This window comes from Chiloscyllium punctatum, chromosome 2, assembly GCF_047496795.1.
Source record: "Chiloscyllium punctatum isolate Juve2018m chromosome 2, sChiPun1.3, whole genome shotgun sequence".
NCBI classification, from domain to species: Eukaryota; Metazoa; Chordata; class Chondrichthyes; order Orectolobiformes; family Hemiscylliidae; genus Chiloscyllium; species Chiloscyllium punctatum.
The window spans coordinates 113,506,854-113,795,211 of NC_092740.1; the positions used below are offsets into that span (position 1 = coordinate 113,506,854).

The following is a 288,358-nucleotide window of genomic DNA, read 5'->3' on the forward strand; positions in this document are numbered from 1 at the left end:
GTGGTGGAACTGGTCCTCCTGGGAGCAGATCCGGCGGAGGCGGAGGAATTGGGAGTACGGGATGGCATTTTTGCAAGAGGTAGGGTGGGAAGAGGTGTAATCCAGGTAGATGTGGGAGTCGGTGGGTTTGTAAAAAATGTCAGTGTCAAGTTGGTCGTCATTAATGGAGATGGAGAGGTCCAGGAAGGGGAGGGAGGTGTCAGAGATGGTCCAGGTAAATTTTAAGGTCAGGGTTGGTGAAGTTGATGAATTGCTCAACCTCCTCGCGGGAGCACGAGGTGGCACCAATGCAGTCATCAATGTAGTGGAGGAAGAGGTGGGGAGTGGTGCCGGTGTAATTACGGAAGATCAACTGCTCTACGTAGCCAACAAAGAGACAGGCATAGCTGGGGCCCATACGTGTGCCCATGGCTACCCCCAGATGGCCTCCTCCTTTAGAGACCGCAATTTCCCTTCCCACGTGGTTAAAGATGCCCTCCAATGCATTTCGTCTACATCCCGCACCTCCGCCCTCAGACCCCACCCCTCCAACCGTAACAAGGACAGAACGCCCCTGGTGCTCACCTTCCACCCCACCAACCTTCGCATAAACCAAATCATCCACCGACATTTCCGCCACCTTCAAAAAGACCCCACTACCCTCCCCACCCCTTTCCGCCTTCCGGAGACCGTTTCCTCTGTGACTACCTGGTCAGGTCCACGCCCCCCTACAACCCACCCTCTCATCCTGGCACCTTCCCCTGACACCACAGGAACTGACTCGATTTTACTGACTCGAAACAAGGCTCAGACAAATACTTGAATTGTCCAAAACCAATCTTTTATTTTACTTGTATACAACGGAAGAAATCATCTATGCATATCAATTGCTATAAGAAATAACTTCTAAGGGTTATCCGAATTACAGTCTTTTACTCGATGTCGGCTTGACTAACAAGTTGTCTGCTTTAAAATGATTACTTCTTTATGGTTTTAGCCAAATAATTTTATTGTTAGTAATCATACATTTTAATCCTTAAACTATTTTGTCCTTTCTGGAATCATTAAGCGATTCCATTTTTCATGCTGACCTAGTCAGCGGTTTTATTAATAATGAAAATAGCACTGATCATTTAGTTTAAACTTGAACAAAATCAGCTTACATTAAACTGCTGTAAATGGCTTCGAACATTCAACTGTTACAAATCAGCTAATAGTCTTTGAAGGCTATCGATTCATGCCTTTTAATATATTTTCCCAATCCATCACATTTCCTGAAGAAGGGCTTATGTCTGAAAAGTCGGTTCTCCTTCTCCTTGGATACTGCCTGACCTGCTGCGCTTTTCCAGCAACACATTTTTAAGCCCCAATCCATCACAGCCAATTTGTGCATCATGCCTTTATAATTTCCCTTACTAACTTTAATAGCCTTGCTTCAGAATGGAATTACTTCATTTTCACGCATAGTGTAAATTTCTATCATATTGTGGTCACTCATTTCTAAAGGTTTCTTTACAACACGATTATCAATTACACAGTTCATTGCATAATTCTGGATCTAAAATAGCATTTCTCCAGTTGACTTCTCAAAATATTGCTCTACAAAACCATCAGTAGCACATTCCACAGACTCATCCTTCCATTGCTTCAGTTCAGAATTGGTTTACCCAGTCTACATGCAGATTGAAGTCACCCATGATAACTATACTGCCCATGCAAGATGATATTCTCATCTCCTAATTAAAACCGTGCCCCACACTACCACTACTATTTGATGACTAATAAATAACTCCAACCAACATTTGCAGCCCCTTGCTTTTCCCTAGCTCCATCCAAACCAATTCCACATATTCTTCTTAGCTGAGATCCTTCCTTACAAATGTACTAATTCCATTCCTACTATCAGCACAACTCTACCTCTTTTTTCTTCCTATCAGACTTTCCTAACTATCAAAGACTCTTGAATACTCAGTTTCCAGTCCTAGTCACCATGCAATCATGTTTCTGTCATGGGGAATTAGCTCATATCCATCCATCTCTATTTGTGCGGTTAGATTGTCCACCTTTGAAGCATTTTCAATGCTAAGCTTTATTTTTCCTGTTTTCTAGTTCTCTTGGCATTATTTTGATCTCCTGATTAATAACTGAGTTCTAATTTGGGTTACTCCTCAGGTTCCCATCACCCTGACAAGTTTGCTTCAACCCACTCTACCAGCACAAGCAAATTTCCTTGTGAGAATATCGTACAAGTCACACTCTCAACTACCTTCTCCCAGTCCCATTTACCTCTCCACCCCTGAGGCTCCCAGCCTCATTCCTGATGAAGGGCTTTTGCCTGAAACGTCGATTTTCCTGCTCCTTGGATGCTGCCTGACCTGCTGTGTTTTTCCAGCACCACATGACTCTAATCTCCAGCATTTGCAGTACTCATTTTCACCTAGTCACTATTTGTCTCACTCTGAGCAGTCAAGCTAGTGCTGTACTAACCCATTATCTACTTTTCTGTCTGACCACTGGAGAATAAAACATCTTTACCTCAACAAACAGACAATAAGTGAGTAAAATTCATGCTTGGAACCTTTTTCTGTTTTATAACGTGTCAAGAAGACTGGTTATGGTTAAATAAAATTCCACTGCATACAATTAGAAAATTCTGTTACAATGTTATCATAGACCCAGTCAGACTCTTGACTCAGAAGCCAACACACGCATAGGAAAAACAGCTACCAACTTTGACATGCACAACAAATTGAGTGTTGGGCTATCAAGATGCCAGTTTATGAGGTCTGTGTTTACAGAGTTTGTATTACTGGGAAGCAAGGAGAATTTACACCTACACAGAAAGGTCATTCAATAATTTTCATCTTTGATCTCTGTGGCATGTTCTCATTGAAGGACAAATGTCAGGGTACCCTGAAAGACAAAATCCCAGTCTGCTAGCACCTCTTGGGTCAAAAGAAATGAGGGAAGTGTTGTGATGGTCAGTCAGAATAATGCAAATGTTTAGAAAACTTTTAAAAATTGCATTTTTAAACTTTGAACTTGGTGTAGAGACTTTGAATTGGAGTCAGAGGGCCGCTGGATATGTTGCAACTGCAATATTTGTCAACTTGCCATAAGATTCCAACTGATTTACAAATGAGCATCCCAAATGGCAGTCCTATGGAATTTCATGCCTACAATACATGTAGAAAAGGTAGGGCAAGCTACCCCAAGAACAAACACAATGAGAGGAACATCTTGATACATCTTCAGAGAAAGACGTTAATGCTACGTGAAAGAGGCAGCAAGAAACAGTTCGTGGTCTGCTGTAACCAGTTGGGCAGCTGAAGGAAACAGAGAAGGAACAACTCTCTCTCTACTTTATACATTGCTACCTGCAAACCTTACTCATGAAACAAACCTCTGGAAATTCAACTGTAAAAGCCATCACATATTGAAGCAATCTTGGAAATCCGAGCCTTCACTTCACACAATGCAGTACTTTGATTTGGATGCAGTCTCTGAAGATAAATAGAAATACCTGTTTGCACAGCAGCACATCTCCTGCAGAGTGATAAAACTGCAGCTGCCAGGATTCTTATCTGAGTTTTGGTTTAAAGTTATTTTCTGGGTGTGTGGCCTACATAAAGTTTCCAAAGCTGACATACGGGAGGCTGGAAGAACAAGCAAGCCAGGCCGCAGCAGGAGGTGGAGAAGTCAGTGTTCTGGATATTAACCCTTCTTCAGTCCTGACATGCTGTGTTCTTCCAGCTTCCTGTTTGTCTCTTTTGGATTCCAGCATCAGTAGTTCTTTTTGTCTCTAACTATGTTTCCAAAACTGCCTGGACAGAAACTTGCCTGACAATATGACAAACGACTGTCCAAACCCCTGCTCCTGTAATGGCCACAGTGGGTGCTGCACATGCACAAGCCATTACATGGAATATAGGGACATATATAGGATATAGGAATATAGGATACTTTCTGTGGCATGTTACAGCTGTGTGCAAGCACAGGATCATTTCTACATTCAGAACAATCATTCTAGTTTGGAAAGGTAGATCAGAGCAGGACTTATACGCTTAATGGTAAGGTCCTAGGGAGCATTGCTGAACAAAAAGACTTTGGAGTGCAGATTCACTGTTCCTTGAAAGTGGAGTCTCAAGTAGATACGATTGTGAAGCAAATGCTTGGTATGTTTTCCTTTATTGGACATAATATTGAGTATAGGAGTTGGAAGGTCATGTTGCGGCTGTACAGGACATTTGTTAGGCCATTTGGAATATTGTGTGCAATTCTAATCTCCCTCCTATAAGATGGATGTTGTGAAACTTGAAAGGGTTCAGGAAAGAATTACAAGGATGCTGCCTGGGTTGGAGGATCTGAGCGAAAGGGAGAGGCTGAATAGGCTGAGTTTTATTTCCCTGGAGTGTCAGAGGCTGAGGGATGATCTTATCGAGGTTTATAAAATCTTGAGGGCTGTGGATGGGGTAAATAGACAAGGTCTTTTCCCTGGGGTTGGGGAGTCCAGAATTAGAGGGCATAAGTTTAAAGTGAGAGGGGAAAGATTTAAAAGGGATCTGAGGGGCAACTTTTTTCATGCAGAGAGTGGTACGTGTATGGAATGAGCTGCCAGAGAAAGTGGTGGAGGCTGGTACAATTACAACATTTAAAAGGCATCTGGATGGGTATATGAATAGGAAGGGTTTGGAGGAATATGGGTCAAGTGTTGGCCTTAATTCGAACGAGCAACACAGAAAAGACTTATCCCGTGCAATAACCTGAAAATTCGAGAGGCCAAGAATTACTTCAAGTAAAAATTAACAATGTTATTTCTTAAAGTATAACAGAGAATGATTAACCAGCAACTATTTACAACTCCTTCCTTTGACCCATCTTTTACCTTCCCTTTTATAGTACTAGTTTGATAATTGGGTGGAGGGGTGGTTATGATTTACAAAACAAAACCTCTTACCTCAAAACCAGACAGCTTTTGGTTCTTCTCTATATTCCCATCTTTTCTTCTTCTTGGGGATTCTGCTTCACAGGTTATTGCTCGATAAAGGTACCTTTAAGAGAGCTATTCTCTGGGCAGTTTGCAATTGCTGGCTTGGCACTTCTCTCAATTGTTCAATTCTGCCTGGTCTTATACCCCCAAAGCATCAGATTGTGTCATTGGCTTTTAAGATTGTCAATATACTCAATTCAAACTTAATTGGAATTTGGTATTTTTGGAGTATAATTAAACTGGCCAAATTCGAATTTGTTTTGTCTCATAGCAACACAGGCAGTGCTATCTGTTCTGAACCAAATGTTACATTGTAAAGTCTCCAGCACTCTGTGTGCCTGCCAAGTCCTTCAATGTCTTAAAGGTATAGCATACTTTGACACCTTCATAACACCTATCCCCTTAAGAAAAAATGAATCATCATAATGAAAAGATGACTTTTTTTTCTATTTTTAAACACATTGCCCTAACATACAGATAACTTTAATATAAGTTCACCTTAACTTCTTCCCTTATATCTGTATGTATATAACATTAAGACAAATCTCAAGTAAATTCTCTGTTAAAACTGCAATAGCGCATCTATGACTACATTCTTCCAAACTGCAATATGTATGATTTTTAAATTAAAGTCTGTAACATTCCAAGAATGTAAACGGATTGTGATCTGTGTACACAACTGTCTCTGACACATTTTAATGTGTATGTCACAAACAATGTTGTAAGGCCAGTACCAAACTAAATAGTTCATTTCGATTGTGGAGTATTTCCTCTGGCGGATGTTGATCTTTTTTGAAAAGTAACCAACTGGCAGTTCAATCCCATCCTCATCTTCCTGTAGGAGTATAGCTCCAACTCCTATGTCACTAGCATTGATGGCAACTTTAAAAGGTTTTGAAAAGTTTGGTGTAGCTAAAACTGGTTTGGTGGTTAATATCAATTTCAAATGGCCGAATGCATCCTGGCACAGTTTTTTCCATCAAAACTTTGTGTTCTTCTTCAGCAAGTAGGTAACAATGCCACTACACTGATGATGTTTGGAACAAACTTCCAATAGAATCCACTGAGCCCTAAGGATTGAAGCACCTCTTTCTTCAAGGTTGGTTGTGGAAATTCCTCGATGGCCTTTGTCTCTGCATTCTGTGGGGTCAGCCTTCCTGACCGATGTTATGTCCCCAAGAATATCACCTCTGCTTTCACAAATTCAGATTTAAGTTTATCACAAGTTTGACTTCTCGCAGTCACTCAAAGAGCTCTGCCAACTGTATCATGTGATCTTTCCAGGCTTACTAAAGATCACTATATCGTCCAAGTAGACGGCACAGTGTTTTAACCTAGTCACAACTCTGTTCATCGGTCTTTGGAATGTGGCGGGCACGTTCTTCATTCCACAGGGCATCACTTGAAACTGATACAGCCCATTTGGGGTTACAAACACAGATATTTCTTTTGATTCTCTGATAAAGGTACCTGCCAGTAACCACACATTAAGTCCAACTCGGTGACGTAACTGGCTTGTCCAACTCTCTCGATACGGTCCTCCAATCTAGGAATTGAATGTGAGTCCAATTTTGTAATGGCATTGACCTTCCAATAATCCACTCAGAATCATTGAGTCCCGTCTGGTTTGGGAACTAAGACAATTGGTGAACTCCACTCACTCTGGCTTGGTTCGATGATGTCCTCATCGAGCATGGCCTCCACCTCCATCTGAACCTGTCTGATTCTGAAAGGATTAAGTCAATAGGGGTGTTGCTTTTTTGGAGCAGCATGCCTTACGTCTACTTCATGAGCAATAGTATTTGTCCTCCCCATTTGATTCTTATGTATGTCCTTATACTGCAGTAACAAGTCTTTCAACTGCGTTCTATGGTCCTGAGACAGATAGCTGACTAACCTTTCCTACTCCTCAAGGACTACTTCATCTTTAAAACTATTTTGAGGCACCTCAAAATCCACATCATCTGGATTTGATTCCTCACTCTGTTTCTCCAGCTTTTTCTCTCGAGTATAATACTGTTTCAACATGTTCACATGACCCGTACTTGATACCTTTTTGTTTCTATCTGACATCCTTACGAGATAGTTCACCTGACTCAACTATTTTTCAATTTGATAGGGACCACTATACCTGGCTTTGAAGGGATCTCCTATCACTGGTAACAATACTAACATGTTAGCCCTTCGGGAAAACGTCCAAGTCTCAGAGTTTTTATCTGCCACCTGCTTCATTCTACATGATGCCCTCTTTAGGTACTGTTTAGCTAACTCATCTAACCTATTTAATCTCTCCCTTACCTCTGCTACATAATTTAAGTGGAGATCTCAGACTTTGGTCCTGTCAATTTTTCTTTAATTTCAAAGGGCTTCTCACTTCATGATCAAATATTAGCTCAAAAGGTTAATTTTAAAACAAATTGGAAGTGGAAGGAAAAGGTAACAGAGCCATTATTGTTGAAAACAGACAAGAATTGGCAACAGCAAAACTTTAGAAAACACTAACAATAGAATTTAAGATAGAAAAGACTAGAATCCTTAAACAGAAGAGTCAAGCAGGCAGGACCACCAATTACACAAACAACTATGAGTCTCTTAAAATGTTGCCTGAACATTTGAAGCTCACTCCAAGCTTGGGACAGGTAGAAGCTGAACCAGAACCAAAACCCAGGTTACCCTAACAAAAATATAAGCTGAGAATAGAATTAGAGATTCAGAAAAAGTGCGTGCAGGACACCCAAAAGAGAGGGAAAAGGGGGTACTATAGATCACTTGTACAGGTGTGAAAAAATTCTAGTGTATGAATCAATGGGGTCACTGAACAGTGCAGAGAAGTGCCACTAGGAAACATTTACTTAAAGATCAATGGTTGCGACACCAAACTGCTCCATGCAAGAGAATTTGATTGGGCTCGAGTTGTTTACAATATAGATCAATGATTTGTAGGTTGGGTAAAATGTACTTTTTCCAGATTTGCACATGGTGTAAAGCTCAGTGGGAAAGTGTGATGTAAGAAAGATGTAAAGTGGCTTCAGGAAGATGTTTGTAGACTTCATGAATAGGCTAGAATCTGGTAGATAGAATATAATGTGGAAAAATGTGAGGTTGTCCACTTTCATGAGTGTAACAGATGTGCATAAAATTTCATAGAATTCATACAGTGCAGAAAAAGACCATTCGGCCCATTAAGTCTGCACTGACCCTCTGAAATGCATCCCACCCAACCACCCCCACCGTAATGGGCTTTGAACCATGGCTAAACCACCTAACCTGCACATCCCTAGACATGAAGGAAAAGTTTTGGCATGGCCAATACAGCAAACGAAGAGAAAGCGAGAACTGCAGACACTGGAGATCAGAGTCGAGTGCGGGGTCGAGAGAGCATACCCACACTTCTTTGGACTGTGGGAGGAAACTGGTACACCTGGAGGAAACCCACAGATATTGAGAACATGCAAACTCCCATGGATGGAATCAAACTCTTGGGTCCCTGGCACTCTGAGGCAACTGTGCTAATCACTGTGCTGCCATGCTGCCCGAATGAAGTTAGAAACTGTGTGTATAAAGGCATCAAGGGTGTCCTTGCTGACAAATCACAGAGCTAACAATGTGATACAGCAAACTGTTAGCAAGGTTAATAGAACGTTCTGCAAAAGGATCCAAGTAGAACAGCAGTGAAGCTACATAGGAACTTGGTTAAGACCACACCAGTAGTAGTTTCAGTCTCTTCATTTCAGGAAACATGATTTCACCATAGCTGGAATCCAACAAAGGTTCACCAGATTAGTTCCTAAGAGGTTTGGACTGCCCTTTGAAGAGTGTGATTGGACAAAATGGGCCAGTATTCTGTGGATCTTTGAAGAACAAAAGTTGAACTCATGGAAATATAGAAAATACTTCAAAGGACAGACAGGGTAGCTGCAGATAATTTGTCTCCCTTAGGGAGTTCAGAACCAGCAGGCACAATTTAAAAGTTATGGGGGTGGGGGGTTTGGGAGGGGAATTTATTTTTCTGACGGTTGTGAACTTTTCAAATCCTCTACCACAGAAGGCCGTGGAAACTCAATGCATGAATATTCATCATACCTTCATTTGGACATAGTTTATCATCATCTGACAGTTCTATGTTCCTTTTACAAAGCAGTCAGTTGCTGTATTCTGAAACTTAAAGTTCCTGACAGCCACTTTAACACCTGCTCTGAACAGGTAAACCAAGAGGCCAAGCATGAGACAATGTACAGTCCTTACTCTAAGTTGGGAGGCTCAGGTTCAAGTGCCACTGCTTCAGAGGTGTGTCAATAGGCAGCTGAAAAATGGAAAAATAATCTATGCAGTGTTAGGCTGCTGGAAAGGTGACAGTTAAATTAAGGACCATCTGAGTCAGGATGATGCATTAGGAGTTAGAATTATAAATGGGTAAGGGACTAAGGTCCCAGATGGATGGGGAACCAAGTAAATGGAGTACCAGCTGGATAGGTTGCTACGTAGATGTCAACTGGGAAGGGGTAGGCTGCCAGGGTGCAAGATGGCAAGAGAAAGTGTCTTCAGATGCTGAGGAGGGGGGGGGAATGGGTAGAACATGTCCATATAGGGGAAAGCATGTCCAACAGAAAGGGAAGGGATAATGAATCCTAAGAGGAGTTGGGTCAGAGGGTTTGTAAGGGGTCTGGAGAAAGTATATTCTGGGATTGAGTTAAGTATGGGGTCAGTTGAAAAGTTTGAGTTAGACTACATTTTTAATTGTCTAAATTTCCTGAGTGACTATTTGCTTAATTTCAATCAAACCCTCTGATTTGTCCAATTTAAACAGTATCAATTTCTTGGGTAATAATACTTGTTAATTCGTCCATGAGATATGGAGGTGTCTAGCTGGCCAGTATTTATTGAACATTCATAATTGTCCTTGAGTTCACCACCCACCTTCAAGGGCAACTCATCAGGCAATAAATGCTGACCTGCCAGGGATTCTCACAACGCACAAGTGATTGTTAAAAAAATGTCTGCTACGATGGGGATTCTGCAGAGTCTCCAAGCGCAAATCTCATCTATATTGAGATAATGACCGCCTGACCAGTGCAAAATCTGGGACATTTTTTACTTCGGCACAGGGAAAAGATCAGGATGGACCAGATAATGGCTCATGTAAAAATTGATCGGCACGATGTGATGCAAAGACTGGCTCTGTACTTTGTGTGAATGCATCACCTAGCCTTGATTCCTTTCATCTCAGCATGCTATAATGGCATAAAGATAGCCAGTGGATTTTAACTGAGGATGGTGAAGCTGGAGCAAGAGCCATTTGATGGGAGTTCTCAGATGTGGTACTTGGCAAAGATTATGACAGGTTGAGATACAGATGAAAAGCTGTTTTCCTTTTTGATTGTACAAGAACTCGGTGATAGATGTGAGTTTGGACAAGAGATGCACGGAGAATGAGGGTGAAAACAATTGATGTGATAATCACTTAATATTTGACAAGGTTAGTGGAAGCAAGAAAATGATGGAAACAAAATTTTGTTAAATAGACTTATGGGCCATGAAGAAGCAGGAAAATTGTTCGACAGCATGGATTTGGGATGGGCTGAATGGTCATTAAGCCATCGCACAGCGAGAGGAATAGAGAGCTCTTGTGCACAGACAAGTTTAAATCTAGACTGGTGCAGGTTGTGGATATAGTAAACATCTTTTCTGAGAATCTGCAAGGCTCCATTTAACATTCGATTGAAAATATAGCTATAACTGCTTTGGCATTACCATAATTAAAATGCCAGTTAAATTCCCTATATCAAATTTTACATTACAACTTATTTATAGTTGTATGAATTTTGAAGTGACTATGGAGTTGAAGATGTTTAACACTTCCACAAGGTGGCACTCTAATTACAAATGGCACCTTTCATAGCCACAGGAACCAGTTATATGGTTTAATTCATTACATCACGAAAACTCCATAAAACGGGCTGCTGCTGTAAAAGAAACCAAAATTATTTAATAATTATAGTAAATTTTAAATATTAAAATATTTTCAAAGTCCTTTTTAATATAGCAAATCATTTTGAAGAGTAAACTTTTAAAACATCAAATGATGTATGTTCAAAAGTTAGATTCTACATTTCCACGAGATTTATCAAGGTTTCATGTAAAAAAAAGGATCAGTGTTAACTTTGAAAAGATGCTTTCAGTGTGGATCTCCTTATAAGCGTATTTGCAAATTCATAGCAGGACAAAATCTGGAAAAACAGGGACAATATTTTTCCAAGTCTAATTCCTTTGGAATTGGCAGACAATTAATTCAACTTCATGTTGGTTCCACACTTGGCAGTTGAAGTAGTGCACCCTCATGAACAGTACAGTTTGATCCATTGAGATTTTGGAATTAACAATACTTCCCAAATTTTATTCCAGGCAGGGCTTCTATTTTCACGCCTCAGACTTTTAGAGATTCCACATAAATTTGGCACAAAGGGGCAATGACCCCATTCTCACACTCCACCACCTTCATTTTTCTTCTCTTTTTACTAACCCTCATTTCCCCTCTCCTACCACACCCTCCCAACTTTATTCTCCCTCCAAGCACCCACATGATGCAGTATATGAAAGAGTGGCCAAATGAACACCTTACCTTTTCACACAGAAAGAATTGGGCCTCTGGAGAGGAAAATATAAGCAATTCAAAGTGTTCACATAGCTGTAAGGGTTCAGAGCTCCATGGCAGCCTCTGCTGCTTCAGAGCTCATAACCCCACTGGACCTACATCTCTCCCACAGGAGCAATCACAAAATCCAGACCCATAATGTTATACTTAATGTAAATCTAAAATAAGTACTGTTGTAACAGAAACTTTATGTGAAACAAAACTCAGTGGTTAAATATTTACGAGCTTAGATTATTCATAGAAATATTTGAGAGAAGTAATTGAAATCCAAGCTTGTAAAACAACATAAAATAATCGGAGACCAGTTGCATGGAAAGTGCTGCAACTTATCTGTAGACAGTATGCAAATAGTAGATGGGGTACCAGCCAACAGTGTTGCTTTGTTCTGTTTGGGTACTATGCTTTTTGAGCACTGCTGGAGGTTGACTCATTTGAGGAAGTGGAGAGTATTCCATCACACTCCTAAACTGCACTTTGTAGATGTTGGACAGGTTTTGGGGTTTTAGGAGAAGTTAGTCACTAAAATTCAGTGCTCTGGCCTGCTGTTATAGTCCTTGTACTTATGCACCTCAACCAATTAGAATTTTACTCAATGATCCCAAGGATGATGATGGTGGGGAATTGAGGGTTGTTGTTGCTATCAAGTTTGAAAAGGTTCTTTTTATTTTCAAAAAAAAAATAGAGATAGCTACTGCCTAATATTCATGTGGCATGAATATTACTTGCCTCCTGAATGACAGTTGGACTCAAATGTTAAATTGTGAAAAAGATTACACAAATTGGAATGCATTTCCTGGACTTTAGAAGGTTTAAAGGTAACTTGTTTACAGTTTATTGGGATTGCACAGATAAAAAAATAAATAAGTTTCGTTGAAGAATCCTTACATATTGGTAGATTTCTGACCTTCAAGGGCATTCAGAGATATTGGGAACAGCTGTGTGTACGAAGTTGAGTCATGGATCAACCACAAGCTCACCAAATGGCAGAACAGGTTAGTCAGCAACCTTCAGTTCCTCATGTCCTGTGAGAAGGGAACCATCACAGTCGAGAAGATAATCACGTTATCATCTAAAATCAACGTTACATATCCCAAACTTCAGTCAAAATTCTGTTTCACAGCTCAAGGCTTTGAAGGTTTTGACATTTCCTTAAAAATATAAAGTGTGGTTTTGAGACAATTTGTAGATTATGAATAGCTGATGTCTTACTATAAAATCATACACTGCTAAGAGCTTAAATAAATAAATATATTTCAGAATCACCTTAAAACAAGAACACTTCTATGATCAAAACTGTTTATTGCTGTGAATTTGTACATGTGACAAAAAATAAGAATAGCAAATAATTTCCAAAGTACTACAGATGAGAACTGCCACAAAGTAGCACTGCGCACTGAAACCTCATCAATGATCATTGCAAAAATAAGTCTAGGTTCATGCCTATGTTGCTAAGTCATTGATGAGGTTAAGACAGAACACGTTCAACTGGCAAACTGTGTCATTGTTAATCATCTTGTCCATGTATTAATAGGTGTCAAGATAAACAAAACTGGAAAGTAAGGAGGGTATTTTACTGTTGAATTTTTTATACCAGTATTTCAAGTATAAAAATTGCTTCAGATCACATTTGCAACATGTAGAACTTTGGTGAAAAATTCTTAACACTGGTACTACCGTCTCAATATAAATGTTCTTTGGATCGCTGCCAATTAGATTTGCGGTATTGTCAGAAGTTAACGCATCAGTTATTTTGTGGTCACATTAACTAACTGTGTAAATATATATTCTTTACACTGAATATTGTGTAAATTAGTGGAAAAAGTACAAAAAATTACTTTCAAATGTAAGTAATTTTAAACAATGTTACAATTAAATATGAAGGTGTTACGGTGCATAAAAAACATAAATGCTCAGAAAACAGGCAAGATATTCCAAAGTATAATTAACCATAGAGTGTGTACTTATGACATCCAATCCACTTCAAATTTTGTTAAGGATCTGGCTTCAGTTTGCCTAGCTAATTCTTGGGTTCATTCACCAGTCAATGCACTTAGTTTAATATCCATACTGCAATAGACAGTCAGCTCTTCTGTATGGTCCATGTACAATATGAATTCAGTCTCAACTCTTTCTGCATTCTAATCACTGGGACCACATTAAACAAAATAAAGCTCTTTTAAAAAATTCCTTTTAAAGGAGATATTACCCTTTAAATAATTATCTTTTGACTTGCGAATATGGGCGTAAAAGAAGCTTGTGTTCAATACAGTTACAATTAATGTACTACTTACTGTTTGAGGGCTGGGTTACTAATTTGGTCCACATTAAAAATTCAATTAAATTCAGCTTAGCTATAAAAATAGACTACTCAATTTTCTGTTGTATAAAATAAGCAACCTTTGCATTTTTTGTTCAAATTGCACTGTAACAAACATATGCTATCTTTGTCTTTTAATACTGTTTCAGGTACTTTTAATTATAACTGAATTAAAATGCAAGGAAACAGCTACGAAGGCAGTACCACTACATGAGATCATACACTGCAGCACTCTATTCAAACAACTCAGAGTAGGAAATTAATCAGTGTGCGGGTCTATTCCCTGGAAAATGGATCAATATCTTAATCAAGCTTTAGTTATGACAGCTTTTATTAAAAGCTATTAAAAATGCTGCTTGTTGCCATTCATATTTAATGTACATCTTGCTAGGTCCTAACTAGCAAGTATAAACATGATTATTTAGCTTTATTATATTTACATAAAAATACCTTTTGCATTTAGAACAAAAGCTTGAGTTACTTTTTGAAAAAGAATAAATAAAAGCATTTCTAAACTCAAACATTTAAAATAGTTTGAATGATAATGCATAATTTTCAGAAGGGTCATTTCCAGCCCTCTCTACAAAGCAATGGTATTTATTTTACAATCAAATCACACAAAAGATCTCACAATAGGGTACCAAATTCAAATTCAATCAAAATCACAGTTCCTAATGTGTGACAGATGCTGTAGACTCATGCAACACATGCATAAACGAGGAATTCTGCCTGAACACTGTACAATATAAACAGCTTCTGCAAGAGCAGTGAGGTTAATGATTATACATTACACAGAATTTGAAATGCACTTTTTTTTAAGAAAAAAGATCTATACAAAAATTCCTAAAGCACCAACACAGCAGGTTTTAAAATCAACTTGAACACAAGAGTCTTGTACAAATGTTGTGCATGTGTCTTACACCACATATAAACAGTGATCAGTTTTTCTGAAGACAATGCAATCTGTCAGTAAAATATTCAATAACTGGGGAACCAAGTTAATAAGTGCTAAGCAGCATGATTTGTACAATTCCTCGCTACTAGTGGCCAATTCATCAAAGACCCATGCAGGGTTATTTGAGTAAACCATTACCTATTGTATAAAAGATTTTGTTTTGACTTTGATTTTTTTTGGCTAGACGAGGGTTCAATCCATATATCATGTTTAACAGTCTCTTAATGTTAAAATTTGTTTGCTTGATATGGAGTGCATATTTTCATTTTGTATAGGAACATGCCCACTTTTCACGTCCAAACAGCCAAGGAACATCCAAATGGTTAGAGACCCTGAAATATGTTAGCATTGTAGGTTAAAAATGTTACAGCCCAAGCAAGAATTATTGATAAACAAGGTCCACGTGGATCAGTTATTGGATTATTGAGTCTGGATCAGAAAGAAAATCTGGTTCTAATCTACTGTCACTAGGGTGCTTCATCTTGGAATCAGGCCAACCCCAAAAGGCCTCTGCTCATTTCTCTTCTACATGTATGCAGGAGGATCATCAACAGGACTATGGACAAGTGAATGGTTGAATCTTTGTTAGGGGGGATTGTAGTTACCAGGAGCTTGTTTCTCATGAATAAAGTAGTGAAAAGCACAATTTACTTATCCCCCTGAGAATAAATCACAGGAAGTTGTGGGGATATATGTGGCTGTATTGGAAGCTTGTTTTCTTTACAACTCTATCATGGTAAGCAGCAACCCTTGGATCTAAGAGCATCTACTTTCCAAGGAATCCACTCCAAGAGGCTGTATACACTCTTGTTAAGTCTCCAACAATCCTATTAACAGCTTAAGATCAACACAGTGGAAAGGGTATACACGTTTGCATAACATACATCTTAGTTGCCGAACCCTGTAATAATGTATTCAATCTAAATGAAGTGGAAATTAATTATCTTATACAATTGAAGAATATTTTAAAAATATTTCATTTCTCACTTCAAGTTGTAAGGGGGCAACATTCAGGACCTGCAGAAGAAAAAGAGAACACTGATATGTAAAATGAGGACTTGCCTCTTTCCAATTAATATAGCACTTTAATCAACTCTTATTTTGCAAAGATAAGAGCAATTTGTGCTTAATTGAGAATAACACTGTCTTTTGAAATTAAATTCATGCTTTCCTCCTGTCTGTTTACAAGAGATCTGTATTTTGCAACTTTTCTGTGGAATAGTCACTGGCTTTAGTTATTCTTACAGACATAGATGTTTAAAAACTCAATGCCAAAAGAGTAATAGAAAAGTCTTGTGGTAAATATATTTTCCAGGTCTCCGCATTACATTATGGCTCAGTTATGTAAGAATTTCTAAGCCACCATGGGCACAGAAAAATAACAGATTAACTTGTAGTTTGACTCAAAATTCAAACATCCTTAAAAATCAAATTATTCAGATGTTAAAAATATTACAATGCTTCCAAACACTCTGCTATTCCATTCCTCAAACCACTATCAATGAATACATTGCTTAGATTTTGCTTTTTCACCTCGGTTATATGCAGCATGTGTCCTTAAAACTCTCTGGACTGACCTAAAAATGAACAGGAATTTGGGACATTTTACTCTGTCCTGAGAGAACCTTTGAGAGACTCCCTCAGTCATGCCAGAATAGAAGCATTATCAAACCACATTTGAAACACAGAGCATCTTGCAAAAGCATTAATGGAATGGAGTCAAGTACCTACAAATGCAGCAATAAAATATCACTGTTTTTAGAAACATTTTTTCCATAAGTCATCCTCACTATCATTAATTAATTTTCCCTAATAATTTTGCAGCTTGGACATTCAATTATTCCAGGGAGTACAGGGAATGATAAATCACATTTACAGGGGTGATCTCTGGACTGGGGGTGTACATGCCAGCAAACTCCAGAACTGACTCCAGGATATTGCTTTTACTTTTAGGGAGCATGAAACATCAAAATTGATGTTCTATACCTTTAAGTGAGACATATTTTCTCTCGTACGCAGTAAGGCATGTGCACAACACTAACACAAGGCACTAGTGATTCATTTGTCATTTCTAAAGTTTGGAGTGGAGCTGTCTGAAGATAACCAATTCATGACACAGAACACTCATAACTCCCTTCGTCCTCAAGTTGCTGCTCCTCTTCTTCCTCTTGACCGTCATCTTCCGGCCTGCTGGTAATCCCACTGCCATCATTCTGGCTACTGTTAATATGACTTGCAGCATTTCTATTGTCCTCTGTCCAAGAGCTGGGGGCCTCCACTGTCTTTGATATGCTGACCCGGCTCAAAGGCTGAAAAGCTTCAGGCTGAATCTGCTCCTCTGTGATCTCATTCAATTTCTGCAGCTGGGGCTTTATACGATTCAGAAATGGCTTGTATCCAGGGCTGGCAGTATCAAATCAGCAGCGGGTAGTGGTGGAAGAGAGAGAGGGTGAGAGAGAGAAAATGTTTACTGTGTGAAACACAACAGTAGTATTCTCCTCAATATTTATTCAGCTGTTCTTTACACATAAAAACATCAATACAGACATTTTGATATTTTCAGAGTTGACCTTTCATTCTATTAGTCCCATCTGAAGTATTTAAAAACAGACTAACAAGCTTCAAGTGCATAGAAACAAAGACATAAGACCAGCATGCATTCTAAAAAGATGCAAGATGACAAAATCAATAAATTACACTGAGGTCATCTGGAAGTTTAAACTCCAAAAAACTTCAATACAGTAGCATATAGATCCTCTTCGTTGATATGTAAACTCGGCTAACCTGATCCATTTCGCTATGAACCAAATGCCCAGATCTCATCCTTTTAGGTCTATTAAAGCTGGCTCACTTCCCAAATAGCTGACACTCAATGACCATGAAACTATCTTGTAACATGGTTTGTGAGAGAATGACAGCAGCAGCTGCACTGAGTGGCTTTGCAGGATCAGCAAATCTGATGGAATTAGCTGCCTCTTCTTTGCACACCAGAAGCTGGGTAAAGAGCAGAGGGGAAGTGCAGCAGAACTGAAAATTCTGGTTGGGAGATATGCAAGCTCTTCTCAATCTCTGTCAGTTTAATTATAAACCTTGCCTCAGAATTTAACATATTGATCAGATTTTCTCTTAAAGAATGCTGTTGTGCACGATTCGTCCATGCCTGGAACTTTAAATACTCCATTTAAAAATTGGAGAATTTGTAGAGTTTTGATGAAATTAAATAATATTCTAACTTTTCTTGAGAAACTAAATGTACTCTAACTTCTGAGTATCTATTCAACTGACGCTATACTTGCCTCACACACCATACCTACAGCAGGCCACTACAAGAGAACTATAAGAATCATTTCTGAAGGAGCCTCAATTGGAATCGCTGATCAGAAATAGAGCTCTCTCCTTTTGTAAAGAGAAGGGTCAAAGTGGCAGAGTTTGCCACTCCTCGACATATCTGGCCCAGTATGCTCATTGTTCACCTGACTGCAGACTGTCGGAACTCTGAAGACCTATGGGGTCCACTTGTTAACCTGGAAACTGTTCTCTCTAGTTACTTATTCTGAAGATATTCTGAACTACAGAAAAATTGAAACCTCTACTTAATTTTAAAAGATGGATTTTTAATGTAATTCTGGTGCAACAAGAATATTGTTTTTTTTAAAACATTCTCAAAACAGAGGACTTCAAGTATCTATTGACATGAGGCAGACAAAGCATGTGCATACTTCTGTTTCCATGGCTAGTTTTTCCTGACTGTTACTAGCCTGTCACCAGAGGTTGAGATTTGCTACTCCACATCAGGCACAGCCAGCTCAGAGATTCTCCTGGTTCATTGGCTACCATTTACGCAGTTAAATTTGAAGATTCATAGGTTGATATATGGCTTGTTTAACAACATTATGAATGCACCTTGCCTGGCCATCAAGTCCTCTAGAGCAAGACTCTAAACAGGAGCTGCTGGGTCAGATGCTGAAATGCGACCCATCGCACCATAAAACCTTTTACATTTTCAACATGAAGCTCATTAAAACAGATCGATAGAAACATGCTGATTATATTTCATGAATGCAATTTTTAGATCGGAATGTGGAGGACACAATTAGTAGTATATTTCGATTACTAAGTTATATGCTTGACAGAATCATACAGAATGACTCAGCACAGAATGCCCATTTTTCGGCTCATTACACCTATAGTTTGATAGGGTGCGGGTATCATTGGCTTGGCTGGGGTATGGGTATCATTGTCTCGGCTGACGTTTATTGCACGTCCTGAATAGCCCTGGTGGTGGTGGTGGTGGTCAGATGTCTTCTTGAACCACTACAGTCCATGGAGTTTAGGGACACCCTAACACTGCTGTTAAGAATGGAATTCCAGGATTTTGACCCAAGGACAGTGAAAGAACGGCAACGTACTTCCCAGTAAGGATTGTATAAGATTTAAAGGAGAACCTGTAGGTGGTGGTGCTACATTCAACTGTTGTCCTTGACCTTCCAAGCAGCAGATATTGTGATTTTGAAAGGTGCTGCTCAAATAGCCGAGGTGAGTTTGTGCAGTGGATCTTGTAAGTAGCACAAACTACCTTCACAGGTCAAATGGTGAGGAAGTGACTGTTAAAGGTGATTAGGTGTACAGTTGTTAAAGGTAACCAAACACACTGAACAATCATTAAGGTTGTATCCATTCAGCCAAGTGGGGAGTACTCCATAATTCTCCTGAATTGTGCCTTTTAGATGATGAACAGGCATTAGGACACAGGAGGCAATTTATTTGCCATTAGAAGTCCTAACCTCTGACCTGTTTCATAGTCACAGTAATTAGATGGTCCAATTCAGTTTTTGCATGAGTAACCCACCAGAAATCTGATAGTTGGGGATATAGCAATGGCCTTTCACTATTGCCTGACATTTAAGTGGCAAATATCTTTGCGGAGTTCAAACCAAGCCTGGATGCTGCCTTAAGTCTTGCTGCACGTGGATATGGGTTTCTTCAGCCTATGAGGAATAGTGACTGGTGATCACTGTGTAATCATCAAACATCTCCATTTTTGTCATGATGGAATGTAACTATTGAAAGAAGCAGCTGGAAATAGTTGGGCCCAGGACACTACCCTGAAGAGATCCTGTAAAGGTGCCATGGGGTTGAGAGGATTGACCTGCAACAACCACAATCGGCTTCCTTTTTAACAGGCAAGTCTTCAACTAATGGAGAATTTACCCAATTCTCATTGATTCCAGTTTTGCTAGAGATCCTTAGTGCCATTACTGGTCAAATGCTATCTTGATGTCAAGGACAGTCACTCTCAGCACACCTCTGAAGATTCCTCTTTTGCCTATGTTTGAACCAAGGTTGTAATGAGATCAAGAGGTGAGTGGCCCTGGCAGAAATGAGCAAATTATTGCTTGACAGTATTTAAGATGGCCCCTTCCATCAGTTTACTGATGAAAAGCAGACAGATGGGGCAGTAACTAGCCAGCTAGGATTTGCCTTGCTTGGTGTAAAGCACAATTTTCCACACTGCTAGCATTGCAGATGCCCAGGAATAGCTTGGCCAGGGGATCACAAATTCCTACGACAGAAGTATTATTGGCAGACTTTTGTCTGGGCCCATTGCCCATGCAGTATTCTATGTCTTTAGCAATTCTTTGATTTCACATGGAGCAACCCAATTTTTCTTAAGGCTGGTATGCGAGATGCTGTTGACCTCCACAGGAAGCCAAGATGGATTATGCACTTGGCACTTCTGGATGATGACTGCTTCAAATGCTTCAGCCTGACCTTCTGCAATGATGTGATGGGCTGCACCACCATTAAAAATGGGGCTACTCATGGAACTCTCTCTCCAGAGGAATTATTTATTTGTCTACCACCACTACTGGATGTGAGCTTAGACCTTGTTAGCTTCTGATTCATTGACAGTGGGATCATTTATGCCTGTTTGTGCATGCTGTGCCTTCTGATTGGCATACAAGTAACCCTATGTTGTAGCTTCATTAGGTTAACACCTCACTTTTAGTTATGCCTGGTGCTGCACCTGGCATGTCCTTCTGCACTCTTCATTGAAGCAGGGTCGATCACCTGACTTGACAATAACAGGAGAATGGAGGATATATCAGATGATTAGGTTTGAGATTTTGGCGACTATAATTCGCCGATGGAGAGAGATTAGATATGCTGTGAATATTTTCCTTAGAACAGAAAAAAGTGAGGGGAAAGTGGAATGTGGCGTACATCACATGAAGGATGTAGATAGGGTAGATTAGGAGAAATCTTTCCCCTTAGTAGAGGAGTCAAAAGTTAGGGGACAGTTTCAAGGTCTGGAGCAGGAATTTTAGAGGAATTAAGGAGACGTTTTCATGCAGAGGATGGCAGGTATCTGAAACTCACTGCCGAAAATGAATGGGAGAGGCAGAAACCCTTAAGAGATTCCAGAAATATTTAGATGAGCACTTGAAATATCACAGCTTACAAGGTTGTGGGCCAAATGTTGGAACGTCAGATTAGAGTCCTTGATGACTGTGGCAGACATGGAGGGCCAAAAGACCTTTTCTCGGTACTGTAAAGCTCTACAACTCTATTACTTTTTGCTGGAAATCGTTCCCTTTGAAACTGTGCGCACGCCCTACACACCTTCCCCCACTCCTCCCCCAGCCATTTTGGTCTCCCTCACCAAACAAACACACATTCTCAACAGGAATTCTTAAGTGCTCCTGGTATCTTAAAAGCTTCAATAAGATCACTTTTGCATCTTTTAAATTGTAATGGCTACAGTCCAGTCTGTTGAACCTTTCCTTGTAAGGAATCAATTTAGTGAACCCAGCTCTCCAATGCAGCCAAAATTGTATGCAGTACTCTAGATATTGTCTCGCCAATGCTGTGTACAGTTATAGCAAGACTTCCCCATCTGATTACTGTACTTTACGGCTGCCCAAACCAAATACGTTGCATTTGACTTCATCAAGATTCTAATTTTGGTGCAGCAAATTAAAACTAATAGAAGCAGAAGCATCACTTGAAATCATTTTATTCTTTGAAAATCTTAAATGTAGTTATGAATAGGCTCTGCTAGGTTTACTGCACTTCACTTACCAATCTGCTAAAGCCCATCCATCCACAGCTAGCATCCCACTTTTTATACCCTGCAAAATGTCCGTGGGAACCTCAGAGTGTTGGATTGAACTGATTATCTGACAGATCACAGCAGAATCTCGAAGAATAAGGGCTATAATCATACACCACTCCAAACAGCCAGCTTCCATAAAAATGTGCATCAGATACCTGAAAGAACAAACAGTCCAGTCAGAGAGAGGCAACACAGGTAACTGTAGGAAGTGAGCCTCCAAAACTTCTAACTTTGGGACTGCATAATTTTTAAACATTTATTTCTGCTAATTTTTTTATTACTCCAAAATACATTAAAAAATTTTAGCTGTAAGTATAATCTTTAACATATTTAAGAATATTAAATCACCCTGTTATTCCCACAGTCTCCAAACTAATATTATTCATCGCTTTAGGAAGAATCCTTGAATTCCTGTAACCCTTAAAAATTTTGTTTGGCTACTCTTGATTGAGAAAACTGCCTGGAATGCTTGACCCTTTAATTTATTATACCTACGCAAGTAAAAGTACCTGTTTTCGCATGGAGTTTTAGAAATGCTCTTCGAACCAGTGGATTTGGATTTATAAAACAAAATACAATTACTGTTAGTTACCTTAACTGAACCTGTGACTTGCGAGGGCCTTTGTTGGCCAACTCCATTGATATATATTCCAAATCAGACTGTGTTAGACTGAGTGCAGAAAAACCTTCATCCACCATAGTCCAGTCACCATCTACCATAGAACTGGTTTCTGTAAGATCAGTCGCTGACCCGATACTGCATTCATCACCTAAAAGTCAAACAAAACAAATCATTTAACTGACCAAGAAAGTTTGATGACATTCATTAAGTTTTTCATATTATTTGCCACATCTACAGATGCTAATAAGAACAGTTACAGAGCAAATATAAAACATGAGAAAGAAGTTTCAAGTTCCCTTGTTCTCTTAGCTGTCACAGGAAGATCTAATGACTAAATCATGGAAAAGTTGGCATGGGAACAATAAGTGAGGAATATATGTATAAAAATTTTATTTGGTTCCATGCACACTGCAGGTAGGACTTCCATTATGAAACAGAATTAGTTAAGGTCTGCCTCAATAGCTAACGAAATTTAAATTCCACATCACAAGCATTTCCTGAACTTAACCAAGTGCAAACATTTACCTCTCACTAAAAATACAAAAGTAGTGGGTGTTATTCTTGAGAATACACGGACATTCCATAAGATAGAGAAGCATAATTAAGCCACTCAGCCCATTGAGTCTGCTCCATCGTTTGAACATGGCTGATATGTTTCTCAGTTCCATTCTCCTGCCTTCTCCCAGTAACTCTTGATCCCTTAAAAAAAAGTCAAGAAACTATTTATCTCTGTCTTAAATACACTTAATGACTTGGCCTTCACAATCTTTTATGGCAATAAATTCCTTAGTTCTACCTGAAAGATTTCCTCCTCATCTCAGTTCTTAAAAGAATTACACCTTTGCCTCGACACTGTGCCCTCTGGTCCTCATTCTCTTACTCATGGAAACATCTTCACCACATCCATTCTGTCCAGGCCTCTCAGTATTCTAGGAGAAAGTGAGGACTGCAGATGCTGGAGATCGGAATCGAGAATGTGTTGCTGGGAAAGCACAGTAGGTCAGGCAGTATCTGAGGAGCAGGAGAATTGACGTTTCGGGCATAAGATCGTTATCAGGAACGAGGCCTGTGGGCGGGCGGGGAGGAACTAAGAGATAAATGGGAGGTGTGTGGTGATGGGGGGGTAAGTTGCTGAGAAAGTAATAGGTGGATGAAGGTGAGGGAGAAGGTGATAGGTCAGAGGGGGAGTGATGGATAGGTCAGGAGGGCAGTGTTGAGTTGGAGGCTTGGGACTGGGATAATGTTGGGGAGGAAAGGAAATGAGGAAGCTGTTGAAATCCACATTTATCCCATGTGGTTGCAAGGTCCCAAGGTGGAATATGAGGTGTTCTTCCGACAGGTGTCAAGTGGTAACCATTTGGCAGTAGAGATGGCCCAGGACCTGCATGTCCTTGACGGAGTGGGGAGGGGAGTTGAAGTGTTCAGCCACGGGGCGGGGGGGGTTGGTGGATGCAGGTGTCCCAGAGATGTTTCTGAAATGATCTGCAAGAAGGGGTGCCGAGTCCCCGGTGTAGAGGAGACCACACCGGGTGCAATGGATGCAGTAGATGACATTCGTAGAGGTACAGGTAAACTTTCTGACGGATGTGGAAGGATCCCTTGGGGCCTTGGACGGAGGTGAAGGGAGTGGTGTGGGCACAGGTTTTGCACTTTCTGTGGTGGCGGCAGGGCAAGGTGCCAGGAGTAGGGTGTGGGCTGGTGGGGAGGGAGAGCGTGGACCTGTCCAGGGAGTTGCAGAGGGAATGGTCTCTCCGGAAAGCTGACAGGGGAGGGAAATGTATCTTTGGTGGTGGGGTATGTTTGGAGGTGGTGGAAGTGGTGGAGGATGATGCGATGTATGTGGAGGTTGGTGGGGTGGAAGGTGAGAATCAGGGGGTTCTGTCCTTGTCACGTTGGGACAGGTGGAGTTCAAGGGCAGTGGTGCATGAAGTAGAGGATTTGCACTGGAGGGCATCATCAAACATGTGGGAAGGGAAGTTACAATCATGGAAGGAGGTGGCCATCTGGGACTTTCTGAGGTGGAATTGGTCATCCTGGGAACAGATGCAGCGAAGGTAGAGGAATTGGGAATAAGGGATGGCGTTTTTACAGGAGATAGGGTAGGAGGAAGTGTAGTCTAGGCAGCTGTGGGAGGTGGTCAGCTTGTAATAGATGTCTGTAATAGATTTAATAGATTCAAAGTTTGTGAGAAGATTTGTAGCTCAGGTGCTCGTTGTTGTGGTTCTGTTCGCCGAGCTGGGAATTTGTGTTGCAGACGTTTCGTCCCCTGTCTAGGTGACATCCTCAGTGCTTGGGAGGCTCCTGTGAAGCACTTCTGTGATCTTTCCTCCAGCATTTGTAGTGGTTTGAATCTGCCGCTTCCGGTTGTCAGTTCCAGCTGTCTGTTGCAGTGGCCGGTATATTGGGTCCTGATCGATGTGCTTATTGATTGAATCTGTGGATGAGTGCCATGCCTCTAGGAATTCCCTGGCTGTTCTCTGTTTGGCTTGTCCTATAATAGTAGTGTTGTCCCAGTCGAATTCATGTTGCTTGTCATCTGCATGTGTGGCTACTAGGGATAGCTGGTCGTGTCGTTTCATATGTAGTGTACAAAATCCCATGCAAGGACTGTACAAAACACTACATAGGACAAACAGGAAGACAGCTAACGATCCGCATCCATGAACACCAACTAGCCACGAAATGACACCCTTGGACACCCTCCAACACCAGCACATCCTTCCCAAGATACAGGGCCCAAAACTGCTCACAATATTACAAATGCAATCTGACCAAAGTACTATACAACTTCAATAGTACAGTCTTGCTCTTGTATTCTAGCCCTCTAAAAATGAATGCTAACGGTACATTTGTTTCCTAACTGCCAAAGTAAATTGCTATTAATCTTAGGAATTTTGTCATCAGATTCTCTTAACACTACCCTTGCTTCAGATTTCCAAAATCTTTCCCCATTTAGAATACAGCCTAAGCCTCTATTCTTCCTTTCCCACACTGTATTCCATCTGCCACTTAGCCTATCCAAATCCCTTCCGCAGCCTCCCTGCTTCCTCCACCTTTGTGTCATCTATAAGATTAGCAACAATGCGCTCAGTTCCTTTATCCAGGTCGTTAATGTATAATGTGAACAGTTGTCCCAACACTAAATTCCACGGAACTCTGTGAGGGCAGAGTCCAGATAATTGGTCCTTAATGTTCAGAAAATGCACAGCAGAAAAAATATTCTGAGAATGCAAGCAAAAATCAGACACAGAAATTATTATTTCTCCAAAAGGAATTCAACAGGAATGGAGTGAGTGAAATTTAGCTATAAGATCACTACAGTTAGCTGGGACAAAGGGAACTAAACTCCTATCTCTTTGTGGTTCCTTGACCTCAATGTGCTCAAAAACTAATCATATGATATAATTCTGAAGAGAAGTATCTAATCTTTTGAAACTGTGTTTTAGCAACAGTATGGGATCAATGCACTCCCAGTAGTTTGAATTTTCTAAACAGAGGCTTTACATATCAAAAATACCTTCCCTTCAAATCCTGAAACCACTGTGCAGTAGATATTAAATAATTCAAAAGACAGCCAACATTTAGCAGAAGCACTGTAAAGGCAATAAAGTTTCTATATTCAGTCAACTGATATTTCATCAGCAAACAGGAAAGATACAAACATGTTTTTATATCTCAGATCATCAAATATTTTTGATAAGTTGCAAGGTACATCTCATATGTTACAAGTACAACAGGCATAACACAAAATTAAAGCTTTAAATCTATTAAGTGCTCAACAATCTGGAAGTACTGTGGAGTAAGAGAGGTGCGTAAAAAGTGACAATTCGGTTATGTTTACTTTAGCGATGGAAAGGGATAGGTATATGCCGCAGGGCAAGAGTTACTGCTGGAGGAAAAGAAATTGTGATGCGACTAGGTGACATTTAGAATGCATAGGATGGGTACAATTGAAATGTGGAGTTTGTTCAAAGAACAGCTACTGCATGTCCTTGATAAGTATGTACCTGTCAGGTAGGGAGGAAGTGGTCGAGCGAAGGAACTGTGGTTTACAAAAGAAGTTGAATCTCGACAAGAAGGAGGCTTATGTAAAGATGAGATGTGAAGGCGCAGTTAGGATGCTTGAGAGTTACAAGTTAGCCAGGAAGGACCTAAAGAGAGAGCTAAGAGGAGCCAGGAGGGGACATAAGTCGTCTTTGGCAGGTAAGATCAACAAAAACCCTAAAGCTTTCTATAGGTATGCCAGGAATAAAAGAGCAACTCGGGTAAGATCAGGGCCAGTCAAGGACAGTAGTGGGAAGTTGTGCTTGGAGTCTGAAGAGATAGGAAGGACATAAAATTAATATTTTTTGTCAGTATTCACACAGGAAAAAGACAGTGTCGAGGAGGATACTGAGATACAGGCTATTAGACTGTTTGAGGTTCATAAGGAGGAGATGTTAGCAGTTATGGAAAGTGTGAAAATAGTTAAGTCCCCTGGGCTGGATGGGATTTATCCTATGATTTTCTGGGAAGCTAGGGAGGAGATTGCAGAGCCTTTGGCTTTGATCTTTATGTCATCATTGTCTACAGGAATAATGCCAGAAGATTGGAGGATAGCAAATGTTGTCCTGTTGTTCAAGAAGGGGAGTAGAGACAACCTTGGTAACTGTAGACCAGTGAGCCTTACATCTGTTGTGGGCAAAGTTTTGGAAAGGATTATAAGAGATTGGAAGATATAATTTGATTAGGGACAGTCAACATGGTTTTGTGAAAGGTAGTTTGTGCCTCACAAACCTTACAGAGTTCTTTGAGAAGGTGACCAAACAGGTGGATGAGGGTAAAGCAGTTCATTTGGTGCATATGGATTTCAGTAAAGCGTTTGATAAAGTTCCTCAGGGTAAGCTACTGCAGAAATTACAGAAGCATGGGATTGAGGGTGATTTAACGGTTTGGATCAGAAATTGGCTAACTGTAAGATGACAAAGGGTGATGGCTGATGGGAAATGTTCATCCTGGACTTCCGTTACTAGTGGGGTCACTGTTTTTTGTCATTTTTATAAATGACCTGGATGAGGGCATAGAAGGATAGGCTCGTAAATTTGCTGATGACACTAAAGTTGGTGGAGTTGTGGACAGTGCAGAAAGATGTTGCAGGTTACAGAGGGACATAGGCAAGCTGCAAGCTGGGCTGAGAGGTGGCAAATGGAGTTTAATGCGGAAAAGTGTGAGGTGATTCACTCTGGAAGGAGTAACAGGAATATAGAGTACTGGGCTAATGGTAAGATTCTTGGTAGTGTGGATAAGCACAGAGATCTGTGTCCATGTGCATACATCCCTGGAAGTTGCCACCCAAGTTGATAATGTTGTTAAGGCATATGGTGTGTTAGCTTTTATTGGTAGAAAAATTGAGTTTCGCACTTGAGGTCATGTTGCAGCTGTACAAAACTCTGGTGCGGCTGCACTTGCAGTATTGCATACAGTTCTGGTCGCTGCAATATAGGAGGGATGTGGAAGCTTTATAAAGAATGCAGAGGAGATGTACCAGGAAGTTGCCTGGTATGGAAGGAAGGTCTTATGAGGAAAGACTGAGGGATTTGAGGCTGTTTTCGTTAGAGAGAAAGTTAAGAGGTAACTTAATAGAGACACACAAGATGATCAGAGGATTAGATAGGATGGACAGTGAGAGCCTTTTTCCTCGGATGGTGATAGCTAGCATGATGGGACATAGCTTTAAATTGAGGGGTGATAGATATTAACAGATGTCAGAGGTAGTTTCTTTACTCAGATTAAGGGCGTGGAATGTCTTGCCTGCAACAATAGTGGACTCGCCAACATGAAGGGCATTTATATGGTCATTGGATAAACATATGGATGATAATGGAACAGTATAGGTTAGGTGGGCTTTAGATTGTTGCACCGACCTGTGAAACCATCGACGGATGAAGGGCATGTGCTGTGTTGTAATGTTCTATGTTCTAATGTTTTAAGTTCTGATGCAAGGTCAATCAACCTGAAATATTAACTCTTTCTCTCACCATAAATGCTGCCAGAACTGCAGAGCATTTAGCATTTGATGATTCATTTCAGAAATCTAGTGTTCTCTATTCCTTTGTTCTTCTATGAGGGTCATCATATAGTCAGTTACCTTTGTCATATTTCTACCTCTAGGAGAAAGTGAGGACTGCAGATGCTGGAGACCAGAGTTGAAAGGTGCGGTGCTGGAAAAATACAGCATTTCCTCCACTTCCCGCACCTCCGCCCTTGAACCCCGCCCCTCCAATCGCCACCAGGACAGAACCCCACTGGCCCTCGCCTTTCACCCCACTAGCCTCCGGATATATCGTATCATCCTCCATCATTTCCGCCACCTCCAAACAGACCCCACCACCAGGGTTATATTCCCCTCCCCACCCCTATCAGCGTTCCGGAGAGACCACTCCCTCCATGACTCCCTCGTCAGGTCCACACCCCCTACCAACCCAACCTCCACTCCCGGCACCTTCCCCTGCAACCACAAGAAGTGCAAAACTTGCGCCCACACCTCCTCCCTCCAAGGCCGCAATGGATCCTTCCATATCTCTCCCCCCCCAACTTATCTCAGTCCCAACCCCCGGATTCAGCACTGCCCTCTTGACCTGCAATCTTCTTCCTGACCTCTCTGCCCCCACCCTCTCTCCGGCCTATCACTCTCACCCTCACCTCCTTCCACCTATCGTATTCCCAGCGCCCCTCCCCCAAATTCCCTCCCCCCGAATCTTTTATCTCAGCCCACTTGGCACACCAGCCTCATTCCTGAAGGAGAGCTTATGCCCGAAACATCGATTCTCCTGCTCATTGGATGCTGCCTGGCCTGCTGTGTTTTTCCAGCACCACATATATTTCTACCTCTAGTCAATAAAGTAAGCTAAAACATTTTAATTCCATTTCTTGTCTCACTTAGACTCCACTAAGTCTGTAACTTGTTAAATTTGGTATAAATTATTCTTCTGTTTTGATTAAAAATTGACTTAGTAAATTCAAAAAGGACAACACAAATACAGACAGACTTAATACCTACATTTGGCTGTGCTTTTCTGACTATTTAATTCATATTTTCATAGTAAGAAATGCTTACTTACCTTTTGAAAGTAATGGTGACAGAATTGCATCTTGCGTCTGAGGTCCTTGCAATGAGCCAGAATCTGTTTGCGTGTGTGCAGTATTAAGGCTAAGGCAGATGTGGCCAGCATGTGCATTTATGACTCCACTCTCCAAATCACTGGTTACAAAAGGCTCAGTTGACTGAGAGTTAAGAAACTGTTCTCCAACTGCAGAAAGTTAAAACAAAGATCCTATTGGTGCTCACTAGTTAATTTTGTTTTACGCATATAACTTCAAATATTTGCTTCTCTTTTGAATCAAGATACCGACTATCAACCTTAATGTAATTCACAACTGCTCAATATCACATTACATCAAGGTGCACACATTATGATATTTTACATTTTCCAAGGAACCTTATTGGCTTTTTATGTGGCTATTATAATTTGGTCTTTTTTCCCTAGTTAATACAGAATACGGAGGAAAAAATAAGTGTTCCTCACACATTAGCATTTGTGTCTTTTTTGCAAAATCATTCGCAAGGTACTCATCACAGGAACAGATCCTGAAAGCAAGGACTTAAAGTTTAGCAGCCACATAACCTCCATTTGTTGCACCACTGCAACAACTTTTGAGGAAATATTAAGTATCACACCATCTGATCTTCAACAGTTCCTTCTCACTAGTCAATATTCCAGAACCTTCTCTTCAATATCATTGTGGGAGTAACATTACCAAAGAAAGTGCAATAGTTCATGAACACTGCCCAACATGAGCTTAAGGAAAACAGGAATAGGCAAGAAATGGGTCCTCACCAACATCACCCACATTCTGTTTACACAAAAATCAAATTAAAAGTATTTGCTTCTAACACTTCAAGGTATCTCAATAAAGAACAAATGGTTTGCTGTCATGTACTATGATTTATACCTCTCAATTATTCAGGTTACCAAGGATGAGTGATAACAGAGTGGCTTAGAATAAGAATCATTTGCCTGTGTCATCTCTAAATGGACAAATCAATTAGTCCTATGTGCCTTGTCATGATCCAGTTTTTGCTGGGGCAATAAGGTTTAATTCTGTATTTTGACTATAATCATGTGATTGGCTAGGATATCAGCAAAGCACTTCGATTTTAATTAGATAATCATCAGCTTTCATGACCATTTTTATTAGCAACAGCCAATACGTTGCAGGGTGGAATTTGAACTCTGGACATTAAGGTGCTAGTCCATTAAAATAAACACTGCACTACTAAATACATTATATTGCTTAGGTCCCACCTGCCCCAGTTAAACTCTGGAATTCCCTCCCTAACTTCACTGCCTCTCAATGGTATCACAGTGGCAATTTTATTGGACTACTAACGTATAGCATCGGATTAATGCTGCAGAAACACCAATTAGTTCTAATCATCAAGGTAGCTGGGGGAAACTTAAATTCAACGCTTTAATAAATCTGGAATAAAATCCTGGTTTCATTAACAGTACTTGTGAATTGAACGGATTGTCATAAAGCCTACATGATTCACTAATGTCCCATTAATCTACTCATGTTACCCAGTCTGACCTACACATGTGACTAGGCCCACAGCAAAATGATTCACTTAACTTCCCTCTCAAATGAGCTAGCAAGTCACAGAGATTTTCTGCACTGGTTTGATACAAAAATATGACTTATTATGTACAGTTCTGAGCTCCACTTTATAGGAAAGATGTGAACACATTAGTGAGTATGCAGAGGCAGTTTTCAAGAGTGATTTCAGGATGAGGAATTTCAGTTATGAGGACAGATTGAAGAAACTGGTTCTGTTCCCCTTGGACTGAACACATCTAAGAGAAAATCGATAGAACTTTTCAAAACCAGTGGTGGGCTGAAGAGGGTAGATGAACAGAGACTGCTCCCACTCAATGGAACAAATACAATACAGCACGGATTTAAACTAATCTGCAAAATAAGCAAGAGTGAAGTAAGGAAAACATTTTCACTGAGTAGTTAGGCAATGGAATGCACTGCTTGAAAAGTGTGGTGGAAGCAGATTTAATTGCGGTATTAAGAGGGTATTAGATGCTTTGGACAAATGTAGCATGCAGTGGTATGAATAAAAAAGTAAGGGATTGGCAACCAGGTAATGATGCTCATTTAATGAGCGGTGTTGGCATGATGGTTGGAACTGTCATCTTTCACATCAAAACACTACTATGATAACTGGACAGGTGATCCAGCATCAAACTGAGCAACGAAAATGGCAAAGGTACACCCTAACCACTCAACCCTTAAAAATCATGCTCAATAGCATTTCGGATTTTGTGCCAAAATTGAGAGGGTGACCTACAGTCAAGTCACGCAACAGTTTGAGTCATACTCGAAGAATCATACTGTTGAGGCCGATATACCAGTGTCTTCTATTACCATGACTGAATAAATCCTATACAACAAGCAATGGAATTATGATGGAGAGGTCCTAGGAGTCCTTAACGTTGACTCCAGATCTCCATGAAGTTTCAAGGCATCAGGTTAAACACAAGCATGAAAACCTCCTGCCAATTACCACCAACCATTTTGCCTAAGAACAAATTCATGTTCCTCCATACTCAGCAATTTGTCATCACAATCAGAACTGCTAACAATCATAACTTCTCAGCCCACATACCATTACCATCAAGTCAGATATCAACTCTAGTTCAACAATGAGTGTAGGAGGCTACTGTAGCAGGATACCTAAAACCGGGACGTCAGCACGTTGAATTGACAATACAGGTCAACGAACCTGCCAAACAGTTGAAAAAAAATGCAATAGGAAGAATTAAACAATTTCACAACCAATAGATCTGATCAAACCTCTACAGTCCTCCCACTTCTAGTGAAAAATGCTGTGAACACATTTGGGTGGTGTGCTATAAATCATCTGCCTCACAGCGCCAGAGACCCGGGCTCAATTCCCACCTCAGGTGACTGACTGTGTGGAGTTTGCACATTCTCCCCGTGTCTGCGTGGGTTTCCTCCGGGTGCTCCGGTTTCCTCCCCCCAAAAAATGTGCAGTTTAGGTGAATTAGCCATGCTAAATTGCCTGTAGAGTTAGGGGCAGGGGTAAATGTAGGGGAATGGGTCTGGGTGGGTTGCACTTCGGCGAGTTGGTGTGAACTTGTTGGGCCGAAGGGCCGGTTTCCACACTAAGTAATCTAATGATTGGAGAATCCAGCATATTAGTTCAAAGACAAAGCTGAAACTGAGCAAATTCTTCAAACAGAAGTGTCACGTGTACAGTCCATCTCTGTCTCCACCCTCACTGAGGTTTATAAAATCATGAAGGGCATAGATAAGGTGAATAGCAAAGGTCTTTTCCATAAAGTGAGTGAGTTCAAAACTAGAGGGCATATTTTTAAGGTGAGAGGAGAAAGATTTAAAAAGGACAGTAGGGCAACTTTGTTTTAAAACAGAGTGGTTAGTGGTTGAATGAACTGCTAGAGGAAGTGGTGGATACAGGTTACAATGTTTAAAAATCATTTGGCAAAGTACATGAACAGGAAAAGGTTGAGGGATATGGGCCAAACACAGGCAGGTCATACTAGTTTAGCTTGGAAGATGGTTCAGCATGGACTAGTTGGACTGAAGGGTCCATTTCCATGCCACATGACTCTACAACAACTCCCCACCAACCAAATCATGACTATCATCTACTAGACACAAAATCAGGAGTACTTTCCAATTTCCTGGATAAGTACAGCTTGAAAAACAAAATCGAGCAAGTTGACAACATGCAGGACAAAACAGCCTGTTGATCGGCACCATCCACCACTTATATCGTTCACTGCCTCCAACGTCAGCTTACAGTGGAGATCGTGCATATTCTCGGTGAGATGTACTGCAGCAACTTCATAATGCTCCTTCAGTGGCAATTTCCAATTCATTACTGCTGCCAGCTAAAAGGCCAAAACAAGAGACTCCTGAGAAAATCACTATCTGTAAACACACCTCCAATGACACAAAATTCTGTCTTGGAACTATATCATAGTTCTGTCATTGTTGTCAGGTCAAAAACTGGGCCTATCTCCTGGACAATATGCCAAGTGAACAGCAGCAGCGGCAGCTTAGGTTGACACATTATGACAATTTGCTTAATGACAAATAGGGAAATAAATGCAGGCATTGCCTGTGATGCTTACATCCAAAGAACACATTGAAAAAAAACTCTACCTTTAAGCATATTAAAAGCTACATCTTTGACCAAGTTTTGTACATCAACCCTATTAAAGCCTCATGTGGTTGAGTACTACATTTACTTCACAGAACTATCAAGTACTTTGGGACTTTGTTAATGGTGCTACACAAATATAAGTTATTGTACATTATTAGTCTGTCTGTCACTTGGAATCACTTTTCTGCTTTCTATGTCAGCATTTAGACCATAAAAAACATAAATAGGAGTAGCCCCTCGGCTACACAACAGGATCATATCTCTTCCAACATTCCTTAATCCAATTTCCTGACCTTTTCCCATAATGCTCGATTCCCCTACTGAACAAGAATCTAGCTCAGCATTAAATGTACACAAGGATTCTGCTCCACAGCTCTTTGGGCAAGGAGCTCCAAACACACTCAACCCCAAAAGAAATTCCTCATCTCAGTCTTAAATTGGCACCCTTTTATTCTGAGACTATGCCCTCTTGTCCTAGACTCTCCCATGAGGAGCAACATTCTCTCAGCATTTACCTTGTCTAGTCCCTTGAGAAGCCTGTATTTTTCAATGAGATCACTTCTCACTTTTTCTAAACTTGAGTACAGTCCTAACCTGTTCGCCCATAAGACTATCCCCCCATACCACAGATCTTCTCTGAACTTCCTCCAATGAAATGATATCTTTACTTAAATAAGGGGACCAAAACTGCTCGCAGCACTCCAGATATAGTTTCACCAGCACCTTGTAAAGTTGCAGTATGACTTCCCTACTTTATATACTTAATAAATCAAATGAGCTGCAGGCACAGATTGAAATTGGAAACTACGATACAGTGGCTATTAGAGACATGGCTGCAGGATGGTTAGGAGGGAACTAAACAAAGCAGGTAGGTTTACAAGAGGGACAGAGAAATCAGCAGAGAGGGTGAAGTAGCATTACTGATTAGAAACAGAATCATTATTTCTGGTGAGGGAAGATGTAATGATGGGAAAGTACCTAGTGGAAACCATACGAGTGGATCTGAGGAATTGTAAAGGAACTAAAATACGATAGTGTTATGAAGATGTAGATATGTACTGTACCTTTAAGAGAGTGAAGGACTTAGAGAGGCACACAGAATCCTGGAGAATTTACAATGGAACATGTGGCCCAGCAGCTAGAGTAGCTGGTTGCCTGGATACAAAAACAAACTCAAATGCGGCCAGTTTAAATTATAACCCCCCAAAAATTACCAAACTCTGATCAAGTGTGAATTTAGTATATTAACAATACTAAAAGCCAAATTACACAATCCGATGTTTTGGGGTAGAAGATCGGGAAAACTTGAACCATTGAGGAGAACTGCCAAAAGACCAACAGATGTAGACTGCTGGTAAGAACTTTCTGAAAGGTACCAGACCAGAGGAGTTTGCACAGGAAAAAAAAGATAGACACCGACCTGGAGAACAACTCTACAGAGGAAGATACCAAGAGAAGTTTTGACAGCTGGCTGGTTTTGAAGTATTAATTTTTCTGTAAATCTTACTAGCGGTTTTATTGGAGTAGTATTTTAGAAGGGAAAGCAAAAGATAGGTCAGAGGAAGGAATTGTAAATGATTGTTGAGTATTTATTGTCTGTTAGGCCTTAAAAATATAAAGTTGGTAATTTTTACTTTAAATAATGATTTTTGGGAGTACATTCTTGCCTCTCGAATTTTAACGGATTCCTCTGTTGCTGGTTTAAGTTACTGGGGTGGGGGGTGGGGAGGGGGGGGGATTTAAACCCTCGTGTCATAACAATAGGTTTTATATATAATTGTATAAATGCTGAAATTAGGCAATTATGCAACAAAGACAGAATTGTTTTAACGGATTCCTCTGTTGCTGGTTTAAGTTACTGGGGTGGGGGGTGGGGAGGGGGGGGGATTTAAACCCTCGTGTCATAACAATAGGTTTTATATATAATTGTATAAATGCTGAAATTAGGCAATTATGCAACAAAGACAGAATTGTTTTAATAGGGAATTTTCATCTTAACACACACTGTGAAAAAAGAACATCTGCCAGAAAGGTTGTGAACTTCTAGATGTTCTGAGGGTGTTTTCTACAACAAAATGGCTTGGAATAGACAATACTGGATTTGTAATGAGCAATGAGCCTGATTTAATTAGTTATCTAGCTGTTTGTGAGCATTTGTTAAATAGTGATCACAACGTGATTGAGTTTCACGTAGCATTTATAAAAGATAAGCAAAGATCAAATACTAGAATTTTGGGTTTGGGTAAAACAACCGAAGAACAGTGGAAAGTGCTGAAAGAAACATTTAATGCTATTCAGAAGCAGTTTGCACCCATGGGAAGGAAAAGCTTCACCTTACAATAACACATCCATGGATATTTGAGATGATTAGAGACAGTTAAAACTGACAGAAAGGGCCTATAAAAATGCAAAAACATAGATCAAACCCCACAGGTTGGGGCAAATACTAAGACTAACAAAGGACTGCACAGTGGCTTATAAGAGTGGCTTCCAAGAATTATGAAAGGAAACTTATAAGGGACACAAAAGACTATTAGAGGAGCTTTTACAATTACATAAAGCAAAAATGGCTGGTTAAGAGTTCTATTGACCCATTGCAGGCTTAGAGTGAAGATATTGTCAATGACCATTGGGAAATTGCAGACATGTTGAACAATTATTTTGCTTCAGTATTCACTGCAGAAAAGGATAGCTTACAAGAAGTTGCAAAGAAATTAAAATAGGATGAGGGACTAGGTCTAAACAACATTAGCTTAAGAAAATCATTGATAGTGGGGAAATTAGTGGAACTGAGGAGTGAAAAATCCTCAAGACCTGATGGTTTCCGTTCAGAGGTCTTAGAGAAGGATGGACAGTACATTGCCAATACTCTAACCATAACCTTTTAGAGATCCCTCTATGCAGGACTGCTATCTCTGGATTGAAAATTTGACTCTGCCTTTAAGAAGGAAACCAGATAGTTAATACTACTTTATTGTTTCTCTAATACATAATCTTGAAATGAGTTTTAGAGATGTTAAAATGAAAAAAATTGAATATTTAAACATTTCCCTATTACCTGTTTTATATTTGCCATTTTTGAATGGTGAATTTACTAAACAGCTGGAAGGAATAACAGGAACTGGCCAAAGAAAGTCATTATGTAGTCTTTTTAAAGCCTTAACAAAATCCTCAACTCGAGCTGCCCGAGTCCTTTCTTTGCTGAGCCAGCCAATAAGCTCAAATCCCAACTGTGCAGCAAAGCTGCTGAGATCTTTTAGCCTCATCTCTTCCAGCAGTCTTCGTGCATGACGCCAAAGCATCTCATCTATGTACATATTCTCAGCACTGTCAACATCTTTACTCCACCTGAAAACAAAACACAGAATTACACTCCATTCAAATATTTTTGTTTCTAAAAATCAACACTAAAGAATGTGTGAGCACTTCGAAAACTTTACCATTTCTTTCAAAACTGAATGCCTAATGGTACATTAGGCAGTTTTATTATTATATCTAACGTGAACTGGATAAGAAAGTTCACATTTGCAATTCACTAAGCTTGAGTTCTTGATCTCTGGTGGATTGCAATGGCATTGCCAACCAGGTGCTTCATAAGTACATGCGTGGAGAGTGAAGGAGGGACAGAACTGAATCAACTTGCACTGTTCTTGTGTACCGAGAGAACTGGGTAGGCACAGGACTAGGTGCAGTAAGTAGTGCACAACAGGCAGGAAGCTCAACAGTGTGATTTAGCTTTTTCTGTGGTGTCTGGTTAGCTCAGTTGGCTGGCTGGTTTGTATTGTAGAGTAATAACAACAGAGAGGGTTCAGTTCCCACACTGGCTGAGGTTACCACGAAAGGCTCTCCTTCTCAACCTCTCCCCTTGCCTGAAGTGTGGTGACCCTCAGGTTAAACATCATCAAGTCAGTTCTTTCTAACCAGGGGACAGATATTTAGTCCCGTTGGACTACAGCAACATTACCTCATTCCCTGGTGAACGTAACAGATTAATATTCTTAAATGCTGGGTTGTGCATTTTAACAGCAACATTTGAAACAAAAATGCTGCAGTATGGACAAATGCAAATTTGTGCATAGCTAGAATAGGTTTATGCAGAGAACACCTGTACCAAAAGATTGCAAATGTTCATACTAAAACACAAATTTTTAAAAGATTTTTAAAAAGATTTATAACACTTATATTGCAAATATTTAGTAACATTTCCATTCTGTGCATTATAAAATGTGGATCAGAACACCCAAGCTTATCGCAATAAATTCTTTCAATTAACCTTTTGCCACTTCACAAAATATAGTGAATCTTACCTTTTTGTTTGCACCTGGCTAGGCCAATCGAACTCAAACTTCATAAAAGCAAAGTTAAATAAACAATAATTTATGCACATTATCTGTTTAGAACAAGAATCATGTTAGGAAGATCAAATAGTAGGATTACCTTTTGGCAGAGGGCCCTGAAGGCATGCTTAATGTCTTCTGCAGATTAAATTTACTAGCACTGAGGCCTTCCACTGACTGTGAAAAACTGATGCTTCTATGTTTGAAGAACTCAAAACCACCAGTTGAACTGGGTTCCTTAAATATAATAAGAAAGCATAACACTTAGATTTCAAAAATATGTAAGCAGCATATTATCTTTTATAGCAAATGGAAACAATTCAAAATAGACCTTATCTAATATACACTGGGAAGGATCCAGAGGGCAATCTTTTACTCAAGTCAACTACTGCAAATTGGGAGTGGAGAGTTATTGTAAAGTTGCCATTTATGTAATGTGTAAGAGGACTGAAGTGAGGAGCAAAAGACGACACACAACACTAGACAGCTCAGGTTGCTGTTTCAAAGATATGCTGAAGTCTTTGACCAGCTAATTCTTTTGAAATTATCCAAAGAAAAAGTTAAATCTCTGACAACATTGAGCTAGCAAAGAATTTACACTGGAATTTAAAAATATCTTGATATGCAAATCTGATTCACTTTTTGCATTAGTTACCACAAACGCACCAAATACAATGTGAGGATTAGATGCAGTCACTTTCTCATTTGTGTCATGCATATCTACAACATTTATGCTGTAGTTGCGCAGTTGACTGAATAGGTGTTCCACTGTTAGAGCCTGATTTCACCAGTGCAATGCAAAAGCAGGAGCTAAATGCTGTGCCTCTGGAGTCTGGTACATGCTTGACTGGGGTAAGATCAGATTTTCCTTAGAGAACAGTGAATCATACAAACTCTCACATCAATCAATAATCACAGTCAGGCTTTCTGAGACTAGCTTTGAATTTCAAATGCATTATTTGGATTTAACTTCTATCAGCTGCCATGGTGCACCATATACCTCTTGTGTCTCTGTGTCACTCATCCAGTGACATTATTGCTACACCATCGATGCTTCCCTGGCTGTTGCCAAGTTGACTCAATCACAAGACAGCGTTGAATGGACAACGTTCGTAAAGATTGAGTAAGATGCGGTGAATAATGATGACTGGTGGCAGCATAATGGCAAAACAATAATTTGTACTGATGTACACTGAACGATGAGTCATTTAGTATGTACCTGATGGGTTGGAGTTGGTGGGGGGGTCTCCAATTCTCCTGCACCAATGGCTTTCAAGAAACGGATCATATGACGGCAAAGATCCCACTTTCCGTGTTCCAGAGCTGTGCTGAAAAGCAGTGTGGCGTGCTGTCTACTGACCGCAGGGACCTCCATGTTCTATCAGAAGAAAAAAAGTTTAAGAAAATTCAATCAAGCTCAACTTTCCAGTAGATTTTATTCCACCTTATGTTTGTAGGGCCTTCACATAATACAATGAGGCTAATTATCAATGTGAATTTTGCACTATAAAACTGGATATTGAGGCATAGTTCCAGAAAAAGCCTCTATATTTTGGTTGAATATGTTTCATTAAAACATAGTTCTTAGTCTAATCCATTAAAAATTCAAAGTGCTGCAAAAAACAGGAGGTCATAGCACTGCAAGGATAAAGCTACAGTGTGGGCAGTGCTAAGCAAAGAAAGAGTGTTTGAATTATGAACTTAATTGGTTGTGCCAGCATTTATTGCCCATCTCTAATCACCCTTGAGGTGGTGTGGGATGTCACTTTTGTTACAATATGGGGTAAACTCGCCTGCTTAATTTAAAACCAGCAACACAGAAAAGATGTATCCTAAGCATAATCTGTGAAAATTCGGTAGGGCAACAACTGGTTAAGGTAAAACTTAAATTTATTTCTTAAAGTATAACATATTCTTAATTAACTAACAACTATTTACAACTCCTTCCTCTAACCTATCTTTTACCTTCCCTTCTATAATACTAGTCCGATAAAACTCCCAATTAAGATTTACAAAACAACACTTCTGATCTCAAATTCATGCCGCTTTCAGTTTTCTCTGAATTTCTGTCTTCTTCTTGGGAAGTCTGCTTCACAGGTTACGGATCAATTAAGGTACCTTTTAAGATAACTATTTTCTGGGCAGTGTGCAGATGTCATTGGCTTGGCAGTTCTCCTCCCAACTGTCAGTGAGTACCAAGATTTTGACACAACACTGAAAGAACAGCAAATTATATCTAAGTTGGGATGATGAGTGACTTGGACTATTGCCCTTATCCTTACAGATGGTAGTGGTTGCAGATTTGGAAGGTTTTGAGTATCGATGAAACAATGGAGTGTATCTTGTCGACAGAACATATTGCTGTAACTGGTGGCGGTAGGAGTGAACCTTGGTGAATGGGGTGTTAATCAAGTAGGCTGCTTTCTCCTGGATAGTGTTAATTTGCACAACTTGACACCTATTTTCACCTTTGCAAGAGAAAAATGCAGTTTCTTTAGAGATGATATTTCCATTTATTCAGTGCTAACAGTTTCTTCCACTTCCTTGCCAAAGGGCTTGTGTGTTAAACCCAGGTGTATTCAAACATGTTAAAGCATGAGACATTCGCACCTGAAACAGTATTCAAACCAAAATGTCAAAACAGGAGCAGGCCATTTGATATGACCCTAATTCAGGTACAGAAGAGAAGCTGTCACAAATACCTAAAAAAAAAGATTGTCTATATTTGAACTAGAATTTACAGATTACATTACAGTGTGGAAACAGGCCCTTCGGCCCAATAAGTCCACACCGACCCGCCGAAGCGCAACCTAACCATACCCCTACATTTACCCCTTACCTAACACTACGGGCAATTTAGCATGGTCAATTCACCTGACCTGCACATCTTTGGACTGTGGGAGGAAACTGGAACGTGTAAACTCCACACAGTCAGTCGCCTGAGGCGGGAATTGAACCCGGGTCTCTGGCACTGTGAGGCAGCAGTGCTAACCACTGTGCCACCGTGCCGCCCTAGAATGGGACCAACATGCTTGTCAGTGGGTCTGTTAGTGCTGTTTGGAGGAATGTAAACTGGATCAGGAAGAGGAGGGAACAGTGTTAGTATAATACGGACACAGCATACTTTAGTAAAGGAATCAAGGCAAACAGAATTCAGCCATATTGAGGTTCAAGGGAATAAGACGATGCTAGATGGTTCCCTAATGGTATGAGAATTACTGCTAAGACAAATAACTTAAAAGCATGGATTGACATGTGGAATTGCGATGTGGTTTCCATCACAGAGATGTGGTTGAGGGAGGGGAAGGACTGGCAACTTTACACTTTGTGGTATCGGATTTTCAGGTGGGAAAGAGAGCGTGTAAAAGAAGTGATGGTGTTGCACTGTGAATTAAGGAGGCAATTACTATAACAAGGAGGGACAACATCTTGGAAGCGTCTTCAAATGAGGCTTTGTGGATAGAGCTTAGGAATAAAAAGGAGGCACTCATGCTATTAGGAGCATACAGATCATTCTGATATAATGTGCATTTTGTTAATATGAATTCGCTATACCATGATTGACAGTTTGGAGACTACTTCTAAAGCACAAACTTTTAAAACGAGTATTGATTACAATGCGATTCCACTCCCATTAGTTTAAATGGTGCTACTAGCATGCGATTTTCTTATAACACGGGGTTGCACAAGAACATTATGGAAGAACTGACTGTATTATAGATCATTAAACAGTCAGCAGGCAACAAGGAAGCAAATATGAAGACAAGTTCCTGAGATGTGTAAAACTAGTAATAGGGTAATTACAACAAGCCCAACATTAATTAGGACAGCCATTGTGTAAAGAGTTCAGAGGGACAGGTGTCTCAAAATGTATTTAGGGGAGATGTTTTCATTTCAACATATAGGTCTATCAAGAGTGGGTGCAGTGCTGCATCTAATTCTGGGGAATATAGTTGGACAGGCGCTCATGGTGGCAAGTGGGAGAGCGTTTTGGTGAGGATGACCGTATATTTTAAGTTCATTATTTAAAAGGAAAAAGTTGGTCTCCAAAATAGGATTTTTGATTGGGGAGATTTTTACGAAAAAGACAGCATCCGGTCAAAGTCAACTGGGAAAAGCTATTTTTGGGTAAATCTACAGCAGAAATGTGAGGGCACTTACCTGGAATTGAGAGAGTACAGGCCCAACACATTCTCTTCGAGGTGAAATATAGGAACAACAAGCCCATAAGACCATAGATGTCCAGGACTATTCAGGACTGGATGAGAAGGCAAAGGAGGGGTTTTTACAAGAGTAAAGCAAGCAAATCATTGGAGCTTTAGTGGAGTGCAGAAAGTGCAGGGGAGAAACATAAGAAAGCAATTAAAAGAGCAAAGAGGGGGCATGAGAAAACACTGGCAGGCAAGATTAGGGAGAATCCCAAGATAATCTATAAGGATATAAAAGGGAAGAGCATAACCAGGGCAACAGTCATATCTACTAGGGATCAAGGGGCAATCTTTGCCTGAATCTGCAGGACATCAGTGGGGTGTTAAGTGAGTTCACATCTATCTTCACTTTGGGCATAGAAGATATTGGTGCAGAATTCAGGAAGAGGGATTGTGAGATTCTCGAGCGATCTTAGGTAATACAAGGAGTGAGGTGGTGTTTGAGATTGAGACTGGAGCAGAAAACAATAAATGCCAGTGCTCACATTTTAAGCTCTACATATATCACTGCTTAAAAACGGACAAATCCCCAGTTCGACTGAGTTGTATCCCAGGCTACTGCAAGCCTGCAGGGAGGAAATTATAGGAGCCCTGACTCTAATTTTTAAAAGCCTCTGTGGCCACAGGGGAATTGCCAGAGCACTGGACTGAAGAGAACGCATTTCCATTTTTCAAGAAGGTGATAGAAATAAACCATGGTATTTCAGACCAGTCAGTCTCAAATCAGTGATAGGGGAACTATTGAAAAAAAATTTTGAAGAGGAGAATTAATCTCCACTTGGCTGGTTTCATTGGGGATAATCAGTATTTGTGAGAGAGTGAAGTCATGCCTAACAAATTTGATGATACTTTTTGAAGATTTGGCGGTGCCGGTGTTGGACTGGTGTAGACAAAGTTAAAAATCACACAACACCAGGTTTTAGTCCAACCGGTTTATTTAGAAACATGAACTTTCGAGGTGCTGCCTCTTCATCAGGTGGTTCCTGATTGGAACCTGACAAAGAGGCAGCACCTTGAAAGCTCGTGTTTCCAAATAAACCAGTTGGACTTCAGCAAAGTCTCTGACAAGGTCCCATATGAATACTGATCAAGAAGATAAAGCACACGGGACAAAGCATTACTTGGCAAGTTAGATCCAAAATTGGTTTAGTGGTAGAGACAGAGCATGATGGTACAAGACCATTTGTGAGATTGGACACTAGTGTCCATAGCATACGATTGGAATCAGTGCTGGGTGCTTTACTCTTTATATATATTATAGCCATATATTATGAAGAAATGTAGAAGAAAATGTAGGATGGATATAGACTAAAGTTTAAAGGGGAAAAATGCTTCTGAAAATATACTTGATTGCACTGATTGATGGAACATTTCACAATAAGTGATCATGTTTGTGCAGAAATTGAAACTGCAGCTTCATTTTTGAAAGCAATTGGAACTTCCCCAGATTGCCAACTACATTTAAAGCAGAAATTGTACCCTTGTGCAGTAGGTTCCAATATAATGTAATAGTTCCATTTTCATGTGATCTTGGGTTATATATTAAAATAACTGCACAATAGCGGCACCATTTAAGCTAATGGGGCTGGAATCACAATGCACTTAAGAAATGCTCGCATTCCATAAATAACTGATAAATTCTTCAATCACGTTAAAGCCAATTTGCAATGAGGAAACACACGTTATAGCAGAACCAACTATTACAAAACCTGTAATCGCCAATGTTTAAAAAGTGCCACATTTCACTGATAAATTTCTAAGCTTTCAGGATAATGGTCCTTTTCTTGCAGCTGCACTACATCCTGACTGATAATGTTAGGTAAGTGACCTTCTACCCAAACAGACATCAGAATGAATAAACAGTCATAGAATTTACAGTATTCAAACTGGTAATTCCAGCCAAGATGGTCCTTAAGTATAGGTGGCCACCCACTCTACATTCCAACTTAAACTATACATCATTCAATCCTCAGAAGATATTGGGAAACGTGAAGTGCTCAAGGCAATAGCCTCCAATCAAAGCAGAGAACAATAAATGTCAGTGCTCTCATTTTAAGCTCCACTTATACTATAGCAAACAACTCTATACTATATATAATTTTACTTATAAAAAACATGACAGCAGTGTTCTTGAAAAACTATAGCACACAGACACTCATTGATAACTCTAATAATGACAAAAAGCTTCTTTGAAGGGCCAGAAAGGAGCACAATTGATGGAAATAACATTGGCTGAGTGAACGGAGCAACCCTACTCGTTAAAAACAATTCCAGTAGTGTCTTAAAAGTAGACTTCCTGACTTCACTTGAATTTTCAAATAATTCTGGTCACAAACTGTGTTTTAAGTACCATGACAGGCATTTCAGGACCTGTATCACTGTGGATCTGAAAGCACTGTTTGTTCACATTCACATACATAGTCGATTCCTACTAAGTCAAGATAAAGTTGATAAGTAAACAACTGTTTTATCAGGAATTCTCCTTTTCCATACAAGGAATTTCTTTAAATCACATTTATTTTTTAAAAAAACTACCAATTTCTCCTCCCTAAAGCTCGGAGTCTTGTTTCAGAGTCAGCTGAATGACAGTTAGCCCTCCAATATCTCTTCATTGGTGAGCTATCAAAGGCAAGTATTGTCAGGCAGTTGAGCATCTTCAGATTTGCAAATGACCCTCTTGGGAATAAATTTTCAATAGCGCTAACAGCACAAGAGATTACTAGTCTGAGTTGCTGAAGAGTACTAAATGTTATACTACAAGCTAGTAACATATCACCACATTAAAATTAAGATTTTCTTGTTAGAAACAGTTCAATGTCACGTGCAGCAGAGCAGTTAGCCAAGGAATTACCTCAGCGGGGAAGAAGTTGTTCCTGAATCTATTGGTACATGTTTTCAAACTTTTATGTCTTCTGCCCAGGGTCCAGTGGGATAGGTGTTTGATTATATTGGCTGCTTTTTGAGGGGAGGAGAGTGCAGATGGAGTCAATGTAAGAAAGGCTGGATTTCATGATGGACTGGGCTGTATTCACAACTCTCTAATTTCTTGCAGTCTTGGCCAGAGCAGTTGCCATAGCAGGTTTAATGCATTTGGATAGGATGCTTTCTCAGGTGCACATATAAACATTAGTAAGGGTCATTGCGGATGTGTCGAATTTTCTTAGTCTTCTGCAGAAGTAGAGGTGTTGGTGTGCTTTCTTCACTGTAGTGTCAACGTGGGTGGATGAGCACAGATTGTTGGTAATATTTACTCCTAGGAGCCTTGAAGCTCTTGATCACCTTCATCTCAGTGCCACTGATACAGACAGGCACTTGGCTTCCTCAAGTCAATGACCAGTTCCTTCAGTTTGCTGATACTGAGGGAGAAATTATTGTTTTTACACCATGCCACTTAGCGCTCTCTTTCCTATATTCTGTCTCATCATTGTTTGGATCCAGCCCACTATGATGGTATCATCAGCAAATGTGTAAATGGAGCTAGTGCTGAATTTGGACAGAGTATAGAAAGGTGCTGACTACGCAGTCTTGCGGGACACTGGTACTGAGGATTATCGTGGAGGTGTTGTCGTCATCCATCCTTACTGATGGCAGTGTGGGAATCAGGAAGTCGAGGATTCAGTTCAGACAGGGAGCAGAGACTGAGGTCCTCGTTTGGAGATGAGTTTAGTTGGAATTACAGTGTTGAAAATCTAACTAAAATCAATAAATAGGAGTATGATGTAGGTGTCTTTGTTATCTAGATGTTCCAGGGATGTGTGTAGGGCCAGGAGTTGGCACCTGCTTTGGAGGCCTAGATTCAGGTTCTGCTTTCTCCAAATGTGTGTAACATCACCTCTGGACAGACTGATTAGAAAGTATTTATTTTTTCAGTCATTGCCCTGATTTAGATCAATTGACTCGCCGCTGAGCATGGTTTGAACTCAGACTCTGTGTGGCTCTGTTTCTTATATAACATAATAAAGGCATGCATAGCTTGCAGAAATGAGAGGCAGGGCCATAGAGTATGCAGTATAGAGATTGTAGCCAGCAGCCACTGACATCCAGTTATCATTTTTTATGCTCACCATTATCAGATTTCAGTTGTGGATGCCTTTGTAGCAGAGTATGGACTTTAGAAAGATTTGACCAAGTGATCAATTCACCAATGTGGAAAAACTTGAGGTGATACATTTCAGTGCAAAGAATATGGAGAGGCTACATCAAGAAAAGATTAATATTCCAAAGGGTGTGCAGAAGCAGAGAGTCTAGGGTGTAATAATATGCATAAGTCAGTAAAGGTAACAGTACATGGAGAGAGCTGTGAATAAAGCAAAGTACTCAAGGCTTCATAAGTGGGGACATAGAGTGCATAAACAGGAGGATTACGCTGAACCTGTATAAGATCTGTTAAACCTGAACTGGAGTACTGCGTACACTTCTGGGTATCAGACTTGGAAGAATGTAAGTGCACTGTAGGGAGTTGTTTTTTATTTATTGGATGAATGAATTTGCCAGCTAGTTGTCCAGAGGGCAGTTAAGAGTCAACAACATTGCTATGGGTCAGGAGTCACACGTAAGCCAGACCAGGTAAGAATGGCAGTTTCCTTCCCTAAAGGATATTAGTGAACCAGATGGGTTTTTCTAACACACAAGAATGGATTTATGGGCACCTTTAGACTCCTAATTCCAGATTTTTGTTTTGAATTTGAATTCTACCATTTGTCATGGTAGGATTTGAACCCGGGTCCCAGAGCATTACCTGGGTTTCTGGATTAACTGTCCAGTGATAACACCTCTAGGCCATTGCCTCCCCTATGAAGTGTTGAAGAGCTTCCCGAAAATGGTTCCAGAAATGGGAAATGTTAGTTCCGTGGATTGGAGAAGCTGAGACTGATTTCCACAGACAGGAGAATGTTGAGAGAGAGAGCTAATAAGAGTTTTCAAAATCATGAGGGGGTCTATTAAGTGCAGAAAGGGAGAAACTGTTCCTGATCACAAGTGGGTTGAGCACTAGAGGGGGCAGCTCTAAAGTGTTTTGCAAAAGAAGCAAATCCAAAGTGAGAAAAATACCAGTTCACATAGTAAGTAGTTGCGGCATGGAATGCACTACCTGGAAATATCGGAAGACGACATTATTGTACGATTAAATAAAAACAATATGCAGGTGAAAAGCAGAAATTGACCTCAAGAGAAAATGGTCAGACAGCCAGTGTGAACACGATGGGTCAATGGCCTCCTTCTGTATCATAAAAGTTCTGAGATTTTAGGAAATGACCAGGGGAAAATAAAGTAGAAAGCTTCATTGCAACTCATTCCAAGATCAAATGACATTCTTCCAGTTTTCCTTTAATAACCTACTGTTCTGACGTTTAAAGATGGCTTTACAGTCAAACAGAAGAAACTTGTTAACCCCAGAAAGCAGTTATAATGTTCCTCTCAAAGACCATAGACCAGATGTTGGCTTTTGGAGCTGTTGTGCCTGATAAACTACATCAATGGGATGGTACTAAGTGTACTGAAAGATTGCAGATAGAGGTAAACACAAGGTGTGATAAAACAAGAAAATAAATATTATTTGAACTGTGCCATAGGATTTGCCACTAATTCAATATCTAGGTTAATGGGTCCGGTTTGTAAAACTTGCCTTTATTTCTTTCCCCATCATACACACACCCTACTCTTCTTCAATTGCACCAATTTTTCAACTGACGGGCACAAGAATCTTCTATAATTCGTTTCAACAGCAAATACTAATGGAGTTGTATAGGTCCTACATGGCTTAAATCTGCGTTCCCTACAAATATCATTACTGTACCTGGCAATTGTAGAGATGTATTTACAAAAGTTGTTCCTTCATCGGACAAGGTATTGAGCACAAGACTTGACAGGTCATGATACAGTTGTATAGGACTTTGGTTTAGGCACATTTGGAATACTGTGTACATTTCTGGTCGCCACATTACCAAAACGATGTGGATGCTATGGAGAAGGTGCAGAGGAGGTTCACCAGGATGTCACCTTGTATGGAGGATGCTAGCTATGAGGAGTGTCATAGAGTCATAGAAATGTACAGCATGGAAACAGACCCTTCAGTCCAACCCGTCCATGCCGACCAGATATCCCAACCCAATCTAGTCCCACCTGCCAGCACCCAAAACCTTCCTATTCATATACCCAGCCAAATGCCTCTTAAATGTTGCAGTTGTAGCTCATTCCATACAAGTACCACCCTCTGTGTGAAAAATTTGCACCGGAGGTCTCTTTTATATCTTTCACCTCTCACCCTAAACCTCTAGTTCTGGACTCCCCGACCCCAGGGAAAAGACTTAGCCTATTTACCCTATCCATGCCCCTCATAATTTTGTAAACCTCCATAAGGTCACCCCTCAGCCTCTGACGCTCCAGGGAAAACAGCCCCAGCCTATTCAACCATGTTGACTATCCCGATTCAGTGCAGTTTCAGCTCTGATCGCCAGCATCTGTTTTTCTGAACCTTTTCTGAACCCTTTCAAGTTTCACAACATCTTTCCAATAGGAAGGAAACCAGAATTGCACGCAATATTCCAACAATGGCCTAACCAATGTCCTGTACAGCCGCAACATTACCTCCCAACTCCTGTACTCAATACTCTGACCAATAAAGGAAAGCATACCAAACGCCTTCTTCACTATCCTATCTACTTGCGACTCCACTTTCAAGGAGTTATGAAGCTGCACTCCAAGGTCTCTTTGATCAGCAACACTCCCTAGGATCTTACCATTAAGTATATAAGTCCTGCTAAGACTTGCTTTCCCAAAATGCAGCACCTTGCATTTATTTGAATTAAACTCCATCTGCCACTTCTCAGCCCATTGGCCATCTGGTCAAGATCCTGTTGTAATCGGAGGTAACCCTCTTTGCTGTCCATTACACCTCCAATTTTGGTGACATCTGCAAACTTACTAACTGCAACTCTTATGCTTGCATCCAAATCATTTATATAAATGACAAAAAGAAGAGGACCCATCACTGAGTTTGAATTACATTAGTTTGAGTAGATTAGGATTATTTTCATTGGAATGGAAGAGGTTGAGGGGGGACCTGATTGAGCCCTACAAAATCACAACAGGTGTAGACAGGGTGGATAACAAGAAACATTTTGCTAGAGTGGAGGACTGAATTACTAGGGGTCAGGAGTTCAAAGTGAGAGGGGTAAAGTTTAGGGGAGATGCGTGTGGAAAGTTCTTTATGCAGGAGGGTGGTGGGTGCCTGGAACACATTGCCAGTGGAGGTGATAGTGGCAGGAACGATAGCGTCATTTAAGACGTATCTAGACAGATACATGAATGGACAGGGAACAAAGGGATAACCGATCCTTAGAAAATAAGCGGATCTGGATCGGCACAGGCTTAAAGGGCCGAAGGGCCTGTTCCTGTGCTGCAATGTTCTTTGTCTTTGTCAAATCAGACTTGCTTATTGAAGCTAGGATACATGGGGAAAAAAGAAAGGTGCAATACATTCAATAAAAGCACAGTGGCTAGCTACTGCTGTTCCTGGGAAAGGAAACTTAAAATCAATATTGTCCAACTGTTTTTTTAAAGAAGTGAAGGTATCAACTAAACAAGTTGCAGGAAAAAAGACACGTTTCAACTTCAATTGCACATGTCGTTGTATGAGAACAAACCATAATCCAGGATGAAAGGGAACATACAATTCCCAATTTGTTATTACATAGCATAAAAGAGGATGCTGATCTTTATTTCATTAATCAATCTATGCCTATGGCCATGTTGTTGTAAATAGATTTCTGTCCTACAGAGGTTTAGAATCAAAGCTTACAAAGCAGGACCCATTATAATTTACTGTTGCCTTACTACACGTTGCTGCCATTCTAAAACATCTAATTTGTACGAGTACTTGGATTGCAACCGTCTGACTCACTCCATCGTACGTGCTGCTATACGTTCAAGACTTGAATTTGATTTGTTCATAATAAACTTCCACTACAAATCATAACAAATGTTTTGATGGGTGTTTTTCTATGAAGTTTAGTGGTTGATTTAATGTGTCAACTTCTTACCTGCAAGATGATGAGATAAGATGCAGCAGTGTCCAAATCTTGTGCCAACAGACACTCTTCAAACAAATCTTTTGGGTTGCCTACAGCAGCAAACAAATAATTCCACAAGGCATATTCAGTTTTTCTAGCACAGTGAACGACTGTCTGGAGAAAAAGAGGAAATTCAGTGATGAACTTTGCCACAGTTGGAAGTAGAGGATCAGGAATAGGTTCCCGGGAGGTAGCTTCTTCTTCCAATACTTCATGAAGCATCAGTTCCAGTACATGAGGAAAGTATGGTAATGTGACACAAGACTGAGCTAGAAGCAGAGCCTGTTCACCAAGGTTTCTGACCAGGAGCTGGCGAAGAATATGATGGAGGTAGATTTGGGAGGTCCTCTCAACAGTACAGAAAGGGAATAGGACTTCCAAAGGTTCTTTTTCATTGTTGCGCGTGTATAAGTTGTCATACAGTACAGTTTCGTTCACTGCACCAAGGACCAAGGCATCCTCGAATAGGACAGCCAGGGGATAGATATTGATCTGGAAAGGCAACATGATCCGTCTGGAAAGAAAGGAATGTGGCTTGCGATTGTCTCTAGGAAAAAGAGGGAGCCAGACTTTCATCCCTGCTTCTCCACAATTAAGCCAGAGAGCTTCCAGCAAATGACGCTTCTGTTTGTTAGATCGGCAGGTGGTCCATACGTTTTCAACACACTGGGCAAGCACCACCGGAGCACAGAAAGGGAGCTAAATGACAAAACAAAATGCTCGTTTTGAGAAAGGACTAAATGAAAAGCTAGTTGATCATTTAAAGCAATATCTATTCTAACATCATTCCAAAATATTTTAAAAGCACTCATACTGTTCTTTTTCACACGAGCTGCTTAGTAATTATTCTGGTGCATTTACTTACAAGCTTCTTTTGTTTGGAAACGCTGTCCTTCTCTCGTACCTGAGGACCTGATCGATCCCTTTGTAGCATGATAAGCTGACCCGCTAAATTGAGCATAATGCTCTCTGCAGCACAGGCCTGGGGTAGGGAGAGAAAGTAAAGATTATTCAGTAACATTATCTTAGACTTATATAGAGTCATAAAGATGTCCAGCATGGAAACAGACCCCTCGGTCCAACTCGTCCATGCCGACCAGACATCTCAACCCAATCTCGTCCCACTTGCCAGCACCTAGCTCATATCCCTCCAAACCCTTCCTTTTCATATATTCATCCAAATGCCTCTGAAATGTTGCAATTGTACCAGCCTCCACCACTTCCTCTAGCAGCTCATTCGGGTCACCAGTTTCCATGTAGAACAGGTTGGAGACAATTTGTAGACTATAACCTATTTTGAAGGAATTAAACTTCGCCAAATAGTGCAGAGAAGGAATACTTAAACAATGGCAACTTTCTTTATTAGACTCTCTGATGTGGAGATCAAGGTCAGTATACAGAATTCCTACATCATCACAGTTAAAACGAAATGTCTCTGTATAATTACTCATGTCTCAGATATTCTCATTAATCCTTTGTATGGTTTAGACAGTTAGTTTCATTGTGGGAGCAGCCATTTTAGCAACTCTGTGTGGGGGAAGATATGGAGGGAAACAAAATAAAAACATTTCACAAAGTTTTACTCTTGTATTAGCTTTGCTATTCTAAATTAGAACCAGGGAATTGGTGACCTTGAGCCACGAGGAAATACACTGAAATCTCCCTTTATTACTTTTAGAATTATGGAGCTAATCAGTAGATTATCAGGTACTACAAAAATGCAAGGTCAAGAGGGCTCAGGATCCTTATGGTTTTAAAACTTAAAAGGGAAAACATTTAACATTGGACTATTCAATAGCCACATCACCCTTCCTTTTAATGAAAGGAAATGATTTACATTTTTATATGCAATGGCAATTTAATTATATGTGCATCATCCAAATATTTGATCAATAAAATTATTCAAAAGTACTTCAGAGCCAGCACAGGCTTACAAACAACTGACTTGCCAGCTCACTGTTCTCCAGCGCATCAGACTTTAGGAAACATTGCAACAGCCTTCGCTCATTACCAATTATTAGTCTCCAACTATAGAAATAGATGTCAAAAACAGTATACAATTGACTCCAGCAATTATTTGCTGAGCTCAGAACTGCTGCCTACTTTATAAGTCGACATATAGTCACATACAAGTGTGATGAGGTGCAGGACTAAGTTGAAAATAGCAAATAGTTTGGTTGATCAGTTGATGCGAAAGCACCAAATTTCCTGAGAGGCTGGTGTTGAGGAGACAGCTAGATGGGGAAAGGCAAAGAAATCAAAAGCAAAAAGTAATTTAATAAGTTTTGCTTGCCATCAATTTCTTTCATTCATTCATTTGGGAGGTCTTCATTAGAGCGGACACTTAAGTGTTCCACTCTACTAACAAATTGGATGGCCTACGTTATATAGAATATAATTATTTTAGGAGCTGTTAACAAAAGGGCACTTTTTAAAAGATTATTCATTTTGTGGGATATGGGCGTCAGTAGCTGGTCATCATTTATTGCTCATCTTTAGTTGCCCTTGAGAAGGTGATGCTGAGCTGTCTTCTTGAACAGCTACAGACCACCTGCTGTGGGTTGACCCACAATGCCATTAGGGAGAGAATTCCAGGATTTTGACCCAGCAACAGTGAAGGAATGGCAATATATGTCCACATCAGGTCAATGAATGGTTTGGGGGGAAACTTGAAGGTAGTGGTTTCTCCATATATCTGCTGTCCTTGTCCTTCGAGATGTATATGGTCATGGGTTTAGAAGGTGATGTCTGAGGATGTTTCGTGAATTGCTGCAGTGTATCTTGCAGATAGTACACACTGTTGCTATTGAGCATCAGTGGTGGAGGGAGTGGACGCTTGTGGATGCAGTGCCCATCATGCAGGCCGCTTTGTCAAGTTTCTCCAATGTTGTTGGGGCTGCACTCATCCAGGCAAGTCGCAAGTATTCCATCACACTCCTAATTTGTGCCTTGTAGAAGGTGGACAGGCTTTGGTGAGTCAGGAGGGGTGTTACTCGCCACAGAATTCCTAGCCTTTGTCCTTGCTTTTGTAGCCATTGCACTTATGTGCCGAGTCCAGTTTCTGATCAATGATAACTCCCAAAATGTTGATAATGGGAGGGGGGAGAGAGCATTTAGTGATGGCAACACCATTGAATGTCGAAGGACAGTGATTAGATGGTTATAGCCTGGCATTTGTGTGGTATTAATGTTACTTTCCACTTGTTAACCCAAGCCTGGATATTGTCCAGATCTTGTTGCATTTGGACACTGGCTGCTTCAGTGTCTGAGGAGTTGCAAATGGTACTGAACATCATACAATCATCGGCAAACATTCCCACTTCTGACCTTACAATGGAAGGTGGTCATTGATGAAGCAGCTGAAGATTGTTGGGCCCAGGACGCAATTATGAGGAACTCCTGCAGCGATGTCCTGGAGATGAGATGTCTGACTTCCAACAACCACGATCATCTTACTTTGTGTCAGGAATGATTCTAGCCACCAGACGGTTTGCCCCCAACACCCACTGATCCCACTTTTGCTAGGACTCTGTGATACACTTGCCCAAACGCAGCTTTGATGTCAAAGGCTATCGGTTTCATCTCACCTCTGAAATTCAGCTTTTGTCTATGCTTGATCGAAGGCTGGAATGAGGTCAGGAACTGAGTGGTCTTGGAGGAATCCAAACTGGGCGTCACTGAGCAGACGCTGCTCGATAGCACTAGTAGATTGAAGGGGCAGTAACTGGCCCAGTTGGATTTGTCCTGCTTTTTGCATAAGGACACACTTGGGCAATTTTCCATTTTGTCAGGTAGATGTCAATGTTGTAACTGCACTGGAACAGTTTGGCTAGGGGAGTGGCAAGTTTTGGAGTACAAGTCTTGAGTATTATTTTGGAATATTCTTTGCTGTATCCACTGTCTCCAACTGCTTTTTGATATCACACAAAGTGAATTGAATTGGCTGAAGACTGGTATCTACAATTCTGGGGGCCACTGGAAGAGACGGAGGTAGATCATCCACTTGGCACATCTGGCTGAAGATTGCTGCAAAAGCTTCAGCCTTATCTTTTGCACTGATGTGCTTGGCTGCTCCATCATTGAGGATGGGAATATTTGTGGAGCCTGCTGCTCCAGTGAATTGTTTAATCGTCCACCATCACTTCCAAATGGTTACAGCAGGACTGCAGAATTTAGATCTGATCTGCTGATTGTGGGAGGACTTAGCTCTGTTCATTTCTTGCTGCTTTTGTTGTTTGGCATGCAAGTAGTCCTGTTTGGTGGCTTCACCAGATTGACATCTCATTTTTACTATGTCTAGTGCTGCTCCTGGCATGTCCTCTTGCACTCTGTTGAACCATGGTTGATCGCCTGGTCTGATGGTAATGGTTGTGGGGGATATGCTGGGCCATGAGGCTACAGATTGTGCTGGAGTACAATCCTGCTGTTGTTGATGGCCCACAGCACCTCATTGATGTCAGAGTTGCTAGATCTGTTCAAAGTCTATCCCTTGTAGCATGGCGATAATGGCACTACATGATGGAGGTTCTTCTCAATGTGAAGGTGGGACTTTGTCTCCACAAGGACTGTGCGGTGGCCACTCTTACCAATACTGTCATGGACAAGTGCATCTGCAGCTGGCACATTCGTAAGGATAAGGTCAAGTATATTTTTCCCTCTTTTTGGTTCTCTCACCACTTGCCGCAGACCCAGTCAAGCAACCAAGTCTTTTAGGACCCGACCTGCTCGATCAGTAGTATTGCTGCTGAGCCACTCTTGGTGGAGGACATTGAAAAGCCCCACCCAGAATACATTTTGTGCCCTTGCTACTCTCAGTGCTTCCTCCAAGTGTTGTTCAACATGGATGGGTTCATCAGCTGAGGAAGGACAGCACGTGGCAATCAACATGAAGTTTTGTTGCCCATGTTTAACCTAAAGCCACAAGACTTCATGGTGTCCGGAATCAATGTTGAGGACTCCCAGAGCGACACCTTCCTGACTGTTTACCACTATGCCACAATCTCTGCTGGGTCTGTTTTGCTGCTGAGACAGAACATATCCAGGGATGGTGATGTCTGGGACATTGTCTGTATAATTCTGTGAGTATGACTCTGTTAGGCTGTTGCTTGTCTAGTTTGTGAGACGGCTCTCCCAATTTTGGCACGAGACTCCAGATGCTAGTGAGGAAGACTTTACACGGTTGACAGGGCTATTTTTGCCATTGTCTTTTCTGGTGCCTAGGACAATACCTGGTGATCCATATGGTTTCATTTCTTTGAGAGTTTGTAGCAGTTGGTACAACTGAATGGCTTGCTCAGCCATTTCAGTGGGCAAACGAGAATCAACCACATTGCTGTGGATCTAGAGTCACATATTGGTCAGACCAGATGAAGACTACAGACAAAAAAACTGCAGGTGCTGGAATCCAAAATAGACAGACAGGAGGCTGGAAGAACACAGCAGGGCAAGCAGCATCAGGTGATGGAGGAGTCGATGTTTTGGGTGTAACCCTTCTTCAGGACCAGGTAAGGATGGCAGATTTACTTCTCCGATGGACATTAGTGAATCAGATGAGTTTTTCTGACAATCAACAATGGTTTCATGGTCATTAGTAGATTCTTAATTTCAGACATTTTTATTCCACCATCTTCCATTGCAGGATTTGAACCTCAGTCCCCAGTCATTATCTGTGTCACTGGATTAATAGTCCAACAAAAATACCACTAGGTGATCACCTTCCCTTATTTCAATGGCTACTGATTCAACCCAAATATTAGTAATCCAAATGCAAACTCTAGCATTTAAGAAACAATTTAATCCCAATTGCACATCTTGGACTATCCTGTACTTTACTGTAAAATAAAGGAATTAACATGCAGACTGAAAAGTCGACCTTTATTAATAATCACACAAAATATTGGCAGCAGAATTGCATACATTTCATCTGGTACCTGCTGTGGCATTTTCAAGGTGATGCCTGTCTCTGTTCTCACAGAGGTCAAAGTTATTGATACCACGAGTGAAGGGTGTGGGATGTAACGTGACATGGACACCTCCTGAAGAACTTGAACACTGGCAGTGGGATTAGGACTAAAGTTTAAGAAAAAATAAAAATCAGATTAAAAACTGTAAATCTTTCCAACTTTAAAAACCATACTCCTAAATGGCTTAATTTCTTCATACATAGTTAATGAAGTGACTTTAAAAAACTTGCTCGCATTTGGTAAGAGATATTTGCTTTTATTTCACCTATAATCTGCAACAGCGAGGGGATCCAGGAAATTCCCTATCAAACATTATGCCTTAGTCTTTAGAAGACTACACTCTAATGTACCATTGACATTTTTCATCAAATGTATTTCCATTGTTTGCAAATAGTAAAATAGCTTCTTAAACTACTCTCAAATTGAAGTAGAGTATAGAAGTTCTGTATATTTTAGGAAAAGAAAATAGGTTTTCTAGCAATGATTTCATAGTTAAAGGAATACGTGTGTTAGCCAAAAGATCAGCAAAATGCTACCCACTCAGGCTCGGATACAAAACCTGTAAACAGAAAAAGTTCTCATTGGGTTTTCAAAAAAAAAACCCATGAACTTAGTAGTCACTGTAAATGATGCATAACATTAAAGAATATGCTCAGACAACTGCTGTTCATAATACAGCAATAATTCCATTAAAAGCACTCATGTTTCATCAATAATTTAGTCAGCAAGAAGCCAGCAAAAACCACAACTGCAGATTTTGTTTTGTATCTACTATTTCCAAGTGAAATAGATCTACAATTTACATATTATCTATGAATTCAAATACCTACTGAAACTGGCATTATATAGATGGTATACACACATATATAGTGAGGCGAGGGGGCATATAAACAAGGCAGCAAATTGGGGTGTGATCATTCCAACATATAGTGAACATAGAAAATAGAAGAAGACCATTCTGCTCATTGAGCCCATTCCACCACACATTGTGATGGAGTACCCAGAAGGCCATATATAACTGAAGGAAAACAGAACGAAAGATGACCCTTTGTCTTTGAATGTTTTAATGTACAGTGAAAAGCTTTACTTGATGTAATGCAAACTCCAAATCTTCAAATCGCAGAAACACGGGAGTGGCAGTTGGCCATTCAGTCCCTTGTTCCACTTATTCAATGAAATTATAATTGATCTGCAGCCGAACTCCATATACTGGCCTTTGTTCCATACCCCTTAATACCTTTGCTTGGCAAAGGTTTCTCTCAAGCATCCACAGCCTTTTGTGAAGACAGTTCCAAACATAATTTGGACAACACGGTGGCACAGTGGTTAGCACTGCTGCCTCACAGCGCCAGAGACCTGGGTTCAATTCCCACCTCAGGCAACTGACTATGTGGAGTTTGCACATTCTCCCCGTGTCTGTGTGGGTTCCGTCTGGGTGCTCCGGTTTCCTCCCACAGTCCAAAAATGTGCAGGTTAGGTGAACTGGCCACGCTAAACTGCCCGTAGAGTTAGGTGAAGGGGTAGAATGTAGGGAATGGGTCTGGGTGGGTTGTGCTTCAGTGGGTGGGTGTGGACTAAAATGGGTGGCATAGTGGTTAGCACTGCTGCCTCAAAGCGCCAGGGTCCCAGGTTCGATTCCAGCTTCAGGCGACTGTCTGTGTAGAGTTTGCACATTCACATCGTATCTGTGTGGGTTTCCTCCGGGTGCTCTGGTTTCCTCCCACAGTGCAAAGACGTGCTTGTCAGGTGAATTGGCCATGTTAAATTGCCCATAGCGTTAGTCAGAGGGAATGTGTCTGGGTGGGTTGCTCTTCGGAGGGTCGGTGTGGATCTGTTGGGCCACAAAGGGCTTGTTTCCACACTGTAGGGAACCTAATCTGATCTATGAGATGGGGGTCTGGCAGCAGCATTACATGGCAAAGTGTTTGTGTACTTCACTATTATGGGTGGCATGGTGGCACAGTGGTTAGCACTGCTGCCTCACAGTGCCAGAGACCTGGGTTCAATTCCCACCTCAGGCAACTGTCTGTGTGGAGTTTGCACATTCTCCCCGTGTCTGCGTGGGTTTCCTCCAGGTGCTCCGGTTTCCTCCCACAGTCCAAAAAGGTACAGGTTAGGTGAACTGGCCATGCTAAATTGCCCATAGTGTTAGGCAAAGGGGTAAATGTAGGGGAATGGGTCTGGGTGAGTTGCTCTTCAGAGGGTCGGTGTGGACTTGTTGGGCCGAAGGGCCTGTTTCCACACTAAGTAATCTAATCTAATCTAATAATTGAGGCAAAATGTAATTTCTTGACTAATCAATTTTGTACTGGAAAATAATATTTAAAATATAGTTGAGGTAGATTTTTACTTTCTGATTACACAGCTCCTGACAAGATTGGCTACCAGCAGCAGTATTTGTTCAAACATTATGTAAATTTGTAATGCTAGGCTCTGATTAAGCATAGTTTGAAAGCAATTAAATTAAAATCCCTTTAAAAGGATTGCCTAAACAGAATATGGTGAGTGTAATACCTGGTTATGTCACAACAGTGTGACTGTTCCAACCACAAACCAACGTTTCAAAAGTTCACATGCTTGGTTTTACCTAACTTTCGAGAACAGCATTAAACACCAGAACTTGGGAGACTACTCACCCATCATCTTTTCGATCAATACTGTATAAGCAGATAGAGCAGTCCACTCTAAACAAAATCACCATGTCCTTGAAGACATTTATGAGCAAAGTCTCCGATTGCACTTTGGTAATATGAGCAAAAACATTGTCTAGGTTGGAAGACCGGAGATAAAGTCGTAGCTGGTTTATAAAAGAAAAAGAGTGGATATCAAAATTTTAACAACACCTGCATGAAATTTCAACATGAGTTCTAAGGATAATAAACTTTGCACACAGAACACTCATATCAAATTGCCATCAGCAACCCATTTGACCAACCTGCAAGCTTTGTAAGTGAGCAAAGTGTTCACCAAGGTATTTTTTTGGTTGCCATGCAGAAGGGCACATTTAATCAAACCAGTCTTTAAAATTGTTAGATCATTTATCACTGATGTCTATGAGTAATAATAGTTTCATCCAATAGTCTTAGGGAAAAAAAAACAATTTTTGATCATTTTTGATGGAATGTGCATACTCAATCAAGTCCCACTATTCTATGAGTCAGAAGTGTGAAATATGACCAACTTAACCACGAGGATGGTTAATGTACGATTTTGACTACTATCTAAGACAAACGAAACTGACACCAAGTTTAAAAAAAATAGGAAAACTAAAACACAAACTTAAACCATATATCCTTTATAAAGTCATCAGCACAGAAACAGATTCTTCGGTTCAACTCGTTCATGCCGACCAGACATCCTATCGAAGTCTGGTCCCAGTTGCCAGCATTTGGCCCATACCCCTCTAAACCCTTCCCATTCACATACTCATCCAGATGCCTTTTAAATATTGTAAATGTACCAGCCTCCACCACTTCCGCTGGCAGCTAATTCCATACACGCACCACCCTCCGAGTGAAAAGACTGTCCTTTTTAGATCTTGCCCTTCTCATCCTCAACCTGTGCCCTGTAGCTTTGGACTCTCCTACCCTGGAAAAAAAACTTTGCCTATTTATCCTACAGATTAGAGTGGTACTGGAAAAGCACAGCAGCTCAGACAGCATCCGAGGAGCAGTAAAATTGACGTTTCAGGCAAAAGCTCTTCATCAGGAATACAGGCAGAGAGCCTGCCCTTTTTACCTATTTATCCTATATATGTGCCTGATAATTTTATAAACCTCGACAAGGCCACTTCTCAGCCTCCACGGAAAATAGCCCCAGCCTATTCAGCCTCTCTCTACAGCTCAAACCCTCCAACCCTAGAAACATCCTCGTAAATCTTTTCTGAACCCTTTCAAGTTTCACAATATCCTTCTTATTTTGGGGAAGAGACCAGGATTGTCTGCCATCAATGTACTGTACAGCTGCAACATGACCTTCCAACTTCTATACTCAATGCAATTGAGCAATAAAGGCAAGCATATGAAATGCCTTCTTTACTATCCTGTCTATCTGCAACACCACTTTCAAGGAACGATGAACCTGCACTCCAAGGTCTCTTTGTTCAGCAACACTCCCCAGGACCTTACCATTTAGTGTATAACTCCTGCCCTGATTTGCCTTTCCAAAATGCAACACTTCAAACTTATCTAAACTGAATTCCACCTGTCACTCCACGACCCACTAGCCCATCTGATCAAGATCCTGTTGTACTCTGAGCTAACCTTCTTTGCTGTCCACTACCCCTTTAATTTTGGTGTCATCTGCAAACTTACTAACCATACCTTCTACATTCACATCCAAATCATTTACATAAATGGCAAAAAAGCAGTGGACCCAACACCGATCCTTGTAGCACACCACTAGTCACAGGTCTCCAGTCTGAAATGTAACCCTCCACCACCGCTGTCTGTCTTCTACCTTCAAGCCAGTTCTGCATCCAAATAGCTAATGTCCCTGTATCCATGTGATCTAACTTTGCTAACCAGTCTACCATGAGGAACATTGTCAAACATCTTACTGAATTCCATACAGATCACATCCACCTCTCTTAACCTCACCAATCCTCTGTTACTTTTTCAAAAAAAAACTCAATCATGTTTGTGAGACACGATTTCCCACGCACAATGCCATACTGACTATCCCTAATCAGTCCTTAGCTTTCCAAATACATACACATCTTGTCCCTTGAGATTCCAACAACTTGCCCACCATCGATATCTGGCTGATCGGTCTATAGTTCCCTGGCTTTTCCTTACCAACTTGCTTAAATAGTGGCACAATGTTAGCCAACCTCCAGTCTTCCGGCACCTCTCAAACATGGAAAAATAATCCAAGGCCTGTCCTGTGAGGAAACTGCTCATTGAGAGATCAAAGACAGTGCATGGGTATGTGAAAAATGTTAAAAATACTGATCCTTAAAGCATGACGCAGTGGACAGATGAACAAAGGATTCTTTGTCAGTTGGATTCGGGGAGTTGACATCCACTTCAGATTCATGGAATCCCTCAGTCCAGAAAGGGTCTATTCATGTTCCAAGTCAGCACCGACCCTCCAAAAACATCCTGACCAGACTCAAGTCACTGCGCCCCATCCCCACAACCCTACATCTGTCGTGACCAACCCACTCAGCCTGCACATTCCTGGATACTACAATACAATTTAGTATGGCCAATGCAACCAACCTGCACATTTTTGGACTATGGGAGAAAACTGGAGCAACTGGAGGAGACCCACACACACACACACTGAGGAGGACATACAAACTCCACATTCTCAGTTGCCCAAGGTTGGAGTTGGAGGCTGAGAGGCAGCAGTGCTCACCACTAAGCCACCATATGGGACTGTCCTGTGTGTCAAAGCTGAGTGAAGGGAACCAAGAATGTGCAACACACAACAGTTCATAAATGGAAGAGACAAGACAGACAATATTGCAACAACAGAGTGGGTGGAAAATATATCCCAGAAATAACAAAGTCTGTGGATCAAGAGTTCAAACCAAAAGGGGAGAAAATAAGCTGACTTTCTCAGAGTTAGGACTTTTAATGATGAGATCGCATTGCAGTCAACTGTGGCTAATTTCAATTTGGTATCTGGGCAGTTGGACCTAATGATTTTTTCTTTGCAGAGTCTTCAAACATTATTTCTTTTCCCCACTCAGAGTGCGAGGGAGGGATCTAGCTTGTTGCAGGCACCTGAAGGTCTGAAACAACTGCTCTCTCATCTTAGGTCGATGGCAAGGGGCTACTGAAAACCAAGCCCAATGTTATTGCTGAGCAGTTTATTTTGCAACCTAAAGGCGAGTTAATCTGACAAAAGCATCAAATCCAGCTTCTTCCATGATTTACATGCTTTTATGGATACCATACTATTCTGCTTTTGTTTTTCTTTGATTATTTGCTTGCAGCAGTCCTAACATCCATGTTTTTGCTTATATTTCCAAATAAAATGTATGTAGCCCTTACTATATACATTTTAAAAAGAGAGGTGTCAACAGTGCAGACATTAACTTGCAGTATTTCAAGCTACAAGTAATGAAACTAGTTAAGTTTATTTATTTGGAGACTAGGAAAATAATAAGAAGGAAGATGGCTATAGTTATTGTAAAGGTCAATCACCTCAACCCTGGGACATCATTGTAGGGATTCCTCATGGTAGCGTCCTAGGCCCAACAATCATTTGCTTCAATGCTTTTCCCTCCATCATAAGGTCAAAAGTGAGGATGCTCACTGATTATTATCCAGTGTTCAGCATCATTATCAGATACTGAAGCAGTCTACGTCCCTATGCAGCAAGACCTGGATGGTATCCAAGTTTGAGCTGATCATTGGCAAGTAACCTAGACACCTCAAGTTCCTGGTATTCACCACTTGCCCTTGACATTCAATGGCATTATCAGTGCTGAATCTTCCACTGGCAACAGCAGGGGGAATTACCATTGACCAGAAGCAACTTTTTAAAGAAACGTGAACGCAAGAGCAGGTCAGAGATTGGGAATTCAGGGCACATACCTCCTAATTTTCCAATATCTGCCCATCATCTAAAGGGCACAATACAGGGGCATGACAGAGTACTCTCCACTTGCCCAAATGAATGCAGGTCCAACAAAACAAGTCATTCAATGCTAATCTGGAATAATTGCTGATTTGAATAGCACCCCATCCATCACTTTCAACACTCAATCACTCTCCCACCAACGCATATCAGCAGCAGGGTATACCATGTCAAAGATACACTACAACAGCACCTTTCAAACGTGTGACCTCTAACATCTAAAAGGACCAGAGAAAAAGATGAATGAGAACACTACTGTGTGGAAGTTCCCCTCCAAGCCACACACCATCCAGAATTGGTAGAACCAAGTCATCATTCCTTTCTTATTGCTGGGTCAAAACCCTGGAACTTCTTTCCCAACACACAGATTCTGGTAATGCAAAACGGTGATTCAGCATTACTTTGGAGTGCAAATAGGATCGGAAATAAATGGTGGCTTAGTTAGTGACACATCCTGTAGTTCTTCGTGAAGTACAACTGGATGATCAACTGTCAAGTTCTTGTTGAAAGCTCAGTTCTCAGACCATGGATAATTAACTAGTCATGGGCTTTCTGCTCAACTTCTATATCGACTGACAGTGATAGCCAGGTTCACCTTCCAAGCCCCTTGTATTCGTTAAAATTGAGAGATTCTCCTGTAACCTTTGTCTCTCACATTAGTTCAAACAGATCCATGGGGGGAGCTGGAAGCTGAAATACTGACATCATTTAATTTTGTAGATCTATGAAAACAAAAACCTGGCCTTCAAAAGAGCAGGCAGATTTGCATTTACATTGCAACAATAACCACAATTCAAAGCACAGACAACTTAAATACAGCAAGCACAAACAGATTTTTCAGTGATGATGGTCGAAAGATGAGTGTTAGCTAGGTTGCCAGGGAAACCTCCTGTGTGCTCCTTTGTAATTATGGCATGGGATCTTTCATATGCATCCAAAAGAGCTGACTGGACCCAGCTTAACATCTTATCCAAAAGCCTAAAAGGAGACAATGACTTAGAGCTAGCCATAATAGCTGCAGGTATTGATACTAGCTCAATCTCTCATACAACAATCACAACATCCCAGGGTATAGTCTGGTGAACTTCTGTTCAATGGCAGTGCTTCCCAAGCCTTTCCCATTTGGGGCCCTGTTTGAGGCTTGAAAATTGTCTGAGAGAAAAGGGGGTGCTGTTAGTAGGAAAGAGGAGCTGTTATACATATAGCTAGGTAGGGGTCTCTGGCCCAGAGGTAAGGAAGTTAAAGCTCTGTCAGTTAAAGCTCCTAAGCAGCCAGTGTTGCTGCGGTGGTTGTGACCCCACTAAAGGTTCCAATTCCCATGTTTAGAAGTCTTGTTTTATAGCAAGTACGTCACTCCTTAGATAAGGAGACCAAAACTGTACACACTATTCCTGGTGTGGTCTCATCAAGGAGCTTTACAATTGCAGAAGCTATCTTCACATGTGTACTCAAATTCCTCAGCAAAGTGTCACTGTGAGGGATGCCCAAGACTGAGCAACAGATAATGACAAACAGCTGCCCATGGCTAATGCAGAACATGGCTGACAGTTGTTAAGAGTGCTTGGGAAAAATATCTGCTAATGTAGTCTTCACAAGTAGAAATGTAGTAGCCCCATAGATTCAAGGTTACTAAACAGAGATAAAATGTGCAGCTGCAGATATTTACGCATTCGACACAGAGAACATTTTACACTAATGAATTACTAAAACAATCTGTTACAATACTAAGAGTTAACATTCTTCAGATAATCATAGATATTGATTCTGAAGTAGTTATAGATTCACTGATCACTAAAAGCAGGAGAGAAAAAGATTCGAATAAAAATTATGATAGCAAACCAGTCTCAGACAATAAAAGCCGCTCCACTCCCCCCAACCACCAACTCCATATCATTACAGGGAGAAATGAACATTCAACCTACATTCCAATGTCTGAACACATAAGGTACCCAAGGGTAAAGATAGGGATGCCTAGCAAATATGGTAAGATACAACTTGTAAGCAAACCACATAACTTTGTTGGAACTGATAACAATTATCAAAAATCAATATTCTTTTGTACTTGCTGCAATGAGGTTAATAAGGAATTTAAAATATTCTAAAGTGATAGGTAAGTATCCAATTAATTGGCAATTAACAAGGAGTACCCCAAGCACAAGCTCGCGAAACAGGTGAGGGAACATTTCTGGTCCATAAGCACCAACCAACCCTACCTTCCAGTGGCCATCCATCACCACTTCCCCCCATCACCCCCGACTCCCTCGATGACATGTCGATTCTGAGCCTCCTCCACTGCCCAAACATGGACATCCACAAGGGAGAACACTGCATCTTCTGCCTTGGGAGCCTATAACCACACAGCCTCAACATTGAATTCACCAGTTTCCAAATCATCCTACCTCATCCGAGATCCAATCCAGCCTCTTGACCTGACCTACCTGTCCATCTTCCTTCACACCTATCGGCTCCACCCTCCACACCGACCTATCACTATTCTGCATCACCTATCGCCATCCCAACCCTACTCGACTCTCCCTACTTATTTCTTAGCCCCCTTTCCAGTCCTGAAGAAGGGTCCTGCCCAAAATATTGACCCTCCTGTTCCTTGGACGCTGCCTGACCTGCTGTGCTTTTTCCACATCATATTTTATTGACAGCATCTGTAATCCTCTTTATCTCGCAATTGACATGGTGCAGCTGGCAGATGTCTGGGTAGGAACGTACTTGAATAAGTTATGAAAAGCCTCAGGAAGGGAGATGATAGCATGGGAAACACCATGAAATAAGTTGCTGAGTGCAGCAGTACTTCATTCGGGTTAAGGATTATCAACAGTCAAACTGTTTCAAGAAAAAGGCTGAGGCAAACTTGAATTGCATAAAGTTAACAAACACACAACATCAGGTTATAGTCCAACAGGTTTAACTGGAAGCACACTAGCTTTCGGACCACCGCTCCTTCATCAGGTGGTTGTGATGAAGGAGCGGCGATCTGAAAGTTAGTGGGCTACCAACTAAACCTGTTGGACTATAACCTGGTGTTGTGTGATTTTTAACTTTGTACACCCCAGTCCAACACCGGCATTTCCAAATCTTGAACTGCATATGATGCTGTACCAAAGATCCAATTACGAAGAGATAACTCAGCGCTGCTGACAAATAGTAAACAAAGGAGTGTGCATGCTAAATCTAAACTGTATAGGTTAAGACATTACAAAACTTATGTGTGCCTTAATGCTCTGGAGAAAATGAAGCTGTACCGAAAATAAAGTTGCAATAAAGATTACCCGAAGTGACCCCGTGATTTAGATCCTCCTTGGAAAACAGTCACCATTTGCTTTTCTAATTACTTGCACACATGCTAGCTTTTGGTAACTCATGAATATCCAGGTCTCTTTAGACACCTGTATTCCCCCCAATCCATCAGTACCTTTCTTAAGCAGTATGAATATCTTTACACATATTTATATAATAATACAAATGCCATGTTCTAGCCTATAAATTTAGCCTGTCCAAGTCCCCTTGAAGCCTCCTTGCATCTTCTACACACTACATTCTCAACCAGTTTTGTCATCAGCAAATTTTGGATATACTACAACTGGACCTCACCCAAACCGTTAACACAGATTGTGGATAGTCTAAAAGAGCAACAAAACACTTTCTTTTATATTTCGAATTGTGGACTGAAACACGAAAAGGACTTTTTTTAAAGCCAAGAACTGTGGAAAGGATTAATGCACTTTTTAAAACCAAGTTATCTGTCTCTTGGTAAAAAATGTTGTTTACATTGTTGTTTCCTTAAGCAGCATGGACAAGCTTCTGCAAATGAGGCCAGCAAAAAGTAATTAATCAGTCTGTGAAATGATGAGGAGTTTTTGATCACAAAAGCCTTCTGCCTGCCAATAAATGCTGAATAGTTTGTGGGTGTGCATGTTTGGTTAGAAGCCATCAGACCTCTAGAAAGTGAGTCAATGTCCTTCTCTATGGAGTTAAAGGAAATGTAACTTGAAGAATGCCAAATTATTTCCTTCCACCGGTTGCTGTAAGCTGTTGCTTTGAACCAATAAATCAGAGACTTTTTTAGTTCTGAACCAATCCCTCTGTGCCTCCTTCAAGCAAGTGAAAGTACCAGAGAAGGAAGATGGAGGAGCAAGTCCTGACAGGCCAAAAGGATCATTGCAGCAAAGCCTATAAACAGGGACCACTCAGCTACCTTTGCATTCTGTCCATATCATCCATTTTTTTTGTGCCCATCTGTGTGTGAAGGAGCAGTTGAATTGGGGGATGGGGAGGTAAGAGTTTTAAGTTTATAGTTAAAAATATTCATGGTTCATATATCATTACATGCAGCTACAATCTATTAATGTGGTCCCTGAGTTCTGCCGACCTGGGTCCACTTTGGGGAAACTTGTACACTTTTATAAAATCTAGTTTTTGTGACAACTCCAAGAATAGCAGTGTTTGGTGCTGCGATGAGGCATTACAACAGAAAATTCTGGAGAAACTCTGATACCATCTCTGGAGAGAGAAGCAGAACCAAGGATGTGACTCGGATATCTTCAGAATGGTTTTGCATTGTGAATAGTGTATCTGGGACATGTGCAGATCACATCTTATTGAAGATATTGTTGAAGCTGGACTGCAAAAATACGATATTGTATTAATTCCCAGCAGTCTAACCAGTCTTGTTCAACCTTTAGATGCCTCTTTAAACAAGGCATTGAAGGATATACTTCGGAAAAAGTGGAATATCTGGAAGATTAATGGAGGGAAGACATTCAACAAAAGAGAAAACAGAAATGCTTACAACTCTGCGTGAATGGGTCCTTGAGGCTTGTGAAAATTTTCCTATTCGACCACTCTGTGATCAGTTGACATAGCAACTTAAAAACTTAAGTAGCGAGATATGAAAGACGGTAGATTCTAACCCTCAAAAAATATTACTTGTGGATAAGTTTACCCCCTACTTTTTGGTTCAAATTTGGTCTCCTTTTTCATGCAAATTGCCAGCACTTTTACTCTGTATACACTAAGATAATATTTTTTGACTCAAGGATTGGAAAATATGACTTTACAAAATCAATTCTGTTTTTTATTGCAATTTACAATTGTATTTAAACCTGGGCATGCCGGACAAGGGTTCTTCACTTACCTCTTCCTGTTGGTCAACCAAATTATAACAGGCTAAAACAATGAAGTCATTCCACCATGCAAGACCACCAGTCACAGCCATATTCTGTTCCTAAAAATAGACATGCATGGATTGGAAAAGGTCACCAGAATAATTTATTTTACAAACATTTCTGGTATCTGGATCAAATACTGTTAAAATACTTTTCCTTATTACATGGCAAACATGGTGTTTTGCTTTAACATAGTTAAGCTAACGGTACTTGTTAAGCTCTGACGGATGTCGAATGTCAAAGTCACCAAAAAGGACTTGTGTTTTAAACGATTTGTTCATAAAAAGCTGTGAAGAAATAGCTATAGATGGCAACAAGTCTATTGCTACAAAATTTACAGATTCAAACACTCTTAAGTCACTTAACATCTTCTAATGTACAAGACACAAATAAATCTCAATCATCAAGAGATCTCCAGAATCAAATCATAGTTTCAAAGAACAAAGAACGCAATTTCAACAGACAAAACCACAAGTTATTGCAGGGTAAAAGGATAAACTAAAAAGACCTGCTAAGGGGAAGAAAGAAATCTTAGTGATTGTGGTGGAGGAAGACAACTGCAGCTTAAAACTGTTGTAATGTGTTAATGGGCAAGGCAAAACCAAAAAGACTAAAACAAGAAAACAGCAGATAGTTCCAATCCCTGTAAGAGGGAATCAACAGAATTTTTAAAATATGAAACAAGAATACTGTATATATTTGCCAAGCCATGAGACTATTTTCACAATCTACACACCAATGGGATACTAGGCAATCAATACAATAGAAAAATGTGTCAACGAACTTAAGTAATCAAAAAGACAGAGGCTGATGTGCTTCAGGCATTATAATTGAATTTTTAAAATTGCTTGTCACATACAATTTTAGGAATTTGTACATCATTTAAAAGAAAGCTGATCTTACTGATCTTATCTGACTCACCTGCAAAACATTATTCATACTGGTGATAATGTGATACCTTTGCCCTCTAGATTGCTATGCTGTAAATCTTTAGAGAAACTGGCAACAGCTTCAAGAAAACTACAGCTGTTGCTTTTTGAGCGTCAGTGAGACATCCTTATGCTTTTAAACTACTGTGCCACATCAACCCACATCCATATTCCTTCATACAGTTGACAATCCAAAGAGGTCAAAGTCTCACTACGTTCAGTCTTGTTAACTGTCTTGAATCTAATTATGCTCGGTACTTTTAAAAAATTTATTAAAATATATAAAGACAATGATTGTGGGGCACTAGTGGTGCAGTGGCAGTGTCCCTATCGCTGGACCAAGAGGCCTGGTTAAAGTCTCATCTGCTCCAGATGGCTGTAATAACATCTCTGAACAGTTAGAAATATCTATGAAACTAATGATGGCATGCTAGATCTGAAATTCACTGCAGCATAATCAAGCAAGTTTTTAAAAGGATACTTATAGAATGCAAAACCTGAATTGCTACATTAAAAGATTCCATACCTTGTTACTAATAAAGATATTAAGATTGATACCTTCAAAACTTAAAGGTAATAAAAACAACACAAAGCCTGATATTAACAAGCTATAATACAATGAAATAATACAAAGAACTGTGAATGCTAGAAATCTGAAACAAAGACAGAAATTGGAGAAATTCAGGAGATCTGGCAGCATCTGTAGAGAAAAAGGAGAGTACAGTGACACTTCATTAGAGATGGCTGCCAGACTGGTTAAGTTGCTCAAACAATTTCCATTTTTGTTATAAAACAAGTAGTTTATTGCCTTAAGCAGTGAAGTGAACAGTATACACGAATCACTCATTGCATTGGAATTCTGCAAGTGGTAATTTATCTGCCAGTAAACCACTGAGTCAGGTCCTGTACTCCCGCTCTTCTCAAACCAGCCAGAGATAAGAGATTTCATATGCATCTTGATCAGTTCAACTGCAATTTTAAGAAACCTCACACTAAGATTATTTAAAATCGCACTCTCAATACAAAAGTACTGGCTGACCTTGAACTTTATTTCATCTTTCTGCCTACTTTCCATATCCCTTGAATCCCCCAAACACCAAAATTTTGCCGTACCCTATCCTTAAACTTACTCAAATACAATTTATTAACAGTCACAACCATGAGGGCTGAGAATTCCAGACAGTGAAGTAACTTTTCCGAAATTTTCAGACACCAAGATGTTGCCCCATGTTTGGATACCATTCCCCCCACCCTCGATCAGTGAAAGCAGTTTCTTAGCTCTATTCCACAAAACCTCTTGAAAATTTTGCATTTCTCAATGAGATTGCTTTTTATTTTTCAAACTCCAGAAAGTACAGGCCCAATTTAATCAACCTTTAATCAAAAAAGACAAGCAATCTCTTTCACCCCATGGACCAATTTAGGAAACCTGTGCTACACTGCTTTCAATGCAAGCATATCGTTTTGAAAATGTGGAGACCAAAACTGCACATAGCATTCCAGATATGGTCTTACTAAAATCCTGTACAATTTTCACAAACCTTGATCTCACAGCACTAAAAGTTCACATATTATTTGCCTTCCTCAATGCTTCCTTATAAGAATGTACCCAAGTTTCTTTGGAGATTAAGAAGTTTCAAATCACTTTTACACATTTCCCTACATTATACGCTCTGGGCCATCTGGTGGGAAGAGAAATAAATCTATCACAATGTATGTAATATTTCAAACCTTCTCTTTCATAGGACTACCAAACCTGTGCAGGTAGTAGGGAATTATAGGACTGGAACAAATTAGAGAAACAGAAGCATGAGGATGGAATTTTGCATGTGAGAGTTTGAGAGAGAAAATGCTACAGAAAAGCAGCAAGGTTTAATAAAGTTAATATTTCAAAGTTGCAATGCTCAAAAAAGACTAGCAGCATTATCTTGTACAATACAGAGACTGTTTGCTTCAACATGCAACACAACAGGTGACTGAACAGTAAACCAAAGTACTCTTAAGTAGTAATACAAAACTGTAAAGTAAAGACAGAATCTTATCTCCTTTCCTTAATCAAGTTATCCCTGCTTAAACTGATAGAATTAAGACCAAATGCATCTATGTGCAGGATCATGTTAGATCAAATAAAATCCAGAACATCAACTACATTTTATTTCGGTTTGAAAGTGTCTTTGAAGAGGATACAGTTAAATGCTTCCATACAATCTTGCGGAGAATTAAAAAGAATGAGTTTCGCAGACTGACCAATAGTCTGACAGTATGCAAAAAGATTATTGCTTCTTACTTGGCTGCAATAATTTTCATACTACCCAACATGGTCTTACAGGCTGGCACAAAAATATGATGAGGTGGACGGGTCACCCACAATCTAGTGTCTCATTGCTCTGAATTCTGCATTGACATTCAAAGTTCTAGCCATCACTTGTCAGGACAGTAAGAAGCTGCATTTCCACATCTGACTGAAAAAATGGGTGCGGTAGCAGTTTGTTATAAATATGGCACTGCCCATATAAATCATATGGTGATTATATCAAGACATCCCTTCCATCTGAGCAGTCACTTTCTCCCTTGCACCCTCCTAAAACACTGCCAGCAGCCAGGAAGAATAAATCAGATAAAACATGAGGTGCAGGATATTCCAATGGAAGTGTACACCCTCACCAGGCTGACTGAGTTTGGGGAACATCACTTGAATGAAGACAATTGCATCGCTTAATTCAGGACAGATCCTGAACAGAGGGACTCTAGGTCAGTACGCAGCAAAATCTCATAACAAAGCCAAGCTTTGGTGAAATAGTTAAAACATTCTTCAGGATCTGGGACGGCAAGCTATTGTAGTTGCTGCCGAAATGTAGATGAGACACAGTAAACGAGTCCCATTAGACCTAAACTGAGTATGAAAACTCATAGCCTGTATCCAGGAGAGTGCGCACCATGGAATACTCACCTACATCTGGTTTGGAACAATTAAATTGCTTAGCAAAAACCCAAATCAGAACTATTCAAAATAAACATCTGGTTAAATGTTCTGGTCAACCTGGTTCTAATGGCGGTTGATACTGGTGTGGCCGTTTCAGTCATTGCAGAACCAGTCGTTAACAAAGTTCACTCTGGACCCCAACATTTAAGTTAACACAAGACGTTGGCTAGACTGAGAATCAATACCAGGGAAACTTGACATATTACAAGTACAACTTTGATTCTGGTCTCTTATGAGACCAACTGGTTCATTTGCCACCGATTGTAGTGAAAGGCTCAGGCCCAAGATTGATGGGGTGAAACTGGTTGAGAACGATTCACCGTGACTTACTCAACATAGTTCGATTAGAAAATGGCTGGTCTAGGGACTTTCAAAGGAGCCAAGTTACCTTGCATCTTAACCAGGAAGTAATCCCATGATTCTGGAAGGGCCACCCAGTGTAATTTGCCTTACAGGCAAAAGTAGAGGCTGAAACCAGAAGGCTGGAAAGTGAAGGAATCAAACTAGTCCAGCATGTGTAATGGGCAACACTGGTCATACCAATTACGAAGCATGATGTGTCGGCTGCCTTTTAGGGGATTTTAAACTTTTTTGCAGCTGAACAATTAGCTAATCCTTCACAGAGGATTTATACACAAAGCTGGCAGAGGTCTGTCCTTCCTGAAGCTGGACATGAGCCATGTATACTTGCAGTTAGATGATGATTCCCAGAGTATGCTACAATTAATACACAAAAGTGTTCGTACCAATATACAAGATTGCCATTTGGGGTATCGTCAGCTTGTGCAATTTTTTAGCGCATGATGGGGAACATTTTACGAGGTCTATTCCACGTCGCTATTTATTAGATGATGTGTTAATAATGGGGAAGACCAATAAGGAGCACTGAGACAACTCAGACTTCATCCTTAAACGTTTCTCCCAGATGGGCATACACCTCAGAAGGGAAAAAATGAGTGTTTCAGGTACCCCAAAACACTTACTTGAGCTACAGAGTTGACAAGATCGGTAGATAAAGTGAAGATGATCAAAGGTGCCCTGGCTCCCAGTCTGTACTCGAGCTTAGTACTTTCCTTGGAATGGTGAATTATTATAGAAAGTTCATGCATAACATGGCATCTATCCTGGCACCTTTGCATTAACTCTTAAAAAAGCATCAACCTTGGAAACGGTCATGTAGCCAAGCTACAGCTTTCGGGGAAGTAAAGAAACAGCAATCATTTTCTAAGATGTTGGCACATTATGATCCCAAGTGAGATATGGTATCAACATACAATGCTCCCTGTATGGCATTGGGGTAGTATTAGCGCATAGGTGGCCCAATGGAGTGGAACGCCCAGCAGAGCATAAAGATGCCCAGAGAGAGAAGGTAGGCTTGGCGAGCACATTTGGAGTCAAGAAGTGCCACCAATACCTTTACGGATGTAACTTTGTAACAACAACACACCACAAACCCTTCCTAGGTCTACCTAAGGATGATAAGGTAGTGCCATCCACAGTTCAGGCAGAATTCAGCAGAGGGCTCAAATTCTCAATGCACAAGTTGGAACGTCATCCAGGAAGGCCAAGTAGCAAATGTGGATGCATTGAGCTGTCTCCTGTTGGCAGACACACCATCAGTGGTACCGCCACTGGAAGAGTCTGTAATGGTTTTAAATTTTCTGGACACACGTCTATTCACAACTGACAATATCAGACTTTGGATGCAGAAGGATCTGATCCTGGCAAAACTGAAACAACTGGTGGTGGTGATTGGGGAAACTACAATCAGAACTGAAATCTTTTAATGATCCCAAGAGACCAAATCATAGTAGAGTACAGCACATTATTATGGGAAGCAAGAGTGATTGTCCCAAGCAAACATCACTGCCTGATACTGGCTGAACTCCATGAGGGTTATCCAGGAGTTTTCAAAATGAGGATGTTGGTGGTAGGTTATGTCCAGTGACCAGGATTGGATGCAGATGCAGACACAGCTGCATTGATGGGGCAGTGCCCAGAGTGCAAACAAGGAAAAAAATCACCAGCACCTCCCCCATATTCGAGGGGCTGACCAGGAAATCCTTGGATTTGGTTACACATTTACAATGCAGGTCCTTTCATGGGCTCAACATTCTTAGTTATAGTAGATGCCCAAACTGGCTGGACGTGCAGAGAGTTCATTCATCAAACATGGGGACGACGATAGAAAAACTGCGTGCATCTTTGTGATACACGAACTCCTAGAAGTATTGGTCACAGAAAATGGGCCATTATTTACCAGCAGGGAATTTGTACATTCAGAAATGAGAGACAGTTGACTTCAGGGAATAAAGTTTAGTGTAGGAAGCATGGAAATGGCCCTTCATGGGTAAAAGACATGGTCAACTTGAGGTCAGATCTAGTGATGTATGAAGTTAGGGTAGGTGTGATGGTCCTGAACAAGCAAGTGGACCATATGAAAGTTGCAAACACGCAAATGGTGTGGTAGTAAAACTCACCTGGCTCAACAGCTTTTCCAACTGTTCCGGAACTGCAGATTCTCCCCCTCTATCTAGCATTGAAAATACCTCGGAATTTGAGATGGACACAGTGGATGTAGCCGCATTGATAACTTTGTCATCTGAAGAGAATGAATTTCTTCCAAGACACTCCAGGAGGAAGAGGCACCTACTGTGCGTTATATGCTGCCTGTATCAGAGGCAGAGTGGGAGGAACCTAATCTGGTGCTACAACCGCCCCCCAGGACAAACTACAAAAAAATGGACTATGTCCTCAAACTCAAAAGGGGGCGGATGTTGTGTTTGTAATGAGGTCAGTCAGGTAGACCTCAGAATACTCTAATTTGTTCTCTAATTTGGGACTATAAATTTAGTTTAATCAGACAGCCTGACAGATAGAACAGGAGTGAGAGCTGGCTCTGAGGGAGCTGGATCAGTGCCAAGCACCATCCACTCATAAATAAAGGGTGACTTGGTGACTGGATACTGGCCTCTGTGGAACTACTTCAAAATGAAAATGGAAAAGCAACATTTCATTGTAGTCAGGGGCTGTCTATGACAATTGTAGAATAGAGTGCAGACAGTGAAAGGTTCTATTCTGCATACGAGCACTTCATTAGACGTGAATGATAAAGCAAGAAATCCAAAAAAAAAATTCCTTGCCACAATGAACACACAATTTCTGAAACATTTAAAAATACATACATCAACTCTTGTCATTACCTTGGATGACTGATCAGTACTGAGATCAGAAGAGTTAACGGTTAATATTTCAGGTCTGATCCCAAACTAAATTACCCATTCTTAGCTGGTCTTCATTGCTTCTGAATTAATGGGTTCATGTCTGCCAAGATCTTTGTTCCTGTAGGCAGGCAGATGTCAGGCAGAGACAAGTTTGGACTCAACTGTATTATGACAATGGTCAAACTGCTGGCTGACAACCAAAAGGCAGACTCATTTCATGAAAAACAGTCACTGGTTGAAATAATACTTGTAGGGGAGGGAAGGAAAATCAAAAGACAAAGGAAAAAGCATTAACATAACTAAACAGTAATTCTAATATTCCAGTTAAGTTCACAGCGTACCTGGGTAATATTTCCAAAAAGCTTCCATTTCCTCGTAAACAAAGCATAGTGCGCAATTCCATATTTGCCTGCTACTGCAACACACTGACCCAGCTGGTCTATTGCTGCAAACTGAAGAAATAATAAAATACGAATGAAATCTCAGGAATTCATTTGAAGTTATATGATTTTACATTTACTTACTGGGATAAAAAAAATCTCACCTTTATTGGCCAGTTACTTTCTAGATAGGTACTATGGATCTACAGAAGGAAACAAACAAGTTACTTAATCTTTGGGGTTTAAAAGTAGTTTTGACATTTAACTGCATTTAGTACTACAGCAAACTTTTTATTAACTGACACCTAAGGGACTAGCAGTGTGCTGGCTGATCAAATATTCCCGGTAATCAAGAGGTACACGTAACCACGGTATTTAAGGCATGTAGGTTTTGCTGATTTATTAACAGTGCCGGTTAAAACTTGCTTTTTTTAAACAGCTCCATCCAAGTTGGCATCTAAATTTGCTGATGACATAAAAATGGGTGGTAGATAATGTTGCGATGAGGACATTAGGAATCTGCAAGGGGCTATGAATAGTTTGAGCAGAAATGTGTCAGATAGAATTTAATCGCAGAAAGTGCTCGTGCACTTCGATAGGAAGAATCAAAAGGTAGATTATTTAAACAGACAGAGATTCCAAAAAAAAAAGATACAGCATAAAGATCTGGATACTCTTATGCATGAACCTCAAAAGGTTATGATGCAAGTGCCTTAAGTAATTAACAAACAGAACATTTCCTTCACTGTTTGGGGGTTAAACTTCTAAAAATAGTAAAGTCTTGTTACAACAGTACAGGGTATAGGATTTAGTCCCCACATTTACAAATGGATGCAGTAGCATTCAAGGGAATTCAAAAGAAAGTTACTAGATCAATTCTTGAGGTGAAGGGGTTGACTTATCAAGAATGGTTTAATAAGGAATTGTGGTTTAATAAGGAATTGGAATCCCTTGTTAAATGGAAGAGGGCGGCCTATGTAAAGATGAGGCGTGAAGGTTCAATTGGGGCGATTGAGTGTTATAAGGTAGCCAGGAAGGTTCTGAAGAGAGAGCTAAGAGCAGCAAGGAGGGGACATGAAAAGTCCTTAGTTGGTAGGATTAGGGAAAACCCTAAGGCTTTCTATAGGTATGTCAGGAATAAAAGAATGACTATGGTAGGAATAGGTCCAGTCAAGGATAGCAGTGGGAAGTTGTGTGTGGAGGCTGAAGAGATTGGGGAGATACTGAATGAATACTTTTCATCAGTATTCACTCAGGAACAGGACATTGTTGCCGATGTGAATACTGAGTCACAATTAATTAGAATGGACGGCTTTGAGGTATGTAGGGAAGAGGTGTTGGAAATTCTGGAAAGGGTGAAAATAGATAAGTCCCCTGGGCCTGATGGCATTTATCTCAGGATTCTCTGGGAAGTAAGGGAGGAGATTGCAGAGCCATTGGCCTTGATTTTTATGTCCTTGTTGTCTACAGGAATAGTGCCAGAAGACTGGAGGATAGCAAATGTGGTTCCCTTGTTCAAAAAGGGGAGTATGGATAACCCTAGTAACTATAGGCCGGTGAGTCTCACTTCTGATGTGGGCAAAGTCTTAGAGAGAATTGTAAGGGATAGGATTTATGAACATCTGGATAGGAATGATGTGATCAGGGATAGTCAGCATGGTTTTGTGAAGGGCAGGTCGTGTCTCAAAAAACCTTATTGAATTCTTCGAGAAGGTGACTAAGGTGGTGGACGAGGGGAAAGCGGTAGATGTGGTGTATATGGATTTTAGTAAGGCGTTTGATAAGGTTCCCCATGGTAGGCTACTGCAAAAAATACAGAGGTATGGCATTGAGGGTGAGTTGGAGGTTTGGATTAGAAATTGGCTGGCTGGAAGAAGACAGAGGGTAGTAGTTGGTGGTAAAGGTTCATCTTGGAGTGCAGTTACGAGCGGTGTTCCGCAAGGATCTGTTTTGGGACCATTGCTGTTTGTCATTTTTATAAATGACCTGGAGGAGGGGCTAGAAGGTTGGGTGAGCAAGTTTGCGGATGATACGAAAGTCGGTGGAGTTGTTGACAGTGAGGAAGGATGTGTCAGGTTACAGTGGGAATATAGATAAGCTGCAGAGCTGGGCAGAAAGGTGGCAAATGGAGCTCAATGTAGCTAAGTGTGAGGTGATTCACTTTGGTAAGAGTAACAAAAAGATGGGGTATTGGGCTAATGGTTGGATACTTGGTAGTGTGGATGAGCAGAGGGATCTTGGTGTCCATGTACACAGATCTTTGAAAGTTGCCACCCAGGTAAATAGTGCTGTGAAGAAGGCATATGGCATACTGGCTTTTATTGGTAGAGGAATTGAGTTCCGGAGTCCTGAGGTCATGTTACAGTTGTATAAGACTCTGGTGCGGCCGCATCTGGAGTATTGTGTGCAGTTTTGGTCGCCATACTATAGGAAGGATGTGGAGGCACTGGAACGGGTGCAGAGGAGGTTTACCAGGATGTTGCCTGGCATGGTAGGAAGATCGTACTCCTCGTCAAAACTGTTTTACAGGTTCAACTTCGAATGGCACTTTATGACAGAAGCACAATTATAACAATCACATCATATCATACCATAGCACTAACTAAATACAGTTGTTGAATCTTTTTTAAATGGCTAAACCTTTTAATGTGTTCAGTCACTTGTCTATACTGGTTCTTAATATTTTTGTTTTTAAAAAGGACTTAGGTTTCAACTAAAATCTAAAACTGATAGACTCTCTTGAATAATAAATTTTGCAGTGCTATTAACAAGTAAAAGAAACGCAAGTAGCCGTGTAAAAGTACAAACCATCACCTGTACAACATGCCAGTGCCTGTGTCCTAATAAAGTGCTTAAAACCTGAGGAACTAGAAGGTCATTATACAGAGGATTCTTTTCCCTGACTGGCTGATGGCCTGAATTTGCTGCTGCAGTACTTGAATTTTGATTTTGCAACGCATCACCACAGTTCAAATACAGTCGATCTTCTCCTTGAAGAAGTACTTGCTCCTGGTTATTCTGGTGGAAAGAAGATTGTAACAGTTGTTTAATGCCATAAGTCTCCATGCAGACATTTTTTCCAAATGTATAAAAATATTTTTCCTAATTTACATTCGCACTTCACATCCTTTGAGCAAAAATGAAATTTCAATCTTGAAACAGATTTTTAAAAAAAAATTGAAACCAAGTGAACATTTTCAAATATTGAAAGATTTATGGAAGAGAACCATGACAGATGAAAACTGAAATGTACATTTCCTCCATATCCGAACAGTTAGCATTAAACTAAGTATACACTGAAGGATAACATATCTCTGACTTTATATAGGCAAATAGAGAAAGGAAGATGGTTATGGCTCTTTCAGGTAGATATATGCATTGAGAGCAACAGAAATAAATAATACTAAATTGGTGAATAGCAGTAGAAAAGTAAGTGTCAAGCTTCATTAAATTGACACATAGGCAAGAATCCAGCTCTTGGCATGACCCCTTCTTTACAAACTTTTTACCACTGCAAAATAATTCAAGTAATGCTCACAACTAAACATTTATTACTTTTTAAAAAATGGAAAATTGTTCCAAATGCAAATACAATGGGTATCTTTAAACAGAAGACAAAGGTTCAGATATCATTAGGAGATCTTTCCTTGGAATGGAAACCAAAGATCATCAAAACTCTCCAAAGCAGGACAGTATTCTGACTTGGGAACTCTGGACACCTAAACCATCAATACACCTTCCGTGGCTCAGATGTCAAAAGGCTCCATTCACATCACTCACATCTCTTACTAAAAAGAAAATGTGACACATTGCTAAAAAAAAAGTTTTATTAAAACCCTGTTTCTGTACCTTTTCTCATTATGGATGATTTGGCTATGTTTCTCCAGTATTTTCTACTTTATTTAAGATTTGAAATATTTCTTTTCTACTGGTACATTAATTTATTACACTGTCCTTAAAGTGTTAAGATTCCTTCCACATGATGGCATTTTTGTACTTGCCCAGAAATATAACAAATTATATGCAAAAACTCATAACATAATATGAATAGATTAGAGCAATGAGGTGGTGAGGAATAATTATTGCTAAAATCAACTACAAATACAAGCTATACATTTTCCAGTCATCTTATGCAGAAGCGCCATTCAAACGTTAGGTTTACAAAATAGAAAATGTAGACTCAAAGCACCATTTAGGTGCATGCAGAAATGGAATCAAACATTTTATTTTGCAGAACTCTTTCAACATTGGGAAAGTAGTAAAGTGGGGACTGAACAAATAATTTCCAATTTCTCAAGAGAAGAATGCTAAAATTCAACATCGGAAATCAAATACAAAAAATTTCAAAATTCACATCAGGATCATGTAACAATTGAAAATCATTCCTTCAGATTGGTGCTGATACTATTTCTTTGCTATGGTTTATGCATTAAAAAAATAATAATTACTTAAACAACTAGCCCCTAATCTGCAAACTAATCCATATTAGATGGCTTTAATAGCAATATTAAACTTCCTGTAAATGAGCTTACAAAGCAAAATTGTAAAGCCATGAACGGTTCTATGTCTGTAATCCCAAATTTCTTGCTAATGGAATAACAGAAGATTGAAGAATAAGTGTGAAATACTAGTCCGCAGTTAGTAAATAAAAATTTGTTAGGATTTAAGGTTTAGTTTCCAACCTACCATGCAGGGATTGACTGTTAAAGCACTTTTGATGAATTGGAACTGCAGTATTTCTGCTTGCTGTACTACATTTTTGTTCTCCAAGTCATTTCCCACTTGTGTACTATCACTGGAAATGGCCCAAAGGTGATAGCCTTCAGCACCCCAACTCTGTAAATAAGAAGCAACTTTAGCAAATTATAAGGCAGTAAATAACTACAGTCAAGTTATCTTAGACACCAAATATAAAAGGAACTGCAAGTATTACTTGTTTTGTTCCAGCCAATGGCTAGATAGCGTCATAGAGATGTACAGCATGGAAACAGACCCTTCAGTCCAACCTGTCCATGCTGACCAGATATCCCAACCCAATCAGTCCCACCTGCCAGCACCCAGCCCATATCCCTCCAAACCCTTCTTATTCATACACCCATCCAAATGCCTCTTAAACATTGCAATTGTACCAGCCTCCACCGCTTCCTCTGGCAGCTCATTCCATACACGTACCATCCTCTGTGAGAAAACGTTGCCCCTTAGGTCTCTTTTATATCTTTCCCCTCTCACCCTAAACCTATGCCTTTTAGTTCTGGACTCCCCCACCCCAGGGAAAAGACTTTGCCTTTTTATCCTATTCATGCCCCTCATAATTATGTAAACCTCTATAAGGTCAACCCTCAGCCTCCGACGCTACAGGGAAAACAGCCCCAGCCTACTCAACCTCTCCCTATAGCTCAAATCCTCAAACCCTGGCAACATCCTTGTAAATCTTTTCTGAACCCTTTCAAATTTCACAACATCTTTCTGATAGGAAGGAGACCAGAATTGCACGCAATATTCCAACAGTGGCCTAGCCAATGCCCTGGACAGCTGCAACATGACCTCCAACTCCTGTTCTCAATACTCTGACCAATAAAGGAAAGCATACCAAATGCCTTCTTCACTATCCTATCTACTTGCGACTCCACTTTCAAGGAGCTATGAACCTGCTTTCCAAGGTCTCTTTGTTCAGCAACACTCCCAAGGACCTTACCATTAAGTGTATAAGTCCTGCTAAGATTTGCTTTCCCAAAGTACAGTTATCTGAATTCAACTCCAACTGCCACTTCTCAGCCCATTGACCCATCTGGTCAAGATCCTGTTGTAATCTGATGTAACCCTCTTCGTTGTCCAATACACCTCCAATTTTGGTGTCATCTGCAAACTTACTAACTGTACCTCTTATGTAAATGACAAAAAGGAGAGGACCCACGATCCTTGTGGCACTCCACTGGTTACAGACCTCCAGTCTGAAAAACAATTCTCCACCACCACCCTCTGTCTTCTACCTTTGAACCAATTCTGTATCCAAATGGCTAGTTCTCCCTGTATTCCATGAGATCTAACCTTGCTAATCAGTCTCCCATGGGGAACCTTGTCAAACCCCTTACTGAAGTCCATATAGATCACATCTACTGCTCTGCCCTCATCAATTCTTTGTTACTTCTTCAAAAAACTCAACCAAGTTTGTGAGACATGATTTCCCACGCACAAAGCCATGTTGACTATCCCTAATCAGTCCATGCATTTCCAAATACATGTAAATCCTGTCCCTCAGGATTCCCTCCAACAACCTGCCCACCACCGACATCAGGCTCACTGGTCTATCGTTCCCTGGCTTGTCCTTACCACCCTTCTTAAACAGTGGCACAACGTTTGCCAACTATATTCCCGTCAAAAGGAGAAACAGTTCAGACAATAACAAAAACTCAAAATTGCTGATTGCAGCTTGAGCTGCAACATGCCTGGGACATCTAGATTAATATGCCTTATAGTTTTGACTTCTTCCTTGTAGTGGTTGAGATTGGACTTGATGTCATCACTAAGAATTCATTCACTACAAATGTATAACACTGGGACATCATCTTTGAATGCAAAATAGTTATTCTGTCACTCAAGTTGTGAGAAGGTAATATCATTGCCCTGTTTTTTTACTTCATTTGTAAACAACACATTTCATACCATAATGGACAGATTTCAAAAAAGCATCGCACATCAGAGAATAGCGAAGGAAGAACTTAGTTTTTGGTGAAAATACATTCTGAACCTTGGGATTTCTTTAAGGATCTGTTAACAATGGGAGGCACAGCAACAAAGTGTTTTTTTTTGAAGAATTAGTTGTGTGTGTTATTTTTAATATTGTGAATTTCTTTGGAATGTTGTGGATTCTCTTTTCTGCTGTGGCAGAATTTGTCAGTTGCCAAATGTGAGAAGCGTCGTCAGAACAAGTGGTCGAATGTGGATTGGCCTGAAGCTTCCTTTGAGAGAATGAAGCTCTTTTTAAAGCTTTGTAGTTTCAGAGCATCAACAGGGCAAGTATTAACTACATTATTGTAATACTGTTTGGGTCATCACAACTAGATGGAACTATGATTTGGAGATGCCGGTGTTGGACTGGGGTGTACAAAATTAAAAATCACACAACACCAGGTTATAGTCCAACAGGTTTAATTGGAAGCACTGCTCCTTCATCAGGTGATTGTGGAGGGCTCGATCGTAACACAGAATTTATAGCAAAAATTGGCAGTGTGATGTAACTGAAATTATACATTGAAGAATTGATTGTCTGTAAAGTATTTCATCTGTTAGAATATCAAGCTAGTGTGCTTCCAATTAAACCTGTTGGACTATAACCTGGTGTGGTGTGATTTTTAACTAGGTGGAACTAGGCAGTCTGAATATCCTCTTCACTTGTTTATCCTTGTTTAAATGCAGCAAACTGATGAACCTATTTCACTTAAATGAAGATCTAAATTTTCTACACAATTATATTTCTACTTAATATCCATCACATTGGAAAACAACATTTGGATTGCAGTTTCTGCCACTGCTTGGAAGCTGACTCACCATAGAGCTGATTTTCATAGGTTCCTTTTTGGTGCCATCAGAATAATGCCTTCAAATAAAACCAACAGAATGAAATAATTAATTGTAATAAGCTTAATCAATTATCAGTAGCAAAGCATGGCATTTCTATCCCACTGTCCATATTTGGAGTATGCATAATTGAATGAATGGATTCCAGTTTTATGAAAACACATTGCCTCCCACATTCAAATAACTAGGGTTGACAATACTTCAGATGGCGTTTGTGTAAAATTTGAAAAGCCACCTTGACAAGACAAAGAACGCTCTAAGTCACAGGACAATTTTGCCTCCAGAAAAGATAGTTATGTGCCATTGACATAATTAGATAAAATTTATTTCTTAAATTAGCTGTAGGGATTTCTTTTATTAACATCAGTTTGAGAATAAAACGTAAGACCTTTGCTAGAGAAACTTTCAAGAAATATGTAACTGTGAACATGACATTATTTATGAAATGTCATTGCATTTTTCAAAATTAAAAATTTCTCTACCAACCCACCTTTTAAAAAATCCTTTCAAGGATACCCTTGCTGCCTGGCTATTCACTCAATAATCATTGAAACAAACTATTAATCAGTGTGCACAGTACACCACAGTAAACAGTTAATGCACAGTTTTTAGTTTTAAAAGAAATTTAAAAACATGTGCTTTCATAAAACCAGTGGCACTGTGGCTCAGTGGGCAGCACTGCTGCCTCACAGCGCCAGGGACCCTGGTTCAATTTCAGTCTTGGGTGACTGTCTGTGTGGAATTTGCACATTCTTCCTGTGTTGGCGTGGGTTTCCTCCGGGTGTCTGGTTTCCTCCCACAGTCCAAAGACTTTATTAGGGTTAGTCAGCATGGCTTTGTGCATGGGAGATCATGCCACACAAACTCAGTTGAGTTTTTTGAAGTAGTAACAAAGAGGATTGACGAGGGCAATGCGGTGGAGGTGATCTATATGGACATCAGTAAGGCATTCGACATGGTTCCTCATTATAGACTGGTGAGCATGTTTAGCTCTCATGGAGTACAGGAAGACCTAGCCATTTGGATACAGAACTGGCACAAAGGTAGAAGACAGAGGGTGGTGATAGAGGGTTGTTTTTCAGTCTAGAAGCCTGTGACCAGTAGAGTGCCACAAGGATCAGTGCTGGGTCCACTACTTTTCATCATTTATATAAATTATTTGGATGTGAACATTGGACGTATAGTTATTAAGTTTGCAGATGACACCAAAATTGGAGGTGCAGTGAACAGTGAAGAAGCTTACCTCAGAGTACAATGGGATCTTGATCAGATGAGCCAATGGGTTGAGGAACAGCAGATTTAATCTAGATAAAATGAGAGGTGTTGCTTTTTGGAAAAGCAAATCAGAGCAGGACTTACACACTTAATGGTAAGATCCTAGGGAGTGGTGCTGAACAAAGAGACCTTGGAGTGCAGGTTCATAGTTCCTTGAAAGTAGATTTGTGGGTATTTAGGAGAGTGAAGGTGGTATGCTTTCCTTTATTGGTCAGAGCATCAAGTACAGGAATTAGGTGGTCATGTTGCAGCTGTATACGACATTGGTTAGGCCATTTTTGGAATATTGCATGTAATTCTGGTCCCCTACCTATCGGAAGGATGCTGTGAAACTTGAAATGTATCAGAAAAGATTTACAAGGATGTTGCCAGGGTTGGAGGATTTTGAGCCTTAGGGAGAGGCTGAATAGGCTGGGGCTATTTTCCTTGCAGCATCAGAGGCTGAGGGGTGACCTTATAAAGGTTTATAAAATAATGAGGGTGTGCATAGGATAAATGGACAGGGTCTTTTCTCTGGAGTGGGGAAGTGCAGAACATGATGGTATAGGTTTAGGCTAAGAGGAGAACAATATAAAAGGGACCTATTGGGCAACGTTTTCACACAGAGGGTGGTATGTGAATGCAATGAGCTGCTAGAGGAAGTGGTGGAAGTGGAACAATTGTAACATTTAAAAGGCATCTGGATGGGCAAATGATTAGGAAGGGATTAGAGAGATATGGGCCAAGTGCTAGCAAATGGGACTAATTTGGTTAAGATACCTGGTTGGCATGGACGAGTTGAATGAAGGGTCTGTTTCTGTGCTGTACATCTTTATGGGTCTATGTGCAGGTTAGATGAATTGGCCATGCTAAATTGCTCATAATGTTCAGGGATATGTAGGTTAGGTTCATTGGTCACGGGAAAATATAGAATCCCTACAGTGTGGAAACAGGCTGGAATTGAACCTGGGTCTCTGGTGCTGTGAGGCAGCAGTGCCAACCACTGAGCCACTGTGCCACCCTTATATAGAATAATGGGATAGGAGAATGGGTCTGGGTGGGATATTCTGAGGGTCATTTGGATTTGTTGGGTCAAATGACTTGTTTCCACATTACAGGGATTCTATGAACAATATTACAGGAGTAATCATTTGGTTTCAAAAATCAGGCTGGAAAATTCAGTTTGAAGTTGACATAATTAAAAGTACACGTGTCAATATACATACTCAAAATAGTTTGACAATTTGAACTTTAACTCCAGCAATAACCCAAATGAACTTAGAAGCCTGAAACATATTATAAAAGACATTTTAAAATAGTCCCCATTTACTTCAGGATATATGCAAAAATCGCGCAGAATTAGAATTTGAATTTTGGAAGAGAACACTCACGCAAAATCTCCACCCAGTGTGCAAAATAGATGAGCACCAAAAACACTCCACAAGGATAAGCCTCCACAAGCCCATGTTACCATAGCAACACTACTATCAGGTGACCATCTGATTAGTTTCACTGCCCCAGTCTTGTTCCAAATATCTGTTCAATATAAAGAAGAATCTGAATGAGTACTAACATCTTGCTCTAGAAAATCTAGTGAAATACTCCACATAGTGGAGCGATGGAGAGGGGAAGATAGAGAGGGGAACAGAGGAAGGGACACAGGGAAGATACCAGCAGCACAGAAGACAGAGGAATGAGAGAGAGAAAAGGGTGCACACAGCCATGGTGGGGGGGCGGCGGGGTGTAGAGAGAGTAGAGAGAGTAGGAGGAGAGAGTGTAGAGAGGGAGAGAATGGGGGGGCGGGGGGGGGGGGGGTGTTGGAGGGAGATTAAGATACAGAAAGGGAAAAGTTAAAAGTTAAATAATAAAATTTTACTCCTGAATAACTCAAACAATTAAACCTAGATTATACACACAAAACATTATAGTCAGCTGCACCAGCAGTGATGATCAGTTAATCGTAACCTAGGGATGTAGGTTGAAGGGTCATTTTTAACTTTGTGGCAAGATAAACTTTTATATTTATTTTTGAAATACAATTTCAAACCACTCAATAGTGAGATGCTATTCTGAGAAACAAATACAATGAAATGCAAAGTGGACTGCAACTTCAGAATAAGTGTTTAAACATTTTGCATCAGTTTTTCACTGAAGTTTGCTAATTGCATGTGATAGCAACTATCATGGGTCTCACTGCTAGCCTGAAGACAATGATAATGGTGATAATGTCACCTCATGATCCAGCTTTTGTGAATGCCTTAGTTGCAGCAGAACAATGACATTTTTACAAAACTGCCTTCAATGACCCAAGTTGGCCAATACTTTTGTTCTAGAATTAGAAGAGCACACACAGGTACATGCATGGAATATCTAGATCCTTTTGCCAATTTAAAATGCACATTTATTGACGGTTTTAGAGAAAAAACACACTTTTTAAAAATTCATTCATGGGATAAGGGCATCGCTGGCTAGGCCAGCATTTAGTGCCCATCCATAATGCTCATTTCAGCAAGATAATTTATGTAAATTAATCTTAAAGTGAAAATTAAAGAGTGCACAGTTCAACAATGTTGTGAATGCTCTTCAAAATTGACTGGTTATAATATGAAAGCTTTCAGCAAGGACAGACGGGTCATGAAAGCGTAAACCTACCAGGGTAATGTTTAGGAGTTAATTCCAACTTGTGGGACAACTGCATAGCTCCTGTAGTTGTATCCATTGTGTAAACTAAAACTGAACCACTGGCAGAATAGAAAAACAATCAGTTAACAACAGTCTTTGAAACATTTACATATAAATTTTTCATTTATCAAGATAATGAACGTTAAGACCAGGAAATAGAGGACAAGACATTGATCATCAGCCTACAGTATTAGCAGGATGTGAGATAATTATTGACAAGGATGGCAAGAAAGATGCTCAATTCCCACCTGTGGCAGCTTACAATTGTTTCTTACATTCAAAACTAATCTTGCACCATCTTTTGGGGGTGGTGGGGAATTTCATGCTCTAAAAATGAATGAAAAAAAATCTCACCTGGGTCTTAAAGAAGGACATCTTATTCTTGAACTAATATAAGAGGGTACATGGCTCCTGCCTGCTCACATGATCTAGTCCCCTCAATATCTTATATTTCAGAGATCACCTTTCATACTTCTAAACTCCAATGCAGTCCGACATCCCCTTTTCAACTTTACTTCACAAGATAAGCCTTTCATTCCAGGTATGATTCAAGTGCACTTTCTTGGAACTGCTTTTTAAGTTATTATACTTGAAATTAAACTTTTTAAAATAAAGAACAGCCTAAAATTGCACATTGAGCACTCCCAATGTGGTCTCACGGGTGCCGTTACAGCGGCAGTAAAGCATCCCTATTAATTTTCATTCAGCCTCGCAATAAATGGCAACATTCAATTCACTTTCCTAATCACTTGCTGTATCTGTAAACTAGCATTTTGAGATTTGTGTACCAACTCACCCAGAGCACAATGCACCAGAGTCCTGCAATCTCTCTACACTTTAGAATACTGCTTCTCTATTCTTCTGCCCAAAGAGACACATTTGCATTTATAATCCATCTGTTTAAATTTTGCCCACCCATTTGAATGCATGTCTCTCTTTTTGACAACTTGTTTTTATCACTAATTTGGAGTCATTAGCAAATTTAATTAGCGTACATTTGGTCCCTCATCGAAATCATCAATATAGATTGTTGAGAACCCTGCACAAATCCTTCTGGCATTCCATAGTTCTGATTGTAGTTTAACTATAGTTTATAGTTTTAAAAAAACATATGCCCCTACTCTACTTCCTGTTAGTTAACTCATCATTTGTCCATGATAATGTGTTCTGCCCTACATAATGTGCTGTTATTCTGTGCAAATTAATTTGACAAGACACCTCATCAAACACTAGGAGGAAATAAGGACTGCAGATACTGGAGAGTCGAAAAGCATGGCGCTGGAAAAAGCACACAACAGGTCAGGCAGCATGAGGAGCAGAACGGTCAACATTGCAGGCATAAGCCCTTCATCAGGTATGTGGAGGGGGAAGGGGGCTGAGAGATAAATAGGGGGGTGAGTTGGGATAGCGATAGGTGGAACAGAATAGTGGGTAGGAAGATGGACGGGTAGGTCAGGTCAAGAGGACAGTGCTGAGTTGGGAGGGGATCTGGGATGAGATGGGGGGGGTGGGGAGATATGGAAACTAGTGAAGTCGATATTGATGCCATGTGGTTGTAGGGTCCCAAGGCAGGAGATGAGGTGTTCTTCCTCCAGTTGGCGGTTGGCTTTGATTTGGCAATGGAGGGGGGCCAGGATTCACATGTCTTTGGGGGGAGTATGGGGTGGGGTGGGGGAGAATGTTGAAATGGTTTGCCACAGGGTGGTGGGGTTACTTGGTGCAGACCAGAATTGTTCCCTGAACCGCTCTGCAAGTTGGCGCTCAGTCACCCAGATGTAAAAGGGACCACATCGAGAGCAACGGATGCAATAAAACAGGTGGAAGGATATGCAGGAAAATCTCTGCCCGACTTGGAATTATCCTTTAGAGCCTGGGGGGGGGGCGCAGGTTTTGCACCTCATGCAGCATCAGGTGAAGGTGCCAGCTGCAGAGGGTGGATGGTGGGGAATGTGTACCTAACGAGGGACGAGGGAGTCATGGAGGGAATGGTCACTATGGAAAGGATGGGATGGGGAGGGAAAAATATGTTTGGTGGTGGGGTCTGATGGAGGATAATGAACTTTGAGGAGATTCGTGGGGTGGAATAGAAGGATGAGGTGCTCTTTCCACATTGTGGTTGGGCGGATGGGATTCAAGAGCAGAGGAGATACGATAGCGGGCATTGTTGATCACATGAGGGGAGAAATTTCGGGCCTTGAAATAGGAGGACATCTGGGACATCCTGGAGTGGAACCGCTTCTTGCTCCTCCTGGGAGCAGATACAGTGGAGATGGAGGAATTGGGAGTAAGGAATCGCATTTTTAACCGGTTGGATGTGGGGAGGTAGCTGTCGGAGTCGGCGAGTTTGAAATAGATGTCTATGTTGAGCCAGAGACAGAGAAGTCCAGGAAGGGGAGAGTGGTGTCAAGAGATGACCCACGTTAACTCTGTCAAGGTGGAAGGAAGTTGATTAACTGTTTGGGTGCTGATATAGTCATCAATGTATCAGAGGAAAAGGTGGGGTGTGGTGCCAGTGTAGCTACAAAAGAGGGACCATTCCACATATCCTACAAAGAAGCCATCATAACTCGGACACATGAGGGTGCCCATAACCCCTCTTGTCTGTAGGAAGTGGGAGAATTCGAAGAAGGTATTGAGGGTGAGGACCAGTTCCGCTGACTGAATCAGAGTGTGGAGGAGGGGGACTGGTTGGGTCGCGGGAGAGGAAGAAACAGAACTTTTCGGCCTTCATCATGGCAGACGGAGGTGTATAGGGTCTGGATATCATGGTGAAGATGGGGTGTTGGGGCTGGGGAATCAAAGTGGTGGAGGCCGTGGATGGAGTCCCGGATGAATGTGGGGAATTCCCGGATCAAGGGGGATAAGACAGAGTTGAGATTTGAGGGGATCAGATTGGTGTGGCAGGAGCAGGTGGAGACAATTGGTCGACCGGGGCAGTTAGGTTTGAGAGTTTTGTGTAAGAGGTAGAACCATGCGGTGTGGGTTGGGGAATTAAGAGGTGATGAGGTTGTGGATAGTTTGGGAGATGATTGTTTGGTGATGATAGGTGGGGTCGTGGTTGCGGGGTGGTAGGAAGAGATGTCAGTGAGTTGGCATCTGGCTTTGGCGAGGTAGAGGTCAGTGTGCCTAACTACCAGTGCGCTCCCCTTGTCAGCTGGTTTGATGGTGAGACTGAAGTCCACACAACCCGCCAACTCATCCTCTACACCTGGCACATTCCATGTTGCCGCACCTGCGCCCAAACCTCCCCCCTCACCTCCAATCAAAGTCCTCAATGATCATTTCAAAACTGGCAGAGATTTTCCTGCACATCCTTCCAGCTCTTTTAATGCAACCACTGTTCTCGATGTGGTCTCCTCTATACTGGGGAGACCGAGCGCCAACTTGCAGAACGGTTCAGGGAACATCTCTGGTCCACACACACCAAACGACCCCATGGCTTTGTGGCCAACCACTTCAAATCCTCCTCACACTCCCCCAGGAACATACAAGTTCTGGCCCTCCTTCACTGCCAAATCCAAGCCACCCACCAACTAGAGGAAGAATGCCTCATCTTCCGCTTCAGGGCCCTACAGCATGGGCTTCACCAGTTTCCATATCTCCCCACCAAGTCATAGATCAACCTTCCAACTCGGCACTACCCTCCTGACCTGACCTACCTGTCCATCTTGCTTCCCACCAATCCAATCCATCTTTCCCAGCAATCTATCATAAGCACCTCTCATTAGTGGTGCTGGAAGAGCACAGCAGTTCAGGCAGCATCCAAGGAGCAGCGAAATTGACGTTTCGGGCAAAAGCCCTTCATCAGGAATAAAGGCAGAGAGCCTGAAGCGTTGAGAGATAAGCTAGAGGAGGGTGGGGGTGGGGAGAGAGTAGCATAGAGTACAATAGGTGAGTGGGGGAGGGGATGAAGGTGATAGGTCAGGGAGGAGAGGGTGGAGTGGATAGGTGGAAAAGGAGATAGACAGGTAGGACAAGTCTGGACTAGTCATGGGGACAGTGCTGAGCTGGAAGTTTGGAACTAGGGTGAGGTGGGGGAAGGGGAAAATGAGGAAACTGTTGAAGTCCACATTGATGCCCTGGGGTTGAAGTGTTCCGAGGCGGAAGATGAGGCGTTCTTCCTCCAGGCGTCTGGTGGTGAGGGAGCGGCGGCGAAGGAGGCCCAGGATCTCCATGTCCTCGGCAAAGTTGAAAAGTTGGGCCACGGGCGGTGTGGTTGATTGGTGCGGGTGTCCCGGAGATGTTCCCTAAAGCGCTCTGTTAGGAGGCACCCAGCCTCCCAAATGTAGAGGAGACTGCATCGGGAGCAACGGATACAATAAATGATATTAGTGGATGTGCAGGTAAAACTTTGATGGATGTGGAAGGCTCCTTTAGGGCCTTGGATAGAGGTGATGGAGGAGGTGTGGGCACAGGCTTTACAGTTCCTGCGGTGGAGGGGAAGGTGCCAGGATGGGAGGGTGGGTTGTAGGTGGGGGGCGGGGGGGGGGCCGTGGACCTGACCAGGTAGTCACTGAGGGAACGGTCTTTGCGGAAGGCGGAAAGGGGTGGGGAGGGAAATATATCCCTGGTGGTGGAGTCTTTTTGGAGGTGGCGGAAATGTCTGCGGATGATTTGGTTTATGCGAAGGTTGGTAGGGTGGAAGGTGAGCACCAGGGGCATTCTGTCTTTGTTACAGTTGGAGGGGTGGGGTCTGAGGGCGGAGGTGCGGGATGTGGACGAGGTGCGTTGGAGGGCATCTTTAACATTTGCTGCTTTCCAATCCACCGCACCCTTCCAGAACCTGAGTAATTTTGGAGGATTATAACCAATACACCCAATATCTGAGCTGCCTTTTAAGACCCGAGAACGCAGATCATCAGTCCTAGGGTTTGCCAGCTTTTAAGTTCAATAGTTTTCCTAGTACCTTTTCCCTAGTGATGATTTTTTTTTAGTTCATCCCTCCCTATACCCTCTCAATTTTCATTTAGCTTTGAAAGGTTTGCTTCTGCTGTGCACACAGACACAAAATATCTGTTCAAAACCTCTGCCATTTCTTGTTTTTCCATAAACAATTTCTGAGACTCACTCTCTGGGAAGACCAACATGAGCTTACAGAAGGTCTCCTTTCCGCCTTGATGACCAGAAATTAACAGTATTTAGACAACTAAAAACATTATATTGTCATGAGATTATGATTTTCACTTCATTATTTCAGTTGTATAGTTCTAGATTCTTTTGGTTACTCCTCTAACTCCCTCCCTAATAGCATTACAGGTCTACCTGTAGCACAGGGTCCATAGTGACTCAAGGCGGCAGCTCACTACACCTTCTCAAGGGCAACTAGGAATGAGCAATAAACACTGGGCAGCACATGATGCCCTCTTCCCACGAGTGAATTAAAAAATATATTGGTTAAACATGTTGATTGCACCACCCAGTAAGATCACAATTGTTAAAAATGTCACTGAGTATTTGGGTAAGTATACACTGACCAAAGAAATGTTAAGGTAGGTCATATCTAACTAACTTCAAAGATTTTTTTGACATTGGCTCATCAGAATGTGCACATAAATATTGTGCATGTGGACTTTCAGAAGGCTTTAGAGATTATGTGCAAACAGATATCCTTAACATTGGTTGGGACATGATGGACATGAGATATCTTCGATTTAAAATACACAAGTCAACTATATTCTCCAAAGGGGAAATCTAAAATAAGGGTATAATCTTTAAAATCATAGGTAAACTAGTGGAAATGAAAGCACTGAGTACCTTTTCATAGAAAGACTAATCTAACTCAAACTTTGTCCTCAAAATTGTAGATGTGGATGTAATCAAGACTGAGATTGATAATATTTTTAGATCAATATATCAAGTGATGAACAAAATCAAGTAAAAGTAGTTGAGGGACAGATCAAATATGATCTGACAATGTCAGAACCAGCTTGGAGTTAAATTAGCTTCCATTCTTGACATCTCTTCCAAATTAATTTCAAACAATTTAAACAACTTTTCCAGCAGCTATTTTCTTTCCTCTGTAGTTGTATTTTATATTAGTTTGTAGTAAACTTACCATTTTTTCTTCTAATATATATTTGCCAACACATGTCTGAAATTTCTGAAAAGGACAATGATTTCACTAATTGCTTATAGGTTGGGATCATCTGCACATTTAACAAACATAGATTTAGAAACTGAATGTAAGTTGACAGTAGAAATTCTGGAGAGGGATTGTACATTTCATGTGGATTTTTGTCAAATGTCTCTGACTAATTTGGACATATCATATCACACCAAGTTCTTCACTATGACAAATTTGTCAAATAGTAAAGACAATTTTTTTTACAACTGTTCTTTGAAATTCTTTCACAATTCTCAAAATACCATAATTACTTAAAACCTTGACACTGTTTCTTTGGACCTGTTTCATGAAGTTTAAACTTTAATGTCTACAAGATGAAGTCCACTTACTTGGCACACCCAAAGGCCATTAATTTGTACTTGTTGTTTACAGCCACACAAGTACCATCGGTTATTTCTTGTGCCCAAACACCATGCAAGTTCTGAAAAGATAGATTATAATTTTACACAATTACAATACATGGAACATATCACAAGTCCCTGTTCATAACAGGAGAGAGTGAGGACTGCAGATGCTGGAGATCAGAGCTGAACATGTGTTGCTGGAAAAGCGCAGGTCAGGCAGCATCCAAGGAACAGGAGAATCGACATTTCGGGCATCAGCCCTGAAGATTCCTGAAGAAGGGCTGATGCCCGAAACGTCGATTCTCCTGTTCCTTGGATGCTGCCTGACCTGCTGCGCTTTTCCAGCAACACATTTTCAGCCCTGTTCATAACAGCTCTGACATTCTTACTCGGGTTGCACAATTACAACCTCCAATAATAAAGTACACAAATCTGCTTTGAAACATCAGCCTGCTCTGGAGGATACTTATTCAATCTGACAATTGTCATTATATTCTAGATTTTTGGACAACATTCTCATTAGTCTGAAAGACTATTCATTAACAGCATCAAGAGCAATAACAGTCAGATATAGATATACACGTGAAAATAAAATGTCAACTCAACAGTCAACCTCATGGTTACAGGATATAGCACAGGTTTTTGTAAAAAGTACACATCAGGGAGAGTTGGGCCATTTTAATCACAGTCTCACTAATGGTAGGGGGCAAGGACAACAGGTTTTAGAATCATCTATTAAAAGTAAGAGCTGTTACTGTTACACCTTAGACCTCAAGGCCATAGAAGTGTTCCTGAATTGTGACAACATGAAAACAAGTAATAAACAAGAAGTCTTGAGAGAATTAAATGTATGTACTTCTAATCATCACACACCAGTCTTTCATATATCCAGATATCATTGATGATTTTATCCCGAATCCACCCCACCTCTGTTCTATGTCACACAAAAGCGTTTTAAACATTAAATTTTCAAAATTTAGCTTCAGCTACCAGTATGCTGTTCTACAAACACTTCCATGAAAACCATTTGTAACTGTGATTGTGTAAAGTGATTTTTCTGTAACCATTTAACTAAATGTCACCTACAAAATAATACATTATTAGATTCAAAGCAAGCTCTATTTCCTAACATTAAGCTTTAGTTTCCTATTTCTGAAGAAAACCTTCCATTTTTGACATAACTACAGCATTAATTTTTCCACTGCCCACTACAATCCAATGGCGTTGCTAACTAAAGTATCAAGCTCAGGGGCAACTTGTCGACAGGCTAGCAAAGTCGCTGAAGTCAATGTGATCAACTTTGAGATTGAACAACATAATTTCAAGCAATGAGATATGAAGGCAATATATCAAGACTGCACTTTAAGATTTTAAGAAACTGCTATTGCTTTTGCACATCTTTAAAACAAAAGCATAAAAAAAGCGTTGAAGCTAATAGCATTCATGCTCAGAATTACACTTTAATTGAAAAACTGTAGTCATCAGCCTCCACTTTTCTTCAGGGATTTGAACTGGAATGTGGTGCTGCACCTACATTCCCCATATAAGGAAGGATGTATTTCAGTAATGTTATAAATGAGAGGTGTTAAAGCAGAGATACCATTGCTTAGTACAGAGAGTGTATCCTAACCTATGGTATAACTCCTCAGTCACCACCCAATATTGGTCACACAGCAAAACTGGAAATTTAGTAGCAGTGAAACCACTTTCTCAGTAAAGGAACCGTATATGCGATAAAGAGCAAGGATGCATTGTTTCATGACACATTTGATCATAACAAAAGAAAAAAAGCTTGGCTCTATATTTCAAAATCTCAAATTTAGTTTCCAAAACTTACATCAAATAATCAACTGAAATATCAATTAACACAGACAAAATGCTTTCAAATTTATTACACTGTGTGAATAACATTACAACTAAAATGCATTTACCTCAGCTGTAAGTTTACTGGACACAGGAGTAACGAAACCAATCCGACCATCATCAAAAACCACAGCAAAACCATCAAGGGTTGAACCATATTCCATATCTTGAATATGTACAGATTCAAAATCTAATGAAGGACCTGTCAACAAAAAACAGAACACCATAGCACTCTGTACAATTCATTCCAGAATTTTCAAGCATCCAACAACTAGCTTTGTATCTGTTGTACACCATACATTTTGAATTAGCTAAGGAATTGTTTGCGTGTGTTGGATCAATTGCAAGCTGATTAATACTGCATTATGCGTATATAAATAAACTCACATTTTAAAAACATTAAATTTCCACACCGAGTCGTGCAATATACAATCAATTCTCCATGAATGTAATACAGAAATTAGGAATCTTTGATTAAATGACATAATATCTGGACTGCTCATTTAACAAATCTTGAAACTCTGTGCTTTAGTTCATGTCACCATGCTGAAATCTTTTCAGCAGCACAGTGAAAACAGCATGAACAAGTTCTGTCAAATGACTTGACAAGATAATAGGTTCTGGAGTCCATACTCGCTTAATGTTTGCATTTGAGCAAAGTTAGACACTTCAGAATATTTTCATTAATGTGTTGGAACAACCAATACTAATAAAGTAAAAACTTGAAATACAGATATACCTTGTTGAAAGTGCAAGAGGCATTTTTTTGTTTTAATGCCGTTTGTAATAACAGAATATACAAGACTAGCACTGTCACCATTACTGATTTTATGCAGTTACTGCAAATGCACCAAGTGTATTCTAAGTGCATATGTTCAACCTATCATACTCCAACAACACACCAATTCACTTGCTGCCTTTCTTGACCACCTCGCTCCTTCTCACTTAGCATCACCTTCTCCTGGCTCCTATGTAGATTTCCTCTCGTGAGTTGGTCACTCCTGCCATATCCCTCTCACATGCCGCAAGATGAGGAAAGGGAAGTAACGTGAAGGAAGGCAGTGGAAAGAATTGTATGGAGACAAAACATTTTTTTGGGCTAATTAGATTCCAGGTATTTAATAGGTTATTAAAATAAATATGCTGGTTAGAAATTTTACCCATCTTTATGACATTTATTTAAAATGGTGAAATGATTTTCATTAGCATGCTTTTGCTTAGTAAGCTTGCATTAGCTTTCCTTTGACATGGCAATTTTAAATGCAATAAGTAAGGCCAAGCAGGCGAATTTGGTAATCCCAGATTTAGTAGGCAGCATTGGTTAGGAGAATAGCAGAGTGTAGTGGAATGTGACAACTTAAGGTTAATATTTCTGGCAAACCTGGACAGTACAAATGAAGTGAGATTGGAGAAGTTGAGCCTGTCTAAAGATGCAATAATTTTTGGAACTTTGAGAAGAATACTTTTCTCTGACATCCCACCCCTCACCTATGTGGATTTTGTATAGTCTGCATGCTTCTGCAATGAATATCTAGTTGGAGGATAACATGCTTGAGATACTGCAACTCAGAACTGCAACCAAAGAAATACCTGCTGTTCTTGGTCTAATAACACAAGAGCCTCGGATTAAAAAGAAAATTTCAAATGCTAACATGGCATTTTGGGAATGTAAATTTAGTTTGTTAAATAAATCTGGAATGAGATGCTACACTGTGATCATGAAATTTCCAGAATGGTTGCAAAAAAAAACCAGTTTGCTGAAGTCCTTTAGGGAAACAAATCAGTTGTTCTTACTTGGTCTACCTTATATATGACTCTACACTTACAGCAATTTAGTTCATTTTTAACATAGTTGTCAAGAATGTAGATCACAACCACCTTCTCAAATTAGGAATTGGAAATAAACTTCAACTAATGACATTACATTCAGTGAAGCAACCCATTTCATGGCAGGACTTGGATTGTGGGGTAGATAGCAGAGTCAATACATTTTTAACTATCCATAGACTGCATTATCACCTTTCTAGCTTTGCAAATATATAGGTGTGAGGCATGGGCATTGCTGGCTGGCCAGTATTTATTGCCCATCCCTAGTTGCCCTTGAGAAGGTGATAGTGACTGCCGCCTTGAACCATTGCAGTCCACATGCTGTGAGTGGACTCATAATGTTAGGAAAGGAATAATAGGATTTTGACCCACCAAAAGCGATGAAACAGCAAGATATTTCCAAGTCAGGATGGGAGTGGCTTGGACGGGAACTTCCAAGTGGTGGTGTTCCCATATACCTGCTACTGTTGTGCTTTGAGACAGAAGTGGTCGTGGGGTTGGAAGCTGTCATCTAAGGATCTTTGGTGAATTTCTGCAGTGCATTTTGTAGATAGTACACACTCCATTTACTGAGTATCGGTGGTGGAGGGAGTGAATGTTTATGAATGTGGTGACAATGAATCAGGTTGCTTTGACTCGTTGTCCCTGGCTTACTAACAATCTGTCTGCCTACCCACTTTCCTCTGTCCATTTGGGCTGTCTCTACTTATCTGCTCATTCCTTTTGCCCCTCCATCCCCATAACCAGCATAAATACCACTCTTTCTAAGCTGCTTCCAGTTCTGAAGAAGGGTCATTGCATTTAATTCTGTTTTTTCTCCACAGATGCTGCCAGATCTGTAGAGTTTCACCAGCTATTTTTCATTCTGTTTGTTTCAGATCTCGAGTATCCACAGTTTCTTGTTTTGTTTTAGTTTTGTAAACAAAAGCTCCATACCAACTGCAGAAACAGTATAATTAGAAATACTATTTTAAAAAATCATGAAGGAAGTAAATACCACTTTATTGCGTTGTTTCAAACTATTACCTCATTTATTTTACAGTAAAAAAATGGATGATGCACTATTTTCAGCAAGAATATTCATTTTTTGTAAGCTTTGGTTATGGAAAATAACAAGATATATCTTAATAATTTTCTAAATAAAAGCTTGCTTATTTATTAGCTAATTGTCCCAAACTTTCAAAGGCGGCTCTTCTTTCTACTGTTAGAATACAGTTCTCTTGTATATTTGAGGCACTTCTTAGATCAGCTCTTGCTGCACAAACTGGATGGGGTAATATCCAGATGATACAAAGTTTGGGACGCACGTAAGTAACTACACTTGACTGTAAGAATAAGTTGAGAGAGAACAGGCAAATGAGTCAAATAAAGAGAGTCTTCAAAACCTAGAGAGAGAAATCAAGGCAAAACAGCAGTGGAGCAATTTGAGTAAAAATGAGCAAAGTGAGAAAGGAAGGGCTGCAGTACAACAAAAAAGCTCCATGCTAAGAACAGTGGCTTTAAAAAAAATTGAACTCTCTTCACTTGAATGTACGTGTATTTGTAAGAGAATAACTAGTATCTTAAATAGGGAAGTGAGTTTGGTATAATTACCTTGACAGAAATATGGTTAAGGTGAACAAGGTTTGAATTATCCCTTGTTGAGATAGGGGGTGGTGTTGCAGTGTTGTTTTTCAGACTGGAGGCTTGCGACCAGTGGTGTGCCACAAGGGTCAGTGCTGGGTCCACTGCTTTTTGTCATTTATATAAATGATTTGGATGTGAATGTAGGAGGTATGGTTAGTATATTTACAGATGACACCAAATTTGGCCAAAAAGATTACCTCAGAGCATACTGTGCAGAAGACTGATGAGTGGCAGATGAAGTTTAATTTAGATAAATGTGAGTTGCTGCATTTTGGAAAGGCAAATCAAGGCAGGGCTTATACACTTAATGGTAAGGTCCTGGGGAATGCTGCTGAACGAAGAGAACTAGGAATGCAAGTTCATAGTTCCAAGAAGGCAGAGATGTCAGTAAACAGGATAGTGAAGGTGTTTTGTATACTTGCCTTCGTTGATCAATGCATTGTGTATAGGATTTGGGAGACCATGTTGTGGCTGTACAGAACATTAATTAGGGCACTTTTGGTCTACTGCGTTCAATTCTGGTCTCCCTGCTACAGGAAGGAAGTTGTGAAACTTGAAAAGCTTCAGAAAATATTTACAAGGATGTTGCCAGATTTGGAGGGTGTGAGCCTAAGGGAGATGCTGAATAGGCTGGGTCTATTTTCTCCAGAGCATTGGAGGCTGAGCATTGACTTTATAGGAGTTCACAAAATCATGAAACATAGATAGGGTGAATAGCCAAGGTCTTTTCTCCAGAGCAGCGGAGTCCAGAACTAGAGGGCATAGGTTTACAGTGAAGGGGACCTAAGGGGCAACTTGTTCACGCAGAGGGTGATGCATGTATGGAATGAGCTGCCAGAGGAAGTGGTGGAGGCTGGTACAATTACAACATTTAAAAAGCATCTGGATGGATAGACGAATAGGAAGGATTTAGAGGGATATGGGTCAAATGCTGGCAAATGGGACCAAATTAATTTAGACTATCTGGTAGGCATGAACAAGTTAGACTGAAGGATCGGTTTCCATGCTGTATAACCCAATGACTAAGTCTTTTCTGAATCTTCTCCAGTTTAATAACAGCCTTCCTGTAACAGGGCAAACAGAACTGCTTCAGAAAAGGTCTCTGCAACATCCTGTACAACCTCAACATGACATCCATCATGTCTACATGCGATGCAACTTTCAAAGAACTCTGTCCCTGAGCCCCTAGGTCTCTCTTTTCTCAACAACATTGCTGAGGGCCTGATCATTAATTGCGTACGTCCAGTCCTTGCTTGTATTACCAAAATGCAATACCTCACATTTATGCAAATTTAACCTCATCTGCCACTCCTCACTCCATGAGTCAACTGATCAAGGCCTCCTTGCAATCTTAGATAACCTACTTCACTATCCACTACACCAACAATTTTGATGTTACCTACAAACTTACTAACCATGCCTCCTATATTCTCATCCAAACCATTTATCCAAATGACAAACAAGAGCAACCTAGTACCAAACCCTGCCTCCAGTCCAAACAACAACCGACCACCACCACCCTCTGTCTCTTACTGTAAAGCTACTTTGTATCCAATTGACAAGCTCACCTTGAAACCCATGTGATCTAACTTTACTAATTAGTTTACCATGCGAAAGCAGTTCAAAGGTTTTACTAAAGTCTAAGTAAACAACATCAACTGCTCTAACCTCAATCATTTTGGTTACATCATTAAAAAACTCAATCAAGTTTGAGAGACATGATTTCCCTCGCACAACACCATACTGACTATGCCTAATCAATCCTTCCCTCCCCAACTCCACATAAATCCTATCTTTCAGGATCACCTCCAACAACTTATCCACCACTGATGTCAGACTCTCAGGTCTACAGTTTCCAGACTTCTCCTTACAGCCTTTTTAAAATAATGGCACATTAGCTACCCTCCAGTCGTTTGGTACTTCACCACATTTATAGATGATACAAACATATCTGCTTGGGGTCCTGGAAGTTCCTCCCTAACATCCCACACTTTCCTGGGATGCACTTGATCAGGTCCTGAAACCTCTACGTTTTTCTGAGAGCTCCAGCACCTCCTTTGCTGTAATGTGAACTGTTTTCAAAATATCAGTATTTATTTCCAGGAGGTCTCTAGCCTCCATTTCTTTCTCAACAGTAAAAGCTGATGCAAAATACTCATTTATTACCTCTCCCATCTCTTAAGGTTCAACAAAAATGACCTCATTAATCTTTAAGCGGTCCTACTCTCTCTCCAGCTGTTCTTTTACTCTTAACACATTTGTAGAATCTTTATGGATTATCTCTAACTTCACCCGCCAAGGTTATTTCGTGTCCATTTTGGCCTTCCTGATTTCCTTCATAAGAATGCCCTACACATTTTTGTACTTTAAGAGATTCAGTTGATTGCAGTTGTCTATATCTAACATATAATTCTTTTCTTATTCATGACTAGAATCTCAATATCTACATTCATCCATTGTTCCCTAATCTTATCAGCCTTGCCTTTCACCCTAAAAAGAGCAGAATGTCTCTGAAAACTCGATATCACACTTTTGAAGGCCTTCCACCTGTCAGTCATCCCTGCAAACCGTCTACTCCAATCAACTTCTGAAATGTTTGTTTTTTACCCTCAAAATTTGCCTTATTCCAATTAAGAACTTTAACTTTTATGGAAGACTTATACTTTCCCATAAACTAATAGTATTATGATCACTACTCCAAAAGTGTTCCCTGACTAATACTTCAGTCATTTATGTTGTCTCATTTCCCAAGAGGTCAACAATTGCACTCTCTAGTAGGAACATTTACATATTGACAAAGAAAATTTTCCTGAACACATTTAACAAGTTCTTCATCATCCAAACCTTTGACTTGGACTGCCACAGTGTTAATGTTTGAAAAATTAAAATCCCCTATATATTATTATTCTTACATATATTTGAGATTGCTCTACATATTTGCTTCTCAATTTCCATCTGACTATTGGGGGAGGCCTATAGTACAATCCCATCAAGGTGATCATCCCTTTCTTATTTCTAATTTCAACCCATACATTTTCATTGGACAATCCCTCAGAAACGTCTTCTCTAATTACAGAAGTAATGCTTACATTAATCAAAAATGCCACTCCCCCTCCTCACCTATCCTTCCTACAACATCTAAGACCTGGAATATTGAGTTGCCAGTCCTGTCCTTCCCTCAGCCAAGTCGGTAATATAGCTATGACGCCCCAGTCCCATTTCCCCATACATTATGAGTTCATCAACCTTACCTGTTAAAACCATTTGCCTTGAAATAAATGCAGTTTAGTTCTTCAGAGTTAGCTCGTTCTGACTAGCTCGTATGCCTTTTCTAATTAAAGTGCTCTTTTCAGCGTCACCTTTCTTTTTATTTTTACTGTTACTGAAGAACCCCACCCCTGTACAAATGCTTACAGGTTCCCAAAGCAGAACTATCAAATCTCCTTGCCAAGGTATTGGCCCCTTTCCAGTTCAGATGAAACTCATCCTTTTGAACAGGTCTTTTCTGTCCCAGAAGAGATCACAATGATCCAAGAAACTGAACCTCTGCACATTGCAAAACCTCTTCAGCCACTGATTTATCTCCCCTATCCTTTTATTCCCTACATTAGAACTTGACACCTGCAGTAAACCAGAAATTACTACTTCTGACGTTTTTTTTAAACCTTCCATCCAACCTCTTATATTCACCCTGCAAAGCCTTAACCATTTCACTAACTCGGTCATTCCTACAGATTCATAAACTTCTGGATTCTCACTCTCTTCTTTGACAATATGCTTCAAACGTTTTGAGTCATCCTTAACCCTGACACCATAAAAGCAACAAATCTTGGATTTTCAAAAGGTTCTTTGAGAAGATGCCACACCGACAGATGTTGGGACTGTTTTGCTTGGAGAGAAGGCTAAGAGAAGATTTGATAAATTTTTTTCAAAGTTACAAAGAGTCTGGACAGAGTTGATAGGGCAAAACCGTTTCCCCATGTAAAGAGATCGAGAACCAGCGGGCAGATGATTAAAGCGCTTTGCAAAAGAAGGAAAAAAAAAGACTGAGAAAACATTTCTCTCATATAACAAGTAGTTAGGGCATGGAATATATGCCTGGGAGTGTGCAAAAGACATGCTCATTTGAGGCATTCAAGGCGGCATTGAGTTGCAGGGAAAATGCGAGAGATTCGCACTAAGTTAAATTGCTGAGAGCCAGCATAGACACAATGAGCAGAATGATCTCCTTTTGCATAGTTTCTGTGATTCAGAAGGTTAAGAGGCAATAGTAGGAATTCTCTGAGATCAATCTATATAGGCTCAGTTAATGGAAAGGGAGCAGAGAATTTTGATGTATGGGGCATTTTCAATTTGGCAAGTTTAAATAGTCAAGCACCACAGGGGGTCATGAATCTTTGGAATTATGTATCCAAGAGGGTTCTGGTCACTCCAAGGTCTCATAGCAACAAGTGATACAGAAAGTAGATAGGGAAGTAGAACTGAGGTAGAAAATACGTCACCAGTATGCTGAATGGAAGAGGTGGTTTTGAAGGGTCTTAATGATTTTTGTTTTATTTATTCACATTTATATTATTCTGCAAGTTAACTTACTCTAGCTAAGCTGAATTTCAGCACAGTTCAAATTCACTAAGTATGAAGACCTTACCTCTCGAAGACTGCAGGTCTACAGAAAATGGGACTGAACAAAGATTAATGGCTTTCCTTCCATTTGTCAAGCCATCCCAATGAATAAGGTGCAGTATCCCATCATTAGTAGCAATGACCAAATCGTCCTGCATGGACTGCAAACTGAGCAAAGAGGGAAAATAAAATTAGTTTAGGAACTTTGATGCATTACAATAAAATTAAGAGTGGAATTCACCAAGTTCGATCACGGGCAGAAGCATACATAAATCCAATTACTCTAAGTAGTAGACTTAAATGGAATGATACACAATGGCATCCTTCCTGGAGGTAAAATATGCCATTACAGATTTAAGCACAATACTGCTAAACAAATGTTAAATTATAATTGAGCAATGTCATTCCACAGTGGTTGGTTAGAAAGTGAATAAATAATACAATTTTCTTTTAACAGAATTAGAAAGTAAAATAAGGATTACTGACACTGTCAGGTGAGACATCAATGCGAACTCCTCTCTTTCCTAGCAGGTAGACGTAAACAATTCAATACCACCTCTTGAAAAGCAAGGAATTTTCCCAATGGGATGTACAACCAGACCACCATTCAACCAGTGGCACTAAAAACAGATGATCTAATCATCCATAAGATTAAAGGCTTTGAGGGTAGCATATTATTAGGTGTAGTCATTCCACAGTTAAGTGCGTTCAGAGAGGAAATGAGTGACCACCAGACTGTCAAGAAGAAAAAGGCAGTACGCAGGTATTCTCTGACTGCATCTCACTCTCCAACCTGTACTGAAAATCTGAATGCTGATGACAGCAATTGTTCATCTAGGAAAGTAACCAGAATGAAGTCCATGGCACCACGTTTGGCTTAAACATATAGATAGATTAAGGAATGGGAGGTCAATAATCACACAAACAAAAGCTTCTGCATTTGCAGATGTGAATACAGGATACTACGTTGCCTCCTTGATGACAAGGTCAAAGATGTCACTTTTAAGAGGTAGGGTGTATAACCAGTTATGGTCTACATTGGCATGAATGATTTAGGCAGAAAGTCATCATTCAGTCTGAATTTAGGAAGCTACATAAGAAAGTAGCAAGGAATATCTTAGTGATCATTTTTGGACGTCTCTCAGAAACTCATGCAAATAACTATAGAAATAGGAGGATTAAGCAGATGAAATAATAGCTGGAAAAATTATGGAGGACGCAGGGCTTTAAATTCCTGGGACCAGCTCTTGTGGAAGATGGGAGTTATACAAGTTGAATTGGTTGCACCTAAACAGGTCCAGGACAAGTGTCCTTAATGCACAATTTGTTAGTATTATTCGGGAAAGTTTTTAACTAACTTGGTTGAGTGTGGGAATTGGGGGGTACCAAAGTGGAAAAACAAGGTCCACAGAATACTGGGAAAGGCAGGTAGCACTGAAGTATGAAACAGTGTTATTAAAGGAGTTTAGAAGAAGGTAGAAAGTAACAAAATGTAATTTAGAGTTAACGCACATGTACGTGGATATACAGATTATGACAAAAAGATTGTTGAATCAAAAGCACAGATTGTCTGATGGTGGAAATATCTTGTGGTTATAACAGAGGCCTGGCTCAAAGGCGGCAAGGCAGAGTATTAAATATTCTTCAATTCAAGGCGGTCAAGAAAAATAGGAAAAGGAAGGAAAGGGAGTAGAGGCAGCAGTATTGTCTAAGAACATTGCAGTAGAAAGATTTTCTAAAGCAGTGTAGGATGGAACCTATTTAGCTGGAAGTGAGGAAGGTAAAAGGTATGTTTGTTGAGTTGTAGTTGACAGAACACCAACTGGTGGGAAAGATGGAGAGGAACAAAACTGCAAGGAATTTACAAAGAAATTCGGGAATTAGAAGAGAACTCCGTAGCTCTGAAGCAGGGTCACTGACCTCGAAATGTTAACTGATTTTCCTCCACAGATGCTGTGAGACTTGAATTTCTCCAGCAAGTTTTGTTTTTGAAAGTCCAGGAATTGCAAAGCTGTATTGGGAAACATCAATTAACTGAATACAGTAGTATAAAAGTAGTGTAAAGAGGGGCTAGAGTTCTTGGATTGTGTTCAGGACTTTTTTTCCTTTAGCAGTATGTTTCTAGTCTAACAAGGAGAGAGGCTGTACTTGTCCTGGTTCTCGAGAATCAGCCAATGCATCAAGCGTGAATAAGGAAACATTCACGGGATAGTAATCGTTCCAATAAAATTTAGATTGGCCATGGAAAGACAAGGAATAATCCAGATTAAAAATAATTAACTGAGGATGGATCTGGCCCAGGAAAATCAGAATCAAAAGGTTGAGACAATGGACTGACTTTAAAGAGGTAGTCCAGCACAGTCTAACCAGGGAAAAGTATGACTAATAAACCCAAAGGTCCCTGTATGACAAAAGGTATTGTGATTAATATTTTATAAAATGCTTATGAGAAATAATAGACCAATAATACAACTGAAAACCAAGTTGAATATAAAAGATACAAAAGGGAATTGATTGAACAAAAAGAGAGCGCAAACAGGAAAGGCAAAGCAAGAAATAAAACCACAGACTAACAAAGAAGGAAATCTAGAAGTTATATATATATAAATCATTAAAAGGTGGTTGAAAAGGCAGTGTAGGGCTTATAAGCGATCAAGATGATTTGCACACGGAGGGCAGAGGCAGAGGGCATGCCGAAGGTATTTACGTGAAACTTTGTATTGATCTTTACTGAGCAAAACGATCCTATGCCAATCATGATGAAAAAGGCAGCATTGTAATTCAAATCTGTGAAGCATTTAAAAATCGGTGAGGTGAAATTGAATAGATTGCCTGTATTTAAAGTTGATGAGGCACCAGGATGGGAGGAGATGTGTCAGTGGATACTAAAGGAAGTCACAGTGGAAATTGAGATAGTGAGCATAATTTTCCGTATTCCCTAAGACTCAGGGGTAGTGGCAGAGGACTGAAGAATTGTAAATGCATGTGCATATTCAAAAAAAGGGTGTCATGATAATCCCAACAATGACAGGCCAGTGAAGATTCTAAAAATAACAATCCATGAGAAAATCACTGGACAAATGCAGTTTAATAAAAGCCAGAATAAATCTGGTACAGGAAAATAATATTTGATGACTTTGCTTGCATATTTTGGTGAGGTAACAGGGGGATAGATCACAGAATCACAGGTGTTACTATGTAGATAGTCATTCAGCCAGTCATGTCTTCAAACTCTTCAAATGAAGATTATTATCAATGCTTAATTTACTTTTACCCCTTTCCCTTGCACATTATTTTTATCCAAATATTCATCCAGTGATGAGGGTATTTACTGTGGATGTGTTGTACATGACCGACAAAAAACATTTTATATAGTATTGCATTACAGACTGGTGGGTAAAATTCTAGTTCATGGAATAAAAAAAGTACTCTCGTATGAATGTGGAGCAGGCTGAGTGATATGAAAGAGCAACATTTAAAGGTTATTTAAAAGATATATTCTGGAATTTCCCAAAGGTTTGGTGTTATAACCTTGTTCTGTTTCTGCAAAACTTGAAAGTATTGTGAACTGCGAGGAGGACAATGCAGAAACTTGAAAAGACATAGGTAATTAGTAGAATAGGTGGAAATGTGGCAGATTAAGTTTCATACAGATAAGTATGAAGGGATTCAATTTATAATTGCAGAGGGGTGTAGGAACAAAGGGATCTGGGTGTACGCATTCATAAATTATTCAAGGTGGTAGGAGAGACTGGAAAAACATGCTAGGTTTTATCAACAAGGCTACAGAATCAAAAACAAGGAAGCTACACTAAATGTCTACAGGATACTAGTTCTGCCTCAAATGGATGAAAAGACATGAAGGCTTTAGACACAGAGCAGAAAAGTCTGACACAAATGGACCCAGATGTGAGGAACTTCACTTATTACAGGAAGAGGGTGGGCCTCTTTTCCTTGTAGAAGAGAAGGTTGGGTGAAGATTTAATGGAGACATTCAAAACTATAAGAAAAAAAATGTTCACATCCTAGGAAGCATCAAGAACTAGGGTGACAGATTTAAGGAAACTGACAGAAGAAACAAAATCAATGTGCAACCTTTTCAGATCATAAGTGATTAGGACCTAAAATGCACTGAGTGTGCAGTGGAAACAGGCTCAATTGAGGTACTCAAGGAGGAACTGGGTTATCTTAAAAGAAATAATGTTCAGGCTGTTTGGAAGAGGCAGCTGAGTGGCACTAGATGAATTGCTGTTCAGGGGGAACTAGCAGAGACAACATGTTGAATGGCCTGCTTCTAAGCAATGGCCATTCCTTTTCCATATACACCTCATACTAAATGCTCAGTCCTCCAATGTGGTCCAAAGTGATCTTCCTAAATATTTTATAATTTATCATGCTTTAGGATATCTAGAGTCTGTGAAAGAGGGGATATGCAAGCTAATACCATCAACAGATTAACTTTAGCATATAAACTCAAACTCCAACTAGTGGAATCAATTTTTCAAGATATGGTGTGCATATGGTAATGCATGCAAATTTTACAATACGTTATGTGGCTCAACTGTTGAACAACCTAATGACCACTCAAATATTAATTTGGTCTTATTCTGCAAGCTATTACATGATCGCTTTGGGAGGATTTAAGAAAGGAATGGTTCCAGGCTTTTCTTTGAGATTAAGGTGTTTCTGAAATTTAATCTTAATGGTGGAATTGTTGAACCAAGTTAATCGCCCATGAGTGAGGTAATAGGTGAGGTATTCAGGATAAAGCCAGTCGAGCTCATTACTATCAGTGTGTGATTCTTATGCAGTTTCAGATCACGCAAAATCTCGATAGGTAGGGTGATCCTGGTTCTACAGGTTACACATAATTACCAATGCAGTCTTGACAATCTGTTTAAATTCAATTAAAATTGGGCTGCTCTCCACTTGTGCCCAAAAACATAACAAAATATTTACAGTACAGAAACATATAATTTGGCCCAAAGCTTCATGTCCATCCACGAAAGTGGCCTTTCACATTTCATCTAATCCCATCAACATACAGTGTACTTGCTCCATATTCCCTCCTTATGTATCTAGCTTCCTCTCATATACATGTAATGTTGATGCTCCACACACTCTAGGTAAAGAGTTTTCTTTTGAATTTCCTATTGAATTTATTAGCAACCATCTTACATTTATGTCTCTCGGGCGGATCGCTTCTGAACAGAATCATCACTGTTATGTTATATGCTTTCAAACCTTTATGCAATCTTGAGCAGCTCTATTTGGTTATTCCAGTGTCTTCTCTCTTTTAGGGAGTAAAGCCTCTACCCATTCAATCTTGCTTGAAAGTATCATTCATAAATCTTTTAGCATCTTTAACCCTGGTGTCATTGAATGGTGATTCAGTCTTGAGGGGTTGAGTGGCCTACTCCTTTTCCACATACATCTCATACGAAACGCTCAGTTCTCCATTTTGGTCTAATGTAGACCTTAGACAAGTTTAACATAAATTTTTGGCTTTTTCATTCAGTTCCTCTATAAATGAACCAGATGATATTGGTTAGTTATTTTAATGTGCTAATTAATCTCAGTCGCCTCTTTTAGTGACGTGTGCCCTTAAGCCCAAATCGTTTTGTACCACTTGGTTTTCAAGGATTGCACGGCTTTCATGACCTTTCTACTAAAAGGTAGTGCCTCACAATTATTTTAATGCTTATTTGACAGTTAGGCTCGCTGGCTTGGTTAAATAAATAAGCTTTAATCAGGAGTCTATATTTCTGTTGTGGTTCTGTTCGCCGAGCTGGGAATTTGTCTTGCAAACGTTTCGTCCCCTGTCTAGGTGACATCCTCAGTGCTTGGGAGCCTCCTGTGAAGCGCTTCTGTGCTGTTTCCTCCGGCATTTATAGTGGCCTGTCTCTGCCGCTTCCGGTTTAACCGGAAGCGGCAGAGACAGGCCACTATAAATGCCGGAGGAAACAGCACAGAAGCGCTTCACAGGAGGCTCCCAAGCACTGAGGATGTCACCTAGACAGGGGACGAAACGTTTGCAAGACAAATTCCCAGCTCGGCGAACAGAACCACAATAACGAGCACCCGAGCTACAAATCTTCTCCCAAACCTTGTCTATATTTCTGCCATATCAAGCTCCACAGTTGTGGATTTTATTTGGTAGATTGGTGGGTTTCAATATGCATCATGAATCTGGCAGGGAAAGTCCAAAGAAAGTGGGATAAACAAAAGTTAGCTTATGCTTTCTCCAATAACCCAGCAGCACTGGGTTGTCTACCAAATGGCAATGCAGATTAGAAAAAATACATGGAATTAAAATAAAATTGGAAAGATAAAACAGGTTCAGACCATCATGGCACAAGAAAATATGTTCTGGCGTAAAGTTAATCAAGCAGATGGTTGAATACAGATTGTGTTTCTGAAACAATTAATTTTGCATTTTTTATAGGTCAGCACACCAAATGTGAAATTCTAGAATTCAGTTTATAGGAGAATATACTGCATGCAACTGTCCCCAGCAGTAGCTTCCTAGAAGGCAAACAGTGAACTAAACAGGGCAACAACAGTAATGACCTATGCCTGCTTCCCTTCTGTGTTTGGATACTAGTATTATAATCTCAGTTTATGTCAATACTGTTCAAACACCAGAATGAAATGTGACCTAACTGCAGAAAGAAAATAGATGGTTAATTTGTGAGGGTCAGAGACACACAAAAATTTGCAAGTACAGTTTTAACAAGGGAATGCAAGTTTATTACAGGCAAATGAGAAAGAAAACACTAATTTTATTACACTACACAAGTGGTTGAAACACTCATTAAAAACCCATCAGAAAAAGGCTTCAATCCTTTTACCTTCAAGAACCATCTTAAGCGTTATTGAAGTGTCACCCTGTTAAAATTGTGACAGTATGAGGAACTTTTTTTTTCTGACCAAACTCTACATTCATTCAATGCTCTTCTTTAGTTACTATCTCTTCCTGACACCCTTAAGCTGCTTCTGAATGATCTGTTTCTCTCAAAGAAGTTAAAAATCACAACACCAAGTTATCATCCAACAGATTTATTTGGAAGTGCCAGCTTTTGGAGCACTGCTCCTTCATCAGGTGATTGAGAAGCAGGAGCGTAAGACACAGAATTTATAGCAAAAGATTAATGTCATGCAACTGAAAATATATGTTGAACAAACCTCGGTTGTTGTTAAGTCTTTCACCTTTTCGAATGGGTTGTAGATTTTGTTCATTAATATGTAAATCCCAGAACTTCTTTTAAGTCACATTCTCAAGATAACTTAAGGTTTTAGTATAAAAAAAGTGACATCTCAACTCAGACAATGCATTGAAGGTATGAAGTTAGAGTCTGTCTGTATCCCAATCTTGAGTCAGACTGGTTCCATTTCCAAAGTGGAAATTTACAAAATAATACATGGATTGACTGCCCGCAGGTCGTGTGCTTTTTGAATGTATGTGCAAATGTAATTCTGCAAATACAAATTCACCCCATAGACTTATGTGGACGTATGTATATGAGAGAGCGCACATGAGAGTGTGAGTGCACGTGCACTTGAGTGAGTGCGTGTTTGCAAGCTTGGGAAAGTGTTTGTGTGTGAGATGGGGTATAGGCGTGTGAGAGGTTGTGTGCGTGGGTGTTAGTATGTTTGTAGAAATGAGAGCGCATGAGAGACAGAGCGTGAGAGACAGAGCATGAACCCAAGGTCCCAGTTGAGGCCATCCCCATGGGGACTGAACTTGGCTATCAGCCTCTGCTCGGCCACTGTATGCTGTTCCCAGTGCCGAAGTCAGTTTTGGAGGACGGTCACCTGAAGATCCGAGGCAGAATGTCCCTGACCCCTGAACTGTTCCCCAACTGGGAGGGAACACCCCTGCCTAGTGATTGCTGTGCAGTGTCCATTCATCTTGTTGTAACATCTGCCTTGTCGCGCCAATGTACCATGCCTCGGGGTATCCTTGTCTGGAGCGTGTCGCCCCCATGTGTAATGGTGGTATCCGTGTCGACACTCTGAAATGTCTTGCAGTGGTTGCCATGACAGTGGACCACAACATGGTACAACCATGTCATGGCAACTACTGCAAGACTTGTCAGTGTCGACACGGAAACCACCATTGCACGTGGGGACACCACCCATCACATACGTGGCAGGTACTCATTGACCCTGCCAACGCTGTCTACCTCATATGCTGCAGGCAAGGATGCCCTGAGGCATGGTACATTGGTGAGTCCAACAGACGCTATGGCAACGGATGAATGGACACCGCACAATAATCACCAGGCAAGGGTGTTCTGTCCATTTGGGGAACACTCCAGCAGTCAGGGACATTCAACCTTGGATGCTCACAGGCAGCACAGTGGCTCAGTGGTTAGCTCTGCTGCCTCACAACACCAGGGACCTGGGTTCGATTCCAGCCTCGGGCAACTGTCTGTGTGGAGTTTGCACATTCCTCCCATGCCTGCGTGCCTTTCCTCCTGGTGCTCCTGTTTTCTCCCACAATCCAAAGATGTGCAGGTTAGGTGAATTGGCCATGCTAAATTGCCGATAGTGTTCAGGGATGTGTAGGCTAGGTGCATTAGTTGGGGTAAATATAGAATGGGGAATGGGTCTAGGTGGGTTACTCTTCGGAGGATCGGTGCAGACTTATTGGGCCGAAGGGCCTGGTTCCACATTGCAGGGATTTAAATGAGTTTAGAAGCGTGCATACTCACTAACCTGGTTCCATCTCTCTAAAATAACTCATTTCTGCGTCACAGGATACCTTGTTGCGAGGCAATAGGGTCAGTTAGCCTTCTATTCTACTTTTGCTTCTAAAGCAGCAAAATATTCAGCAATAAGACTTTTAAAAAGCCAAATTTAAATGCACGAAAACAAATTTCCAGACAACTGGCACCATGCTCAATTTTAGTTTAATTTGAATTTCATGTCTTTCCCTTCTTTATGCACACAATATAAATACAAATCAAACTTCAAAGAAATAAATGGTGCTTTCCACTTTAGAACACAAATTTACTAAACAATACTGTATTATGACCATTCATCACACCAGAAATTAACAAAATTAATTATGCTCTTTATTCTCAAGGTTTCAGGTGCACTTGTCTTCAGAGTAATATGAAATCTGTATTAGAAGTCAACTCTACACTGCCATTGCACAGCTTTTCTATTTTCTCAGAAACTAAATCACTTGAGGTTTGACCAGAATTTCCACTATTATTTTCCAGGTATTACTAAGAGCCAAGATGCTGCACAATGCAGGTTAACACCAGATTGCCAGTAGTTTACTATAGCGTATTAGAAGGAAGGGCAGAGATATATGTCAAGGAAAACTTAACAGATGTGACAGAAGTTGCCCTATCCCAGGACTTCCCAAAATGGGGAACAGAAACATAAGTAGGGTTGCGAGCAACAAAAGTTACCATGGAACTCTGTGCAAGTCATAAAAGTTGTACTCCCACTAACAATTACCCCACATCACTGAGGATTCCTCACAACTTTCATTCTTGAAACTATCACACAGTGAGAACAGAAGTCGGAAACACAGGTTAGGTGAATTGGCCATGCTAAATTGCCGATAGTGTTCAGGGGTGTGTAGGCTAGGTGCATTAGTTGGGGTAAATATAGAATGGGGAATGGGTTCCTGGTCTTATTGACAGGAACAATACTGATACAAGTAGTTCTATAACATGATGGTTGTGTTCTTGTGCAAACCCACATTATAGAAAAATCGCACTTTAGAAACAGCGCTTAAAGTGTTGGTCATGTAATTGCATTGCAGCCAACACGTTTTAAAAATTTATGCTTTAGAAACCATGTCCCCAATTTGTCAATCGCTTTACAGTGAATTTGTGTTAACGAAACAGCTTTACAGCAGAACAACGGTACATTGTTGGAGTATACCTGAATGAAGCAAAATAGAAATCACACCCATACATCAAGCCAACAGATCAACTTCAGCAGCAAATAGCAATAAAGAAAAGCAAAGAATAAAATGCAATCACAAAGTTTTAAAACATATTTTCTTTTTATTACTCGACACTGCAAACACAAAGTAAAATAATGAATTTAAATGAAACAGGGAATGGAATGAAGCAATTCAAAATGAACCTCATAAATGAAATACAAAGAAAAACTATTATTTGGTTCCAAATTTCACATTGAAAAATAATTCTAACTTTGATCAAGATCCTCCTAATTAAGGCTACTTTTTACTTGACATAAGACTCCACTAATGTTGCCTGGTGTACTCCTTTCTGGCATATGGCAAAATTCAACCATAGCCACCTGCACTACTTTTGACAAAATACAATTCAATCAGCTGAATCATAAGAGGATACAGGCAGTTCTCCTACAATGCAAACTGTCTGCAATGCGAATTGTCAATTTTTTTAATTGAAAGCAAACTCCAGTTTGCTGTTACGCGATTCTCATCCCCAGCACTAAGTGCCACGATGTGTGGAGGACTGGACTCCACGTTGGCATCACGTGATCAGTCAGATCATGTGCTTTATTATGAAATGTTGGTTTGTGGACTTGGAAAAGCATTATGAAGATGTCTCTACACATTGAGGACAAGAAGCTGGGAACAATTTGAACAGTTTGGAGGAAAACTGCCAAGACAACGACATCTGCAAACTGCCCAGAAAATAGCTCTCTTAAAAGGTACCTTTATCGATCAGTAACCTGTGAAGCAGAATCCTCATGAAGAAGAAAAGAAGACAGGAATACAGAGAAGAACCAAAAGCTACCTGGTGTTGAGATAAGAAGTTTTGTTTTGTAAAACTTAATCAGGAGTTTTATTGGACTAGTATTATAGAAGGGGAAGGTAAAAGGTAGGTTCAAGGAAGGAGTTGAAAATAGTTGTTAGTCAATTATCATCTTTAACTTTAATTGGTTCTTGGCCTATCGAATTTTCACAGATTACTGCACGGGATAAATCTTTTCTGCTAATTTAAAACCAGCAGCACAGAAGTATTTACCCAGTGTCATAACATAGGCTAAATAATATTTTTGTTTCGATTCTTACAGGTAATTTTGGTGGTTCACCACACAATCCTGTTTTTCCCTTAGGCCCCATTATTTCTCTTGTTTAATTTCCTATAACAGGGTGTTGCATGGCAACGCAACTGTGGCATTATAGGAGAACTACCTGTGCACTCATTAAGATTAGACCTTAATCTTAGGAGGTAGTTTCAAACTCACAGTCCCTATGAATTAATAATAGTTGCAACTTGTAACAGAAGAAACTGCTTTTGTTCAACCATTACCTTGTGATTTTTGCTTGGAAATCGAGCACTTTCTTCATCTCCACAGTTAGGGATGGAGCACATTGTTCCTCCTTGTAACCTGGAGTGACTTTGACTCTTGGATTTCCTCTGTTAAAAGAAATCAGCTTGTTAAAATGATACACAAGAACACAAGATGTCAGGACAAGGAGACTGGTTAGCAAGGTTAGATCTCACGGAATACAGGGAGAACTAGCCATTTGGATACAGAACTGGCTCAAAGGTAGAAGACAGAGGGTGGTAGTGGAGAGCTGTTTTTCAGACTGGAGGCCTGTGACCAGTGGAGTGCCACAAGAACCGGTGTTGAGTCCTCTATGTTTTGTCATTTACATAAATTATTTGAACGTGAGCATAAGAGTACAGTTAGTTATGTTCGCAGATGACACCAAAATTGAAGGTGCAGTGGACAAGGTTACCTCAGATTACAACAGGATCTGGACCAGATGGGCCAATGGGCTGAGAAGTGGCAGGTGGAGTTTAATTCAGATGAATGCGAGGTGCTGCATTTTGGGAAAGCAAATCTTAGCAGGACTTATACACTTAATAGGAAGGTCCTAGGGAGTGTGGCTGAACGAAGACCTTGGAGTGCAGGTTCATAGCTCCTTGAAAGTGGAGTCACAGGTAGTTAGGATAGTGAAGGCGGCGTTTGGTATGCTTTCTTTTATTGGTCAGAGTATTGAGTACAGGAGTTGGGAGGTCATGTTGCAGCTGTACAGGACATTGGTTAGGCCACTATTGGAATATTGCGTGCAATTCTGGTCTTCTCCCTATCAGAAAGATGTTGTGAAACTTGAAAGGGCTCAGAAAAGATTTACAAGGGTATTGCCAGGGGTTGGAGGATTTGAGCTCTAGGGAGAGGGTGAACAGGCTGGGGCTGTTTTCCCTGGAGTGTTGGAGGTTGAGGGGTGACCTTATAGAGGTTTACAAAATCATGAGGGGCATGGATCGGGTAAATAGGCTAAGCCTTTTCCCTGGGGTTGGGGAGCCCAGAACTGGAGGGCATAGGTTTAGGTCGAGAGGGGAAAGATATAAAAGAGACCCAAGGGGCAACGTTTTCACACAGAGGGTGGTACGTGTACGAAATGATCTGCCTGAGGAAGTTGTGGAGGTTGGTACAATTGCAACATTTAAAAGACATTTGGATGGATGTACGAATAGGAAGGGTTTGGAGGGTAATGGGTCGCGGGTTGGGAGGTGGGACGAGATTGGGTTGGGATATCTGGTCGGCATGGATGGGTTTGGCCAAAGGGTCTGTTTCCATGCTGTACATCTCTATGACTCTATGACAGAAGTAGGCTATTCAGCACAGTCTGATTTGCCAGTCAATGCGATTCTGGCTGATCTGATAATCCTCAGTTCCACTTTCTTGCTTTATCCCCATAAACTATGATTCTCGAGCTGATTAATCTGTCTGTCTCAGCCTCAAATATAATTAATGCTATAGCCTCTATAGCCCTCTGTGACAAAGTGCTCTCAGAAGAAATTCCTCATCTATATCTTGAATATAATGATCATGTTGTGGTTCTGTTCGCCGAGCTGGAAATGTGTTACACTCGTTTCGTCCCCTGTCTAGGTGACATCCTCAGTGCTTGGGAGCCTCCTGTGAAGCGCTTCTTTGATGTTTCCTCTGGCATTTGTAATGATTTGTATCTGCCAGTTCCAGTTGTCCACTGCAGTGGCCGGTATATTGGGTCCAGGTCGATGTGCTTATTGATTGAATCTGTAGATGAGTGCCATGCCTCTAGGAATTCCCTGGCTGTTCTCTGTTTGGCTTGTCCTATAATAGTAGTGTTGTCCCAGTCAAACTTATGTTGCTTGTCATCTGAGTGTGTGGCTACTAAGAATAGCTGGTCATGTCGGTTCGTGGCTAGTTGGTGTTCATGGATGCAGATCGTTAGCTGTCTTCCCGTTTGTCCGATGTAGTGTTTTGTGCAGGTATTTCGTACACTACATTGGTTTTGCTCATGCTGGGTATCAGGTCCTTCGTCCTGGTGAGTTGTCGTCTGAGACTGGCTGTTGGTTTGTGTGTTGAGTCCCAGTGATCGCAGTAGTCTGGCTGTCAGTTCAGAAATGTTTGGGATGTGGCATGCCCTCATTCCATTGTCGTTCCCTCAGGCATTTGTTGATGAAATTGTGGGGGTATCCGTTTTTGGCGAATACATTGTATAGGTGTACTTCTTCCTCTTTTTTTGCAGTTCTGGTGTACTGCAGTGTGTTGTGGCCCTTTTGAACAGTGTCTTCATGCAACCTCTTTTGTGTGTGTTGGGGTGGTTGCTTTCGTAGTTTAGGACTTGGTCGGTGTGTGTGACTTTCCTGTATACCTTTGTGGTGAATTCTCCGTTCGGTGTTCTCTGTACCATCACGTCTAGGAATGGGAGTTGGTTGTCCTTTTCTTCCTCTCTAGTGAATCGGATTCCTGCGAGTGTGGCGTTAATGATCCGGTGTGTGTTCTCTATTTCTGTGTTTTTAATGACTACAAAGGTACCATCTACATATCTGACCCAGATTTTGGGTTGAATTTGCGGTAAGACTTTGTTCTAACCTTTGCATTACCGCTTCTGCTATGAGTCCAGAGATGGGTGAGCCGTTGATTTGTTCATATATTTGGTTGTTGAATGTGAAGTGCGTTGTGAGGCACAGGTCCAGTAGTTTGAGTATGCAGTCTTTGTTGATAGGTTCCCCGTCTTGTTGTTTGTTCTGTATTGCAAGCAGTTGTTGCACTTTTTGGATGTACTGCTGGACATACAGAACAGACAACAGGTTCCCTGTCTTGTTGTCTGTTCTGTATGTCCAGCAGTACATCCAAAAAGCGCAAATACTTGCAGATACCAACACCTACCAAAAGCGGGAGTTTGACCCCACCCCACAGCTCACCAATAGGATAAACAACACACTGAGGAACCTACAAAAAAACGGACAGATAACCAGGTTTGACCTACAGAGAATGAAACCTGAAAGCAACAACATCCCCAGATTCTATGGACTACCTAAAGTGCTCAAACCAGACATCCTACTGAGACCCATAGTTTCACTACCAGGGACACCATCACACAAACTGGCTAAAGAACTACAGCAGAAACTGAAACACTTGATCAGCGGATCCAGACACTCTATACAGTCAACACAGGAATTCTTGGACATTATCAGAAATATACACATAGACAAGGAAGAAACTATGGTCTCATTCGATGTAACGGCACTGTTCACCTCTATCGACAAAACCCTATCCAGAGAAACAATAGCCAACCTACTGGACATACAGAACAGACAACAAGACGGGGAACCTATCAACAAAGACTGCATACTCAAACTACTGGACCTGTGCCTCACAACACACTTCACATTCAACAACCAAATATATGAACAAATCAACGGCACACCCATGGGCTCACCCATCTCTGGACTCATAGCAGAAGCTGTAATGCAAAGGTTAGAACAAACAGTCTTACTGCAAATTCAACCCAAACTCTGGGTCAGATGTGTAGATGATACTTTTGTAATCATTAAAAACACAGAAATAGAGATCATCAATGCCACACTCACAGGAATCCGATTCACTAGAGAGGAAGAAAAGGACAACCAACTCCCATTCCTAGGCGTGATGGTACAGAGAACACCGAACGGAGAATTCACCACAAAGGTATACAGGAAAGCCACACACACCGACCAAGTCCTAAACTATGAAAGCAACCACCCCACACACACAAAAAAAGTTGCATCAATACACTGTTCAAAAGGGCCACAACACACTGCAGTACACAAGAACTGCAAAGAAAGAGGAAGAAGTACACCTATACAATGTATTCGCCAAAAACGGATACCCCCACAATTCCATCAACAGATGCCTAAGGGAAAGACAACGGAATGAGGGCATGCCACAACCCAAAGGACTTGCCACGCTACCATACATCAAAAACATTTCTGAACTGAGAGCCAGACTACTGCGATCACTAGGGCTCAACACACAAACCAACAGCCACTCTCAGACAACAACTCATCAGGATGAAGGACCCGATACCCAGCATGAGCAAAACCAATGTAGTGTACAAAATTCCTGCATAAAACACTACATAGGACAAACAGGAAGACAGCTAATGATCTGCATCCATGAACACCATCAACTAGCCACGAACCGACATGACCAGCTATCCTTAGTAGCCACACACTCAGATGACAAGCAACATAAGTTTGACTGGGACAACACTACTATTATAGGACAAGCCAAACAGAGAACAGCCAGGGAATTCCTAGAGGCATGGCACTCATCCACAGATTCATTCAATAAGCACATCGACCTGGACCCAATATACCGACCACTGCAGTGGACAGCTGGAACTGACAACCGGAAGCGGCAGATTCAAACCACTACAAATGCCAGAGGAAAGATCACAGAAGCGCTGCACAGGAGGCTCCCAAGCACTGAGGATGTCACCTAGACAGGGGACGAAACGTCTGCAACACAAATTCCCAGCTCGGCGAACAGAACCACAACAACGAGCACCCGAGCTACAAATTTTCTCCCAAACTTTGAATAATGATCATGTATTCTGAGATTATGTCCTCTGGTTCAAATTTGCCCACAAGTAGTAAAAAGCTTGACGCATCTAATCTGCCCAATTCTATGAGAATCTTGTATGTTTCTATAAGGTCTCCTCTCATTCTTCTAACAGGCTAAAGCTACTCAATCCTTCCTCCAGTCTCAACCTGTGAACCTTCTCTGGACTGCCTCCAACACAAGTCTATCTTTCCTTAGGTAAGGAGAGCAAAACTGTTCGCTACAGCCTAGATGTGATCTAACTAGTACTTGTGGAGTTTTGAAAAGTATTTTTTAATACTTCATTCACTTTAAAATAAAAGCCAACATTCCATTTACTTTCCCTATCACTGTTGAAGCTTGTATGCTAGCTTTTTGTGACTAATGCACAATGATTCCCAAATCCCCCTCTGAAGGTTTCTGCAGTCTTTCCTTCAATTAAATAATAAATAGCTCCTTTGTTTTTCCTGTCAAAGCGAGTAACCTCAAATTTTCCCAAATTACGTCCCATTTGCCAATTGTTTGTCCAATTGCTTCACCTATTGCATCCCCCTGCACACTGTATGCGTCATCTTCAGCACCTATCTTCCTACTAATTTTTGTGTCATCTGCATATGTGGTGACAGTACATTCACATCCAGGTCATTCATATATATCACAACATATATTCCATATATACACAAATGTCTCCCATTTACACACACTAAACAGTGTAATAATGAAAAGCAGTGAGTCTTTGACATAGTTAAATTAGTGTGACTGTCCATAGCTTATGAAAAGAGGATGTAAGTGTTTTTTCTTCCACTCATTTTCAGTCAATAATGGATTCAATGGTAGCCAGCTTTGACCTGGAAACAATACAGCAAGGAAAACTTGTAACTTTGAATATGATGTCATTTTTAACAATGTCTGAAATGACTTTCAAGAGTATATGTTACTAGTAAAGGGAATAATTGTCCCTGTTGATACATAATAGTGCTGATTCCTGTTAAAGTAAACATTATAAACTCATGGAATTTTCTTGGTAATTTCTTTAGTTAGGAACATCGATGGTTATTAAAATCAATTAATTTATTTCGGTCTAGGATTCTCCCACAGGGATCATAAACTTCGATTAATCTCAGGTGGAGGAATAAATAAATAAAGACATATTTTAAGATTATATTTTTCATTCCAAAATCTAGTAACTGCACCTATTTCATATACTATATAATTATCAAAGTGCCTTTCTGAATGAAGTTAATTAAAAAACATGCTCACTTAAAGGATATTAATTCCAGAATCAAAAAGCTTGCTCAGTTCATAACAGACTACTGACAGTTTAAAGGTCACAGTGCGCTGAAAGATCACGAAGGGCAGAAATTGTATTGTCTAAAATTCACCGACAGTTTGATGTGAGATAGTCAGCATTCTTCAGTTTGTTGAAAGAGGATAGCAAGGAAATGGGGAGAAACTATAAGGATACAGTTGGAGATCAGTTAAAAACACCTGAAAGCAAAGGACTTTGGGACTCAAAAGAAAATGTTTCTATCCATCTTTACACATCTTAAGACATCAAATAAATAAATTATTATCATTCTTCTGAGCAGCTTATGTTCAAGTGTTCTAACCTCTTTAATGCGATTGTCAAAGATAAAACAGCTGAAATATGGTATAAGCAATAGAAATTACACACAAGCCTCTCAAGACCAACAAGTAAGTTCTCTTGAAAACAATGCAGTGAACTTTTGGTGCAGGGATCACTCAACATCAATTTGACATGTGCACTCAGATCGTTAACCAACTGTAGGAAGATCTGCTTCAAGTATCAAAACCAACTGCTATAAATTAACCTGTGCAGCTGATTTAATGGATCCATGTGCCCAAATTTAGAATTTATGGCAGATGCTCAAAAAAGCATAAGCAATTTAGTGTGCTCAATGTAAATCAAGAAGAAATTCTGAAAACTGGAATGGAAACATATGTTTTAAAAAAATATAAAGCAGCACTGGTTTTATGTACAGTACCAACCCCATTTTACATACTGAAGATCCCTGATTTATAAATATCTGATTTACAAACGTTCGTACTTACAAATGCAATCCCATACGTAGTTGAAATTTTAAAGACTCAACAAATAAACATTTGCCATACTTTCCAATGTCCTACACCATGATCCAACTTATGCAGAAACCAACTTGCTAACAGGCTCCAGAATGGAACCTGTTTGAAACTGGAGGAATGCCTGTATAGCCTGATAGTTCAAGGTCACAGATGAGGCTTCAAATGTTACAATCTCCGTGGAAAACAATAACATGAAAGAACTGAACCTGCCCAATAATTTCACTTTTTAAAACTTGTATTGAAACAAATCAGATCAAAATCAACTGAAAGTTAAACAAGAGCAAACAGACGAATTATACTCAGCAAGATCCTCTCAAACAGAGACATGACAATGACCAGAAAATGTGCTGATAATGAGAGTTGTAGGATAAATATTAGACAAGACAACAGAGATAACTTGACTACTCTTTGTCAGGGACGATTGAAAATGACTACGGCTGCTTCAGGCTGGTCTTTTATACTGATGTATCAAGCTCAACCGTTAGTGAAAATGGGGAAATGCTGGAACCTCAACACCCTACTGCTTTAAACTTCCACCACAATTCCTGATTAAATGGGATTGGACTGCAAGTTCTGATCTGATCTGTTGGCAGTGTGATTGCTTAGTGCTCCTTTAAGATAGTCCTTCATTTGAAATGTCTTTCTTCTTTTTGTCAACAATGGAATGAACATTTCCAACAACTCAACTGTGAATCATCAGTAGCAGCTGATGCTCTTCAGGCTATTCCCCACTTTTATGGTAGCATTGATCGGTGGATGGACACTGGTCAGAGAGCTCCAACAAATGAAAACACAAACCTGGAAACATTATAGCATTACAAATGAGATCTTCAAAGTTGATGGACTTCTGTTCATAACAAGACTCCATACACTCACCTTTCAGATTTGGGCATTCACTGACCTGATCAAAGTTTTTATTCAGTAAATCGTTGGGCTCTGTGGATTGTCCTCCTGAAGTTTGAGTATCTAAGAAATTTCATCACAATATTGCAACTGCTTCAAAATGATAATGATAACAACTGTCTTGAGTGGAAGGTCTGAAACAGACATCTTCAGAATCTGCATTGTTGCCAAGCAAAGCTATGAGATAGCTATCTCCAAAACCTTTTAAAATCTACTTAATTGGTATTCACCTCAAATAAAAACTTCCCTTTGGACCAAATATTAAATAGAGTTCGGTTGAAAATCCTTTAACCTCAGTAACCTCTGTGCCGAAACTGAACTGACTACCCTCTGGATGACCCCAAATTACACATTTTGCACCCAATTTGCTAGCTATGCTCAATCTCTTCAATTCAGCATAAGATTGACTCAGCTCATCCCTGAATATTACGAAAATAAAACTCATTAATCCAAACCTGGTCAGTCAAATATTCTACTTCCCAAACAGGAGAGAATCTGGAATACACTCAGCACTTCCCCAAACTTGGTAGATACTTTTCTCAAAAGACCATCAATGATAAGATTGATGCTGATTCAGCTGTGCTAGTGCAGCCTGTTACAAATTGCAGAAGCAAGCATTTGACAACAAAAACCTCTGCAAGTCAACAGAAGTGGCAGTATACACTCCAGTTGATGTCACAATAGTCACTACAATAGACTTGGAACTGTATTTCAATTTCACATAAGAATGGGAGAAATTCCATCAGCAATGCCTCTGTTGCGTTCTTCGTATCCAACAGGAAGATCAATCAAATCCTCGTTTCCTTCTTGAAGCCAGCTCAACATTCACACAAAACTCCTGCAAAAGTTAACTGCAACACATTGGATATTGTGCCTGCATGGCTGAAAAACATCGCCCCTGCCACATCGCCAAAAGACCATTAGAAACAAGAAAATGAGCAGGTTGTTCTGTCCCTCAAGTCTGCTCCACCATTCATTAGGGTCACGGTTGATCTGACATTTATCACATCCTTTTTGCAAGGTTTATGAAGGTTTGTAGCTCAGGTTGAGGTTTAGGGGTAGGTTTGCTCGCTGAGCTATAGGTTTGATATCTAGACGTTTCATTACCTGGCTAGGTAACATCATCAGTGGTGACCTCCAAGTGAAGCGAAGCTGCTGTCTCCTGCTTTCTATTTATATGTTTGTCCTGGATGGGGTTCCTGGGGTTTGTGGTGATGTCATTTCCTGTTCGTTTTCTGAGGGGTTGATAGATGGTATCTAGATCTGTGTGTTTATTTATGGCATTGGGGTTGGAGTGGCAGGCCTCTCGGAATTCTCTGGCATGTCTTTGCTTAGCCTGTCCCAGGATAGGTGTGTTGTCCCAGTCGAATGGTGGTTTTTTTCCATCCGTGTGTAGGGCTACGAGGGAGACAGGGTCGTGTCTTTTTGTGGCTAGCTGGTGTTCATGTATCCTGGTGGCTAACCTTCTTCCTGTTTGTCCTACGTAGTGTCCTTGCATGGAACTTTGTAGATGATATTGGTTTTGTCCATGGGTTGTACTGGGTCTTTTAAGTTTGTTAGTTTTTGTTTGAGAGTGTTGGTGAGTTTGTGTGCTACTAGGATTCCGAGGGGTCTTTGTAGTCTGGCTGTCATTTCTGAAACTTCTTTGATGTATGGTAAGGTGGTTAGGGTTTCTGGCTGTGTTTGGTCTGCTTGTCGTGGTTTGTTCTTGAGGAATCTGCGGACTGTATTTTTTGAGTATCCGTTCTTCTTGAATACGTTGTATCAGTGGTTTTCCTCCGTTTTCCGAAGTTCGTCTGTGCTGCAGCGTGTGGTGGCTCGTTGGAATAGTGTTCTGATACAGCTTCGTTTGTGTGTGGTGGCATGGTTGCTGGTGTAGTCAAGTATTTGGTCAGTGTTTGTTGGTTTTCTGTATACGCAGGTTTGTAGTTCTCCGGTGTCCTTTCTTTCGACTGTGACTTCCAGGAATGCGAGTTTGTTGTTGGTTTCTTCCTCCTTGGTGAACTTTATGCCTGTGAGGATGATGTTGATGATGTTAAATGTCTCTTCTATCGTTTCGTTTTGTGATGACAAAGGTGTCATCTATGTAGCGGACCCAGATTTTTGATTTGATGGCTGGTAGGGCTGTTCTAGTCTTTGCATTACCGTTTATCACATCCGTTTTCCTTTTCCTTTGCCTTAACCCTCGATTACCCTAATGATCAAGAATTTATCCATCTCATCATTAAAGACACACAAGGATTCTGCCTCAATGCTCTCTGTGGCAAGGAGTTCCAATGACTCTCAAACCTCAAAAGGATTTTTTCATCACAGTTTTAAATTGACACTCCTTTGATCTGACACCACACCCACTGGTCTTAGACGTTCCTCAGAGGGGAAAGATCCTCTCAGCATTTACCCTGCCAAACTCCTTAAGAATCCTGTTTCAATGAGGTAATTTCATTCTTCTAAACTGCAGTGAAGAGGACCAAACCATTTAGAATTTGTTCATAAGACAATGTCTCCATTCCAGGGACCATCCTTGTGAACCTACTCTGAACTACCTCCAAGGAAATGTTAATTTCACTTAAATAACGGGATGACACCTGCTCTCAATATCACAGTGGTCTCACCGAGATATTGTATAGTTCTCCACTCATCCTCCAAACCCCCTTTACATAAGGGTCAACAGTCCTTCATGCTTCCTGATTACACCTGTAAGCTAGCTTTCGATGTTTCACGTACAAATACCCCCAGTCCTTTTGTGTTGCAGCTTTCTGCAGTTTTTTTTCTCCATTTAAATAATATTCTTTTGTTCTCTCTTCTAAAATGAATGATTTTGCTTTTCTCACATTGTAGTCTATTTGCCAACATTTTGCCCATTTACTCAACCTATCAATTTCTCTCTGTAAACTGCCTGTATCCCTCTCAACCTGACCTTTTACCTATTTTTGTGTCATTTGTAAGTTTTGCCACAGTAAATTTACTTCCTCCCTCTAAGATCATTCATATTTATTGTAAACTATTGTGGTCTCAGCAGTAATCCCTGTGAATCCCACTGATCACAGGTTGTCAACCCAAAAAATAACTGCTTTTCCTCACTTACTGTATCCTGTCTGGGCCAATTCCCTATCCACACCAATATGCAACTTCTAACATCATAGGGTCTCAGCTGATGACCTACCATTTTTGAGGGGTATCTGGTTGAATGCCTTCCAAAGTTTAAGTACATCACATCTGCTGACCCCCCTCTAATTGACTCTAGTTCAGACTTCTTCAAAAATCTCTAATAAATTAGTCAGACATGATTCCCCTTTCATGAAGCCATATTGACTCTGCTTGATTAAACTACAACTTTCAGAATGTTCTGCTATTACTTCCTTAAAGATAGAGTCCAATACTTCCCCAACAATAGTTGTTAGGCTAATTAGCCTTTCCATTACCTGCTTTTTGCCTTCTTCCCTTTTTGAACAGGAATGTCACATTAGCAGCTTTCCAATCTTCTGGTACTGCTCCAGAACACAATGATTTTTGGAAAATTACAACTAATGCATCCATTATATCTGTAGTTACCTCTTTTGGTATATTTTAGATACAAGATACCAAGGCCAAAGGACTTATCTGACTTGGGTCCCATTAGTTTGTCTAATACTTCTTCGATGATGGTACTTAATTCTTCCCCAGTATTCTTTAGCGTTAATAGAGTGTTTAAAATATTTTCCACCATAAAGAATGATGCAAAATATCTATTTAACTTCTCTTCCATTTCCTTGTTTCCTGAAACCATCTCCCCAGATTCATTTTCTAAGGTGCCTATGTTCACTTTGACCTCTGTCTTTCTTTTAAATACTTAAAGAAGTTCTTAGTGCCAGTTTTTATATTTCTCACTGGTTTTCCCTTATACTTTATCTTCTCTGTCTTTATTATCTTTTAGTCCTTAGAATTTATTGCAGGGTTCACAGATATCACTGACTTTGGCCTCCTTATATGCTATCTCTTTCAACTTAGTTTGCTTGGTTTATCCCTCTCTTAGATTCTCCTTGCTGGGATGTATTTTTATTGAGAGGCACGAACTACCTCTTTCAATATATGCCACAGCTTCTTACTATAATTTCTGCTAATCTTTCCATCAAGCAGATTTTAGCTAACTCTATCCTCATTTAATTGCAATTCCCTTTATTTAAATTAAATATAGTTGTTCTGACCCAAATTTCTCACTCTCGAATTGAATATTAAATTCTACCATGTTATGATCACTACTTCCTAGGGGATCTTTTACTCAGAAGTTATTTATTAGACCTGCCTCATTACCCATCACCAGATTCAAGATATCGTGCTCCCTAGTTGGCCCCATGACATATTGCTCTAGGAAACTGTCCCTAATACACAATGAATTTGTTGTTATATTTGCTCTCTCCAAATTAATTAAATCTCACAACACGAAGATTAAAGTCCCCATAATGATTGCTGTATTCTTTTTACATGCTCCTATTACGTTTTGATTTGTAGCCTTTCCCAGAGTTCCCAATGCTTACTGAGAATATGATAGACAAACTGATGGTGCAAGTTGAGGTAAATGAATATGTTTGCCTTGCCATTTTAGAAACTTGGTTACAAGGAGATCAGAACTGAGAATTTAATATTCAAATATATTTCACCTTTTGGAGAAACAAGACTAGGAAAGAGTGGTGGGGTGGGACTGTTAATAAACAATGAAGTGACAGTTGCGAGAGATGATCTAGACTCATATGAGGTGCAGTACCTTTTGGTGGAGGTAAAAAAAAAAGCAAGGGAATGAAAACATTCATAGGAGTAATATACTGACTCTTAAATGCACAGAAAAAATCCTGAGTGCACTAGTAGCTACATTAATTACCAATTTATGATAATCAGTTGAGCTGTAATGTGGTTACAGAGGCAATATATGCAATGACTGTCCTCTGTAATCAATGTTCAAGTCTCATACATTTTTGAAGTTATCAGGGAGTTTGGGAAACCTACCTTGTTACATTGTCAGCGGCAAGACTTCAGTCCAAGTTGACTTATCAACCAATTAACATTCTTTCTTCCTTTAGTACAAACTGTTGAGCTCATTTGAAATGTAATATTCTCACATTTAACTCAGTACAAAATGAACAGCTTTGCATCTTATTTCTTTTTTTCAAGTTCTGTACTGGAACAGAGTTATGAAAACTAAATTACCCAATTTCATCAGTATCAAAAGTACTACCTTCCCAAATTTATATCCAGGGAAGTGAATTTAGAAGAGTTTTTCTTTCTGTCTTGCTGACTAGTTGGCCATTGTCCTGTTGCCATATATCAGCATGTCAGGAGTTATGTTTGACAGTGCTGTATGTTAGTGTTCTATATTAATTGATTATTCAATACATGATTAGTCATATGGCTGAATGTGATGGTTATACCTTCAAAACTACATTAATGGCTAAACAAAGTTGCTGTAATTGTATTCAATTTCACCTTTTCCTTCTAAATATGGTCAAAGAGTTTACTATCAGATTTTCTAAGTCGTGATACTTTTTCAGCACTGGGTCAGAAAGCAAAACAGACAGGAATATAGCAAAAAAATGTTGGGACTAGCAAATGTCCCTTTGGCAATATGACAACATTAAATCTGTCACATTGATCATCATATTGGAGTATAGATTTGTGTCATTTTAACCACAGACTGATATAAGGGGCAGAATATTAAAACTTCCTCATGATAACAGGAACACTTCTACATATTGTGACCATTTTGCGCAGAAAGGATTTGAAAAACAAAAATTAGCATTCTTAAAAGCAAACATACAATTGTACACAATTGAAACAGGAAAGAAATGATACATGAAACATTTACAAGCAAAGCTACGAAATTGCTTCCCCGTGGACTCTAAGTAATAAGAACATTTTAAGGCGTCTCTGTGATTGATAGGTACTTCCTCACAGGTATTTTATTAAGATCCATTGGAAGACTCACTTTCTGCAAGCTGCCCGGTTGGTTATGAAGACAGGATAATAAAATCATAGACAAAAGCAGTTCCAAAAACTAATTCGGAACATGTCTGCACATTGGAAAGATCAGAGTCATACAGCCTGGAAACAGGCCCAAATAATCAATGCTAACCACATTTCCAAACTAAACTAGTCTCACCTTATCCCTCCATATCCTGGTGCTACAGAATTCTTAGCATTTGGAAAAGAATTGTACATCCACAAGTATATAAAGCTAAGTCAGTTGACAGTAGAACAAACACAATACTAAATTATTTACAAAGTGAAAAATTGTGGGATATTCTTTATTATTTCTTTGAGGTACAATCTTGTAAAAAATGTATTTGATGAAAGATGAAATTTTATGCAAGATATGAGGTGATAAGTTAGGGAATTAAAAACAGAACAGAAGACTCAGCCCTGGTCAAACCAGGTGAATGCAAGATGTGGAGAGAAGCCTCACACAAGGGTTTGCTAAGAATGCAAATTTAAACATAGGAGAGTAGGCCTTATATGGATCTAAATCAAAGATCGTTGATTAGTTTTATAGGAATTTGGATCTGCTGCATAAAGCTAATGAGACTCTCAAACATACCAACAGCGAGATGAAGGTGGCGATTTGGCACTTGAAGTCTGCTCTGCCATTTAACAAGATAGCCAGGCCCCGTAACTCAGCGGTTAGGGCACTGCTCTTGTAAACCAGAGGTCGTGAGTTCAAATCTCACTGGGGCCTCTTTACATTTAACATAGTTGTCAGCCCCTACTCAGTTTCAACACTTGGTCATTGTCAATATTTGGAAATGTGAAAATCACACAACACCAGCTTATAATCCAAAAGGCTTTTAAAGGGGTGACACGGTGGCTCAGTGGTTAGCACTGCTGCCTCACAGCATTAGGGTCCCATGTTCGATTCCATCCTCGGGCGATAATTGTGTGGAGTTTGCACATTCGCCCTGTGTCTGCGTGGGTTTCCTCCGGGTGCTCCGGTTTCCTCCCACCATCCAAAGATGTGCAGGTTGGGTGTATTGACTATGCTAAATTGCCCATAGTGTTAGGTGCATTAGTCAGAGGGAAATGGGTCTGGGTGGGTTACTCTCCGGAGGGTCGGTGTGGACTAGTTGGGCCGAAGGTCCTGTTTCCACACTGTGGGGAATCTAATCTAAAAAAACGATCATGACTGGCCTATTTAGGCTTCAAATTCCACATGCTCATCCAAACCCAATAACCTTCAATTCCCTAACCATCCATCCACACCCAGCTTGACCCTATCTCAATTACCTTCTTAGTCAGAGCGCTACAAATGTTCATACCCTTAGAAAAGAATTCTCCTCACCTCTGTTCAGAAAAGTTAACCCTTTAGTTCTGGACTCACCCACAAGAATGAATCCTTTCTACATCCAGCTTTCCTAGATTTTTAAAAGACCAATTCACCGCTCACTTCCTAAACTCTACTGGAAACGAATCCAATCAGTTTAATCTTTCTGTACAAGACAATCCCTCATTTCAGATATCAATCTCGCAAACCCCCTCTAACCTCATCTAATGATGATCTATTTACATCATTCCTTAAAAGATGACCGTACCATACTCAAGATGTAGACTCACTAATTCTCCATAAAAGGAAGGATGTTCTGCTTAAGTTATGTCAAGGTCCTTTTGTAGTAAACGAGAGCACTCCATTAGTCTTTTTTATTAATTGCTGTACCTGCTTGCTAACTTGCAATTCATACACATGCGCACCTAAATTCCTCTGCCTCTTGTCAGTTTTTGTTTAAGTAACATTCTACTTTAATTCTTGCAACCAAACTGAATTATGATATATTTTCCACATTCCCTTATCGGCCAGATTTTTGCTCAGTCACTCAACCTATCTATAGCTGTCCACACACTCATGTCATCTTCGCAATATTAACTATTTTTGCACCATATGCAAATTTAACCACCATGCCTTCCCTTCCTTCATCAAAATCATATTTAGTAGTATCGTTTCGATCTGCAACCTGTCACGTGGTCCTACCTGAGAGGTGACATACTGCATCTACTGACCAGGCAGAACCACTCACAGCAAAATTGGAATAATTCCACTTCCATCCATTATTAGAACTTGAAATACACATTTATGCCTAGCTTGATTACTTCCAAAATGGCTCCGAATTATTGTCAAAAATGAGGTCTTTACTATTTGTTTGATTTCACAGCAAGAAGAATATACTGAAAAGCAGTTCCAACCAGCTCAACCAACACAATATAAGGTACTGCAACTGGCTCTCCAGAATCGCATTAAACTAAGTGGCTTGTTAAGAATACCACCTACACTGGCTTCAAGTATTGATTGTTCTGATTGTATGCTGTAATATAGCAATAACTTTATGGATGAAGCGGAAAGAGAAAGTGTGTTTGTGGAAGCTGAAAATCTTTGCAAAACAACTCTCCATACTTTTCTGCAAGCAAGCTGAGATTAGCTGGCAGTGTTAAACTCACAGATAATCCTGCACCAAAGATCAGTATCAAAGGAATACCTCTCCCATTTCAAAGTTAAAAGTTAAAACTTACTTGGGATATACTGGTTCATATAAGCATTTCTCTTGTCCTGAGCACACAATGTCAAAGAGTAAGATGTATCCATTTGCAGTCTGAAAGAAATAGAAATCAAGATACTTAATAAAAACTTCACTCACGTAGTCATTTTTCCTAGTAGAATGGAAGCATTTTTGCAATAATACAACAAATTTCAATGTGAAGGGTGAAAATCAGTCAACAAAATTAGCCATGTCCTTATGCAAACTTATTTATTCAGGTTTTACAATTATCTCCTACTGACATTTAATATATTGAGTTCTTTAAAATGATCGTTAGAACAATCATGCATCAGCAACTATTAGCTGTGCTTGAAGCTTTTTGACAATTGATAATAGGTTCAACTTTTACTTTTAAAAAGTATTTCTAGATATGCAAACTGGATTTGCTCCCTTTACAATATCACTAATGTTGAAAATAACAAGGAAAAAGACCTCATTCACAAGGTTATAATTCTTACAGAGCAGTAAAACAAAGTAACAGATGCATTAATGTGCAGAGATAATGCTCTGTAAAATTGCAAAGGGTTGCACTTGAAATGTGAGAGAGGTTTGATAGTACTTTCACAGGGTACTTTTGAGATTGCCTTCAGAGATTTATTTATCACCAACTTATTAGTTAGGTGATCCAATCATGTAGTGACACCATCTACATTTGTGTTGACGAGTGCATTTGGACACGCACATTAGAATTTGATAACCATATTGATCACAATGCCAACAAAACAATTAAGTCTGAAGTCACATGATACCAGGTTATAGTCCAACAGGTTTATTTAAAATTGCAAGCTTTCGGAGTATAGCCCCTTCATCAGGTGAAGTGAGCGAGAAGAACATAGACACAGAATTTATAGGCTGAGAGATCAAAAGATCAGACAAATAGTGTGATTTGAGAGTCAAATAATAAGTCTCTGCAGGTGATCAAGTGTCAGATGGAATGAGTAAAGTGTCAACAGCTGAATAACATGTGAAGGGATGATTTATAATGTGATTAAATGAGGCATAGAGGTAATAACAAAAAGTAAAAATAAAGTCGTGCTGAAGACAAAACAAATGATTGGAATAATATGATAGTACAAGAGTTGCACATAAAAGGTTTAACCAAAGTAATAAATCATACAAAACTATACTATTAAAATAGGGAGATCATAATTTATCAAGGTGATGGTGTCAAAACAGGACAGTAAGAAACATTTTCCAGATACAGAAATGTGCTGGGGTCACATGTAGCGTGACATGAACCCAAGAGCAGGGTTGAAGCTGTCTTCATGGGTATGGAACTTGGCTATACCATACTTGGTGATTCTGCACAGTTGTACATTTCAAAGGCCGCCTTGGAGAACGCTTAGCCAAGGATCGGAGGCTGAATGGCCTTGACAACTGAAGTATTCCCCAACTGGGAGGGTACATTCCTGTCCAGTGATTGTTGCGCTGTGTACATTCATCCACTGTCATAGTGTCTCCGTGACCTTGCCATATACCATGCCTTGGGGCATCCTTGCCTGTAGTGTACAAATAGATCGAAACATGTGTATCTGCCATGTACCAGTGATGCAAGTATTCATGTCGATAATCTGACATGTCTTGCAGAGGTTACCATGGCAGGGTTGCGTGATGTTGTGGTTGATTTTGTTCTGAAGGCTGGGTAGTTGGCTACAAATGATGGTCTAAGATTTGGTGGTTGTTTGAAGGCAAGAAGTGGAGGCGTAGAGGTGAACATGGCAAGATGCTGATCTTCATTGATGATGACATGCTGATGGCTGCAAAGAACATGGCGAAGCCTCCCCACTCCAGGGAAGTACTGGGCGACAAAGTATATCTGTTGTATCCTGTGTCTGTCTTCTGAGGAGGTTGTTGTGGTTTTTCACTGTGGCACGTCAGAACTGGCGACCAATGAGTTGAGCATCGTATCCCATTGTTATGAAGGCGCCTTTCAAAGTCTTTATATGTCCATCGTGTTCCTCCTCACCTGAGCAGCTTCTGTGTATGCTTAGGGTATGTCTGTCGGAAATGGCTTCTTTGATATGTTTAGGTTGGAAGCTAGAGAAGTGCAGCATTGAGAGGTTATCCAGGGGCTTGCGGTCGAATGAGATACCGAGGCATCCATCCTTGATGTAGGTGTGCAAGAATAAGACTGATTCTGAAAAGTAGTCCACGGTAAGTCTTATGATGGGATTAAACTTGTTGATATTGCTTTATCGTCATTTCAGTGATTGCTCGCCATGAATCTGAAGAAAACGTTGATGTATCTGGTGAATCGCACTGGTTGGAGGACCTGCGTAGCAAAGAAGTCTTGCTCGAACTTGTGCATGAAAATGTTGGCATATTAGGATGCAAATTTGGCCCCCACGGCTGTTGAGAGTGCCTGGATGAAGAACTGGTCGCCAAAAGTGAAGACACTGTGGGCAAGGATGAAGCGGATGAATTGTAGGATGGTATCTGGCATATACAAGATTGCTCAGATGAGGAGGAACGTGATGTACACTTAACGATTTTGAAGGATGCCCTCATAAGAACAGGATACAATGCTCAATTCATTGATTGCCAGTTCTGATGTGCCACAGCGAAAAACTGCAACAACCTCCTCAGACGACAGACACAGGATATGCCCAGTAGAGTACCTTTGCCGTCCTGTACTTCCCCGGAGCGGACAGTCAACACCATGTTCTTCGCAGCCTTCAACATGTCATCGATGACTATGAGCATCTCATCAAGATCATCCTAATGCCTCCACTTCTCGCCTTCAAACAACGAACAAACCTTAAAGAGACCATCATTCACAGCAAACTACCCAGCCTTCAGGACAGTATCAACCACAACACCATACAACCCTGCCATGGCAACCTCTGTAGGACATGTCGGATCATCGACATGGACACTACCATCACATGTGGGAACACTACCCACTATGGACAAGGCAGATATTTATGTGACTTGGCCAATGTCATACACAGTAGGCAAGGATGTATGGTATATTAGTGAGACCATGCAGACACTACGACAACAGATGAATGGACACAGCACAACAACCGTCAGACAGGAATGCTCCCTCCCAGTTGGGAGGCACTTCAGCGGTCAAGCGCATTCAGTCTCTGATCTTTGAGTAAACGTCTTCCAAAGTGGTCTTCGAAATACACAAGGCAGAACTGCCAAGCAGAAACAGATAGCCAAGGTCCATACCCATGAAGACGGCCTCAACTGCGATCTTTGGTTCATGTTGTGCTCCATGTGATCCTACCACACTCCTGAATCTGTAAAATCTTCCTTACTGCCCTGTTTTGTCACCACCACCTTGATAAATTATCATCACCCTACCTTAACTAGTTTGTACAGTTTTGTATTTATTACTTTAGTTAGACTCCCGACATACAAATCTTATAATTATCATGTTATTCCAGTCATTTGGTTTGTCTTCAACATCACTTTATTTTTACTTTTTTGTTATTACCTCTATGCCTCATTTAATCACATTATAGGTCATCCCTTCGCTTGTTATTCAGCAGTTGACTACCTTATTCACTCTGTTTGACGCTCTTGATCACCTGCAGAGACTTATTATTTGACATTCAAAAAACCATTTGTATCATCTTTTGAGCTCTCAGCCTATAAATTCTGTGTCTATGTTCTTCTCTCTCAACTTGACAAAGAGGCTATACTTCAAATGCTTGTGATTTCAAATAAACCTGTTGGACGACAACGTGGTGCCATGTGACTTCTGACTTTGTCAAACCCAGTTCAATACAGGGACCTCCACATCAAGAAAACAATTGAACTTAAAAGGTACATCACAAGGAAAACACTTATTTCCTAGACACTATGGTATTAAGTTGGTACAAGGCAACATGAATTAAATTTACCAGAAAAGTTTTATTCAAAGTAACCGACACAGCCTTCTACACAAAGAAAATAGGTATTACCCTAAAAATATCTTAGACAGATTAGAGAGGTCAGAGTGAAAGTGACTCCATTGCACATGCGCAAAGCTGCAATAATTTAGTCACGTAATCACAGGGCAACCCAATCTACTGCATCTCAGATTTAATTTAACAATTGACAGTACTCATTATAATAGATTCCACTACATATTTTCTAAGTAACTAAAGATTCTGCATATTTTTATCAATAATTCATTTTATGCCAGCAATTTAACTTTTCTCTGCATTCTAGTTCGGTGAGCATTCCATTGTTGACAGGTTTAAAACATCTCGCTCTCCTTTGTAACAACCTCCTCTCCTTGCCCTCCCCTCAATGGGAACCGTGGCTTTAATGCAAATTCATCCTAAATCCAGCCTTGGACAAGATGGCTTCTTAACCTAGCCTTAGCACAAAGTCCCTCCAGCATACCACTAAAGGTTCCACTGGTGACTCCTTCATCACTAGCACTTATTTTCGTAACTGCTCGCTGGACCTCCTACTCAGAGGTTGCTTCTCTTTTGCACCAGGGAGACCCAGTCTATGAATGCAAGAACAAGGCAAGTGTGAACAGTCTAAGGTGAAAATCACCTTGTTTGAATAAATGACACAAAAAAGGAGTGAGACCTTCATTAAGAAGTGAAGGTTTTAGCTGCGGAAGCAGTAGTTCTTAATCAGGTGTTGACTTTTATTCCCTCTATTCTTTTACCTATGTGTAAAAGCTATCCTTACTGTGCATGAAGGTCAGAGAATCAGAAATTGATGCTTATATTTTCAGTGCACTAGCCTATACCAGATAAAACTGAGTGCAACTTAATTGCAAATTGTCTGGTATTGAGAAGAAGGAAGTAACTCATGTATGAAATGGATTAAAATCAGAAGTGAAGATTCAAAGGGAATGGATAATCCTACTTAAAACTTAAGTGGTGAAAGTTTGGTAAGTGCAATTGCCCAAAAGGATCAGAGTGTCCTTGCCCACAGATTACTAGAAGTTAGGAAGTGTAGTAAACAATTAGAACAAAAATGCTATTATTGTATTCAGTTCAAGGGGATTTGAGTACCAAAGAGATAGATGCTTTGCTGCAGTTACTCAGAACTCTAGTGAAACCTCACATATGGTATAATGTACAGAATTGATCATCTTATTAAATGGAAGATGCATTTGCCATAGTAGTAGTTTAGAGGTTCGCCCAATTAAGCTCTGCAAAAAATATATTCTTTAATGGAGAAGAGATTGGGAAAACCTAGGTCTGCATTTTGAGAATGAGAGGTGGTATTATTGAAACTTACAAAATTCTTACAGGGTGTAACATATATAGGATGTTTCCCGTGGCTCTACTCCAGGGGACATAAATGCCATTCCCCTAACCTGAGATTAGCAGGAATTTCTTCAGTGAGTGGGGAATCATTTTGCATCCAGAGCGCTCTGGGGTAGAATATTTCAACCACTGAACAGGTTCAAAACAGAAATTGATAGATTTTTAAATACTGATGACATTAAGGCATATGGAGATGGGGTGAGAACTTAACATAGAGATAAATGATCAGCTATGGTCTTGAATGATAGCCAAACTTAATGGGCTGAATGGCCTACAGTGACTCCTATGTTACTATTGCCAAAAGCAGGTCATTAGGTTAGTGCTTCAGGATGCATTGCCATTTAAAAAAAAACTTTTGTTGCAACTTAACGTATTGTTCTGTTCATGTTTTAATTCATTGGATGCAGACATTGGCTGGCCAGCATTTATTGCCCATCCCTAACTGCCCAGAGATCATTTAACAGTCACTTGGGTCTGGAGTCTCAAGTAGGCCAGGCTAGGTAAAGATCATGGTTTCCTTCCCTGAAGGACATTGTTGAAGCAGATAAGTTTCTCTGACAATCAGCAATGGTTACATTAGACCACTCAGACTTTTACTGAATTCAAATTCCACATTCTGCATGGCAGAATTCAAACCTAGATCCTCAGAACATTGTCTGCGTCTGTGAATTAACAGTCCAGCGATAATACTACAAGGTCGTCACCTTCCCTGATGGAATTGGGCAGCATCAAAACACAGCTAACAAAAAGATATTTTAACAATTTATCAGTTAGGGCTGTTTGTCAGCTATCCAGGGGTTTAAATGTTTCTTATTTAATATCCTGATAATTAATTGTGACCTTCAGTAACCAAACAACAGAGTAAGACTGGTTGACAGCTTCCACAATTATTTGCTAAGAGGCTGAAACACTTAGTAAAGTTTTTTAAAAAACCTTCAAATCACCGAGGTGATGAATTATTTGCAAATTAACATAGTTTAAAGCTAAACAGAATTCTTATATTCGGGGGGAGAAGGGAGAGAACATGTAGATGATGCAATTGCAATGAATGCTGTGTGCTTAATTAAATTTATATCTGAGATACAGTAAAAAGTGTAGTAACTCCCTGTTTAAAATATATTAATTTTACAATGGAATCACATTAGCTGTGCCCTCAAGGATCCTTTTGGTGGGTGGATGTGGTGTCGGTTATTTTGGATGAAAACACACTTTACTGCATCTCAGATATAAATTTAACAACGGACAGTGCATTTTATAATTGTAACCACCACGTTTCCTCATAGAATAACTCCCAAAGCTATGTAGCCTTAGAGATACTATTTGCAAATAATTAATTAATTACTTCAGAAATTTTAAGTTTTTCCAAGTCTGTCTGTGCCTGATGCTCCTTTGTGGACAGATTGGAGACAGTTCTCTCTTCTTTGCAGTTTCCTACTCTCTCACTCGCCTTGCAGCCTCCTTGGTTTCCTTGTCTGCTACTGCATCCCCTACCTCAGCCTCCTCGAATTTTCCCACCACCTCGCAACGTTCGTCCCTCTGCTCTCCCACAACTATGCAGCTTCCTCTTTTCTCCCTCCCAACTCCCATGAATCCAGCAGACAGTTGGTTACCTTGCAGAAAAGCAGATCTCAGCTCCTCTCCTCTTACCTCAAAAGCTCCTCCTTTCTGACTTCAGCAAAGAGGTTTCAGGTTTCCAGACCTTCACACCACTCCTTAGTTCCCAGCACTTCGAGCAGACAATTCAAGAAAACTCCCTTATTGATAGTACTTATTAACATAAGGTGCACGCTGCTCACTCAGGTTTTTTGATTTCACTGCTCGTTGGATGCTGCCTGAACTGCTGTGCTCTTCCAGCACCACAAATCCAGTACAGGTTTTTTCACTCCCTATCAGTGAATCCACCAGCACCAATCATGGGAGACCAGCCTATGAGTGGAAAATTTCCTCACCATTTCCTCCCATTCAATTTACAGGGTGAGTTTTCTCCAATTTTTGCCCTCAAAGAATTTTCCACTTGATTTTGGTGATACTTGGAGGTGATTTGTTTTGTTCACATGTATTTTGAGCGTGGTTTGAAAGCGCATTTCTAAACTTTCAGTCAAGTGCCAGTTCCAGACAGTAGAGATTACAGGTAGTTCGCTCAAAGCACACATTTATTAAACACGAATTGTCTGCAACGCGATTTGCAAATTGCTGACTTTTTTCAGTGAAATAAACTCTCATTCGCTGTTACACAATTCTCACCCCTGGCACTAGGTGTCACAGTTCACAGAGGATTAGACTCCACGTCAGCATCACATAATTGGTTGGCTCATGTGCTTTCTCATGAAGGGGCACCAAAGGATGGGGTAGTTAATAAATCAGGCAGATTTTGTAAAATAAAGTGACAGATATGCCAAGCATCATAATATGAAACCCTCTGAAAAACTTGACAAAACCGACACTTAACCAAAGAAATTAAGATTCAGCCCTTGGTTTATCAAGGCAGGTTTCATTCTGAGATCTGACTTGTGCAGTGTTACTATTGGATGGGATCAGAAGACTGGCTAGAATGTAGTGCAGCCAGTAGGTATAGATGCCAATTGAGAGTAATCAGTTGAAGATTCTGATGACTTGCACTATACAGTATTTTTGCTTCGATTTTTACTGGGTTTTGTTTGGTGGTTCGCCCCGAACCCTGTTTTTCCCACAGGCTTCACTATTTCTGTTGCACGATTGTCTACAACACAGCATCATGCAGCAATGTAATTACGGTGTTATAGCAGAACTACCTGTATTCCTATCTAAAATACTTCCTGTTTATCCTTCAGTGCAGCCCAGAAAATGCACTGCCAATTAAAGGAAATAGCTGTGCCAGGATGCACGAACCCATTCAGAAGTCCTGACTGCGTACAGTTCATGGGGCAAGGAGGAGTGAACGAAAATTAAGTGCAAAATAGTGCCAAAGTAATGCTCCACTTCCAGCAGCAATGGTTTCCAGCAAATACTTCATTTCAGTTTATTATATGTTTATTCCTAACCTTTCAAGTCTTGGGTCTTAACCCAATTCGAGTTGATTCTTAGTATCTGCTGAGATATCTGATAATAGGCTCTAGTGTTCTTCTCCCTTCATAATTTATTTTAAATTCAAGTATCATTCTGATGACAAGTCAAAGAAATGAAATATTCATACTGTTTCCTTCTCTACTGATGCTACAAGATTGTTGAACAGGTTTTGTTTTTATTTCTGAAACCTAGCATCCACATTTTTCTTCTTTTGGAGCATTCTGGTATAGGCACAATAACATTTCCAAGATCAATATACTTTCCCAACTTCTGACATTCTTTGAGTGTAGAAACATTTGGTAACATTACCCCGAGAAAGGTCCAACTCTAACTTTGGACTATTTTCATGACCTTAGAGAGAAACCATTTCCAGTGGCTTGGGAGTCTATGTTACCCATTATTTCCTCTTAAAATCAAATTCAACTGAGTCACAACCATTCTAGAGAACTCAGATTTGTGTAATCTCAAGTCATAATTTCATTTTGAACTTGTAGTTATTATGCAGCACCCTCTCTCTGAGGTCAAATATATTCTACCCAGGATGTTTCACTCAGAACTGTACTTCAGGTGTGGGTATAACCAGGGCTTTGTATAAATGTACAAATACTTAGACTATCTTGCATTCAAATCTTTAATACAGAAAAATCAGCGCTTCATCTGCCCATTTGACTGTTATCCGTACATGATCCTGACACTGAAAATTATCTAAGTATCTGGGCACTGAGTCTCAGATCTCCACTTTTTCCACTTTTCACCATTTAGAAATTTCTCTAGTCTATCCCTTGTAAACCCAAAGTGGACATCTTCATTTGTTGCAATTGAAATCCCCTTGTGTATTTTTACCAATTCAATTAATCTACTTCACTTTCTTGATGATTTTACACCTCCACCAAAATTGCTTATAATTCTGCTCAGGTTTCTCAGGTGTGATGCAATCTTCACAAATCATGCAGAAAATGTAAGATTTCAGGCACTACACTATATTTTTGCTGGAGCAAAAATGAAATCACCACACAAAACAAAAACAAAAAGAAGCAAACAGATTTTTGACTGCCATTCATATAAAGTGCTTCAAACAAGTACACAGGCACAGGATTAATGTTTAACAAATAAGACTACAGGACTAAAACATTAAATACTGTAAATGGATGGATAGAAGTGCTATAACATGATTGTCCACTCATTTGAAAAGCATCTGACATCACAGTTGAAAGATTATTGGAATCCTCTTGGTCTCTTCTGGTTTAGCTTCCAATTGTACATGCAAATATAACAGATATTATGATATCATTTGACTGCAACTCATTCAGAATATCAGAGGCCTGGACTTCAATTTTTAGTCATGTCCTTCAGACATTAAGAGTTGAATTAACATTTTTTTTTAAAGTTTGAAAATATACAGTGCCATAAAGTAATGAAGAATCAACCCATGGGATCACTATGAAGTAATTTTCTTAAAACTCTGTTGTTGTTAACTAAACTGGCTTATATGCAACTCCAGCCAAAACTTAATTGCCCTCTGAAGTGATCCAGCAAATCATTTAATTGCAAAGCTATTAAAAAGGAACAAAATAAACTTGGACAGACACCTCAGCTGCAATCGAATCAGAAGACAAGGTAAAATCAGACTGTCCAATCAATCTTGAAAGTCCTCACTGCTGGGATTGAAGTCAATGTTGGGAGAGCTGTCTCAAACTTGATCATTGTGAGACCATGTTCAAATAACAACCGAAATCGCTAAGTGGCAAAAATAGCCTCCTTTATTCAGCAATCCCAAGTAGGAAAAGTTTGAGGTGGCAACAGAATGCCAAAATATATTTCTTACATTATCCCTTTTATACACAGTTCTTACATATATTAAAATTCCATTACTGGGATCCAAGATGGCAGCAATCTAAGAAGATCGCACTGCAGAGCTCCATATCACTGCACAAGTGGGACAAAACCTTTTAACTCGCCCAACCCGATAATGCAATATCCTGGGACTCTGGAAAGATTGTGGAGACCCAAGAAACTTCTAAAACTTAACTTACCTGCATTTCCAACCATCCAGAGATGCCAAAAAAAGGGAGGAGTAGCATCCGAGGTCAGGTCTGCAGTTCAGTCTGCAGGATCCTCTGAGTCGATTACTTTCCAGGCCCTGGTGAATGAGCTTGTGAAACCTTGTGAGATAATGGGGAAACAGATTGAAGAGGAGCTGACTCCAATCTCTCTCATGCTGCAGAAGTATAAGCAGCAGCTGGGAGACCTGGAGAAGAGGACGAATGAGGTGGAGCACAGGGTCATAGTGGTGAAAGCTGATGCCAGTTCATTCAAGGAGAGGATCCAAGCCCTGGAGACGCAGGTCCGTAATTTGTGGGACCAAGCAGATGATCTTGAGAACATCGGCAGGAGAAAAAACATTTGGATCATTGGTCTGCCTGAGGGTAAGGAAGGTGAGCGGCCTGGGGGATTTGTTGAGTTTGTGCCGCCGAAATTCCTCGACTTGGAGGCTGGCATGAGAGGATTGAAGATAGAGGGAGCTCACCGGGTCGCAGCATGGAGGTCAGGTCTGGGTCAGTGTCCTTGTCCTCTCCTGGTGCAGTTCCATCATTACCAGGATAAGGAGAAAGTCATGGAGGCTTCGAGAGTTCAGAGGAAGGATCCAAAGGCCCTAATTTACGAGGGCTCTAAGATCATGTTCTTTCCTGACTTCTCAGTGGCAGTGATCCAGAAACAAAAACCTTATGAGGGTATCAAGACAAAGGGAGCATGGGATTCAGTATTCCGAAGTTTCTGGAAGTGTTTCTGATCACCTTAGATGGATCCATATATCTCTGACACGTCGGAGAAGGCAAGAGACTCTGTGGACAAATTAACCTAATTTGAACTATTTCAGTATGTACACCTTTATCATTTTGTAAAATAAATGGAGGAAGTCTGGTTGGAGCTTTATCTTTTTTTTTCACGATTGATAATAATTTGGTTTAAACTATGTTTGACAATGGTTGAGATGTACATTTTCAGTTTCTGAGAGAGGATATACCAAATGATGTGGGGTATTTATTAACGCGTTTTTTAAAAAAAAAGTTCTTTTTATTCATATTGGTATTCGATGGGATGTTTACTCTTTTCTGCTTGTGGTTGCGGTGCGATTCTAGCTGGGAGAAGTGAAGGTGGCTGGGATGGTTAGGTGCCTACTTTGGGATGAGTAGTTGCCCTCTCTGGGCAGGGGGTGAGTTCCCCTACTCAGCACTGTTAGCACTTTATATGTTGGTTTGTTTTTTTGTTTTTTGCTGTTTTTAATTTTCAATAGTTTTGTAGGTTTGTTAAATGTAGTGGTTCTAGTTTATGTAGTTTTTATATTTGGTGGATCTTGTGACACGAAGGCTTAGCAGTTTGTGGTTCAGGTTCCTCCTCTCTGGAGTTTAAATGCTATTCAGAAGGTTATTAAATGGTGTATCTGGCATATCAAGGGAAGTCACTCACCAATTAAGAGGAAGGCGGCACTCTTGAGTGTTAGAAAGGAGAAGGTGGATATTGCTTTGTTACAGGAGACACACTTGGATGACAAGAAGCATCTGAAATTACAGCAGAATGGCTTTGACCAAGTTTATTTTTCACAATTTAATACGAGAAGTAGAAGAGTAGTTATACTGGTTCAGAAGAATCTCCCATTTAAGCTGTTAGAGTGTGTTAAAGAGACACGGGAGGTTTGTAATTCTTAAAGCCTTGAGAAATGGGGAAGAATATGATGTTTTAAATGTTTATTGCCCTGCAGCTCATCCCCTCAAATTTTTGGTAGACGCTTTTTCCAAACTGATAGGTCTCGAGTCCCGGCACATCATTAGAGGGGGAGATTTTAACGGTCTCATGGATACCACAGTAGACAGGTTGCCCAAAGGTTCCTCAATACCCTCTGTACAAACTAAACAGTTCGTGGGTCTGTGTGAGGAGTTAGGGTTGGTGGATGTCTGGAGACATCTCCACGCTAGAGGTAGGGATTTTATATTTTTCTCCAATCTGCACAGATGTCACACTCGGATTGATTTTTTTCTGATCCTTGCGGTAACTCTGGATTTGGTGGCATCTTGTATGAGTGATAATATTACCATCTCTGATCATGCTCCAGTGTACCATATGGTTACGATTAAGGACATTACAGTGGATTTGAGGTACTCATGAATGGATCTCTTTATCCTCAAGGATAATAAGTTTATGGAGTATTTTGGGCATTCCCAGACATCAACTTAGGCTCGGTTGGTAGCTCATCCGTCCTCTGGGAAACTGCCAAAGCCTATGTTAGGGGGTTAGTTATTTCATATCTCACCAGTGGGAATTGGTAGAAGGGTGAGCAGCAACATCGCCTTGAAGCATGGTTGAAGGCAGCTGAGAAGGCCTACTTTGACAGACTCTCGTTGGTCAAACTATAGAGGATTATGGTGCTGCGGTCTGCATTGAATTCCCTACTCACACAGACGGCAAAGAAGGAGCTGGCTTTTGCAAAGTAAAGACTATATCAGCATAGTGACAAGCCAGGCAAATACTTAGGGTACTTCACCAGAAAAAGGAGTGCCCCCCAAACCATTACAGTGATTAGGGAAGGGTCTGGGAACCCAACATGATTCTAAAAAGACTAATGTGGCGTTCCAGAAATTTTACTCTAAGTTATACCAATCAGAGGATTGTGAGGAGGGTCAGGCCAAAATGGAATTTCTTTTAAGGATCTGAAGCTCCTGGGTGTGACTCCCGAACAAGAGTCCTTTCTCAATGCCCCATTATCACACCAAGAAGTGCAGGAAGCTGAGGCAAAGGCGCCCTGTCCTTGCAGTGAATTCTGGAAGGAATTTACAAGTATACTGTCAGGCCCAATGCTCAATATGTTTAATGATTCATACAGTCATGATTGTCTCCCACCATCTCAGAGAGGCCAATATTTCACTTATCCTTAAAAAAAGGAAAGGACCTGGAAGACTGTGTTTTGTACAGGCCCATCTCACTCTTAAATGTGGACTTTAAAATTCTCTCGAAGACTCTTGCATTAAGGTTGGAGACTCTGCTACCTTCTATTATTAAAGAGGATCAGACATACTTCATAAAGGGTCGCAGATCCTCCAATAATGCTAGGAGGTTGCTTAATGCAATTCAAGCATGTCAACAACAGTCAATACAGGGATTGGTGATTTCTCTAGATGCAGAGAAGGCATTTGACCGAGTTGAGTGGCTGTACCTTTTCTATACTCTGGGGCGGTTTGGTTTGGGCAAAGTCTTTATAAGATGGGTAAAGGTTCTCTATGTGGCCCTTTCGCAGCGGTCAATGCAACGGGATATGATCAAACAATTTTAATATTTTTAGGGGCAGCCGTCAGGGCTGTCCCCTTTCACCATTGCTTTTTATGTTGGTGATTGAACCATTGGCGGAGATCATTCATAAGGATCCCAATATATCAGCTCCAGACGTGGGGTCAAAATTACTAAAGATTTTGTTGCATGCAGACGATGTCCTAATTTTTCTGACAAATCTTGCAGTTTCAGTGCCTCACCTGATACAATTCATTAGTGCATTTGACGCTTTTTCGGGGTACAAGAAAAACATTGTGAAATCAGAGGCTATGCCTATGGGTGGTCTTACGAAGGAACTTGGTCTTGAGGGCGACTATAGAGTCATAGAGATGTACAGCATGGAAACAGACCCTTCGGTCCAACCCGTCCATGCCGACCAGATATCCCAACCCAATCTAATCCCACCTGCTAGCACCTGGCCCATATCCCTCCAAACCCTTCCTATTCATCTACCCATCCAAATGCCTCTTAAACGTTACAATTGTACCAGCCTCCACCACATCCTCTGGCAGCTCATTGTGTTCGACAAGGTTCCCCATCAGAGACTGATCAGCATGGTTAGATTTCATGGAATACAGGGAGAACTAGCCATTTGGATACAGAACTAGCTCAAAAGGTAGAAGACAGAGGGTGGTGGTGGAGGGTTGTTTTTCAGACTGGAGGCCTGTGACCAGTGGAGTGCCACAAGGATCGGTGCTGGCCCTCTACTTTTTATCATTTACATAAATGATTTGGGTGCGAGCATAAGAGGTACAGTTAGTAAGTTTGCAGATGACACCAAAATTGGAGGTATAGTGGACAGTGAAGAGGGTTACCTCAAGATTACACAGGATCTTGACCAGATGGGCCAATGGGCTGAGAAGTGGCAGATGGAGTTTAATTCAGATAAATGCGAGGTGCTGCATTTTGGGAAAGCAAACCTTAACAGGACTTATACACTTAATGATAAGGTCCTAGGGAGTGTTGCTGAACAGAGAGACCTTGGAGTTCAGGTTCATAGTTCCTTGAAAGTTGAGCTGCAGGTAGATAGGATAGTGAAGGCGGCGTTTGGTATGCTTTCCTTTATTGGTCAGAGTATTGAGTACAGGAGCTGGGAGGTCATATTGTGGTTGTACAGGACATTGGTTAGGCCACTGTTGGAATATGGCATGCAATTCTGGTCTCCTTCCTATCGGAAAGACGTTGTGAAACTTGAAAGGGTTCAGAAAAGACTTACAGGGATGTTGTCAGGGTTGGAGGATCTGAGCTACAGGGAGAGGCTGAACAGGCTGGGGCTATTTTCCCTGGAGCGTCGGAGGCTGAGGGGTGACCTTATAGAGGTTTACAAAATTATGAGGGGCATGGATAGGATAAATAGGCAAAGTCTTTTCCCTGGGGTCGGGGAGTCCAGAACTAGAGGGCATAGGTTTAGGGTGAGAGGAGAAAGATATAAAAGAGACCTCAGTGGCAACTTTTTCATGCAGAGGGTGATATGTGTATGGAATATGTGTATGAAAGCTGCCTATAGATTCCCATTTAGGCGGTCATGGGGGCTCTTGTGTATTGGGCATATTCATTACTCCAGTTCTGGATTGGCTGTTCAAAGCCAATTTTATCCAATTATTTGAAAAAAAATTAAACAAGATCAAAGATGGGAGGCTCATGGTTGGGTCAGAAAGCACTGATAAAGATAAATATTCTCCCCCATTTGCTATACCCTACACAGATGCTCCCCCTGATTTTTAATAAGCAAACTCTTAGGAGGCTGAATGGCTGGTTCAGCTCCTTTATTTGGCATCGTAAGCGGCCCCTCAATAAATTAGCTAAACTGCAACTGCCTCTCAGATTGGGGGGGGGGGGGGGGGGGGGGGGGGCGAAGAAGAGGCCGGGGGTGGGGGGGGGGGGGGGGGGCGAGGCGAAGAAGAGTGGACCTTCCGGACATTAAAAATGACCAATTAAGCTCACTTTTGTCCTACGTGAGTGATTGGGTTTGTGGAGACTGTCTTTCAATATGGTTAGGTATCGAAGCCTTCCAGGCAAGGTGCCTCCTTACCAGTTTGCTGTTTTTGGAAAAAAAATGAGGACAGTTAGGGAATATTGCCATAACCCAATAGTTATCAATATTGTTAAAGCATGGAGGGCAATTTGGCAGAGGGAAGGCAATATTGGCAAAACATCCTTTTTTACACCTTTAGTGGGTATGCTGGGATTTCAACCGAGGATGATCGATTCAGGATTTAAATGTTAGACAGCTAGGGGTGTGTCTTGCATGGGCGATTTATTTGAGGAAGACAATGATGTTCTTAGATCAGTTAGTACGGAAATACAAGTTATCTAATAGAGACCTCTTTCGTTTCTTTCAATTTAGGGATATTAATCAAAAAAAGACCTCACTTTTGACTGATCCCTACAAATCCGACAGAGGCGAGGCGGTGGGGGGGGGGGGGGGGGGGGGGGTTGGTGCTAAGTGCTAAAAGTACACTTTCTGTCAGTACTTAATATTATCAATTGGGGGTTGCCCCCTCAGATGAATTTGATGGACTCTGCAGGATGTGGGAGAGAGAGCTGGGTGTTGAAGTCTCCTCAGAGGCATGGGAGGATATTTGGGAGAATGCAAGGAAGATATCAATTTGCAATAGGACCTATGCTTTACAGTTGAAGATTCTCCACAGGGTCCACTTAGCTCCAGAACGTTTGTCAAAATTTAAACCAGGAGTATCTTCAGTATGTCCCAAGTGCAAGGTCTGGACGGGCAATCTTACCCATTGTCTCTGGTCTTGCGATTGGCTTCAAACATATTGGAGTGCTGTGGTGGGCGCAATGGAGAGGATTTTGGGTGTAAAGGTGGAGAAAGACCCTATCTCTCTCTTTTTGGGCCACTGTATTTGCCCACTGTATTTCCTGCAGATGTGCATAAGAAAAAACTTTTAAATATTCTCACATTCTGTGCAAGAAAGAATATCTTGCTAGGTTGGATATCCGAAAACCTCGGGGCCTGTTGGGTTGGCTGAAGATTGTTACGAAGCATATCCCCTTGGAGTTTCTCACCAATATGGTACACCACAAAACTGAGGATCTTTATAAGACAGGACAGCCTTTTTTCGAACACTTTGATACAGATTTATCTGCCACACTAACAAGAGCTTTTATATAGCTTAACGATTGTGTTTTACAAGTCCTATATCCAGGGAGGAGGAACTGTGAACGTATAAGCATTTTGTTTGGCTGGGCTGAGTAATTACTATTTATTAGTTTGTTGTTGGTTATTTATTTATTTAGTTAAATAGCCAGTTTGGGTTTTTATATTTTGTACTTTTCTATACATGTTTATACGTTTGTACACAAGGGTGGGTTGGTTTTTTTTTAAACTTGGGTGGTTTTTTTGTACTGTTTTGAATTGTATTGGTTTGTACTTGTAATATTAAAAAAATCTATTTTTTCAATGAAAATATATTTTTTTAAAAATCCATTACTATGGTGTCACATTTTGTAGTATAGATAAAACAAAGGTTTGAGGGACTTCTGTCCTGGGAGACAGGAGATGGGTTAAAACATGCGCTAAATGCTGGCTGCTACTCCTGATAGGATTAAGTGTGTCTGTCTGATCTGTTTGCATAATTAAGAGGTGTTAGTAATTTTGTCTTTTAAGTTAGTAAATGTTAGTAAAAAAATGCTAGGCCTATATGTTCTAAATAAGTTAGAAATTTTACCTGCACTTAATAAAAGAATAAAAGGATAATAAACTTATTACTGCAGCTGGGTTGAGAGATTTATTTACGATTTGCCAAAGTGTGTTTCATTCATTCATGCAATTTCATTGAAGTGCTATTTTGTCAGTTAGTTTCTTAAAGGGGTAATGGCCCAGTTAAAAGGTATTTAACAAGTACATACTAACTGGGGAAACATTTGGTGTTCTGCATCTATTCAAGCCTGAGAGACAGTTGGTAAGGGTTGATTAAATTTAAAATGTTTCGAGGAGACTTGTTTACAATATTTACACCTATTCAGAGGTAGCTCTTGATATAGAAGTAGGCCTGATAAGGATTTAAGTGAATGGGTTTGGAAGTATTGCTTTAATTGTCTATTTTGTAATAATAAAATATACTACAGAACAGCAGTTTTATGAATGAATGAATGAAACCGTGTTATAGTAAATAATGGGTTAGTAAAGGATTATGAATGAATGAACAGGCACCAGGTATTAATGAAACTAGTGAGCTGGTGAGTGACTTAATAAAGATAACCTAAAACACTATATTTCACATTAGGAACAGCCTGATGGTCATTATAGAGGATTCTACACACCCAAACACGTTCTGTCCTACTGAAAGGATTGAGATAGGGGCAGAGTCATGCCTAATTGTAGTAGCTCCTAAGGGCTTCAGTAAATATCAAGCATTCATGTCAAGCATGAACGAAGAGTGCTCCTGCAAAATATCACTGCATGCGCTATCTCAGCTGATCAATCAATAGAATATCTTTTTTAGGTTGAACACTATTTGGAAATATCAGCGTACACAATGTACTGTACATGAAAGATTTTAACAAACAACATCAAAATGATTCAGGAGACAATCATAGTCAGAGTTGTACAGCACAGAAACAGACCCTTTGGTCCAATTTGTCCATGCCGACCAAATATCCTAAACTGATCAAGTCCCATTTGCCAATATTTGGCCCATATCCCTCTAAACTATTCCTATTCATGTACCCATCCAGATGCCTTTAGATGTAGTTATTGTACCAGCCTCCACCCTTTCCTCTTGCAGGTAAAAACAATAACTGCAGATGCTGGAAACCAAATTCTGGATTAGTGGTGCTGGAAGAACTCTAGTTCCTGAAACGTCGATTTCGCTGCTCGTTGGATGCTGCCTGAACTGCTGTGCTCTTCCAGCACCACTAATCCAGAATTTCCTCTTGCAGCTCATTCCATACACGCACCACCTTCTGCACGAAAAGTTGCCTCTTATGACCCTTTTAAATCTTTTCCCTCTCACCTTAAACCTATGCCCTCTAGCTTCGGATTTCCCTACCCTAGAGAAAAGACCTTGGCTATTCACCCTCACCATGCCGCTCATTATTTTATAACCCTCTGTAAACATCACCCCTCAACCTCAGACACTCGAGAGAAAATAGCCTCAGCCTATTCAGCCTCTCCTCCAACCCTGGCAACATGCTTGTAAATCTTTTCTGAATCCTTTCAAGTTTCACAACACCCTTCCTCTAGCAGAGAGACCAGAATTGAATGCAGTAATCCAAAAGTGGCCTAACCAATGTCCGGTAGGTTTGCAGCATGACATCCCAACTCCTATACTCACAAGGGTATAGCTGTCAGATTGGAGATGGTGAGGAAAATCAAGATGAAGGGGTATGACCTTGGCCTCACCAATCTACATGTTGTAGACTCATCTGAGGTTGCCTTCCATTATGTTACATAGCTGAATTCGATAAATGAATAGATCTAACAAATGAAAATTGACCTACCATAGTTCACAGGTATCCATCGGGAACAGAATTATATCCCACCATAATCTGTGATCTCATGTTCTGGCACAGCACTCACTCCCCCTTCACCATCAAACCATACAATAAACTACACCTCAAGTTGATATAGTTGAGAGGTGAAACTATAAAAGGCCAAACAGCTGAAGCAGCATGCTACAGAAAGAATAGCACAATTAAGCACCTAATGGAAGGAAAAGGCCAATGAACATCATTAAATGTTGAAGGAATCCAACATAGGAATTCAAAAGAGGCTGATGAATTTGCAACTACCTTAAGCCAGAAATTTGAGTGATGATTTGCCTCAGCTTCCTCCCAAGGTCCTCACCATCACACATGCAATTTACACCACATAATATCAAATAACAGTTAAGTGCATTGGAGAAAGTAAGGGCTACAAATCCTAACAATATCCCATCTGTAGTGTTGAGGACCTATGCTTCGGAACTAGCTGCACTGGTCTGGTACAACTGCAACACTGACATTGAAGAGACTCTGAAAAATCAACAATTTGTGTCTTGCCGACAAAACCAAACAAAGCAAACCCAAATCCAATAAAGGCTCAGCAAATGTAAAAACAATACAAAGATTATTTAGAACTACAAAACAATAGAATATTTTGTAACTGAAGTTAAAAACACACTGCATATTAATCCTTTGTATCAGCTAAAACAGTCTAGAAAACTAAGAACAGGGGTCTACAACTAAAGGAGATCAATCTTATATCTTTTGGTAACAGAATGCCTCCCTCCAGTACAGAGTAGAAGAAAGCCAAATGCTCTTCAAGTTATTTATTTTTAACTATAGGCTCCTAGAATAACTAAAAGAAAATGTGTCATTTCTTTGAAAGTCCAAAAAAGGTAAACTTACCAAATAAAATAGCAAAGGTGGTGGTTTCGAAAAATCTGTATGAGTTAGGCAGTTTCAGCATAAAGAAGAAAGCATGTTCGAGCCTGATCTTATAAAATTATGAAATCATACAAAAAATTTCCAACTCAAAATGAATAGCTAACAATTTAAGAGCTTTACAATTTTTCAAATCGGCACTACACTTCATTCTAATTATGGTTCCAAGAACAAAGGCTAGCAACCCCTTTGAAGTAAACGAAACAGAGCATCTGTTTTTAACTCTTGCTTGCTATCTTGGAATGAAAGTCTTTCCATACATAATTTTAGACAATTATTGCATGGTGATTGCAGGGAAGTGGCATGGGCACCTGTCTGCGCATGATATTCAAGTTTAATATGGAAACAGCTGCTCAGTTTACTTTTGTTCTTTCCTTGGAAAGTTGGTTATTGTTCCCCATCCTAAACTGTCCTGGAGAACAATTAATTCTTAACTGTACTATGGATCTGGAGCCATACAGTAGTGCAGCAAAAGTCTCATTCTTAAACTCACTTTTGCAGAAATACAACAGAACACATGTTGGATGCTGGTTTGACTATAGGTTGAGGTGGGTTATTCCTTAATCACACCCAATTAAGATAGAAACATAGGACATTGAAAATAGGAGGTGGTCAGGCAGGCGTTTGAGCCTATTCCACCATTCCATGTGATCATGACTGATCATCCAACTAATCCTGACCCTACAATTCTCCCCTTTTAGCTCGTGAGCCCCAAGAAATATACTTAACTCCTTCTTGAAAACATTCAATATTTTGGCCTTAACCACTTTCTCTGGTAGAGAATTCCACAGACTCACCACACTCTGGGTGAAAAATGCCTGCTCATCTCAATACTAAATAACTTACCCCATATCCTTCGGCTTTGACTCCTAGTTCAGGGCTCCATGATTATCAGAAATACCCTTCGTGCAGGTTTCTAAAAGATTCCGTTTACCCCCCCCCCCCCATAACCAGAGCATCCTGATAAGGTGGTCAATAAAAAACTGCATACAATACTCCTGATGTGGTCTCACCAAGGATCTGTAGAATTGTAGCATGATATCCTTGTTCCTGCTTTTGAATCCTTTTGTTAGGACGGTTAACATTTACCTTCTTCATCGCCTACTGCGCCTGCATTCTTACTTTTTGTGACTAGTGTAACTGCATCTTCCCTTTCCCAACCTATTATCATTCAGATAATTATCTGCCTTTGTTTTCGCCAATGAAGTGGATAAACTCATATTTGTTAGCATTATAATTCATCTACCATGCATTTGCCTACTCACTCAACTCGCCCTAATCAGACTGAAGCATTTCTGCATCCTCCTCACAGTTCACACACTCACCCATTGGTATACTACATTTAGTTCACGCATTAACATGTACTGTATTATGTACCCCTCCAGTCATTGCCTGCCATTTAGAAAGTGACTCGTTTATTCCTACTCATCGTTTCCTGTCTACCAACCAGCTTTCTATTCACTGTCAGTGCACTATCGCTAATTCCACATGTCTCATTTTTACATGCTAATCTTAAAGCTTTCTGAAAGTCCAAGTAAACCATTGTTCCTTGTTTATAGAGGGGGAGTCAATGTAGGTCACATGGCTCTCCAAGCCTGCACTGCCAATTCAATAAGATCATGGCTGCATTGATTTAACTTCAGCTCCATGTTCCTGGATATCACCAATAATCTGCAATCCTCATGGTAATCAAGAATCTATCTAGATCTACTTTTTGAGGTAGAATATTTAAATAATTAGAATATTTAAATTGAATTGAACTTATTGTCACGTGTACCGAGGCACAGTGAAAAACATTGTCTTGTGAGCAATACAGACAGATCACATAGTTAAGTAACCTAGATAGTGAATACAGATGAACCTCAATTATCCAAATATCAATTAACCAACTATCGGATTATCCGAAGGTCACCTCAAGGTCCCGAGAGAAACATTACGTCAAAGAGCTATTTCAACACTGATTGCGTCCTTTGTTTTTAATCATTTTACCTGTAAACAAACTCGACTCATTGGAATGCTGCCGAGAACAGTCCTGGACAGTCCAGGGATGCTGCCTGAACTGCTGTGCTTTTCCAGCGCCACTAATCCAGAATCTGGTTTCCAGCATCTGCAGTCATTGTTTTTACCACCGTCTCTAAATGACTGACCTCCGGCCCCCCTCTCTCCCCCACAATTTCCCTAGAGTTCTACACAGGAGTGAACCCTAAATCCCCCTTCCCCAGATAATCTCTACAACATTGTCCTGTACATGGCAAAGGTGGAACCTGTCAAAAAGTTGTGCGCGTGCTATATGGAGACTTACCGTATGTGTGTGTGTGTGTGTATGTGTGTGAGAGAGAGAGAGGGAGTGTGAGTGAGAGAGTGAGAGAGTGAGTGTGAGAGTGTGAGAGAGAGAGGGAGGGAGAGAGAGAGAGAGAGAGAGAGAGAGAGAGAGAGAGAGAGAGAGAGAGAGAGAGAGAGAGAGAGAGAGAGAGAGAGAGAGAGAGAGAGAGAGAGAGAGAGCATACGCATGGAGAGGGGGTCAGGGACGGCAGACGGGGGAGCAGACAGGATTGATGACAGGCAGGGGAGCGGTGTTGGACAGGGTCGGTGTCAGTGTAGGATGGGGCTGGGGTGGGCAGGGGTGGAGTCAGCGTTAGACGGGGTTGGGGCAGTGTTGGGGTGGGGTGGTGGGAGCAGATGGGTTTTGGGGGTGGGTCTCATGCACAGTGTGCTGTTGCCTAGTTTCCTGAATGGGGAGCATACTTCACAGAAAACTCCGAGCCCCAGAGAAAATCAAGCAACTGAATAATCAATTGTCCGAACGAAATAGTGCCGCCTTTATCATTCTGATAATCGAGGATCCTCTGTAATAGGTAAACAGAGGTAAAAACAAAAACAAACACAGGAACAGGCGAATGTTAAGAGTTCGTGAGTCTATTCAGTATTCTAACAGCAGCAGAGTAGAAACTGTTGCGAAACCGGCCAGTGGGCGTGTTCAGGCTTTTGTACTTTCTCTCTGGTGGTACAGGTTGTAGAAAAACACTGCCAGGGTGTGTTGGATCTTTAAGAATGCTGGCAGCCTTTCCTTGACAGCAGGCCTGGTAGATGGAGGTTGGCCTTTGTGACTGTTCACCACTCTTTGTATCCATCTCCAATCCTGAATGGTACAGTTGCCATACCGATACATCCAGATAGAATGCTCTTGATGGTGCACCTATAAAAGTTTGCAAGGGCATTCGCTGTCATGCCAAATTTCCTCAACTGCCTGAGGAAGAAGAGATGTTGTTGGGCCTTTTTAACCAGTGAGTCCACATGAAGAGTGGATGACTACTCCCAGAAGCTTGACACTCGCCACTCATTCCACCTCTGTGCTGTTAATGTATAGGGGGCATGAGTAACATCTCGCCGAAAGTCAGTTGTGAGTTCCTTGATTTTGCTGGCATTGAGAGCTAAGTTGTTCTCAGTGTACCATTTTTCCAGGTCTTCCACCTCCCAACTGTAGTCTGCTTTGTCGCCATCTGAGATTCGACCAACTATGGTGGTGTTATCAGAGAACTTGTAAATGGCATTAGTCTGATATTTGGCAACGCAGTCATGGGGATACAGAGAGTAGAGTAGGGGGCTGAGTACACACCCCGGGGGCTCCAGTGTTGAGTTTTAGTGACGATGAAATATTGTCCCCAGTCTTCACTGATTGTGGCCTGTGGGTCAGGAAACTGAGGATCCAATTGCAGAGAGTGGTGCTTAGTCTGAGATTTTAAATCCACTGTCTTTTGAGGAAGTTAATTTTAAAGACACTCAATCTTCAACTGTTTTAAATGGGCAGTCCCTTGTTTTTAAACTGTGACCCCCTAGTTCTAGATTCTCCAAGAGGAAACATGCTTTTAATATCCATCTGGTCAAGTGACCTCAGGATCTATTTGCTTCAACTCAGTCACTTATGAATCTTACCAAATCAATAGCTGCATCTTTGAAAAGTTCCAGTAACTTTGTAAAGCATGATTTCGCTTTCATAAATCCAGGCTGACGCTGCCTGATCCGGTCACTGTTTACCAAGTGCTCTACTCAATCTTTTACAATGGACCATAGCATCTTTCCTCATGGCAGATTAACCAATCTGTCATCGCCTAATTTTCTCTCAAACCTTTTTTAAAAAATTGTAGTTACATTAGGATGTAATCTGTATTAGGTTGCTGTTCCATTTGTCATAGGAAATGTTCCAGAGGTTACAGAATCTTGAAAGATGACTATCAATGCAACCAATAATACTAGGGCCACTTCCATGAGTACTCTGGGATGTGGATTATTGGGCCCTGGGGATTTATTTATCTTTAATCCCACTGCCTTCCCCAACACTATTGCCACACTGACACTGATTTACTTCAATTTTTCCTGCTCACTAGAACCTATATTCCACAACACATTTGGGGTGTTATTTGTTTCTGTGAACACAAAACCAAAAGATGTATTTCATTTAGGTGTGCCTTCTCACTGTTCCCCATTATAAACGTTCCCTGTTTCTGACTATAAGAACACGTGTTACCTTCTCTAGTCGGACACAGTAAGCATAGATAATTTATTTTGAACCATTTGCCAGTGTAGATCTAATCTGCCTGCTTCAGAAAAAGATTCCAATTTAATTCTTCTACTATTCCATAAAGTGTGATGAGAATTAGATTAGCAGATAAGTGGCACTGATTTATGCACCTCTGGTCCTTGCCCAATAAATTACCTTGTACCAATATGTCACTTGTCCAGAAAGAAGATAATCATCCCTAACACACACACTATATTTTTTGAGGCAAATAGGGCGATTTCATAAGGGACAGAAGTTTTCAATGAGTTATGTAAATTCAGTTAATCGACAACCTCAATAGTGAAATCAATGGCAATTCAACTGTGGAGCATATCATAGACAAGCCAACTTAGTTGTTACCAAGTATACGAGTTTGGTTAGCTCAGTTGGCTGGTTTGCAATGCAGAGTGATGCCGACATTGCAGATTCAATTAATGTACTAGCTGAGGTTACCATGAAAGTCCCACCTCCTCAACCTCACCCCTCAATTGATGTGTGATGACTCTGAAGTAACACCATCTCCAGTCTGATCTTTATCTATTGTAGCCCTGTAGTCCTGAGACTATGGAAATTCATGGCACAGGAGCCAGAGTTCAAGTCCCACCTGCTACAGAGTTGTGCAATAACATCTCTAAATAGGTTAACTCAAAAATGTCAACACCATAAAAGCATTATTCAGTGGAAGTCACAGGATAATGGAAATAATCAAGAAAATCACAGACTCCAAATTGAGATCAACTAATCAGGAATAGACAGGAATTATACCTGGAGAGCACCTGTGAAAATGGGTAATATTTTTTACCACTTTAAATGTCAATGACACAAATTTATTCTCAATAGTATACTACCTGCTAGTCGACAGTCATTTAACAGTTTAACATGCATCATATATTGAACTACATTCCACACATTCAGGGTTAACAAGTGTAAACTCTAGCTAGTCATTTCAAAGAACTGCACTGCTTGAAAAATGTGTGGAGAAATCAGCTGGACCTTACAATCATCCACACAGAACGTGATTATAAATTTGGTTATCAAAAACAGCTAAGTATATTTCAAGAGTTGGCAAGCTCTTCCCCACCAGATAAAGCACTGTATATAGAATGCTTTACCTTTAAAGTGGAGTATATAAATCCAAGTAAGTTGAACATTGCAATTTCTATCCCACCCAGAATTTCTGAGCAGCATTCAAATTTCAATTGGCAGGAATGTTTTACTTTCCAGTTTAATCAACCTTGCCGATTATTTCCAGTCACTGGAGAGAAAAACATAACTAAAGTTTATTGTGACTACACATTCCATTTGAGCTATGCAGACTGGAAACTGCCACTGAGTTTTATGGGTTTTTTTTGGGTCAGACTACATATAATGGGTGAAGGTTCGTAGCTATTAAAGCAAATAGAGAAGCTGCTGCTGTTATGTCATTCCAGTTAAAGTATTAGATTTCATAGGGTTTACAACATGGCTATTTTAAGTGTATAGATGGGACAACAGCCAAGGTGAGAGAAACATCAATGACAAGAAAAACATGTAGTAAAAGAAATCCGCCAATGTTTCAATTTCAAAGACTGCTATAAGTCAAGGTAATAATTTACAATTTTGCTGTAAAACCTTTCCACATTTATACCGACATTAGTCATTTATTGCATTCTTATCCCATATAAAATATTAATTGGTTTCAGGACAATCAAATATAATTTCATTTGAAAATACCAATGAACACTATTTGAAGTTTACACAATACTGAACTGTACCAGTAAGGGAACTCTTTTTTTTAGTCAGGGAATGGTTCCATGTTCCCCATCTCTTTGCAAATATCTCCTCCCTTTTCCCCACCCTTAGGTGCCTGCTCCATGCGCGCTCCTTCCTGATCAGTCTCCTGATCCTTTCATCACCTTCTTGCAGCCCTTCCTCAATCCTCTTTATGTAGCCTCCTCTCATCCATCTTTACTGTTATCACTGCCCCCCCCCAAAAAACACACTGATCATGGTCACTTAGAGTCAGATGTGCAGCACAGAAACAGACCCTTTGGTCCAACTTGTCCATGGCAATCAGATATCCTAACCTAATCTAGGTCATTTGCCAGCACTTGGCCCATATCCCTCTAAACCCTTCCTATTCATATACTCATTCAGATGCCTTTTAAAATGTTGTATTTGTACCAGCCTCCACCACTTCCTCTGGCAGCTCATTCTCACATGCACCACCTTTTCAGTGAGAAAGTTGCTCCTTAGGTCCCTTTTACATTTTTCACCTCACTCTAAACCTATGCCCTCTAGTTCTGGTCTCTACCCAAACCCCAGGGAAAAGATCTTATCTATTTACCTTATCCATGCCCCTCATGATTTTATAAATGTCTATAACGTCACCCCTTAGTCTCTGACGGTCCAGGGAAAACAGCCCCAGCCTATTCAGCCTCTCCCTATAGCTCAAACCCTCCAACCCAGGCAATATCCTTGTAAATCGTTTGTGAATCCATTCAACTTTCACAACATCCTTTCAATAGAAGGGAGACCAGAATTATTCTCCTAACTGATCTTCCGATCATAGGTGAAAAAACACTACAAAGAAACAGCCCATCAGCAAAATATTGGTGGGAGTGCCATGATGATTGGAGGAGCTGCTTCTCAGTCATTCAGTCCATTCTACTTTTCTCTGATTGGTCAGCCATGTGATGGAATTTTCCTGGGCATTTTGACAATTTTCAATGGTGAACCTGCCTACTGGTCCTATTTGTTTTGAGCCATGGGATCAGTTCACTCCTCTGCCAGAAGAACTGGCAGCATGTATGGCCAGTATGGCATGTTTGGTGCTACCTACACACAGCCACTAATCTACATTATGATTTCCAGTCAAACAGTACCCAGTTTGCTGGTTTAAAAAAAAATCTGAAACAAAAACAAAGTACTGGAGAAACTCAGCTGGTCTGCCAGCATCTGCAGAAAGAAAAATAGAGTTAATGCTTTGAGTTAAGTGACCCTTTTGGACTGAAAGCATTAAATTTTTTTTTCTCTTCAGAGGGATGATAGGCCTGCTGAGTTTCTGAAGCACATTGTCCCAGTTAACACTGCTTAACTCCAATGCGGCTATGGCCCCAATTATGCTTTTCTCACACAATGGAAATCAGTTTTACAATATTCTGATGGCTAAGAGTACTGTTTAGAAAATTAAAAGGAAAATAGTTTTGCTCGAGTCAAGATGTTTGTACAGCACTGATCAAAAACTTGGGCAATGCATATTTTTCCCAAGTTAAATAACCTCACCTGTTTTAAACAGCTGTCCAAATGTGCCTCTTTCAGTGCAGAGTTTCGCAGGTGACTGGCTAAGCCATATAAATAGTGGGAAATCCCAGGATTCATTCTTTGAATGTTCCAGTTGGTAAAACTGGTTGGTACAAAAATACAACCTCTTCACTCTCCAGAGATGCTACCAGATCGACTGCGCAGTTTCAGTATTTTCAGTTTTACTTCAGAGAAGTTGAGGTAACTTTTACCTTATGGGGAAACGTCCACAAGAAATCTCACTTCTCATGTTTGCAGACATGCACATGCAGTTGATCATGTTTATTCTCATCTTGGATGTCCCTGTCCACCCCGCAACCACAGCTGCTGTTAAGTAACAGCCAATATTTTCTGGCTCAGTGGTCACTTCAAGATAATCTATACCCATGAAACTGCACATCATTAAAGAATCACAGGCTTCAGAAACTGGGAGGGAAACATACAGTTCTCCAATTAAAGTCTTATTTTGTTATTATACATTGCTAAATGAGTGTCTTAAAGTTATAGTCTCTTCACTTAATTTAAAATTCTATTTCCCTCAGAATAACTTTTTAAAAGATACTCCAACAAAATTAAGATTTCAACTTTCAAGGCTTTTACTGTAATAAGCGAACTGAAAGCAACATATTATTTTTGTCGGCAAAACATATTAATGTTTCAAATGACAATACATCTTTTACCATTAACTGGACATTTTATTTTCCTGAAGCTGGTCTAAAGCTACTCTCCACTCCTGACAACCAGCCTCCTTTTTACATTCTCAGCTGAGCAACCTCTAGATCTCATACTGACTTTCACAGCAAGGGTTCACCCTAAAGATTCCACCTCATTTTCAAAACCAAGCAAATATTCCAGCATTGGTTGAATCTGCAAACCTTGGTCTTTTCAAGCTGAGTTGAATTTTCCATCCACAGTGAATATTAAAAGGCAGCACTTTGTCTGCTTCAAGTGTAGAAATAGGTGCATCTCTCTCTCTCACACTAACTGGTTTTATCAAGTTCAATGAAAGTTTAGAAAATCGTCTATTTTGTTATTACAATGACTTGCTGTGGACACTTCTCTTTATAATGCACTGTATTTGAGTGGAAATTTGAATTAGCTGGAATGTAGCTCCATTTTAACATGGAACTAAGTAGAATGCTTCAAGTATGACTGTTTATAAAACCTGAATTTAGCAAGAAATGATCTACTCTCAGCTAGCACAAATGCTCTTGCCATTGTCTTCAATGTGAACATCTTCACATCTTCTTCAAAGTGAAACAACCTGAGGCCTCATGCAACCTTCAACAAGGAAGCCACATAAGCTTATTATAGGGTAGCAGCGATAGCTAGTCATAATACAGACATGATCCTCTTCATCCCTCCACTTTATCATATATCGTTGATTTGTGTCTGTATAATTTAAATTTCATAATGATAACATTTTGGGGAAGAAAATGCTCCAGCTAGTTAGCAGTGTAGTGATAGTGACTGTTTAAACGTAGGTTCTCGAAAGAGTAAAGAATCCAGAAGAAGAATAATGCATTTAATTTATAAAGTTAAAAATCACACAACACCAGGTTATAGTTCAACAGGTTCATTTGGAAGCACTAGTTCAGCACTTAGAAAAGTTAAATAAGCAGACAAGTCAATTAATTTCATAATTATGGCTTATATCCAAAAAAAAATGGCTTAACAAATTAATTTATTCACAAGAAAAATAATATGATTTGACCAACTCCATTGAGGATGCACCTTAAACAACAACATACCATTATTTAGTACACATACAAGTAAATCTTTCATCCATGAACATTTCTTCAGGTTCAAACAAAAGACTGAAACATTCCATTTCAAATACTGTGGGCCAGACACCATCAGATACCACATACACCGCGATTGATTTTTTTGCAAGTTGATACTTGTTTTACTTGTGAATTGAGCGGTCCAAGCTTCCAAGAAAACAATTTAGATGATGATATGTGGAAAGAAAAATGCTTGCAAAAAAAAATTTACATAAGGGTATGCAATAGAAGGACAAATTTCAGGTCAATTGAAATAGCAGGAACAACTTCCGGCTGGTTATCTGGTACAAAAAAAGACGGCTGTGGTTGTTGAAGGTCAGTCAACTTAGCCCAAGGACATCACTGTAGGTGCTTGCCACTGCAGTGTCTTAGACCCAACTACCTTCAGCTGCTTCATCAAAAACATTCCATTCCCAGCTCAACGTCAATACGTATTGGGCCCAGGTTTGCAGTAACATGTCAAACGATTAGAGAGGGTTTGAAGAACTTCTTTTTGCTCAGACAGTTTACAGTATTTAGAAATCTCTGCCTGAATGTTTCTGCCACAACTACCCAGTCATAGCATTTAAGATCTTTAATATACATTTTTCTTAACCTGCAAGACTATGGACCAAGAACTGGAAAGTGGATTTAGCCTATATAGCTCATTAACTTGCATAGACAATGGCTGAACAGTCTTCATCTGTGTTGTAAATTCTTATGAATCGGATTATATGGTTGATTTTATTTATTATATAATTTACAGTTCTCCTGAGTTGTTGACTAAGTAAAATTTATGACTGAATAATCCAGACATGCCACAGGAAAGCTTCATAGTGACAGACATGGGTACATGACATAGACTTTTCAACACAAATAGGCCATGGGGTAAATACTCAGTGCTGCCATTCCTGCTCCATTCTCTATCCTTTTTTATTTTAACGTGCCGTCATATCCCTCTATTCTTTATTACCTTATTTACTTAGATGCTGTTTAAATGCATCTATGTTACATGCCTCCACAACCATTTGAGTTGCAATTTCTCAGGGCATAGTTCCTCCTGAAATCCCTGTTGGACTTCTACCAACTAACTCATATTAATGATCACTAATTTTGACCTTGCTGAAAAGTAAAACATTTTCCTTTCAAATTCTTCTTACTGCCTAGAACATTTTTTCATTTGTGCCTCAGTCTTCTCTTTCAAAGAAGCATATAAAGTTGCTGAAAATGAAACTGAAGTAGTGCAAAGGAGCAGTGAATTGTCACAAAATGAAGCAGGATATAACACAGGCTAAGGTACTGTGAAAAGAGCAGTTGGAGTCTCTCAGCTGGACTCTCGCATCGAGAGTAAACTTCCAAAAGTTTGCATAGCTTTGAATATTGAAGAAATGAGAGTTGACACAGACTCAAAAAAATGAAATGCTTATTGATTGAAACATGGTCATTTACGGTATATGTTAGATAAATTCAAAGTATATTTATCCTTGCAATGCCAAGGCTAAATGTAGCATGGCAGTTTTGGCTCAGATAAGGCAGCGCACTTTTGAGGACTGAACTTGAAATCAACCTGTTCAACACTACTATCGAGAGTGTGGTGCTGGAAAAGCACAGGTCAGGCAGCATCCACCCACTTCTCCGACCTATCACCTTCTCACCCACCTTCATCCATCTATTATTGCATTCTCAGTTACCTTACCCACAGCCCCACCCTCGTCCTATTTATCTTGCACCCCTCAGCCCACAAGCCTCATTCCTGAAGAAGGGCTTAAGCCCAAAATGTCAATTCTCCTGCTCCTCGGATGCTGCTTGACCTGCTGTGCTTTTCCAGCACCACACTGTCGACTCTGAGCTCCACCATCTGCAGTCCTCAATTTCTTTTAGTTGTTCAACACTACTCACTGAATAATTTCACTGGAGGCATTGGAGGAACCTACCAAGTTTTTTTGAGAATCAACACACATGTTAAGCCACAATATTAAAAACAACTTTTGGTCATGAAAGTTGAACTTCGGAATCAAAAATAGGACACATCTCTGATTATCTTAAAAGATTTTATTCCAAATTGCCTGATAAAATGTCTTGCATACTGGAGACTCAAACTGCAATATTTGAACAGATGAGATCTTTCAATGCTTCCACTTTCCCCATTCCTTCCTTCTACTCAAGTAATGCCTCCTTGCTAGAATGTAGCTCCAGGCAAAGCTAGTTGCTTACCAGTAGGACCTATTATTTATATACTCAAATGTATATTATGTTCAGTTATTTAAATACAGGAGGCATTACAGTGGGATTCTACCCTGCATATAATGGAGATTTCATAACGAACAGGAACTTTTTCTGACTTTCAAAAGCCATTAAGAGAATCATAGAAAATTGCTGGTGAATGAACAACCTCCAACAGTTAGATCTTTCACAGTGTGAATTCACTCATAGAATAAAGTGAATATGCAAGGAAGGATGACATTTGTGCCAAAGAGGGAAACCAGATATGGCCTAGGCATTGTTGCATCCAAAGCAAAATCTGAGGAAGTACTGAGAGAGCTAGATGTTTGTCAACTGGATACTGATGAAAGTTTCAAACTAGAGTGTTCTTGGATGAAATATGACCTCCTAAAGTGCTGATGAGGCATAGTCAGAGTTTGACAGATAACTATTAAATAGGTGACCATATTATGCACTTAGGCTGTACAAAAAATTTAAAAAATTCAATTTAGAGACCCCTCATTCAGTGAAATTGCTAGACTCTGCTCAGATGTCACAAAAGGACAGGTTCCTGGTGTTTGATTCTCATTGAGAAATTAACCATTGGATAAGATGATTGCAGACTTGAAAATAAATCCTGGGTAAATTTGATAGCTGGATTTTTTTAAGGTTCAGACAGTGACCATAAACACTAGTGTAATAGAAGGATTACATATGGGTGGAATGAAGCATGGAGACATCAGTAGCAAATCTGGCAGAAGACAGAACTGGAACATGATCTGTAGATGACCGAAACCTGAAAATGCCCAAACAGTCAATAATTACTATAGATGTGACTCAACTATTACTTGGGGATGAACTAGCTAAAGCAGAGAAGCAGGGTCCATGAAATGACAATAAAATAGTATCCTGAAGCAATTTCAAAGAATGAATCCAAGTGAATTGTACTAGTTACAGGGTGTTTTACATGCCTAATGTGTGTGGTAGTCATAAACACTTAATTGCATTGTGCAAGACAGTGCCCACACTTTGACAATTTGTGAAACAAATTGTTTAAAATGCTATTGATCCTGATTACTCAAAGATTTTAGACAATGTAAGGTTAAGGAGTGTAAAAGTGCTACTTGTTTTAGATTTGGGATGACAACATATTGAGATCACTGAAGAGAAGTTGTAATTCTAAATAAAATAGTTGGAGTACCTCACTATAACCAAGATGAGCCTAAGTCAGTAAACTACAGTTTATTCAATCAGGACATTACTATATTCCTTAATAAAATGTGATGTTTCTCTATTTTTGAGAAGTCTTAATGGCAGATGAAAGAATCATTAAAAAAAGTTACATAGACAATTTGCTTACCTGACTTGTCAAAGTTTAAGAGCCCCACTAAAGGATGCAGATGTGACTGCAGTAGAAAGTACCAGGCTGACGGAAGCGATAAAACTAAAAAGTATGAAATCTATAAAATGTATCACCATCATGTCCCATTGTAAAGGATTCCATCGATACTCAACTTTAAGGGGGTAATTAGGTAACAATCCTATCACATTAAAAAGGTTATATTGTCATTGTTTTTTTTGGAAGAATGGTCATAAAGGCAAAGGTGCTGAAGAGTCTAGGGTGGAAGGGGGAGTGACCAGTTCTCCCACTTCAGGTTTTTTCTAGGTTTTTTGTGGTAGCAGTCCCAAGATGCGTCAGTCCAGAAGTGTTGAAAGCTTCAGTAAAGGATTCCTCTGACTTGCTCTGAAATCTCTCTCTGGATGTTGTTTCTTCCTGCATGTAAAATCAGTATGTGAATTTACCTTTCTGCCATGGGGTGTACTTATGGGATGTTACTGTATCTGTATAATTAATACATTAATAATTAATTTAATAGAATTTGTATCTGTATGCTTAGCCACTAACATAACCACTTCAGCAGTTTGCCCTCAATTTTGTGGGCTTCTACTTTAGTGAACAGTCTCATGTTGGATTTATCAAAAGCCTTGTGGAAGTCAACAACATTCATCAAGTTATTTCTGTCCAACACCTTTGTCACTTTTTCAAACACCTCTGAGGTTCGCCAGGCATGACCTAACTTTCATAAATCTATGCTAACTCTCCCTGTTGAACTGAAATTTTGAGGTGATCAGTTACCCTTGATTATAGTCTTCAACAAAAAGGTTGTCACTGTCCACCCCATCTAGTCCTCTGATCATCTTGTATGCCTGTATTAAGTCACCTTTCAACCCTCTTCGCTCTAATGCAACCCTCTTCGCTCATATCAGGCAACAACCTGGTAAATCTCCTCTGCACCATTTCCAATGCTTCCATATCCTTCCTATAATGCAGTGACCAGAACCGTACACAATACGCCAAGTGCTACAACATGACCTCATGGCTCCAAGCAGAGCTGCAATATGACCGCATGGCTCCGAAACTCAACCTTCAACCAATAAAAGCCAATGCACCCTCCCCCCTCTTACCAACCCTATCAACCTGGATGTCAACCTTCAGAGATCTATGCACATGGACACAGATCTCTCTGTTCATCCACACTACCACTAGCCAATAGTCCAGTACTCTGTATTCTTGCTATTCCTTCCAAAATGAATCACTTCACACTTTTCCACATTAAACTCCATTTGCCACTTCTCAGTCCAGCTCTGCAGCTTATCTATGTCCTTCTGCAACCTGCAACAACCTTCCCCACTGTCCACAACTCTACCGACCTTCATGTCACCTGCAAATTTACTAGCCCATCCTTCTACGCCCTCATCCAGGTCATTTATAAAAATGACAAATAGCAGTGGCTACAAAACAGATTTTTACAGTACACCACTAGTAACTGAACTCCAGGACAAACATTTCCTATCAACCACGACCCTCTGTCTTCTTACAACTAGCCAATTTCTGATCCAATTCACTAAATTAGCCTCAATCCCATGCCTTTGGTATTTTCTGTAATAGCCTGCTGTGGAAATCCTCATCAAACTTTTTACTGAAAACCATATACACCACATCAACTGCTTTACCCTCATCCACCTGTCTGGTCACCTTCTCAAAGAATTCAATAAGGTTTGAGAGGCATGATCGACCCTACACAAAACAGTTTTGGCTATCCCTAACCGAATTATGCCTTTCCAGATGATTATAAATCCTATCGCTTACCAATTCTTTCCAACACTTTACCCACAATTGAAATAAGATTCACTGGTCTATAATTATCAGGGTTATCTCTAGTCCCCTTCTTGAACAAGGGCACATTTCCTACCCTCCAGACTTGTGGCACTATTCCTGTAGACAATGACAACAAAGATTCTACAATCTCCTCCCGAGTTTCCCAGAGAATCCTAGGATAAATCCCATCTGGCCCAGGGAACTCATTTATTTTAACACTTTACAGAATTGCTAACATCTCCTCCTTATGAACCTCAATGCCATCTGATCTAATAGCCTGTATCTCAGTATTCTCCTCAACAACATAGCCTTTTTTCTGTGTGAATACTGACAAAAAAATATTCATTTAGTGCCTCTCCTATCTCTTCAGGCTCCACACTACTGTCCTTGACCAGCCCTAATCTTATTCTAGTCATTCGTTTATTTCTGACATACTTATAGAAAGCTTTAGGGTTTTCCTTTATCCAACCTGCCAATGACTTCTCAAATCTTGTCCTGGCTCTTCTTAGCTCTCTCTTTAGGTCTTTCCTGGCTAACTTGTAACTCACTAATGCCCTAACTGAGCCTTCACGTCTCATCTTTACATAAGCCTCCTTCTTTCTATAATACTTCAGTTGCCTGATTTGGCTTTTCAACCACAGTCGGCAGCATTTATGTATGATCCAGCTGTATCGTTACCAACGACAACTTGTACTCCTAGAGGCAAGGGTTTCTCCAGTACTCCCACCACCACTTCTCCACTTTCTATGGTCACTCGAACCTCACTCTACATAATGGAGCACTTCTCATCTCACCATGAATTCCAAGTACTAGTACTGTTTCAGGCAATAGTCCTTACATGTTACATATCTCCCTACCTCTCAATATCAATATACTGACATGATCCATATCTCTTAATACTATAACCTCTTTACCTGCTACTCCTGGTCTATGTGAGTAAACCTTACCTTCGCAAGTAAATGGTTGAAGAACATCTGGCACTACCTTCGCAACCAATCTCTGACCAGGTTGTATATTCTGGTGGCTTTTTTTAGCCTCAATTATGCTTTCTTTTACCACTTTAGCAGAATCCACCGGCTTATCCTGTTTTCCTACATCCTTCTTTCCAGTGCTTTTTCTAAACCACCAACACTAGGACTTCATGTGGCCTATTTTATTGCAATAAAAACAATAAGCCTTTGAACTTCTCTTGCCTCTTCATGTGAAGGCAAAGTTCCATCCCTCAATATAAAAGGCCATGGACATGTAAGGAAGTAAGAGACAGCATAAATTAAAAGAAATGATTTTTCCTGACTTGAGGTAACAATCACAAAGCCACTAGTTGAAACAGGAGGAGAAATCAAAGAATACAGATAAGAAAGTTGACATAGAATTATCAGAGACTATGTTTAATCGAATGGCTGAGACAAAACAGGAACAAGTGTAGTACAAAGTGGATAATTAATCACTTCATCAGAATGCATCAGAGAAATTAACTGAGCTACTATAGAAAAATGAAAAACTGAAGCAATTGTACTGAAAAGTGTACACAGCGAATCTGACTATATTCCTGAATGTTATGACCTTAAAAATGATATCTTGATGAGGATATGGAGACCATCACATATTCAGGCAGATGAAAAATGGGCAGAGGTTCATTAAGTTGTTTTATCAGTGGGTTATAGAAAGGTGGTATTGTGGGTAGCGCATCAAGTACTAGTAGGTCACCATGTAAGAGTAAGAAATACTCAAGCTAAAATACAAAATCAGTTTTATTGGCCTGCATAAGGATGTGGTTGAATTTTGCCAGACATGTCATGCACATGAGGTAATGGGAAAACCTCAGGCAGTAATAAAACAAGCACCTTTACTACCCATTTCTGCATTTGAGGAACATTTTACCAGGACCTTAATTAATTGCTTTGGACCCCTACCTAAAGAAAAACATGGGAATCAGTATTTAACAATAATGACTGCATCTACTAGATTTCCAGAGGCCATTCCATTACGCAATATCACAGCTAAAAGGATTGTATAAGAGTTACTCAAACTTTTCACTAGATATGGACTACTCAAGGAGAGACAATCAAATCAAGGATCAAATTTTACATCAAAATTAATCAGGGAAGTTATGGATAGTTTAGGAATAAATCAATTCATATCCATTACATTCCATCCAGAATCGCAGGGAGCATCAGAAAGATGGCATCAAATGTTAAAGACTATGTTAAGGGCTTATAGTCAAGAATACCCAGATGACTGGGATAAAGGGATTCTATTTGTACATTTTGCCATTAGGGATGCACCAAATGGAACAATGGAATTCAGTCCATTTGAATTAGTTTGGGCATGAGGTGAGAAGACCACTGAAATTAATTAAGGAAAAATTGGTGAATCAGAATTCAATGACCACACCTTTGGACTGCATGTCAAATTTTAGAGAACCTAAATACAGCGGGCAGGTTGACTAGATAGTATTTAAAATTATCACAGCATTTGATGAAACAGGAAACAGGCAAGAAATCAAAAACTCTTAATTTTGATAACGGAGATCAAGTGTTAACATTACTTCCAATGATACGTGAACCTTTAAAATCAAGATTTAGTGGATCTTAACAAACTGAAAGGAGATTGAGCGAGGTGAATTATTTGATAAGGACTCTGGTTAGAAAGTAATCTGTGTCATGTGAATATGCTTAAAAAGGTATTTTGATAGGGAAGGAAAACATGTTATTGGTTACAACACAAAGTGAAGAACCAAGTTCAGAGGATTCTGAATTGTACATTCCTCAAATGATTTGGGCAATGAGGAACTTCTTAAAAATTGGGAGAAATTATTGAGTTATTTTTCAGAGGAAAATTGAAATGACTTGAAAGAATTATAACTACCACATGGAGAGATATGTGGGAATAAGCTGGCAAGTACTAATTTAATTATGCCTGATATAGATCTAGGAAATGCTGTTCCAATTAGGCAACATCCTTACAGACTTAACCCTCTAAAGTTGGCGCAGATTTAAAAACAGATTGAAGACATGCTCCAAGACAACATAATCAAAGTGAGTTGCAGCAACTGGAGCTAATCCTTAATAATGGTGCCAACCATCTATAATAAAGATGGTACCCAATGGTTACATGGAGACTATCGCAGTGTGGATACAAAGTGTGATTCATATCCTATTCCACATTTGGCTGACCGTATTGATAAGGTGGAAGAAGCAACTTATACTTCTAAATTGGACTTACTCAGAGGACACTGGCAGGTATTTTTATCCAAAACAGAGAAGACAATTTCAGATTTCACAACACCGAATGGGCTATATTAATTTAATGTCATGCCATTTGGAATGAAACTTACACCAGCCACACTTCAATGACTAACCAATAAAGTCATTATGGATTACCCAATCGTGTGGCGTACATTGATAATCTGGTGGTTTTTAGTCATATATGGCAGAAACATTTGCAGTATTTACCAGAATTTTTCAATAGACTTTGGGAGGCAGGCTTGATGATAAACCTGACTAAAAATGAACTTGCCAAAGCCCAAGTCATGTTCCTGGGCCATGTTATCGGACATAGCTAGATGGCTCCATGAATGTGAAAACAAAGGTTAGTGGAAAGTTTCTCATACCGTTGATAAAAAGAGCAGCACTTTGAATCCTGGGATGTGTACCAAATTTTAGCAGTGTGGTTGTTTCACTGACTGACTTATTAAAGAAGTGCAGAAAATTTCAGTGGACAGCAGACTGTCAGAAGGCATTTGACAGCCTGAAAGCTGTGTTAACCACTGCCCCAGTCTTAGCCACACCTAATTAGGCAAAGCTATTCAGGTGGCTTTCAATGTGAATGTCGGTGCTGTACACTTACAAGACTACAAAGATGATAGAAAGACTCTCATATTTCTCCAGGAAACTGAATATTCATCAGAAATATTCCACAATTGAGAAGGAGACCTTGAGCTTGGTGTTGGCATTACAACATTTCAACATTTATATTGCCAGCAATGTGTCTGAGACGATTGTAAATGAGCATAACCCATTAAAGTTTTGAGAAATTTAAGGACAAAAATTCTGGACTGTTTAGATGGAGTTTATCACTGCAGCCATTCAATTTGAAGATTATACACATGGCAGGATAAGAAAACATAATTGCTGACTAGGATGAAGGCAGATGGAGGCATTTGGTAGCAGGAGTAATTTTCCTGAAACGGAGTGTAGAAGTGAACGTTTGCAGGTTTAAACTCAATGTAATATATGTGCATTGTAGTTTTCTAACAGAGTAGGACTAAGTTTTAAAATGAAGTCATCTATATATATTGATGATTTTTTTTGGGTAGGATGGGGAGGTGAGATGATTTTATTACTTTAAAAAGGTTATTTTGTCCTTGGTTTTTTGAAGGGGCGTTGTAAAGACAGAAATGCCAAAGAGACTATGGCATAGCAGTTAAACAATGGAAGCAGAGTGGCCACTTCTCATAGTTCATGTGTTTTTCTCTTTTTTTTGCTGTCGCAGTCATGAGATGTTAGAGTCCAGAAGTGTTGCAAGTTTCAATAAAGAATTCCCCTGACTTTCTCTGAAATCTCTCTGAATGTTGTTCCCTCCTACCTGTAAGAATCTGTGTTTGAATTTACCTTTCTGCCAAGGGGTATGCTTATGGGATGTTACTATACTGAAAGAGTTAATTAGTTGAGTTAATGCATTGGGTTGGTTAGGTTTTCCAACAGTTAAGTTATTTGAAATCTCATTTTCTTTTGTTTGTGTTTCAACTGTAGTGTTTAAATAAATTCTGTTTTGCTTAAAGTCAAGTGGTTTGACCAGTTGCATTACACCTGGAATTGCCACTTCGCACCTGCGTTTAAACTAATAAAAAGTTAGGGTCTATGCTATTTTCTTGAAATATTTTGAAGGGGGTCTAGCCTGTTCCATAACAGTTCCCATTGACCCAAAGTTTTAGAAAAATGCAGAAATATTTTAAAACTACAGTTTATAGACCTGGTAACCAGATTTAATCTTTTGACAGTAATACAAAACAAAAACAAAAGGATAAGTACAGACAAAATAATGGAGTAACGTAATGCAGCCGGACCATATTTGATGCAGTTGCTAAGTATGTTCAAACACATGCGAAAACATGAACATTAGGGTCATGAACACCTTTTAGCAAAGGAAATTGTACAATGATTGAATAAGTACAAGTTGACAGCTATCCTGGTGGGTATAATCCCAAACAATTGGCTCAGGAATTAAATGTAAAAATGTTGAGACAGTCCTGCCCAAAGAAATGCTACCTTTTTTGTGAAACACAAATGGCAAGTGTCTCTCCTTGCTTATTCTAGACAAACCATTCCATATTTTGAAGACCCCTCTCAACACCAGTCACTTGGGACAGGTGAGAGACAACTACTAAAGGCTGTAGAACTGTCACATTCAGAAGTCAAAAGGATTGAAGAATTCAAAAATGCAGATGGGAGAAAGATATCAACTTTAAAACCTCAACACGAAGAAACACAATTTATTGTTAGCACCAAAGACACACCATAAAACTACAAAAAATTATAATTCTAGAAGTTTAATTTTTGCTATATTGTATCTGTTGTCCCAAGATGATGGTGATTCATGGCGTTCAAAGACAATTTTATCTTTCAGCATAAATGGCTGAAAAAAATACAGACACAATGTAACATGGAAAACAGTGAAACACTATCTCCAGTAGTATAAATATTTTAATAGTGTTATTGGCACTTAATATTTAATACTGTGGTATACTTTACAGGGATTGGAAAATAACCTGCTTTGATTAAATATTCCAAGGAACAAATTTCTCTTAACCATGAACTTTAACAAAATTTCTATCAACAGGAAACCTTATTTAGTACATTTAATCTTTGAAAGACATGCTAATCACAATTAAAGTCCCAGAAAAGAGGCATTGTGGCTTGAAGGTACAAAACTTTAAGCTACCAAAACAATCTGCATTATTTAAACATGGCTGGTTAGATTACATTGATGATACTTCCATAACATCAATATTTCAAAGATGCCTGAGGATCTATTTCATCTTATTAGAGGTCATATTTGTGTGAACTGGAGAATACATTTAAAAACTACAAAATCGTCAAAAGTTTCTCTACCATAACTTATTTACATAATTTAGAAACATTCAATTTATTTACTGTTCACAAGGAAGACAAGGTCTAGTGAACTAGTCAGCAAAATTTTGGAATATAGGAACAGGAGTAGTCATTCAGCCTCTCAAGCCTGTTCCGCCATTCAGTAACATCACAGCTGACGTGTGGACAAACTCCATTTGCCTGCCTTGGTCCCATATTCTTCGATACCCTTGTTATTAAATATTTGTCTCAGATTTCAGTTTAACAACTGAGTTATAATCAACTGGCGTTTGAGGAACAGAGTTTCAACCTCCACTACTCTTTGCGCAGTGAAGTGCTTTCTCTCTAACCTGTCTTTTGAATGGACTAGCTCCAATTCTTAGACTATGTCTCCTGGTTTTAGACTCTTCAACCACCCAAATAGTTCATTTTTAGTTACCGTCTTTCCCAATTATCATCATCAAAACCTTAATTAGATCAACTGTCAACCTTCCAAATTCTAGACAATAGAACATAGAATGCTACAGCACAGTACAGGCCCTTTGGCCCTCGATTTTGCGCTGACCTGTGAAATTAATCTAACCCATCTGCCCATCTAACCTACACCGTTCCATTATTATCCATATGTATGTCCAGTGCCCATATAAATGCCTTAACATCAACAAGTCTACTACTGTTGCAGGCAGGCCCGTTCCAGGACCCTACTACTCTGAGTAAAAGAAACTACTCCTGATTATCTGTCCTAAATCTATTTACCCGTCAATTTAAAGCTATGTCCCCTCGTGTTAGCTATCACCATCCGAGGAAAAAGGCTCTCACTGTCCACCCTATCTAACCCTCTAATTATCTTATGTGTCTCTATTCAGTCACCTCTCAACCTTCCTCTCTCCAATGACATCTTCCGTTCCCTCAGCCTTTCCTCATAAGACCTTCCCTCCATGCCAGGCAACATCCTAGTAAATCTCCACTGAACCCTTTCCAAAGCTTCCATATCCTTCCTATAGTGCGGACACAAGGACTGTACATAATACTCCAGGTGTGGCCTTACCATTGTCTTGTACAGCTGAAGCATGACCTCGTGGCTCTGAAACTGAATCCCCCTACCAATAAACGCTCACACGCCATATGCCTTCTTAACAATCCTATCAACCTGGATGACAACTTTCAAGGACTACTGAATCTGGACACTGAAATTTATCTGCTCATCTACACTGCCAAGAATTTTACCATTAGCCCAGTAATCTGCATTCCTGGTATTTCTTCTGAAATGAACAAGTACACACTTTTCCGCATTAAACTCCATTTGCCACTTCTCAGCCCAGCTCTACATCTTATCTGTAACCCACAACATCCTTTGACACTATCTACAACTCTGCCTACCTTAGTGTCACCCACAACTTTACTAACCCACCCTTCTTATGCCTACATCCAAATCATTTATAATAATGACAAACAGCAGTGACCCCAAAACAGATCCTTGCGGCACATCACTGGTAACTGACCTCCAGGATGAAGATTTCCCATCAACCACCACTTCTGTCTTTTCACAGCTAGCCAACTTCTGATCCAAGTCCCTAAATCACGTTCAATCCTGAAACTCCGTGCAATAGTCTACCATGTGGAATGTTATTAAATGCGTTACTGAAGTCCAGATATACCACATCAACTGCTTTACCTTCATCTACCTGTCTTGTCACCTTCCTGAAGAACTCAATAAGGTTAGTTAGGCATGACCTACCCTTCAAAAACCGTGTTGACTATCAAATTATTCCTTTCCAGATGATTATAAATCCTAATCTCTTATAACCTTTGCCAACACCTTACTCACAATTGAAGAAAGACAAAACGGCCAATAATTTCCAGGGTTATCTCGACTCCCCTTCTTAAACAAGGGAACAACATTTGCTATCCTCCATCTTCTGGCACTATTCCTGTTGACAATGATGACAAAGATCAAAGCCAAAGGCTCTGCAATCTCCTCCCTGGCTTCCCAGAGAATCCAAGGATAAATCCCATCTAGCCCAGGGGTCTTACCTATTTTCAAATCTTCCAAAACTTCTACATTAACAACCGCAATCCCATCTAATCTAGTAGCCCGTATCTCCGTATTCTCACTAACATTGCCCTTTTCCGATGTGAATACTGACGAAAAATATTCATTAAGCACTTCCCCTATATCCTCAATTTCACACACAACTTTCAACTACTATTTATTTACCCTAATCTTACTCCAGTCATTTGTTTATTCCCGATATACCTAGAGAAGACCTTAGGGTTCCCTTTGATCCTATTCCCCCAACAACTTCTAATGTCCCCTCCCGACTCTCTCTTTAGATCTTTTCTGGTGAACTTGTAACTCAAGCCCCCAACTGAGCCTTCACACCTCATCCTCCTATAAGTCGTCTTCTTCGTCTTGATAAGAACTTTAACTTCTTTAGTAAACAAATAAAGGCCTAATTTGTCTAATCCCTCCTCAATTTAAACTCAATTTAAATTTGGATACTTTTTATTTCACTATCCAAGTTATTAATAAATACTGTGAATAATTGAGACCCTAAACAAATTCATATGGGACACCAATAGTCACATCCTGCCAATTTCAGAACCAAATGCATTATTCCATCTCCGTTTCCTGTTACTCAACTACTATCATAACCATGTCAGCAGATTGCCCTCAATTTTGTGGATTGGTCCTTTTGTGAACAGTCTTGTGTTGGATTTTAACAATAGCCTTCTGGAAGTCCAATAACATTCATCAACTTCTCTGTCCACACCTTTTTCAATTTTTCAAACACTTCTGACGTTTGCCAAGCAGGACCTACGCTTCATAAATCCATGCTAACTCTCTCTGATGAGTTATCCTTATCAATTGATCAGTTACCTGTTCCATGTTTATAGACGCCAACAATTTCTCCACCTAGGCTAACTGGTCTGTAAGCCCCTCAGTCACACTTAAAGAGCAAAATGATTAGATTAGATTCCCTACAGTGTAGGTACAGGCCCGTCAGCCCAACAAGTTTTCGCAAGGTTTGTAGCTCAGGTTGAGGTTTAGGGTGTAGGTTTGATATCCAGATGTTTCATTACCTGGCTAGGTAACATCATCAGTGGAGACCTCCAAGTGAAGTGAAGTTGTTGTCTCCTGATTTCTATTTATTTACCCATCAGCCCAACAAGTCCACACTGAACCGCCAAACAGTAACCCATCCGGACCCATTACCCTACCACCCTATATTTACTCCTGACTAATGCACCTAACACGATGGGCAATTTATCATAACCAATTCACCTGACCTGCACACAGTTGGACTTTGGGAGGAAACCAAAGCACCCGGAGGAAACCCACGCAGACACCGGGAGAATGTGCAAACTCCACACAGACCAGAGGTTGGGACCCTGGCACTGTGAGGCAATAGTGCTAACCACTGAGCCTATATGAATGAGCATATTTCCAAATCCCCAGCAAACTCAAAGATTACAGTTAGGGCAATGATAATGTGCTCTCCTACCTCTTAAAAATGATGAATGGAAACCATTAGATGCTGGGGATTTGTCACTCTTCAGTTCCATTAATTTCCTCATTAATGATGATTTATTTAAGCTAACTTTATTTAGACCCTGTCCCTGCATCTCTAATTTGTTATGAATACTGAAACAAAATAATTGCTCAGCATGCCTTCCATTTCTCCACAGTAACAAATAATATCTCCCCACTCAACTTTCAGAGGGCTAATAAGTCTACCTTTCAATTTTATACTGTCCCTTACTTCCTTACATGTCCATGGCCCTTTGATGGAAGGAACTTTCTCTTCACTTGTGTACAAACCATTTCTGAATAGAATTAAATGTTTCTTTGGACACTGCCCACTTTTCCTCAGTTGTTTTACCTATTAGCAGAACTTTCCAGTTCACTGGGGACAGTCTCTGCCTGATCCCATTAAGGTCTGCCTTTCTTAAATCTAAAATTCTAGTATTTGAGCTTTATCTTCTACAAACGCTACATGAAACGCAATCATGTTATGATTACTGCTTGACAAATGCTCAGAAGTAACTAGGTTACTAACTGAATCAAGCTCATTGCTCAATACTATCCCCAATGTTGCATGTACTCTTGCCGCATCAAAGACACATTACCTAGCCAGGTAATGAAACATCTGGATATCAAACGTACACCCTAAACCTCAACCTGAGCTACAAACCTTGCCAAAACTTGTTGGGCTGTCGGGCCTGTACCTACACTGTAGGGAATCTAATCTAATCATTCTGCTCTTTAAGTGTGATTGAGGGGCTTACAGACCAGTTAGCCTAGGTGGAGAAATTGTTGGCGTCTATAAACATGGAACGGGTAACTGATCAATTGATAAGGATAACTCAGGAAACTATACTGGACATACTCTAGAAATTCACAAACTTTTTGACAAGTGCTTGTCTGTCTCTCCCAGTCCATGTTAAGATTTAAATGCCCCATTACTACTACACTGCCTTTACACAACACTTCTGAGCAATAATCTGATATTCTATATGAGGCACTTATTGTGGTTTTAATTTCTTTATGGTTCCTCTTAATGGTTTTCAAAACATTAAAGGTAGCCAAGACCCTAACCTTTTAAAGGTAAATGCAAAGTGTCTCAGAGGCAATGCGATTGTATCAACATTAAACAAAACAATTTATTTAAATCCTCAAGGTTTGTGTAAATTTAAATATTTAAACACCGAATTTCAAATACAACCAAAGAGAGGGGAATTTATAACAACTACTCTATTGAAAAACTTAACACAATAATAGATACAGTAACTAATACTAATTGACTGTTCCAACCTAGGAATATCCCATAAACACACTCTTTGGCAAAAAGGCAAATACAGACACAGATTCTCACATGCAGTTCTCCAAAACAGATGGAAAAAAACATCAAGTGAAGATTCAAAAAGAGTTGCAGCCAAGAGACATTCACTGAAGCTTCCAACTCAAGACCCCAATATCTTCTGATGTTGCTGGATAAAACCAAAATCCAGAAATCTGGATCTGAGAGAGAGAATGCCACACCCTTTCAGGCTGTTTAAAAAAAAACAAGACCTCTGTTTATTCGAGTTGTCTTCAGTAGCCCATTCAGTGCCTCTGCCTTATTAACTCTCCTCAAAAAAAAGTACAAAACAACCTCTTAAAGTGACAGCAAGTTCCACAAACAAAGGACTCCACTGGTGATTTCGCCTCATTACATCCTCCCTTGCCATTGATTGATGCTGTTTCTAATCAGTAATGCTACTTCACTATTTCTGTTGTTTTCTCGATCTATCCCCTAAACCTTATAACCAGGTATATTTAATTCCCAGTCCCCGACCACCATGCAGCCATGTCTCAGTAATGACTAATAAGTCACTTTCCAGTTTGAATCTGTGCCTGCAGTTCATTTGATTTGTTCACTGCACTCCATGCATTTGTATAAAGAACTTTAATTTTAGCTATATGCTCTTTCCTGTCCTTCAGCTTTTTTTTTTATTATTTCCTTTTCCTGTCTTACTCACTCTGCTTTTAGAAGTATCACCTTGCTCACTAATCTGGACCTACTTGTTCAACTTATTGACTTCTACCTGCCCCTCTCATGCTGACCTGCTGCTCTACTTCTCACTGCCATGCCATACTAGCTTGTGAAAAATTGTAACCACAGCACCAAAAGATGGCAATAACACTGCCATTTGATCAATGATGCCTACATTATTTACTTTGCCCCAGAACAGTAACTGCAAGATGACTGAATATAGGAAAGTGCGACAGTTATTGTTTGCATGAGAAAAATCTTTGCACGTTTAAACTCCAAGAAAGGTTTTAGGTATAGCATGAGGACTGATGACATCCATACTCCCCAAGAAAAAAGCTGATTTCATGTCAGTCCTGAAAAGTCAAGATTCAAAACATTAGCTTGCTCTCTCTCCATGGATGCTGTCCAGAAACAACAGGAGAAGTCAAAGGCAGAAAAAAACTTTCATTCAATAGTTTATGGACCTGGCCACCAAATTTAGTCTTTCTAAAGGTCAGCATGAGAGGGGCAGGTAGAAGTCAATAAGTTGAACAAGTAGGTCCAGATTAGTGAGCAAGGTGATACTTCTAAAAGCAGAGTGAGTAAGACAGGAAAAGGAAATAATAATAGCAAGAACAAAAAGACAACTAGGTTTTTGGGTGGGTAGATTAGGTAGAACAAAAGGAAAATTCAAGTTTTCCAGACTCATCATTAAAATAGCAAATGGGCCACCAACTACAAACAAATTTGTACCCATTATTGCTCTATTTACTGCTTTATTAACAGCATTTTAAAGCGAGCAAAAGCAATAATATGATGCACTGCTCTGAGTCACTGCACAGAAATCCAGACTAGCTTATCAACGGGAAACACGTACTTTGGGACAATCAAAACAAAAGCATTGCAATTCCAAGGAACAATGTTACGCTAATGCTGAGGAACCAATAATACTAAGTGGAGAATATCACAGTTATTAGTTTTGTATGTAACTCTGAACATTGTGAAGGCACACAATTATAAAACTAGAGGTTGCAAAAAGTCGAATCCAAAAAATTTCAAATGTAATAAATATTAAATGTGTGTCATTTCATTAACAATCCAATTTGAAGAGTTAATAAAATCAGCTAAAATCATTCATTATGCGTCCACATGTGTGAAGGTTAAGTTAGAGTCACAGAGACAGCATGGAAACAGTCCCTTCAATCCAATTTGTCCATGCTGGCCAGTTATCCTAAAGTAATCAAGTCCCATTTGCCATCATTTGACCCATACCCTTCTAAATCCTTCCTATTCATACTCACCCAGCTGTCTTTTAAAAATGTCCCAATTCTACCAGCCTCCACCACTTTCTCCACAACACGCAACACCCTCTGCATGACGAAGTTGCTCACTTGGTCCCTTTTAAAGGTTTCCCACCTCATTTTAACCCCATGCCCTCTAGCTTTGGACCCTCCTACCCTGGGGAAATACCTTGACTGTTCAACCTATCCATGCATTTCATGCTTTTATAAGCACCTATAAAAGGTCACTAATTTGACTAAATAGTTAACAGTAAACATTAAAATAAGTCTCTCAAAAGCAGATACTTCAATATTTGCAATAATCTCAACAGAATGCTGACTCATTTATGAACAAAAGTTGATGCGCCTATGTTGTACACCTACCAAAATGGTAGAATGTAAAATTTCCTTTATGTCCATAAGAAATGCACCATAGAAGAGACATGCAGAGGGACTGAGAAATATTTTACATTTCAGAATTACAATGTCACAAGAAATTCATGAACCTTTCATTTTAAGCAAGCAACAGGTTTTTAAATTTTGATTGCCCTGCAAAGAGAACAGTTTACCAAAAAGGGAAGTGAAAAAAGTCAAAAGGGGAATTATCTAATGACATGCCCAGCTCACCAGTAGTTTGCTTTCTTGACTGAAATCACTTCTCAATGAAAAGCAAATTAAATTGAGAGTTTTGACAGAAATTACGAAGAAAATGTTTAGAAAAGACAACCAATGTCACCTTCTGCAGCATAACAGAACGAAAACAAAACAAATTTACCCATGGTCAAACACTGGTAGACAAAGGTGCAAATGAATTTTCAAACACATCCAGGATTTCCAAACTTCTAACTTTGAGCAGCATTTTAACAGAATGGGGAGATGATTTCCTAGCCAACTCAGGGCTATTAGCATGTGCACAAGTGATGCAAGCACACTGCCTTGAATATGGCATGACCATAGTGGGTTCTTTGGATGTCCCCACTATTCAGAATGACAGTGTCATGATAGAGGTTAACATTGGAGCCAGTGATAATCACCTTGACACACAGATCATCCTAAGAAACACAGCTCATGGTATGGCAGTGATGGTGGCAAGGGTTGCATGTGGGTAAAAGAGACACAAAACGTGCAATAGATGTCTGCTTCTCTATTCTATCACACCGCCATCTCAAACTTTATCATCCCTTCCACCACTCCAGTCCCTAGCCCTAACATCATCTCTCCCTCGAACCCCTTTTCTTTTCTACCCTTCCTCAACAGAGTTAATGTTTTAGGTTCTAACAAAAAGACACCCACTTGAAACACTAATTCTTTCTCCTCTCACGAAGCAAGTCCAGCAGCATCGGTAATGAGAATTTTCTACTGATAGTTATTTGCAAGGTGTAGGTAAATATCATGTAATAAGCTGTTATGTGAGTTAGTATCATGTTATAGCACTTCACATGTTCACTATCACATGATCAAATCTTTGGGTATGCATCAGAATTAGCTACATGAAATTGATCACAGGACATAATTCAGCATTCCAGCAAAGCAATAACAAAACACTGCTTTGGTATACGTCCCCATCCTTTGTGAAACAAAGCTCTGTTTAAACAAGTTGAAGAAACATGATATGCCCCATCATCTCTCCTCCAACTAATACTGCTAAAACAAATCCATCTATTTTGTTGTCCTTTAACACATCTCAGGTAAAAACTAGCAGATACTTTTGACAACATAACAGTGACTACAATTCTAAAGCAACTCATTGTATGCATACTCACTGAGAATTTTGACTATTGGATGTGGTATAAGTGGAAGCCTTTGTTCTCTTCCCCATTTGAAGAACCTCTTCCAGTGTTGATCTCTATTCAGCAATTAAATTGGTGAACTCATACAATCAATTTACAATCACTGACAAACTTGACGGCATCTCTATACAACAGGAACCAGTGTTATTATATTTGTTGGGTGACTTTTAGGTTTGTGAATATTGTACTTGGGTCCTCATTTTTCCCACCAAAAAATTTAGTCAAAAAAGAACTACATTTTGAAAAATTGCAGACACTCGAAAACAAGTACTTTTAATTGGTAAATGCGTTGAATAGCAAAAGCAATACCAATAACTTACATAAAATACTTAATGCAAATAAAAAAAAACTTAAGCCTCTTTATAAAGCCTTTCTGCTAATGGACAATGCTAAGGCCTGGATCGAGTTTTATATCTTACCGCAACTGCAATCATGCTGCTGTCAGGCTTCCATTCTGTCCTTTCATATGATCCAAACTGTGAAGCTGCCTTTGCAGATTCCTTGTAGCTTACAATTAAAACACTGGGCTAGTGAAAGAAAGAAAAACATAATTCAGTCAAAATGGTAATGAAGTTGTTTATTATACACTCATATAGATGTACAGCACAGTAAGAGCCTTCAGTCTTAACTCATCCATACCGACCAGATACCCTAAATTAATCTAGTCCCAATATCCCTCGAAATCCTTCCTATTCATATACCCATCCAGATGCCTTTTAAATGTTGCAACTCGACCACTTCGTCTGGTAACTCATTCCATACACGCACCATCCTGTGTGAAAACGTTGCCCCTTATGTCCCTTTAAATCTTTCCTCTCTCACCTTAAACCTATGCCCTCCAGCTTTAGACTCCCCTACGCTGGAGAAAGGACTTCAGCTGTTCATGCTCATGATTTTATAAACTTCTATAAGGTCACGTAGCCTCTGATGCTCAAGGGAAAATAGCCCCAGCCTACTCTGCTTCTACCTATAGCTCAAACCCTCCCACCCTGGCAACATACTTGTAAATCTTTTCTGAAATGTTTCAAGCTTCACAACATCTTTCCTTCAGCTGGGAGACTAGAATTGAATGCAGTATTCCAACAGTGGTCTAACCAGAGTTCGTACAGCCTCAACATGACCAGCCAACTTTTATTTTGCAATATACTAAGGATTCTGAACAGTCACAACAACTGTTCTGCATTGACTTTGTTTATTCGCAAGTCAACATATCACAGCTGTGGAGCATCTACCGAAAGCAAAAGCCATGATTGAACATGCAATTCTAAAAAGTACTCATTAGTCCATCCCTGTGGTATTAAGGCAAGCCCAGAGTTAACTTTGATTATGACAACCACCCTGCATGAAATCTTTAATTTCAATGTATACCAAAGAATAAAATCAGCATCACAGTTGTGTGAACCAGCATGCAAGACATCAAATAATGCTTAAATAGGAAATATAAACTGATAGTGATCCACAGTGCATACTTGCTTGAAAATGAGACTGCACAATAATTCTGACATTCTTGACAGTTATTTCGGTGAACATGCATAGTTTCTGCAAAGAGTTTGCAATCTGCAACAAGAGTAGGAATTCGGAAGTTTGCAGCTTATCAAAGAGTCGAGAAAAGGCTACTTTAATCTACATATAAACTGGTGAAAATCAAACTGTTGTTAATTGTCTGGATGAGGAGTTCACAGAATATTTTTGAGATAGCTTGACAGCAGCACAGACAGAAAACAGGTTATAATAGGTTTGGCACAGTGTGATGTAACAGGATTAATCAGGACCCCAGAGTAAAAGACAATCCTGGGCAGTTGTGTCCGCAATATGATTTATTTTTGTATCCAGTTTGAAAGTGAAATGCCCTGTGAAGACTATTTTAAAAAACAAATAACTATTTTAAACAAAAATAGGGACAATTATGTGGGCATGAAAGCTGAGCAAGTAGTAAACTGGAAGTCTAGACTAGATGATAAATCAATAGAGATGCAGTGGCAAATATCGAAGGAGATGTTTCAGAATAAGTATATTTGTATTACAAAGAGCCTTCTGAAGAGAGGACCCATCATTCATGAATAGCTAAAGTAGCTGTGAAAAGCATTAAAATTAAGGAAAAGGGATAAAACTGCACAATGGTAGGTAGCATGTTAGATGGTTGGTCAAAATATACAGAAATAGCAGAGAACAACTAAAAGGTTAATTAGAAGGAAGAAATTAGATTATGAGAAGACATTAGCTATGAAGGTAATGGGTTTCTATAGGTATTTGAAAAAGAAAAATGCAAAGTAAGCATTGGCTTTCTATAAACAAATGATGAATGAATGAATATTTTCTATCTTCATTACAGAGGTTGCAAAAACATTCTAGTAATACCTGTTAATTAGGAGGTGAAAGGGAGAATATATATTGGTGAAATTCGAATCACAAGGGAAGAAGTACCAAGCAAACGTAAGCAGCTTTGGATCTGACAAATTCTATAGGTCCACATGGACTTCATCCTAGACCTTGAGGTTGTTAATGAAGTAGTAGATGTATTGCTCTTAATTTTCTGAAATTCCTTAGATTCAGGAAAAATTCCAATCAGACTGGAAAGTAATAAATTAATGTGCGTATTCAGGAAAAGAGAGAAGCAGAAAATACAAAAATATGGATCGGCTACCAAAGTCTGCTTTGGAAAGGGATTAAAATTGATCATATAAGAGGTTGTAGTCAGGCCCTTGAATGAACATAAGGCAATTGGCAAGAGTCAGCATGGTTTTATGAAAGGGAAAGCTTATTTAACTAAAGTATCATGTCACAAGTTATTGAAAAAAATGAAAGCTCATAAGATCTTAAGTAGTAAGAACAGGAGCAGGTCATTCAGCCCTCGAGCCTGCTTCACAATTCAACAAGGTTAAGGGTGTTCTGACATTCTTCATGTCCACTTTCCTGCATTTTCTCGGTAACATTTGATTCCCCCACTGATCAAGAATCCACCCCAGCCTTAAATATACACAAAGACCCTACAGTTCTTTGTAGCAAGTACCACTAAACAAACAAAGTCTCCAGCCAAAAAAGAAATTCTTCCTCATCCTAGTATTAAATTGTCATCCCTTAATTCTATCTTCTCTGGTCCTAGACACTCCTGTGAGGAGAAACATCCTTCAGCATTTACCCTATCAAGTACCTTAAGAATCCTATACATTTAAATGAGATCACTTTACATTCTTCTAAACTCCAGTGAATAGAGTCCCAAGCTGTTTAGCCTTTGCCCATAAGACAGTCTTTCCATATCAGGGACCATCCTAGTAAAGCTTTCCTGAACTGCCTCCAGTGAAATTAGTCTTCCCTTAAATAGGGGGACCAAAACTGCTCATAGTCCAGATACAGTCTCACAAGCACTTTCTACAGTTTTAGTAAGGCTTCGCTACTCATTCTCCAACCCTCTTGAAAGAAGAGGGATAAACATTCCATTAGTTTTTCCTGATTACCTATTTCACCTGTGTGCTAGCTTTCTGTGCACAAGTACCTCCAAGTTTCTTTATGTGACAGCTTTCTTCAGTTTTTCTCCACTTAAATAATACTGTTCTTTTGTTCTCCTTTGATGAATCGACAACTTCATATTTTCCCACCTTACAGTCCATTTGCTAAATTCTTGCCCATTTATTTAACCTAGCAATATCTCCCTGTAAACTGGTTGTGTCCCTCTTGCAACTTATTTTTGTGTCATCTGCAAATCTGACTACAGTACATTCACTTCCTTCCTCTAAGTCATTAACATATATTGTAAACAGTTGCAGTCCCAGTTCCGATTCCTCTGGAACTCTACTGGTCACAGATCACCAACCTGAAAAATAATCCTTATCCCCTCTCGCTGTCTTCTGCCCATCAGGCAATACTACCTCCAACACTGTGGGCATATGGTTCATTAACCTATTAGTATGGACAGAATTTTGGTTAGCTGGCAGATAATGGATAAATAGGTTCTTGTCCGATTGGTTGGATGAGAAGAACAGTGCTCCAACAGTCTGTGCAGAGGCCTCAATATTTTACATCAATGACTTCGATGACAGGAGCAAAGGCATAGTAGCTAAATTTAGAGAAGACAAAAGTAAGTGGGAAAATCTGCTGTGAAGATAGAATTGCAGATGGATAGATAGGTCAACTGAGTAGACAAAAATTGTCAGATGGCATATAACTTGGTAAAATTAGCTTGCTCAATTTGACGGGAAGAATCATGAGGTGGAGTATTAATTAAAAGGAGAATGACTGTGGAATTCCAAGGTACAGAGGGATCTGTTATACTGCACATCGCAAGGTGTTAGTGTGCATATACAATACAATCAAGGCGGCTAATGAATGCTAGCCTTTATTACATTGAGAATTTACAATAGAGGTAAGGATATTATTTTTCAGTTATACAGGAGATTAATGTGACTATGTTTTGAACACTGAGAACAGTTTTGGTCTCTTCCTTTAGGAAGAATTCAAATAGATTGAGCAAAGTTCAGAGGAGGTTTACCAAATTCATACCTCAATGAGTGGGTTATGAGTAAAGGTTGGACAGACGGGATTTGTTTCCCCTCAAGTTTAGGAGATGGGGATCATTTGCTTAAAAAGAGAAGATCCTGAATGGTCTTGACAAAGTGGATATTGACAAGTTCTTTCAACTAGAGGGTAAGCCCAGATCTCCGAGAGGGTGCAGAATATTCTAAAAGGGGAGAGGGACCAGCAGGAGGTTGTTGTACACATTGTAACTAAAGACATAAGATGAGAAAAGGATCAGGTTCTGAAGAGAGAATATCGAAAATTAGGCAAGAATTGAAAAAGTAAGTCCACGAGGATAGTAATATTGGGATGACTCTCGGTGCCACAAGCTAGTGAGAGTAGGAATAGGAGGCTAGAGCAGATAAATGCATAGCCGCTGAAAGGGAGAAGCTGCTCAGGAGGATATAAACTAATTTTTTTGGGGGGGCCAGGGAAGAAGGGATGGTGAAAAAGAGAAATCAGTCTAAAACTGGTGCAGTTGGGGATAAAAAAGGAGCAAGTCAAACAGTCAGGGCAGGCAGGAACAAAGCAGAGAATGAGATGAGACTGATAAATTAAACTGCATTTATTACAGTCCAAGAGGCCTAACAGGTAAGGCAGCTGAGGTCAGGGCATGGTCGGCGACATAGGACTGTGATAATAATAGCAATTATACAGACGTGGCTCAGGTATGGACAGGACTGGCAGCTTAATGTTCCAGGTTATAGATGCTATAGGAAGGATAGGAAGGGGGGTAAAATGGGGGGGGAACGGCATTTCTTTGACTCGGGATAACATTATGGCTGCACATAGGGAGGATATTCCCGAGAATACTTTCAGGGAAGTTGTTTGGGTGGAACTGAGAAATAAAAAAAGGATGATCACCTTATTGGGATTGTATAATAGACCCCCAATAGTCAGGAGATTGAGGAGCAAATTTGTAAGAAGATCTCCATTATCTGCAAGAATGATAGGGTGGTTATGGTAGGGGATTTTAACCTTCCAAACATAGACTGGGACTGCTATAGTGTTATGGGCTTAGAATGGAGACGAATTTGTTAAGTGTGTACAAGAAAATTCTCTCAAGTATGTGGATGTACCTAGTAGAGAAGGTGTAAAACTTAACCTACTCTTGGAAAATAAGGCAGAGCAGGTGACTGAGGAGTCAGTGAGGGAGCATTTTGGGGCCAGAGATCATAATTCTATTTGTTTCAAAATAGTGATGGAAAAGGGTAGACCAGATCCAGAAGTTACAGTTCTAATTTGGAGGAAGGCCAATTTTAACAGTATTAGGCAATAACTTTCAAAAGTTGATTGGAGGCAGATATCCGCAGAGAAAGGGCAGTTAGAAAGTGGGAAACCTTCAACAATGAGATAACAATCATCCAGAGATAGTATGTTCCTGTTAAGATGAAGGGCAAGGCTGGAAAGGGTAGGGGATGCTGGATGACTAGAGAAATTGAGTTTCTGGTAAAGAAAAAGAAGGAAGCATGTGTCATGTATAGAAAACGGGGTCCAAGTGAATCCCTAGAAGAGTATAAAAGCAGAAGCATACTTAAAGAGGGAAATCAGGAGGCTAAAAAGGGGATATGAGATAGCTTTGGCAAACAGGGCTAAGCAGAATCCAAAGGGATTCTACATATACATTCAGGGCAAAAAGGGTAACTAGGGAGAGAACAGGGCCCCTTATAAATCAGCAAGGTCACCTATGTGTGGAACCACAGGAGATGGGGGAAGATACTAAAATGAATATTTTGCATCAGAGTTTACTGTGGAGAAGGATACAGAAGCTAGAGAACTTGAGGAAATAAATAAGGACATCTTGAAAAATGTCCACATTACAGAGGCAGAGGTGTTGGATGTCTTAAAATTCATAAATCTCCAGGACCTGTTCAGGTATAATCAAGAACTTTATGGGAAGCTAGGGAAGTGATTTCTGGACCCCACGGAGATATTTGTATCACTCATCACCATAGTTAAGATACTGGAAGATTGGAGGTTGGCTAACACGGTGCCACTATTTAAGAAAGGTATTATGGAAAAGCCAGGTAACTATAGACTGGTGAGCCTGACAGTAGTAGTGGGGATCCTCATGGACAGGATTTACACATATTTGGAAAAGCAAGGACTGGTTAGGGATAGCCAACATGCTTTGTGCATAGAAATCATGCCTCACTAACTTAATTGAGATTTTTGAAGAAGCTAAGAAGAGAAGTGATGAAGACAGAGCAGTGGATGTGATCTTTATGGACTTCAGTAAGGCATTTGACAAGGTTGTGGTAGACTGGTTAGCAAGATTAGATCACATGAAAGACACGCAAAACTAGCCATTTGGACACAGAACTGGCTCGAAGGTAGAAGACAGATGATCGTGGTGGTGGAAGGTTGCTTTTCAGACTGGAGGCCTGGGACCAGTGGTGTGCCACAATTGGCCCGCTGTTTTTTGTCATTTATTGGATCTGAACATAGGAGGTATGGTTAAGTTTGCAGGTGACACCAAAGTTGATGCTTTAGTGGACAGGCAAGACCTTGATCAGATGGGCCGGTAACCTGAGAAGTGGCAGACAGGAGTTTAATTTAGATAAATGTGAGGTGCTGCATTTTGGATAGGCAAAATCAGAGTAGGACTTATACACTTAATGGTAACATCCTGAGGAGGATTGCTGAATAAAGAGACCTTGGAGAGCAGGTTCACGGTTCCTTGAAAGTAGATTCAGGATAGTGAAGGTATTTGGTATGCTTGCCTTTATCGGTCAGTGCATTAAAAGTAGGAATTGGAAGGTCAATTGCAACTGTACAAAGCATTGGTTAGGCCACTGTTGGAATACTGCGTTCAATTGTGCTCTCTCAGCTATAGGAGGACGTTGTGAAATTTGAGAGGTTTGGAAAAGATTTACAGGGATGTCGCCAGGATTAGAGGCATTGAGCTACTTTCCCTGGAGCATCAGAGGCTGAAGGGTGACCTTCTAGAAGTTTATAAAATCAATAATGGACATAGATAGGGTGAATAGTCCAGGTCTTTTCCCCAGATTAGGGGAGTCCAAAACAAGAGGACATGTGTTTAAATTGAGATGAGAAGGATTAAGGGATGTAAGGGCCAACGTTTTCATGCAAAGGGTGGTACACCTATGAAATGAGCTGCCAGTGGAAGTGGTGAAGGCTAGTACAATTACAACATTTAAAAGGCATCTGGATGGGTATATGTATAGGAAGGGTTTAGAGGAATATGGGCCAAATGCTGGCAAATGGGACTAGATTAATTTAGGATATCTGGTTGGCATAGACAAGTTGGACTGAAGGGTCTCTTTTCCATGCTGTACAGCCCTATGACTATGATTCCATAACTCGAGAATTTTTTTTCACTCCAGATTGGGCTACTTTGAAACTTTCTGCCAGAAAGTGTTGGAAGCAGGGTCAATGAATTTTTTTTTAAGACAGTCGATAGATTCTTGTTAGTCAAGGGAATCAATCAGGATTTGATGGGTATGCGGAATTGGAAAAATGAACAGATCAGTTGTCATCCTATTATTCCTGCTTCTATTTCGTGTGATCATATCCTGCACAAAGTGTATAGTACTATTTCCTGTTCACAACTGCCTCAATTTTAGTTACACTAAGTGGGATATGGGCCAAATGCTGGTAAATGAGACTAGGTCAGAATGGGATGTCTGGTTAGCGAGGATGAGTTGGCCCGAAGAGTCTGTTTCCGTACTGTATGACTCTATGACTCTAAGTTGAATCTTTGTGGAATAATTATGCACCCTTTATGGATAAAAGGGAAGTGGGAAAAATAAAGGTTATTCAGATTTTCATCCTGCAATTGTATGAAACTGTCTCTATATTCACAAGGCAGTGCTCAGTTACTATGTCGCAAAGCATAAAATAAACATGTTTAGCAGTAAAAATGAGAAACTGGTAACTCAATTTGATAGCCTAACAGATACTGAAGAAAGGCTTATGCCCAAAATGTCGATTCTCCTTCTCCTTGGATGCTGCCTGACTTGCTGCGCTTTTCCAGCAACACATTTTTCAGCTCAGTAACAGATACATCTACAAAGATCTGAGATGCCTACTCAAGTAGTAATAATACCTGGAGTACATTTGGATACACTGGGAGCACAATAAAACCACACCACAACTTTCATTTTTTAAAAATTACCCTTAATGTACAATAGTGTGCAAAGAAGCTCCAGAGATTGGGGAAAAAATATTCAAGAAAATATTCAAAAAAATTCAAGAGAAGGCATATTGGAAAGGATGGTTTTGGGAAGGCAGTGGAATAGGGTAACATCGTTGGACTACTAATCAAAAAGCCCAGGCTAACATTCCAGGCACATGGGTTAAATTCCATTTTGGCTGATGGTGAAATTAAAAGCTACCACTTCAACTCCCCCTCCCACTCTGCCAAGGACATGCAAGTCCTAGGCCTTCTCCACTATCAAATCCAACTACCGATCCCTGGAAGAAGAATGCCTCATCTTCCACCTTGAGATCCTCCAACCATACAGCATCAATGTCTACTTCATCAGTTCCCTCCTTTCCCCTCCCTCCCACCTCATCCCGGATCCAACCTTCCAACTCAGCACTGCCCTCCTGAACTGTCCTACCTGTCCATCTTTCTGCCCAATGATCTGATCCACCTGCCACTCTGACCTAACACCATCACCCCTCACCTGCAGCACTTATCACCTTCCCAGCTACCTCATCCCACCTCTCAGATTCCTTCCCCACTCCCACACCTTCCTGATGAAAGGCTTATGCCAGAAACATTAATTCACATGCGCCTAGGATGATTCCTGACCTGCTCTGCTTCTCCAGTCCCACACTTTGATACCAAAAGCTAGTCTATTGACAATCATGTAATCAATACCGATTGCTGTAAAAAGCCATCTGCTTTGCCAATTTCTATTAGAGAAGGAAATGTGTCACCCTAACTTCGTCTGGCCTACCTGCATTCCAGACTCAGAATTGTTGTCAACTCCTAATTACCTTTTAAAATGGCTTAGACAGTCAATCATCATTTCAAAGATGACTAGAACTAGTGGAGTCACAGGTAGCAAGGGTAGTTAGGAAGGTTTTTGGTATGTTTTCCTTTATTGGTCAGATCATTGAGTAGAAAATGTGTTGCTGGAAAAGCACAGCAGGTCAGGCAGCATCCAAGGCGCAGGAGAATCGACGTTTCGGGCATGAGCCCTTCTTCAGGAATCTTTTTCCAGAGTCCGTGCGGGGTCAGTCAGTTCCGTAGGCAGGTGCTGAGGAAGGAGATGTGGCTGTGGTAGCGAGTTTGTTTGAGAACGTGGCTGAAGAGCTTCTGGGCAGAGGAGATGACCTGGGGTGTGCAGTGAGAAAGGGACTCACTGAAATCCTTGTAGAGGAAGGAAGAGAGCTTCTTTAAGGAAGGCATCCTTGCAAGAGGATTTGCAGTAGGTTAAAATCTTCTAGGAGAAAGTGAGGACTGCAGATGCTGGAGATCAGAGCTGAAAATGTGTTGCTGGAAAAGCGCAGCAGGTCAGGCAGCATCCAAGGAGCAGGAGAATCAACGTTTCGGGCATGAGCCCTTCTTCAGATTGAGTATATGAGTTGGGAGGTCATGTTGCGCTGTACGGGACATTGGTCAGGTCACTTTTGGAAGTGTGCACAGTTCTGGTCTTCCCCAGATAGGATGGATGTTGTGAAACTTGAAAGAGTTCAGAAAAGATTTACAAGGATGTTGCCAAGTTTGGAGGGTTTGAGCCATAGGGAGAGGACGAATAGGCTGGGGCTGTTTTCCCTGGAGCATTGAGGGTGACCTTATAGAAGTTTATAAAATCATGAGGGGCATGGATAAGGTAAATAGACAAGGTCTTCTTGTTGGGATGGAGGGTGAGGGGAAAAATTTAAAACTGACCCAAGGGATAACGTTTTCATGCAGAGGGTGGTGGGTGTATGGAATGAACTGCCATAGACAGTGGAGAAAGCGGGTACAATGACAACATTTAAAAGGCAGCTGGATGGGTTGGACCAAAGAGTTTGTTTCATGCTGTACATTTCTATGACCGGGCTAAAAATGCCAGCACTGACAATATCATCCAAGACTTCTTAAAAATGTTGTGTTTAAAGAGACCTTACAGAATTATGAAATAGAACAAGCAAGAGGTTTGAGAAAGGCATTCAAATTAAAAATAGAAAATACTAGTGGGTGCAAAATATACAACCACATATGGAAATCCCAAGTCAATACTAGCATATTAGCACTAGTTTTCAGAGTCATGCAGTGCAGAATGCATGACCTGCACCCTAAAGTTACAGATTCATGTGCACTCCAGAGAGATAAGCATGCAATCCAGGCTGGATTCACTGCAGCATTGTGTACGTGACATTGTCAGTGCTGCTAAACTATCAGCTCAATGAGCTTAAATAATCTTAGAGTGGCAAATGAATTAAGGAATTTCTCAAGCGTCCTGACCAACATTTAGCTATCAACAAATACCAGAACAGATGGTCCAGCCATTTATTTCATTGTTGTATGTAAACAGCCATGTGCTCTAGCAATTAAAATTCAAAACATTTAATTGGATGCAAAGATCCTTAGCTGGTCTTGAAGACATGAAAAGTGTAATATAAATGTAAATATTTTTTGATTATGTTATTAAAAAATACAATCCTAGACTTCAAATTAGTACAATGCTTCCTGTTGTATTTAAGAAATATAAACTTTGCATTTCTATAGCATCTGTTCTCAGGACATCACAAAGGGTTTCATGCACCAGGAAACTTGCTTACCGAGCAATAATAGACAAAAAGATTTCTCAAAAGGAAGACCATTTTAGGGACGATAATAGAGGTAAAATGAGAGAAGTTGTTGCATTCTGAGACTGGGGTGAGAAAATTGACTTGAGTGCTCTTACATGGGGTAAATAGTGTTGCTCATCTATACTGCAATCTGGTCAGAAAAATAGCCTAAGCTCCTTAATACTAGTTCCTCTATTCAGGCCTGTGATTTAATCAAAATGGGAGGTAGATCGTCAGCAAAAAGAAATAATTTGGAGATGCCAGTGTTGGACTGGGGTGTACAAAGTTACAAATCACACAACACCAGGTTATTGTCCAACAGGTTTAATTGGAAGCACTAGCTTTCGGAGCCCTGCTCCTTCATCGGTGGTTGTGGAGTGCACAATTGTAAGACACAGACAGCAAAAAGAAAAAACACCAAAATGAGGTCAGTCTCAAGGCAATTACATTGGCAGAAACAAAGTAATTTGATCAATGTTCAACCTTCCTTACCATAAGCATGAAATAAAAATCTGTAACATGAAAACTAAAATAAACACAAGAGGAGCATACCAAAATAATGGTTAAACATACCCTGCAAATAATTCCATCTTGAGATTAAGGCACTACCCCCATTAACAAGGATGCTTTGTTTCAGGAGACAGTCACACTTGGTATATTAAGCTCCTCAAATTTAGTCAGTGGTCAAGGACATCAGGGTATGATTGCAAGTGAGGCAGGTAGAGTGATACTGTATTCAGAAGTAAAGGAACCTCAACTCTTGATCTTGTCCAACTGGTACGAGGTACTTGCTCCCCATGTCGGTTAGAAACAGGGCTGTAGGGTGGAAGAGCCAGCTGACCACAGCACCGTAGTAGAGGAAGCCATTCAAAAGGAGGGAGCAAAAAGACAAAATGGTATTTGTAGGGGATTTTATAATTAGGGGAATAGGTAGCATCCTTTGTAGGCAGGATGAAAAGTCCCACATGGTATGTTGCTTACCCAGTGCCAGGATGCAGAACATCTCTGACTGGCTTGAAAGGATATTGGAGAGAGAGTGCAAGGATCCAGGTTACATTAGATTAAATTCTCTACTGCATGGAAACAGGCCCTTCGACCCAGCAAGTCCACACTGCCCTCCGAAGAGTGACCTACCCAGACCCATTCCTCTACTTTATAGTTACCCTTGACTAATGCACCTAACACGATGGACAATTTAGCATGATAATTCACCTGACCTGCACATCTTCTATGATTGTGGGAGGAAACCGAAGCACCAAGATGACACCTATGTAGACATGGGGAAAATGTGCAAACTCCACATAGTCGCCTGAGGCAGGAATTGAACCCAGCATTGCTAACCACTAAGCCACCGTGCCACCCCATTTAAGAGCATCCCACCCAGGCCCACTCCCCCATCAGCTGCCCATCATCCTGTATTTTCCATGGCTAATCCACTTGGACACTATGGGACAATTTAGCATAGCCAATCCACCCAGCCAACACATCTTTGGACTGTGGGAGGAAACTGGAGCACCCAGTGAAAACCCATGTAGACATAGGGAAAAAGTGAAAACTCCACACAGATAGCTGCCTGAGGCTGGAAACGAACCGGGTTCCTGGCGCTGTGAGGCAGCCTATCCAAATACACGTAAATCCTGTTCCTCAGGACTCCCTCCAACAACTTGCCCACCACCGACATCAGGCTTACTGGTCTACAGTTTCCTGATTTTTCTTTACCACGTTTCTTAAATAGTGGCACCACGTTGGCCAACCTCCCAGTTTTCCAGCATCTCACCCAGGACTATCGGTGATACAAATGTCATAGCAAGGGGCCCAGCAATCACTTCCCTAGCTACCCACAGAGGCCTAGGGTACAGCTGATCAGTTCCTTGGGATTTATCCACCTTCATGTGTTTTAAGACATCTAGCACCACCTCTTCTGGAGTAAAGACATTATTCAAGATTCAACCACTTATTTCCCCATGTTCTGTATCTTCCATGTCCTTCTCCACAATAAACACTGATGCAAAATACTCATCAAGTATCTCCCCCATCATTTGCGGTTCCACACATAAGATGCCTTGCTGATCTTTGAGGGGTCCTATTCTCTCCCTAGTTACCCTTTTACATAGAACATAGAACATAGAAGAATACAGCGCAGTACAGGCCCTTCGGCCCTCGATGTTGCGCCGAACAAAGCCCACCTAACCTACACTAACCCACTATCCTCCATATACCTATCCAATGCCCGCTTAAATACCCATAAAGAGGGAGAGTCCACCACTGCTACTGGTAGGGCATTCCATGAACTTACGACTCGCTGAGTGAAGAACCTACCCCTAACATCAGTCCTATATCTACCCCCCCTTAATTTAAAGCTATGCCCCCTTGTAATAGCTGACTCCATACGTGGAAAAAGGTTCTCACTGTCAACCCTATCTAACCCCCTAATCATCTTGTACACCTCTATCAAGTCACCCCTAAACCTTCTTTTCTCCAATGAAAACAACCCCAAGTGCCTCAGCCTTTCCTCATAGGATCTTCCTACCATACCAGGCAACATCCTGGTAAACTTCCTCTGCACCCGTTCCAGTGCCTCCACATCCTTCCTATAGTGTGGCGACCAAAACTGCACACAATATTCCAGATGCGGCCGCACCAGAGTCTTATACAACTGCAGCATGACCTCAGGACTCCGGAACTCAATTCCTCTACCAATAAAAGCCAGTACGCCATATGCCTTCTTCACTGCACTATTTACCTGGGTGGCAACTTTCAGAGATCTGTGTACATGGACACCAAGATCCCTCTGCTCTTCCACACTACCAAGTATCCGACCATTAGCCCAGTACCCCATCTTTTTGTTACTCTTACCAAAGTGAATCACCTCACACTTAGCTACATTGAACTCCATTTGCCACCTTTCTGCCGAGCTCTGCAGTTTCTCTATATCCCGCTGTAACCTGCCACATCCTTCCTCACTGTCTACAACTCCTCCGACTTTCGTATCATCCGCAAACTTGCTCACCCAACCTTCTAACCCTTCCTCCAGGTCATTTATAAAAATGACACACAGCAATGGTCCCAAAACAGATCCTTGCGGAACACCGCTAGTGACGGCACTCCAAGATGAACCTTTGCCATCAACTACTACCCTCTGTCTTCTTCCAGCCAGCCAATTCCTAATCCAAACCTCCAACTCACCCTCAATGCCATATCTCTGTATTTTCTGCAGTAGCCTACCATGGGGGACCTTATCAAACGCCTTACTAAAATCCATATATACCACATCTACCGCTTTCCCCTCATCTACCTCCTTAGTCACCTTCTCAAAGAATTCAATAAGGTTTGTGAGGCACAACCTGCCCTTCACAAAACCATGCTGACTATCCTTGATCACATTATTCTTATCCAGATGTGCATAAATCCTATCCCTTACAATTCTCTCTAAGACTTTGCCCACAACAGAAGTGAGACTCACTGGCCTATAGTTACTAGGATTATCCCTACTCCCCTTATTGAACAAGGGAACCACGTTTGCTAGCCTCCAGTCCTCTGGCACTACTCCTGTAGACAAAGAGGACACAAAAATCAAGGCCAATGGCTCTGTAATCTCCTCCCTTGCTTCCCAGAGAATCCTAGGATAAATGCCATCAGGCCCAGGGGACTTATCTATTTTCACCCTTGCCAGAATTTCCAACACCTCTTCTCTACATATCTCAAAGCCATCCATTCTACTTATTCGTGCCTCAGTATTCATATCGACAACAATGTCCTGTTCCTGAGTGAATACTGACGAAAAGTATTCATTCAGTGCCTCCCCAATCTCTTCAGCCTCCACACGCAACTTCCCATTACTATCCTTGATTGGACCTATTCCTACCCTAGTCATTCTTTTATTCCTAACATACCTATAGAAAGCTTTAGGGTTTTCCCTAATCCTACCAACTAAGGACCTTTCATGTCCCCTCCTTGCTGCTCTTAGCTCTCTCTTCAGGTCCTTCCGGGCTACCTTATAACTCTCAATCGCCCCTATTGAACCTTCACGCCTCATCTTTACAAAGGCCGCCCTCTTCCATTTAACAAGGGATTCCAATTCCTTATTAAACCACGGCTCCCTCACACGACCCTTTCCTCCCTGCCTGATAGGTACGTACTTATCAAGGACACTCAATAGTTGCTCCTTGAACAAGTTCCACATATCAATTACGCTCTTGCCTTGGAATCTACTTTTCCAATCCACACATCCTAAGTCATGCCTCACCGCATCATAATTTCCCTGCCCCCAGCTATAACTCTTGCCCTGTAGTACACACTTATCCCTCTCCATCACTAGAGTAAAAATCACCGAATTGTGGTCACTGTCCCCAAAGTGCTCACCTACCTCTAGTTCTAATACCTGGCCTGGTTCGTTACCCAGAACCAAATCCAGTATGGCCTCACCTCTTGTTGGCTTATCTACATATTGTGTCAGGAAACTCTCCTGCACACATTGGACAAACACTGACCCAACTAACGAACTTGAGCTATAGCTTTCCCAATCAATATCAGGAAAGTTAAAGACCCCATAACAACCACCCTATTACTGTCACTCTTCTCCTGAATCATCTTCGCAATCCTTTCTTCAATGATTCTAGGACTATTAGGAGGCCTGTAAAAGACTCCTAACAGGGTGACCTCACCTCTCCTATTCCTAACCTCAACCCAAACTACCTCAGATGGCAAATCTTCGTCCATCTTCCTTTCCACCGCTGTAATACTATCTTTGACAAGCAAAGCCACACCCCCCCCCCCTCTTTTACCCCTACCTCTGACCCTACTAAAACATTTAAACCCTGGAACCTGCAACAGCCAATCCTGTCCCTGATCTAGCCATGTCTCCGTAATAGCCACAACATCGAAGTCCCAGGTACCAACCCACGCTGCAAGTTCACCTACCTTATTTCGTATACTTCTGGCATTAAAGTATACACACTTCAAGCCACTCTTCTGTTTACAGGCACCCTCCTTTAAGATTGATGCCATATTCCTAACCTCCCTACACTTCAGGTCCTGCACCCTAAAGCTACAGTCTGGGTTCCCATGCCCCTGCAGAGTTAGTTTAAACTCCCCTGAATGTATTTATAAAATCTCTTTGGATTCTCCTTAACCCCATTTGAGAAAGTATATAAGATACGAGCAGGTAGGGAAAGTGTTAAGTTTAGGGTTGCTTGACAAAGGCACAGCTAGCATGACTTTGACCAGGTGAGAACTTGCAGAAAACAATGAGGTGCTGCAGGCAAGGTTTAACGAGGTGAAGAACATAGACTGTGTAATGCAGTTAAAAAGGCGAGGAACATCTATTGTGTCATGCCAGCTGGCTTAATCTTTACTGTTGATGCTTGCTGATTGTAATGGTCACCCAATCAATATAGATATACTTTTTGTCATTTACATAAATGACTTGGATGCGAGCATTAGAGGTACAGTTAATAAGTTTGTAGATGACACCAAAATTGGAGGTGTAGTGGACAGCGAAGAGGGTTACCCTCAGATTACGACAGGATCTGGACCAGATGGGCTAATGGGCTGAGAAGTGGCAGATGGAGTTTAATTCAGATAAATGCGAGGTGCTGCAGTTTGGGAAAGCAAATCTTAGCAGGACTTAAATACACTTAGTGGTAAGGTCCTAGGGAGTGTTGCTGAACAAAGAGACCTTGGAGTGCAGGTTCATAGCTCCTTGAAAGTGGAGCTGCAGGTAGATAGGATAGTGAAGAAGGCATTTGGTATGCTTTCCTTTATTGGTCAGAGTATTGAGTACAGGAGGTGGGAGGTCATGTTGCAGCTGTACAGGACATTGGTTAGGCCACTGTTGGAGTATTGCATGCAATTTTGGTCTTCTTCCTATTGGAAAGATGTTGTGAAACTTCAAATGGGTCGGAAAAGATTTTCAAGGATGTTGCCAGGGTTGGAGGATTTGAGCTATAGGGAGAGGCTGAACAGACTGGGGCTGTTTTCCCTGGACGTTGGAGGCTGAGGGGTGACCTTACAGAGGTTTACAAAACTATGAGGGGCATGGATAAGATAAATAGACAAAGTCTTAAATAGTGGCACCACGTTGGGATTCTCTGGGATCGGGGAGTCCAGAACTAGAGGGCATAGGTTTAGGGTGAGGGAGGAAAAGATATAAAAGAGACCTAATGGGCAACTTGTTCACACCGAGGGTGGTACGTGTACGGAATGAGCTACTAGAGGATGTGGAGGAGGCTGGTACAATTGCAACATTTAAGAGGCATTTGGATGGGTATATGAATAGGAAGGCTTTGGAGCGATATGGGCCAGGTGCTGGCAGGTGGGACTAGATTGAGTTGGGATATCTGGTAGGCGTGGACAAGTTGGACCGAAGGGTCTGATTCTAGCTCTATGACTCTATAAGATGTTGCCTTATTTGGATGCTGCTTCCTGTAAGTAACTATACACTTCCTTTAAGATTCGAGAGAAGACAAAGAACTCATGTCTTTGTGTACATGGGCAATCGCGCTCTCTCCACGGCTTGGAATAAAGGTAAAGAAGTTATAGCCACACTGCGTTTCTGAGTATTTGCTTCGACTGATACAGAAAGGGAACAACATATTTGCCAGGAATATACTTTCTCTGGAGTCTTGTTATCTCATTTCTGAAGGCTTCCCATTTTCCAGCCATCCCTTTACCTGCTAACATCTGCCTCCAATCAGCTTTCAAAAGTTCTTGCCTAATACCATCAAAATTGGCCTTTCTCCAATTTAGAACTTCAACTTTTACATCTAGTCTATGTTTTTCCATCACGATTTTAAAACAAATAGAATTATGGTTGCTGGCCCCAAATTGCTCCCCCACTGACACTACAGTCACTTGCCCTGCCTTATTCCCCTAACAGTAGGTCGAATTTTAGGTGGGTACATCCACATACTGAATCAGAAAATTTTCTTGTACACACTTAAATTCCTCTCAATCTAAACCCTTAACACTATGGCAGTCCCAGTCTATGTTTGGAAAATTAAAATCTCCTACCATAACCATCCTATGAGATCTCCTTACAAATTTGTTTCTCAATTTCCTGCTGACTATTGGGGTGCCTACTGTGCAATTCCAATAAGGGAATCAACTGTTTCTTATTTCTCAGTTCCATCCAAATAATATCCCAAGATACATTCCCAGGAACATCCTCCTTAAATACAACCATAACGTTATCCCACATCAGAAATGTCACGACTCCTCCCCCTCTCTTGCCTCCCACCTAGCATTCATATCCTGGAACATGAAGCTGCTAGTCCTGTTCATCCCTGAACCATATCTCTGTAATTGCTATAACATCCCAGTTCCATGTTCCTAACCATGCCCCAAGTTCATCTGCCTTCCCTGTTAGGCCTCTTGAAATATGCGCAGCTTAACTTACTTTGCTCTCTGCTTTATTCCTGATTCCCTGACTGTTTGACTTGCTCTCATTCCCACTGTATCAGTTTCAGACTGATCTCTTTCCTCACCATCTCCCTGGGTCTCCCACCTGCTCCCCCTCCACTCCCCCCCCCACACACACACCAAACCATACTAGTTTAAATCCTCCTAAGTAGGGAGCTATGCTAAAGCTACCAGTATATTAGGCCCCTTTCAATTCAGGCACAATTCATCTTTCTGGTACGCATCAGTTCTACCCCAGAAGAGAATCCAATGATCCAAAAAAATGTGAACCCTTTTCACCTGCACCAGCTCATCAGTCACACATTCATCTACTCTATCCTCCTAGTCCTACCCTCACTAGCTCACAGCACCAGGAGTAATCTAGATATTACTACCCTCGAGGACCTTTTTAAATTCCTGCCTAACATCCTACATTCTCCCTTCAGAATCTCATCCTTTTTCCTTCTTATATCCTTAGTTCCAATGTGTACAATGACCTTCTGCTTGATCCCACTGCCCTTTGGGAATATTCTGCACTCTCTCTGAGATACCCTGGACCTTGGCACCAGGGAGGCAACACACCATTCTGATTTCTCACTGTCAGCCATGGACTAGAGAGTCCCCCTATCACAATTGATCACTTGGACCCTGACTTAGGCCTCATTATATTAGAGCCAGTCTTGATGTCAGAAACTTGGCTGCTCATGCTACATTCCCCTGACAGTCCATTACATTTTCCAAAATAGCATACTTGGTTGACATAGGGACAGCCATAGGAGACTCCTTCATTACTTGCCTCCCTCTCCAATCTTACCTGGCGCAACCCATCTATCTGACTGTATCAATGGTTTTTCTCTCTTCCATCCATCACACCCCCTCGTTCCTGTAAATTCCTCACTGCTTCTAACTGCCGATCCAAATGATCCATGCAACCTAATAGGATTCGCAACCAAAAACACTTAAGTGCAGACATAATCATCAGTAACATGGAAATTTTCCCTAACCTCCCACATCCGACAGGAAGGGCACATCACTCTACTAAAGGCCATCTTTGCACCTTAATCTATAGAAGATAGCCGCAGGTTTACTGCTCTAAAAACAACACTACTCCAACACTCCTCTAACTTAGCACCTATGTTCTATATTTTTAAATTTTAACCAAGAGACAGATCTCAATAATAAATATAACCAAAAAGAACCCACTTTTCTCAATATTAAAAAAGACAGTAAGATTACACTCAAAAACCATGGATTCAGTTGGTAAAAGGCATGCAGAGAGAAAAAGATGCTAACTCGCCCATCCTCTAACTTTTACTGTTAGATTCTGAGGAAGACCAGGAGGCTGAAGCACTAAAAAAAGGAGGTGCTTAATCTACAAGCAGCAAGATTAGAGAGCTGTTTCTCTCTCCAAAATGGCTGATGTCATCATTATGTCACGTGAGTGAACCCTTGAAGTGATAGCCCACCATACTGACAAAAATACAAACCAAGGGAAACTTTTTAAAGCTTCAGTGTAATCAAGCTCTTCTCCTGAAAGAGATTTTGCCCAGTTTTTCCTGAACAAGCTGCCTGTAAAGGTCCCAATGACAACTGCCTGAATGTACATATGCCACCTTGAACATTTTCACTCTGCCCATTTTAACCTGCAAAAACAATTATTGGCCAGAGTTTTCTCCTCAAAATTAATCTCTGCATGTTAAGGGGGGCAGGAGACAGCGGCAGCAGATCCAGGTGGGGGGCCAGGAGACGGCAGCAACAACAGATCCGAGTAGTATGCGGGCAATGGTGGCAGCAACAGGTCCAGGTGGGGGCCCAGAGGACAGAAGCAGTGGCAGAACCTAATGAGGGGCAGGAGACGGCGGCAGCAGCAGCAGAACCGGTTAGGCCCAGGCAGCAGCAGCAGTAGAAACAGAGGCTCATATAACCGAGTTGATAGCACAGTCAAAAAAGTAGAGCTTCTTTCTTCACAATACGCTGGCTGTGACTAGCCAGCTCAGAGAAAGTCCTCAAATGAGGAAATTCTGATCCCTGATTATATATTGGTCAGCCAAGGCTTTCCTGATTGGAGTTATTAACCAAGGCCAATCAAAAGCCTTGTAGTTAACAAGATTATGTAGTTCCAATCACTAAATTCCTGTAAACAGGAGTGCTGGAGGCAAGTACAATTGCAACATTTAAAAGGCATTTGGATGGATCTATGAATAGGAAGGGTTTGGAGGCATATGGGCCGGGTGCTGGTAGGTGGAACTAGGTTGGGTTCGGATATCTGGTCGGCATGGACGGGTTGGACCAAAGGGTCTGTTTCCATGCTGTACATCTCTATGACTCTGTGATATACTGAGGAGCTCAAGTCCACAGTTGCCTGAAAAGCACAACATAAGGTGGCAAAGAAGGCATATGACATGAAAAATGTGTTGCTGGAAAAGTGCAGGTCAGGAACCACAAAGGAGCAGGAGAATCGACGTTTCAGGCATAAACCCTTCTTCAGGAATGAGGAGCTTATGCCCGAAACATCGATTTGCCTGCTCATTTGATGCTGCCTGACCTGCTGCGCTTTTCCAGCAACACATTTTTCAGCTCTGATCTCCAGCATCTGCAGTCCACACTTTCTCCAAGGCATATGACATGCCTGTCTTCATCAGTAGAGATTGAGTACAAAAGTTCACAATAATGCTACAACTGAATAAGTCAGATCATGTGTATTTCAAAAGGCAAGGACTGATTCGGAGTAGTCAGCATAGATTTGTGTCTCACCAACTTAACTTGAGTTTTTTTGAAAAAGTAACAAAGAGGATTGATGAGGGCTGAGCAGTGGATGTGATCTATATGGACTTCAGGAAGGTTTTTGACAAGCTTTCTCATAGTAGATTGGTTAGCAAAGTTAGGTTACATAGAGCACGCAGAACTAGCCTTTTGGACACAGAACTAGCTCAATAGTAGAAAACAAAAGGTGGAAGTTCACTTTTCAGACAGGAGGCCTGTGACGAGTGGTGAGCCACAAGGAACAGGTGCTGACCCCACTACTTTTCGTGCATGTGAACACAGGAGGTATAGTTTGTAAGTAACACCAAAATGTGACGTGTTGTGGACAGCAAAGGAGGTTAGCTCACAGAATATGGGATTTTCATCAGATGGGCCAATGGGCCAAGGAGTGGCAGATGGAGTTTAATTTTTTTTTAAACATGAGGTGCTGCATTTTGGAAAGTCAAATCAGGGCAGAACTTATATACTTATTGGTAAGGTCCTGGGAAGTGATGCTCAACAAAGAAACCTTACAGTGCAGGTTCATAGTTCCTTGTAACTGGAGTTGCAAGTAGATGGCATTTGGTATGCTTGCCTTTATTGGTTATAACATTGAGTACAGGAGTGAGGAGACCATGTTGCAGCTGTACAGGACATTGTATTCCAAAAATGGCCTAACCACTGTGCGATTCTAGTCTCCCCCCTATAGGAAAGATGATGTGAAACTTGAAAGGGTTCGGAAAAGATTTAGAAGGATGCTGTCAGAGTTGGAAAATTTGGGATATAGGGAGAGGCTGAAAAGGCTGGAGCAACTTTCCCTACAGCGTCAGAGGCTGAGGAGTAATCCTATACAGGTTTATAAAATCATGAGGGGCTTGGATAGGATAACTAGACAAGATCTTTTCCCTGGTTTGGAGGAGTACAAAACAAGAGAGGATAGGTTTAAAGTGGTGGTGGTGGTGGTGGTGGTGGTGGGGGGGGGGGGGGGGGGGGGGGGGGGGGTGGGTGGAGAAAGAGATTTAAAAGGAACCCAAGGGGCAACTTTTTCACGCAAAGGGTGGTGCATGTATAGAATGAGCTTGCCAGAGGAATTGATGGGACTGGTACAACTGTAACTTTTAAAGGGCATCTGGTCATATATATGAATAGGAGGGCTTTAAAGGGATATGAACAAAATGGAACTTGATTAATTTAGGATATCTGGTTGACACGAACAAGCTGGACCGAAGGGTCGGTTTCTGTACTGTACATCTCTATGACTAAGCAGATTTTGCAAATAAAAAGTGATTGAATATATTCCATGCTTGACAAATAGCCTTTAGAATAATGCTGCCCAGCCTTTTCCTGATGAGACCACATTTTCATGCCTCAAGATAAGGTACAGGAGTCAGTGAATGAAGCACCATTGGAGTTGTTGTAGTGGCTCAGAAGTTCCTCCATCCTCCAACCTCCCATCGCCCCTTCCACACTCCATCACCCACTTGACACCAACCATGCTCTCCCACATCTAGCCCTTCACCAGTCTACCCTCTTTCCCCCCATGCCTGCCTTCCCCTTTCCAGCTGCCCCTGCATACCTCCTCACTCCCATACCCCAGAGTTTAGTCATCTGATCCAATATCTTATGTGACTTGGAGTCATGTTTTACTTTATAATGCTGATGCGAAATGCCTTTGAAATACAATGAAAGCAGTTCAGCAAGTAAGAAAAACAGACTAACACAAAGGTTAGATATTTTAATTTAGATATATTCATTTTTTCTCCTTGCTCATAACTGAAGTGTGATTTTTGTCTAACCAAGCTACTTAAATAACTAGAACGCGATACACAATATAGAGTAGGAATCTAAAGCAAAAATCTCAAAGGAATGAGATTCTTGAATGTCCAGGCAGAATTACTGACTTTCCAAACGTCATTCGTGACCTGGTACAATTGGCTTCCTCAACACGAAATAGAAATTCAGTGAACAGAAGCTGAAACATACTTAACTAATGCACTCAGAGCATGGTCATCATGCTGGGTAGGAGTAGAGGAAAAGGAGCTGGAGCCAATCTCATTCCGTACTTTGTTTCAAACTACATAAGTTTAGAAAAGTCAAAATGACTTGAATCGCTTTGCTAATTCGTGCAAGGTAAAATTACCTGTTGAATCCAAAGCACTGTGGGAAATATTAAACATTCATACTAGCAATCTAACAATGTGAACTCCTGATGTCCTCTTGTCAAAAGTACGCATCAGACGATCCTCATTTTAATAAAAGGAAAGCACAGTGGAAGCAAAAAAAAAGATTAATTGCATATCGGCAAATGGACAGGAAACAGCGAGTGGGGATGTGGGTTATTTTCAGGTTGTTAACCTGTAAACAGGGTTTCACAGGGATCAGTGCTGGGACCAAAACTTGTGCAGTATGTTAATGACTTGGAGGAAGGAAACAAATGTACTGTAGTCAAATTTGCAGACAACAAAAATAGGTGAAAAGGCAAGTTGTGCAAAAAGTTGGCAGAGCATAATGTGGACAATGTGAAGTTGTTCGTTTTGGAAGAGCAAAACAATTATTATCAAAAAGTATTATTTATATTGAGAACGCTGCAACACAAGAATTTGGAGGTACCATGCATGAAACATAAAACTAGCATACAGATGTAGCAGGTTATGAGGAAGAACAATGGAATGTTAGCCCTTATTTTAAGGGAGTTGGAGTATGAGTAGGGAAGTCTTACCAAAACTTACAAAGTGCTGACGAGACCACATCTGGAATACTGAGAGTAGTTTTGGTCCCTTATTTACGAGAAGGTATAATTTCATTGAAGACAGTTCAAAGAAGATTCGCTCAGATGATTCCTGGTATGGAGAAACTGTCTTATGAGCAAAGGCTAAACGGGTTAGGACATTACTCATTTTAGAATATTGAGAGGTGATCTCATTGAAACAATAAGAATTTTTAAGGGGCTTAACAAGGAAAATGCTGAAGGATGTTTCTTCTTCAAGGGAGAGTCTTTGACCAAAGGGCATGGTCTCAGACTACGAGGTGCCAATTTAAGACTAGATGAGGATGAGATTCTTTTCTCAGAGGGTGAGTGTTTTCAAATTCCTTGCCACAGGGTTGTGAGGGCAGAGACCTTGTGTGAAATCAATGTGAAGATAGATAAATTCTTTATCAGTACAGGAATCAAGTGTTATAGGAAAAAGGCAGGAAAGTGAATGCAAGGATACTTGGATCTGCCATCATCCTATTGAATGGTACAGGAGCTTCGAGGGGCTCAACAGCCTCCTCTTGTTCCTATTTCGTATGGTCAGACCATTCTGAAACTTAGGTATTATCACAATTTTGGTATGAGATGATTTATCCGCTCAACTTCTGTACAAACAAAACTAATGTCATTTACAAAATACCGTGCAAGAACTGTAACAAACATGACATTGGACAAACAGACAGAAAGTTAGCCACCAGGATATATAAACATCAACTAGCCAGAAAACGATATGACCTTTTCTCACTAGTATCCTTACGTACAGATAAGGAAGGACATCACTTCGACTGGGACAACACATCATCCAAGGACATGCCAAACAGAGACACACACAAGAATTCCTAGAAGCATGGCATTCCAACCAGAACTCTAACGAATAAACACATCCAGTTAGACCCGATCTACCACCCTAAACGACATCACCAACCTAAAGAAATCCAAACATATAAATAGAAAGCAGTGCTTCGTCCGGAGGCCCACTGAAGATGTACCTAGTAGGGTGATGAAATATCTGGTAATGAACCTTCCAGCTCAGTGAGCAAATCTACATCCAGAACAAACACCCCACACAGTAGGCATATAAATACACACCAGAAGACGTAGTCGATGCTTTCCGTTCAGTCATGTGAAGCCCTTATATGTTTATAATTTAAATTTTAATATTTCACTAATAGTATTTACAATATTACAACCTCAAAGTTAAAAAGAAACATTACTTATTTGAAATGTCAGCAACCTCTTCATATGCAAAAATTCTTTAGAATCGAATAACTTCAGTCCAAATTTGAGACAAGGAGGATGGGGAATAAAGACCATCAATGTGCTGATGGTTTAATTTGCATTTTTTTTAAAACTGAAAGTCGTATTCACAGCAGAGATATAAATGAAGAGATAAGTGGGAGCACTGACTTGCAGTATAAAAGCTGAGTTCAACATTCATTTTATACAATATTCTGGTAAATGATGAAGTTGCAACTGAGACCACACATGGAGATAATTATGCTGGTATCAAGATATAGATCAGCACTTTAAGCTTGGTATTTAGACATTAAAAATCAAAAGTTCATTTATGGACATTGGCAAATGGTTTAGAGGGGCACAGCAACATGTTTCACCCAAAACACTCAGTGTTGTCCACTTAACAATTCTTTAGCAATGTTTTGGTTATCTTTTGTTCTTTCTCCAGGTACCTGTATTTTATCTGATTATGTCACGGTGCAGAACTTTGGAATTTTTTCTACATGTGCAATACTGTTCCAACTTTTCATGATGCTAGAGATAGAGCAATGATAAAGTGCAGAAGGCTTCAACTTCACAATATAGTTTTTTCAATGTTCAAGTGCAAACAGACAGGTTTCTTAACAATTCCTGAACAACAATCTGAGTCATTTGCTAAACTACAAGTACAGGAGCAGAAACCAATAACTAGGTTCCACAAGACAGCCAAATTCATAACTGTGAAGTGGTTGCAATCATCAACCCAAACTTTTCACCTACACAGAAATTAATGTTTGCAAATACAGAACTCAGAAATATTGTCTCAAGGCTTTGAAATATTGTCTCAAGGTCTCAATACCTATTTCTATAGGTAGGTAATTATTGGCATGGTTGCATATACAGTTTTTTATAAAAAACTTTACACTTTAAAGAAATACTATCATGGTAACCTAGACATCTAGAATTGTTTTTCAAACCTGCATGGATCAACTGGTCTAATCATAAAAGCATTAATGCCACTGAAAACTAAATTTTGTATAAAGCTAATTAAAACCAATTATTTTTACCTATGAATCAAAAGCATACAAGACTCAAACAGCAGTCCAACTTGAAGTATCCAGCAGGATGGCATACAACTAGTTAGACTATATGACACAGCAGCAGAATTAGACTATTTGGCCCATCGATTCACTAGCTTGATCTGACAATGAATGACCAAAGCAGTTGCTTTAACTGTTTAAACGTGCATTCCTTGCACATAAAAGAATGGAGATGAAAGCCATACTGAGGGTAACAGCTAGAGTGAAAGAGACTAATAGCTTAACTTGAAACAATGCCAAAGGTAGAGTAGAGTGTGGTAGTTGAATTTGTTCAACTACACCAAAATATTGTAGTGAATGGACAATCGTGATCTAGGTGGCTGGAAATTTGAAAGTACTGTCAAGTGAATTAGGGAAAAGAATTGGAAAATACAGAAGTAAATAAGTTTTGGACAGGAAGAGTTTAGAAGGATCACAGGAATTGAACAGAAATGGTCTTATAATGAATATGACGGGGGGCAACCCAGACATATGAAATGGTAAGGTTATGGGTTAGGGTAAAGTATAAGATTTGGGGTATACATGATATCACACAAGGAAAGATGGATTTCATGATAAAGAGTATGGCATTAACATAATAATGGTTTCATTTCCTGATTACTTATAGGATGAAGCTAGACGATGAACATAGCATGCAGACGAGGTTCAATACCTGATATGTGGAGAGATGCCCACTTAGCTGCAGCAGAGAAACATTACAAGATATCTTCAGTATGTCAGGGGAAGGTGATTGGAAAGCCAAAAAAAAACCAGGATAAGTAGCGACCTTTCTCCTTCAACAATTCACTTTCTGTAAAAGACTGCACATATCAAAGCTTGACCAGCTGCATAATTCAACAGATCTCGTTTATTTATAGGCAAAACATGACTTGAAAGCTACTGCAACCCTTCGAACCAAGCATTTCACCACATCCTTTGCTGAAGATGTAGGACTATATTGAACCATGCCTCCACAGGTAATGACAAAACAGTACCTGGTCTACCAAACTGAAAGAAAACTCTATATCAGCTAAGACTAATCCTGCTCTTGTCTGACATCAGACATTTTTAAGCAGGAATTGCCAGACAGCTGTTTAACTGACACTAACTACAATTTCCCTCAATCAATTAGGAAAACAGAATGAAAGAAAAACGAGTCCACATCTTCCACTATTTAGTTCTCTACCTAGTCATCCTGAGAGTTGCATCCTTGAACGGTCAATGAGGACAAGAGTGGATTCAGGTCTGTTAAACAGCTTACACATGAAATAGACAAGTTCAATAAATTAACATAAGGCTGCCAGCACTGAATCAGCACTGTCTACAGGAAGGGAAAGAGAAGAGGAGAAAAGCAAGGAGATTGAAAATAAGTGTGGGTGCCAAAGAATGCAGTTCATTGGATTACAATTGGATCTAAATTGCAAACAAATTCATTCCAATCATTTAGTGAAGGCAGCCAAACCTTCTTATCCAAAAAAAAGTATTTGCGCCTCTCAACATTCATCACTGAGTTTTGAAGAATAAAAACAAAAAAACTGCAAGACACATGTGAATAGCATTCTTGTTATGCTTAGCAATTCAGGCCAATATCAGTTCACTTTAATTTAATCCAAACTGGCACAGATGTTATGTTCTTCTGTGTACTCTAGAACTGACATGCTAATTTTAACAAATTACTTCTGTAAATAGTTCAAATTCATCAGAAGACCATTAAACACGTACTTATGGTAAGATGGCCTTTATGCTTGGAAATTGTCTGTTGTTACTACAGGACAGTAAGGCTTCACCATTATGTAATAACAGTTTCTGTAATTATAATGGAATGTTTGAATTAAATGAAATATTTCAAAGCTCTTAACAAAATGCAGCTAAACTTTGACAATGACAACTTCACTAAAACATGTACTGTCAATTTCTAAATATATTAATAATGCCCTGTACTTAAAGGTCAACTCACATGGATTAAACCTGGTTTAGCAGTAATAGGCACAGTAAAATTAAAATCCAGAGAAACTAAATTCTCAACAATGTAAACAACTTAAAGTAGTTTAGAATATCAGGAACACCTTCCAAACTGTGAAATAGTTGACAAAATGCCAGGGAGAAACTAGCCTCATCTGTGAGGAACTCACCTCCTGTCTCCTCAATGACAATGCACCATTTACAAGGCACAAGTCAGAAACATGACGGAGTACTCCTCACTTGCCTGGATAGGTGAGACTCCAACAATACTTCTCAAAGCTTCCCTCAACATCTATCACCTAGAAAGCCAAGAGCAGATAATGCACGGGAACATCATAACCTCCAAGTGGTCTTTCAAATTTCTCACAATCCTGCCTTAGAACTATACTGCCCATATCCCACTATCAGAGAGTCAAATTCCTGGAACTTGCTTTGTAAAAACACTGTGTGCTCCTTCAATCTAAGGCTACAGGAATTCAAGAAGATAGCTCATCACCATCTTCTCAAGTGCAATTAAGGATACTCAAACGCTGACCCAGTCAGTATGTTCACATCCTTGGAAATTTAATAACCAACTGGATTCAATGAGAATTTCTTGAGATAATGCTTTATACAAGTTCAGCAAATAATCTTAACTCTGCATGTCATAAATTTATTTATGAAATCCAGAACACCCAGGTGCTTTATTAACGGCTTTGAAAAAAAAAATCCTTGGAAGTGGCAGAATAAATTATGTGCAAATGCTCCTCAGGTCTCTTTCTTTCACCCCCTTTACCAGTGTACCATTGAATCTCTTCAGACCAAAATGTATCATTTGCCAGAGTTACATGTTTTCTGCCATTTACCTTTCAAATTCATCAACCTTTCTACATCCTTTTGAAACTTATGTCATGATCTTACCAAATAGAGAGGCTCAAGGAGTTAAATGGCATATATCTGCTAAAATTTGTATGAACACTATTTTCAAGTTTCACAACGTCTGTAAATACTAAAATTGTCAGCTACATCTTCAGTCCAAGTTCTCGTAATGAACTTTGTACACCACCTTTCAGTCTGGAAAATAGCCATTTCCTTCAATGTTTATTTCAAACCTTTAGCTAATTTTCTTTATGTTGTTACTGTTCCTTTCATCCTGTTATTTCTCCCTTCAGCCTATCGGTATCAGATTTTCTAACAATTCTAACACCTTATCAAATGTCTTTTGGATGTCCACTTTCATACCAACTGCATTGCTCTCTCCCACTTTGTTTGAAAAAAACTCAAACTGGCCAACATAATTTACCTCTAACAATGGTGTGATACATTTGATAGGAAGAATGAGGACGGGTAATCTGACCGAAATCGTAACTGTTTTTTTTCCAAAAAGGGCGCACGTTACAAACTTTTAAAAGTGCTAAGTTGAGAAGATTATTAAAAATGGCAGAAGGAATCCAGGATTTTACAAACTTACTTGTATTTAGTTAATCTGTTATATTAAAATCTTTACAAGACACTGGTTAGGCCTCAGCTCAGTTTTAAAAACACAACTTTAGGAAGCATGTCAAGACCTTAAGATGTAGGAGCAGAAGTAGGCCATTCAGCCCATCAAGTCTGCTCCATCAGCCTCTACAATAAAGCATTCCATGGAATCATGATATTTTAAGAAAGAAATCCTCCCTGCCTCAGTTACAAATGGATGACCCCTTATTCTGAGATCATGCCCTCTGGTCTTAGATTCTCCCAAAGGGAAACAAACTTGCCGCATTTACCCTGTAAAGCTTCCTAAGAATTGTATAGAACAATACAGCACAGAACAGGCCCTTCGGCCCACGATGTTGTGCTGAACATTTGTCCTACCTTAAGCACCTATCCATGTACCTATCCAATTGCCACTTAAAGGTCACCAATGAGTCTGACTCTGCCACTCCCACAGGCAGCACATTCCATGCTCCCACCACTCTCTGGGTAAAGAACCTACCCCTGACATCCCCCCTATACCTTCCACCCTTCACCTTAAATTTATGTCTCCTTGTAACACTTTGTTGTACCCAGGGAAAAGTCTCTGACTGTCTACACTATCTATTCCCCTGATCATCTTATAAACCTCTATCAAGTTACCCCTCATCCTTCACTGTTCTAATGAGAAAAGACCTAGCACTCTCAACCTATTCTCGTACGACCTATTCTCCATTCCAGGCAACATCCTGGTAAATCTCCTCTGCACCCTCTCCAAAGCTTCTACATCTTTCCTAAAGTGAGGCGACCAGAACCGCACACAGTACTCCAAATGACGCCTAACCAAGGTCCTATACAGCTGCAACATCACCTCACAACTCTTGAATTCAATCCCTCTGCTAATGAACACTAATAGACCATAGGCCTTCTTACAAGCTCTATCCACCTGAGTGGCAACTTTCAAAGATCTATGAACATAGACCCCAAGATCCCTCTGCTCCTCCACCTTACTAAGAACCCTACCGTTAACCCTGTATTCCACATTCTTATTTGTCCTTCCAAAATGGACAACTTCACACTTGACAGGATTGAACTCCATCTGCCACTCCTCAGCCCAGCCCTGCATCATATCTAAGTCCCTTTGCAGCCGACAACAGCCCTCCTCATTATCCACAACTCCACCAATCTTCGTATCATCTGCAAATTTACTGACCCACCCTTCGACTCCCTCTTCCAAGTCATTAATAAAAATTACAAACAGCAGAGGACCCAGAACTCATCCCTGCGGAACTCCGCTTGTAACTGGGCTCCAGGCTGAATATTTACCATCTACCACCCCACTGATTTCGACCGGTTAACCAGTTCTCTATCCAACTGGCCAAACTTTCCACTATCCCATGCCTCCTGACTTTCCACATAAGCCTACCATGGGGAACCTTATCAAATGCCTTACTAAAATCCATGTATACTACATCCACTGCTCTACCCTCATCCACATGCTTGGTCACCTTCTCAAAGAATTCAATAAGACTTGTAAGGCAAGACCTACCCCTCACAAATCCATGCTGGCTGTCCCTAATCAAGCAGTGTCTTTCCAGATACTCATAAATCCTATCCCTCAGTACCCTTTCCATTACTTTGCCTACCACCGAAGAAAGACTAACTGGCCTGTAATTCCCGGGGTTATCCCTATTCCCTTTTTTGAACAGGGGCACAACATTCGCCACTCTCCAATCCCCTGGTACCACCCCCATTGACAGCGAAGACGAAAAGATCATTGCCAACAGTTCTGCAATTTCCTCTCTTGCTTCCTAGGATATATCCCGTCAGGCCCGGGGGACTTGTCTATCCTCAAGTTTTTCTAAATGCCCAACACATCTTCCTTCCTAACAAGTATCTCTTCTAGCTTACTAGTCCATTTCATACTCTCCTCTTCAACAATATGGTCCCTCTCATTTGTAAATACTGAAGAAAAGTACTCATTCAAGACCTCTCCTATCTCTTCCGACTCAATACACAGTCTCCCACTACTGTCCTTGATCGGACCTACCCTTGTTCTCATCATTCTCATGTTTCTCACATATGCATAAACACCTTGGGGTTATTCTTGATCCTAAATCTGTTTCCCAATCTGTTTCGCCACATCTCTGCTGCTATTGGGGGGCCTATAGTAAACACCCAACAAGGTGACTGCTCCTTTCCTATTTCTGACTTCAGCCCATACTACCTCCAAAGGCAGATCCCCCTCGAACTGCCTTTCTGCAGTCGTTATACCATTTCTATACCGTTATACCAATTCTGTAAGTTTCAATAAGGTCAGCTCTCATTCTTCTACATTGCTAGTGAGTGCAAGCCAAAACTACACAACCTCTGATTAGGAGAGTCTCTCCATACTTGTGGACTGCCTCAATGCTCACCTATCCATGCTCAGATGCGGATCAAGCACCTTTATAGAGTACATAACAGAGGCTGACACTATGGTGTCAACATCTCTGTTCCTTAGATGCAAAGAGTCTAACAGCAAAGAGAATTTCTGAATTTTGTAGCTAATACCCTCATTCAACCAGACCAGGAAAGAAATGTTGCATTAATGCAACATTCCTTCACCATGCACAAATTGAAACATTTACGAGCGTTCCATTCTCTGTATAATTCAACAACATTGAAAGCTAAAAAAAAGTTAAAAAAAAGAATGAAATTACGGAATCATGGTTTGGAAAGTATTAAAAAGTCTCTAATTTAAAGAAATTGCTGGAAATATTCAGCAACTCAGACTGAGAAAGAAAGAGTTTTCGTCAAGTTTTAAACTGAATTACAGTTTATTAACCTAAAATGTGAACCGTTTCACTCTTCAGATGTGACCTGACTTGTTACAAATGGCATTTCCCTTCCATAGTTCAGATTTTTAGTATTTCTAAATATTTTTACATTACAATACTAAAGCTAACACAAGTTTACCACTGAACACATTGTTGCACCTTATGAAAAGCAATACCTCTTTTTGCCACACTTTACACATAAAAAAAATTGAAACTATACATCTGAATGCTGTTAAGATAGATATGGTCATTTGTGACAAAGGTCTAACAGCTTTCCACATTTCATAAATTTCAAAAATATAAATGGAGTAGACCATTTGGACTCTTCAGCTTTCTCTGTCATTGACGGATTCTCACAAAAACACCAGTTTTCTGGCAGATCACAATCAGAGACCAAAAAAACTTAATTAATTACATAGCCTTCAGTGCATTCATTGGCTGGGTTATATCATAGGTGTAATTCAGCACACATTGCCATAAAACCATGGTTTGCAAGAATTCATTGTACTGATAGAGGTGACACGGTCAGTTACTTCCAATATTAGGATGGAACATTTTTGTCAAAATTAAAGAGAGTCCAGTAAATCATATTCAATTTAGCTTGTTCACCATTTGGTCCGTTTTCATAATTATTCAATGCAAACCAACCCAAAACTATTAGATAAAGCAAAAACTGACACATTTGCATTGGTAGAGTACTTTTGTTAGAGCAGCATGTCAGAACCTTGTGGAATCCTTAGTGCAACAGATTCTGTAGGAATTGCCTGGGAAATTGAAACTTATGATGTGCAAGTCCTTTGTATCAGCATCCTTCTGAAAAAGCTCCTTGCTGCCAGAGTTCTGAGGTACTCATTCAGTTAAATTTAACGCAATAAAGGAAGAGTTAGAGGATTAAAACCTACTCCCGCTGTGCTGCCATTTATTTTTTAACTAATTCATGGTAATGTGGGTTGCACTGTTAGGCTAGCATTTATGACCAATCCCTAATTGCCCTCAAGAAGGTGGTGGCAATCTGCACCGCCGGTGTCCATTCAGTATAGGTACACTGACATTTAAAAGCACAGAACACTATTTCCTACTGCAAAGTGACATTAGTTTCTAGGAAGACTTCTGCAATGTTGAATCTGTGGATTTCTTGACAAGCTAATGGGCCCATGTCCAGCAATTTCCAGCACAGAAGTCATCTAACAGTAAGAGGTAACATTTAATCTGATTGGGGTCAGAGATAGAACTTTCAACACTATTGGATATCTGAGCCAATATGTTGTTGTGTAGTTGTGTAAAGTGACAAAGATAAATATTTGAACACTTTATCTAGCTGAACCAGACTGCAAATAAAAAGAGAAAGAATAATATAACAAAGTAGCATTGCAAACATATTATACCACATCTATTCAGGATAATATACACAGAACTTCTCCAGTTCTTGTAAGTTAAGCGAGACTGTGTTACTGCAAATCACAGGAATGAAATAAAAAATATTGAACCATATATCAGGTTCATATGCAATTACATGTGCCTTCAACAACCTGAGGACTTTACAGCCAATGAAGCATTTTTACTGCAAGGACAGAAAATATTCACCACTAAACAATAATTATCCTACTCAGAGAGACACTCAATTAACAAATGCATGTAATACTGCCACATTGGAGGCAATGGAGGAGGAATGAAACCCACAAATCAACTATATACTCCCCCTTGTTCACCTCTTCAAAAACAAAACCAGAAGAATCAATCCAGATTAGTTTGGCTGCAACTTATCTGTGGTTCTATAGCGGTAGACGAGACAAAAAACATGTTTAAGCCACAAGCTACTGCAAATGCTAATCTGAAGGCCCCGATTCCAATAATAATCAAGTGAAATATTACAATTTTGACCACCAGCAGATAGCTACCCAGCTCGATTGTGATAGCTGAACCAACATCTTATTGTGCAAGATAACAATTTTTGGCAATCTCATTGTGATTCTACGGTGTGAAATACAGTACTTTAGCATTAATAGTATGTCATGTTTTTAATGAGATATTAAAACAATCTTTCTTTCAAAAGCTGACTTGTGTACTAAACAGACCACTCACTTAGGTTTGAATATGAAGTATCAAATTACACTCCAAAGATGGAATCTTATCCACTACTTAGAAGTAATTTCAAAGGTAAGTATTCGGGAAATCTATGAAAGTGGCATGCTGGGCTGTCTACATGACAGCTCTTACCTGAGTGATCTCACCAAAGGCAGATTGATAATAGTAAACCCATCTGCCCAGAAGGGACAGACTGTCAATGATAGGCAACTAAATACCTACCTGGGGACTTCACAATGATTGTTTTGCAGCTGTCGCCAAATCTTTGTTAAGTTTGCTTTGGAAAGGCTCTTGCTGCCTCATCAATAGCATCCGTCCCTCCTGGTGGTGCTGCCAGCTGCCCTTAACCTTAGGTGATTCGACTGGCCTTCTACCCAGCAAAACCTGCTGAGGTCCTGATTTGGACGAAGTGCTAAAAGATGCCTCTTAACTGTTAAAATCACACAAGCTGGTTGGGAGTCAAACATCAGGGTCAATATGATTCCAATGTCTAAGAATCTTCTTTGGCGGCATCCTGCCCTATATTATTGCTTTTAAAATTAACGTAATAGTAGCCTCTCTAGAGCAAAGCACACTTTTGTTTCAAATTGGGCTTGTCTTCAATTGAGTAGAGTGGATGATAGAATTACATAATGCACCTTCCCGTAACTCCAGGTGCAATGAAACGTACAACAACATGCCATTTTTACTGCATACTGGTTTCCATTCTTTGTTAGTCTCTCATCACATTTAGAAATCTCCGAACAAACTTGCTGCTGTTTATTACACAAAACATTCACGTAGAAAATACGCCATGGTTGGAAAACAGGAGGCAAAAGATGCCCAGCTCGTAACACGAAGAGAAATATCATCATCTTTTGAGAAAGCTTTGAAAGGAAAGAGAAGTGCCAATTTGAAGTCACTGAGGCAGGCAATGCTTGCCAAGTGGGACTAAAGGGTTCGCCAGTGTGAGCTTAAAGATGGCAGGATGTCTAGGTTCACAAGCCAAAGGATATAAAATGCGATATGGAGATCTGCAAGATTAGAGAGATGGCACGCAGCAATAGCTGAGGGGGAATTTCAATATATAACCTTTCTAAAATTTTGTGTCCCTGTTTTGCTGATTCTTCCACTGGAGGGCACATAAACTTCCCAGTTTAACATTTACATGAACGCAGGAAGTGAAATTGCTTTGAATAATCACTGACTACCATTAAATAATTATAGGAGGGCCTGGCTAGCACAATCACACACAGCTGGATGATATGGAGAGACTTCAGAGGATGGAGAGGTCAATGTTGTCAGAAGCTGCAGACAGAGGAAGAATAATTGACCTTTATAGAATCATAAAGTGCCATTCATGATTTTGTAAAGCTCTACTACACTACTGTGGCATTGTTGGCAATTTGATTGGAGGGATTCAAATAAGGAGTTCCAGAAAAGATGAATATGATTGTGGAGGCATTGACATATTCAAGGACTTTGGAGGGGACTGTAAAGATGTGATAGTGTGTAGTTTAGAAGGACAGAAGTTATGTATGGGTTCTTTTGAGTAGCAAGTGGCTTTCAGGAAAACTCATGAGGGGAGTTATGATTTAAAAGTGGTGGTGAAGAGGAAGCAGTGGGATAATATTACAAGTGGACAGATTACATCAGAATGGATGGTCTCATCCTTGGTGACAAAGAGGTCCACAGTTCCCTATAATTGATTCAAGGAAGGAAGGGACACACAGAATGACTATTAAAGAGAGTTACAACATAGTGAAAAAAGAAGTCAGTCATCATTGCATAGCACAATGATCTTGAAAGAGTGGTTAGTGCTGGCAGAAGAGAGAGGAGCCGAGATGTGTTCTCACAAGATCTGGTAACTAACAAATAAAAGAATGGTCCAAAACAATTGTGTGCCAAGTTTACAAACTAAACATTTGAATGAGTGAAAGTGGCAGCTCTAGCTGGGGTGAAGGAACCAAAAGTGAAGGTAGACAATAGGTGGAGTAGGCCATTCTACCCTTCGAGCCTGCACCACCACTCAATAGATCATGGCTGATCATTCTTAATCAATATCCTGTTCCTGCCTTATCTCCATAACCCTTGATTCCACTATCCTTGAGAGCTCTATCCAACTCTTTCTTAAATGAATCCAGAGACTGGGCCTCCACTGCCCTCTGGGGCAGAGCATTCCACACAGCCACCACTCTCTGGGTGAAGAAGTTTCTCCTCATCTCTGTCCTAAATGGTCTACCCCGTATTTTTAAGCTGTGTCCTCTGGTTCGGCACTCACCCATCAGCGGAAACATGTTTCCTGCCTCCAGAGTGTCCAATCCTTTAATAATCTTACATGTCCCAATCAGATCCCCCCTCAGTCTTCTAAACTCAAGGGTATACAAGCCCAAGCTTACAAGGTAAGCAAGTGACTGAGCAGATTGGAGGCTGCAGAAGCGAAGATTAGCAGTTGAAAGCTAAACACGCTGTAATTTTCTAAATGCAAAAGATGCGATAACCTAATAAACACTAAAATAACAACAGTAAAAGAGACAACATTTGATCAATCACTATTCTCCTCTTTCCAAAATAAAGCACAAACATATGGATGTGATGAGGGTTACAGGGAGTAAGAGACCTCTCAATTCTTATAATAAAATTACTCAAGCTTCAAACTTGGATTGAGAACCAATCGTCATTCTCAGACAACTGAAAAGATCACAGCCACAGTTCTGTAAATTAAGAGATTAGTTGAGTGAAAGTGGCAGCTCTAGCTGGAGTGAAGGCACCAACAGCAGATTGGACAACTGAAAAGAACACAGCCACAGATCTGAAAATTAATAGATTAGTTGAGCTACGTTAAAACAAACCAATATTTAATGTCTAAATATTTAATCCTGTATGCTTCTCATACTTAGAAGCAACATTTTGGCAAGTCACATTTAAGCAGAGTTAGAGTTGCCAACAATTCAAAATCATCTACAAACAGACTCTGGAGAGATCATTTCAACAGGATACCCCTTCCATTTATCAAAACAAAAAAAAAACTGTGTACCTTTAAAACTCTAACCCCACACACAAACCTTATTCACTCAGTTTTAAATAGACTTTGGCAGAACCCCAGACTCTGAAGATTTGACTCGACTCTACTGACAACACTGGAAGGAAAACAGCCTTTGGGCAGGCATTGGGGGAAGATGGTGCGGGGGACAGACCGAAGAGTGATATTTGGCACTATACTGGTTTCACATCAGAGAGAAGATCAAGCAGACATAAATTCTCACACAGGGCACGGGCAGACCCGCTCGCGCTCACACAGGGCACGGGCAGACCCGCGCGCGCTCACACAGGGCACGGGCAGACCCGCGCGCGCTCACACAGGGCACGGGCAGACCCGCGCGCGCTCACACAGGGCACGGGCAGACCCGCGCGCGCTCACACAGGGCACGGGCAGACCCGCGCGCGCTCACACAGGGCACGGGCAGACCCGCGCGCGCTCACACAGGGCACGGGCAGACCCGCTCGCGCTCACACAGGGCACGGGCAGACCCGCTCGCGCTCACACAGGGCACGGGCAGACCCGCTCGCGCTCACACAGGGCACGGGCAGACCCGCTCGCGCTCACACAGGGCACGGGCAGACCCGCTCGCGCTCACACAGGGCACGGGCAGACCCGCTCGCGCTCACACAGGGCACGGGCAGACCCGCTCGCGCTCACACAGGGCACGGGCAGACCCGCTCGCGCTCACACAGGGCACGGGCAGACCCGCTCGCGCTCACACAGGGCACGGGCAGACCCGCTCGCGCTCACACAGGGCACGGGCAGACCCGCTCGTGCTCACACAGGGCACGGGCAGACCCGCTCGTGCTCACACAGGGCACGGGCAGACCCGCTCGTGCTCACACAGGGCACGGGCAGACCCGCTCGTGCTCACACAGGGCACGGGCAGACCCGCTCGTGCTCACACAGGGCACGGGCAGACCCGCTCGTGCTCACACAGGGCACGGGCAGACCCGCTCGTGCTCACACAGGGCACGGGCAGACCCGCTCGTGCTCACACAGGGCACGGGCAGACCCGCTCGAGTTCACACAGGGCACGGGCAGACCCGCTCGTGCTCACACAGGGCACGGGCAGACCCGCTCGTGCTCACACAGGGCACGGGCAGACCCGCTCGTGCTCACACAGGGCACGGGCAGACCCGCTCGTGCTCACACAGGGCACGGGCAGACCCGTTCGAGCTCACACAGGGCACGGGCAGACCCGCTCGAGCTCACTGAGGGCACGGGCAGACCCGCTCGAGCTCACACAGGGCACGGGCAGACCCGCTCGAGCTCACTGAGGGCACGGGCAGACCCGCTCGAGCTCACACAGGGCACGGGCAGACCCGCTCGAGCTCACTGAGGGCACGGGCAGGCGGTTGGATACACATACAGATATTGCCAGATGAGGAGCGTGCAGATGCTGGTGCTCATACTCACCCTGCTGTACCATAGGCTGATCTGTGTCTGCGACAGGAGTGCGAACACCAGCCTCCGCGAGTCAGGCTGGATGTGAAACGGCTTCTCCGAGCCCTTGAGGGGACACAGCAGCCTCCGGGGCCAGCCGCTCAGGAAATACATGGCCGAGTGCTGGAGACCCAGTCAGTCACAAAGACTCCAACTCAGCGCTAAGCGAGGTCTCCGCTGGTGACAGGCAGCCGGGGAATTTCCCTTTCTTCCTCCTCCGCCGCCTCCTCTAAAGGAAATTACTCCCTCGGTCTCTTCCCCCTGTGAATCTCTCAGTCGGCAGTGCTTTACCAGTGAGTGAAGCCAGCGGCGGCGAGGACGCAACGTCGCCCAAGCTGCACACTGACTCCAGAACCAGACTTCAACTGCCCACCCGCCATCTTGTCTCCAGCTGATGACGCGGCGCCGGGGAGGGAGGCGGGGCGTCAGTGGAGGGGGGGGGGGGGTTGGGCCAGTCGGAGGGAACCCGGATGTCGTGCATCCGCAAAGACCCGGAGTGTGGATCAACACTGCTCCCCCATGACTTCCACACAGACTGAGAAATCGCGGATTGGAGTGTGGCACCTGCCTGAGGGGTAACGCCAAAACCCGGAGAGTCCATCTTCCAATACCATTTAGTTCATTAATGTGCGCCTGGAACTCATTCCATCTCTCTATACACCCCCCTCTTCCCAATAAAATTAAAGTGGGAACTCCAACTCTTCTCCCTCTGCCTCATTTAATCAGATTATAGGTCAACCCTTCGGTTGTTATTAAGCTGTTGACACATTACTCACACCATTTGACATTCTTGGTCACCTGCAGAGTCTTATTATTCTACCTTCCATTCACATCATTTGTATGATATTTTTGATTTCTCTGCCCATAAATTCTGTGTTGTTGTGCTTCATCTCACTTCATCTGACCAGGGGCTGTGCTCCGAAAGCTTGTGATTTCAAATAATATAACCTGGTGTAGTGTGATTTCTATCTTTCTCACCAAGATTGATATCATCTTTAATTGGTGATGCTAAATGCAGCTTGCTCCATAAGCCAAACTTTTGTCAAGGTTTCTGAAAACAACAAATGCTGGCGATCACAGCAGGTCAAACAGCAAGCTAACATTTCAAGTCTAGATGGCTCTTCATCAGAGCTGAAATGAAGTATGCAGAGGACAGCATTTATTAATCCTAATGAAGGGCTTTTGCCCGAAATGTTGATTTTCCTGCTTCTTGGATGCTGTCTGACCTGCTGTGCTTTTCCAGCACTATACTAATCTTGACTCAGCATTTATTAAGATTTTGCCTTGCCCTAGCCCAAAACCTATAATTTCCATTATTTCTTTTCTATTTCTTGTCATGACTTGTCAACATCCCAATATTGAAAATTTCCCATCTCTCACTGCCTTTGCAAACTATCACCCCCATTTCCATTCCTCTCTAAAGTGCTTGAACATAGAGTCAAAGAGTCATACAGCACAAAAACAGACTCTTCTGTCCAGCCAGTCAATGCTGAACATAATCCCAAACTAAACTAGTTTCACCTTCTCGCTCCTGACCCATATCTCTCAAATACTTATTCAAATGTCTTTTAGATGTTGTAATTGCACCCACATCCACCACTTCCTCAGGAAGGTCATTGCTTATGCTAACCACCCTCTTTGGAAAAAGAACTTCTCTCATGTGTTTTTAAAATCTTTCTCCTCTCATCTTAAAAAAGTGCCCCCGAGTTTTGAAATCCTCCATTCTAGAGAAAAGACAATTACCATTAATTCTATCTGTACCTCTCTTGTTTCCACCTATTAAAATCAATGAGCGCATATATTTGCAACTCCATCTTGAACTTCATTTGGACCATATCTGTTGGGGATACACAACCATTAAGACCAACTCTTAGGACATCAAGCTGATATTAGTGCCTCAATTTTCTCCAGCCACAGTATGAGGGAGATGGAGACATGGAGCCTAGAAAATAAGGCATCCCAATAGGAGACTAATCCACTGTGTATTCCTGGAATTGGTTAAGGTTTATAGCTTGGAAACTGATCACCTGCCTGCTGCATTGATGTGGACAGGTAATTTAAATACTTAAGCCCCCAGTATTGGAAAGTTTGTGCCACCATCGGTGTTGGGTGGGCAACAAGAGACTGTTCCTACCCCATAATTGGTGGTCTGTGAGCTCTCTATGACAGAACTCACATGATCTATCCCAACCAGTGTGGTTGGTGAGGCTTTAGGGTTGCCAGCTTGTGAATGGAATGAAATAGAGACCACCTCTGAGAAGATAGCTCCTTTGGTCCATAGTTACAGACTGAGCACTCTTGTTGCAACATCAGGGTCCCAGGCCCACTGGAAATCCAGCCCCATATGTCAGTCGCTTTTAGTTATTTTTTACAAATCTGGAAGTGCTGTTTCACACAACCAAATTTTCTTTTACATTGCCAAATTATTATGTTTCTTTCATCTATTAACCAGACGTATGTAATAAAAATGTAAATTGCCAGAGAAACTCAGCAGGTCTGGCAACATTTGTCGAGAGAAAGCAAAATCAACGTTTTGACTTTAATATGTAACTAGGAAAAGGTTATACATATGCTGGAGACAGGTGGTGTCGAGGTAGGGGTAAAGTCGTGAGAGGATAGGTGTAAACTTAGCCCAGAATGAGAGAAAGACAGACAAACAAAGGGATGGATAATGATCTGTCAGGGAAGGAAAAACGCTGGTAATGGGAATCATAAGTAGGTGAAAATGGATTTGCTTTGCTGAAAGCAACTCATATGATGATAGGGCCTGGGCCATGGTGGTGGGAAAGGGAGAGAGAAGGAGATATTCAAGCCCTAAAACTATTAGATACTGAATTTGATATTGGCTCCTGAATTCTGCATGGTCTCCAAGCAGAAAATGAGATGCTGTTTTTTCCAGCTTGCACTGTGCCTCAAGGAGCATTGTTCAAGGCAGAAGGCTCAAGGCAAAGTTTTGGCCAGGGAACATAAAGGTGTGTTGAAGTGGCAGGCAACTAAGGGTCATTTTTGTGGACAGAAAGTAAGTGTTCCACAAAGCAGCTGTCCAGCTTGTATTTCATTTCCCCAGTGTTGAGGTGACCACATTGTCAGTTATGAATACATTAGACTAGATTGAATGAAGTGCAGGTAAATTGCTTCTTCAGCTGGAATGTGTTCTGGAACTTTGAATAGTGAGGAGGGAGGAAGTAAATGGGCATGTGTCACACCCTCTGAGCATGGGAAAGTGCCATAGGTTAATGGCAGTGGAGGACGAGTGGACTGGGATGTCCCAGTGGGGACAGTCCCTGTGGAATGCTAGTAAGGGAGGTGATGATTTGGGGGTGCTGGTGTGTACAAAGTTAAAAATCACACGACACCAGATTATAGTCCAACAGGTTTATTTGGAAGCACTAGCTTCCAGAGTGCTGCTCCTTTATCAGGTGGTTGTGAAGAATAAGATTGTAAGACACAGAATTTATAGCAAAGGTTTACAATGTGATGCAACTCAAATTATATCTTGAAAAATACCCGGAGGTGAGAGGATTATATGTCAGTGTTTCACTGAGATTGGAGATGATTTGAAGGAACCAATCAGATTGTTTGCACAACTTGATTGTCAGATTGTCGCTACCAGCCAGATTTAGACAGCACACTATTAGAATTAATCAGATTAATTGGAGGATCATTCTGGAAGTTGTCAGGTCTAATCAGATAATGCCATGATGTGTGAACCTGAGGCTGAAAACTTAAAGAGGGTTGATGGTTTGTATGGTTCGCAACTACAGGAAAGTTTATTTTCTATTTACTTCTAAAACAGTTATATATAACAAGTAATATATGGCAATTAAACTGCAAAATTCTTGTCATAATTCTCAAAACAATTTTCTGGAGCATACCCAACTCTGAAAATTTATTTCCTTCAAGACTGGATGAAAGTAACTTTTCTGAGATGTTGATTTGTTTCCAGGTAGTGAGTAGAGGTTTTGTCTTCATCCCTGTTTGTTAATGTATTTGTTTGTAAATAATTTACATCAAAAATTGATGGGGGATTTGAAAGGAACTTAGTGGACAAATGGTCAAAGGAAGCACCGATTACTTTTTGGTGACTTGCAGATCCAGATCCTGACTTTTTAAAAAGACTACTTTAATATTGAGAGATGAGGGAATTATATTTTTTGGAATGTAACACTTTTTTTAGAAAGTACTTGCTTGTTTTAAAATGTTGCCAAGTGATCAATATCCATTCAATATTTTTCAGGCTGGAGGAAAGTTTGTAGTAGAATTCTGCAGAAGTTGGCATTGGGATCCTTGCTTTTCCTGATATATATTAATGACCTGGATCTTGCTGTGCAGGGGACAATTTCAAAGTTTTCAGATGACACTAAAGTTGGAAGAATTGCAAACTGTGAAAAGGACAGTGTGGAAATCCAAAAAAACATTGGTAAGTTAGTGGAGTAGGCAGATAGGTGACAGATAAGGTTCAATGCAGCGATGTGTGAGATGATGCACATTGCTTGGAAGAACATTGAAAGATAATATAAAATAATGTGTACAATTCTCAAGGGGGTGTAAGAGCAGAAGGACCTGAGTACGTGTGCGCAGATCATTGAAGGTGGTAGGAGAGAAAGAGTTAATAAAACATAGACTGTTCTTAGTTAAAAATCACACAACACCAGGTTATAGTCCAATAGGTTTAATTGGAAGCACTAACTTTTGGAGCGCTGCTCCTTCATCAGGTGGATGCCAACACTGCCATCTCCAAATCTAGACTGTTCTTGGCTTTAATAATAGAGACACAGAGTACAAAAGCAAGGAAATGATGTTAAGCTTGTACAAGACTCTTGTTAGACTCAGCTAACTGTTGTGCATAGTTGTGTGTGTTCCATTGTAGGAAAAGGTGAGGATTGCCGATGCTGGAGTTTAGGGTCGAAAAGTGTGGTATGGGAAACGTACAGCAGGTCAGGCAGCATTCGAGGAGCAGGAGAGATGACATTTTGGGCATAAGCCCTTCATTCCATAGTAGGAAAGATGTGAATGCATTGGAGAAAGTACAGAAGTGATTTACAAGAAAGATTCCAGGAATGAGAAACTTCAGTTATGAGGACAGACTGAAGAAGTCAGGATAGTTTTCCTTGGAGAGTAGATTTGTTTGTTGCTTTCAAATCATGATCAGGCTGGACAAAGCAGATAGGGAGAAGCCGCTCACAAAAGAGAAAAGAAAGGCAGGCATAGAAGTGCAAATGACACAATGGTGATGTGAAAATAAACTCTTTCACATAGCAAGTAGTTGGGGTATGGACTGCACTGCCTAGAAATGTGGTTGAGGCAGGTTTAATTGAGTTTTTCCAGGGGGCATTGGATGGTTATTTGGAAAGAAATAGTAGGGAGAAAAGACAGGAGTTTGGTATTCGGTGATAGACCCAGTACAGGGATGATGGGCAAATGGCTTTCTTCATTGCAGTAATAATTCTGTGATTCTGATGATCATCCCAGTTGTTGTGATTAAGCTTGTCACAGATAACAAACATAACAGAGTTTTCAGAGCTACTTGTTAGATGTGGATTAACTTGAAGCCTCCACAGTGAGACAGAATATTGTAACAAAATAAAAACAAGCATTTCAGCTTTGAAGACACTAGACAGGGAGAATCTAAAAGTTGCATAATGTTGCATAATTGTAATAACATTGAGTTAACATAGCATGGCAGACATATGCTGTCTACTGGGTGTCCACTTCATTTGTTCTGAAATTGTAATCCTGTGTTTAGTTTCCTTGGCTGGGAAACATTCTCTTAGAATGTTTCAAATACATTAGTCCTCATTCTATACTCTGGAGACGTTGGATCTAGTTTGTTAAATCTCTCCTCGAGGACAATCTCCATATCCTGGGAATCAGTCCAGTGAACATTTGTGGCACACTTTGTCAGGCAAATATATTCTTCCTTAGGTAAGAACATCAAACAGCTCACGGTACTCTAGGTGTGGTTTCATCAATGGTCTGTAACTGTGGTAAGAATCCTTTACTCTCATTCCACAACCCCTTAATAAAGTTAACATAGTGTACACCTTCTTAACCACTTCCTGTATTTGCAGATTAACTTAGTGAGTCATGTTCAAGAGCCCCTTGGTTCTAACAAAATAAAACATTCTCCAATCTTTTACCTTTATAAAAGGACCTCATATGTCAATGAGAGATATTGGAACAGTGCGTTGGGACCATGTGGAATTCCTGATAAATTTTTTCATGTGCAATTCTCTGCATCTGGAGCCCTTCAAAAGAGTCCATAGACAGCAGAGATTTAGAGGGTTTGGACATAGACAAGCTTAATAGTTATGCAGAAAAAGTTAGAGGATTAAAAACCTAGTATAACTGTTGGATAACTATTAAACTGAATCTCATGACTCATCATTGATACTCTTCTCCATTACACACCCTGGACAATGACCTTTTGACAATCACCTTTTGACCAGAGCTCCCCAACCTAATCTGGCTCCCCCTTCCAAACCCTTTTCTTTCCCTATCACCCTCCAGGCACAACATCCACCCCTGACTGACACCTGCCCCACTGGTCTGCCTTCTCCCAGCTCCTCCAAAATCAATACCTCTCCCTCTCTGCTGGCCTCACCCACCTGAAACCGAAATAAACTCTTACCAATCAGAGCTGATACTTTTGATGCCCGACCATATTGATACTCTATCCTTGGCTCAACCCAAAGCCCCTGCCACCCAACTTGACCCACCTCACTAGTTTAACTGTCTTCGCCTTCTCCCATCTTGTGATGATAATTACAGAGGACCCATTATTATATGACCCTAGAAATGCTTATTTTTAACAATGTACAATTGACCATGTAATTTATTTGTAATTACAGTTTTGATCTTGGAATCTGGTTAATCTGTGATCCAAAAAATGTTAAATTGTTAAGTGAATTAACTGAACTCTCAACCACCCCAGTTCTGTCCTGCTGGCCTGACTGCTCTAGGCCCAACTACAACCTACTGGATCCAACACAACACTCCTCACCCCCACCACAGACCCAACAGCCCCCTATCCTAAGTACTCAACCACTTACCTGGCACCCTAGCAACCCACTTACCTGGTCCCCTATTCCCTCACTGACTTGGCTATCCCCTTCACCTGCTTCTCATCCCACAAACCTCTACCATCTGGCATGCTATCTTTCTCATCAAATTACATCCTAAGCCAAACTTACACACTTAGTCTTTCACTGGAGCTGACAAAGTATCTCCTGGACATGTAAATCACAGAACACGGCAGTAAAAGTGGCATGACTGATTCTGTCTGCTGCTGGAGTCATGGATTGATGGACAAATTCATTTTAGGAGGCCCTTACTCAGGTATCTCCAAGGGAGAAGATATTTAAAGGTGAGTGGAAACTGGGTTTACCTAGACCAACGTTTTTCATTTTTCCCAGCTGAGTGGATAACTTTGCACTTTGTCACATTGTATTCCATTTGCCATGTTCTTGCAATTTAACCTGTCTACACTGTGGTCTGATTGCATCACTTCCCTCCAAACTTTGTTTTATCACCAAACTTAGATAAAAGTGACCATTGTCCTACTGGACTATGGTGCTGCTGTCTCATTAGTGGGAGACAACTGCAGTTGGCTTAACCTGAGGGTCAAAACTTGGATATGTTGCACTCAGTCTTCTCATCCAATGTATTAATCTAGATTGTAAATAGCTGATATGGAAGTACTGATTCTTGTGGTGTCATGTTATAGCCTGCCAAGCTGAAAATGTCCTCTTTATTCTTACTTTGTTTTTGTCAATTACCCAAACCTCAACCATAGTAATATTTAATCTCAAATCTCAAGAGTCCTGATTTTGTTCACTAACCTATCATATGACACCGTATCAATTGATTTTTAAAAATCCAAATAGTCTTCATATTTCTCATTTATCCGCCATAGTAGTCACATCCTCAAAAAAACTCATTAGTTTGTCAAAAACAAGATTTCCCTTTAATAGATCTATGTTGAAGTGTCCTCTAACTACCATACATACTCATGTAAAAGTCAAACTTTTTAGACTATTTTTAAAGTTTCAATTTATAGGGTCGACTAATACACGGGTACTAGTTTCAAGGAACTGAAATTCATGCTGCAGTTCGTAATATCATGTTATTAGCAGAAGTTGATTTGATCGCCCAACTAATCCTGGTTAAAGAAGAAAAACACAATGAATTACTGTAAAGGTAATTACTGGATAAAAGCAAGAAAAACAGGAATGAATGACTGGTAATAACTTTTATTTACACGTACCAGTACGAAAATTTAACATGTCGAAGATTCATTGAAATCCTGCAAAATTGCACTGTTCAACATCGTCATGGCCTGGTATAATGGCACACTTGAAAAAGAACATTTATTAAATTCTGAATGTGTAAGTATCATGAACTTTCCAGTCAAATTCTTCTGTTTCCCTCCCATTTACTTTCATATGTAATGAACCTCAGCAACATTCACAAATTTGTTAAAGAATGAAAGATAAATGTAGCTAATATATCTCACTTTTATTCAGATATAATGGCACAATTTAAATGATTAACTTTTTAATGATATTAACTTTTGGATGTATAGTGAACAAAGTGCGATAAGTACCAATAGACAGTACCAGTCTGACTGAATGAATGAATCAAAATGTGTTGTAGTAAACAAAGTGGGCTAAGTAGTGTTATGAATAAACAAATAAATAGAGATGCAATACAGTAAACTAGGAGCAATGTGTAGTGTTACCGGTATGAATGAATGAATGCGATTTCATTTAAGTGGGGACATGCAGTCTTTTTTTGTAAGAGGTTTATAATGTGATATAGTGGGTTCGACCTTTACATAAGATATATGGAAAATTCAAGATTTTTTGGCCAAAAATAAGGGGTCGACATTTATATGAGATCGATTTTTACACGAGCATACATGGTACATTCTAAATAATAGATTCCAGCATTTGCCACTACTGATCTTAGGCAAACTAGCCTATATTTCTCGTTTCTCGTCTTCCACTTTTGTTAAATTGTAGTGCTGTGTTTCCTACCTCTGAACCCTGGTGGACTGTTCTAAAATATATGAAATTTTGGAACATCAAACCTAATGCAGGCAGTTTTGCTATAATGCATCTTTTGTTAATGTGAATTGGCTGCAACATGATTGGGTGATTAGGGAACGTTTTTTTCTGAAACACAAACTTTTAAATTATTTGTTGGCTGTAACACAATTACATTGCTAATACTTTAAGTGTATTTGTATTGCGTGATTTTTGTCTAGCGCAGGGTCGCACAAGAACGCAACTATCGCGTAATAGTAGAAGTACCTGTACAAACATATCTCTGCCGTTGCCTTTCTTAAAATCTGAGGATACATGTTGTGCAATTGAAAGGATTTATAGACACTCCATTCCATTAATTTCTTCACTAAGAAGCTTGACAACATTCAAGATAAAACAGCTGATTTGTTTGGCACTGCATCCACAAACATCCACTCTCTCCACCACAGATGCTCAATTACAGCAGTGTATACTATCTACAAGATGCATAGGAATTCACCAAAGATCCTGAGACAGCACCTTCCAAACCCACAACCACTTTCATGTAGAAGGACAAGGGCAACTGACACATGGGAACACCATGACCTTCAAGATCCCCTCCAACTAGGAAACATATTGCTATTCTTTCACTATTATTGGGTCAAAATCCTGGAATTTCCTCTCTATGGGTCAACACAGTGGCTCGGTGCTTAGCATCACTGCCTCACAACACAAGGGACCCTGATTCTATTCCACCCTCAGTTGACTGTCTGTGTGGAGTTTGCACATTCTCCTTGTGTCTGCATGGGTTTCCTTGGGGTGCTCTTGTTTCCTCCCACAGTCTAAAGTTGGGCAGGTTAGGTGGAGTGGCCATGCTAAATTGCCCATAGTGTCCAGGAATGTGCAGGCTAGATGAATTAGCCATGGGAAATGCAGGTTTACAGGTATAGGGTCGAGGGGTGGCATGCCCCTCGGAGAGTTAGTATGGACTCGATAGGCTCTAGTGATTCTATGAATACTGATTTCTTTAAGTTTGTCATTCTTATTAAACCCTAATTTCCTAATTTCTAGAAATTCATTTGTATATTTTACTACGATAAACCAATACAAATGCTGCCTCACAGCGCCAGGGACCGGGGTTCAATTCCTGCCTCAGGCAACTGTCTGTGTGGAGTCTGCACATTCTCCCCGTGTCTGCGTGGGTTTCCTCCGGGTGCTCCGGTTTCTTCCCACAGTCTAAAGATGTGCAGGTTAGGTGAATTGGCCATGCTAAATTGCCCGTAGTGTTAGGTGTAGGGGAATGGGTCTGGGTGGGTTGCTCTCTGGAGGGTCGGTGTGGGCTTGGTGGGCCGAAGGGCCTGTTTCCACACTGTAGGGAATCTAATTTATCTCTGCCATTTCCTGATTTCTTCTGCGCAGTTTCACCAACCTCTCTTTCTCATGGTCTCATGTTTGAATTCAATAATCTCTTCCTATTTGCTTGCCTATAAATAGAAGTTTCTATAGTGTATGAACTGTATTCTCCTCTCTGGACAGACTTCCAGTGATAGCAGGACTTCCAACAGCAAAACCCAGTCCATTTTATTTACTCCATCAAGCAGACTTCTTGTTGTGAAGTGGGAACTTGCCGGGGCTCAGTGTTGCTGTGGTAGGCAAATAAATAGAGAGTCAGACATGCAAAAAGTCCAAAAAAGTAGAAAACATGACAGCCCAGTAGGCTGTCATAATTGTTTTGTTATTCATAAAGAATCTACCCAATGAATTAAAAAGAACAGTAAGATAGGAGCAGATATTAGGCCATTAGGCTATTTGGCAAAATTGTGGCAATTTGCAGGTTTTTATTTTTATTTATTTAGTGAAAGCAAATTCCTGAAACTAAGCAATATGCTATTAATTTTCTGAGCTAAGATGTTAATCTGCAGAAAGGACATCCTTCAGTAACATGCAGCATTGTTTGTATCTAATCAGAAGTGCAGCTTGTATAGAGGCTTTAGCAATGAAGGTTAGCAGCATGGAGGTCCTGGTTTGTCCTGAATCTGTTAGCAAGGACCACACTTGCTATGGCAGTGCAAAACCTGCCATTCAACAGATGGGGTTTGTCACTAAGAATTACTTTTCCCAGCCTTATGATCTCTAACATGTAGTATTCCAGCAAATTGCAGTTGGTGTGGTAGATAACAGGGAAAGCTGCAGGATCGGGAGGGACCAGTGGTAATCAAGGCAGGAATGGTTGAGCTGGCAGTAAGCTGATCTGATGTAATTCTCCACAAGTACTTTGTCTAATTCCTGTCCTGGGGAATTCATCCTAGTATCTGGCATGTACTTTAGGAGGACCTTGAAATTATGCCTCATTTCTAACAGAACCTCATGCATTGGGAGATAATCTAGTTGAGAAAATTTGACAAGGGATAGTTTCACTTACTGTTTTGTACATCGCAGAGGAGACATAATCAGAAGATTCAACATTTCGCAGAAACACATTGAGCTTTCACATGGTATTTAGGTACTTGTTGTACCATCTTCTTGAAATAGCTTATAGATTGGTTCTCCTGAGCCTGCGATGAGTTGGACTTGAAATCAATATTGGGAAGATCATTGGGAAGTTCCCCTCCAAACCACTCACCATCCTGACTTGGAAAGCTATTTCAAGAAGAAGAAGAACAAGTACCTAAATATTGCCATTCTTTCACTCGCTGGATCAAAATCCTGGAATTCTCTCCCTAAGGGCATTCTAGGTCAACCCAAACCCAAAGACTGCAGCAGTTCAAGAAGGCAGCTCACTACCACCTTCTCAAGTGCAACTAAGGATAGGCAATAAATGCTGGCCAGCCAGTGATGTGCCACATTACAAAGTGAAAAAAGAAAGTTACTGACAAAGACATAACAAATCTGTTTTCTATCAAGAGTGCCAACAAAGCTTCACACACCTTGACTCAACAATTACCAACAATCTGTTCCTTATTGCTAAAATCAGTATCAGCATTGGCAAGGCCAAAGTTGTCATGTTAAAATTGAGATATTGAGCCTGGACCAACAGTAAACAACAAAAAACATGAAGCTGTGTACATGCTAAATTTGTGGTCTCAGCTTCCACCTTTACAGCGGTAAACTCAGGCTACTTAAGTCAAGATAAGTGGCTGAGCAGCTTGTATAGTGATTGCCTCAAATGAATATTGGCATTTCCAGGCAGTAAAGAATACTGAGTTTAGGAATACACTAGCATGCAGGGATTCCCAATATAATTACCCACTTGAGTCAGTGGCAACTCCATTGGCTGGATCACATAAGCTCAATACTCGTTGGCCACATCTCCAAAGATCCATGTTCTACAGTGCGCTTGATGTTGGCATGACCCATCTGATTACTGGTATGACACAACCATATCAAACCAAATCAAATCCACCTCACTATTACTGGATTCACAATATAGTGAAATTAGTGAGTGACATGATAGCTCACCGCACTAGGGTCCCAGGTTCGATTCCACTCTCGGGTGACTGTCTGTGTGGAGTTTGCACATTCTCCCCGTGTCTGCATGGGTTTTCTCCGGGTGCTCTGGTTTCCTCCCACAGTCCAAAGATGTGCAGATCAGGTGAACTGGCCATGCTCAATCGCCCATAGTGTTAGGTGCATTACTCTGAGGGAAATGGGTCTGGAGATACTCTTCGGGGGTCTGTGTGGATTGGTTGGGCCAAAGGGCCTGTGTCCACACTGTAGGGACTCTAATCTCAAATATTCAATGACCTTCATAATTGCTCAATTGTTCCAATCAGAGTTTTCAAATGACAGATCTTGGACACCACTTTTACAGTTTCAGACAAACCTGTATCAGCTCCAAGACTGGAACAATATTGTAGACTGTCACAACAGTGTATTACTGAGGAGCTATTACGAGGTTGATTCTCTAGTGAAACACTGCAAGCAATTACTTTTCTACCTGCTCGGGTGGATGGGAAATATTGCCTGAAGTAGGTGAGGGATTGCCTGGTTAGACTATTAGTTCAGAACCTTATCTAATTTTCTGAAGATCTTTTTTTCAAATCCTGCTACAACAGATAGTAGAATTTAAATTTAAAAGAAGAAGTCTGAAATTAAGAATCTACTAATAACCATTAAACCATTGTCAATTGTTGGAAAAACTCATCTGGATCACTATTACTCTTCAGGAAAGAAAATCTGCTGTCCTCAGCTAGTCTGGACTACATGTGACTCCATACCCTCAGCAATATGGTTAGATTAGATTCCCTACAGTGTGGAAACAGGTCCTTCAGCCCAACAAGTCTCCACCAACCCTCTAAGTGTAGACCCACACCCCTCTGACTAATGCACCTTACACTATGGACAATTTAGCATGGCCAATTCACCTGACCTGCACATCTTTGGACTGTGGGAGGAAACTAGAGCACCCAGAGGAAACCCATACAGACACAGGGAGAATGTGCAAACTCAACACAGACAGTCGCCCAAGGCTGGAATTGAACCTGGGACCCTGATGCTGTGAGGCGGCAGTGCTAACCACTGAGCCACTGACTCTCAACTACCTTCTGAAGTGGTCCAGCAAGCCAATGAGTTCAAGGGCACCTCAGGATGGGTAATAAATACAGGCCAGCTACATCCCATGAGTGAATAATAAACATCAAGGGCAATGAGCGATTTTATCCTGGTTGGCATTTCTCCTCCAAATAACACTACCCAAATACAGAATAAATCTCATTCACTGTTTATAATGTGTGTTGTCTCAAATTGACTGTTACTTTTTTCTAACTTTACTAACTGTTCTCTAACATCAATTAATTGCTTATAAAGCTCTTAGGAATGTTCTAGGAAGGTGAACTCATTCTTTCCTGCTGGTTCTTTCTTGTTAAGATTTCCTGACCTTTGCTCAGGAATTTACAACCAATGTAAAAAGCAACCATTCATCCGTTTTGGGCCACGTTACTATGTCATGATAAAACACTTGTTTAGCAGCTACCTAATGCTTGGCACAATTGCTTGGCATCGTAAGTGCTACCACCACACGGGCAATCAATCCTATCACTGAACTAGGTCAGCATTCATTGCCCATACCTACTTGCTCAGTGGGCAGTCAAGAGTCAAACACATTGTTGTGTAGCTGGAGTCATATTCAGGTCAACTAGGTGAGGATGTAGATTTCCTTCCCTAAACAACATTAGTGAGCCGGATGGGTTTTTACAAAAGTTTCAATTTGTCTCTCAGGAATGTTAGGGATGTCACTAGAAAGCAGATCTAGGATCACAGTGAGTTAGAGAAGGAAGAAGAGAGACAGAGCCTCCATATTAGGCAAAGCTGTTGTTATCAGTATTACTGGAAAGGACTCAATAGCAGTTGGATGGCTCTGTGCCGTTAGTACTAGCTTGAGAAGAAGTTCAAGGAATTAGTAAGCAGTTAAGATTTGGAGTCAGGACTTAGTAGAAATCTCCAGGAGTTGAGAAAGTAGGACAACCATTGGCACTGTGGAGCCAGTGCTCATTGAAAACCGCAAGGAGTTATTCACCTTGGTGAAGCTAGATCATGAGGGACTTGAAACGTGCTTGTGAATATTCATACTTCAATGCACATGAGAAAGAAAGGGTTTAAAACCTCATAAGCAGGATTTACTCCACACAGCTGAACAAGATTAGAGCTCAGGAAAAGCCCAGGGACATACCTAGCTCAGTGAAGTTATCTGCCAGTGTAAAGATGGAACTGTGTCTTTGTGTAAGTAAGTCCTAGAATGCAGTTTTCAGAGTCCATGGGATATGAACTCAGGACAGGAGACTGATTCAGTACAACATGAAACAGATGTTGAAGCAGCCTATGATGTTCAAAGCCAAATTAGCATAAGTAAAGAATTGTACTCCCTTATGAAATTTAATAACATTTGTCAACCCACCATGCCAATAATGTTAGGGGGGTGGGGGTGGAGCAGGGAAGAGGCTGATGTGAGAAATCTGGGGGGGGTCTCTGGATCACATTTAATATTTTTTGTGTGCTGTGGATGCTCGATTATGATATACCCTCTATAATTACGTATTAATTCTTGGTGTTAGAAGTAAGTAGTATTATAGATTATATTGTAAGTTTTTTAGAATACAATTAGATTTTATTTTCACATATACTCAAGTGCAAAAATACAGGTGTGCAGTGAAGAGTGTACAATGTTACCGCACAGGGTGTTATTTTAAGTATTGATGGTAGTTCAATACCATGGAAGTATATGACATTGTTCACTTAGTAAGTCTCATGGATCTCACACTTTGTCTACTTTAAAAATAAAAGCTTGGTCTGGGGTCAAAACAATGGAAAATCTCTGTTAGTTTGTACGTATTGAATTGGAAATGCATCCTTATTGTCAATAGGATGATCATTTATATAACATGAAAATTCACTGAAACTGTGCAACTTACTTCCTTGGATTATAATGTGGTGCAGGTTTGTGGATGGAATGTGGCCTTTTGGAGACACAATTTTCCTCACTGTAACCTTACGTTACATGTTCTGAAGATCAGTTGACTAATTCAATTGATTCCATCCCTTTCTCAATTTCTCTGACATTCACCATAAATGCATCAGTCTGTACTTTCCAGAGGTACAAAAGTAGATTAATACAGCAAATTACTGCATTCACAGATGTGTTGGCAAACCAAAGGCAGAAATACTTCAAACTTATTTAGCTAGAGCATGAGTCAGCCAATGAGAGTGCAGGAGTTGGAAAGAAGCAGAACCAGACAGGGGGAATCAAAATAAATTTTTCCCAAGGGCCATTCCTGATCTTTTCTCAAAGACTATTTTGTGCTTTTCCAGGATATTTTGGTTTTCAGGGCTCTTTTACTGTTCTCACTAACTCATTTATTATGCTGTTCAGACGTGTAATAACAATACCTTCTGTATTTGTGTTGAATTGTGGGATATTTAAAGTATTAAAAGATTTAATCAGAACCCCAAATTGTCAACCTTGCATTGAACTTAAAGCCATAAAATACAAGGAAATAATTGATTTCTGAGAAATGACGGTATTTAAATTGGCACAAGACAACAGGCACAAGTCAGTAAACAAAGGTGACTTTCCAAATAGTTGATACGCACTTCTACACAAAAAACACCCATCAAACAAAACACACCTTCTGAAATCCAGTGAGGTAACAGTTGCTGTATTTCCAACACACATGCACAGAGATAGAAGAATTTATTCTGGCAATTACTGTTCTTTTCACTGTTCCTCAGATCTCAATGGCAGTTTTAAATTGAACATTTGTCACAGTGTTCATTACAGTTAGGATCCATTACAATTTTCCAGCATAGGAGCACCTGAACGTATTTAAATGTAAGGTAGAGATTTTAAAGAATTTGCTACCTCAGTGATTTAAGTTTCTGTGCCTGAGTTAGCTGAGTATTCCTTTGTCAACAGGGTTAAAACTCTTCTCTCTCCTTTGCAGTCTCCTTCTTTGATATTCTCAACTCCACCCACACAGACCTCTTCCATCCAAATACACTTGCAGCAACCTTTCCTCATTAAGATTCCTTCTACCCTTCTGTCCAGCCACTTCTTCAAACCTTTTTGTAACCCCTTCTTCTCCCCATCCCTATGCATACCCCACTGTTGCCCCTCCTCCCCACAGCCTGCAGACTCCTCCTTGTCTCCCCACATGCAGACCCCTTCTTCCCTCTTTACCTGCAACAGCAATTCCAATGGCAGACTCCGGCAGCCACTCACCTTCCCAACTACCCCATCTATAGCAGCAAACACACGAGAGAACCAACTTGTGATCATAGGAGCAGCTCCTCACTATTCTGTCCATTCTATTTCCAGACAACTATTCTCACATTGGTTGGTCTCCAACATCCTCCATGACAGTTAGTGTGGTGTTTAGTGGTTAGCACTGCTGTGTTGCAGCTCCAGTATCCCAGATTTGATTCTAGCCTTGGGTGACTATCTATGTGATGTTGGCACATTCTTCATGCATGGAGTTCCGCTGGATACTCTGGTTTCCTCCTACAGACCAAAGATGTGCAGCTTAGGTCAACTGGCTGTGCCAAATTGTGTGTAGTGTTTAGGGATGTGTAGGCCGAGTGGACTAGTCATGGTAAATGCTGGGGTTATGGGGATGGGTTGGGGGCTGGGTGGAATGCTGTTCGACAGCTTGGTACAGACTCAACAGCCTATTTTTGCACTGTGGCAATTCTACAATTACATTTACCCTAATGTCTTGATGGCCCTTGGGGGTAGCATTTGTCTGCTGACTCCATGTATTTTGAGCCCTGCAGACAGTCATCATTTATCATACTCTCTTCTTTAGTAAAAGCAATATGTAACTAAACAGCAGCAATAATCAAGTCCACTGCTTTATGGGTGGCACGGTGGCACAGTGGTTAACACTGTTGCCTCACAGCACCAGAGACCCGGGTTCAATTCCCGACTCAGGCGACTGACTGTGTGGAGTTTGCACATACTACCCCGTGTCTGCGTGGGTTTCCTCCGGGTGCTCCGGTTTACTCCCACAGTCCAAAGATGTGCAGATCAGGTGAATTGGCCATGCTAAATTGCCCATAGTGTTAGGTAAAGGGGTAAATGTAGGGGAATGGGTGGGTGGCGCTTCGGCGGGGCGGTGTGGACTTGTTGGGCCGAAGGGCCTGTTTCCACACTGTAAGTAATCTAATCTAAAAAAACCTATTGTAAACACATAACAATGATATAAACACAATCACGTTCAACTAAGCGAACAGCAAGTTGAGTTGCATTGTCGAATCTAAATCAAAGATAATGTAGTGTTCTGGTGAGACCAAACATTGAGCACCAAGTCCAGTTTAATAGGAAAGTAATGGAGATTTTGAGGCAGTGCCAATACAAACCACAAGGTTGTTAGCCATTAGAATTACTATAAAATGGCACTTTTGAATCTGGAAAGCAAATGTCTGAGGAATTATCCTAAAGAAGTATGGTTAATAGCATGCGAACTGTATATCTGGATATTATTTCAAAATTGCAAAATGAAATGGCTGAAGCTAATAAGTGCAAAGTTTGGTCTAATATCAGAGGATTCTTCTTCATATGAGATGTACAGTCTCCTGGACAAATTAGTACTTTTATATGGATACACAGAGATGAATCGAATAGCCAAATATAGACATGGTTGTCTGGTAATCTTGTGAATTTGAACCCAAAATATCACCAGTACTTTGAAATAAAGACCATCTCAAGTATTTCAATCATTTAGGTGGGAAATGTCAGATTGGCCATTAAAATATCAGGGTTGGGCAATCCAATACTATTTCCACCCTTTTAAATGTCAAAAGGAAAAGATCACAGCACAGACGGAGCTCCCTTAAAAGGCTGACAGAGGCTTTAAAATCAGATTAAAGTTGCAGCTGCAATTTAACTGATTTGACTTCCTAGGAAAAGTGGTTCTTTGACCATTCGTTGTGGGTCAGGAAGAGCTTCCTATAGCCCCACATGAAAATGTTCGGCTTCTCCTGGCTCAATAACTTACCTCCACCCTTACTCTCGTGAGTGCTGCACTTCCCTGCTGACATTCCACATCAACATTGCCAAATTTCCCTGCCCTATCAATTGCTAGGGACAATCCACATGGGTCCCTGACTGCACCCCCCACCTCAGTGACCCCAGCTGTCTGCCTACCAAGCTATCTTTTTCAGGAAGGTGACTATGGTATATTAATGAGCTCAAATCAGCAGGATCTTTGCTTGTGCAGTTTTTGTAATGCTGTTTTCAGCCTTCCCGCACTCATTGAATCTTGACAGTGTGGAAAGAGGCCATTCAGCCCATTGAATTTTCACCAACCCTCCGAAGAACCTTTCATCTTATCGCTGTAACCCCACATTTACCATTGCTAATCCACCTACCTTATACATCCTGAACACTACGGGGCAATTTAGCACAGACAATCTACTTAGCCTGCACATCTTTGGACTGTGGGAGGAAAATGGAGCACCCTGCGGAAACACACACAGACACAGGGAGAATGTGCAAACTCTACCCAGACAGTCACTCAAGGCTGGAATCAAACCTGGGTCCTTGGTGCTATAAGCCAGCAGTGCTAACTGCTGAACCATCATAATGTCCTAAAACATCAATCTGGGGCTCTAGGTTATTAGTCTAGTGGCTTTATCTTTTCACTACCACCTCCCCACCTCCTCTTTAATATTGGACCACTAATTCATTGATTCTGATAATATGTTGCTTACATAATATTTCCTGATATATCCTCTGACTGGCTGTTATTAAACAGGTATATTGTGTACTTTTTTATTCAATTGGAAAAGCAATATCTTTGAATCAAATGTCATGGGTTCAGGCATGGTATAAAGAATTAGAACCAAGAGACTATGCCAGACTGTTCAGAACTGTGGTGTCATACTCATCTCCAAGGTGACCTCCAAACAATTATTTTCACCATGACTAAGACTATCCAGTTCTACCTCAGTAATATGACCCAAACCCATCCCTGATTCAGCTCACCCATTGCTGAAACCCTCATGTTTGCTTTGTGGACTTGACTATTCCACCAAACAACCAGATGTCCCACTCTCTGCCTAGTGGTCTTCACTGGATTGCTGCCTTGCTGCATTAGAGTGTAACTGGAGTTTGGTGAAACAGGATGCTGGGTGAAAGAGGGAGGAGGTAATCAGTTCTGCCTTTTCTCTCATTAGTAAGTTCTTTTACTGTTTAATATCCAAGTAAGGTCTCAGCGAATTTAGTGCATAAGGGGAAAGAGGACCCAGTGAGGGAGGGCACTGAGACTGAACAAAAAATAACAATCGAGGCCAAGGCTTGAGGCTTACACACTTGCCTGGGAGCCTGGAGAGAGAAGAGATAGAAGCAGAGGACCCAACAGGGAGGAGTTTCAAGGATTAGAAACAGTGAAAAAACACTGATATCATGGGAAAAGCCATAAATTGGTAAAGTAACTGCTGATTTGAACACCTTATTAAATTATTTTCTGGCTAAAGTTAAATTGGAGAAATATTTTATAGATTAAACAGTAAAGACCAGTAAAAAATTTAAAAATACAAATTAAAAACTAATTAAATAATTTGGAGATGCAGGACCAGGTGATGTGATATAGTTATATGATATGGGAACTGGTGGACCCTATTGTGGTTTATCATAACCACATCTGTAGCAAGCACTAGTTACTCAAGGAATTCCACCAGATTGATCTGCTGGATTCTGAGCTTTGAACAGGGAGACATGTCAGGGAGCGAGACAGAAACCTAGGTGCTGTGTTTCAGGAGGCAGTTACACCCTGTACGTTAATTACTCAAATTTGGAAGTGAAACAGGTAGAGAGATCCTGAATTTAGCATTGGAGGAGCCTCAGCTCTTGATTTTGTCCAACAGTATGAGGTACTTGCTCCCTGTGTGGATGGGGAAAAGGACTGTTGGGACGAAGGGCAAACTGACTACTGTATTATGATGTAGAAGGCCATTCCAGAAGGGGAGCAAAAAGAAGTGTCAGGAGAAGGATATTTTATAATGAAGGGCACTGATAACATCTGTAGTGATTGGAATGAGGGTCAGGTGGATCTCATTGAGTATGAATTGCCTGATTGGAGCTGTTAACCTCTGTCAATCAAGGAGCCCTGGCTGACAGATATAAACAGGAGTCTCAGAGATTCTCACTACTCTAGGGAATGGTTCTGAGCTAGCTGGTCAGAGTTCATGTACTGTGCACATGTAAATAAAGGATGAATTGGAGATGGGATACCAGTCTCCGTGGAGTAATTTTAGCAGGTTCAAGAATCGTGCATCGTGCATTGCTTGCCCAGTGCCAAGGTAAAGGATATCAAGAATGGGCTTGAAAGGATATTGGAGTGGGAGGGGCAGGATCCAGGTGTTGTAGTCCATGTTAGGACCAAAAACATAGGCAAGGGTAGGCAAGAGGCCCTGTTAGGGAATATCAGGAATTAGGAATAAAATTCAAGGACATGACCGTGAGGATTATAGTCTCTGGATTATTACGTGAGCCATGAGTAAATTGGCATAGAGATAGATGTGATATTGAATCAAATCCCAGTTGAATTTCTCACGGTCATGCTGATTTTATAAAGGGCAGGATAGTCCTCTCCCAGTGTGCTGCCAAAATCTATTTGTCAGCTAACAACATTAAAAAGGTTACACTGTAATTTATATCATTGTGCACAAATTGGCTGCCATGTTCACATACTTTATAGAAGTGACTTCATCTCAGAAAATACCTTATACGCTGAATGGTTCTTTGCAGATTGCAAAAGGGAGCATGTAATTCAAGGCTATTACTCTTTTGTATGTAGGCCTGGGTTTCACTTTCGGAAATTATGTTTTGATGTGTGGTGATTGTTGTTACATAAACAGATACCAAACGATCACTTTACTGTGTTCACTGTGTAGATGATCACATTACACAAAGACATAATGAAATGCCTACATTTGAAAAGCAAAGTAACATTACGTTCAGCCTGCTCCTGTTTGTTCAGAATGTTCATAGCTGTCAATTGTGTAATGGCCTGTGACTGACATATCGACGTTTGATCAGCAATATTGAGCACGTAGAGCAGATAAGATTACAATAGGTCTGATGTCACACCACTTTTAGCACAGAAGCTTTGTTAACTATTAAAAGGATGCCTGACTTTAGATTCATGAAGAATCAATAAAGTTAGAATAAAGGAAAGGAACACTTTCCATTTTGGGCATCAAGCCTTCTTAGGGCAATTATAGCATGGTGGGAATTAAAACCTCTACTACACAACCTGTAGTAGATTATAGCAGTAACCATTGGTAATTTTAATGTACACATATGTTAGATTAATCAAATTGGCAAAGGTAGTCTTGAGGGAGTATTCATTAAATGTATTAGAGATTGTTTCTTGGAGTAATATATCGTGGAATTAAACAATGAGCAGCCTATTCTAGATTTGGAAGTGTGTATTGAGGTGGGATTAATTAATGATTTCATAGTAAAGAATCCTTGAGGGAAGAGTGATCATAGAATGCTAGAGTAACAAATTCAATTGGAGGATGAGAAACTGGAGTCCAACACTACTGTTCTGAAGTAAACAAAGGTAATTACATAGGCATGAAGATAGATCTGGCCTTTATGGTCGGATTGGTAAGACTGAAAGGTAGGACAGTTGAAGAACGGTGGCACATGTTGAAGGAGATATACAATTAATCCCCAAAAAAAACTTCCAGAAAGAAAGAAAGATTGTAAAGGGCAGGGGAACATCCATGGATAAGTAAAAAAGTTAAAGATAATATAAACACAAAAAATAAGATATATTACAAAAGCAAGTGTCAGACTGGAAAATTGGTAAACTTTTAAAGGTTAACAAAGGGTTACAAAGAAAGTCATACAAACATCAAAGGTAAATTATGCAAGATAACTAATACAGAATATTAAAAAATGAATAGCAAAAGCTACTATAAGTATAAAACAAGGATGAAAATAACTAGAGTGAATGTTGGCCCCTTGGAAGATGAGCCTGGGGGAAACACAGAAATGGTGAAGTCACTAAATCAATATTTTGCTTCAGCTTTCATGATGGAGGACATTAGTACCATCCCAAAAGTAACAAGTAATGCAGAGGTTATAGAAAGGGAGTAACTTAGAACAATCACTGTCACTCAGGAAAAGGTACTGAGCAAGCTATTGGGATTGAAGGCAGACAAGTCCTCAGAGCCTCATGGCCTACATCCTACAGTGTTAAAGGAAGTGGCAGCAGAGATAATGGATCCATTGGGTGTAATGTTCCAAAATTACCTGGATATGAGAATACTTCCATAGATTTGAAAAGTGCTGCTATAACAACTTTATTCAAAATGGGAGGGAGGCAAAACGTTGGAAGCTACAGACCAGTTAGTTCAACACGTGATATTGGGAAATTGTCTGCATCCATTATTAAATCTATTATTATCCAAAATACAGAGCAACAGAGCCAGCAAAATATTATACAGGGTAAATCATGTTTGATAGAGTTCTTTGAAGATGTAACAAGCAATGTGGGTAATAGGGATCCTGTAGATCTTACCAGAAGGCTTTGGTATGGTACTGCACAAAGGTTAACACATAAGGTAAGATCATCTGGGATTAGGGATAATTTATTAGTTTGGTTAAAAGACTGGCTAACCAACAGAAAACAGAGAATTGGGATAAAAGGGTCTTTTTTTCATTATAAAGAGGTAATTAGTGGTTTGTCATGGGGCTTGGTCCTTGCGTCCCAACTACTTACAATCTAGTTTAATAACTTGGATGCAGGAATAGAAACTACTATAGCCTGATTTGCAGATGACATTAAAAGAGGTGGGAAAGTACATTGCACAATGAAATTTAAAAATTGCAAATAGGTTAGATGAATGGGCCAAAATTTAGGAGATGAAGCCTAAGATGGATAAGTGTGAGGTTATCCATTTTGGCTGGAGGAATACACAAGCAAGTTATTATCTGCATAGAGAGAAACTTTACAGTTCTTTGGTGCAAAGCGATCTGGATATCCTTATGCATGAATTGCAGAAAATCAGTAACAGGTAGTAAGAAAGGTAAATGAAATTTTGGCATTTATTGCCAAAGGAATATAATTTTGAAATAGGGAAGTGTTGCTCCAAGATATTAGTGAGACTACACCTGGAGTATTGTGTAAAACTTTGGTCCCCTTACTTGACAAGGGATGGAATTGTGTTGGAGGAAGTTCGGTTGAGGTTCACGAGATTGATTCCAGAGATGAAGGGTTTGTCTTATGAAGAGAGATTGAGTAGTTTAGCCTTTTCACTATGGATTTCAGAAGAATGAAAGAGATATAATAGAAGTATGTATGATGCTAAAAGTGATTGACTAAGTAGAATTAGAGAGAAGGCTTCCTCGTGTGGGGTAATCTAGAATGAGAGATCAGTTAGGTTATCAGATATGAAACAGTGGTGAGGAGGAATTACTTGTCTAAAAGGTTCATTAATTTATGAGATTCACTATCCCAGAATGAGGTGATGCTGAGACATTAAAATAAATTTAGATTTAGGTTTTTAGATTTAGACTTTATTATCATGTGTACTCAAGTACAGAAGTACAGACATACAGTGAAAAGTGTATAATGTCACCACACAAGGTGTCACCTTAGGTACCAAGGTACCTAGGTGCAAAAAACCTAGGTATAAAGTAGCAAGGAAAACAGAGTTAAAAAGTTAAGCATTACTTCACCAGAATAAGTAGAAAAATAGGGAAATAAGGCAATAGTTAACATTGAAGTCATTCTTAATTTAAACTAGGAAATTAAGTTAAAACTTCAACAGTCTTTGTGTCCCCATTTATTTCGATCTCCTGGAGATCTCAGCTGCTGAAGCTACTGCCTTTCTGATCTCTCCTGGTGATCTCTCCTGTTCCCCTTTGGGAACATTCCCAGGCAGAACCCACTCGCAAGGCAATCTGAGACACAGCTGTGAGCCAAGGGGAGGCCAGGTTGAGACTAGCTGAGGGACGAGGTTGAGAGCCACCAAGAGATCAGGTTGAGACACCGTTGTGAACTGCTGAGAGACCCACCATGAGTTGCTGAGAGACCAGGTTGAGAGCCGCTGAGATTGGGCCGCCATATTGCCACATACTGCTGAGAGACCGGACTGACATATTGCCATGGGCTGCTGACAAACCAGGCTGAGACCTGCCACAGGGGTGGTAAAGAAACACCAAGAGATTGAAACTATCTAAAAAGGGGATAAATGAGAAGGAAACAAGAAATAAACAGATGGACCAGAGGAGCTCTGGCTGCAGCATGTAGGCAGGTTTTTAATTCATAATGGGTTGAAGGGTTATGTGGAATAGACAGGAAAGAGCAGTTGAAGCTATGATTGTATTAGCTGGCAGAGCAGGCTCGAGGGGCTGAATTGCCTACCCTTGCTTCTAGTTCTTATGTTCTTATGTGTTATAACAGCTAAAGATTATATTTATGCTTTTCCATGCTGTTCTCTCTGTTGGGAAATTGTAAATAAAGTTTTCAATATGGCTGCAAAGTGTTGAACTTCCATATGAGTCCTTTCTCAGTCCAGTACATAATAATAAATAGCAATAAAATTCAAACCTAACCTTTGGCAATGATCTCCTGCTACATGATGTGGCATAATCTCATTTTAGTCATCCTTGTGACTATGTTTTGATAAACACTAAAATCACAGAATGTAAAACTGAAACATATAAATGAACATACTTAAAGTTTATGCATGTATAATGACAATTTTCATATGACTAACGTTTTAGTTTTGCTCATGCATATTGGCAATGCACAAAGGGCATTTCACTATGTTTTAACTGAGCTTGCTTGGTGTTGCTCATCAGTACTCTGAATACTAAACACGTACACAGTAGTGAATCAATCATGATCCCAGTCATTGAGCAATGCATAAATGGCGTATTTAAACTGTGTCGACCTTAAGGTGGTCAACAAGTATACACCTGTGATGATCCAAGAACTAGGCTCATTTCATAACTCCACAGCATTTATGAAGCTTAATATGTCACAGAGCTATCTTCAGACACTTCTTGCAGAACAAAAGCAAAATGTTTACAGCTTTTGGTATTCAAAAAGGTGTGTTTCAGTACCTCAGAATCCCCAATGGATTAGTTGGCTCTTAATGCATTACAGTAGATCTTTGCTTCAGTCATATCTGATACTGAAGAGACATTCAATATACTTAATGAAGCCATTGTTTATGATTATCAATGGTGCTCACTTGACTTGCCCAACACTATTTGATGCTCAACAAATATGGCTGCATATTCATGCCATCCAAGATTGACTTTCTAAGATATGAAGTGATAGTAACTGGAGTAAAGTTTATACATAGCAATTTTAAAAACATTTGTGAGCTTGCGAATCTATCTAACGTGAAGGTGTTGGCATTAGTTCACAAAATACATGGGGGCAGTGAGTAGATCCACTCATGTAAGTCCCCAGATCATCCAGAAAAGTTTACTGAAGGGGCAACCAATTAGAGACAAATTGCTCCAGTAAATAAAATGGACAGAAATGGCGAGGAGCTGCGCCTCCAGTTATAGACTGTTTACTAGTAAGCCCATATCAACAATAAACATGAGAAATAACTTGTGATTCGAGGAGCAGTGAGCAGGTTGGGGACTTTGTGCTGGCATTGACAGGATCAATTAGTGAGCCTTTTGCTGGGCTCTGGGAGTTGAGAACCAGGGAGATGAAAGTGGAAGGAACGTGTAGAGCAATGAGGAGGTACAGAAGGATGGAAAGAAGGTGCTAATGGTGTTTGGACAAAGGGACCTCTGAGAGATGTGTGGGTAGAAGGAGGCAACACAAGATGTTGGGGAACAGTTTTTGTCTCATTATCTGAGGAACACTGTTCTAGCAATTGACGGAGTATTAAAAAAGGTTCACTGGGATGGCAGGTCTGCTGTATGGGAAGAGATTGGTGAGGACTATGTTCACTAGTGTTTAGAAGAATGGGAGGGGGATCTCATGAAAGTTGTAAAATTCTAACAGAATGAGACAGAGTAGCTGAAGGAAGATTGTTCTTGATGACTGGGGAGTCCAGAATTAGGGGTCACAGTCTAAGGATAAGCGTAGGCCTTTTAGGATAAAGATGAGGAGGAATTTCATCAACCAGAGACTGATGAACCTGTGGAGTTCTTTGCCACAGGAAACTGATGGAGTCAATGTGTTGAAGACTTTCATAAAACATGAAAATAGAGTTCTTAGGACTATGGGAGAAGGTTGATGATCAGCAATGGGGAGGCGGGGTTGAAAGAATGTTACAGACAGGTGGTTAGGGTAAAGAGGCTGAAACTGGGATTTGGGAAAAGACACAGCAGAAAGGGCGTGAGGGTGATGAAGGAGGCTTCTAGAGGTGTAAAAGGAGAGAAATAGCCTGTAAGATCGTTATGTGTGAGAGGAAGACTTTAAGAGAGGTGCGGGGTGGCTGTTACAAAGGAGGGAAGGGGAGGCTGCAAAGGAGACAGAGCAAGTTTAAATCTGTCAACAAAAAAAAATGCTCTCCTAACCAGAATGCGATACCTATCGCATTTCCAACGCCCCTCCCCCAAGTCCCTTCTCCCTACCTTTTATCTTAGCCTGCTTGGCACACTTCCCTCATTCCTGAAGAAGGGCTCCTGCCCGAAACGTCAATTCTCCTGTTCCTTGGATGCTGCCTGACCTGCTGTGCTTTTCCAGCAACACATTTTCAGCTCTGATCTCCAGCATCTGCAGTCCTCACTTTCGCCTTGGACTGAGATCCAAGATGCCGTGAATAGGTTTGTAACTGCCTCGTTAAAATGTTCCAATTTTTTGCATATGCAATGGAAATGTACTAGCTGTGCTATCACCAGTGTCTGCTTCTGTGCAAATCCAAATATCCCATGTGTGAACACGCATACACAGAAGTATGTTTACTGTATGGTGGTATCACCCAATAAGTGAGAATGAAAAAGTAGCAACAATTCTGCTGAAGAATTTGCCATTCATCATGGACTTGTTGGACAGAAAGGGTCTGTTTCCATACTGTGTGATTCTATGATTCTATGTAATGCGACAGAAATTTCACTCTCCACATGGATCGCCAAGTCCATTAGCCTCTTAACATCAGCAGGTATTCAGATCATCTTTTTAAGTACAATTTTGCAGTCAAATACTTTGCAGGTTCACAAAGCCAAGTAGCTGACATTTTTAGCCGTGCTTCTAACACAGTGGGAAGTGAGTGGCTTGCAACCTTGAAGACTACATGACTGCGGTTGAAGGCAGAATCAGCGACAGGAAACGTACTACAGAATATAAGCCAGCACTTAAAAACTGAGTGGGCTGGAAAATAGGGGAAAAACTGTTCTTGTACAATGGACTATGAAATAAGCTTGAGTTTTATCAATGCAACTTGCCTGCAGTGGAACTCAAGTAGTTATTTCCAAAGTGTTGCAGCAATATGCATTGCATTTTTCACATGAGGGACATTATTTAGATAAAACAATGAAGCAGTTTGGTAGGCAGCAGTAGACTGTCACATGGAAGAGTTAATTAGAAATGATGTAGCTTTTAATTCATTAAAAAATCTGTCAAACTGTGCGCAGTATCTCCAAAGGAGTTTTAAAACTGTGGCAACAAGTAAATAGTTTTGGAGATAACCAAGCAGCTCCTAGGATTTTTTAATTGTTCACGATCTACATAGCAAATGGCCAGAAATTTCTACAACAGACTCCATAACCCAAATTTTAGTGAATGACATTCTAGACAAGCTGTTTACAAAACGCAATTTGCTGGAACCTCTCCGTATGGACAATGGATCGCAGTTCTTTTCCAGTCAGTTCACTGAATTGTGGGAATTCATATGACTTGTGATACAAGCCACAAATGAATAGTGACAACATAATCCCGAATATAATCCAGGTTAGAGGGAAAAATACTCAAATATTCCAATCACATCCCATCTTGTACGTATTAATCCATCACATGCTATCTGAACCTATCATAACCTTCATATGCCACTGATCATTCTTAAACCATCACCACTATTCCATGGGGAATATCAGAACAAAAGCAGAAGAAATTACAAAGAAATAGATGAACCAAAAGGATACTTCAACAAACAAACTCTTGCAAAGAAACCACAAATTGAAATGAGAGATTAGGTCTGCAGCAGATGGCCAAGTTAAAATCACAAGAAGTCATTATCTATATTACAAACAAAGAATATCAAACAGTAACAAAATTGATGACAACAAAAAGTAGAATGTGAGACACTTGGTAGTCAGCAGATCAGTGTATTTCGAGAACAGGGTATATTTCCTTTTCCAAAGATGCTAGGGATGTTGATCATCTGCCTTATTGAGGTGATCATGCACAACCACCATGTGAAATTCATTTATCACGGTGTAATCGTCTGTGACTGTCTTATCTCAAAGACTATTTTGGTATTTGAAGAAAATGGAGACTCTGGATTCTAAGAAATAACTTGATGTACATATGTTTGTTATAGAGTCATAGAGATGTACAGCATGGAAACAGACCCTTCGGTCCAACCCATCCATGCCGACCAGATATCCCAACCCAATCTAGTCCCACCTGCCAGCACCCGGCCCATATCCCTTCAAACCCTTCCTATTCATATACCCATCCAAATGCCTCTTAAATGTTGCAATTGTACCAGCCTCCACCACTTCCTCTGGCAGCTCATTCCATACACGTACCATCCTCTGCGTAGAAAAGTTGCCCCTTAGGTTTCTTTTATGTCTTTCTCCTCTCACCTTAACCTATGCCCTCTAGTTCTGGACTCCCCAGCCCCAGGGAAAAGGCTTTGTCTATTTACCCTATACATGCCCCTCATAATTTTGTAAACTTCTATAAGGTCACCTATCAGCCTCCGACACTCCAGGGAAAACAGCCCTGGCCTCGTTAACCTCTCCCTATAGCTCAAATCCTCCAACCCTGTCAACATCCTTGTAAATCTTTTCTGAACCCTTTCAAGTTTCACAACATCTTTCCAATAGGAAGGAGACCAGAATTGCACACAATATTCCAACAGTGGCCTAACCAATGTCCTGTACAGCCATAACATGACCTCCCAACTCCTGTACTCAATACTCTGACCAATAAAGCAAAGCATACCAAATGCCTTCTTCACTATCCTATCTACCTGCAACTCCATTTTCAAGGAGCTATGAACCTGCATTCCAAGGTCTCTTTGTTCAGCAACACCCCCTAGGACATAACTATTAAGTGAATATGTCCTGCTAAGATTTGCTTTCCCAAAATGCAGCACCTCGCATTTATCTGAATTAAACTCCATCTGCCACTTCTCAGCCCATTGGCCCATCTGGTCCAGATCCTGTTGTAATCTGAGGTAACCCTCTTCGCTGTCCACTACACCTCCAATTTTGGTGTCATCTGCAAACTTACTAACTGTATCTCATATGCTCGCATCCAAATCATTTATGTAAATGACAAAATGTAGAGGACCCAGCACTGAATCTTATGGTACTCCACTGGTCACAGGCATCCAGACTGAAAAACAATCCTCCACCACCACCCTCTGTCTTCTACCTTTGATCCAGTTCTGTATCCAAATGGCTAGTTCTCCCTGTATTCCATGAGATCTAACCATGCTAATCAGTCTCCCATGGGAACCTTATCGAACGCCTTACTGAAGTCCATATAGATCACATGTACTGCTCTGCCCTCATCAATCTTCTTTGTTACTTTCTCAAAAAACTCAATCAAGTTTGTGAGACATGATTTCCCACGCACAAAGCCTTGTTGACTATCCCTAATCAGTCCTTGCCTTTCCAAATATCTGTACATTCTGTCCCTCAGGATTCCCTCCAACAACTTGCCAACCACTGACCTCAGGCTCACTGGTCTATAGTTCCCTGGCATGTCCTTACCACCCTTCTTAAACAATGGCACCACGTTAGCCAACCTCCAGTCTTCCAGCACCTCACCTGTGACTATCGATGATACAAATATCTCAGCAAGAGGCCCAGCAATCACTTCTCTAGCTTCCCACAGAGTTCTCGGGTACACCTGATCAGGTCCTGGGGATTTATTCACGTTTATGCTTTGCAAGACATCCAGCACTTCCTCTTCTATAATCTGGACATTTTGCAAGATGTCACCATCTATTTCTCTACAGTCTATATCTTCCATATCCCTTTCCACAGTAAATACTGACGCAAAATACTCATTTAGTATCTCCCCAATTTTTAGCAGCTCCCCACAAAGGCCGCCTTGCTGATCTTTGAGGGTCCCTATTCTCTTTCTAGTTGCTCTTTTGTCCTTAATGTATTTGTAAAAACTCTTTGGATTCTCCTTAATTCTATTTGCCAAAGCTATCTCATGTCACCTTTTTGCCCTCTTGATTTCCTGCTTAAGTATACTCCTACTTCCTTTATACACTTCTAAGGATTCACTTGATCTATCCTGTCTATACCTTACATATGCTTTGTTTTTTTTCTTAACCAAACCCAGGAAGGTCATTTCGTTATAAGGGGGAAAGATTCAATTGTTCAGAGATCTGTGTCTGTTGATTACTCACCATGTGCATCTTGCTATCAGTGATGCCTGAGGCTATGGTTGCAGAAATTGAAATTGAACTTTGAAGCACATGGCTGCAGGCATTTTGAAGCAGTTGTGTAAAACTTCCCGCCCAGACATAAAAGCTGATGGCTTTGTGTATCTCCATGACACAATAATGGAGTCAGATTTTAAAAGAAATTGGGGTGAGTGACAGTAGTGAACTAACACCACCAGTAACAATCACTTGTATTGACACCTTTAAATGCAGGAACATGGTCAAACAAAATTTGATACTGAAATATATTAGAGAGGAGATAGTCAATATTACAAGAATGAAATAGCTGTCTTAGTGATGGTGTTGAATGATTGTTGGAAGATGAGGTTGAAATTGAGTGCAACAGTAAGGTTGTAAACTGACTGACTCAATACTTCAGACAGTTGTATGGAAAAAGGTCTAGTTGATGGCTAGGAATGAAGTATCGAGCAGGTACCAAAACATTTGAGAGTAAAATCTGACGAAGGTCATTGATCTGAAAGGTTAATTCATATCTGTGCTTTAATCATTTTCTGTTTTTATTTCAGATTTCAGCATCTTCAATATTGTGCATTTTATACAGATGGCTCTGCTATAACAGGTGTTTCTTCATCGCGAATTGACTTTAACACGTTTGAAGAATTTAGACTGTTATTTGTAGAACATGAACTTTCCTTACCTGTATTGGCTATAATGTGATTCCAGCCCCATCAGGTTAAATGGCATGGCTATTATGTGATCTTCTTATAATTCAAGATCACACGAGAACGGAACTATCGTGTTATATCAAAACTGACTGCATCAGTAACTTTTATTCAGAGTTGATTTCCAGTTGGATTTTTTGAGTTGTCAGCTTTGGGTTGCATCAACACTTTTTGAAGTTTTTATTTGGTCTTTGTGAGTTGGCATGTATCCAATTTTATTCCTGTATTCAACAATTATGTTCTTACTTAGAACTGTACAGAACAGGAACGAGCCCTTCAGCCCATGATGTGATGGTTCATTTGTATTGTGGGAATATGAAATTGAAACTAATTGAGATCCTGTTCAATTGTCATTTAGTGCTGTTTCATGAACATACGATGTAAACCAATTTGCTGTGACAAGTGTGATATGTTAACTGGTACCTCTTTCCTCCATTTAGAAGCCTCATCAAAACTCCTTTTTGAATGTGCTTGCCCCATGCCCCATCATTCCAATTGCATTTCTCTATTTCTCTCATGCTCAATTTATTTACGACATGCAACTTACTTATGACATGTTCTGTGGTATTTCATTCTGTACCTTGTGTATGCAGATTGTAATTGCATTAATGACACCTGGCAATATGCTGACAGCCTGCACCTAGAAGCATCTAACAAGTTGACAGCAAATTCACAGTAAAATGTTTATGATTGAAAGTAATATATCCAAAATTCAGCTGGATGAGGTAAATGTTGATAGATTCATATGTAGGCTATCTTTTTCAAGCTGATGCGTTACATGTAAATCCTGCTACTCAGTCATCTCTCATTTATCTATATCAGGTGCTTTGTCTTCTAGCTGAGAGCAATGCATTTGTTTAGTTTTGGTCACCCCTTGACTGTGAGAATGCAGCCATAAACCTGGTAAAAGAGAAAAGATCCAGAGTTCAACAAACAACTTAAAAATGTGTTGCATCATGTTACTAGCAAATGATTAAAGTACTATAAACTAGTTAATGCCGAGTCCACTGCTTTTCATCATTTATATAAAGTATTTGAATGTGAACAAAAGAGGTATAGTTAGTAAGTTTGCAGATGACACCAAAATTGGAGGTGTAGTGGACAGTGAAGAAGGTTACCTCAGAGTACAATTAGATGGGCCAATGGGCCAAGGATGGTAGATGGATAATCACATAAGATAAAAATGACCAATATTCCTGTGTAATTTAAATATAAAGCAATTGTTTATCATTAAGCATTTAACAAACAATATCTGCATTTGACAAGAAGTATTAAAAGGAGCAACCTTTTCTTTCTTCCTACATACTTCAAATCAATCAATCTGGCTACTCCCTCTTTCTGACTAGGTATCCATTTCAGTTCCATTAGCTTGGCTCTGCTTTCCTCAGCATCTCTGACACTGTCAAACATGAACTAAATGGTTTGGTCTGTGATATCGATTAACTTATTTTAACCAATGATCCTGACAATTAGATTTACAGGTCATAGATCGTAGAATCCCTACAGTGTGGAAGTAGGCCATTCAGCCCATTATGTCCACGCAGATCCTTCAAAGAACAGCCTGCCCCCATACCCTATCACTCTGCGTTTCCCATGGCTAATCCACATAATCTGCACATTTTTATAACCGTGGGAGCAAACCAGAGCACCCAGAGGGTGCATGCACAGACATGGAAAGAATGTGCAAACTGAACAAAGACAGTCACCTGAGGTTGGAACCAAATCTGGGTCCCTGGTACTGTGAGGCAGCCGTGCTAACCACTGAGCCACCATGCCACCCTGTGGACTTTGTAAAATTTGGAAACTATCAGTTTAGGTTGTAGGATGTATTTGGAAATAAGTGCTTTCTCTTACTCTCCCTTTGTCAGATATTCTCTTCCAAGCAAATGATTACATAATGTTTCCAATCTTCAGTAGGTATGTGAATGGACCAACAATGGAATACAAGAACTCCAATCACATACTCCTATTATCACCTTGATAGATTTTCATGATGACCATCTGACCAGCACTGGGTTCTCCAAGTTTCACTCGTCATCACTTTGTCTTCATTTTCTCTTTGCTTGCTACTGTTGTCAGACTGAAGCAAACAAACCTTGCCCTGGGAGTTTGAACACTAATTTATGAGTGAGTAAGCTATTGTTGACTGTGGGGTTAACTGAGCAAGAAAATTGTCGAGGCTGTGCTGAAAAGAAGCAGAGATATTTCTACATTCTACTGTGCTATTGAGCTCAAACTGTTGACTCTGTTTCTCTCTCCACAGATGTTGCCAGACCTACTGAGTTTCTCCAACACTTTCTGCTGTTGTTTCAGCTCTCCAGATTCACAGTATTTTGCTTTAATTCTAGAAATTACTGCTTAGCTTGTCACCTCAGGAAATATTTTCTGCCAAGGCAATTCACATTCAGGGCACTTCTTTCTTTAGTACCATTTAATGTTGGATGATTTGGTGATAATACTGTATATTTGACTCCATGTTTACCTACAAATAATTCAAATTCTTCTGACATAAACTGTGGACCATTATTTACCATGAGCTTCTGAAAGCCCACATATTACAAATATCTCAAAACCTCAATAACATCAGAACTTGTGGTACTGGGCACAGACTCAACATTTCTCCACTTGTGTACTCAAAAATCAAACAAAATACTCTTTCCCCTTCATCTCAAAGGATTAACTTTATTTATATCTCTCCAGAAAAGAAGTAAGGAGGACAATTTTTTAAACAAATTCATTCATGGCATATGGCATTACTGACCAGGCCAGCATTTATTACCCAAAGCTAATTGAACAGAATGCAGTTTAGAGTCAAACATATTGCTATGGATCTGGAGTCCCATGTAGGCCAGACTAGGTAAGGATGGCAGATTTCTTTCCTGTAGGATATTAGCAAATCATACAAATTTTTACAACAGTAGATGATTACATGGTTGGCATTAGAACAGCTTTTTGTTGAATTCAAATTTCACCATCTGCCATGGTGGCATTCAAATCTGTGTCCCCAGAACATTAGCTTGAGGTTCCTGGTGACAAGTCCAGAGACATTATGATGAAACCACTGCCTTCCCACTGTAAAGAGCTCAGATCTTACAATAAACGGCAGTACTCTTAAAATTCAGAGTTGACTTAAATGGGATGTTTGTCAGTCTTGGCTCAGTGGTGCTCTGACTTCTGATTCATAAGGCTATGGGTTGAAACTCAATTAAGATACCTGCTTGTGGGACTGCTGCACAGAACATTTGTGAATATATGTGACAGGAAATATTGATGTGATAAGTGCATAGGCTGGCACTTTGGTGCAATACTGAGAGATTCCTACACAAAAGTGCTGTTTTAATTGGCACTAAAGTCAGGCCATATTTTCCCTCTTGGATGAATGTTAAAGATCCCACAGAATTTAGGACAGGAAAGACTTCCTATTATCCCAGCTAATATTGACCCTTAAGCACTTAAAAATAGATTATTTGGTCATTTATCTCATTGCAGACTGGCAGTCACTTTTCTCCATATAATGATCATGTTTACATTTTAAGATTGTAAAGCCCTGTAAGAAATTCAGTGGTTGTTAAAGACTGAAGGCAGTATGTAAAGGTAAGTTGTTTTGATTTAGATTTATCTGTAATTTTTTTACTTTGCTTATCGATCTCAATATTCAGGATCTGAAAGATTTCCCTGATTATCACCAGTCCTTTATGTGATTACATCTGCTTCTTCCATAAATCTTGACATTAACATGATATTTTATTCTGAACATACTCTGGGTGCAAAAGTCTGCTCTAATTTCCCAGTTGACTTTTTTGTGACTGTCTTATACTGGCAGTCTCCAATTCTTTTTGCACTCCAGCAACTGGAAGGAGGATTCTGGGTAATCCAAGATGTAGAACGGGAAAAATTTCTGGGTGCAACAGGCTGCTCCTTTTTTGAGGTATTTTAGGTGTTGGAGGTAAAATCCTCGAATTCCAGGGGCAGCAATTATTGTTTTACATGCTGTTGCAATTGTTTTGGAACTTTGAAAAGAAAAGTCAAAACAATAGCACTTGAAAAGGGAGAAGGACAGACAAAGTCAGCAAGCACATGGTCTGTAAGGGAGAGAGAGAAAGAAACCCACACTGCTAACTGACACAGCAGTGAATCTGTGCAGTTATTGCCTTTGCTGTTTGAATTTATGTGCCGCTGGACATCGGAGTGTATCTAGGAAAACTTAACAAACAGCGAAATTCGCAACAGATCTTGGAGGAGCTTGTTTGGGAGAGGTCATAACACAGAAACATATAAGTAAATAGTTTTAAGAACTTGCTGTAAGTCTACAATAGTGAGTAGAGTAGGTTCTTTCTTGATTTTATGTTTTTTATTGGGATCTGTCTCTTGATTAAGTTTTTAAAATATAAGCTGTAAGTATTAAGTTAGCCTGGAGCAGTGTTTGGTAGAGCAATAAGACGGTGCTATTTTCTGGGTGTGTAGATTGGACGGAGCAAAATGGCCTTTAGTAGAGTGATATGCTCTTGTTGGATGTGAGAGTTTCAAGAGAGTTTAAGGGTTGCTGAAGGTTATACCTACAATAAATGTTGATGATTGCGAATCCTGTCAGATTGAATGGATTGTTTGGAGCGACAGTTAGAGGCAATGAGGAATTTACAAGAGTTGGGAGTGTGATGGATGGCAGTTATAGGAAGGGAGAAAAGCTGCAGATACAGTTGGGTAAATGGGTTAACTCCAAGTAAGGTAGGAGAGGTAGGTGGGTAGTACAGGAGTCTTCTACGGCTATCCCCATTTCACACAAGTATGCTGTTTTGGAAATTGTAGTGGGTGATGGACTTTCAGGGGAATGTAGCACAATTTCGACAGCCATGTTTCTGGTATCAAGACAGGCTGTTATGTAATGAGGGGTATTTCAGAGACCAGGCAATCAATTGTGTTAGGGGACTCACTAGGGGACAGGCAAAGGTTTCTGTGGCCAGCATCTAAAAATCAGAATGGTGCGTTGCCTCCCTGGTGCCAGGATCAAGGATGTGTCAGAGAGGGTAGGTCCGATCAAGGACCTCAGTGGGAGACTGTGTATTGAGTCGGAAGAGATAGGCGAGGTCTTGAATGAGTACTTTTTTTCAGTATTTGCAAATGAGAAGGACCATATTGTTGAAGAGGAGAGTGTGAAATGGACTGGTAAGCTAGAAGAGATACTTGTTAGGAAGGAAGATGTGTTGGGCATTTTGAAAAACTTGAAGATAGACAAGTCCCCTGGGCCTGACGGGATATATCCTAGGATTATGTGGGAAGCAAAAGAGGAAATTGCAGAGCCGTTGGCAATGATCTTTTCGTCTTCACTGTCAACGGAGGTGGTACCAGGGGATTGGAGAGTGGCGAATGTTGTGCCCCTGTTCAAAAAAGGGAATAGGGATAACCCCGGGAATTACAGACCGGTTAGTCTTACTTCGGTGGTAGGCAAAGTAATGGAAAGGGTCCTGAGGGATAGGATTTATGAGTATCTGGAAAGACACTGCTTGATTAAGGACAGCCAGCATGGATTTGTGAGGGGTAGGTCTTGTCTACAAGTCTTATTGAATTCTTTGAGGAGGTGACCAAGCATGTGGATGAGGGTAGAGCAGTGGATGTAGTGTACATGGATTTTAGTAAGGCATTTGATAAGGTTCCCCATGGTAGGCTTATGTGGAAAGTCAGGAGGCATGGGATAGTGGAAAGTTTAGCCAGTTGGATAGAAAACTGGTTAACCAGTCGAAGTCAGAGAGTGGTGGTAGATGGTAAATATTCAGCCTGGAGCCCAGTTACAAGTGGACTTCCATAGGGATGAGTTCTGGGTCCTCTGCTGTTTGTAATTTTTATTAATGACTTGGAAGAGGGAGTCGAAGGGTGGGTCAGTAAATTTGCAGATGATACGAAGATTGGTGGAGTTGTGGATATTGAGGAGGGCTGTTGTCGGCTGCAAAGGGACTTAGATATGATGCAGGGCTGGGCTGAGGAGTGGCAGATGGAGTTCAACCCTGTCAAGTGTGAGGTTGTCCATTTTGGAAGGACAAATAAGAATGTGGAATACAGGGTTAACGGTAGGGTTCTTAGTAAGGTGGAGGAGCAGAGGGATCATGGGGTCTATGTTCATAGATCTTTGAAAGTTGCCACTCAGGTGGATAGAGCTTGAAAGAAGGCCTATGGTGTATTAGCGTTCATTAGCAGAGGGATTGAATTCAAGAGTCGTGAAGTGATGTTGCAGCTGTACAGGACCTTGGTTAGGCCACATTTGGAGTACTGTGTGCAGTTCTGGTTGCCTCACTTTAGGAAAGATGTGGAAGCTTTGGAGAGGGTGCAGAGGAGATTTACCAGGATGTTGCCTGGAATGGAGAATAGGTCGTACGAGGATAGGTTGAGAGTGCTAGGCCTTTTCTCATTGGAACGGCGAAGGATGAGGGGTGACTTGATAGAGGTTTATAAGATGATCGGGGAATAGATAGAGTAGACAGACAGACACTCAGAAACTTTTTCCCCGGGTACAACAGAGTGTTACAAGGGGACATAAATTTAAGGTGAAGGGTGGAAGGAATAGGGGGGATGTCAGGGGTAGGTTTTTTACCCAGAGAGTGGTGGGAGCATGGAATGCGCTGCCTGTGGGAGTGGCAGAGTCAGAATCATTGGTGACCTTTAAGCGGCAATTGGATAGGTACATGGATGGGTGCTTAAGCTAGGACAAATGTTCGGCACAACATCGTGGGCCGAAGGGCCTTTTCTGTGCTGTATTGTTCTATGTGCTATGTTCTATGTTCTATATTCTATGTTCTAGGGTGCAGAATGTTCTTAAAGGGGAGAGGGACCAGCAGGAGGTCATTGTATACATTGGTACTAATGATATAGGATGGGAAAAGGATGAGATTCTGAAGGGAAAATATAGAAAATTAGGCAGGAATTTAAAAAGGAGGTCCTCGAGGGTAGTGATATCTGGATTAGTCCTGGTGCTACGAGCTTGTGAGAGTATGAATAGGAGGGTAGAGCAAATGAATGCATGGCTGAGGAGCTGGTGTATGGGAGAAGGATTCACATTTTTGGATCATTGGAATCTGTTCTGGCGTAGAAGTGACGAGTACAAGAAGGACAGGTTGCACCTGAATTGGAAGGGGATGAAGATACTGTCAGGAAGATTTGCTAGAGGTGCTCAGGAGGATTTAAACTAGTAAGGTTGGGGGCTGGGACCCATGGAGATAGTGAGGAAAGAGATCAATCTGAGACTGATACAGTTGAGAAAACATGCGAGTCAAACAGTCAGGGCAGGCAGGGACAAAGCAGAGAACAAGGTAGGACTGATAAATTAAACTGCATTTATTTCAATGCAACAGGCCTAACAGGGAAGGCAGATGAACTCAGGGCATGGTTAGCAACATGAGACTAGGATATCATAACAACTACAGAAACATGGCTCAGGGATGGTCAGGACTGGCAGCTTAATGTTCCAGGATACAAATGCTACAGGAAGGACAGAAAGGGAGGCAAGAGAGGAGGGGGAGTGGCGTATTTGATAAGGGATAGCATTACAGCTGTACTTAGGGAGGATATTCCTGAAAATACATCCAGGGAAGTTATTTGGGTGGAACTGAGAAATAAGAAAGGGATGATCACCTCATTGGGATTGTATTATAGACCCCCTAATAGTCAGAGGGAAATTGAGAAACAAATTTGTAAGGAGATCTCAGTTATCTGTAAGAATAATAGGGTGGTTGTCGTAGGGATTTTAACTTTCCAAACACAGACTGGGACTCCCATAGTGTTAAGGATTTAGATGGAGAGAAATTTGTTAAGAGAGTACAAGAAAATTTTCTGATTCAGTATGTGCATGTATGTACGAGAGAAGGTGCAAAACATGACCTACTCTTGGGAAATAAGGCAGGGCAGGTGACTGTCAGTGGGGGAGCAGTTTGGTGCCAGCAACCATAATTCTATTAGATTTAAAATAGTTATGGAAAAGGATAGACCAGATCTAAAAGGTTGAAGTTCTAAATTGGAGGAAGGCTAATTTTGACAGTATTAGGCAAGAACTGAGAAATAAGAAAGGGATGATCACCTTATTGGGATTGTATTATAGACCCCCCAATAGTCAGAGGGAAATTGAGAAACAAACTTGTAAGGAGATCTTAGCTATCTATAAGAATAATAGGTTAGTTACGGTAGGGGATTTTAACTTTCCAAACATCGACTGGGACTGCCGTAGTGTTAAAGGTTTAGATGGAGAGGAATTTCTTAAGGGCGTACAAGACAATTTTCTGATTCAGTGTGTGGATGTACCTACTAGAGAAGGTGCAAAACTTGACCTACTCTTGGGAAATAAGGCAGGGCAGGTGACTAAGGTGTCAGTGGGGAAGCACTTTGGGGCCAGCGACCATAATTCTATTCGTTTTAAAATAGTGATGGAAAAAGAGAGACCAGGTCTAAAAGTTAAAGTTCTAAATTGGAGAAAGGCCAATTTTAATGGTATTAGGCAAGAACTTTCAAAAGCTGGTTGAAGGCAAATGTTCGCAGGTAAAGGGATGGCTGGAAAATGAGATAACAAGAATCCAGGGAAAGTATATTCCTGTCAGAGTGAAAAGGAAGGCTGGTAGGTATAGGGAATGCTGGATGACTAAAGAAATGGAGGGTTTGCTAAGAAAAGGAAGGAAGCATATGTCAGGTATAGACAGGATAGATCGTGTGAATCCTTAGAAGAGTATAAAGTAGGAGTATACTTAAGAGGGAAATCAGGAGGGTAAAACGGGGACATAAGATAGCTTTGGCAAATAGAATTAAGGAGAATCCAAAGAGTTTTTACAAATATATTAAGGCAAAAGGGTAACTAGGGAGAGAATAGGGCCCCTCAAAGATCAGCAAGGCGGCCTTTGTGTGGAGCCACAGAAAATGGGGGAGATACTAAATGAATATTTTACTGTGGAAAAGGATATGGAAGATATAGACTGTAGGGAAATAGATGGTGACATCTTGCAAAATGTCCAGATTACAGAGGAGGAAGTGCTGGATGTCTTGAAACAGTTCAAAGTGGATAAATCCCCAGGACCTGATCAGGTGTACCCGAGAACTCTGTGGGAAGCTAGAGAAGTGATTGCTGGGCCTCTTGTTGAGATATTTGTTTCATCGATAGTCACAGGTGAGGTGCTGGAAGACTGGAGGTTGGCTAACGTGGTACCACTGTTTAAGAAGGTCGAAAAAGACAAGCCAGGGAACTATAGATCGGTGAGCCTGACTTTGGTGGTGGGCAAGTTGTTGGAGGGAATCCTGAGGGACAGGATATACATGTATTTGGAAAGGCAAGGACTGATTCGGGATAGTCAACAAGGCTTTGTGCGTGGGAAATCATGTCTCACAAACTTGATTGAGTTTTTTGAGAAAGTAACAAACAGGATTGATGAGGGCAGAGCAGTAGATGTGAACTATATGGACCTCAGTAAGGCGTTCAACAAGGTTCCCCATTGTAGACTGATTAGCATGGTTAGATCTCATGGAATACAGGGAGAACTAGCCATTTGGATACAGAACTAGCTCAAATGTAGAAGACAGAGGGTGGTGGTGGAGGATTGTTTTTCAGTCTGGAGGCCTGTGACCAGTGGAGTACCATAAGGATCAGTGCTGTGTCCTCTACTTTTTGTCATTTACATAAATGATTTGGATGCGGGCATAAGAGGTACAGTTAGTAAGTTTGCAGATGACACCAAACTTGGAGGTGTAGTGGACAGCGAAGAGGGTTACCTCAGATTACAACAGGACCTGGACCAGATGGGCCAATGGGCTGAGAAGTGGCAGATGGAGTTTAATTCAGATAAATGCGAGGTGCTGCATTTTGGGAAAGCAAATCTTAGCAGGACTTATACACTTAATAGTAAGGTCCTAGGTAGCATTGCTGAACAAGAAGACCTTGGAGTGCAGGTTCGTAGCTCCTTGAAAGTGGAGTCGCAGGTAGATAGGATAGTGAAGAAGGCGTTTAGTATGCTTTGCTTTACTGGTCAGAGTATTGAGTACAGGAGTTGGAAGGTCATGTTGCGGCTGTACAGGACATTGGTTAGGCCACTGTTGGAATATTGCGTGCAATTCTGATCTCCTTCCTATCGGAAAGATGTTGCGAAACTTGAAAGGGTTCAGAAAAGATTTACAAGGATGTTGCCAGGGTTGGAGGATTTGAGCTACAGGGAGAGGCTGAACAGGCTGGGGCTGTTTTCCATGGAACATCGGAGGCTGAGGTAAACCTTATAAAGGTTTACAAAATTATGAGGGGCATGGATAGGATAAATAGAAAAAGTCTTTTCCCTGGGGCTGGGGAGTCCAGAATTAGAGGGCATAGGTTTAGGATGAGAGGAGAAAGATATAAAAGAGACCTAATGGGCAACGTTTTCACACAGATGGTGGTGCGTGTATGGAATGAGCCGCCAGAGGATGTGGAGGAGGCTGGTACAATTGCAACATTTAAGAGGCATTTGGATGGGTATATGAATAGGAAGGGTTTGGAGGGATATGGGCCAGGTGCTGGCAGGTGGGACTAGATTGGGTTGGGATATCTGGTCAGCATGGATGGGTTGGACCGAAGGGTCTGTTTCCATGCTGTACATCTCTATGACTCTATGACTCTAACTTTCAAAAGCTGATTCAGTGCAGATGTTTGTAGGTAAAAGGACAGCTGGAAAATGGGAATCCTTCAGAAATTAGATAATGAGAGTTCAGAGACAGTATATTCTTTTTAGGGCGAAAGGAAAGGCTGGTAGGTGTAGGGAATGCTAGATGACTAGAAAAATTGAGGGTTTAATTCAGAAAAGGTAGGAAGCATATGTCAGGTATAGACAGGAGAGATCGAGTGAATCCTTAGAAGAGTATAAAGGCAGTAGGAGTATACTTAAGAGGGAAATCAGGAGGGCAAAAAGGGGACATGAGATAGCTTTGACATAAAGAGTTAAGGAGAATCCAAAGGGTTTTTACAAATATATTCAGGACAAAAAGGTAACTAGGGAGAGAATAGGGCCTCTCAAAGATCAGCAAGGCAGCCTTCGTGTGGAGCTGCAGGAGATGGGGGAGTTACTAAATGAGTATTTTGCATCAGTGTTTATTGTGGAGAAGGACATGGAAGATATAGAATGTGGGGAAATAGATGGTGACACCTTGAAAAATATTCATATTACAGAGGAGGAAGTGCTGCATGCCTTGAAACACATAAAGGTGGATAAATCCCAAGGACCTGATTAGAACTCTGTGGGAAGCTAGGGAAGTGATTGCTGCGATATTTGTATCATCGACAGACACAGATGAGGTGCCAGAAGACTGGATGTTGGTTAACGTGGTGCCACTATTTAAGAAAGGTGGTAAGCACAAGCCAGGGAACTATAGATCAGTGAGCCTGATGTTGGTGGTGGGCAAGTTGTTGTAGGGAATCCTGAGGAACAGGATGTACATGTATTTAGAAAGGCAAGGACTGATTAGGGATAGTCAACATGGCTTTATGTGTGGGAAATCATATCCCACAAACTTGACTGAGTTTTTTTGAAAAAGTAACAAAGAGGATTGATGGGAGGAGAGCAGTGGACGTGATCTATATGCACTTCATTAAGGTGCTCGACAAGATTCCCCATGGGACACTGATTAGCAAGGTTAGATCTCATGGAATACAGGGAGAACTAGCCATTTGGATACAGAGCTGGTTCAAAGATAGAAGACAGAGGGTGGTGGTGGAGGATTGTTTTTCAGATTGGAGGCCTGTGACCAGTGCAGTGCCACAAGGATTGGTGCTGGGTCCACTACATTTCGTCATTTATATAAATAATCTGGATGTGAGCATAAAGGGTATAGTTAGTCAGTTTGCAGATGGCACTAAAATTGGAGGCATATTGGACAGCAAAGAAGGTTACCTCGGATTACAACAGGATCTTGATCAGATGGGCCAACGGGCTGAGGAATGGCAAATGGAGTTTAAAAAAATGCGAGGTGCTGCATTTTGGGAAAGCAAATCTTAGCAGGACTTGTGCACTTAGTAGCAAGTTCCTGGACGTTGGAGTGCAGGTTCATAGCTCCTTGAAAGTGGAGTTGTAGGTAGATAGGATAGTGAAGACGGCGTTTGGTATGCTTTCCTTTATTAGTCAGAGCATTGAGTATTGGAGTTGGGAGATCATGTTGTGGTTGTACAGGACATTGGTTCTTTTTGAATATTGCATGCAATTCTGGTCTCTTTCCTATCGGAAGGATGTTGTGAAACTTGAAAGGGTTCAAAAAAGATTTACAAGCATGTTGCCAGGCTTGGAGGTTTTGAGCTACAGGGAGAGGCTGAATAGGCTGGGGCTGTTTTCCCTGGAGCGTTAGAGACTGATGGGTGGCCTTCTCGAGGTTTATAAAATCATGAGGGGCATGGGTAGAATAAATAGACAAGGTCTTTTTCCTGGGGTGTGGGAGTCCAGAACTAAAGGGCATAGGTTTATCGTGAAAGGGGAAAGGTATAAAAGGGACCTAAGAGGCAACATTTTCACAGTGGTGGTTTGTGTATGGAATGAGCTTGCAGAGAAAGTGGTGGAGGCTGGTACAATTGCAGCATTGAAAAGGCATCTGGATGGGTATATGAATAGGAAGAATTTAGAGGGATATGGGCCAAGTGCTGGCAAATAGGACTAGATTAGATACGCATATCTGGTCAGTATGGACTAGTTGGATCAAAGGGTCTGTTTCCGTGCTGCACATCTCTATGACTGTATAGCTGGAAGCACTCTCTGGCTGTGATTTTTAAAATGGATGTGTGTTCAGATTGGAAGGGAGAGGGTGTGTGCATCTTGGAACAGCTGATCTGAGTTTCCTGCCACAATCCAAGGCATTTTAATGAGTGTGGCTTGGAGTTGGATCCGCTGCCTGCTGGAAAGTAGTGGTAGCCAGTTGAGGTTCATTTCATGAAACTCATTGGAAGGTTGAAGATGAGTTGCCATTTTGAGGGCAGAGTTAGAGAAATTGTCCAGCAGTAGATGGCAATTCACACTTCTTTGAGTATTTCTTCCTAAACACAATTTGCAAGACAGTTTGCATATTCATAAAAATGAGGACTGTTAAAACGTCATTATTTTGGCGTAAATTCTAATCCGTTTAATGGCAAATATTTAAAAGTTCAACAAAGCTCAAAATGTAAATCAACTGTACACAATGTTTCTATAAATTACGATGACTCTACTAAATAAATAAACAACAGGAGCCACTTGTGAGTAAATTTTGTCTCAAAGTACAGATTCCAGATGGCAGAGACACTGCATTTAAAACAGTCCCACAAAATTGCAGGGAGGAGAAAGTGAGGACTGCAGATGTTGGAGATTAGAGTCGAGGGTGTCACGCTGGAAAAGCACAGCAGGTCAGGCAGCATCCGAGGAGCAAGAGAATCAACTTTTGGGCAAAAGGCTTTTCTAACATCACATGAATGAAATTACAATATGTGCAATGCCTGTTTAAAGGTAGATATGTTGCTTTCTGTCTCCCACTCTCTCTTTCTCTCTCTCTCCATAGTGATGTCAATGTTCTCAATATAGTTGTGCATATGATATATCAATAGGCATAGATCCCCAGATTGTGTGTGTGTGTCTATGATATCACAGAATTGTAAATATTGAATGTTGTGAATAAACTTCAGATATCAGATTTGATAGGAATCTGACTACGTGGTATATTATGCAGCCGACCATAGAGTAAACCACAAAATACTATGTTTTTAGTCAATGGGTACTAAAAGATTATGATGGCAAGTGTACACTAACGCTTTGGCACTAAATATACACTAAAAACTCTTTTTGGCAGCTCTCTAGTGGCAGTAAGTGGATGCTAAAGGTTGGAAAGCATCATGGCAGTTGTGAAAAGTATTTTTCCTAACAGTCATTTATCAATCTGTCCAAGTTTAGAGCTGTAGCTAATAAATACACTAAAACTAAAGGCTGCACAGTGAGTACTCTCTTTGTCTCTTTCCTTTAAAACAAAAATTATGAGAGTTTGCTGAGCTGATTAAAAACAATGGCTTCAAAATGCACAGAAAACACAATTTGGAAGCACTAAAGAAAAACATTATTCAGCATTGAAGACATGTGTCCAGACATTGGTCAATCCTGCTATTAAGTTTTTCTAAATTGGGATGAAAATAAAAAGAAGCCTGTGTCTCATCACCACTCCATTTTATTTGGTGTGAACATCACCTATGGGCAAAAACCATGCCACCGTAAGCCTGCAATTCTTAAAGGGGCAAAGCATATAACTTAAAGAAAAAGCAGAGAAGCCAACAAAAATGCAGAAATGTACCTTATTGCCATATAGATTCCTACACTCATATTTGAAGAACAAAAAGCTACAACAGAAAGATAGAAGGTAAATATCTAACCACGGCTTGGCACACCTTTGGCTTTCTCTCAGAACTTCAGTAATTTAAAGACAAATCAATCATTATTGATGATGATTGATCAGCAGATAAGTTACAAAGAATAACAAGCAGTCAAACTCTTTCTTGCTTTGGGCACCAAAAGGGTTAAGAGCATTAACTGCTCCAGAAGTTTTGATGATGACCATAAAGATCCTGACAACCTTTTTAAGATTTTGGGTGATCAACTTAAAGTTTAAGTGAATTTGAGGATTCATAGACAAGAGCACCATTCCCTCTAAGTTGCATAGCCAAACAACCACGATAAGTTCCTGATCATGGCATGTTGAGGCATTGGTTTCTGGAAGCTGTCATGATGTATGGATTTTAGAGGTCTGCACAGCAGAGCTAATTATTAGAGGGAACATTGGTCAGGAGTAATGTCGTACCAGTAACAGCCAGGTGAAACAATTTAGCCATTCATAAGCAGGAGTCATGCAAAGGTATTGGATGTAAGTTCATTGTAGCTAACCTACCAGAAAGGCTGAGGTCATTGACTCAAGAACCGTCAAATCCTTCTTGACAAATTTAGGAAATATACCATTGATGCTCTGCTGGATGAAGGCCATCAGTTTGAAAAAAATTGAGGCAGGCCAGCAGTATCTGCAGATGCTTTAGTCTAGACCAACAATTGCAGCCAGCAATAAGTGAGATGGAATATCCATATCTTGTATATAATGTGGATTGTCTGCCCGACCAAGACAGTTTCCAATATTTCATGGCATGTCCGAATTATATGGAACATAGTTAGTTCCAGCCAAAATGTGTAATAAATCCTTTCACCCAGAGAAGCCCAAAGTACAAAACAATGCTCCACAGGAGCAAGTGAAGAAGAGCGAACCAAAGATCAGTGCTAAAGAAGTTTCCATAATTCTATCCATGGTAAGTAAGCATGCCAACAAAGTCCAAGAAGTAACTGCAACATTACAGCTCACAACCTCAATCAAACAGAACATTTATTCAAAGACAAGCATAGAAAATACTGGAGAAACTCAGCAGGTCTGGCAGCATTTATGGAGAAAGAAACAGTTAAAGTTTCAGGTCTGGTATGGCTCTTCCTCAGAACTCTTCAGAACATGTGTTAATGCCAGAAAAAATTCTAAAGGATGTCAAAATGTGGTGAAGGAGAGATTTTATGAAGGCCATTAAAGAAATAGAGTTGGATGGGTTTAGGGAGGGAAGCAATTCCAGACCTTGGAGCCTGGTCTGTTGAAGACATGACGATCATTTCAGCAACAAAGTGCAATATTCTTGGTACTCAACCAATTCAGACATACACCAAGTCTGCTGTTTAATATTAAAACATATGTGCACATTATTGCTGTGGCTACATCTTCCAGAAGGTTACACAAGAGATCCAATAATGTGATGTTGCATCACTTCCTATGATGATATACACAGTATCTGATTAGCATATCAACGAGCTAAAATTATACTGCAAGCAAAGTGAAAGGTTAACTTTTGAGACTGTCCATTGGAAACTCTGAGCTTATGATCACATGATAATGGAGAGACTCTGAAGATAGAAGCAATAGTTTACTTGGGCTTAATTCAAATAAACATAGTTAGTATAATATAACTAACGAATTACTTTGAGGAGTCTTAAGCCTCCAGCCCCATCACTTTCATAGATCAGTGCACCTTAAACATCCTTCGCGATATCCTGTAAAACCATAGATGCTGGAGACAGTAGGATGTTAAGAATGCATCACTTATATATACCAACAACATAATTGACAATATAATTGGTGGCATACCTAGAATTTCCCTGGACACTGGATCAGAAAGTTAAAGCTCTAATTGCAACTTTATTTTGTGGGAACAAAGTTGCTTTTTATCTGTCTCTGATAACCAAAAATTGTCAACTGCAGAGTTGGACTTGCTAAGGCTGGCTGGCAAGAAGATTAGTTATATGAAAATAGCTTCTAACAAGCCTACATGCTGTTTCCCCGTTGGAAGCTGCTCCATACTGTAAATGAATGACTTCTGGCACCAGAATGCCTTGTCTTTCAAATCAAAGAAATAAATTGTGTCTGAATTCATATTCTTTTATCCTGATCTTAATAAGACTAGGCTTCACAGCCATTACAACAACTTCCCTGAAAATTAAAGGCTTCAGGCATGAAATGATTTTTATGACATCTTGAGAAACAGACACCTGATTTTGACTTCTCATGTATTGAGCTGATAATGGAGAATTTTGTAAAATAATTGCAATCTCGAGATCAGTTTCCACTTAACCTTGAGAAATAAAGTTATAAATTTGTTAATAATTTAATCAGTTCGAGTGACTCTGATCACCAATACAGTTTGATGTATGTTAAACATATAATGCTGCAGTTAGCAAATGTAACCCACTATTTAAGAAGGGAGGAAGAAGAAGGTTAAAAATCACACAACACCAGGTTATAGTCTAACAGGTTTAATTGGAAGCACACAATACTCCTTGGAAGCTCCTTCAATACCACCTGATGAAGGAGCGTCGCTCCGAAAGCTGGTGTGCTTCCAACTAAACCTGTTGGACTATAACCTGGTATTATGTGATTTTTAACTTTGTACACCCCAGTCCAACACCAGCATCTCCAAATCAGGAAGAAGTAGTGTGGACAACTATTGACATGTGAGCTTGTTGTCAGTAGTAGGGAATGTATTATATCTATTATAAAGGATGTGATTACTGAACATTGAGAAAATGGTACAGTCAGCTTAAATTTATGAAAAGGAAATTATGTTTGACAAACTTGTTGGAGTCTTTTGAGGATGTAATTTGTAACATAGACATTGGGGAACCAACGGGGTGGCATATTTGGATTTTCAAAAGGCTTTTGATAAGGTTCCACATTGAAGTTTGAGAAAAAAAATTTGGATGCATAAGGTTGGGGAAGTACACTAGTATGGTTTGAGAATTGGTTAGTAGAAGGTAGAGGCAATGGCCTAGTGGTATTATCGCTAGACTATTAATCTAGAAACTCAGCTAATGTTCTGGGGGTCATGGTTCAAATTCTGCCATAGTAGATGGTGAAATCTGAATTCAATAAAGTGTCTGGAATTAAGGGCCTAATCATAACCATGAAACCATTGTCGATTATCAGGAATACAACCATCTGGTTCATGAATGTCCTTTTTGGAAGGACATTTGCCATCCTTACCTGGTCTGGCCTACATGTGATTCTAGACCCATAACAATGTGGTTGACTCTTAATTGTGTGGAGAGTGTAGGGATAATGAGATCATTCTCACGATGAGAGGCTGTTACTAGTCGGGTACTGCAAGAGTCAGTGTCAGGTACACAGCTATTCACAATCTATACAACTGACTTGGATATAATATTTTCCAATTTGTTGATGAAACCAAGCTGGGTTGGAATGTAAGTTGCGAGAAGGACGTGAGGTGATTTCAAGAAGTCTTGGACAGACTCAGTGAATGGGTTTGAACACGGCAGATGAATATAGTATGAATACGTGAGAAGTTATTCATTTTATGGAAGAAAACAGGAAGGCAAAATATTTCTTAAATAATGAGAAGTTGGAAAGCGCAAGTGTCTAAAAGGATGTGGATGTTCAAATCCATGAATTCGTAAATTTAACATAGTTACAGCAAGCAATGAGACGGGAGATTTGAGTTTGGAAGCAGAGAGTGTGGCAAGATGTATTGTGTAGAATTGAGGTCTCCTTATTTGAGGAAGAATATACTTATCATAGAGGGAGTTCAATAGAGATTCACCATTTTAATTCCTGGGATGGTGGGTCTGATGGAGAGATTGAGGAAATTGTTTTTATTCTCTATGGTTTCAAACAATGAGAGGTGATCTCATTAAAATTTGTAAACTTATAGGGGGTAACAGGCTGTATGCAAACAAGATGTTTTCTTTGGCTAATAAGTCTAGGACCAAAGGGCATAATCTCAGGATAAGGAGTCAACCACTTAATACTGGGATGAGAAGGAATTGTTTTACTCAGAAGATGGTAAATCTTTGAAATTCTCTACCTCAAAGAGCAGTGGAAGCACAATCATTGAGAAGGTTCAAGACAAAAATTCAATAAGTTTCTGGACACGAATGACATTAAAACATTAAGAGATCTGGAAATAGTTTGGAAAAGTAATATTGAGGTAGAAGATCTAAACAAATGGCAGGGCAGGTTTGATGAGTTCTTATTAAATGGTCTATTCTTGGTCCTGTGTTCTTGCTTCATATTTGTACTTGTAGCAGAATGGAACTGTTTAAATTTTTAAAATGGCCATGGGTTTTCTAATTGCTTCAAAATCCTTCCAATATGGCTGTTCTGAAAATGTTTTCTGCTCGTAAAACACTTGGAGATTGGTGGTCAAAAAATTGAAAGGTTAAGATAAAAAGCATTGTCTCTGAAATTCTATGTTGTTCACAACTTTTTCAGGAACTTCGATGGAAGATCATTAAAACTTCCCAAAGATGTGATGGTTCATGGTGATTTCTATTGTTTCTTCGGGGATTTTACTGGCTCATAACATCAAAGATCCTATTCCTGAATTATGTTTGGAACAATTTCACGTTTTCCACCCTGATAATGTGGAATTTAGCAGCATTATGGTGTTACTTTAATTTTCAAAAGTTAGCAATGGTAACTAAGAGCTTATAAATGTCATTGCTGTTTTCCACTCAGTGAAGTAAGCTTTTAGATTAGATTACTTACAGTGTGGAAACAGGCCCTTCGGCCCAACAAGTCCACACCGCCCCGCCGAAGCGCAACCCACCCATACCCCTACATCTACCCCTTACCTAACACTACGGGCAATTTAGCATGGCCAATTCACCTGACCTGCACATCTTTGGACTGTGGGAGGAAACCGGAGCACCCAGAGGAAACCCACGCAGACACGGGGAGAATGTGCAAATTCCACACAGTCAGTCGCCTGAGGCGGGAATTGAACCCGGGTCTCTGGCGCTGTGAGGCAGCAGTGCTAACCACTGTGCCACCGTGACAGATGCTGTGCAATTAATCTTATGCAATTGATCCTGTCCAGAAGAGGTGTTGTGCTATCACTAAGATACAACAAAATTACAGCTGTGAATCACAATAACAGGCAAAAGATCTGCAGAATATTCACAGCCTCTTCTCGCAGCCACTAAAAGCTTCCCTCTTCTTAGGAAATGCTTCTTTCACTTTCAAAGCTGTGGTCATCACCTGTTTAATGTAGAAAAAAAAACCACATCCTTGACCTTTCTGTCCTTACAAGCCACCATCTCATCACTGACTTTCAACTTCTTTTTAAAGTTTTCAAATATGTTACCTCTCAACACTATGCCCACCCTTACACCCAATCCCTATCCCTCCTATTAGCCAACCAGCCTTCTGCCCTAATACTGAGAGCTCTCAAACCTAAATCACACAACACCTGTATACTCCACAACCATCTGATGAAGGAGGAGCACTCCGAGAGCTAGTGCTTCCAAATAAACCTGTTGGACTATAACCTGGTGTTGTGTGATTTTTAACTTTGTACACCCCAGTCTAACACCGGCACCTCCAAATCATCCTTAATGTGGCAGGTTGAAGGTGGGAGGGTAGCCAAAGGGGAAGTCAGTCACAAAACTTTAGGGGTCTCCCCATCAGCAAACCCATCATGGGTAGGGAGTAAGCCATATAGTTTTGTCAGGGCATTGGCTTTTATACACACACTAATGTCACCCATTGTATCCACTCTATAGTCCCTTTGTTTCATGCCCTGCCTCTACATTCTCACAATGTTTCTCTGATCAGTGCATGATGAGTTACAAATCCTCCAGTTAAGAAAGGCTGAAGTCAATGTCTTTGTCTTCTTGTACCGACATGGGTAGATTGTCACTGATTACATTCACTTATGTGGCCTTCGTGTCAGGTCAAACCAAATTGTTTATAGTTTATTGCTTAATTCAATGCTGAATTGAACACTCAATCTCTCCGTTGTAGAGCTTTCTTACTATCACTTATGTAACATGCTTGCTTGCCTCCATATCTGTTGCAGCCAATCAGTTGCTGAAATCTACATCCATTCTTTAGTAATCTCCCAATTCTCTTCCCATATAGTAGCCTGCATCATTAGTATTCCCCTGTGCACCAATCATCCAAATTTAAAATGATAATGTTTTAACATCCACTTCTTTTATTAAATGGCCTGATGCCACTTTACAGTTGCATTTATATAGTGCCACATAAATGTAATCTGTTGTCAAAATGGCTACCTGCCCACATTGGTGAAACAGTGTTGCAACTGTGGATCAAAATATTTGCTTGAAATCCTGTTCAGGGATAAGGCGCTCAGGAATATACATAGAGTGATAACTGAGATATCGCACCTCTGACTAGGCAGAGAAATCAACTACTTTAAAATTGTAGTGTAAGAAAATGCCACCTTTAATATTGTATGCCAGAACATCATTCCATCTTCACATTGAAGCTGATAGCTTTAGCTCCAACCACATGGCCTCTTTCCTCCTTTTTATAACAGCTTAATGCTGACACCTACTGGAAGAAACTGCTTGTAGCACAATCCTGATACAAAGAAAGCAAAAGAAAGATAGGGAAGAACTTACATTTATACAGTATCTTTAAGATAATTGGAAGGTCTTGGAATGAAATGCTAGAGCATTTTGAAGAGGCATTTCTGAAGGGTGGTGATTGTTGTAATTTAGAAAAACATTGTAACCAAATTGCGCAATCCCACAGATACCCAGGATATAAGTGACCAAATTATGCCCCAGATTCCTGGGAGGTTGTATGGTTTATAGCTAAATTGCCAGCTCTCCTGAACAGGTCAGAATATTCTTGAAATTGCTGGGGATGGGGTTTGGGCATTATGTCTTCAAAGTGATCTGTCTGGGAATCAAAAATCTTTGAACTCAAACTTGAAATTCTTTTTTATTCATTCATGGGATGTGGCTGTCACTGGCTAGGCAAGCATTTAATGCCCAATTCTATTTGACCAGAGTGTAGTTAAGAGTCAAGCACATTGCTGTCGTTCTGGAGTCATATGTAGGTCACACTGGTTAAGGACAGTGGTTTCTTTCCCTAAAGGACACTATTGCTCCACAGAGCATTACCTGAGTCACTGGATTAATATTCTGCAATCATTCCACACATGCTGGTATCTGGTCACGAAGTCACCTTTTAATTATGCATGGGAAGTCCTTGACATTGATCTTGCTTCTTCAGAGCCAGCTGTCAGAACAAACAGAACCTCTGACATTTCTGTTTTTATCTGTCAGCCAGGGTTCCCTGATTTCATCAAATTAACAACCCCAATAAGGGAACTCACATTCTATGAGGTCCACCTGGTTGACCTTATTATAATCACTGTGGATTTGTGATAATACCAGAAGTCACAAGATACCAGGTTATAGTTCTACAGGTTTATTTGAAATCACAAGCTCTTGGAGTCTGACTTCACATGATGAAGGAGCAGTGCTCTGAAAGCTTGCGATGTCAGACAAACCTATAAGAGTATAACCTGGTGTTGTGTGACTTCTGACTTTGTCCACCCCAATCTAACACCAGCACCCCCACATCATAGTGATAATACCATAGGCCATTGGCTTTCCAAACCTGGGGAAATATCAATTTACCTACAAGGAGGTTCTGACATCACTGGGTTTAAGTGTGGGGAAATATGAAGACTAGGAAATTGGGAACCTTGGGGTGAAATGGAGACTTGGGAATTGGGGTTGGTGAAGGAGAGTTGAATAATAAGCAACTGGGAAGAAAGAATAGTAGTTGGGGGATCATGGCTCAGCTGATGGAGGGGGTAGTGGCCTTTTAATTGGAGCGGTGTGTGTTGAGGATTAGTATTTCCTGAAGGGCTGTGAGTGTCAACAGCAACAAGCTGAAGAGTGGGAGCAGCCCTGGTTCAGGAAAAGCCAGTAAAGGGGTTATTGCTATCGATAGGGAATCTGATGATATGGAAATAATAAAAGATTGTTTCCACTGGTAAGAGGCTGTGTAACTAGGGGCACATGTTTCTCCCTGGACGGAACAAGGGAGAAAGTGTGAGGAAGATTTCCAAACTGAAAGCTATTAAACCATGTTATGATTTCATTTGAGTTGAGGATTATGAGATCAGCCATGACCTTATTGAATGAGATGAGCTGAATGGCCTACTTCTGCTCATATGTACTATAATCTAATGGGGAGTAAATGAGATCCTGATTTGTGAAACGGGAACACAAAAAAAGGTATGAAATGGGTGTGTAATGTGGTTTATGAGTTATAACAGGAAGCTATTCTGGGGGTCAAATGCCTCTTGCATTGTGTTTTCAATATTTCTATAAATACTCCCCTTGACTGAGTCGGAACCAGAGTGGTTACTAGTGCTGAGCTGAGCTGGGTTTAGGGATCTGTGAGAAGCATTGTAAGTACTGAGCCCACTTGCCAAGAGAGTCTCTCAGACCTGGATTCCACCTGCTCTGGAGGCATGTCATAACATGTTCAAACAGGTTGATTAAAATTTACTACAATCTCTCAGTTTGGCTCAGTCGGTCTGCTTGGTTTTGAGGCATGACACCCCAAAACCGGTTCAACCCTGACATAGGCTCCCAGTTTGGATCTTCAAATGTAACTCGATGAGTTCAGGAAAGTGGAGAGAGAATTTGGGCTTGTTAAAATTGACATCAACTCGGAAGACCGGCCATCATCCCAGAATGAAAATCCTCACTCTGGGCTTACTTCCATCCAAATTGGATTTGCAAAGACAGGAAATGTCCTGAATCCATGCTTCCAATCTGGGATTTCAGGCCTGAGGTCTGTAGTGGCACACTCACCTCCAGTTAAAAGATTAGGTGATCCACAGACCCATTTTAGGGATCTTCTGAATACAATCATCCTTCTGGCCTTGTCTTTGTTTATCATAAACAACCTTAGTCTCTTTAAGTACCTTTTGGATCTGAAGATATTTATATTTCCCAAGCAACCTTAATCTCAGACCTTCAACGTTGCTGATGCACCTGTCTGCAATATAACTAGATATTATAGTAGCCAAAACGACACAACCAACATGTATTTGGAAAGACAAGGACTGATTAGGGATAGGAGAAAGTGAGGACTGCAGATGCTGGAGATCAGAGCTGACGGTGCCTGACCTGCTGTGCTTTTCCAGCAACACATTTTCAGCTCTGATTAGGGATAGTCAACATGGCTTTGTACGTGGGAAATCATGTCTCACAAACTTGATTGAGTTTTTTGAAGAAGTAACAAAGAGGATTGATGAGGGCAGAGCAGTAGATGTGATCTATATGGACTTCAGTAAGGCATTCGACAAGGTTCCCCATGGGAGACTGATTAGCAAGTTTAGACCTCATGGAATACAGGAAGAACTAGCCATTTGGATACAGAACTGGCTCAAATGTAGAAGACAGAGGGTGGTGGTGGAGAGTTGTTTTCAAGACTGAAGGCCTGTGACCAGTGGAATGTCTCAAGGATCAATGCTGGGTCCTCTACTTTTTGTCATTTACATAAATGATTTGGATGCGAGCATAAGAGGTACAGTTAGTAAGTTTGCAGATGACACCAAAATTAGGGTGTAGTGGACAATGTCAGTGAGAGGACTCGTGTCATGTTCATTAGTAATTGGGCTGATCGATCCTTTATCCCCTTCACCATTAGGACAGATTACCAAAAGGTGCAGGGAATATGGTTTGGAGGGGCTGGGGTGTGCGCAAAAGTTTGGGAGGAGTGTTTTGCCAAGGTGAGGCAAAACACTCTGAGTCATTGTACGTGGTGCTGGTCTGGCCCATTCCCAGAACCTGAGCTATTGCACTCACACAAGCCATTTTCGACCTCTTCTGGAGGTCTAAGATGGATCATGTCTGCAGGGATGCCTTGTACAAAACTCTGGATAGTTGTTGGGGAGTGGAAAGAACATAGGCAACGTATCCTTTATCCTGACCACCACCTTTGTGTGTCACTGCATCAGGCTCAGTTTAGACCCTTGATATGCAAGTACTAAGTGTCACTACGTGCTGAGTTTCTACCTGTCCTGGGTGTTACAGAGGATGAGACTGGCCTTGTGCTGCAGACTGCTCCAAGTAGTTGGACCATTCCATAGCACCTGTCCTTCGTGGAGAAAATTGAAATAAAAAACCTTTATCCGCAATTGTTTCATGAGATTGCTGGTAAGGCATCTCTAATTGCCCTTGGACTGCATAGCATTATGGGGTTGAAATCAGATCTGGAGTTACATGTCAGCCAGACCAGGGAAAGATTTTCTTCCCCAAATAATACTGGTGAACCATGACTGAGACTAGCTTTCGATTTCAAATATTTTTTCTTTATCAGTCGAATGTGAATTCTTTCTTTCTTCTCACGTGATTTTTTTTTCTCGGTGTATCAATGTGACCCTTGGCCAGTTCTATTCCATTTCCTTCACTTCTGACCTTTAGGGGCTTTTCTCTTGAACCAAGATAAAGAGTTCCTTGTTCTGACCTTTGACCCCACCAGGCTTGACATCCAACATGTCATTCACTGCTATTCCCAATACAATGTCAACACCAACTATAACCTGATTATTCTCTGCAGTATTTCAGAGGGACTATTCCCTTCATGGTACTGTAGTCCACTTTTAAATTACCTCACAACCCATTGCTCAACTATGACAACTTCAAGTAGTGGCACAGATGATGCAACATGTGTATTTTCACCTTTCCAACTATCCTCAATTAACTCAAAATTCAGGAAATCCACTTCGACATATTCCATGCATTTAAAATTAAAGCAATATCCCTCGTGACAAATTCTCTCCTCTTGGGGAATCTTCCCTCAGAGGTTAAAAGGAAAGGAGGAAGGTGAGCAAGAAAACGAACTTGATGTTTGCTGCATTTTGAAGGACCACAGGAATTCTCAGTGTTCTCCCAGTGGGCTGACCAAGTGACTACACCCAGATTGAGACACACGCCGGAAGGATCAATTAACTTTTTCAACATTTTGTATTGTCTCTGGATTAGTAATCGAGATGCCCAGACTAATGCTATAGGATCACAGGGGAAAATACCACATTGCAGTTGGTGGAAATTACATTTCAAAAAAACCTGGAAATGAAATCTTGCATCAATAAAGCTATCATCGACTATTGTAAAAGTCCATTAATTTATGAATGCTCATCTGGGCTACATGTAACTCCAGATTTGCAGTACTGTGATTGTCTCATTATTGCCCTCTAAAATCGTACATAAAGCCAATCAGTTCAGGAACAATTCGACATGAGTAACAGCAGGTCAAACACCATCAGCGGAACAGGAGAGTCAACGTTTCTGGCAGGACCCTTCATCAGGACTAGGGAGGAGGAAGGGGGTGAGAGATAAATAGAGGGAGGGGCTGGGGCTGGGGGAAAGCTAGGTGGGATGGCGATAGGTGAACGCAAGTAGGAGGTGATTGTGATTGGTCAGTGGGAAGGATAGAGCGGATAGGTGGGAAGGAAGATGGACAGGTTAGATCAAGTCAAGGGGGAGGGGCAGAGAGGGAGGACTGCACCTGGATGAGGTGGGGGAAGATTTGGAAGCTGGTGAATTCTATGTTGAGGCCATAAGGTTGTAAGCTCCTGGTGTGGAAGATGAAGTGTTCTTTTTCCAGTTTGTATGTGGCCTTATTTTGAGGGTGGAGGAGGCCCAGGATGGACATGTCATTGGGGGAGTGGGAGGGGGAGTTGAATTGGCTGGCAACTAGGAGGTGGAGTTGTTTGGAACATGTGGACCATAGATGTTCCCCAATTCTGGCCTAGCCCGTGATGCCTGCATCCCATGAGAGAATACATTTTTAAAAAAGTAATCTTGTTAAGCTCATGGGAAGTAAAGATTCCTTCAAGGCAAAACTTACTCCTCTCAATTAGGAGCACTGTATTTGTTGCTCATGAAGTAAATTAAATGCAGATGAGGAGATTATTTTGCTGAATATTTCTGTTCTGCAAGTGTGATCTGACTTTCTGGTCACTTGCTATTTTAATCCTGTCCTTACTTCCACTCTGACCTCTCTGTCCTTGATCTGCTACACTGTTGTATTAAAACTGAAGGAATAGCACTTCATCTTTCTGCTCATTAATTACGACCTTCAGGACTCAATTTTGATTTCAATATCTTCAGATTATAACCACTGCTGCTATTTAGGACATTAGATCCTGTTAATGGTTTGGTAGTTGCCGTTTAATGCTCCTCTCAACTGATCTCTTTGTCATTTAAAAATGAAAAATACTTAAAAAGCTGCTACTTCAGAAACTTATTTCAGTTTTGAAACAAAGTTATTGACTTTTCTGGCTTGTGTCCCAGTTTGCATGTTGGCACATGCTTTAGGTTGGGAAATCCCAGACATCCTGAGATAACACAAAATGCCGCAGACACCACACATGTTGGCCGATTTTCTTGTCTTTCCCCTAACTGTGAAGATTCCCCAAGAGAGGAGAAGTTTCCCCGATGTGTGTCCCCTCTAATTGCAAATGCCAGAAGATGTGTCCAGGTGAATTTGCTCATTTCAGACCAACTGAGTTTGAGAAACAATTGTTCTCTCTCTCTCTCTCTCTCTCTCACACACACACACACACACACATGCATACATACATACACACACACACACACACACAAACTAACTATAAGGAGGCAGGACACATAGGTGCCATTGTTCATCAATGAGCAGAGAGATAGTAGCTGGCGATGGATGTATTAGCAGGTCTCAGGTGGAGGCTCCAAATACATGTAAACATACCAATTAGGAGCAGGAATACCCCTGAGATGTGTTCCCTTAGTTGACATGATCATGGCTGTTCTGATTGTGGCTGAAACTCTATTTGCAGTTGATTCTCATCTACACTAGCCTCAGCGATGTGGCTAGACAGCTAATACCATCTGTGAAGAGACAAAAGGCTGATATTAACCACAACAATTAAAATTTGGCAGAATAAGTCCAATTAGGGATATTGGAAAGGTTAAGTGAGTAGACAAGGTGGCGGCTTGTTTAAACTGTGGGGTTATGTAAGGTATTTTGGCAGGAAGAATAGAAACCTAATTATGGTTGAAATGTCAGGAAACAATGAAACATTGAATTTCAGGGGGATTTGGGTTGTCCTTCTTGTTATAAGATGCCTGCAGTCTTCAAGCTTTCAGCTTCTTCCTCTCCAACAGACCCATCCAGTCCCCCTCCACCAATACCCTCCTCCAACTCGCCGAACTAGTCCTCACCCTCAATAACCTTTCCTTCAACTCTTCCCATTTCCCCCAAATCCAGGATGTGGCCATAGGCACTGCATGGGCCCTTGCTATGCCTGTTTGTTTATCAGCTACGCTGAACAGTCCCTCTTCAGTACCTACACAGGCACTGTGCCCCAACACTCCTGCTATTAACATCGATGACTGCATCAGTTCTGCGTCCAGAACCCAGGCTGAACTGGAGCAGTTCATCAACTTTGCCCACAACTTCCGTTCTGATCTTAAATTCACGTGGTCAATCTTGGACACCTCCCTCTCCTTTCTTGACCTCTTCATTTCGATCTCCAGTGGCAGGGAGAAAGTGAGGACTGCAGATCTGGAGATCAGAGTTGAGAGTGTGGTGCTGGAAAAGCATTGCAGGTCTGGCAGCATTCGAGGAGCAGGAGAGTCAACTTTTCAGGCATAAGCCCTTCATCAGGAATGAGGCTTGTGGGCCAAGGGGCTGAGAAATAAATGGGAGCATGGTAGGGGTGGAGGGATGGTAGCTGAGAATGCAATAAGTAGATGAAGGTGGTGGTGAAGGTAATAGGTCGGAGAGGAGGATGGAGCAGATAGATGAGAAAGATGACGGACAGATCGAGAGGGCAGTGCCATGTTGGAGGCTTGGGAGTGGGATATGGTGGGGGAAGGGGAAATGAGGAAACTGGTGAAATCCACATTAATCCCATGTGGTTACAGAGTTCCAAGGCAGAAGATAAGGCATTCTTCCTTCAGACATCAGATGGTTAGGGTTTGGTGATGGAGGAAGCCCTGGACCTGCATGTCCTTGTGGGAGGGAGAATTGAAGTGCTCAGCCACGGGACAGTGGGGTTGGTTGGTGCAGGTGTCCCAGAGATGTTCTCAGAAACGATCTGCAAGTTGGCGTCTTGTCTCCTCGATGTAGAGGAGACCACATCAGGTACAATAGATACAGTAGATAACATTTGTGGAAGTACAGGTGAATTTCTGCCAGATGTGGAAGGATCCTTTGGGGCCTTGGATGGGGGTGATGGGGAATTGTGGGTGCAGGTTTTACACTTCTTGTAGTGGCAGGGGAAAGTGCTAGGAGTAGGGGGTGTGGGCTGGTGGGGGAAATCTCCCTCGTCAGATCCATGCGCGCCCCACTCCCCCACCGCCCCGACCAGCCCGCATCCCATTCCCAGCACCTTCCCCAGCGACTGCAAGAAGTGCAAAACCTGCAGATACCCCACCCCCTCACCTCCATCCAGGGCCCAAACAGTCCTTCTCGGTGAGATAGAGGTTCACCTGCAACCTTGTTTGCTACATCAGGTGCTCCGGTGTGGTCTTCTCTACATCAGGGAGACCAAACATAAACTCAGGGCATGTTTAACCGAGCATCTCAGCCGGGCAAGCAAGCCTGACCTGACCTCCCAGTCACCACCCATTCCCCTTCCCATTCCCTCTCCAACATGAATATCTTAGGACTCTTCCATTGCCACGGTGAATCAGATCGCAAATTGGAGGAACAACATCTCACCTTCTGCTTGGGCAGCCTATAGCCTGGATGACTCATCATTGATTTCTCCAATTTCAAATAACCTCCGTTCCCATCCCTGGCTCCCTTTCCAGCCACTCCCCCTCCCTTCCATTCTACTTATTGACCCTTCCTTCCAGCTACCAACTAGATTAATTCCTCCCATTGACCAACCAGGCCGTACCCTCTACCTGTGTTCACCGATCAATGCCTCACCATTCCACCCCCCTCTCCACCTAAATCCTCCCCCAACTCCCTCCTTTATCTGCAGTTCCCCTCACCCCCACCCTCAGTTCTGAAGAAGGGTTATACCTGAAACATTGACTTCTTCACCTCCTGATACAGCCTGGCTTGCTGTGTTCTTCCAGCCTCCTGTCTATCTTTTATGCTTTGGACTAGTATCTTGGTGAGTTTCTTGCTTGGCAGCAGTGTGAGGCAAAATAAAGGAGATTGTAGCTTGTTAAGCACCCTATTAATGATATAACTCACCTCATTAATACTTAGCTTCATATCTTATCATTGCATCAAACAAGCTAGATGTTGAGTATTAGATTAGATACAGTGTGGAAACAGGCCCTTTGGCCCAACAAGTCCACACTGACCTGCAACCCACCCATACCCCTATACCTAACACTCCAGGCAATTTAGCATGGTCAATTCACCTGACCTGCACATCTTTGGACTGTGGGAGGAAACCGGAGCACCCGGAGGAAACCCATGCAGAGAATGTGCAAACTCTACACAGTCAGTTGCCTGAGGCGGGAATTGAACCCGGGTCTCTCGTGCTGTGAGGCAGCAGTGCTAATCACTGTGCCACCCAAAGTCAGACTGGATACCTGGTGACTTCAGCTCACCACTTCTCTAAAGGAACTCCATGTCAGACATTGGACACCAACATCTCTGGGCTTGGGCAGCAGCCAATGCATCCCATTCACATCTGACATCGCCAGCCTCAGAGAAACCTTATGACATCTCCCCTATCCACTTACAGAATCCTTCTGTACTTCAATGTGCACCTTGGGCTGCACTCACAACTATAATTTCAGGCGGCAAGGTGGCTCAGTGGTTAGCACTGCTGCCTCACAGTGCCAGCAACCCGGGTTTGATTCCAGCCTTGAGTGACTGTCTGTGTGGAGTTTGCACACTCTCCATCTGTCTGCATGGGTTTCCTCCAGGTACTCTGGTTTCCTCCCATAGTCCAAAGATGTGCAGGTTAGGTGAATTGGCCATGCTAAATTGCCCGTAGCGTTAGGTGTATTAGTCAGGGGTAAATACGGGGTAGGGGAATGGGTCAGGGTGGGTTACTGTTTGGAGGGTCAGTGTGGACTTGTTGGGCTGAAGGCTGTAGGGAATCTTAATTTAATCTAATGCTGCAGCAAGGACACTGTGCGTTCAGGGGCAAGATTCATCACAGTCTCTAGTGGTGTTATAGACTGTGGAACTGACTAATAATTTACAATAGTAAATAAAGAGTAGCTGTTTATATTGGACTTGCTCCTCCCAGAGAGTTATTTATATATCAATGCATGGAGTTATTGCAAAGGTTCTGAGTGAACCCTTTTGAGCCAACTGTTTTCACAGCTACATTGCTTTAACAGAAAAAATGCATATAAATATGGCAAGAAGTGAAGAAATCAAATGCTGTGTTGGCCTTTATTTCAAAAGAGTTAGAATAAACATGTAAAGAAGTGTTGTTGTAGTTCTACAGTGTTTTAGTGAGATCACATTTGGAGTACTGTGTGCAATTTTGTTCCTCTTGTGTTTGGATCAGAAAAAAACGTACCATTGCAGAGTTGCAACAAGGGTTCAATAGATTGATTCCAGGAATGTGAGGGTTGTCTTACAGGAGACATTGAGTAACAAGGGCCTGGAATTTAGAAGAATGAAAGGTGATCTAACTGAAACATACAAGATCAGACGGTGTGACAGGGTAGCTGCTAATCAGTTGTTTCCCCCTTACTGGATCATTTGAAACTAGAGGTCATAGTCTCAGGTGGCCATTTTAATTTAAGATGTGGAGAAATATTTTAACTTAGGGCTGTAAATGTTTAGAATTTTCAGCCTAAGAAGACTATTGAATCATAGAATCCCTACAGTGCAAAAAGAGGCCATTTAGCCCATCAAATCTGCACTTACCTCCAAACAGCATGCCACTCAGACCTAACCACTCCTTCCTATCCCCATAACCCCTGCACAGGACCTTTACAATGACTGCCGAACCTATCTTAAACATCCTTGGACACTACAAACAATTTACCATGGCCAATCTACCTAGCCTACACATCTTTGGACTGTGAGGGGAAACCAGAACACCCGATTAAAGCCACACAGACACAGGGAGAATGTGCAAACTCCACAGAGACAACCACCCAAGGCTGGAATTGACCCTAGTCTCCGGTGCTGTGAGGTAGCAGTGTTAGCCACTGAACCACTGTGCCACCTAATACTGAATATATCCAAGTGTGAGATCAACATATTTTTGGAATCTTAGACAATCAAAGGATAAAGGGAAAGACTATGTAAGTGGAGATAATATTGAGAATCAATCAAGATCTAAGTAAATGCTAGAATAATTTTGAGGGGCTGAATGGCCGTTCCTGCTTTTATTAAGCTTTTATGCTATTATGGGTATGATATACTGACCTCCAATGTCACAGTTCAGCATGTCAATTATGTGAAAGGAAATCAAGAGCTGTATCCTGAAGCAGTAATTACCGAAAAGAGAAAAGGTGTAAAACCATACTGCAGAGATTGGAGTGCATCATCACCCTGGTAACGACAGTTTCCATCGGTCTCTTCATATCTTGCTGCAGATGTTTAACCTGGATACAGTTAGGGATGGATCAAATATTTTTGGTACCCTAGCTGAACTGTGACATCTCCCCCCACACACACAATATAGAGAAAAATGATATGTTTTTAATAAAGTCTTACTTTGACTTACTTAACATTTGAAATGAACAATGTAAAATTAAATAATTTAATTTATGTTTTTCTATATTTACTTATGCCTTATAATCCCAAATTCAGAAGTTTGTAAATTGGACAATAAGTTGAGATAAAGTTTTGAAGCTATTTTGTGTTCGACCAGGTATTGGCCAAACCAAATCTCTCTTGCAGCATGGAAAAACAAACACAAGATCCAAACACAAGAGGAGCAAACGATTTTAGTTTTGAAAAATTGTGCTTCCCACTAGCAAAGGAAACTGGAGGAGTCAAGAGAATTTGAAGAGCAGTATTGTTAATGGGAAAGTTATCTGTGAGTCTGTGTTCAGAAAGAACTTTCACATTTTGAGGTGTTGGATGTGTTGGAAATCACCGTGAAGTAGTTTTCAGTTCACTGCACATGTCTACTGCAGCACTATCTTCTGAATTTCCATGTTATAATGCCGATTCTAGCTTCGAACAATGTTTAATACTTGTTTGAAGTCTTATTTTAAAGCCTACTTTGAGTCTTGCTGCTGTATCTGCTTACGTTGTCCTTTAAATGACTGGATTGTACTATATCTAGGACTGAAAATTGGAACTTTGCTCTGAAGTTTTGGTTTGAAACCTGAACAGGTTTGTCGTTTGCCTCCTATGTGTAATGCTGCTTGTTCCTCCAAATACAAATAGTGTTGGTTTTGGTTCAAAGTCTGTTGGTAGTTCACATTCTTCAACAAGCTCACAAGCAAGTACTTGTGTCTTTTCAAACACATCTATCACTTCTGCATTCCTCTGGCAAGTTCTTGGTCTATTGCATCTGTTGTATAGCAGAACAGATATCAAAGTCTTTTGTTTGAGGATTTTTACTGACAAAAGTAACCTCAAACATGATATCATGTAACAAAATGAGCAAAACTACAAATTTGAAGTAACAAATGCCTTTTGCAAGAGCTTCTGCATCTGCATATACCGTATTGTCAGATAATCCTGTGAGGGTACTATGATCAGAAAATTCAATTAGTATTTCATTGAAATTTCCAAGCATGTAACAAAGAGACCTCACGATATTAATTTGACTCTCCCGTTTTGTTGTCAGTGTTAGAGACTGCTCATTCACATAAAGAATTTCCCAATAGTGAGTTGAACTTCACAAACACATATTTGCATTGTACCAAGTCAAGGAAACTACTTGTCTACAAACAACATCAGGCAGCATCAGGACAGGCCAATTCAGGGAATGTGTACTACAAGGAACAAAGTTAAAAATCACACAACAGCAGGTTATAGTCCAACAGGTTTATTTGGAAGCGCTAGCTTTTGGAGCGCTGCTCCTTCATCAGCTAGTGGGGCAGGATTATAGGACACAGAAACCTTTTGGACTATAACCTGGTGTTGTGTGATTTTTAATGTTGTCCACCACAGTCTAACACTAGCACCTCCACATCATGGTTCCAAGGAACAAAACACTCCTAAGAGTATTTCCATTATTCTCTTTTGAACAACATTGTTTTTATCTTTTACATTGCTCCCATTGTCACAGTCATGGCCACATACATGGTCAATGAATAATGACATTCCTTCAAGTTCTTATAGAATATATTTAGTCCATAAAAATGCATCATCTCCTTAAATTGTACAAACTGCAAAAAATGAGTGAGTGCAGTCTTTCTCGAAACAGGAGAGAATCAGTCAGAAGTATGAGGAAAATAAGTTGATAAAATAAGCAGCTTGGAATGGAAATTTAACTTCAGATGTTTTGATAGTAAGAAGCCAGCTATTTCAATTGGATAGGCCAATAAAAACAAAATTCAGAATCCAGGAATCAAATTTGTGAAATTGCCAAATAAAAGATATGCACACAAACATATCTGTATATCAATGGTCAGAATAGAGGAAATAAAAGTGAGAAGGAATGAGAATATGTGTTTCGCCAAGAGAAAACTTGTTCATTAAAAGTCCACATGATTTATGTATCCTTTTTCTGAATTTGACTTTATATCAATGTATAAATAAATAAACGAAAAATCCTTTCCAAAATAAATCCAGTGGGTTCAACACTAACACGCTGCAGCAAAGGGAAATATTCAGATATGAGACAGGAAGATTGTAGTCACGTGGATTCCAACAAGGCACTGTTTCGAACCAATTGCCTATTTAAGGTGATAGGCTACACTCGTTGTGTAAGTCAGTTTCCTCTGATGTTTAGAGTTTATTATTAATTTTTGGTTCCCAGAATTTAAAACTAGCCATGTTTTAGACTGGAAAGAAGGAATCTTGTAGTTGCGTTGAGTGTCCCAGCAGTGGTTTTGGAAATCAGTTGAATGTCTCTCATAGACCAGTTCTGCTGTATTGCTGGCCGAATACGCTGTACCTTCTCAGGCCATGAATGCCAGCCAATGCTTTTATTTAAACTTCTCAATGGCTTTATAACTTGATTAGTCTCCAAATTTATGATGGTCTGGAATTATGTGCTTAATGTTGCGGCGGCCGTTTCGTTTTATTGTGATTCACTCGGATTTTCCCCCCTTGCTTCATTTCTCAACATAATTCAGCATTTTGTTCACGTAAACTGTTGGGTATTTTTTCACAGACACCTGCTACCATCATGTTTTATCTTCTACTTCCCATAAGCTGAACTCAAAATGAAATTAAATCAAATGGATTTCTTGCAACTCAGACTGTGGGTGGTCAATTGTTATATTGTTATTTAACATGTGCATCAGGGGCTAAAGCACCTAGGATGCACATTCTCATGTCAATAAATTCCTATTACTTTATAAATAATTGAACAGGGCAAGTATTTTGACAGAATTGCCACCAAATGTTAATGGCAGTAGAGCCAGTGAGGCTGGGAAAAGTCATTTTAAAATTAGGTAATTAAGCGGAAGTAAATTGTTCTGCCAGAATCTCTCACTATACCACCAGGATCTCCAACTGTACCATGGACTGGTCATTCTCAACCTTATCTTCCATAAACTGCATTCTCTCAACTTATCCCACTCCATAAAGACCCACTTGCAGCCACTACCACTGTCCAAACAACTCAATGTTCAAATTAGCAAATTCCCTCCTAGCAAGTTCAGAAAAGATTTGTAGCTCAGGTTGAAGTTCTGGATGTAGGTTTGCTTGCTGAGCTGGAAAGTTTGTTTTCAGACATTTCGTCACCATACTAAGTAACATCATCAGTGAACCTCCACTGAAGCGCTATCATTATGGCCCACTCCATTTATGTGATTAGGTTTCCTCGGGTTGGTGATGTCATTTCCTGTGGTTATGCCATTTCCTGTTTCTGGTGATGTAATTTCCTGTTCCTTTTCTCAGATGGTGATAGATGGGATCCAAATCAATGTGTTTGTTGATAGAAATTCAGTCGGAATGCCACACTTTTAGGACTTCTCACACGTGCCTCTGTTTGGCTTGTCCTAGGGTGGATGTGTTGTCCCAGTCAAAGTGGTGTCCTTCCTCATCTGTATGTAAGGAAACTTGTGAGAGAGGGTCATGTCTTTTTGAGGCTAGTTGATGTTTATGTATTCTGGTGGCTAGTTTTCTGCCTGTTTGTACAATGTAGAGTTTATTACAGTTCTTGCAACATATTTTGTAAATGACATTCGTTTTGCTTGTTGGCTGTGTAGGGTCTTTTAAATTCATTAGCTGCTGTTTTAATGTGTTGGTGGATTTATGGGCTACCATGATGTCAGAGGGTCTGAGTAGTCTGGCACTCATTTCCGAGATATCTTTGATGTAGGTGATTATGATCACTAGTATCCTTTCATACAGATGAGGAAGGACACCACTTTGACTGGGACAACACATCCAACCTAGGACAAGCGCTTCATCCGGAGGCTCACTGATGCTATTACCAAGTGTGGTGATGAAATATCTGAAAATGAACCTTTCAGTTCAGCGAGCAAATGAACATTCAAATTCCCTCCTGTTTTGCATTTGGTGTCCACAGCTCACCAGTTCAATTAGCATGAACTCTGTGCCTCAAAGTAGGAGTTATATCTGTTTGCCATGTGATCAGGCACTCAGCTGGAACTCTCCATTGAATGGCAGCACAAACATTAAAATCCATAAATTCTGGGAGCCAGAAATGAAGTTATAGAGTCATAGAGATGTACAACATGGAAACAGACTCTTCGGTCCAACCAGTCCATGCCGACCAGATATCCCAACCCAATCTAGTCCCACCTGCCAGCACCAGGGGCATATCCCTCCAAACCCTCCCTATTCATATACCCATTCAAATGCCTCTTAAATGTTGCAATTGTATCAGCCTCCACCGCTTCCTCTGACAGCTCATTCCATACCCGTAGCACCCTCTGTGTGAAAAAGTTGCCCCTTTGGTCTCTTTTATATCTTTTCCCTCTCACCCTAAACCTATGCCCTCTACTTCTGGACTCCCCTACCCCAGGAAAAAGACTTTGCCTATTTACCCTATCCTTGCCCCTCATAATTTTGTAAACCTCCATAAGGTCACCCCTCAGCCTCTGATGCTCCAGGGAAAACAGCCTCAGCCTGTTCAGCCTCTCCCCATAGTTCAAATCCTCCAACCCTGGCAACATCCTTATAAATCTTTTCTGAACCCTTTCAAGTTTTGCAACATCTTTCCAATAGAAAGGAGACCAGAATTGCATGCAATATTCCAACAGTGGCCTAACCAATGTCCGGTACAGCCACAACATGACCTCCCAACTCCTGTACTC

The 288,358-nt window shown here is 40.6% G+C and overlaps 1 protein-coding gene and 1 non-coding gene across 2 annotated transcripts; one reads left to right on the forward strand and one right to left on the reverse strand.

Moving 5' to 3' along the window:
- Window positions 1–12,913: 12,913 nt before the first annotated feature.
- On the reverse strand, window positions 12,914–220,293 carry ric1 (RIC1 homolog, RAB6A GEF complex partner 1). The gene is made up of 26 exons (XM_072587420.1): window positions 219,872–220,293; window positions 181,102–181,209; window positions 131,032–131,111; window positions 114,951–115,058; window positions 103,703–103,845; window positions 95,670–95,803; window positions 93,724–93,815; window positions 87,241–87,329; window positions 85,980–86,124; window positions 83,305–83,353; window positions 80,443–80,592; window positions 78,571–78,774; window positions 75,921–75,959; window positions 75,718–75,828; window positions 68,210–68,299; window positions 59,106–59,266; window positions 56,437–56,575; window positions 51,372–51,488; window positions 50,477–51,205; window positions 39,449–39,607; window positions 38,330–38,466; window positions 36,951–37,240; window positions 29,733–29,921; window positions 22,603–22,780; window positions 21,977–22,165; window positions 12,914–17,296 (listed from the first exon to the last, which is right to left on the reverse strand). The coding sequence occupies exons 1-26, from the start codon at window positions 220,010–220,012 to the stop codon at window positions 17,002–17,004; spliced, it is 4,266 nt and encodes a 1,421-aa protein (XP_072443521.1). The 5' UTR covers window positions 220,013–220,293; the 3' UTR covers window positions 12,914–17,001.
- Window positions 129,139–129,211, forward strand: trnat-ugu (transfer RNA threonine (anticodon UGU)). Its single transcript has one exon. It is a non-coding gene; the product is annotated as a tRNA-Thr (tRNA).
- Window positions 220,294–288,358: the final 68,065 nt, after the last annotated feature.

What these genes read in the sequence shown, in the direction of transcription:
- ric1 (XM_072587420.1), bottom strand. Translation starts at nt 220,012, where the DNA reads ATGTATTTCCTGAGCGGCTGGCCCCGGAGGCTGCTGTGTCCCCTCAAG. An exon ending in AGACCTGCAGTCTTCGAGAG is followed by an intron (nt 95,804 to 103,702) that starts GTAAGGTCTTCA and finishes TTTTGTTGACAG; the next exon opens with GTCCTTCATTAGATTTTGAA. An exon ending in ACACTGGGTGGAGATTTTGC is followed by an intron (nt 83,354 to 85,979) that starts GTGAGTGTTCTC and finishes TTTTATTTGAAG; the next exon opens with GCATTATTCTGATGGCACCA.